Here is a 288358-nt window from a genome sequence, read left to right as displayed (position 1 = left end):
GCAAGGCCCGGCTCCCCTCCCGTGTTGTCATCTCGTCGGGGAGTGAGGAGTCCGGTGCCGCGTCCCAGGCCGCAGCTGCCGGGGGGAGGTCCAAGAGGCGGAGGTTGCAGTTGGACTCCTCGGCAGCAGAAGGGGCAGATGGGACCCCACAGGGCCCAACAGGGGAAGATGGCACGGAGTCATCCAGGTTGGTGGGGGGTTTGGTGGAGGAGGGGGCCGCGCAAGCACCAGAGACAGGGTCTGGAGGTGGGGATCCCACTGGTGCTAGTGGTGCAGTGCAGGACCAGGGACAGGAGGCAGCACAGGCGGCCGCGGTGGTGCCTGTGTGCAATCCTGTCCCCGATCCTGTCCCTGCATCATCTTGCACCAGCAGGGATGCCTACGTCCAGACCCGTTTTCAGGCAGGGGATGAGCTGATGTCAACTGGCCTTCCTCTGCCTGCGGACGTGGCCATCCAGGTCCGGGTTGAGCCTGTCCTGGCTGGTGTGGCGTTGCGTCAACAGGCCATGCGAGGTGACCTGCAGTCTTTTCATGGAGAGACTGCACGTCATCTCGAATGGCTCGTTGACCACGTCAGCCTGCTGGGACAGGTCACCCAGGCCGGATTCCTCCGTCTGATGGGGCTTGCTCCGACCCCCTCCTCAACTGGACCCCCTACGCGCCAGTCGTCCTCTGTGCCATCTTCCCACCCATCAGTCACCTGGGTGCCCTGTGGAGCTGCCTCTGACGGTGCGGCCAGGCTGGTGGAGGAGGCATCCCTGCCACAGTCGGGAGTCGGAGGTCCAGCAGGGGTGGCCACATGAACAAGTGCACCCCAGCCGGCGGAGGATGTGCAGGCAGCAGGAGGCAGTGCATGGGCAGAGGCACAGCAGCAGCACAGCAACATGTTGGGAGCCATGAAGGCTCGGGGCTTTCGACATCGGAGGGGCGGCCATCGGCCGGAGGGCAGGGGGACCCAGGACAGAGAGTGTCTTCCGTGTGGCAGCGGTTGGGCCACGCCATAGGTGCGGAGCGGCGGCGGGCGGAAGAGGCGCGGCTCACAATGGTCAGGGCGGAGAACTCCATGCGGAGGGCCCTGAGGCGGGCCGAGTGCTTCGAGGCAATCCGCAGGGGGTTGGAGGAGGACACAGCGTTGTCCCTGCTGACCCTCGGGGCCATGGAACTGGACCGCCTCCGGGACATCGAACAGGAGTTCGATGATGCCCTGGCCCGGGACACCACGGAGTGAGCCGCTGGACTAGCCCGCCGCCTTTGTATATAGTTATTTAGTTTTAGGTTTCATTTCTTTCGAATTATGATTTGGAGTCGACGGACACTGCTCCACTTTTTGTATATAGTTGATTTTTAGGTAGGTTTTTTTATTAGGTTTCCTTTGTTCAGTTGGGCTCATGGACACTTGGTAGTTTTTTATACGGACATGCATGTTTTTTGTTCTCATTCACATTGTAGTTAGTTTTCTTTCTTTTGCATTCTTCATTTTTTTTAATACAATTTTGTTAGCATACTTCACTGTGTGGTATCATCTCATTGGTTTCATGCATGTCATGTTGTGTGTTTTCCCATTATATTGCAACCATTGTGTGTGACGGACATGGGTTCATTAGCTTCATGAACATTGGGGGTGTAACATGTGATTTCCATTTCCATGTGGGTGAATGGGTTACTTGGTAGGGCTTTTTGGATGTGGAGGCTGTCCATTACGCACATGATTGGGGATTGTGAGCACCTGGTGGAGGCTGCCCCTGCACTGCTGGGGGGTGGGGGTGGTGGGAGACATGAGTGGGGGCCTGCTGGAGGCTGCCCCTGGTGGCTGGGGGGTGGGGGTGGTGGGACACATGAGTGGGGGCCTGGTGGAGGCTGCCCCTGGTGGCTGGGGGTGGTGGGAGACATGAGTGGGGGCCTGCCGGAGGCTGCCCCTGCATTGCTGGGGGGTGGGGGTGGTGGGACACATGAGTGGGGGCCTGCTGGAGGCTGCCCCGGCACTGCTGGGGGGTGGGGGTGGTGGGACACATGAGTGGGGGCCTGCTGGAGGCTGCCCCTGCACTGCTGGGGGGTGGGGTGGTGGGAGACATGAGTGGGGGCCTGCTGGAGGCTGCCCCTGGTGGCTGGGTGGTGGGGGTGGTGGGACACATGAGTGGGGGCCTGGTGGAGGCTGCCCCTGCACTGCTGGGGGGTGGGGGTGGTGGGAGACATGAGTGGGGGCCTGCTGGAGGCTGCCCCTGGTGGCTGGGGGGTGGGGGTGGTGGGACACATGAGTGGGGGCCTGGTGGAGGCTGCCCCTGGTGGCTGGGGGGTGGGGGTGGTGGGAGACATGAGTGGGGGCCTGCTGGAGGCTGCCCCTGCACTGCTGGGGGGTGGGGGTGGTGGGACACATGAGTGGGGGCCTGCTGGAGGCTGCCCCTGCACTGCTGGGGGGTGGGGGTGGTGGGACACATGAGTGGGGGCCTGCTGGAGGCTGCCCCTGCACTGCTGGGGGGTGGGGGTGGTGGGAGACATGAGTGGGGGCCTGCTGGAGGCTGCCCCTGCACTGCTGGGGGGTGGGGGTGGTGGGACACATGAGTGGGGGCCTGCTGGAGGCTGCCCCTGCACTGCTGGGGGGTGGGGGTGGTGGGACACATGAGTGGGGGCCTGCTGGAGGCTGCCCCTGCACTGCTGGGGGGTGGGGGTGGTGGGAGACATGAGTGGGGGCCTGCTGGAGGCTGCCCCTGCACTGCTGGGGGGTGGGGGTGGTGGGACACATGAGTGGGGGCCTGCTGGAGGCTGCCCCTGCACTGCTGGGGGGTGGGGGTGGTGGGAGACATGAGTGGGGGCCTGCTGGAGGCTGCCCCTGCACTGCTGGGGGGTGGGGGTGGTGGGAGACATGCATTGTTGATCAGTAGTGCAAGGTGACATGTGGGTTGGCTGGGGGCATGCCCATGGTGGATGGGCTGCCTGCGGGACATGAGCAGGGGTGCAGGGTAGTCCCCCGTGGTGTGGGCTGCCTGCAGGGGCCATGGAGGTTGTGGAGCGTACACCTGGGAGGATCCACAAGGCCAATTCACGTGTAGTACTCCCCAGAACCCCTGAAATACACGTACCCTGATGGAATAGCGTGTGCAACTTCCCGCGCACCCATGTAATACACGTACCCTGCTCGCACTGGCCCATTCGCGTGTGGAACTTCCCGCGCACCCCTGAAATGCACGTACCCTGCAGAATTTGCGTGTGGAACTTCCCGCGCACCCCTGAAATACACGTACCCTGCTCGCACTGGCACAATCGCGTGTGGAACTTCCCGCGCACCCCTGAAATACACGTACCCTGCTCGCACTGGGACTATCGCGTGTGTAACTTCCCGCGCACCCCTGAAATACACGTACCCTGATGGAATCGCGTGTGGAACTTCCCGCGCACCCATGTAATACACGTACCCTGCTCGCACTGGCCCATTCGCGTGTGGAACTTCCCGCGCACCCCTGATATGCACGTACCCTGCAGAATTCGCGTGTGGAACTTCCCGCGCACCCCTGAAATACACGTACCCTGCTCGCACTGGGCCAATCGCGTGTGGAACTTCCCGCGCACCCCTGAAATACACGTACCCTGCTCGCACTGGGACTATCGCGTGTGGCACTTCCCGCGCACCCCTGAAATGCACATACCCTGCAGAATTCGTGTGTGGAACTTCCCGCGCACCCCTGAAATACACGTACCCTGCTCGCACTGGGCCAATCGCGTGTGGAACTTCCCGCGCACCCCTGAAATACACGTACCCTGCTCACACTGGGACTATCGCGTGTGTAACTTCCCGCGCACCCCTGAAATACACGTACCCTGATGGAATCGCGTGTGGAACTTCCCACGCACCCATGTAATACACGTACCCTGATCGCACTGGCCCATTCGCGTGTGGAACTTCCCGCGCACCCCTGAAATGCATGTACCCTGCAGAATTCACGTGTGGAACTTCCCGCGCACCCCTGAAATACACGTACCCTGCTCGCACTGGGCCAATCGCGTGTGGTACTTCCCGCGCACCCCTGAAATACACGTACCCTGCTCGCACTGGCCCATTCGCGTGTGGAACTTCCCGCGCACCCGTGAAATCCACGTACCCGGCCAAATCGCGTGTGACACTTCCCGCGCACCCCGGTATACACGCACACGTATTTTTTGTCAGCGGGTCCGTGTTTGTGGGTACCCCTTTGCACGTCATTTGTCCTGGAGGGCCACAGTATAAGACATTCATCATGGCAGTATATAGGTGCTATTTGTTGGCGCACCTTTTGGCGCACATTTCTTACAGCCGCAGAGACGCTACCGCCTGCTTTCTTGTGGCGGTCGTGTTTGTGCCTGTGCGCTGGTTTGAGCGTGCGCTTTTTTGCCCTATTCTATTCCATGAATACGTGTTGTAGGCTAGCGTGTGGGCGTTCCGTGCACTTGTGCCCTGTACTTCCCCCGTGACGCCCACGTTTTGGCAAGTTGTTCCCCATTCCGAGTGTTACGCCCGTGTTCCGCCTACTTTTGTTGCGTGCGCCGCGCTATGTGCGATTTTCGCTCTGGCCTGTGCGATTTTCGCTGTGACCTGGCGCACGCTGTTAGATGGCCTGTGCGCCAACGTGCGCCGCGCACTTTTTTATCGCACATCCGCTGGTTTTCTCGCGCACGGACTTCCATGAATCGATGTGCGCTGCTTTTCGTGCGATTTTCGCACTTGCACTGCGAGTTTCGCTATTCCACTGCGATTCGCACGTTTTTGCCCACTTGCGCCGCGCTAATTATTCCATGAATCGGCCTGTCAATCATTGAGTGTATGGGAAAAAATCCATGCTGGATTGAAAAAACCTTTCACGTTGTGGTACAATATATTTCTTTCATTGAGTTCAGTAGGAGGAATTGAATATGTGTATGGTTTTTGATTTGGAAGTGCTGGTAGTATTTTTGCAATTAGATAGCAGTTGCTGTATTCTATTTGTTTTGTTTCTGGTTCCATTTTAGTGGTATTCATCTATCTGTTGGCTTTTTGCAGATTTTGGGGCAGTTAGATACCTGTTGGCGTATTGTAACTGTTCATTTCTTGTTTCATTTTAATGCTATTTATTTATCTGTTAGCTTGCTGCAGAATCTTGGGGCAGTTAGATACCTGTTGGCCTATTGTAACTGGTCATAGTTTTGTAGTTCAAGTTTTGTTTATGTTCATACACAGATTCATTATTACATTTTGGTTTTAAGAATATTAATTAAGCATTTACAAGATTTGCTGGTAATCTCTGTTTTAGAGTAAGGTTAGTATCATTACATTTGAACCATCCACAATTGTTTTTTTATATGCAGTGTAGTAACCTGCATTGGTTGTGGCTCCTGCATGGTAGATTATACCTATTGTTGTGAAGGTTTTGTTACCAAGTGATACTTGACCATGTGTGAATCCAGTTAGCTTGCAGTTGTTTTTGGTACCGTCTGCATTATAATGTAAAAGCATTACTATTACGTATTTACTATGCGTCTGTATTTGTAAGGTGGAACGATTATCGAAATTACAGGTAGTACATAATCTGCCATGGTTTGCATTTTGTACAAGTTTCTGAAATGGAATGGATTCACAATTAGGTATGGATAAATACACAAATCATTCATTAGGAACTTCTTCTTGTACTACATGCCTGCAAAGAGTGCATGTATGTTTCCACATGTATGAAATCTGTAAGATTTCATTTATAGGTATGTTTTTGTTTTCTGGTACGTGTAGTAAGTACATTAGAAATTCTTGTGGATCTTCTTGTGAGTTTATAGTGAATTTGACTATTCCAGCACAGTAGTCCAATTCCTGCCTTATTCCAGAAACACTGTTAAGTGTTGTCAGGATTGTTGGTTGAATTTCTATGAAGGACTAACATTTGCAAACACAATTGGTCTGTACTGTGTAAGTAAATGTTGTCAATAATTGGTGGTAATTGGAATAAAATATTTATTGCTACATTTGCGAAGCAATTTACACCAGTTGTATTTGAAAATTTGAATGGACCTGACAGTTCTGTGTCCAAGTCATTTGTTTGGAGTGTACGTTGCTTCTTTGAGGAGGTAGTAGTGTTACTTTGAGCAGTAGATTCTTCTTTGGTTGTGGTGCTTGATGAAGTATTAGCTTATTTTACTTTCTTTGGAGGAATTGCTGTGAGATCTTGCATAGTTTGAGTCTGAAGTAGTTTTCTTTTACATTTTGCTTTTCGCGGAACAGGTTAGGTTTTTAGCTGGCAGGTGTAGAGTGAATGCAGTCTATTGTATTCTAGAATGCAAGAAATATCAGCATTTACTTTACTTGCATCAAAGTTGATTAGAAATAGTCAGTCAAGTGTATGTAAGCATGATAGTGCTACATAGCTCATGCCTTCTTCAAAGACTGTGCTACCAATATCTATCAATGTTTTGTCTAGGGTAAGACCTTGTGATTTGTGAATGGTGACTGCGTATGCTAGCGTTAGAGAAAATGAGTTGCTGTGTTAGAGATAGAGTTTTCCAAGGTGTTTAGCCTTGTTGTGGCTTGTTGACACATGGGTAGTGTCATAGAATGTATGTCCAGTTTGTCAGTGGAGCCAATGTGAGCTATTGGTTGCATTTCTTTTTTAAACATTGTTTCATTACATTTTGAACAGCTTGCAAGAGTTGGCATCAAGGACATACATTGACATTTTTGTGTGCTAATTGTTTTATAACATCAGTAGCACATGAGTTATGGCCATAGAGTGCATGGATGTGCCTGGTGTTTAATATAGATTGTGCTTCTTGAGATAGTACACCAACTCTAATACTTTTAAAAATGTTGGCGTATGTGAGGTCTGCAGACTGATGCATATTTCCAGTTAATTCTCTGTATTGGAAATGTTGCCAAAGGTTGACATTTCCTATGCTGCCAAGAGTTTTACAGCACAGTGTGTGCCCTAAGGTTTTAAAAATAGGTTCACCTTTCAAAGGTGTTAATTGAAGAAGATCTCCGAAAACAATAATGTGTTTTCCTCCAAAGAGCTCTTCGTAGTCTGTCTTGAGGACCTCTTGTAATCTGAGGTGAATCAAAGCCCACATTAGGTTGGAGACCATGCTCACCTCATATATTAGCAGCATTTTCATTTGTTTGAAAACTCTGTATACTTCCATTGCAGCGTCTGTAGAAAGTTTGTAATAGTCTAATTTGTTTTTGTGTTCTACTGGAAGGAGCAGTAATCGGTGTAAAGTGACACTGCCTATGTTGTAGGCAGCTAAACCTGTGGTGGCAGTTACAAGAGCTGACAGTCTGTTGTTTGTCAATTGTTGGAGGAACTTGCTGATGATTTTGATTTGATTAAGAATGTTTTGCCTGAACCAGCTTGACCACTCATCTATAGGAGTATAGGTTTGTAGTCTTGGCAGGTACAGTTTTTATTTTCATGTTGCACACCATGTTCAATTTGTTTTGTTACTTCTTTGAAAATGCTATACTGCTCATTGTTTAGTTGTGATTTCAGTACAGCAAAGTCTTCTGTAGATTGCTCATACTGACACATGGTGTTTTCCACTTCGGTCATGGCTAATTCTGCCTCATTTGCTATTGGTGGCTCTCCAAGTGGTTCTTGGCTTCCTGCTACAGAAGGTTGACTACTGTCAGGAGTGTCCACATCTAGTTGGGCCTGGAGTTCTTCGGGTTGCTGTACATTGTGCAACATTGTTTTGTACTGTGTGAAGTTTACGTCTGTTATAGTGCTTTCATTTGCTTTGAAAACATCTTCATAGGAGTCATAGGTATCTAGTAACTCTTCCTCTTTTCTCCATGGTTTAAAAGGTTGTAGCAGGGACATGCAATACAGTTCTTTATGTTGAGGTGTTTTTAATGACAATTTGATATGATTAATTAAGCTGCGTTTGGTAAGTTTCAATAAGCTGCCTTCATAATTTGCTACTCTGTATCTAACTTTCTTTTCATCTGGTTTAATATTATTTTTATATGTGAAGTTTTGGGCTACGTGGTATAGACACATGGTTCCCAAAGTGGTACTCCTGTTTGGGTAGTATGTGTTTAGTAAATTGGTTTTCAAAATGTCTTGGCTGTTGGGATCATTTTTGGCTATTGTTTCTATGTCCTCATATGATTTGAGAACACTTTTTCTAGATTTATCAGAACCAAGACTTAGTCATACTATATTTTCAGATTTTCCATACAAGCAGTACCGGTTAAACAGTCTGCAGCTTCATAGCAGCCACATTCTCTATGAGAGAGCATTTTTATGCCTAAGCTGTACAATTTCTGTGATAGTGTTCTGTCAGATGATATGTCATCCCAGAGGCCCTGAAGCTCTGTTTTCTCTGCTTTGGTTAAGTAGGCTGTGACATATCGTGCAACTGCAGTGGAATTGTCTGCAATGTAGTGCTCATCTATATTTACATTCCATAGGAGGGCAATGATTGCATTGTAATCATTGATGTATTTTGATTCTTCTGTTCTTTTTATGTGATATGAGTTCTTAGGTGATTTATCGTTGACACTGTGTCTAACTGAAGACATGAAGTTGTTTACTTGACCTGTTGTTGAAAATGGTCTAGGGAAACCAAAGCGGCATTTGGTGTAGTATTTCCCTTTGTTTTTATATTTGCGACAACAATATTTCCTACATTTTTGTCTTTGAAATTGTAAAATGTGTGCATGAAGGTCACTATGTGTTGTTTGTGAAGGGATATCACAAGTGACATATTTTTGGATGAACTGCAAAACAGTGATATCACTGTCATGACTAAATTTAGGAGCATCTTTAATCCACAAAAGCATGTGGATGTGTGGTGCTCCTCTGGCTTGGTATTCTTTTCTCCAAAAGAAGTGTTGCACTTCTCCGAGGGGAGGAACAGTTTTATTACAAATGAAGTGTAGCATACCAATGAGCGATAATGGAAATATCTTGATACATTTACAGGATCTAGAGAGCAGAGTTCTCCTGGTGTTTTTATATCTATGTTTCTTTTGTTTTTCTTTGCTATGCGTAGGAAATTGTGTAAATCTTCCCATGCATATTCTGCACAACTTAATGTCACAAACCAAGTGGGTGGGCTAAGGTTTATTATCACACAGCCAAAAACAAAAAGGCTAGGGGGCCCTCTTTTTTGATAACGAGGGGCCTGACTCTTAAGGGTATAACAGTAGAAAAGGTGAAATTAGTCAAGGCTACCTCGCCTTTCGGGCGCTAAGTAGATGTCAGCATCTATCTAGAATCTAGTGAGAAAACATTAGATTACACTAGTAGAACAAGATGTGTTGAAAAACATAACATTGTTATTCTGATACAAACTAACTAAAAACAAAACAGACATATGACAAAAGTTGTACATGAATGCGTGACATGAGAACAATAAATGACATTTGTATGTGAACATGAAACCAATTTGGAAATTATCATACAGCCTACATCTCTGTGACATCGGAACCAGTATTATTTTGTACCACGCATGTTTGCTAAAAGATTTGTAATGCTTGATTGTAAAATTTCATCTTTTTCTTGCATTTTTTGTAGTAATTCCGTAGCTGAAAATATTTTGAAAATGGGTACCTGATTTCAATGTGTGTGCAACTCCGTAGCATAGAGTTGCTAGTTCACTTTCAAAGAGAAGGTGGAATATGTATTCCACATTTTGTCTGAATCTGGGGTCTTCAGAATAAATTTGTAAAGAGCGGTATTCTGATGCTGTTATTTGTGTGGGTCTATCATCATACCTTCCTCCTTTTTCAGTAGGAAAGAGTAGAGGAAAGGCATGTGCTTCTATACTTTTTTCCCCATTTGCTGATTGAAGATCCTTTGGCTTGCCTCATTTGGTACGTTTCCAGTGCATCATCTATGGTGTCTTTAGAGTGTGATGGATGAATTGTATAATGGTCTAAAATATTGGATTCTGTAGCAAGATCTAGAAGTTGAAATTGACCAGTTTCTGATGACTCTTGAATTATGTCACTGGTTTCCCTCAGGTTTTCTCCAATATTAATTTCGCTGTAGTATTCATTGTTGTCTTTTAGATATTGCAGGGCTTGTCTAACTTTATGTAAGTCCAGGAGTTGTTGCCAATTTATTTTGTCTTTTGTAGGTACACCATTTACTAAGATAATTAAAGATTGATATATTGGACGTTGCACTCCCAGAGTGTGTACATTTTCTTTGAGATCTAATGGCAAATAAACTACTTTGCCACAAATGCCTTTCACTAATTCAGAGGAAGGTAGTTTTGCTGTTTTTGGTTGAAGGCGTATTATTGCTTGAAATGGGTGCACTGTTTGAATTATGATGCTCTCATATAAGTTGAGTTGGTGCAGGGGTCTTGGTAATGGGAATAATTCCAAGTTATTTGTGATAGCATGCAAAGGTGTTTGGTTGTTGTCAAGTTTTGCAGTGCAGTAACTGCAAAGTATTAAGGGGTCAGTAATTTCGTATTTGTTTTCTGCCATTAGGTAGAGAGCTAATTGGAACAATTTGGAATCTTCACTGTCTTCTATTTTGTACGGTATGTCTGATGTTTTTGTGCTATTTAGTCCTGCGGCAACACACACACACACACATGGTTTGGTACTTCAGCAGATGTACTTTTAAACTTTAGTATTTCTTTTTTGTATGTGTGTAATAGAAGGTTGCCATCTGTACAGTTCTTGCTGGTCTGTTGTAAACCTATTGCATTTTGTAAGTAGCTTTCAGTTTCAAAATATTTTCTCTGGATATGCTCTATTTCTCTGAGTAGTTGTTTGGCTGTATCATGTAGAAGATTGTTATTTAAATTGGCTACTGCAAAAGCAGGACTTTTGGCATAGTACAGTTTATGGACCAGAATTCTTATAGTTGAATGATGTGTTGATATCATTTTGATATGATGGAAGGTGCTTTTGCAAATAAGTCCAGAAATTCAGGCTAATGAATGTCCTTGTAGTCATGTGTATTTGCACACTGAACAGGAGTCCATATTTTGTAGTAGTTTCATTTTGAATTTGTCTTTCCCTTTCACATACTGATTGAGGAACTGGTGTAAAGATTTGAAAGATTTTTTGGCAATGTTACACATTGATGTGCACGCCCATTTGTAGACTGGACGTATTGATTCAGGGGAATGGACAGTTGATACTGAGTTTTCTGGGGATATATTTGTGAGCAGAGTTTCTTGTTCCATAATGGTATTATAGGTTTTTCATATCCTCGTCCACTACTATGTATGGCAATTGGGTTTATTTGCTTTTGTTTGTATGCTTCTTCATTGAAATATGGTTTTGTGCTCGTGGTGTGACTCCATTCACCTGCACAGATGTTTGTGAAGCTATCTTTGTTGATATTCCATTTATTATTATTTTCAGAAGGATTGCACTGTATATGAGAGCTTGTAGGATAAATTTTCTACGGTAGGTTTTAAGGGTTGAGAGTGATTTCTCTCCTGTTTTTATAAGGTTCTGAATGACTCTGTGGCGGAACATTTTTTATAAAAAATGTTTTTGTTATGCTTACTTGCCGCTACATCAAGATTTATAGGTGCAGTGTTAGCATTAGTGGTAGCTGCAGTCTTGTTAATCACTTTCTGCATTGTTTTACATTTTGAAAGAGGAGGCAAGGTTTCTGTACTGGAAGCTTTTCTTGTTCTGCTTAATGACTGTATTACCTGTTTTGTTTGAACTTTTTGTACACATTCTGCTAGAGGTGGATGCTTATTTTTGAGAGTTTTAGTTTGATTTCCTTTACTTTTGCGTTTCTTTCTATGGAGTTGGTTTTTGGTAGGTATTCTTTGGGGTCTGTTGGAGAAAAAATGAAAGTGTGGGTTGGGATCTTGTGCAGTGCATGTGTGCTTTGTGCATGAGTGTCTGAGTATGATGGTAAGGATGTATGTAGAGGTGTGTTATTTTACAACGGGCTGCTACAGCAGGTTGGGAAGGCTATTCTTGTATTTGTGTGTTACTATACTGGTGTTCAGATTACAATACAAAGTATGGAGCTGGTGAGGGGAAGCACTAGTACTGAATCTAATGTTGCAGGGTTAATTCAATGTTTTGGTCTAGAATACTAGAATTCTACAGTGTTTGAGTAACAGTTAGAACATTATGACAGTATTGTACTTGGATGAAAAGAGTAGGTTTCTTCTGAGTTCTCGTTTGTACTTCAGAGGCTGCTGCTTTTCAGGGAAGTGGTCTTCACTGCAATTGTGAAAGAAAGAAGATAGTAAATATGTCTGTTAATAGCACTGTTGTGAATGTAGACATGGATTTATTTGTTTTTGTAGTAGTAGTGCTTTCTGATAACTGTGCATAGCATGTACATGCACTTTCCTTTGCCTATGTACATTCTGTATATTTTATTTAGAATCTGTTAGTTGAATGTGCTTTAGATATGAGTACAATAGTAAGCGCACAGAGCACACTTGGCTTCTTAAGGCAGTGTTATTGAAAGTTTGGAGAAAGAAGAAATAATCGTATGCTTTGTTTGCTATTTTTACAGGGTAAATGGCAGGAATTGTACGGAAAGGTATGCAATGTATGCATTTGTGAAGGTGTGGGAAAAAAAAGAAGAAGAAGGATTTGATGGGGTCAGCAGCTTATTACTCAGTAGGTGATTACCAAAGTACTGGGTGATTCTGTGGTGCTTGGAGATGGGAGAGTCTGAAATAAAGTAAGGGTTGCAAGGAAGGATTTAGTGCTTGTGTTGCAGACTGAAGGGAGTGGGGGAGATGTTTTATGTCTTGCTTTACAACACTGTAAATAGTTGTAGATGATGTGATAGACATGACTGCACCTGTGCATAGTTGAATGCTCTTTTAAATTCTAGAACGGAATGGAAAACCAGCTGGAATGAGCGAGCGGTGTAGGTTGGAAGAACAGTTGAAGAGGGAGTGGTGTTGTTTCAGCTGGGAGCCTTTCAAATGATATTGGCTATCTGTGTGCATAAATAAAGATGCATGTACTCATTCTGACTACGTGTCATTTTATAACACACTAGAAAGCTTTTTTCCATAATTATACTGTTATTTTTCCCATCCTTTAACATGAAATGACACTTTGTTAGATAGCTGTTTGTGTTTTGTCTGATTACTATTGTAATAATTTTTAAAGGAAGTTCAAATGATAGATTGTAAGTAAAATATCCAGAATGTATAGAAATAAAAGTGTGTATATCCTATGCACTATAATGCATTAAATGCTATTATAGTTGAAATGTGGATAAATAGGTGGCAGTGGTCACACAAATGACAAAATGAATGAAGAGAATAACCGTTTGCACATAACAGTTAGTAATATGGGTAAATACAAATTTGGAGAGCAGACAGCTTTGCAAGTGACACTTGATTGCAGCAGATGGGAGGAATGACAGTAAGCTTTTTTTACAGGTTATACAGGGTAAGTGGCAGTTACCCTGTTCAAATGCATTTATACAAGAGCTGTACATGTACTGTGCAGAAAATATTCGTACCTGTAGTTTGTGTTAATTCATGTGGATGTGGATGAATCTGCAAGCAGAAATCTTGGAGAGTTTTACAGTAGTTATTGCGGTACATGCTTTGCAATCACAGCCCAATTGTACACAGAGTGATCAACAGTATATCTAAAGTGCTGAACTGTGATGATGGAGTTAGATGTTGCGGTCTTGCATGTGATTGGTGGATGGATGTATGACTGCTTAACAGTAGGCAATGAGGGAATGGTGCAGAGAGTGAAGTGGAAAGGGTAGAAGGGCTGCCCCAGTGTTACTTACGCACTCCGCGAACAGCATTGCTGTTCGCGGACACGGCATGCCACATCCAGGGTTTCTCAGCAAATCCAGCATGGAAAGGGGACTGTAGGGATTAGCCTATGAGGTGCTGAGGTTCTGCTTTGTATTGAAAGAGGCTGTGTGTAGTGAAGATGGCAGAGGTGGAGAAAGTCAGGGTGTTGGTGCTTGGAGATGTGTTTGTGAATGGTTTGGAGCAGTATGCAAAATGTAGGAATGTGGGAAACAATTTTGATGTAAAAGGAGTGGAGGTGCTGTCGAGCACTGTGCCTAGTTTCAATTTGCAGGCAATGGTAGAAGTTTGTCAAGATATGGCTAGGGTTAACAGTACACATGTGGTTGTCCTGCACTGTGATGCTTTGCATTTGGGTTATGTCAGTGCCCCTACTTTGTTGGAAGATCTGCAAAACTTGGTCCAGGCAGTAATGAAACTACTTCCAAATGCCAAGCTAATTTTTTCTGGTTTGATACCTAGGGCAATATGGGACAATAGTTCTGTTTTTTTGCTGAGAAAAATGTTTCTAGGTGGTTAATCAACTGAGGCATGTTTGCCTTTATGACTAGAGCTGGCATGTTCTTTTGCAACAAAGAGAACATTGACTCTGGTAATATTGATTACTTTAAAGAAGATGGCATGCCTTTATCTTTTATGGGAAATTCCATGCTGTTTTGGAACATAAGAGTTGCTTTGGAGAAGCTAATGTGAAGTTTTTGGGTGAAAATAAGAACAAAACAAATAAAATACAAAATAAAAGGTGTTTCTGAAGCATCTACAAAAAAACAAAAAAAGGCTCTTTTCAGAGCCAACCTCAAAGGGCAAATGGAGCACACTATTTAAATTTTAATTCCTCACGCTCAGATTTTATGATTTGTCTGTGGACACCGTGTTTGTCCACGGACAGCGTCTATTACGTACAGCATTTTTGAGGTTGAGTGACATGCAAATGAGACTGAGCAGAGCAAGGGATTGGTCAATAGGGTTTACTGGGTGTGATGTGTGAGCAGAGATTTTGTTAGAAAGTCTTTTCCCTGAGACGACAGCAGATAGCTATGGCTGTGTGTTTCAGAAAGCAGATTGTCTGGATTTTGGGAGATTCGTGGATACATTTGTTAGAGGTGCATGCAGATCGCTGTGGAGTGGCTGTACATCTTGGATTCCCTCATGTGGAAGTGCACTGGCATGGAGTGTGTGGAATGAAGTGGCTGGATTGGGTACCTCTTTGTGCTACTTTGGTGACACAGGGCCTGCTTCATGGAATGTTTTCCTATGGGGTTGCACCATTATAAAACACTTCCGTGAATCAGGCCCACAGCATCATCCAGACATTATTATTATTCATTGTTGAGGGAACAGTTTAGGACATGTGTCTGGAATCTCTTTGCAATTTGCAATGAAAGAAGGACTTGGGGAGAGTCATGGCATGTATCCAAACTCCAGAGTAATTTTTTCTCGTATTGCGCAGAGACAAATGTGGCTGCGTTCTTCTTCATTTGGTCCACAAATGGAGAAAGCAAGGCACAATGTTAACAGGGCTGCTGTGCCATTTTGAGAGATGTTGGTATGTCCTCGTTTCACTATAAAACAGACACTATAGTACACACATGTTTCGCAGAGATGGAGTGCATCTTACTTTTGCTGACAGTCAGATTTTTCTGCGAAATATACTAAATGCATTGCAACCTTTTTTGGAATTACAGCAATCCATTTTGCAGTAGGTGTTGACCACAAGTTTTTGAAACACAAAAAAAACCTACAAAAGGCTCTTTTCAGAGCCACCACTTCCTGCCAGAGAAAAGTTCAATGGTTCTGACAGGGCAGCACTGCAAAAATTTCCGAGGTCCGTGGACTACTAAAATGCACAAGGCCCTGCAGCATTTCATTGACACTTCTATTTTTGAACTGTAAAAGGCGGCTCTCAAAAGAGCCTTTTTTTGTTTTGGTTTTTGTTGTTTTATATTTTTTGGGTTTTTTAAACATGACACACAAGTAAAGGAAGGGAAAGGAGGGTAAGGAAGGGACACCAACCATGGGGATAAGAAAGGGCAGGTGGAGAGAGGAAGATGTAGGGTGGGCCTTATTCAGGTAGGTAGCAGTCCTTCTCATGCTGCTTGACCACAGTCTCGAAAGCACTTCAAAGGTTCTCCCCCCTGCAGAGTACTGTGTTGCAGTACATGCACAATACTGTGACCCTCGAAAGGTAAGGATCAACAGCATCACGTATGGCCTGCGAGGCAGCTGGAGGGATGCGCTGCCCCACAGGAGTAGCTATTGTGGTGGCAGGAGCAGAAACGGAGGATGCTGCAGGGGAACTCAACCTACTATGTTTATCGCAAGGTACAATTTTACGAATAGCCCCACCGTGGAACGACCTTAGGTGTCGCTTCATTGAGGTAGTACCATAGGTGTAAAAACCTGGTTTCCCATGACTCCGCACCATCTTGCACTTATTGCAGGTCACCTTGTTTGCACATGCTTTTGGTACTCCATCAAGAGTGGTAAATAACCTCCACACCCAAGATTCACGGTGAGAACTAGTAGTAGGGACTTCCACTACCTCATCCTCTTCATCCTTTTCATCACTCTCCTCTGCATACTCGTGCCTGTTCCCCACTGCAGGCCCTTGGGAAGGTGTTGGTGGTGGAGGGGGGGGTGGTGTTGAGACAACAGTAGCACCAGTAGCAGCCATGGATGCCATCGGAACAACTGTTTCAAAGAGCAAGAGCAATCCAATGCAACAAGGAGCAGTCTCTGTACTGGAAGTCCAAAAACAGAATAAGGAGCAGCTCTGGGGTGTGGCCTTTTATAGGGGTGCTGAGGCACACTTCACGGACACCCGCACTGTCCTAGGACACTTTGAAGAAAGGGCTCAAAAGTTCCAAAAAGTATGCAGATCGCCAGGACATGGTCTGGGAAATGTGCAAGGGTGAACCTTCCCAGGAAAATACCTTGGAATGCTCAAAAAAACACTTTTTAGGTGTCCGGGGGCCCAGCCAGTGTTCGTTCTGCTTAGCACGGGTGCGGTCACATGATGACATCGCGGACACGTTCGTGAATGCGACGGCAGTCTGTAGGACACAAAATGCGCATGGTTGTGTCTACACATGCGTGTGGGTGTTCTACGGACAGTGTTCAAGTCCCCGAACTAATTAAAAGTGTGACACACGTGCAATAGAGAGTTGCGGACAGGCACGATGTTCGTAGAGGCCAAGGGTGTGATACGCATGCACACAGGTGTTCTACGGACAGTGTTCAGGTCCCTGAACAAAATAAATGTGCGTCACAACTTTGCGGACAGACGAACGGGCTATGTGTTCTACGGACATATTCATTCTGGTTGTGGACAATGCGAACAGGGGAATGTTCTTAGGATACTTTAATTTGCATAGTTACGAACATGCTTAATGCACTACGTACCTCATGGTATTTATTCCAATGATCCTTGACACTTTTTTTGATCAACATTACAATAAGAATCCCTTGTACAGACTTTTCATGAAAAGTAAATGCACATGTGATGTCATCAATGACATTTTCAATGTCATCTTTGATGTCCTAGGTGTTAGTATTAGCAGTGCACGTGGTGGCGTGAGTTATGGCTGCTTAGGTTACCATAACTGGCGAATTTCAGGGTTTTTTTCGGTTTACTTGGAACCGTAACTCCCTTTTAAGTTTTTTTCACTGAATTTCACATGTTTTTAGTAGTGCAGCTTGACCATAACGTCCCTTCAACAAAGTTTTTTTTAGTAAACATATATATATATATATATATACACACAGCCGTCTTCATGTCCTTCAACTGCAGGGAATACTCAACAAATACCGTCGCAGAGGAATACATCTTCATGGGATAACTCAAGAAGCCACCTTCCCTGACCCAAGGCAGCTCCGCTATGCTACCACCTAGATACATGAATTACAAATACACATCATCAGCAACTAAGCATTCTGCCCAGATGGGTATCCTTTTTCTTTCCTTTTCTTATTTTTCATCCATAAACCAAGCTAACGCCTAGAATACATGGATACATTTGCTTTTGATTTTTCTTTTTTCATCTGTAACCGTAAGCTAAAAGCCTGGAAACAGGTAATCTCCATAACAACACAAAACAGCAAACATCAAGAAACAGCTTTCCTCTCCCCACTGTTTGCATTACAGCTGAGTCTACACTTACACTCTGTGTATCTGGTGAAGTCCTGTGCACCTCCTTTACCTCTAATCTGCCACTTTGCCATCTGGTCTGCTTGGCATTGCATGGGGGGCAGACATGAATTTATCCAAGGTGGCTTCAGATGACCTCTCAATATTCCACGCGTGGTCTTCAATCCGGTCCTCACGGGTCATGACACAGCTCTTCGGGCACACAGTGGGATAAGGTGCTCTTATTGCCAAGGGGTCTTAGCAACCTGTCCTATGCTATCACCTGAAATGGAGGTCAGGGGACTAATAGCCTCCTGAATTACATGCAGGAGGAACTGGGCCCTGGAAATCCCCTGCACCAAGAACAGAAGACCTACCATAAAACAAATTTAAACTGTCTTTATTACAAATTGAAATGACAGGGCTTGCAGCATGAACAATGTAACATTCTTCACACACTCTCCATGTCTAGGTGGTTGTCAGCTGGTTTTGTTAGTAAATGACATTGCAAAATGCAGATGCATCCCAAAAAACCTAACAGGGGATGGGATTGGTTAATGAGGAAAACAACATATAGATCATATTATGGGTTAGTATGTTTATTGGACACATCATATCAGGTGGCCCCTCCCGAGACCACCTCCGAAAGTTTCAACTGTAGTGTTAGAAGTTAGTGAAAGGTGGTTGGCTACTTCAACATATTGTAAGCTCATCACAATGGGTGAATCTGGAATGGACATATAGGGTTGTCTCATCCTTGAAGCTTTGGATAGACACCAGGTTCAGTGCAATAAATCAAGGTAATGGGAATGACTCTGAAGGTGCTGCACATTCCCATTAAGTTACCTTCTCCGATCTCCTAGGCCATGAGACACAAAATGTGCTTTTGAACCCATGTTACAATTGTATCCGAATGCCTTCAGCTCTATAGGAGCAGGCATCCATTTCCAGCCAAATTAATAGGCACTGTCTGGCAGGTGCAAGTCACATGTGTAGTGACCATGAACTGGAGTCTTACTATCTGTAACTATAAGGAATTTAGCTTGGGTTTCTTACAGGTGCTCTGTCCCTCTGCTTATCTGGAAACTTCCCTTCTCCCTGTGTCCTATGCTATATGTGCACAGTGATTGCACTGGACGCCTTTCCTGCCAGCCTCGATTGGATCAGCCTGTTGGCTTTCTCTGCATCTCAAACTCTCGAAGCTTCTCCCATTCATCCAAATGTACCCGTGGTTTCCATCTTTATTTGCATGGATGTTCACGTTAAAGGCATTAAGCGTCAGCAAGCTGTTTATATCGGCTCATCCATCTTGTGTGCTCGTGCTCAGCAAAAGAGTATATGTGTGTGTCAGTCCTCTAGCTATGTGAGTCATAAGTATATCCATTATGTCTAGCTGCAATAAACTAAAATGTCTACATAGCTTCATGCATGTACTTCACGTCTAACGTATCTATGTCGTATCTATGTCGTAAGGTGAGTCATGACATCATCTACTTCTTGTAACTGCAGTCAGTCAACTTGCTCTATAGATTGCAGGCTAGTCTCCTCTGTAACATCATGTGGGTATGGTCTGAATAGCTGTCTGAGTGAATAACGTATCTCACATCTGCGATACATCAATGATAAAGGAGAGGAGGTGGCTACGAGTGATGTACATCTCTCGTTTCTCTGTCGATGGGCTGAGATCAGGTTGGGTATAACGAGGGTGACGTTTAGGTCCCTTGCTTCAAAGCATTGTCATATCATTTACACAACCTGTAAGGGATAATGGGTATGGCCTATGCCTGGCATCACTTGTACATAGTACTAGGGCAGCGGATATTCAAGCAGCCAGAATGCTTTTCACACAATCTGCATTCTTTCTAAGTTTTCAGAGTTCCAGTGTGCATAAATCTTGACAAAATACGTGGTAACGCTCAGATATACAAAGGCGGTTTCACAGAGCACTTGTATAATTCTAAACAACAATATTAGGATGGGGTACGTTACAAACAATCTTGTATGCCCTGCAAGATAATTGTGCACTTTTTGATTCATGAAATGTTCTTAAATTGCTCATAATATTATGGTGATGCTTTAAATATGTTTTGCTTGCAAAGTATGTTGAGTATGTAAATATTCCAGTGAGTGTTTAACTGTTACAGTCCCTCATTCTTTACAAGGCCCTTACACTTTACAGAGCCCTGTCAAATAGTATTGTCGCCGAGCACTGGAGCTGGGAAAGAGTACAGGGAAGGCACAAGAGAACACTCCTTGGGGGTGCAGAACAAATTAGCAACCTTCAATAAACAAGTCAGACATTTGGCAGTACAGTAAAGCGAAGGAAATGTGTTTGTTTTCTAAAGATAGGCACCTCTAGTAATAGTGTGGGAAACTGCACCTTCTGTTTCTTTGTATTCTCAGCTACCGAGGGCTTTTTAATATAATCATATATTCTGTGTTTATTGCCTCTGGCATACCGATAGATCTTGCTTACCTGATAGCAAGGAGTTGCAGAAGAGGGGCCCCTAGTATGGTGTACCTCGGAGCATTGCTGCTATTAACTTCAAAGGCAAATATATGTGATTTTCTTCAATGAGGCTCCTTAAGAAACCCCAGTTAGACTCTTGTTGAATGCTGACTAGGCTGTGATGAGGGAGGGAAAAACTATTGGCTGTATTATGTGCCCTGTCATTTCACTTCCTATGTGCAACCCAAGCTCTGATAAGAGTTTACTCACTACTTGGAATCCAGTGATTTTTCAAGGAGTAAAAAGGTAATTAGCTTTGCCAATAAGGATACTTTTTGCTTATTAAAAGATTATTTTCCCCTTACAAATCCTCTTGAGACCGAGCAGTGATATTATTAACGTTCCTTCTAATGCCATTGCTCTGCTGATCACTAATTTGAAAATATCAGTGGAGCTTAATGGGTCAAAGCAGAGGGTAGGCTCCTCTATGCTTGTTTCCCTGCTGGGCACATTTTCCTGTTTTTATAGAGTAAACATTGGTGGTGTGTATGCCTCGTAGCTGTAAAACTGGTTTTTAGCAAGTGTTGTCATAGCCTTGTTCACAGGACAATGTAATGTAGATCGTAAGCAGAGGCACAGGAATTCTCAGCACATACATTCTTTGGTGCAATTATTCTGATGCAGTTATCCTTACACACATTATGAGAGGCATGTTCTCCTAGCTGTTGAATTACTTCTTTAAATTGGCACATGAACGCATATTGACATGTTTTCTGACGCATTCCTTTTAGTTGCAATTATTCCATATGCAAGTATTGTATCCTGTCTGAATTTGTTGCATTTCATATCATTTATGAGAAGCAATATTTGTTCTTTGTAATACACAGGAGGGCTTTTTTCCAATAACATAAAACACTTTCTGCATTGTCTCTGAACAGTGTTGACAAATGAATAGCCCTAACTAAACCGATTGTTTGTACTGAGCATACAATGCTGTTTTGGAGCATACAGATATGCATATCTGCACAGAATACCTTTGCTAGCTACTGTGGCAGATCTTGAAGTCTTGGACTGGTTGGTGAGCTCTCATTATAATCAATATAACATTTTTGTTTTGTTACCCTATATCTTTGGAAAATGTGCTATAAAATGTACCTTTTACATTGATTTGTAAAGAATTGCAGTGGTTGGCGAGAGGAAATTCCCTCCCAAACTATCTTTGGAGATGATAGCTCACTAACTACACATGCTCATAAAGTGGATTACATCGTTAGTTGTGCACATGGAAAATAATGTGTGCAGAAAAGACAACCATTTCCACTATTAGAGAAAAATAATTAGCGGGAACATTGCCCCTGAGTCCTTGATAACTGACCTGTATAATGAACTAAGTTGACATGGTTAACCATGACATCCTGTTCAATCGCCTCCGCGACAACCATGGTATTACTGATGAAGCCCTGGCCTGGTTGAACTCCTTTGTTACTGACCGACCCTCTCAGGACCAACTGGGGTCTTTCCTCTCTTCTATCTCTCTCTCTACTTGTGGTGTTCCCCAGGGGTCTAACCTCTCTCCCTGGCTCTTCAACCACTACCTGGCCCCTCTTGCCCACCGCATCGCTACTTTCTGCAATTTTCAATGTTATGCGGATGACACTCAGCTCTCTTTCATGCTCTCTTCAGCCACCTCTGCTTCTTCTTTCGTACCAGATTGTCTGACCGCAATTCAGGAGCTCTGGTCCTCTCTGGGCTGGACTTTTGCAACAGCCTCTTTCTAAATCTTCCTGCCTCTACTCTTCCACCTTTACAACTTATCCACAACAGGACTGCCAAACGTGTCCTTGGCCTCAAGCCCAGGCCTCTCCAGCTCTGAAATCTCTTCACTGGCTCCCTGTGGCTGCAAGGATCAACGTCAAGACACTCTGCATCATATAAAAGGCTTTCTGGGGCTTTGGAGTGCGGTACCTCCAACTTTCTCTTCCAAAACATCTTCCTTCTCATGCTCTCCGCTCATCCACCTCCAACACTCTGAGAGTCAGATGCTTCTCCAATCAGAGAGTTGGGGCAGATCTATCTCCTTAGCTGGGGCCTCCCTCTGGGACAGCCTCCCTGTCTCTCTTAAACTTGAGAAGAACCACCTATGGTTCCGGAAGCAACTCAACTCTTCCTCTCCCCTGCTGATGCACCTGACTGCTCCGCCACTGGTGACCTGGTCACCCTCTGATCTCAGGCCCAGGCTCCTGCATGTCAAGTTGCCCTTGCACTGCCTCCGGGCAACCCCAGCACTTAAGGCTCTGTATCTGAACCCCTACAGTCCCTTCTCTCTGCACTTATGAGCCCCCCGCTGGCTGCACTGGGGAGTTAACTGCATTTCTCCCTCCCCCTGCATTTCCCACTCCCTCCTGGTACATCTCCATTTCCCTCTTCCCTGCACCTGCACAATCTGAATGACACAAGGCCTTGTACAATCATTATATTATTAGTATTTTGTCCTCCTTCTGTTTCCCCCTCCTTGTCTTGTCGAGCCTAGAAACACTTCACTTGTGTACAGGTGTGTTATAAATGCCAGATCATATCATATCAAGTAGATCCCTGGACCGTTTAGCTCCAGCCTCCCGTAAAAATCTTAACCTCTTGCCAAAAACAACTTTGGTTTTAACTTGCTTTGCTAAAAAGGAAAAAGAGAGCATGTGAGTGTCACTGGTGCAAAACCAAAGACCCTATTGATAAAATGTCTTGCACGGGACAATTGAAAGCTACCATACACCTGGTCTCTTGTTACAAGACTGAATAGCTCAGAAAAACAACCCAACTACAGAGCCATTCAAGATCTATAAGAAACCCTGAGTGCCACTCCACTGTACCTTAACCCCTGTGCCTTTAGATACCCTATGACTGCATATAAGACTTTTTCTGTGACAACATCATACTTATTATTCCAGCATTTCACTACGGGTAACATTTGTGATAATGTTTTAGTGGAGTGTTGCTACCTTGGAGATCTACCGACAGAAGCATATGTATTTCGGTCCCATTGTTCCCTAAAAATACACAGGTGCTTTCTAGGTTTTACCGAAGTACAGATATACCTGGTATCCCCGCTGCTTTGTTTTTTTACAACATCATACTTTATCCATCTCTGCCTGACTTGATCCTTGGCAGGATAAGCCCTGTAAAAAAACTCAATGGCTCACACCAAAGACTCAAACTGAGCTCATACGTATGACCATCATAATGAATGCCTCCTCAGAGCAGGTTCACCTGTGCCCTGCAATAACCATTCAGGCAAACATTCCCTGCATAGCACCCATGCTGAGGTCTCTGGTTAACAGCTCATTTCTCTCATGGAACTTTCACCTACTCTCAAGAATTCTCATATTACACACTTCCTCAAAAAACAAATGATGACCCTAGCATACCTGGCAATTATGCCCAATAGTTAACACACTCTTCTCAGCAGGAAATTGGAAAAGGTGGCTAATGAACAGCTGATTAATAAGGGTGAATTCAAGAACCTCATTCACAATCGCCGTTCTAGTGTCAGATCATCCATAGGAAATGAGACTTCAGTGCTTTACATGAGGAATGACATTCTGAAGGCCCACAACAACAACTTTCCTCTGTCCTCATTTTCATACATTTCCCGGCAGTCTTTGACACTGTTAGCCACGCCATCTAACTCAGCAGCCTAAAAAACACCTTTGGCATTAAAGTGTCTGCCCTACACAGAGGGCCTCATTCCGAGTTTTGCGGTAAGTATGGGTTTTTACCGGCATGGCGGAAAGACCGAGTCCGGTCTGGCACGACACCGCAATTTACAGGCCATTCCGACTTCGCGGGCACGAGCTTTCCGCCATGCCGGTAAATCCCCTAGCGGCATACCGCTAAAGGGCCCGTAAAACCCCTTAGCGGCATGAAGCGAGACGGTAATTACAACACCGCCACCGAAGCTCCGCTGTCCGTTATTAGCGGTGACCGTAATTTACGGTATCCGTAAATTACGGTCACCGCTAATTAACGGATACGGAAATTACGTCATCGCACAGGAACGGGAAGGAGCGCGGCGGCCATCTTTAAAAACACAATCCACTGCCATCCTCTTAATACAGTACCCGGAGGTATATTTCGACCCTCAAAAAAGCCATCAGTGACCAGTATCATGCCGAAAGCACTGAAGAAAGGTGCCGCCTGCATCAGGAAGGTGGACACCCTGCACGCAAATGCTGAGACAGTATTCAGCAGCGACATGCATAGGCCGACCATTGCCAGGAAGAAGGAGATCTGGGACTTGGTGGCACAGAGGGTGAGCGCGTAGGGAACACCCCCGTACGACGGGGACTGCAGGAAACGGTGGGATGACCTCCGTCTCAGGCTGGGGGCCATCCTATCGGCCAACCGAACACAGGCCCTGGAGACAGGAGGAGGCCCAGCTTCTCCAATCAAGATGATGCCCTGGGAGCAAACGTGTGCGGACATGATGGGCACTGAAGCCATAGGGGTCGGTGAGATGGAGTGCGGTGCCCCGTCATCCGCAGATGGAGGTGAGTGCCATGAGTGAAGATAGTAAAAGCATTCCCAATGTAAGGCACCGCCAAGGGCTGGGCAAGCAGTCACATCACGTATGGGAACCCCCCCCCCCCATCAAATCATGCCGTCACAAGTAAGACCCAGGCTGATGCCAGGTGCAAGGCTCCAACCCATATTGGCCAGAGCACACAAAGTGGCAGTCAATGTGAGTCAGCACAGTACTCCACCAACATGAGTGACCCAGACACCTGCATGCATTTACCGTCCAAGCCCCGATCACTGTCCCACTCCCAACCCAAATGTCAACAAAACGCTGCAATCCCATTGTCATACCATAGGCTTGAAGAAATGCTGACCCCCAAATCATAGCTCATGCCATCTCTCTCTTCCCCCCCACAGGCAGCGGCCATGAAAGTGAGGGCCAGGAAGCCACACAGCCCTGTACCTCCAGGGGCACAGCCAGGGGACAGCGTAAACCTGCAGGAAGGAAGAAGGCACAGGCAACACCACCTGCACCAGCAACCCCCCATGGAGGCTGCACAACCCACACCCACACCCCTACCCATGCCTGCACTGCCGACGGAGACATGCCCCACGGTGCACTCAGAGGAGTCCAGTGTGGCAGGGGAGAATGCTGCCATGTGCCTCCCCGAGGAGCCAGATAGCCCGACATCAGTTCCCGTATCCGATGTGGAGGAGCCACATGACATTGTGCACAGCCCAGACACCCCATCCTACAGTCAAGTTGCACACAGAGACTCCGGGGGAGAGTGACACCCCAGGCCTCACAGGCCAAGGAGCTCCACCTGCCAGTCCTGGATCCACCTCCCCTGCAGAAAGCCCCGAAAGGGCTGCAGGCTCAACACCACGGCTGCCTAGCACATCTGCCACACCGGCCATGGATGGATTGCACTCCCAGCGCCTCACGGGCCTGATTGAGGACTTCATCCGGGACAACCGTGAATCCAGGTCGGAGTGGCACAATGACCTGCAGGCCCTGGGCGAAGTCATCACTGCCAACACAAACCGGCTCTGTAAGGTGCTGGGCCGTATCGCTGATACCCTGGAGGCAGCACCCCCCAGACCACAGCCCCAGTGGGAGTGCCCACCCTCACAGTGCTCCTCCACGCAGACCAGCCCTGTCCGTCGGTCAATGCGCACACTCTGCCTCCAGAACATGGATACCCCTGGCTCTGGAAGCACACAATGACCATACTGCCACACACAAGTGGCCTATGTTGCACTGATGGGACTATTGTGGGGTTGTTGTGGGGGAGGGGGAGGGGGATGAGGGTGTGTGTGGGAGTTGGGGGGAGGGGGAGGGGTGTGAGGGTGTGTGTGGGAGTTGGGGGGGAGGGGGAGGGGGGTAAGGGTGTGTGTGGGAGTTGGGGGGGAGGGGGAGGGGGGTGAGTGTGGTGGTTTTGTTGTACACGTTCCTACATAAATGTTGAATACACTGGTTGTTCATTCCCAAAAAACAGAGTGGACATTGCTCATTTTGCTTGTGTCTTTTGATGTCGCACATTGCATGGTGTACATGTATCCCCACACCCAGTGACCAATGTCCTCTCACCCTCACACCCTCAGCTGACTTTTGAGTCAGAAATATTGTCCAATCAATGATTGACGCACTGAACGTCCCTGCTGTGCATCGGCACCGTGCTGCTGTCCTGCCATTCCTTCCTCCTCCCCCTCATCATCATCTGGTGGTAGCAGTTCCACGTCAGGGGGCAGTGGCACGTTCCGACGGATGCACATGTTGTGTAGCATTACACATGCCATGGTGATCTTGGACACCTTCTCGTGGCTGTAGATGAGTGCCCCACCAGACCGGCTGAGGCAACGAAATCGTGCCTTCAACAGGCCGAAGGTCTGTTCTATCACTATGGGATCTATTGTAGTCCTCCTCGTGCCTGTTCTGTGGGTTGCGGACTGGGGTCATGAGCCACGGCTTTAGAGGGCAGCCAGCATCACCTGCATGGAAGTGGAAAGGAGGTAATTGTGTGTGCATTCATGGTGGAGAATTGTACTAGTCTTACATGGCCGCAGATGATTACTGGGATGAGTGTGCACCCCCCCCCCTTTCCCACCCAGGTGGGGTATGCAGGCGACCTACTCACAGCCCCAATGCACTGCCATGGCCCATTCAGGTTACTCACCAAGCAGCCAGGCACGTCGTCCGGCATGTGGCTCCATGTAGCGTGGTAGTGTTGAGTTCCGCAGGACCCAGGAGCCATGAGTTGATCCGGGGTATCGGGCATTGCAATGTGTGATGGCTTTACTGGCATTACACACCATCTGGACGTTGATGGAGTGGTATTGCTTGCGGTTGCGATACGGCACCTCCATGGCATGCGAGACCATTAATTCCACGTGGGTGCAGTCGATGGCACCTATGCAATTTGGCATGCCTGCCAGTGCGTGGAAGGCAGCTTTGGTGTCATATATCTCCTGGGGAGTACGGGTAGGGATATGTATTCCCTTGTGTGGGTGAGGCGGGCATCCAGCACTTGTTTGAGTATCCGTGAAAATATGGGCCATGCATGTGCCCCACTGTATGCTGGTAGCTGCCTGTGGCGAGGAAGTGGAGCACAGACACTACCTTCAGTAGAGGGGGGATGGCAGTGCGGATTTCTATGCGGCTCACTGTATCATCATGTATCATGTCCACTATGCTGGTAATGGTGACCCAGTCAAGCCGGTACAGGGTGTGGATCTGCTCTGGTGTGAGGTTGAAGGGGGTGGCTCTGATGCAGGGGATTGGGGGCTGCCGGCGTGTTAATGGTGGCTGCACCGGTAGGGCATGCTGGGCCTGTCTCACCCTCCTTCTCCTCCTGTGTATCCTCTGTGGTGGGGGTTGTGGTTGTTGTAGTTGCTGTTGTTGTAGTTGCTGCCTTGCAAGTAGGGCCTCCAGCTCCAGGAATGCTGCTACAATTGGTATCATCTTGGTGTGGGAGGGGGTGTGGTGTGTGGGTGTGCTCCTTTTGTGCTGTGCCAGACTCCATTGCCTCCACCTGTGCTGATTGAGTGCACCTGTTCCTCTTGGAAACACTGCTCAGGGTCCTTAACTCCTTCTCAGCGATGCCGGTATTTACTCCATGGCGGTAAGGTACTTTGCGGTCTTGTGGAGGCCATTTTCTCCATGTCCGCTTTACTTGGGATCAGCTCCGGTTTACGCCATGCCGCTAATTACGGCATGGCGTGTCGGGCGCGCGCCACTAAACCGCTATTTACGGCATCGTACTTTACGACGCCGTAAATAACGGTCTGGTGGGTCAGAATGGGCCGTAACGGGAAACGATGCCGGTATTCCTTTACCGGCATAATTTTTCCCTTACCACCCAACTCGGAATGAGGCCCAGAAACTCTTATTTTCTGAAAGAGAGGAAGCTTCAAGTTGGCTAGGGCCGTTTTCTCTCAAAGACTGCCATTATGAATTGTGGTGTCCCCCATGGATCTATGCTCTAACTCTGGCTTTTTAATGCCTACCTCAAGGTCTAGCGGACATCATTGCCGCTCCTTTTGCTACCATATGTGAAACTTATATATATATGACACTCTGGTAGCATTTGAATTCATGTACTTGTATTTGGTCCTACATTGCATATCTTGCTGCCCCCTGAAAATTCAAGGCATAATAACATACCTGAGTTCGGTTTCTAAGCATGGATCTGGGATTCGAACATCTGTTGCTCAGTATGGTCTTGCTTCCAAGACTAGCGTGCTGCCCCGTGCTATCCTCCGTTCGCCTACCTTATGTCCTTTGGTGCATATGAAGTAGATTATACATTAACTGGTCACTGTTTCTACTCATAATGCTTCTCTGTTTATCATACTTTTACCCCTCTCTCCTCCAATCTGTGGGGCTCCCCTTGGTTACCAAATTTATTTTCTTTATTTGATTTGTTCATGCATAGAACCAACTGTACCACTATTGCAATACATCTTCTGAATACCTTCCAAAGTGTGTGAGAGATCAGTTGTTCGGTACCCTTTACCTTTACCTTTGCTTTAGTAGCACCACAACGTGACTTGGTACGCAGATCGAACCTAACAAAGTGCCAGTCAGTAAACAAACAAAGTAAGCAAAGTGAGGACTTAAAACACATTTTGACCATCAGAAAGGCATATTCCAGGGACTTTTTCCACGTCTACATCTTTTTGGGAAAATGATGGAAAGGGGTGCAATGAATATGTAATGAGAGGCACTGAGTAATGCACATGGAGTAGAGAAGGTGGAATAGGAAAGAGATAAACATCACTGTTTAGGAAGATAAAAAAAGTTTCAGGTAGAGAGAATGTGGATGTATAAGTAGGAGTGCATGTGTAAGGATTGGGATTGTAACAGACGGACTGATGACCAGAGAGGGAAAATAAAACATCTCATGACACCAGCATTTTCCAGTGATGACTGTTTCTAGTATCTCGGAGGAGCATGGCTTTGTGCTATCCGCAAGATATGCTCAGGAACCCCTTGAAGACAGGCGACACAACTAGGTAGGATTCTGTAGGGTTGTATACGAATTGTTCGAATGTCAATTGTTCGAATAACAATTGACCTTCTGCACAATTGACCGAATTTAAACGTCAATTAGAATATGTATGCGGGGGGAAACCCCCCACAGCCCCCCACCCAATCCAACCCCCAACCCAACCCCCCTCCCAATCCCCTTATATTATTATTACACTAACCCAACCCATAATATATATTAAAATGACCATATGGTCAATTGTGCAGAAGGTCAATTAGGACCCCTATTATTCGAACAATTGTGTCATTCGAACAATTGTAAACGAACAATTTGGGTAATACATTCTGTAAGCAACCCCTACAAACCACTGGGACATAATCTGGGTATGTTGGGCTAGCTGTTAACTATTACGATCCAAGATGTGGCTGAGTGAGCAGGTGAATGTGAGTAGAAGAAAGACCAAATTGTTCCTCGCATTTATAGACATGCGCCAAGCTTTTGATAGTATTGACCGCAAACTACTATGGAGTAAATTAAAGAAATGGTCTTGTCCAAAGAATATACTGAAACCAGTTATGGCATTACATCAAAACACAAGTATATGTATTAGACTAAACAAAGCTGGTGATTTGTCAGAAAGCATTGAAACAAATAAGGGTGTGAAACAGGGTTGCCCGTTGGCAGTCCTGTTGTTTAAACTCTTTATAGCCGACATTCCAGAGTCCTTGAAAATGGCCAATTGCTTTCCTCCTAAACTAAATGGCCATCTGATAAACTCAGCAGTTTATGAAGACGTCCTGGTGTTAATGGATTCCACCCCGATAGGCCTGCAGAGACTGCTAACAGCCCTACAACATTCTCTCTATAAGAACCAGTTAGCAATTAATTTTGGGAAAACAAAAATTCTTACTTTTGGCTCCAAAATAGGAAAAAAGAACACAAACTTTAAATGGAATGTAGCGGACGAAGACATTGAAAATAAATCTGAAATGCGTTATCTAGGAGTTCTCTTCAATACCTCAATTCGTGAATGGAGTTGGGTAACAGATTTAATTCGGCAAATGACCACTTTTTCTTTGCAAGGGGCAAAACGTCATGCCGAATATGGCAAGTTTACAATTATTCCAGTCTGGACCTTCTACTTGCAGAAGGTTATCCCCGCAATAACATTTGGCGCATAAGCGGGATGGAACTTAAACTTGAAAATCTGGGCATATTTGGAAGGGATGTTCTGGCAACAAACTTTAGGGTTGTCAAGGAACATCTCAATGATCACAATCAGGAATGAATTGACCTTGGAACCATTATATGGGACAGTTTTGTGGAGATCAATTTCAGTTTTGAGGAAAATGCATGTAAGTTGTTTACCCCCAGCTTACAAGATCCTAGTGCCTCGGCTTGATCTTCCATACTATGGCCTGCTAAAATCTTGGACAGAAGCACTGAAGACTATTCTTGATAACACAGACATAAAGATGGAGACATTACTCTTGACTCCACAACCGGCTAGGAAAAAATTGAAACAATGGAACTGGATACAGAACATTGAGTGTTATCGTACGTTATTCACATCATTGGATCTAGGGGTTACAGCAAACGGCCTAGATAAATTACCATGCTATTTGAAACAATTTTCCTCAAGATATCATCGTGATAAATTCATGAAATGGAGACTAAACTCATGGAAAAACAAAGAAATGCTTTTCTTAAAACACAATAAAGAAACAAAAGATGATAAATCTAGACACTGTAAAGTAGCAGTTGAGTCGACAAGACATGTGATTACTGAATGCACTGTGCTGAGAGATCAAAGAACACAATATTTGCAAAAGTATGCTCCATTAAATAAAAATATGGAAGAGTGGTGGATAACGATATTGAGTGGGCACAAAGTTCATTTGACATGTGCAGTTGTTGATTACATGGACATCTGTTTAGTGTGATGTTAAGATAACATTATCTGCGGTTTCCATTTTGCGCATAGACAAAAAGGGTTATTTAATGATCAAATAGTGTGGAGATGAACAAAAAATAGTGATGAAATTATTCATATGATTTTGGTTCATTTGTAACACAAGTTTTTATAAACTAAATGTGTACAATAAAATAAAAAATAAAAAAATAAAAAATGTGGGTAACCACAAATAGAAAAGGTGATAGGGAAATGGATGTTTAAGCCACCCTACAAGAGCCATAGTTGCATGGCCTCTACATGAGGATGACTTCACAAATGTTAACTGTGGGAGCTGTGTGATTTCTGTGAGTTGTGTTTGAGATGGTTTCATTTGTGTTTTTGTGTCCCAACCAATTCACTGTTGAGTTTTGGTTTCCACTTTTAAATCCCCCCTCCCATAATCAATTAGCTACATGCACCACAAATGAGCAATTTAACAGAAAGTAAGGCCCTCTCATTTTGATGTTACTCCACAATGGTAGTTTTCTGCTAATCCCCTCTTCCTCTATTACATTTGTTGCTTATATTTCTTTTCATTATCAACATGATTCACACCCCCGGGTTTGCCCACTTCTTTTCTTCCCTTACATTGTGGCCTGAAAATTCTATCTTTTATAGAGACAAGTATATAACCAGAAATTACTTCTGACACATTGATTAAACATCCTATTGAAAACCACACAGATATAAGTCAATTGGATGATGTCATACCCATAATAGGGATGGTTTAATTAACACAATATGACAAGTCCATGCATTGAACAAATGCAAAAGCAGATATTTGGAAGCATGATGTCTTGGAGGACATATTGAGTCCTAATAATTGCTAAAGGTTGCAATAAATGTCTGGTGGGAGATTATTAACTGAAATGCCAGAACATCAGGTAAACCATAATGTACAGCAGTAATGGCCTCCCTAATTGGGCTAAAAACATGTGCTTAAGTAGATAAATAATCTGTTTTTAGCACACATGGATAACACAGTGTTTGTAACAAATTTAAATGAAATTGGCTTAAACATAACATGCCCATGTCCCTTTGTCAGTGTCAAATGAGTCCTATTTTAATATATTTCGTAAAGCATGCATTTAGTTATGCCTCTAGTGTCTATGCAGAGAGTATTACAGTGCTGAGTGGGTGGATGAGAGAATGAGGAACCACCTCATTTATTTTTTGAGGAAATGGGGACTATTAGTGGAAAGAGGTCGGAGGATCCCAAGATAAGGGAAGGTTTGTGAATCTTTAGGTTCAATTGTAAGAAATATGTGGTGTTTCCGTGGACCACTGATGTATAGAGATTGAAGGGCAAGCACATTTTCCTAACCGATGGGAGCCAGTGTAATGAGATTAAAGCAGGATATATGTGTTCCCTAAAACTAATTCGAAGAATTGAGTGGGCAGCCACGTTTTGGACCCTCTGCAATCTTGTTATTAGGCAAGGTGGAGTATCGAGGGATAAGATACTGGCATTGTCCAGTCACAATAGGATGATAGCAATGATATTATCACTATGGAAATGCCAGAAAGGGTTGTATTTTCCTAAGGGTTCTCAGGCATTGGAAAGCCTGTTTCATGAACAGAATGATCTGTGGTACACAGCAATATCAAAATACCAGAACAACGGATTCATTTATAGAGATGGGAGGATTTATTAAAAGACACTTCTGAAATAAAAGCAATTGACACACGTCTCGAGAGCAAGATAAGAACCCGTGTTTCGATGACAACACCTCTTGTAATCAGTGGACACAACTATTTAGTTTGCTAACAGCCTTCAGAGGATAGAATAAGAAAACTCTATGTTGACCTGATTGAGGCAAATTACAATAAAAGAGTGTGGCTATTCAGGGCACTCCAAATGCTACTAATGTTGATTGCATCTGAAACAGCACATCTGGCTAACAGGCTATACATTTGTATTTCTCGAAGAAAATGATTCCAATCAGGGATTTAAAGAATGCCTAGTCGGCCTTCCATCTGTCAGTTTGAACTCTGGCCATGCCTTCTCTGCGTAGTTTTGACAGTTTTCAAGAGTTGTACGCACTGGAAACCCTCTTCCACATTTTAGTGCTGTGTCAGTCCTCTTTGCTTCTGGACTATTGTTGTGAAAGTGTGTCATATGTTACCTACATGGGAGGCGGTTCCAGGTCAATTGAAGCACGTAGTGAAAACCCCGCTTTTTAAAAAGAGGCAATTTTTCAGACAGGTGATCTATCCAGTTTCTGTCCAGTATCATACCTCACATTTATTGAGAAGATTCTGAGAAAATAGCTCATTACCTGCTGCACCTCCACATAAAGCTGAGTCACCTGTAACAAGTGGTTGGGATTTTGACCTTTGCCAGGAATCAAACAAAGTTGTTCAAAATCCCCTCTATTGTTATGTGGAACTAGGAACAGAAATGCAGTACAGAAAAGGTAAACAAAAGAAGAAGAAGGAGCGATGGAAAGCAATGTAAGCAATGGTAGGTGATTGGGGACACGTGAGAAGAAGGTTTTTTAAGCATGCTGAGATATGATGCGTACACAGCCACTCCCCTTTTATACTCTTACAAATCAAGTTAAAAAACCTCGGAAGTAGATGTCAAATGATAGCTAAACATTAAGGATCCTGTTTGCTCCAGAGGTAAAGGGAACATGATGGCAATCTTTGAATTAAGTACTTAAGGGCAGTGTACAAGACACAATCGAAACAATAATCAACGTATAATATGTCTGACACAGGACCCATTGTAGCCATTTTGGACTGGATGTCCTCAATTGCCTGAGAATGATGATGCCCTGTAATAACAGAATACATCTGACGTGTACTCCAAAACCCCAGGCATCCCTGCTACCTTCAGAGGGTTGCAAGCTTTGAAAACAAACCTTTCTGGAATTCAGAGCCAGAGTCACACAACAACTGGATGCCCAACCACAACCGCAGAAGCACCACAACCACATAGATGGCATTGGAATGGAATAAGGATGCGGCTGTGGGACAGGACAGTATCATTTGTACTGGTAGACAACCTTTACCTCCTTGAGACGCTGATGCGAATGGTGCTGTACCACGGCATGGCTACAGGCTGTGCACTGTGAGTACTGTGGGTGCAGGTGCTGTATCCCTAGCAATAGTGGCCTGGTGGTACTGCTGCCAGAGCATCTTTTCCTTTGGCGTAGATACCAATCTTTGTAGATAACCCATCACCATAGTGTATTCAGTGATATTGAATATATATCTGCTTTATCATGTGACATCATGAGCACTGCATAGTGGTGGTGAGTCATGGTTGCATTACATGGCGAAATTCAGTGTTCTTTTGGTTTTTCATTGTAATCAAAGCATTCCCTCAAATTAAGTCTTTTTTGGTGCATTTCTAACACATTTTAGCATCCTTTATTATGTTACCATCAATACTAGTAAGCCCATCTTTGCCTTTAAACAGAGCAAACATCTGTGGAATCGCCTCGCACAAAGTAACATGAAAAAACATTCACCTTATAGGACAGTCCATCCTTAATGAACCCTGGTCTTTGCCTAAACCACAAGGCTATTTGACACAAGGTAGTTGTTTAATTCTGTCACTCTACATCACACTATGGAGGCTGATACCAGATTTCCACAAACATGGTCACAGAAAGTGATGACCAACTGCAATACAGAAAGAGTGATTTCCCAAATCAAACCCAAATCAAACCAAGTGCCTATGTGGTTAACAATTCTAGGAAAGAGTACATGCAAAATAAAAAATAAAAAAACAGAATTTTGGAACACAAGCTGTATCAGGATGAAAGTCATCACTGCTCCTTTGGTATCAGACTTCCTTGATAATGGACACACACAAGATCTAATGTAATGAATGGTTACTTGCAGTTAAGGGAGAGCCAGCGGTAGAAATAAAATAGAAAAAATAAAAAAATGATTAAGACCAAGAGCCACCAGATTGGGCTGAACAAAGAAGTGAAATTAGTGCATTTTATATGCAAACCGAAGCATGACTTCCAACAGAGAAGCTGTTTTTTATAACTCCATGATATGTCACAACTAACTATATTTTAAAATACAATTTCTGGACTGAGCATAACTATGGAAATAATTTAATTTCCCACCATTGAACAATAGACAGCATAGTTGACATACATGTACACCGTAATACTATAAAAACTATCTTTGTATGTGTGGTATTATGCAGCACTTCTGTAATAGTAGGTTACAACATTTTTTTAAAGAGAAACAAGGGTAAGAACCTCATTGCCAGTTTGCTGGTAGTGGTACAACATTAGGTATTTCAGAATGCCAGATGTTTTACCACTGACACTTTCTGAGTTTCAAAACTGAAACTCTTCAAAACCACCTCTACCAGATGCTATATTGCCACATGTGGTAATATGCAAGGCTGTCATATGGCATTCCACAATGGAGTCCCATGGCACTCCAAAATAAGGACTCCAAATCATGTAGACCCTTCCAATTAGCCCATGGTTACAGTGTGCAGCAATGGACATTTCCACATATGAATTTACCAGGAGTTATTCTGGCAGTATTTTGATGAGGCCATATGTCAAGCACTCCCTGCATAAGCTAGAAGACCAAAGGGGAGTAACTTAAGCTCAATGTGGACCAAACAATTTGGTAAGTCATTTTTTCTGGCTCAGAAGTGTTGCCCATTAAAGGAATAAGGGCAAGGAACAAGAGAAAACTTGGTGCTTCATTTTACTCTGGCCCCATTTCCAGTAAAGGTATCCAGACCACTCTTTGAACGCTGACACTATCCTTGAAAGGGATTATTTGCCAAGACTGGAGGCGAGCATTATGCTTCAACTTCTTTATTTATTCATCTTCAGCAGTTTCAACAAACACAAGGGAAAAAACTGAAAAAGTCCTCCATTATTCCTTTTTCTTTTTACTTTCTTAAAACTACAACTCTCCCACTCTCTCTGTAGTCCCTGACAGTGCTAGTCCAGTCTATGTGCCACTGCCACTTCCTGTTCCTCGACTCCTCCTCTTCTTTTCCTGCTCTTCAGCAGATAATTACACTTTTCCTTAAGCGCTTAACAAATGTGATATTGTGCTTGAGTGAAACATTCACATGACAACTGTTTAACAGTAAAAGTATCCTGGATAAAATAGTACCTTAACTTATGTATATCAGCACGAGTGAATAAGCATATATTGCTCGTAGTACAAATAATTGTGGTAAGCACTCACAGAAGTCCGGAGGCAGCCCTGCAGGGGACAAAGAGCAGAGAGAGTAGCACTGTGCTGCAGCGAAGATCCTCAGGCGGAGGAAATTATTTAAGTAAATATAAGCATTGAGGGTGACGGGCCCTGTGTTGCATATCCTACAGACCCGGGCGCCCGTTCTCCCTCATCGCAGCACAAAAGATCCGGCCCCCATCCTCGCGAAGGTGGACGGGAGTGAGGAATAGCATGTAGGCCCCCTCCTTTGGGGAGGAGGAGCTATGTACGTGCTTCACTACGCGAGCCAAAAATAATACATACCCAGCATCGCGATTGAAAAGGAGATAATGGGCTGGGCCCGGCAGTGATTATATGATTAGTGCAAAAAGCAGAAAGCCCAGCAATATGCTATATGCATACCGTTAAGTGCGAATGGAAGAGAACATACCGAGCTTGCCACGCTTGAAAGACAAGCTGTAATTTCACATGGTGAAGCTGTCAAGCAAAGAGATAAGCCTTTTCCTCAGCTCAGAGACTAACAGAGCACACAGAGGGAAGAGGAGAGCCACAAAGACGGCAAGGAAATAAAGCTGATAGCCACAAGCAGATACAATAAAAAAAACTTTCAATATAATATATACATAGAACCATCTGGCGCAATCCATCAGTGGATGTGAAATAAACCTGCATTACAGGTATCCAGGCACACAGCACCCTATACAAGCATGTCTGAGTTCGAATGGAGCGAGGAAGAACAGGCTCAGGACCTGGCTTCCAGCTTTAAGGAGGTGCTGGGAAGCTTGTTGGTCGATGCAGTGGTGCAGGGGGTGAAACCCTTGCAGGACAGGCTGCCAACTCTGGAATCCATCCTAAGCCAGCCCCGTAAGAGCTCTGAGACTACTGATAGCATACCACAGAGAGAGTACTTTGCCCCACAAGAGGAAATCCTCTGCCAACCCCCTGGATTGTACTGATGGGGCAGACAGACAAGCCCCAGAGGCAGCTGATGCATTCGGGAAGCCAAGAAAAGCTTTCATACAAAGACAAGCATCGCCAAGCCTCACAACCTCCTACTCAGGGGAGGACAATATGGGAAATGATGACCCAGGCTTGGAAGAAGAGCCACCAGAGACCAATCTATCCTCACAGGAGGAGGAAGAGAGATCAGAGGAAGATTGTGGGAAACCCAATGAAGGAAAGAGAGCCCATAAGGAGAAACATCTAGAGTATGAGCCAGAACAGAAAACGGACATGTTTGAACCAGAAGACATTAGAAATCCAAGGTCTTCAGAATGGCAACCCTCCAACAGGGTGACAAAATATATGGCCCTAAGGCTCTGAAAAGTGGTGGACAAGGAAGTAAGGCAGCACATGAGGGTGAAATGTCCCCAACCAGACCTATCAGGCAAAGTTGCAGAGACACCAGAACTAGACCCTAAGATGCTGGCTATTGTAACTAAAACAAACAAAGATCCACGCAAAGGCATAGACAAATCTTGGAGAAGTGGTTAGGAAAAGGTGCAAGACCACACAGCACCACTAGCCAAGATAATGGACTTAGCCGAGCAGGCCAAGGACACCAGAGAGGAGGTGGAGCAAGACGCCCTAGCGAATTGGCCACACAGAGCAGTGTTCTTACTGGGGAATGCAAATTGTACTATCTCTTCAGAAAGGAGAAGAGGGCTCCTACTAAAAACTGATACAAAGCTAGGAGATCTAGCAACGTACGAAGCAGGAGAAGGAGTACAAGGTCTCCTCTTCGGAGAGACCTTCAGCAAAGAAACTGAGAGATTTGTGGGTACCTATACGTCCTTGGAGAAAGCACAGGCATCGATCTGTAAAATCTTTCCAGGCAGAGTTTTTGCCAGGACTGGCCGCTATCGAGGTTGAGCGGCCTGTCTCTTCCAAGGAGGTAGAAGACCTCACAACAACAGGGCCCAGTCCTGGGAGAACAAGCAACAGGACTCATTCCCTAGTACAGGATGATTCCCTGGAGGCCGCAGGAGCAGAGGACAGGGTTATGGCCAAGGCTCCACCACATGCAAGAATTTCCAGCTAGCCGCCAATGGGGGTGGGGGGGTACTCAGAAATGTTGGCAAAACTGGCGCGTGCTTTCCAACTATGCATGGGTGCTGCAGACAGTAAAGGGTCTTTAGCTAGAGTTTGCGCAAGAACCAGTAGAAAGCACCAGATTGCATATGATACACTTAGCGCAGACAGAAAAATAAAGCTTACATAGCGAACTAAAGTGCCTCGTGCTGAAAGGGGCTGTAGAGCAATGCAAATCAGACCCGAGATTTGTAAGCAATATGTTTCTGGTGCATCGGAAAGAGAAGGTGCGCCCAGTCATAAATCTGAAGGATCTAAACAGGTGGATTGTGTACCACCATTTCAAGATTGAGGGAATATACCAGCTGAGGGATACCTTAAGGGAAGGAGGTTGACTAACAAAAAAACACCCGAAGGATGCCTATCTCAGAATATCCATACAGGCACATTTTAGGCCATTCCGAGCTTTCAGCTGGAGTGGATAGTTCTGGCAATTCAAGACAATGCCCTTCGGACTAGCATCAGTACCATTGGCATTTACCAAAATCATGTGACCAGTAGCAGCAGCAAACAGGGAGAAAGGCATACAGATGATCATATACTTATCAGTCAGCATGGGTAATAGAGCTTCTCTCCTCCCTAGGGCTCCTAGTGACCCAGGAGAAGTCAGATATGACCCCAGCAAAGAGGCTTCACTTCCTAGGCTTTGTGCTAGACACCAAGAAAACAGCCAGGAAGATCTGGGATATCAAGAAAGAAATCAGAGGCTGCCTGAGCAAATATACGATATCTCTCAGAGTCCTGGTAAGAATAGTAAGACTACTAGCATCGTCCATCCAGGCCATATTCCCAGGGCCCTTTCATTAACAGGCCTTGCAGAGTCTGAAGATCAGACAACTAAAACAGGGCCTGCAATTTCACCAGTTAGTACTACTAAATCAAGATTCCATCACAGAAATAGAGTGGTGGTTGAAGAATATGGAAGCCTGGAATGGTTGAGCCATATTTGGATAGTAGAGTCAGACGCCAGCTGCATAGGCTGCGGAGCGGGATGTGGCTCACTGGACACAGGAGGAAAGTGGAGCGCAGAAGATCTGCAGCTTCACATAAACTGCTAAACTGTTTAGATCTGCTAGCGGGAGCCTTTGCGATCAAAGCTTTTGTGACGGTCAGAGTCAGCTCCTGCGTCCTACTCAAGGTGGACAACATATCGGCAGACAGATATATCAACCACCTGGGAGGAACCAGGTCCAAGCTTTTGGCAGAATTGATGAAAAACTTCTGGCATTTTTGCCTGCAGTCAGGTACATCAGTCACAGCAGAATATCTGCCGTGAACACTCAATGTGATAGCAGACTGGAACTCCCGATACCTGTCGAATGCCAGAGACTGGAAGCTGAACGTAGAGGTATTCTGACAGCTGGACCAATTATGGGGGCTGGTGCACACGGTCTATTTGCGTCTGGACTGAACACTCAAATGACCAATTATTTCAGCTGGTGTATAAACCCATCCACAGAGGGGACAGACGTCTTCCTACAGAACTGGGAAGGGAGGTTGCTCTATGCTTTTCACCCCTTCATGATGATGAGCCGGGTACTTGCTAAGTGCAGGCGATGTGGAAATCACAAGTGTGGTTTCTGACTCTGATGGAGCTGTCTGTGGACTTCCTGTGGACTCTCCCAGACAGAGATGACTTGCTCAAGGACCCAGTTGGGTCGTTTCATCCTCTGAGAGAGAAGGGGACTCTCCCGCTACTAGTGTGCAGTATATCAGGAGATGCTGGGTGCTGCCAGGCCTTTCGACATAGACAGCCGAGCTCATCGTAGAGTCATGGGCACCACCCTCAAGGAGGAGCTACGATGCAGCTTGGAACAAGGGGATGGCCTGGTGACATTTTCATCCCATTTTGGTTCATGTAGTAGCAATTCTAAATTTCCTAGCACACCTTTTACAAGAATTAAAGCCTTCAGGACCATCAGAGTCTACAGGTCAGCAATATCAGCGGGGCACCTCTCCATTGAGGGAGCTCCGTCGAGGGAACACTGAGTGGTAATAAGTCTCATAAAAGATGCTGGCCAGTGAACAAATGCCTGTCAATGAAACAATTGTCAGGGAAGCTAGTCATGCTGTGTCTGGTATCTTGCAGACGAGTAGCAGATTGCAGAGCTTTAAAAGTGAACGGAAAAATCTTTGGCCCATGAGGAGTAACTTTTACAGTGGCAAAAAGAGCGAAGACCAGTCCCATGACTATTTTCTACCCTTACCTGCCGAGGAACCAGAAATGGTATGTAGCAGAGTGTATCAGGGAGTACGAATATAGGACAGCAGAGTTTATGCCAGCCGGTACCACGCAATTGCTAATTGTGCACAGGAAGCCCTTCCAAGCAGTAGTGACAGCAACAATAGCCAGATGGGTACGAGAAATCATGCAACCAGCAGGCACAGATCTGAAGAAATATGGGGCACATTTTGTGAGAGGAGCAATGGCTTTGAAAGTGCTTGCAGCAGGGGTAACACTGAAAGATATCATGCAAGCGGCAGACTGGGCCAGTGATAATAAATGTATGACCTTTTATTTGAAGCCGATTCAAGGATTGGCGTCAACAGTAATGGGGAGCATTGAAAAAGCATAATGCTCACCTCCAGTCTTGACATAGAATGAAGATTACCCCTGCTTACTGCACTACTCTTGATTCTATTAAAGACTTGGAGATAAGCATTAATTTCCCACCCTATGAATGTACTGTACAGATCATGAATGAATGCATGTATGGATAAAGTAACAGTACACTGACTGCACCGTGATATTATATTTTGTAGGCTCCATAGGGGATGAATAATTGAACGGCGAGGCGGAATAGCAGGCAGATCCTAGAGAGACCAAAGAAGCGCAGCCGAGCGACAGCGAAATCAAGGCAGTTTTAGGAAGTTGGACATTCCATTAAGCAAAGTTTACAGCAAAGGTGCAGTTCAGAGCATCCAAAGAAGAGGAGGAGTCTGGGAACAGGAAGTGGCACATAGACTGGACTAGCACTGTCAGGGACTACAGAGAGAGTGTGAGTTGTAGTTTTAAGAAAGAAAAAAGAAAAAGGAACAGTGGATGACTTTTTCAATTTTTTCCCTTGTGTTTGTTTAAACTGCTGAAGAGTAATAAATAAAGAAGTTGAAGCATAATGCTCGCCGGCCAGTCTTTAATAGAATCAAGACTCCCCGTGCAGTAAGCAGGGGTAATCTTCATTGCCCTCTAAACTCATCCGCAGGCACCTACCAATGCACACGAGGACAGGTTTTTTTCAACAGTGAGTTTCATGTTTGTAAAACATTGCTGTACCAACAGGCCAATAGATATGTGCAAATATCAGTACAATTTTGAAAGCATGATGACCATTTATAAGAACATTTTCATGAAGAAATACTAATAAATAAACAGTGCCCTCTATCCACAACCTGAAGTTGGGTCTCATCAGAGAGTTTCTCTCCTTCAATACTAACACATAGCATTGTACCTACTATTTCAAGATGTATTCTTCCGCTTCATTCCTTTTTGCAAGATTATACCCTCTATAAGTGGTACAGAAGTGGCAATGCCATTCATATAAGCTACATTTAAAGCTGCCTATCAATTAGAAAATGTGGATTTACCATGCTATCTTCATGTATTTAATACTTCAGTACATTCCTGCAAGTATTAACACTTTCAATCTCCTACTACATCCAGAGTCTACAAATCCCTCCTTGCAGAAGGTCGTTTATGCACCGTGGGATTGAAACATGTTGGGTTATCATACTGATGTTCAGAGCAAGTGAATACAATAAATGCCTGGGTCTGTGACGATCACACAAAGCGTATTTCATTTTTCATTTTGTAAGAAATGTATGTCAATGTTTGGTGACATGTTGTGTGTGATTGTGTTGTATTATATGTTTTCACACAAAGTAGCATAGTCCTAACTTACTTCACCAGTCGGGGCAACACATAAGTGTGTCCAAACTTTGTATTGATTCACAAAGACAAATAAATGTTATTCCTATGGCAGCTGATGTTTGTTTCCAAAGTGATATATCAAGAAAAGTACCAGACAAAGGGGCTCATGTTTTATGTACATCAAGTAGCATACCAGAGAACCATAACTTCACTAAAGAAGGTAATTAGGGTATCTGGTAATAATGTTCCCATACATAATGTCCCCATATATAATGTCACCGGGAAAAGCAATTGGCAACATTATATATTGGGACATTATGTATGGGGACGGGTTGCATGTTCAATGTAATAATGTCTCTGCACAAAACGGCGACATTTTTGTCAGGAGACATTTTTGCGGGGACATTATTACATGGGACCAGTAATTAGCGCATGTTTGGTTTAAGAATGATATGCTGCAGTGCCCACATGCTTTCGGACATGCAGTGTGGCCACCATACGCAAACTTGAAATGCCTGCTGGGCACAGCTTAGCATGTCCCTGTATGCTCTTCCCACTGAATATGACGTGTAACGATCCTCTGGGTTAAATTTAGAGTATGACCTGTAACCATTGCAGGTTTTTAGAACAAAGGGTTAAACAATCTTTGTTTAAGAAGATTATTTGTGTAAACAAATATGTTTTCAATGTTGTACTGTGGCAATATGTTATTCCTTTGGCAGCTGATGTTTGTTTCCAATGTGATATATTAAGAATAGTACCAGAGAGAGGGGTTCATCGACAAAGCAATTGAATAGGTGCCACCCTTTTGTAATGGCCAACACCTAATACAAGACATGGAGACTGCATCAATGTAAATTGCTTCTTTGAGCGACAATCCCTGACAAATGGTGCGGATGGTGTCACAAATTAAACATTTCCGGGGGCAATATAGGGCTGTAAGAACATATTGCCACAAAACCAAGTTTGAATAACTTTAAGTGGCTAGCCATAAATGCTAAAACCACCATGGGCATGATTTACAAACATGTTTTCAATTAGACTATCCCATGTTTAAACATTTTTGCAATATCAGGCCCTATCTGTATTCATGTAAAACTGTGCTAACTACAATGGAAAAATACCAAGGCCCAAAGGTATCTGAAAGTAATTCAGCTAACATGAGACCAGAGCCTGTGTTACAAAAATAAACTCTAAAGTGAGAAAAGTTAAGTAAATAATCCTGTGATTTTATAGGATGCTGCCATGTTTGTCAAAGTACCTTTTTACTGTTCATGCAAGAAATTACCTAAATGCAGATTCTAAACTTTTTACCAGTGAAAATATATTTAAAACATGACCTTTCGTTTAAGTTGGCAATTGTGTGTGTATAGAGAGTTACAAATACCTGGTTATGCACATGGCAAACTATGGTGTTTTTAATTGATTTACATTTTGTAATTACATTAGAAGTGAGTTGGCTTTATGGACACTTTGAGGCATACATAAACATAAGATCACAGATGAACCCACTCCACTTCGGTCTTGTGTACAGGCTGTAGGAGTTATGTAGGGGTTACAGACTCTGAATTTTACCTAGGGCAGAATTTCATCAAAAACTCAGACTACTACAAAAGAGGTATAATTGTTTGTGAGACTCTGGTGTGAGTCCGTACTGTGACTTCATGCAAAAGAAAACACAAAAAGGGGTTGGATTTAGCATTGCATAGTAGCAGATACCATAGCACAATGCACCACACCATAGTATGGGGTAGACTGAGTTGCAATGAAATGTTGGAATAACAATACTTGCTACTAACACCTTAAACCTATTAATGTCTTACACATTAATAATATTAGAGGCAACTCAATCCAAAGCTCATTGGTGCAAACTGGGGCTATAAGCATAGGCTCGACAATGTTGCTTGGAAAATAAATGAATAAGTCTTACTTTTGCTTCAGCAAGTGACCCTTAAGTGAGTCTAGCCCTTGTATCTAGTGGCAAGCTAGGAAATCTCACAGAAATACCCTACATCCCAAAATACCCTACTTATTTATGGTGGAAATGCCGGGATCTGTAAAGCAGTTGCTGGGTGTGGCTTTGCATAGCATAGCATAGACATATTGGGCCAGATTCACAGAATGTTTCCCTATAGGATTGTACCATTAAAAAACATGTTTGTGAATCAGGCCCATTGGTTTGCACTAGGTATACTTTCAATTTTGTTTACTTTGTTCTTCCCCTGCCTCAAGTGCATTGTGTGGAAAGGGGTGGTGATTGTGCTGGGATCACACTGAATTACTCTGTATTATTTTACTGGCATTTGGTCCCAAAATGACCGAGCGGAGTTGGTGAGGCGAGTTGAGTCTGCAGGAGTCGCTGCAGTCTCTCTCCCCTGTCTACTACTTCACACAGCGTATGGGAGGGCTTAAAAACCCTTACCCAGAGCGGAGCGGTTGAGCGGAGTTGGTGAGGCGAGTTGAGTCTGCAGGAGTCGCTGCAGTCTCTCTCCCCTGTCTACTACTTCACATAGCGTGTGGGAGGGCTTAAAAACCCTTACCCAGAGCGGAGCGGTTGAGCCGAGTTGGTGAGGTGAGTTGAGTCTGCAGGAGTCGCTGCAGTCTCTCTCCCCTGTCTACTACTTCACACAGCGTGTGGGAGGGCTTAAAAACCCTTACCCAGAGCGGAGCGGTTGAGCGGAGTTGGTGAGGCGAGTTGAGTCTGCAGGAGTCGCTGCAGTCTCTCTCCCCTTTCTACTACTTCACACAGCGTGTGGGAGGGCTTAAAAACCCTTACCCAGAGCGGAGCGGTTGAGCGGAGTTGGTGAGGCGAGTTGAGTCTGCAGGAGTCGCTGCAGTCTCTCTCCCCTGTCTACTACTTCACACAGCATATGGGAGGGCTTAAAAACCCTTACCCAGAGTGGAGCGGTTGAGCAGAGTTGGTGAGGCGAGTTGAGTCTGCAGGAGTCCGCGGGAGCTGAGGGAGCATGGACTCGACCCTGAACACTGTGAACACCGCAAGTCCGTTGACCCAACAAGAGCAAGAACGAGGAGCAAGAAGCGAAAAAGTGAAAGAAGCAGTTACAAGCGCAGTAGAGCCGGCTGACACAGACACGGACACAGACACGGAGCAGAGCCGGCGCTGGCTAAGAAGTGTCAAAACCCCAGTGAAAAAGCTGAAACCAAAGACAACCGTCTTTGTAGAGGGAACGCAGGAAATGAATAAAGAACCACAAGTGCCAAAGGTGCGCCGGAAGACTTTGAACAAGGAGCACAGGGAGAAGACAGGAAAGCCGGCTCCCCCCTCAAGGCAAGCCAAAGTGGTAAACAACCAAGACACACCAGCCACTTCAAACTCACATGGCATACAAGAAAAACGGAGCGCTGAAAACAGTGACCTACCCGGACTCAAAGCCATCAGCACCTCATGCACCGCCGGCATGGCGAGTGGGTTCCTGGCACTAGCAGTCGAAGGGCTGCCAGTGACGGACCCTCAACGGGTGCGCTGCAATGTGGAGGACCGGGAAAGGTCGAGTGCACTGGACCCACTGGACCACCATGGCGGAGTGCCGCCCGACCCAGGGAGAGCTGGAAGGAGCCCAACACAGACGGGGTGTAAGGAGGGGCGTCACCAGGAGAAACATCGAGGGCGGATTGACAGTCCGGAGGAACGCGACGAAAGGAACCCGACATCAGAGCAGACAAACAGCCCGACTTTGGAGCTGGAAACGGTGACAAACGAACACCCACAATGGAAAAACCCGGCAAAGTCGGTCCGAGCATTAGTCCACAAAGACCCAATTCTAGTAGAATCTGTCGAGGAGACAGGCAGCAAGGAAAGTGCCTTGATAGAAAGCACAGGCGCCAAAAGAAAAAATATGACCCAGCAAACAAGTGACATCGAGCAGATAAACAATAACACACCTAGATCAAATCAAAAAAGTGGCACAGAGCAAAGCACGCAAGAAAGTGAAATTGCCACATCAGACACTGGCTCCGATTCAGAGCCAGAGAGAAAATCGTCTCCACTAAAACAGAAAAAAAGAAAAAATAATAATAAAATAACAATACAAAGAAAAAATCAAGAAAAGATCAACACAATGAAAATGACAAAGACTACTCACGAAAAACTAACCAAAGGGAAAACAACAGGAGAAACCAGAACCATGAAACTACAAAAAAGAAATGAAGAGCTGCAAAAAGGACAGCCACCGCCATCGCTATAGGGCACACTGAAAGCATTCTTTTTCAACCAACAGAAGCGCAAACTTGACTCAGAAAACGAAGTATCGGACGCCGAAATTTTAGAAGTAGCTCAGGAGACCACGACAGGAAACAGTCAACAGCCAACTGGCCCAGAAGGGTTGCAAGTAGGCACACCTGAATCAGGCCTGTCTCAGATCCTGAGGGAAAAAAGAAACGCGGCCATAGCGATTCGGCGCCAAATAGAGGAAAGAGAAGAGAGTCGGAGACAAAGTACGTGGAAAGAACAACAGGAAAAGAACACAGTAAGAGACGAAAGTGTACTAAAAAGCAGAGGCAACAATGTCAGTCGGGAGCACTTACAAGAATGGACCCTGTGTAACCAGATGAAAGTGGCAACTAGTCTGCAACCGACGACCGCAGATGAAAGAACGGAAACACAAAAACAAAGACACCAAGGGATAGATCACTGCCTCAGCGGCCCCGATAGAGGCTGGTCGAAAGCCAAACCAAACTCAACTCAGCTATCGTGTACCCCTGAGAAAGCAAGGGATGCAAACGAAAAGAACCGTCAAAAAGAAGGCCTAAAAGAATTACCTAAACATGCGCTAACAGAGGGTGAACCATATAGAACCAGGCTGAGTGACAGCTTGTTCATGGAAGCGAGGACAACCCCTAGAAATACAGCAAGCACACCGAAAAACCCCTAAAAACAAACGGATAAGCGAAATAACCTCACGACGCAAAAAGATACGCCTAGCAAAAAAACAGACCTATTGACCATTATGTCAGCTTTAACGATCGCCCTGGCTCCATACTGTAAGCTGTACGAAGCAATAAAAGAGGGAATACAAGATAACACCTCAATTTTAGCTTCTGTGTCCACAAAAGTCACGAATATAGAAAAATACATGACAGCACTTGAGGAAAAAAACAATGCTTACCATAAAGACTGGGAAAAAGAGGTGGAGGAACTATAAAAGCAAATCAAGCTTCTACAAAGGGAGAGGGGTCAGGAAGACCCGCTTAACATAAGGTACCAGTCCGAAAGTCAGAAGGGCGAAACGGTAGACATCTGTGAGGAAGAGCGCGAAGCAAGTGAAGCTAACGAACCATGTCCTGATCGCTAACAGCAATACCCAATCAAGTCGGGATTGCTCAAGCATCCTCAGAAAAAGTTCCCAGTGGTACTGAAACTAGCAAATAACGATAAACGACAGAAACAAACATTGGGAGAGAAGGTAAAGCAGCAAGACACACCGAAGGATAAAGAAAACAAAGAAAAGAAAACCAAGGGCATACAAGAAGACTTAACGAGATCGACAAATAGATAGAAAAAGAGGTGCTCCCCAAGATCAGTAGAAGATTTTATGAGCGACATGAACCTGATGAATCTATCCCAACATTGGGAAAATGCCTCCAACAACTCAGTGATCGAGGTAATCCCGGACCAGCAAGAAACAGAACAGAAAACAGTTGTAAAAGGAAACGAAAACCCAAAATCCCCAAAAATTCAAACAAATAAGAGAACCCGAAAAGCCTCCGATTGTCAAAGGAGGCTAGCACTTGAAGAGCAAACAAGGAAGAAGGACGGAGTGCAAAAGTCCCCAGGAGAGCAAAGAGAAAGACGTCAATGTTAGACATATCAAAACGAAGCTTACAAAGGCTCCGACGATCATCAAATAACAGAAACCCCAAAAATAGAGAAACAAAGACGAATATTTAAAGTTGAACAACTAGACTTGAAAAAAGGCTACATGATTTTAAACAGGAGAACGATCGTGAAACTAATGAGCACAATGAATTCACTGAAAAAAATAAAAACAGAAGACATCACTCTAGTGGAACCTTATCACAGAGGAAAGATCGCGAAGGCTTACATCCACGTGAAAGAAACATGCCTCCAAGACATGGACAAGAACGTAGCCAGAGAAATTGAGCAAAATGGGTTTGAGCTGACTGAAATAAAAACAGAAACGCAAAGAGAAAAGAATCACTTCCCCTACCACCACCAAGGGGAAAGAAAAAGTCGCTACACGTCACGCACAGAAGAGCGCTACCGAGGAAATAGAATAGGCAAAAACCTAGAAGAAAAGGTATACAGCAGAGAGAGAGCAGATGTACGAACCCAGAATCAAAAAGACAACCAAAAATGGACCAATGAAGAGAAGCAAGCCCGGCGCACACCTCTTCCTATAACCGAAACGAGAAACCAGCGAAGACAGCTTTGGCACAAACAAGGAGCAACCTATCGGGAACAGGGCCATTGGCCTGGATAAAAGCAGCACTAAATTTTAACACAGAGAACTAGCAATTAAAGGGATCAGCGCCACCTACAAGAAGTGAACGACCTAACGAGGACCTAGAGATCAGCAAGAAGTGCTTCACTTTGGGTTCCTGGAACACAAGGGGACACGTTCACTTAACTAGACCTGGCGACGTTGACCTAGGTTCACTGGACATTATATGTCTGCAAGAGACATGGCTGCAAGAGAAACCGTGCCTCGACGGTTTCGTAGTAGAACTATCAGCGGCAAGTAGAGGTGTTTTTGGACGCCCATCATCAGGTTTGTTAACAGCAACAAAAATGGGAGTAGGTCTGGCAACACCCATAAAGCTCCACGAATCATACGAAACGTTAGTCACGCTGACCTCCTGGTACGACCAATCGGAAGGGCAGAAAAATAAGCGCAGCAACCAAATCATCATAATAAACACCTATTGCAACCCGTTAAAAATGACAACCAAAACCTACTGTACCAGGATGGAGAATCTACTAGACTCGCTGTACACAGAACAAATCAACGCACACATCATAGTGTGCGGAGACCTAAATGCGGACTGTAGCGAGGGGAACAAAGAAACACAAGCAGGAAAACCCCGCGAAGCAACCAGAGACAGAGGGATCGCATGGGGCTTATTGACTAAACCTAGAAACCTCCAGAATATCGCAGAACTTTTTCCGAAGCAAAAGAATATTCCAACCTGGGAGAATCTGCATTGCAAAACAACCTTGGACTACATATACGTATCCACCGAACTGACAACAAGGATCCAAGATTTCAAAGTTCAGAAAACAACGCACAGCGATCATAATCTTTTGACAAGCAAATGGTTAGGAACTCAAACACTAAACCCAGTATACAAGTACAACCTCGACATAAATAACCAACAATCAAGAACCTGTTTGAAGGAAAAAGACATCAAAAGGATAACAGAAAAATACAAACTGCCTGATCCAACAAGGCCTCAAGCTCCTGGGAACCATCCGAACTACTTACCGCTATTGATCCAGTACAGAAAACCAGCGGGAAGTCAGAGGAGAAGCAAACCAACCCACACTCATGTCTACGACAGACTGGTGGTGGAAAAAAGAAAAGAGGTCAGGAGACTGAGAAAAATCGCAAAAAAATTGGATCTCCAATAAAACCTGGGAAAAATGGAGTACAGAGTCTAAAAAATACAAACAGTGGCTAAAGCAACATAGACTACAACTTTACCAGCAGGACGCGGAAAGCATGTTGAAATGTCTCAGCACAAAGAAATCAAGTGACTTTTGGTCATTAATCAAAGCTTCAAACCCGGGCAAACCAACAGAACTGGTAAACGCGGTAGATGAAACAAGATGGAAGACTTACTTAACGACCCAATTTCAGCTTCCAGACTCACGAGAAGTACCAGCAAAATGTGAATCATCAACCCCTTGGGTGAACGTAGCAAACAGCGTGGAAATAGAACGGACCATCAATAACTTAAAATCATTGAGGGCCCCAGGCCCAGATGGCTTGACTAATGTTGAACTGAAGCAGTCCCCGAAAGCCTGGGCAGCAATAATAAGTAAAATCTTCACCCACTGCGCACAATCAAAAATGGTCCCTGAGACTTGGCAAAAGGCGATAATAGTACCAGTCTATAAAAAAGGTGGAAGAGAAGATCCGGACAGTTACAGGCCCATAGCCCTGTTGGACATCGTGGGAAAAATATACGCAGCACAGCTATTGGTCCATTTCAGAACCTGGGCAAACCAGGCACCCTGTTTTGACACCTTCCAGACTGGGTTCCAGAAAAACGGAAGCACAACCATCAACATAATGATGCTACAAATCCTGAAAGCAAAAACAAGAGAAGGAGCACCTCGAGTTTACCTGGCCTTTGTAGATTTATCGAAAGCTTTCGACAAAATCGACAGAGAGAAATTATGGAGCAAATTAAAGAATTGGAATTGCCCAACGTCAATCATAGAGCCAATAACACAAAAACACGAAGATCAGAGTAAAACTGAGCAAACAAGGCGCCCTATCAGAAGAGATTGCAGTCCAGAGAGGCGTCAAACAAGGCTGTCCACTAGCCCCAGCCTTGTTTATAGCTTTCTTGGGCGACTATCAGCACGAGGAAGAAAAAATAAGAGCCTTCCAGCCCAAAATTGGCAAAAGCTTCATCTCACGACTCCTCTATGCTGATGACGCCATTATCATCGACCAGACTCCAATTGGTCTGCAGAGTAAACTGACACACTTGGCAAACTACATGAGAAAAAACAACTTGGAAATAAACGCAGTTAAAACTGAAGTGTTGATCATGGAAAAAACAACAACGAAGAGGCCGAACCTGCGGACATGGCGACTGGAAGACTCGAAACTAGAAATAGTCGATAAGTTTAAATACCTTGGGGTGACCATGGACGGATCATCAGCAGAAAAAGCGATGCAAGAACAATTGTGGGATAAAGTCAAAATACTCACTACCCAAACAAGACTGATCGATAACAAATTTGGAAAATTTTCCATCATTCCTGCGATAAAATTCTACAAGACCAAGGTGGTGCCATCTATCACATACAGAATGGAAGCTTTTCTTAACGTCCCTAAAGCCACATGGCAAAAGCTTGAAGGACACGTGTGGAAATCAGTCCTGGGCTTGCCCAAGTCGACCTCCATGTCAGCAATAAGAAGGGAACTAGGTCTTGTTTCACTCGCTGCCTCGGTGGAGCAAAGCAAGATGAGGCTTTACAGAAAAATCATAATGGCAGATTCATTACCCATATACAACGTGATTGCAGAAGAACTAAAAGAGGGAACCTGTAAAGCACTCAACAAATGGGCGGCCTCAATTCAAGAAACGCTGATCGAAATAGCCTGCACAGAAGAAGACTTGAAAACAAACCCTGAACGAGTGAAAACCAAAATTGAACTTATGGACTGGATCCGGTCAGCAGATACTGCAAGGACCAACAAGTTACTTACCCATCTCCCCCGACGTATAACAAGGTAAAAACGCCATTAAACTATTGCAGACAATTCCCGAACAAAAAGATGCGAGGAACATTTTTGAAAGCCAGACTTAATCTCCTGATGACCCAGCAAATCCTTGCAATTCGCACTCAAAAGACGGACAACAGCTGCCGGCTATGCAAAGTTAAAGAGGAAGTGGAAACGTTGAAAGACCTTGTCCTGACATGCCCCAAAACATGGCCAAACAGAGACATATTCCTTTTACCTTGTATACAAGGGGCGAGCACCCTAGATGAAGAGGCAGTATGGAACCGGTTAATATCGGGAGAGAGGACGAGGTGGACCATCGTAATGGTGAAACTGATAGAACTGGCCTTCGAAATGATTGCAAATAAAACCACAACCGTACCTGGTTAAGAAGGGGTCGTGACAACGCCATACATCATGTGATCATCGTAAAACATTTTTCCGCTACTCAAGTCACATAAAAGAAGTGACACACCTTGGAGACACATAGATAGGAGTCTCTTTTAGCTGAGAAACATTCTTCCTATGATCTAAACTTGAACGCGCTGAAGCGCATCTGTAGAAGGAGAAATAGCTCTTGTAAAAATCGTAAAAAATCTTTTCGATTAAATTCAAGTAAAAAAGAAAAAAAAAATGACAGAAATAGAAGATGAATTTACTATTCTGTCTAGCTATCTGGAGACACAATTATTTGCATTAGCAACGTGGTAATCTGAGACTTTATTAATTGGCGAGATAGAATCAACAGTGAAATGGAAAAGGAAATGCTTGGTAAGATTTTTACAAAAGAGAGCATTTTCCAAATGTGTCTCTGTCGTCTCTTCCGGGCTGGAGACCGGAAACAAGAGGTTGATTGTCTTATCCGTTTGTGTACCAAGCTGTCGTTGACATTGCATTAACTCATTTAAGTTGAGTGAAAAAGATTCTGATGCGATTTCTGGATTACAGTGTTCCATGGACGCAGAGCATGAAAAATTGTTACACCTGGAAGCTGAGTTGAAACACAGAGAGCTTGATGCTCAGCTACAAGCCAAATTTGATGATGTCAGTGCACAGTTGAGTCAGAGAGAGAAACAGTTTTCAGAGTGTGAGGAGAAATTCATGCAATTTAATCCCATTTTAGATAGAATTCAAAAAGCTAGGGACATAGTGTGGAAACAAAGAAATTGATATGAGGCCGGGAAGCCCAAAGGAAACACACCAACACAGGTTACAAAGAACATACAAAGTGCTTTATTCAAAAGCTACAACAATTACCAAAAAGTCAATTGACAAAACGGATAGCTATTCGGCTCTCAGAGTAACAGAACAAACTTTCAACGGTAGTTCACTGCGTTAGTGTGAGAGACCGTACATTGGGATACTTATGCTTTTATACTTTTTTATCCAGCTCTGGCCAACCCCCTCGCGGGGTAACCATTCTTAGGACCAGGCCTAGGGTTCGTCGCCAGGTCGATCCCATAATGTATGCATTTCGATCAGTTTCGCTGATACAGTTGTTCATTTACACATAGGTCAGGGATAGGACAAGGTCTCAGTTCGCGACCCCAACAAGTGGCCTGCAGGCATATTATTCATTCATGTATGCGGAGGTCACAACGGCCAGAATCCCACTCGAAATGTCATTCGGCCTCCATTTTGATGTTCAGGGTGACTTCCACATTGCAAGAGAACCTAAAATGGCGGCTAAATCCAAGATGGCGATTTACACAGTACATTAAGGTCATGACCTTGCCGCAGAATCTATTTACACAATGTTTTTAGACAACTTGGCATAGGCCAACACACATTCAAACAATGCGATAGGAGGTATAATATTATTTCGATTCCGATAGACCCTCCTTTTGGCCTATGCCAAGTGCTAAACATCATTCCTAATTCTTTTGAAAATATCTCCATGTGTTATCATCCATAGATTCCGCATCATTGTCTGTAATGTCTATAGTCATAAGGTTGTTCATAAGAACCTCTTGTAACATGAATTCTTTAGATGCTGTATCTGGGGCATATATTTTATGCCCTATTACGCTCACTGCTTGGGCACAACACCCACCCTAACATTCCACAAATACTTGGGAGGCATTGAAAACAGCAATAAAGGAATAACAGGATCCCCAAAATAACCAGAATAACGGAAAGCATCTTCCAACCCCAAGATCGCAAAGAATCCCAGAACCAAGTACTAAGGTTCCAGTCTCCCACAGGGATATGTACTTCAGAACTGAGAGTGTGCAAGTTCTGTATTGCTTTAAAAATTGTTGGCGAGGAGTCTGGTGCAAAAACACAACAAGCGGACCCCACTAATTTGCATACTCCACCTCGTTCTGCCAAAATGACATCTAATGCCATCCGATTTTGAAGTGCTACCAATCTTATTGCCTTTTGCTCTAAGGTCATATTGTAGAGTATGTCCGTGGTCCGGTTGATCGTTCTCTCCAGTACCCTGGCTAATCCCCTAATGTTCTCTGAATTTGTTATTTGTCCCCAAAAGGGCACAACTGATTTCGCTATGTCCCCCAATACTTGCCCAGGGGTATCTCCGTTGTCGTCTCGCCGCGGGCGAGCCTTAGAAATCTCTAATGTACTCGCTACAAATACCCCGGGTAACAATATTCCTAAATAACAGGTTCCCTGCCAATCCTTGGGCAACCAGGGAAATGCTAAACTACCACAAACAAAATAAACAGGCCCCCTTACATACGGAGGCCTGTTTTCCCCAGTCAAATTTACAACGTTTTTACAAGCTTCAAAATCTCCCATTGGCCTAGTGCCATTTCTCTGTACACAGAAGGGAACCGAGTCAGGACTATGATTTATAGAATAAGAAGGAGGTACAGCGTTCTTATTGCCTATCAGAGCCATTTTAAAGGAAATCAGAGTTTGAAAAGGAAGAGATAGTTTGTCAGACGGCCTAATAGAAGCGACGTTAGGTTTACTTCTATTTGCGAAAAGCGAGCATCCCAGGGGAGTCAATTCACGCTTCTCGAAATCATTTAAATTAGTTCCATCAAAGTTCCCTGAGATGCTATCATTCCATCGGCCAAAGAATAGTGCTCTAAGAGAGGCATAGCAAGCAGTCGTTAAAGGTAGAGGATGTATATACCATCCCAGTCCCTTGTTCCCATGTTGCGGTAAATGAGTACAAATCCAGCAATTACTCTTATTAAAAATGGCATGAGTAGCATTCGTTACTATCATCAGATTGTTATTATGATACTTTTGTCTATGTTGGGAGTCTCTAGGGGACAGAGTGTAAAGGTGTACAGAGGGAGTCAAAACAGTTGGTACAATCTCGGTCGGTAATAAAGGTTTCAGAGGATAGATTTCTTCAAAATACCAAAGTCCTACAGCAGCAGTTGCAAAAATAACAATTATCATTATCAACACACAACAGTACGTTTTCGGGGCCCAGGCACATTGTTCATTGTCCAATTTGGTCACCCCCTTATTCATAAGTCCAATGCGGGGGGCAGCAGCGGAGGTGGCAGGCATCGTAGTTCCTCACTCGACGACCCCAATGTTCGTTGTTGGCGACGCTACGGCCGCGCGATTTCTTAGTTCTTCCCAACCCTAGCCAGCAGAATCCCTTTTGTTCAACAAAACTTTCTCCTAACAAGAGGATTTCCAATCACTTCCTTTTTCCGAATGCACGCAAAACTCGTGCCGTAGTTCTATTTCCTTGGTCGAAGGTTGTACCTGGTGGTACTCAAGATTGACTGGTCCGGAAGTAAGTTATCGTCACTTCCTGAGGGAAGCGACGTGTCGGAGGCGACGGAAGTCGCAGAGCTCGAAACAGTGTTTTCCGGAAGTGATTTTTCAAGAGAGTGCGGAGACGAATGGACTGTTCCCCAAGATCCTCAGGCTTAGAGAACTTCTCCGACGCACTCACAGCGCTGTTTGCTACTCCAAGATCAGAGACTGTAGCGTAAGCGAGGGGTTCTGCTTCTTCTGTAACGTGTGGCGTCGGGTGAGGAAGTTTCTTGACGTGCATCGCGTGAATCCAGTTCTTCTTTCCAGCCACCCGCACTGCTGTCCTGGTGACCAATAACACCTGATGGGGTCCCCACCAGCGAGGCGCGAGACAAGAAAACCTCTCGTAGGCCTTCACTAGGACCCAACTTCCAGGCTGTATATCGTGTCCTGGGCCCGTGAACCGTACAGGTAAAGCTGAGTAAATCTGGTGATAAATGAAATACCGGTTTTTAGTTAACTGGTTGCAGTAGTCTACAAGCAATACATTTTCCACCTCTCTCAGGGCTTTAGGTTTAGGGAGACCCCAAATGTTAGCAGGTCTCCCCATCACTACTTCAAATGGAGAAAGCCCAGTTCTAGTCTGAGGTGTGGTACGCATAGCTAATAACACAATAGGTAAGGCATCTGGCCATTTTAGTTTGGTATCAGCACACGTTTTTGCAAGTTTATTCTTTAAAATACCATTGTGTCTTTCCACCAACCCAGCGCCTTGAGGATATCTAGCTGAATGAAATTGTTTCTCAATACATAGGGCTGTACATATCTGCAAAATTACTGCTGCAATAAAGTGAGGGCCATTATCCAACCAGATTATCCTCGGGAGCCCAAATCGAGGAAAGAATTCTTTTACCATAATCTTTGCAGTGGTCATGGCGGTAGCATCTTTGACGGGGAAAGCCTCGACCCATTTACTGAAGGCACAAATAATTACAATAACATATTTTACATTATTACATCGTTCCATCTCAATAAAATCTAAGTGAATGACCTCGAAGGGAACAGAAGGGGGCACAAAGCTTCCCCTTTGAGTCACTGACCCCTTCCCCACATTGTGCTGTAAGCAGATCATACAGTTCTGGACGTGCCTCTTCGCAGTCTCCAGAATCTTGTCATTTACCCAAACTTGTTCTAGCATTTTCGTGATCTGCTGGGCACACACATGCGTAGGACCGTGTGCCATCGTAACCATTGCCAATACATATGAATCAGGGAGCAACCATTTCCCTTCGGATGTATCCAACCAACACCCTTCATCATCCAGTTTCCCCATTCCTTCAGCCCACCTTTTAGATTCCTCTATCGTGGCATCAGTTTGAATATCTCGCACGGACCCAATACCTTCATCCATTATGCAAGCATCTCTCATTTCCCTCGAGGCATACATGTCCGTGCTAAGGTCTGTGGCCGTTTGTCTGGCTATCAGATCCGCAAAAGCGTTCCCTTTGCCCACATCATCTATGACTTTCCGATGTGCTGCACATTTCATGATCGCTAACTGTTTAGGTAGTGAGAGCGCCGAGAGTAATTGCACTATCAAGGGGCCATGCTGAATCTTGGTCCCATGTGAGGTCAGGAACCCTCTTTCCGACCAGAGCCTTCCAAAGTTGTGAGCCACCCCAAATGCGTACTGACTATCAGTATATATATTTACTCTACACCCTTGGGAAAGTTCACAAGCTCGGGTCAACGCTATAATCTCTGCGGCCTGCGCGGAGTTATGCGAAATTCTCTGAGTTTCGACAACTTTGCTCAATGTAGTAACTGTATAAGCAGCTGTACCATCCGAAAGTTTGAAGCAGGAGCCATCACAAAACAGCTCCCCTTCTGCATTATCCAAAGGAGTATCTATGAGATCTATCCTGCCCTTCGTTTCTTGTTCAGTGGTATACAGGCAGTCATGTAATTCTTCGTCACCGCAAACAGTGTTTTGCGGGAAAGGTAAGAGTTCAGCCGGATTAAGAACACAACACCTCTTAATTTGGATATGAGGGGCAAACAGAATTAGTTCATACCTTGTTAACCGCGCAGAGGTGAGGTGTTGCGTTTGGGTTTTGTTCAATAGAATATCAACAGAGTGAGGTACCATCAAAATCAAATCATGGCCTAGGACCATTCCCTCACTCTGTTTTACAGACGCGGCAGCAGCAGCGACAGCGCGCAAACATCTTGGCAAAGTGCATGCGACAGGATCAAGGGCGGAGGAGTAGTAGCCGCACGGCCTATTCTTCCCTCCATGTTCCTGTGTTAACACAGCCAAAGCACATCCATCACATTCATGCACAAACAACACAAAGGCCTTGTCATAATTTGGAGTACCCAGAACCCGTGCCGAACATAGCGCGGTTTTGAGAAATGATCGTTGATGTTCCAATTCCCATGGCAGTGGCAGAGAAATGCCCTTCTTCGTCAAAGCCAACATCGGTTTTATCACTAGTGAGAAGTTTGGGATCCACAACCTACAGTAAGAAGCCATACCTATCAGGGCTCTGACTTCCTTCTGTGTATTTGGAACAGACATGCCAGAAATGTGTTTTATTCTTTCAGGTGTCAATCTTCTCCCCTCCTTTGACAGGAGGTAGCCTAAATAGGCAACCTCCTGACAACAATATTGAAATTTTTAAAGCGAAGCTTTGTGACCATTTTTAGCTAGATGAACAAGCAACAGTACAGTGCCTTCTTTACAGGCACTCTCAGAGTCTGCATCCAAAAGCAAATCATCAACATATTGAAGCAGCGTGCAAGTAGGTGGCAATTCAAGGGTGTCGAGCTGCTCTTTCAAAGCTCTACTATAAATGCTGGGACTTTCAGTATACCCTTGGGGTGCCCTTGTAAATGTAAATGAGCGTCCCCCCAAGGTGAAAACAAACAGATATCTGCTTTCTTTATGTATAGGAATACTAAAGAAAGCGTTTTTAGATCCACAACGCTGAAGTGCGTAGCCGTAGCAGGGATCATTGTCAATATCGTCGTCACATCGGGCACAATAGGAAATTGTGGGGCGCCCACTCTGTTAATAGCACGAAGATCGATTATGAACCGGTATGGAATTGCATTGTTGCCTTTCTTATATACAGGCAAGATCGGACTGTTACATAAACTACCTGTAATCTCCTCGATCACCCCACGATGCACAAAATCGGAGACAATGCATTTCAAAGCACGTTCGCCTTCTACTGATATTTTATACTGTGGAATGCGTGGCATTTTCACTCCATGTTTCAGAACTATTTTAACAGGCTCAATCTGTAACACTCCGACATCATTGTCGTCCACTGCCCACAAACATTCCGGGACAATGCTAAACTCGGGAGGTAAAGGTGGAATCAAAAACTGAGAATTAGGAAGTTGCTGTGGTGAAACCGTCAGCCGTACTCCATCCGAAGAACAATGAATTACTGCGTTCAATTTCTTTAATAAATTCAACCCCAGCAAATTCTCTCCACAGTTTGAAGTGAGAAGAAAAGGACAATGGTCCGTAAAGGGACCCAAAGAAACGGATACCGGCGCAGAAACCGGACGGACAGTTGGTATACCAGAAAACCCTACAGAAACATTTGTTTGCCCTGACAGTGGGATGTTTGGAACCCGAGAATGATCAATGGAGCACTTCTGTGCTCCAGTGTCAATCAAAAACTGGTGTTTCCTATTCCCTACTAATAATTCAACGTAGGGGCCTTTCTGATTAACGGGAATAGGCGAAGGTTCCAAACCCTGCTTCGGGCAATCCTAATGAAACAGAGCCTCGTCAGAAGGAAGCTCTTCAGAAAGGTAGGCAGCAGAAGGGTGATCAAATATGTTTCTCGAGTCCATACTCGAGGTCTGATTTTCCTGTGAAAAAGGTTGCTGAGGGGAAGGCCACCAGGGGGCGCAGGCAACATGGCTGCCTGAGCTGAGAGCTCCGTACCCAGCCCCGGGTAACTGTTGGTAGCGAAGAAGAGTGGGGGCCCCACCCTCCTTGAGACCCCCCCACGAGATTGTGGGAACCCTCGGCCCCCAGCTGGGTCCAACTCCGACCCTCGGCCGTGTAGGCTTCGCCGAGTTCGGCCGCCCGAGGGATTCACCGGCCCCTCCCCCCACACCCTGGAGCGGGGCTCGGCTGTGGGCCGCGGCGGGCGCACCAGACTTGGAGAAGGAGGGACCAGATGCGACACAGAGAACGCAGAAGCCGAGGCGGAGACTGTACGCGGGACCTGCGGCCGAGCGAAGAGACAACCCGACGCCGGACCCGCAGAGCAGCGCGTCGGCCCAGCGCGAGAGGTGAGAGCGCCCCCGGCGCACCTACGGACCCGCAGGAACACCCCCCCCGGCTTCAGGACGCCCGGGGCTCGATGTGGGATAGCGACCCCAGACACCCCCATGAACTCGGGAGGCCGACGCAGGGGCATGGCCCCCCCCCTCTCTGGCCTTGAACCACCCCACGCTGGGGGGACGAACGGGGCCTGAAGCAGGTCCGTGGCGGCCCCGGCACCAACTACGCCGGTGAATCCCGGCGGCCCGACGCAGGAGCGCACCCCCTCCCCAATTTTGACTCTCCCCCCTCGGGGACAAGCGGGACTTCAGGTGGGACGGCAGCAGCCCCAGCCCCCAACACACCAACGGATCGGGGGGCCGACGCGGGAGCACACCCCCCCCCTGTCTCTCTCGCCCCGGCTTTGGCTTCCTCCCCATCCCCCTGATGACAAAGAGAATGTAGATAAGGGACACGGACCCAGAGTGACTGGCAAGGTGGGACCCCGGGAGGTGAGACCGACGTCAAAGAGAGATCGGTACACAGTGGAACATAGGGGACCAAGGACTATTGGCGAGAGGTCAATCGGACCATTCCCCTCACGACCACCCCACTGGAGCACAATGCCGTGAGCACATTGCGGGAGGAGAAGGCACCGGAGGCACGCCAGAGGGCCCCACCGACACCAGACCCCCAACTTCTCGACTGGGCCACGTTCCACATACGGAAGCTTCGGCCTGGCTGCGCCCATCGCTTGGGATCGCCATCGGGGGGGCATTTGTCCACCAGGTGCCCACCCGTTCCACCACCGGGGCCGCCAACTATACGCTGCACTCTCCCACGATCAAATTTGCGGGTTGGATAGATCGCGCCAACTACAGCCCACCGGAGTGCTCCCCCCATGAGCTGGAGGGAGACCCTCGCCAAATACCAATTTGTGGCTTCCGAGGGTGAAATGGCGGCAGGGGGCACCTCCACCCCTCCCCCCGACCTGGGGGCTATACAAAACAATATCCAGATAATCCTAGAGGAGATACGTGGGATGAGAACTGACATGGGGCTAAATTGGCAGACCTTACCACCAAAGTCACCACCCTCGAGGACCGGATGGAGGGGGTCGAAAATAACCAGCTCTCCACAGCCCTCCTCGAGACCCAAATGGAGGTCAGGTTCCAGGACATGCAACGCCGGGAGGAGGAACTTCGGTTTAAAGTGGACGACATGGAAAATAGAGAAAGGAGGAATAACCTACGCATTTTTGGGCTGGTGGAATCCGAGGGCGAGACCATACAGGGTCTGGAGGGTAAAGTACTGGATATCATAAGGATTGTCCTGGGCGAGAGTGCCGGAGGCGAGATCAAATTTGATAGAGTCCACCGGGCGGGCGGAGGAGGCAGAGGCCCGCGTTCAGTGCTGGCTAGACTGCATCACTACAAAGACAAAGCCAAGATCCTAGAAAAGGCGAAAAACCTAGGCAATATCCAATATGGGGACTCTAGGGTGTCCATATTTCAGGACCTCTCAGCTCTCACCCTACTAATGAGGAAGAAATGTGGCACCCTCACAAGATGGCTACAGGGGAAGGGGGTCAGATACCGCTGGGGCCACCCCTTTTACCTAGCGTTTGAATGGCAGGGAGAGAAGTACCATCTGGTCTCGGAGGAGGACATTCAGAGGGCCACAGATGACCTGCTTTGCGACATGCCCGCCCCCTCGGGCGGCAGAGTGGGTGGCACCCAAGATCCCCCTAGAGGTCCGGTCGGTCAGGGAAAGCTTAGCGGCAAGTCTAAGGTCAAGGGTACTCGTAAATTTCAGAAAACAAGACACCCATCAACGGCCTCCGAGGACCGCCCGAACTCATGACTATACCACTTTCTCGGGGGTTGAGGAACCCTACTGATGCTCCTGTATTCCAAGCTTTGGCAGAGCTGGAAAATGAGGCCTGGCCTCATGAAGCCAAGGCCGGGCGCCACGTTGGCGTGAGGTTTAAACCGCCAGGTTGGAGGGCGGGAAGCAGTTTGATGCAATGTTAATGGTTTGGTTGTGTTTCTCCCGGTGTGGGGCTGAGTTTGAACCTTGGGGTGGGTGCGGGGGCCGGGGGGTTCGCGGGCTCCAGTGCTGACCACCTCCACCGAGGTAATGGTTGGGGTCGATATATATGGAAGAACAAAAGATGGGGATCCCTAATATAAGAAATACCCGGGGCTGGGGTAAGAGTCCTTGGTGGTTCGTTGACCAACCCCGACATCAGTTGGGGGGCGTGGACGGACGCCTTACAATGAAAGGGAAAAGGGAATGGGGGAGGGGCGGGAGGGGAGGACTGGGTGGGGGAATGGGGGTGGGGAACACAGGGGAAGGAAGGGGGTAATAGCCGAATCAAACTAGGGTTTACAATACGGACACAGGCTACAGGGCAACTCCGCGACACAGGACAAACAGAGGGGGCCTCCCCATATGACAATGGTTGAGGGCAAGATAGGCACACTTAATGTCAAGGGCCTTAACTCCCAGAACAAGAGATCCCTGACGAGTAACATGTTTCGCAAACAACAACTAATGGTACTCTTCCTCCAAGAGACTCACTATAGACAGGGCAAGGAATCACCCATAAGGGGAAGGGACATTGGATCCAATTACTGGGCCTCACACAGAAGTTCGAAGAAGGAGGGGGTAGGGATCCTCCTGAATAAAACTTTCCACCTCTCCAATACCGAAACCAAGAGGGGCTTTGGGGGGCGGTTCCTGGCAATCAAGGGCACTCATGAAGGCGAACGCATCACTCTGGCTACCCTCTATGCACCCAACTCTGGCCAGATTAGGTTCCTAACCCAAATCATGGGGGTAATCGATGAATGGGCAGAAGGGGCCATGATCCTCGGGGGCGACTTCAATCTTGTAATGGACCCTAAACTAGACTGGTGGACGGCCCGAGGGGTTGGACCCAAGGCGATATCTCAAGATAATATTTCATTCCAGACTCTCCTGAGGGAACACTACTGGGAGGATGTTTGGCGGGCAACGCATCCAGAACCGGGAGGCTATACATTTTTCTCCCCTCCACACTTTACATACACCAGAATCGACCTGCTCCTGACCTCCAAGGAGGGAGGCGGAGTGGCCACGGACCCGCGAGTCGAGGCAATAACCTGGTCCGATCACGAGCTCCTAGTGGTGAGCTGGTTTCTCCCCATCTCCCCCGATCAATCCACTGGAGGTGCAATGATGTGCTTCTCAGAGACCCAGTCTTTAGGGACTTCCTAAGAGGCGAAATGGCGGCATATTTCGAAACAAATGATAACGGGGAAACTGACATGCCAACGGTGTGGGAGGCAGCAAAGGCCACCTTCCGCGGCCTCCTCATAGCAGAGGGAGCCAGACGTAAACGGGAAAGAGGGCTCGTCGAAACCAGGATACTGGCGGACCTTGGAATCTTGCGGGGTAGGCTCAATCAGGGGGGGACGGACAGGGAATCCATCTTAGTTGAAATGAGCGAGAAACGTCAGGCCCTACACACGGCTCTCATAGGTGAGGTGGTTAAGAAGCTGAGATACACACGCCAGAGGTACTATGAGAGGGGGGACAGGGTGGGAACGCTGCTGGCTCGTAGATCCAGGGGATGTCGACTGGAGAGAAGGGTGGGCCCCATTAGAGGCCGGGAAGGCTCCATGCTTAACAACAAAGCAGAGGTAGTGGGCTCCTTCGCAGATTACTATAAGGAACTGTATACAAAACAGGGGGGAACATCACCAGAGGAGATACGGGCATATTTGGAGGAATACCCCCCGCCACGCTTGACGGAGGCGGAACTACAGGCGCTAGAGTCAGACATAACTGTTGACGAGGTAGAGGCGGCCATCAAGAGGCTGAGGGTGGGTAAGGCCCCGGGGGGAGATGGCTACACAGCCGATTTTTACAAGCAGTTCTCATCTTCACCGGTGGAACCCCTAGCCAAACTCTTTAACCAAATCCGAAACGAGGAGACGCTCCCACCCTCCTTCCTCCAGGCCCTCATCACGGTCATCCCGAAGCCGGGAAGGGACCCGAAGGAGTGTGGCTCCTACAGACCCATCTCCCTCTTAAACCTCGACGCAAAAATATTCACTAGAATTCTGGCATCTCGCCTAGAAAAGTGCCTTCCCCGACTGGTTCACCCCGACCAGGCGGGTTTCATACTTAACAGACAGGCCTCGGACAGCATGCGTAAAACTCTCCACGTGCTGTACTCAAGGGAGATCCGGAACGAGGGGGCCTTGCTCCTATCCCTAGACGCAGAGAAGGCCTTCGATAGGGTGAGCTGGGAATTCATGGGAGAGGTCTTGTCTGCGGTGGGAATTGGCCGGAGGTGGTTGGGCTGGATGGCGGCACTGTACTCTTCCCCAACAGCCAGGGTGGTAGCTAATGGGACGAAGTCAGAGTCCTTCCCCCTGGGGCGAGGTACAAGACAAGGATGCCCACTATCCCCCTTGATATACGCCCTAGTTATGGAACCCTGGGCAGTCTCGATACGTAACAACGAAAACATCAAAGGGGTCCAATTGGGTGACTCCCATTGCAAGATTAGTCTGTTCGCAGATGACGTCCTCCTGTATGTTACTAAGCCGTCACGGACGATCCCTCATGTACTACAGGCCCTGACGCACTATGGTAACCTCTCGGGGTATAAAGTCAACCTAGACAAGTCAGTGGCTTTCGTGGGGGGTCAGCTGCCGGATTCGGAGGTACAATATGTAGAAAGTCTCCCCTTCCAACTGCAGAGAGAGGGGTTCCGATACCTGGGAATCCAAATCCCATCCACCCCGGGTGACCTCTTCGTGCGCAATTTTACCCCATTATGGACTGCTGTTAAGAGAGATATTGAGAGGTGGGCGGCGGCGGGGTTCTCATGGATGGCACGGCTCAACCTGATTAAGATGGTAATACTCCCTAAGTTCCTATTTCTCTTCCAGATGCTCCCTACCCAAGTGCCGAGGCCCTTTTTCGACTCAATGAAGCGGGTGTTGCTTAGATTCCTCTGGGCGGGAAAGAAACATAGAATTTCCTACGATGTCTTGACAAGACCGAAGGAGGATGGAGGAGTGGGGTTCCCCGATTTTGACACATACTATAGGGCATCACAGCTAAGGATTCTGGTTGACCATTTTAATCCTGGGACGGAGAAGCAGTGGGTGGCTCTGGACAACAGACTTCTTGCCCCAGTCACGATCGACAAGCAGTTATGGGTCCCAAGAACAAGCATCCCAAGGAGGGTACATGAACACCCAGTGTTGGGGGTTCTCTGGTCAGTCTGGAAGGAGGGGAGCTATTTCAGGTGGCTCACGACCTTGCCCTCCCCGTTAAGTTGCATTTGGACACCACCGTTCCTGGCCAAAATAGCAGAACCAGCAGCACACCAGAGTTGGTACGAGGCAGGCCTGGTCAGGGCCTGCCATCTATGGGTAGGGGGATCCTTCATGCCCCTTCCTGACCTCGAGGAGGCTCTGGGTCTGGGCAAGCTGTCACCATTCCGCTACCTCCAGCTTAAGGGAGTTCTCTCAGAACCCTCGTGGGGGGACACTCTTAGGAGGGACCTTACAGATTTTGAGAAAGTGATCATCTCCACTCGGGGCTCCAAAGGGGTGATAGCTCGGTTGTACAGACTCCTCTTGTTTTCAATACCAAGGGACCCCCCCCCAGCACGAACGCAATGGGAAAGAGACCTTGGCGTGGCAATAGACGATAGGAGATGGACCAAGATGTGTATCCGAGCCCATCGCTCAACTACGTCCCTCCAATACAGACACCAGGCATTAAAGGTCCTACATAGGTGTCACTATCCCCCCCAGAGATTATCCAGAATGCTCCCAGGTTACGACCCACACTGCTGGAAATGCCGAAACATCACTGGAGACTACATACACATGTGGTGGTCATGCCCCAGGGTACAGATATATTGGGGAGAGGTCTTATCCTGGATCAGGGGAGTTGATGGGATAGACAGACCCCTCTGCCCCTGGCTACTCCTCTTTGGGATCGAGGTTGGGGACGATCAGGAGGACACCCAGGGCCACATGCTCCAGGTCATGCTTGTGGCGGCCAGGTGTTGCCTGGCCCAAAAATGGAAAAACCCAAACATGCCACAGGAAAAGGAATGGGTTACCAAGGTCCGAGCGATTTATGACATGGAGTTCCTTACGCACGTTCTTGATGAATCCAAAACCAACATCGGAGAACTCTGGCTTCCATTTTTTGAAAGATACGAGCGCAGTACATGAGGGGTCCAGTCTTCACGGTGGGCCCGGTTTTGTCCTTTAGACATTGTGAAACTGTAAAGTCGGGGTCTCCAAAGGCACCCATTAACTGGGACATGTTTTCTCCCCCCCACAAGGGGGTCCTAATAGGTTGAGCCCAAGGGCAAGTGTGCAAAAAAATGCCCATCACCTGTGCTCTGGGACTGTGCATTGTGTTCCGAAGGGTTAAATCCAGATTCTACTTTGATTAAACGGCTAGGGGGGTGGGGGGGGATAAAAGGGTTATTGGTGGGTACGCTTTCTATAAATGTAATACTGTTGTCCTTTTGATGCAATGTTCGCAGTAATAACCTACAAAATGTCAATAAAAATATATTTTCAAAAAAAAAGGTTGCTGAGGATCTTGTAAAAGCTGACCTCTATCAGGGCCCCCTGCTCCAGGGCGGCCCCTAGGTCGTCTACCCATACCCCCAAACGCACTGTTGACCTCTGGCGAAGGACAGGGCACTGTGCTCGCCAATGACATTCCTGGCAGCAATAAGCACATTGATTAATATTCACAGGACCCAAAGGAGCATTTCCTTTTGGGACGTACTGACCTCTATTCTGTGTCGTGCCTCCTCTGGGGTTTCTAACAATTTGCTGTAATAATACTTTGGTTTTCAAATCTCCCTTTCTCTTTTCAATTTTTTCCTTCTCATTATTAACACGGTTCTCATAATACTGGGCCATGTGCAAACCTCAGATTGAGATTTTGTCTGCCAAGTGCTCTCAGAGGACATAATCTGTGACTGGATGTCAGGTAACAATTCACGTACAAATTTGTCCACGAACAACCTCTTCCCCGACTCTGTACCTAAATCCTGTCCACTGAAGTCAGAAAATACATGTTCGAATCTATTAAAAAATGCGGTGGCGCCTTCAGTTTTCCCTTGGACACAGGCCGTGAGCTTGTCCCAAATAATCCTTTTCTCTGGAATTATAGTTTTTAGTTTAGCGACAATTCTATCAGGTAAAGTAAATATTACCTGTGGTGGTTTCTCACCAGCTGGTCTTTCCCCATTAATTCTAATCATATTAGCCCACGTATCTCCCAACCCCGGCACATCGTCTATTGTCCGAACCTGTTTCCATACATCTACGGGTACGAGTACAGGGAATAACAAGTCAATGGGCCTCATTACGACCCAGGCGGTAAGGGGTTTACGGCAGCGTAAACAGCGCCGACCCTTACCGCCTGAGTACAAGGTCCCTTAGCGCCATGGCGGATTTAACACCTGCTAAAAGCAGGTGTTAAAATCCATGACGCTAAGGGACCATGGAGTTAATTACGCCACCGTAATTTACGGTGGCGTAATTAACGCCTTCCCCACTCCCATTATGCCCTATGGGGCAAAAATGGGAATGGGGAAGGGTAAATGGGGATTGGGGACTTACCGCCCCGCCAAGGTCGGAATGGGGCGGTAAGTCTGCCAACCACCATGGTGTAAACGTAGTTTACGCCATGGTGGTAAAGTCACGGCCCAGGCGGTAACTTACCGCCTGGGTCGTAATGAGGCCCAATGTCACTCAAGGTGAACACAGAGGACTGTAAAACGGACTCTATTTCTTTGTAAAACCCCGTCGGGTTTTTCCGAATATCGGGAACTGATTGTCTAATTGTGTTCACTTCCTGTCGTGAAAACGGGACGTGAACAAATTGCGATACATAATGTGCAGGGATATCCACAGCAGGGGCCCCAGTCCCAGCGTTGACGGGGATCTCAACTTTTGGGACAAAGGTCGGAGGAACCTCTCTCATAGGCAACTGAGATATAGGTACCTCCGGCCGCTTACTAAGCAATAGAGCCAGGTCGAGCGCTAAGGCAGCTGTAGAAGTATCGGGCGAGAAAGCCCTTTTACAAATCCCCAATAATTCTATGGGGCAACTAACCCTCTTCCTTACACATTCCACTTGCAGGTGCTGTACCATCACCTGAATTACCTTTCTTTGCATTTCTACTGTATACTGACTATACGTGTCATATACTTCATCTGGCGGTATCGATGAATCCGAGATCCATCGAACCGCATCTTTAGTAGAAATTCGTACTTCCTCAGGTGTCGATCTACGGCACGGAAGGAACCGTGTCTGTACATATATTCTATCATCTTCGTCGTCCTCATCTCGCGACTTTTCAAAGTCTTTCCTAAACTCAAACAATTTTTCAACATGTCCATATACTTTCTGCTCTGTGTCCCTCGAAAGTGCCAAAGCATTCAGATCTCTCACCCCTTGTGGAAGATCTGAATTTTGTAATCTACCCCACATCACACACAAATGAGTCCCCAGACCTTCGATAAGAACATTTTTCTCGGGAAAACTATTCAAATTAGATAATGTGGAAAAAACATTAACTTGATCACCTTTCTCCATGCAATGCTTAGCCCATGCAAACAATTCCTGTTTCTTATCTGCAGAAACAGTGCTACGAGTCACAATCTTTGATCCTGCACCTGGATCGACTTCAGTCAATACGGGGCCACTCGGGAGCAGAGGTATAGGTAAATTTAATAAAGGTGCAACTATCGGTGCAGAGGGAAGGGGCGGCGCGATAGGCGGAGGAACAACAACCAAAGGTCTAGGAACAATAGACTGTACAGGGGGAACAGGAATAACAACAGGAGCGACAACAGGAATGGGCAGAGCGCCCAAAATAGGAGCATACGGAGGTGGCGCTGAGGCATCAGGCCTGCGTTCATTTAATAACTTCTCAATAAATTCCTCAGAAACATGGAAATCTTTAGAGGGGTAAATTTTCTGGATCCCGAGTGAAAATGCTCTATCCATATTTTTAACTGATTCTGAACGCCTTTCTTTATCATATAATAATGCTTTTTCGGCGTTTGTTTTATGACGACGTGCATGTTTATCCCTACTTTTAAGCTGCTCTAATGCTTCTTTCTTCCAATTCTGTAACACATCAAAGGCTGCTGGTCTGGCCTTTTTTTTTTTAACAAGATCGATTCTAAGAATTCAATACGGGGGATCTCAAAACTACCGTTGATTGGCCACTGAAATTTGGAGGCATGTCTGGTCTGTCTGTGCCAAATATCATTAAATACTATACTTCCAATGCCATACTTACAGTACATAGTACACGCCGGCGACCCCTCCTGTGGTGCCGGGCGGCTAAATTCCAAGGATTGTCGATCGCTGCGGAACAGAGCCCTAAAGCAGCTAGACAATTTCAGGCGTTTCACAAAAAATTGGTGTTACCTGGTCAATAATTGTGTCTGCAGATACAATACGCCAAATTCAAATTGTCAGGGTTAAATTAAGAGCTGGGTCACGACTGCACCTGACCACACCTAAGGAGGACCGTATGGTTTATCAAAGAACTTACCTAACAAATTTTACCTTGTGTTTGGTGGTTTCGGCAAATCTGCCCGCCTCAAAAATTGGACCCTCGTCAAGATGCCGTGTCAGACCACACGACTATCGTCCAAGGATCGGATCGTGCAGCGCTGCCGAGGTATCGCGTCTCGATCGGTCAGGCCCGCAGAATCACACCGTCCGATCCCGGTTCGATAGTCTGCGTCAACCTTCAATGATCCGGCATCAATCTTGAGGGTCCCTATTCGGGCGCCAACTGTGGAAACAAAGAAATTGATATGAGGCCGGGAAGCCCAAAGGAAACACACCAACACAGGTTACAAAGAACATACAAAGTGCTTTATTCAAAAGCTACAACAATTACCAAAAAGTCAATTGACAAAACGGATAGCTATTCGGCTCTCAGAGTAACAGAACAAACTTTCAACGGTAGTTCACTGCGTTAGTGTGAGAGACCGTACATTGGGATACTTATGCTTTTATACTTTTTTATCCAGCTCTGGCCAACCCCCTCGCGGGTTAACCATTCTTAGGACCAGGCCTAGGGTTCGTCGCCAGGTCGATCCCATAATGTATGCATTTCGATCAGTTTCGCTGATACAGTTGTTCATTTACACATAGGTCAGGGATAGGACAAGGTCTCAGTTTGCGACCCCAACAAGTGGCCTGCAGGCATATTATTCATTCATGTATGCGGAGGTCACAACGGCCAGAATCCCACTCAAAATGTCATTCGGCCTCCATTTTGATGTTCAGGGTGACTTCCACATTGCAAGAGAACCTAAAATGGCGGCTAAATCCAAGATGGAGATTTACACAGTACATTAAGGTCAAGACCTTGCCGCGGAATCTATTTACACAATGTTTTTAGACAACTTGGCGTAGGCCAACACACATTCAAACAATGCGATAGGAGGTATAATATTATTTCGATTCCGACAATAGCAATTGCATGAAATCAGACAGTCAGGAAGGCCGGCAGTGAAAAGACCAAGGAATTGCAAGTGCTAGAAGATGACATCTTTTGATTTATGGATGACAATGACAGAAAAGCCCAGGCATGTCATTATTACAAAATTCAGGTCACGGAAATGCAGGGAGAAGTTGTTCGTTTGAGAAGAGACCATTCTGACCTTTACAGTGAAACCCAGGACCTCTAGGCTCAGTGCAGGGGGGTAATAAGGGAATGCAGTAAAAAGGGGAGTACTTTCACAGAGACTGAATGTAGTCACAATTTGGAAGATGAACTAGCTGTTATTCAGCCAGCAAGATCTGGCTGCTCTCCAATGCTGGAGGCTGAGTGTGCCATCCCAACACACAAAGCACTACACAAATCACTACATAAAGCACTCCACAAAGCATTACATGAAGTAGTACACAAAGCAGTACACTGGGCAGTTAACCACACAATGCACTGCAGGTAATGAATTCCACAAGGCTTTGATCAAACCATTCAAAAAAGGGTCAGATATTTGAATCGAGGACAGCCTCGAGGTTGTATCTGAAATGTTTCAAATGCTTTGAATTCCTAGGGTACAAAATGGCCGTGATTTCCATCTTCCCCTGGATCCAGCCTCTGCCAGTGTTATTTGAGGCCTAAATGAGCAACAAAATCGTTCTTGGGAAGATTTTGAGAAAGAGATTATATGTCAATTCTCGCCATATCATTCTATTAAACAGGCTAAAAAGGCTGCTTACCACATGTCAGCCCAATCAAATGAGTCCCCCCACCAGTTCATTCTCATGTTTTGATGTAGCTTTTCACCCTCAAAAGATTTTAATACTGCTTATTTCTATGGGCTCCAGCAAGACATTGTTTGCTGGCTGACAAATTTGACAGGGATACACCCTTAGAATGGCTTATTGAAAAAGCTACCAAGATTTATGAAATAATCTCCCATGAGAAGGAAGAGATGAAGGCTAAGGAATCCAGGCAAACCCCAAAGAATCTACTCCCACAAATCTAGAGGTGAAATCTGGAAAGATGCCATTAGAGACAGCACAAACTCAAACAAGGAATGACACACCACACAATCAGAGGTATGGGCCACTCAAAGGACACCACCCTAAACCCCTGTGTTCCAATCCATAGATCCCACTGACAGAAGTACATACACTAGTCCTCGGCAATTGGTAAATCTCCTCAGGCGGGACGTCTCTATGATATGCCATGGCTAAATAACACCCAGAATCATATGTATAACAGGCCAATTCAGGCATTAGGGGCCCAGAGTATGTTTGACCCTTCCACAATGTTATATGACAATCAAGTGAGACCAAGATATGTAGGTAGGTTCATTGAAAGTGGAAGTCAACAGAGGGAATAACTCCACCTAAATGAAAGACAGAATATGAACTATGCACCTCACCATTATAGTCAGTCCCACACACTGTTTTGCTTAGAGTTTTGAAACCAAGAAAACAACAAATGAAAGTGAGGTAGGGAACAGTAACACAAACACAAAGGGAGTTTGGCTTAAATTAGAATTGAACCAGACCATTCAGGTTTGTGAGTATGAGGAACAGGAAAGGGAAAGCTAACAAGAAAAAACAAAAGAGCAGTGAGTCAGATGGCAAGTTAAACAGAATGTGCAACATGAAAATGATGGGATGCATGCCATAAAACAAATGATGTTTTGTGACAAAGTGGATCATTACAGGGTTAATGGCACACTGAATATCTCAGCAATGGGAAATGAAAAGAAAGAACCAAGTGGTCATTTATCTTTATTTGGTAACCAAAATACTGTTCATACCTCTAGAGAAAGGAAAATGCCCCAAGAATCAGATGCAGGTCAGTTACCTGAAGAATATTTTGAGCTACAGATATTTGAGGAGGCAGAATTGAAAGGTACCATACAAAATGTAGGCAAGTTTCACACACCAGAAACTGGCATGCTACAACATGACATTTGCAAAAATACAGAGCCACTAGGTTCCAGAATGGAGGTAAGTGGAAAGGACCCAGACAATGGGGAAAGAGTAGTAGAAGAATGGGGGATGAACACTGCTGGTCCCGACACATGGAGGTAGTCAATGGCTGCACTGCAAATGGGTACTGATTCCAAGAAGATAAACAAAGAGATGCAAAGAGAGATGGGCAGAATGGGGGGGGGGTAAAATGTAATTTCATATGCCCCTTTGCCTAGCAAAAAGCTAGGCAGGCCTAAGAAAAGAAAGCCCTGAAATCAGTAACAATTCACACTTTGTTTTTTTTTTTAATTCTTTATTTTAATTTTAGTAATTAGAACAGGACTGAACAATAAATCACAAATTATCATAACACAGCATAAAGGATATAAACATGTAGGAATAGAAAAAGAAAGAATGTTCCGATGAACTAGTACCTACTCAAAAAAGCTCCCCAGACCTTCGTATATTAACTCAATTTTCCCATTTTTCTGCATAGAAATTTCTCAATATTCGCTACTTTGTATGTTTTACTGAAGAATGTGAGTATAGATAGTATGTCCCTATTACTATTGAAGATAGGTGCAATGCATTGGAAATGATTCACACAGGTGCCAGTAAACTGTGATGTCAAAGAAATTAATTCAGAGCATAAATGAGGGAAAATCCCCACAAGACATGCTGATATTGAGCCAGAGTGAAGATCCAATGCATAATTTCAATGGGGGAGAAATACCAGTGGAGGGTGTCACTGACGTTGACATCAAGACAGGGAGACATAGAATAAGACAGGAAGTTGTGGTCACACCAATTGATGAGATACCATTCCTTATAGGAACAAATTGCCTCAGGAGACTGTCACCTCTTATTGATGGGGTAAATGGGGTATTGTGGTCTTTGTCCAAAAAAAACAGAAACCTAAAAAGGTCATGAGCTAGAGAAACAGTGCAAAAGATTGTCAAATCATTGCTAAATCAGAAGGTGCAGTGGAAGTGTATCTTCAAAATGGCTAGTGTCACTTTCATCCTCATGTGCCAGGGTAAAATGCAAGGAGAAAAGGAAAAGCAATCTGTAGAGATTTTTCTGCACCCAAGGATAAATGTGCAGACACAGATTGATGAAAACACATTGCTTTTTCATCTTAATGAGGAAAGTTGCAAACCAAATGTTGCTGCAGTCAGGTCATGAAAAATATTTTTCAACAATTGCAGAAATATACATGGAAGCAGGGCAGACCTGGATCCCGGTGTATGTGAATGGGCATCCAGAAATGATTGAAGCTGTGATGGCCCTAAAACAGAAAAAGAGCTTCATTAATGAAAATATGTTTAAACAAATGCTTGACAGAGAGTAAATACCAAGTTTTAAAATAGAAAATCAACACATTTTTGGGCTGGGTGACCTTGAATTGGGGCAAGGAATTGTGGGAAGGTGCATGTTGAGAATTACAATTGGCTCCAAAAGCTTTCATCACATTGTTTGGATTTTAAGTGGAACCAAAAATAAATTATGTTAGGGAAATGACATCATGCAACAACAGACAAGCTTACCATTGTGCCCAAATGATGCCATTTCAAATTGAGCTTCAGGTGAAGAAGGATGCTGTTATTCCTGCTTTCACCAAGCAATTTGCAATATCATTAATGTATAGAAATGGACAACAGATGAAAGGTCCCGATGCTTTTGTGTGTCTCAATGAATCCATGAGACTGTAAGAGCTAGAATGAGAATATACACCATTGGTAGAGATTGGGGATGGCCGCAATCAGATACTGGTGAATAACAAGGAAAGCCAGAACATTCATTTGGAAGAAAATACATCATTAGGGATTGCAATACAGGGATCCCACTACACTTCTGATTTAAACATCACAGTGATCGAGAACATCCCTGAAAGCTATGTAACTCCAGAGGGTGCATTGCCTGAGTTATTGGATTCTAAACTAAAGGGGATTTTCTTTTTACCACCACAAACAAAAAGATGTGATATGCTGTCATAAGGATAATTACATCATATTTCAAGTGCGTGAATCTGAAAGAGAAGAGCAGCAATTTGAAATGCAGCAAGTTGAAATGGAGGCTAATATGCCAAGATACTTAAGGGTGGAGGCTCTCCAAAGGGACACTGCAACACAATTAGAGAAAGGCACAAAGGTCCCTCTTTTGGAGGACTTCACAGAATTCTCTAAAATGGTAGAGGAGCAAATTCAAGCTGCAGAGGCTTGCACAAATGAAGAAGAAAAAGACCAATTAAGAAATATTTTTACAGAGTTCAAGGAGGTATTTTCTAAAGACGCATATGATTGTGGGTTTACCAATTTGCATGTTGCAAAACTACCAGAGGTATTTGTGTGACAATATAGGTTACCCTTGGCCTTTCTGGAGTCCCTAGCAGAAATAACTAAACAGTTGGAATAAAGAGGCCTCATTAGGCGTATCAACAGTACTTCAAGTACTCCCATATTAGGTGTGCTAAAGCCTAATGGCCAATGGCGCTTGTGTGCAGATTTGAGAGAAACTAAATAAGAGGATATCTGTTTCAAGGTGGCCTCTTCAATTTATTGCCTTGCACAAGTTCAAGAATCAAATATATTTACCTCTCTGGATCTTGCAGCTGGGTACTGGTGTTTGCCATTAGCTGAAGATGTACAAAATCTATTTGTCTTCTCCTTTAACCGATTTCAGTATGCATGGGCCCGGACCCCCTTTGGCTATATCAGTAGTGGAAGTGAGTTTGAGATATTCTATGTAAAGCACTCTCCGATGCAGTAGAGAGAGGAACTTAATAAGTCACTTTGATACATTTAGATATGTGCTCGGTCAGTTACAAAAGGCTGGAGCAAAACTATATTTACAGAAAGTGCAGTGGTGTAGAAAAAGGGTGAACGTTTTGGGACATGAAGTAACAGAGCATGGGTTAAATCATCCACAAAAGAAAAAGGTGGAAGTTATTCAGAAATTAAAAGATCCCACCAACTCGAAAGGCCTCAAGATTTTTTTAGGAATTACACATTACAACAGGAAATTAATTGAAGATTATGTAGAAATTACACAACCTTTGACTAAATTATTGAAGCAAGGGGTACCCTGGAACTGGGTAAAGTAACAAAGTAAGGAAGTAGCTGTGTTAAAGGGCTGCTTAATGAATGCCCCATGTTTAGCTTATCCAATAAAGAACCAGGATTTCTTCATAGCAATAGGATTCAGAGATCAATGTATGTCAGAGGTCCTGTACCAAAAGCATGATGCAAATAACACAACCACTGCATATGCCAGTAAGGCATTGTCACAGGTAGAACCTTTTTTAGTGAATGTGAAAAGGCAGTTTTGACCACTGTCAGGGCATTACAATATTTCTGTCCCATTATTCAATGGGAGCAGGTGATTGCTGAAATAAGTCATCTACAATTGTTACAAAGTAAAAGAATCAGATCAGGGAATTTAGCCAAGTCAAGAATCACATCATGGACACTAGCATTGCAAGGATTCCCAGTGGAAGTGAGATATGGCCAGAACAAAAAGAGCCCAGTTGCTCAAGGGCTGGCAGACTTACGTGATTGCACAGCTGTCAGTACAGCTGAAGACACAGAGATAGATACAAATTATAACAATCTCCACATAGGGCATTCAATGAAGAAACATGCAGAGATCTCCAAACTGTGTACTTGGATGGATATGCATACCACGTGGGAGGTGATTCTAAAATTGAATTAGTGGGAGGAATAGGAAATGTGTTGGTCTAGTGTAAATGCATTCCAAGGGCAAGCATGAGATTGGGCCCAAAGAGCAGTCAAGTTGCAGAACTGGCTGTGATTTATAAAGCAATGTTCAAAGCGGTAGAACATAAATTCAAAGAAATAGTTTTAGTCACTGATTCTGATTATGCCTGAAATAGTTTTGTGAAATATTTATCGGGGTAGAAATTGAGAGGGATGATCACCTATGACAAGAAGCCACCAACACATGGCAAAATGATCCAAGCCATAGATAAACTTGTTTTGGAAAATGACATGATCTTTCACTGGAGAAAGATACAAGGTCATCTGAAAACACCACAGGAAGACAAGGAATGCAATGAAGGCAATGACAAGCAGACCAGTTAGCCAAGATTGGGCCTGTGATGGCGGTGTTGTCTCCTATTGAGCAGCTACTTGGTGAAATACAGGTGGATGCAATAACATGCACCAAAACGCATAGAATAGTTGATCAACTGGTGGCACAGTGGAGTTTTGATACACCTGATCAGGACTTGGTCAAGGCATTAAAAGAAGATTACATTTTAGGCCTATCATATAGCCATTTTCTAGATGCAGAACAACATCCTCTGAATGAGGAGGATTGCAAAGGGAAGGAATAACTGAGGGTGATGCTAAAGAACAAAAATAGAATTCCATTACATGATTGACTGTCAATCCGGGAATCAGTGTCAGGCCAAATTCAATGGGTGGTACTATTGTAATTTTGGCGACTAATGCTTCATCATGCTCATGATGACATAACTGTGGGGTACAGAGGCTCCCGTAAACCATTGGAAATTCTAAAAGAATATGCCTATTAGCCACACATGTCCCAAGATATAGAGCTATATACAAAGGGATGCTTGGTATGTGCACAGTGCCAACCCACTTCCCCAACACACAGGGCGCTATTGATGAAGAGGGTTCTGACCCTTCCATGGATCTGATTTACAAATTGATTGTATTGGACCCATGCAAAGATCATCACAGGGAAACAGGTATATATTAACGGTCACTTGTTTAATGTCCAAGTAGCTACAATGCATTCTGGCACCTCATTGCGTGGCCAAACTGCAGCCACCTTGTTGGTGAATCATATTCCAGGTTTGGTTTGCCTCAAAGGATAGAATCAGAGCGTGGAAGTCATTTCACTGGTGCAGTGATGACAAAGATGTGGAGTAAAAAGAAAACTGCACTTTTCATATCAGCCCTCTTCTTCTTGAGGTGTGGAACGTTGCAGCAAATTGGTTATTGACATTGTGAAAAGGTTTGTAGCTGAGGCAGGGTCCAGTTAGGATTTGCCACTGGTACCAATGGCTAATATGTCAACACTGTCCAAATCCACAAACCTCAGTCCGCATGAGATTCTAGCAGGCAGGAAGATGGTTTGCCACAACATTTGCTTTACCGGACCAATGAACAGGCTCTGGTGAATGCAGCCACAATTCATGAATACCTGGATGAGCTGAGAAAGCACTTGCAGCTTGCATTTGCGTTCAGGCAGCGAAATCTAGAAAGAGCAGCTGACAGTGCAAAATCATACTATGACAAAAAGAAATCTGCGAGGGACTATGAAGTAGGTGATCAGATATTCAAATGTATTTTTGGGAAAGGTGACATTTCTCGCATCCTGGTGCGGTCCTTCCAGAATTATGGACAAAGTCTCACCTGTGGTATACAGAATTGTGATAAAGGAGGGAGATGTGGTCGTGGAACAATTTGCCCACATTAACCAAATAAAGCCATTTCATCTAAAGCATGAGGTGGAAAGGCTGGAGGAAGTTGAAGAAGCCGAAAGGGGATGAAAGGTGTATTTGTTATCTTGAAGTGACAATAGAAAAACAGAGGGCATTTGCTCAGGAAGGTCTTGCTGTGGCAGGTTAGTAGGTTTCAATAAAGTATGAAGACAGGAGTGGGAAAAACGGGGGGAGAAAACAGGTGGGTATGTGCATGACAAAATGCACATGTAAAGGTAGATAAAAAAATAGATGCAGAAGCAAGATACAAGTTGAAAAAAACAAAGGGTGCAAGAAGGATCAGACTTCCAGGATGATAGTGCTGTTCACGTGGTCATTCCAGGTAAAACAAAAGATATATTTTTCATGTAATATTGCTTAAATATTTAACCCATATTTTATTTCCAGCCAATTTCTAAAGAAAATGTAATTATGTTATAGTTTCCATGCTTAGTCCATATGTTTATTTCCATCTAGCTATGAAAGAAAATATTACTGTTATGTAGTTCTATGTTTAAATCGTGCATTTATGTCCAGGTTGTTTGAAAAGAATCAGAACTGCACAAATATTGCATATTTTATATTGCTTAACCCATTTTTATTTCAAGTAAATTCAAAAAGAAAAGAAGTGAATGAGTTTGGTGTACTTGATTCTTAATATGTCTATTTATCTTTTGATGTAGACACTATCTTAATTTCTCCTCCAGCATTTCAAGAGCTGGCTGCTGAATCACAGGATCCAGAGGAGGGCATGGGATGAATAAGAGCCCCCGGGACCAAAACCCCCAGGACCGAAGAAGGGGGAAAAGATGAGTGACTGGCGAACCTAAGGGAAACCCCAGATGGGAAGCAGTTGATGAACATGTGCACTGCATCAAGGAACTATGCGGCATGGACACAGGCACTCTTTAGGCCTTGTGATGAGTTTGCCACCACCAATCTAAGGGAGTTGGCTTTTACAAACAACCTATTTATCTTTATCTATCCCAATGGACAGCTTTCCCCAGGACTGTTGTCCTCTTTGCTGAATTGTCACTCTTCAAAACATTGAACATTAATTTTGGGAGTAAGTCATTTTTAACAGAGACATTGATTTCAATGTATACATTTCTAGGTTTTGGAGTGCTGCAGGCATTCATTCATAAACAGGTACTATGAATAATATGGACAACATCACAATAATATGGGCAACATCACAAGTTTTTATTACTTTGATTTTTTTTGTAGCAAAGGACTTGGTATTACTTTCGTGTTGATGACTTGCTAGTAAAAAACTAAACAAGATCACAAAAGAAAAGAAAAAAGGTGATCAAAAGAAAGAGAGAGTACTTATAAAAAAAGCGATTACCAGAAGACAAAACATTTTTTTTAAAATCATAAAACATATAACTGCAAACCACATGCTATCTGATGAGATACATGCTTGTTAATGATACATTTTGAGAAGAATAACTGATGATTTGTGAGTTAAAAATTAAAATCCTTACTTTCTCACAAATATGCCCAAGATTACACAACTTGATGGAATGATGTAGCAGGGAATTTTGTTTCGTTTCATTTGTTTCTGAAGAGTCTCTTAGGTCAGGTCACAGCATAAAGAAAAGGGGGGAGTTACGCAGGAGTTGTGTAGGCTTTACAGACTGTGAATTTTAACTAGGGCAGAATTTTATCAAACACTCAGACTCTTGCAAAAGAGGTATGATTGTGTGTGAGACTCTGGTGTGAGTCAGTACTGTGAATTCATACAAAACAAAGCAAAAGGGATGGATTCAGCATTGCATGGTAGCATATACATTTGCATAGTGTACCATACCATGGTATAGCATGGACTGGCTTGCAATGAAATGTAAGGATAACAATTATTTGCTACTAACACATTTAACCTACTAATGTCTAACACATTAACAATATTAGAGGCAACTCAATCCATAGCTCATTGGTGAAAATCATTGGTGCAAACTGGGATTCTTCATGGGGCTGTAAGCACAGCCTCGGCAATGTTGCTTGGAAAATAAATGAATAAGCTCTGCTTTTGCTTCAGTGAGTGACCCGTGTGTCTAGTGGCAAGTTTGGACATCTCACATAAGCACCCTACAACCCAAAATACCTTACAAGGTTCACATTTCGGGGAGGTGAAGTTTTCCATGGTACTAGCCTGGGCCTTTTAGGATGGAAAGATGTATTGTTTGCTTTACTCAAGAAGAACCCCTTAGATTCCCAAGACAACAGGCCTTGTGAACAGACCTTCCAAGTAATTAGCACCCCCCCTCCCCGCCCCACCTCTGCAAGTCTACTCAAGGACAAGATCCTCTGATGTTGGCATAGATTAAGATTTGAAATTACCAGAGAGTCGGGGCTCTGGTTCGACTTCAAAGAATTCATTATTGCACTTAGAGTGTTCTCCTTTCGGCCCTGCATTCCATTAGATAGACCACATGGTTGTTCCAATAGAATCATGGGACCCAAATTAATCATTGCCAGAGAGGCCGCCTAGAATTATAAGTTTCATTACCCCAGAAATTGAACTAAGGCTGGGAATCCATATGCAATCGTGTAGCATTTAAAAATGAAATCACTTTTGCAATCACATGGTACATGTGGAAACACTTTAGGCTCATAGATTTGGAACCATTCCAGGTATGAAGATGTAACTGGGTGCATTTTGAAGCTAAAATGCTTTTCCTCGAGATTCAATATAAACATTCAATTTATGATGAGTTTTAATAATGAATACAAAATTAGTATTCATACAATTATTAACATTTACAACACAAATGCATGCCACATATGCACATATGCATCTCAGAAAGGGGAGTACAGCAATCTAGTGTATTATTAATGTAGCAGGTTTCTACCAGACATTAATTAATAAATAAATTCTGCAGTTAAGAATATTAAAAGCAATTTGGGCCCTCACATTTTTCTGGTCACAGGTATAGACATTATAATTCTATATTTAAAATTGGGGGGTGTATTTGATAGGAGTGTCTAAGTATGAGTGTCATATATTGTGACATCATTAGGACATACAAGAAACGTCTCCTAATTAATTAGGACTTCAAAGGTTTTCCGTGACTAATCCAATCTCTCGTCTTTTGTCCGAATTTAGTTTTAGTGATAGTTTTTTCAGCACCCTCTGTTACAGTTTTCTTTTTTTAAGTGGGGCTCATCTCTGCTTGGTTGACTACAGTTAAAGCACATTTTTTGTTTAACCTTTTGCATCACTGCAGAGCATTTCATTATTGAGTGAGCAGAAAAAAGGCAATCTCTGAATGTGTCCTGCCTCCCACAACCTAACTTTACAATGTGACAGCATGAAGATATCCCACCAACCCATCCATCTTCATATTTCATTAAGGATGTTGATTCTCCTCTGGGCAGCTTGGTATTGATCTGCAAATCTATTCATATGGAAACATGATGCAATCACCTCAAGTGGCAATGCAGAAATGCTGTTTTGTTTCTTGCTTACAACATTTCATCTGTTTTCCCTAAGCTGATTCTTTTTACAGCAGGGAGACCTGAACCATTTCGGCATTGTATCTTTCTGCCTGCTTACATCACCAAACAATAACAGCCATATAGTGCGGGAAATACACAGAGAGCTAGTAGAAAATCACATGCACATGCAGATGGCCAACCACCTGTTTTAAAACATGAAAAATATGCTTTGATGAAAGGGTCAACTGTTAAGGATACATTTCACCTGATTTCCATGCTGTACATGTATTACCACATGTTGTCCAAAACACAACCCGGCCCATGCTCATGGATTAGTTTAACTGCATTTTCAAGACTTTACATTTTTTCAAGGAACCAATAAGTGAAAACAACATTAACACAAGTCTTCTAAGCCCCATATTTTCCCACTGTCATTGCTGGTGTCAATAATGTTTCCATTGTATTTGACAACTCACATCTCCATTTTAATACACTTAGGTGAGTACCCATTGTATGCGGCAATCTCAGAAGTAATTTGATATCTGGCAAAGCAAAATAAAATGAAACCAGTCACATTAATCAGAAAAAATACAAATAACATGAAAACTTGTTCTGACCTTTCCCATTCTCAATATATTCGAACATTTCCATTATTATTACCACCTTTAATATTGTTATTATCCGCAATAATGATAATACTTTCATCATCACCATTGTTATCATTAGTATTGTTTAAGTTATATTTGGCCTAGAGTACACCTTCTCTTTATAACAGGTACATGTTTTCTGAAGGATAGTGGGGTGCCGGGACGCTAACCAATCTTGGCACTGGGTTGTACTAACCAATGAGAAAACAGCAGGAGTCCACACACCTGTGGGACTCTCCCATCCCCTGCACACCCAATGTATGTTTTAAATACAGTTTCAATCCTTAGTATGTAGTTCTACTGCAGTGTAACTTCTATTACCTGAGCAGTCTCACAGAATGATCTTCACTTCCAAACATGTGGGGTGGTTTGTAACAATAACCTCACCAGTGTTTTTCAGCGCTATGTTGGGCACCCTCACTAGTAGCAGCACCTGTGAATGTAAATATATTCTGTTGTAAAATATTGCCATTCCACCTATGTATCTGTAATCCAAAGTATACTATGGTTTAAGGTAGGGATTCCATTGAAAAAAGTTATGTTCTTTCCCTTATCTTGCATATACAGTTTGTCACCATTCTGAAACTGTGCCCCATTCGATTGTAAGAGTGGGTATCTTTGTAATTGGTGTTTCTGTGGGTTTAAAGAGAAAGTATGTAAAGACTACACTCTGCCCGCATCTATAACAAATGTTAATCAAATAACTATAGCTCATAGGATGTCCAAGTATCCTATTATATAGTTTTTTTCCTTACCTGCCAGTAATCAGTTTGAGTTGTCCTGTAATTTAACGCAGCAAAAAACCGAGGCAATACAAGATGGCCGCTTTACGTATACATATGTCATTACGCAGTGGCGTGATGATGTAATTATGTAGTTTCTTATTCGAAGGCAGCTGCGAGTGTCTAGGTCTCTCTAAATTAAGGTCTAGATGTACGGCCAATGATCTCAAGTTGTATTTGGTTCAAATATTCAAAATTAGAAGTATCTAGCCACCCCACATTATGGCACTTCTGAACGATGTGTTAACTTTTAAAGATTCATGATCCTTTATATTCATAATGGGGACCATTATTTGAAATCCTCGGTATACATTTTTGATTCATCAATGAATGTATCCACCTCAGAAATTCTCATTCTATTGTTCCCAGGATGATCCGTTATGTGTATAATAACAAATCAAGAAGAGAAAGGGCGCCTGATTAGGTTGCGTCCATTTTAAAATTTCACTTGATTTTGATAGTAGATAGATTGAGTATTAGTTAAATTTGCTCAAGAAAAAAGAGTTGTTCCAAACCTTTATTCTAAAAAGAAGGGCTGTAATTTCTGAAAAATGCATCAAAAGAAATATTATTATTCTTTGCTACAGTTAGACATAGGTTAAAGTCCTCAAAACATAAGTTGAAATCCTCTAAAGTATAATCCTCGACACGTGTTTCTCTGTCATATATTGTCTGACCATTCTTCAGGAGGAAAAGAAAGCCTTACAATTGGCTTTAAATGTTTCAATGCAACTAAAATGAAAAAAACAAAGAAAGACTCTGTAAAGCCTTTCAACAGGTTATAATTTTCATCAGTGGTGACATTTTACTACAGAACAATCTTTTCAGTTGCTTGTTGGTTTAAGGACTTGCACATAGAAAAGAAAAACAATACTTACATGGGTGAAAGCTAAATGAAAACTCTGCTTCTTGTCCCACAATTAGTGTTCTCACTTTTGATTGCTAACTAAAGATAATTCTCATGTAATGTTTACCCAAAGTTGTAGTTTAAAACCTGGATAAAAAGTTGAGATTCCTACGCTTAGTATGTTGCACAAACTATTTTTGCAGGAGAAAGGTATGCAGACCCTGTCAAAATGTATGTTTGCTGTCTTACCTCGATAAGTATTCTCGCTATGTTGGAAAGTAAGCTTCCATGTGACATTCCCAGATCGTGGGGTGATAACCTGCGGTCTGGTCTGTGTATTGTCAGGGCAAAGTTTAAAGCCGATTAGCGATCACGTGACCCCCATCGTCACGTGAGCGTGAGTCCGACTTTTTGAATAAGAAACTTTATGATATTGCAGCTGTTCTGTCAAAATAGTTCAGACTTAAATACAGAATGTTGTACGAAATGACTATCTAATGAGAACGTTGGGATAATTACAAACCGATTATATGTAAAAACGAATTTTACGTTCTCTATTTTGACGATCATGTGATCGCCGATCCTCCATCTTGGTTAGGGTAAGCTCATCTGGAGGACAGTTCTCAATATAATTTTTGTGATAATTAATATGGACATTATTTAAATATAATAAACAAAGAATCTAGTCTGTACACTATGAATGTTGGGATAGTTGTAAAACTGATTATGTGTAAAAACTAATTGTAAGCTCCTTATATTTGCGATCACATGATCGCTGATCCTCCATTTTGGTTTGGGTAGACTAATATGGAGGACAAATGTCAATGTGATTTATAAGAATATAATGTGTGCATTATGTGTCCTTAAAACAATAAGCAATGTTTTTTTTAAAAGCAAGAGAAAAGAAACAAAATATAAAAATGAACCAGATCAATTGGAGAATAAATCATAGTATTCACTGTATCGTATTGGAGCTGCATCAACAACAAGTAGGCAAGCTCCAAATGCCCTATATTCTGAGTTAGTTTTCACCAGCTGAACAGCATATTGGTCCTCATATAGTTATAGGAGATGGATCATCTCTGAATCTGAATTTAGACCACTATGGCAAGTGTTAAGAGTACAGATCCAAAGGGCTTCTCTGGATCTCAATTTCTTTTCCAGATTGCCTCCTCTCTGTGGCTCTGTTATTTTTCAATTCCATAGCATTTCATTTTATTTTTGGATTCATTATTGTGTTCCATTAGATGATGGTATCCAAGAGGGTATCTCATGTCTTCTTTTATGATGGCTTAGAAATGTTCCTTTATTCTGGTCTTGAGCATCCTTGTGCTACTAACGTCGAGTTTGCTGCAGATACATTCTATTGCATAGATCACTGATTTCGTGTAGCAGTTTATGACATCTTTGATTTTATGAATTTGGCCATTGGGTAATCTTATATATTGTTTGCCATTGTCAGAGTAAATACAGCTTTGGCATTTGCCACATTTGTAATTTCTGTGAAGGGGTTTGGAGTCTGATAGTTGTGGTAATCCTTTGCTTGACATTATTATTGTGAAATTTGAATGACTCAGGATATCTTGTAGGCTTTTGGCTTTTCTGAAAGTGATGTTCACTTGTTCATCAAGATAGCCTGAGATATCTGGATCCATTTGCAAAATATGCCAGTTTTTCTTTAGAATTTTTCTGATTTGTTTCACATTAAAGTAATAGGTAGTGATGAACCTAAGCTTTTCCTGTTGGTCCATAGTTGAAATGGTATTCTTGTTGACAAGGAGATCACCTCTTGGTCTTTTCACTGTTTAACACATATCTTGTGAAGGTGTCCATTGTTACACCCTCTTGCTTCAAATTTTAGCATTGGATTTTTAACATGTTTTTTGATATTCTTCTGGTTCTGTACAGTTCCTTTTGATCCTGAGCATCTCACCATATGGAATGTTTCTAATGACATGTTGTGGATGGTGACTATCTGCATGTAGTATTGTGTTTCCAGCGGTTGGTTTTACATAAAGAGTGGTGAGTATTTTGCCATCTTTGACGTAAAGTTCTAAATCCAAAAAATGAATTGATTGTGTACTTTCATTGATCATGAAATTTAAATAGTATTGATTTGTGTTTAGATACTGATGATATTGAGTCAGGGTAGCTGTGCCTCCATTCCAGATCAGGAGGACAACGTTGATATACCTACCCCCAAAAATTATGTTGTTCGTTTGGGTAAAGGCTTCACGTCTCCAAGCATATTCTAATTCAAAATGGCCAACATAGAGATTCGCATAGCCTGGTGCAAATTTGGTGCCCATGGCAGTCCCCTGTCGCTGCCTATAGATCTGGTCATTGAACAGTAAAATTTTGTTATTTCCAATAACATCTCATTCTGTCTGTAGAATGAGACTGATCTCATCTTCAAAAACAAATGATTTGTTTCTAAACCTTTCTCATGTGGTATGCTAGTGTACAAAGATGAGACGTCTAATGTGACAAGTCTGTAGTTAGGTTCCCAGTTTATTTCCTCCAGCTGCTGGATGACGTGCTTGGTGTCTTGATGAAGCAGGCTAGGCCTGCCACTAGTGGCTGTAAATGTGTATCAATATATTTGGATATAGGTTCTGTGATGCAGCCAATGCTATTTATGATTGACCTAAAGGATGGAAATGATTCAAAGGGTTTATGTATTTTAGGTATAAAGCATATGGTACCTAAGATTGGATGTGGGTTGTTTAGAAAGGTTTTTTCATTGTCAGTTAGTAGGCTTTGATTTGCCCCTATGGTCGTCATTGTGGCCCAATCCAAGACCAGTTGTGGAATTAGATTTCTACTTCATAACATGAATCTTGGTTTAGGAACTCCAAGAATTTCTCAATCCGTCTATAGACAATGTTTTTGTGATTTGGAGAGGTGCTCGAACAGACCTGGAAAATTTGTTCCTTGCATAAACGGATACAATTCACAATGGAAATAGGTACCCCTAAATTGCATTTCTTGGACGTTGAATGGAAATTGGATCTGAAGGTATCATAACCGAAATTTAAGAAAAACAGATGTTAATAATTTGTTACATTACTTGAGTCATCATCCAGAACATTTAAAAAACAACTTACCGTTTAGCCAATTTGTAACGCTCACCTGATTCCCACGGAGTCGCGGGTCTTGGCAGGAAGGTGTCTGTGACTCGAAAAGTGATGTGCAGGACTCGATTGGCTTCTGGGGTCGAACCTCTTCGCACTGTGTGTCGAACTCGAAGAGTGAGGTTTCTGCAGGTGAAAGAATATGGGGGTTAATGGCCTGGGTTGTTGAATGTCCCTCTCTCTCTCTCTCTTCCCAGCTTTTCTGTAGAGCCCCCCCCCGGTCAACGTGCTCACCTTAGATAGGTGAATGCTGGGCTCTCCATCTGCGTCTGGTGCAGGGTGCCGTTGCCAGTTCCTTCACTGGTGAAACATTGGCCTCTTGAATTCAGAGGATGGTTACCGTCGTTATCTGCACGAGCGGTGAGTTTCTGGACACCTTTTGTCTTTATAGTCTTTAAATGCGTGGCACGTTAATATTGAAGACTCTGTATAATGCTTTTCCCTTATGTATTGCAGGACTCTTGGGATGGAAGATGGAGTGAAGCGCCTGGAAATTCGTAAGTATGGCAAGCGCTCTAACTGTCTCTTTCCTTGCAGCTTAGTTCGTGTTAAAGAGACGCCGGAGTATTCACAGGCGTTTTATTGCGACAAGCGTGACGGGCATGAGTAAATACCTGCTTAATGTCTTTTTCTTTTGTCTTTCAGATGTTGGTTTGCAGCGCCGGAGTCAGCGGAATGCTAGTAAGTTTTAACTATACTTTGTCTTCTCAGGCGGCGATGCAGAATGAAGAAATCCGGAATTCACGGCGTGCCGGTAAGTATAACAATGCTTTTGTCTTTGCAGGCGAAGGTGCAGCGTGAAGACACGGCCGCTGCTGATGGATCAGGTGAGAAAGCTCCGTGTGTAGAGCTTGTCTTGCTAACCTGTTGTTTCTTGTCTTTTGCAGGTGCTGATGTTGACTGGATACAGGAATGGTAAGTATAATTCTTGCAGGTTCAGGATCGAAAGAGGAAAGGCTGGAGCAGACTCGGTGAGCGTTCTCCTGCAGATGCAGAATAACGCGAAGCACGTTTCATCTATCGGGTGTGGTTTAAATAGACTTGGAGTGATGAGGCGTCTTCTTCCACGGCCCTGCCTAGGTAAGAAAAGAGTTCCAGTTTCCAGAAGAGTTCCAGTGCTGTATCCAGGGAGTGGAGCTGCCCCACCCAGGTAAGAAAGTAGTTCCTGTTCACAGAGGGCTTCTAAGTGGCTGGTAAGTAAGCAGCATGGTCTGCTGCAGGTAAGTCCACCCAAGCACTTTCACACCAATTATGAGCCTGGCGCTTCCAGTGCTGGGACCGATGGTTTTGATGAGCCTGGTGCCACCGGCGTCAGGACAGGGTCCAAAAGGTCCCAGTAGGGACCGGCTGGCGCCTAGGATTAGGGTTAGGGGCCTGCTCCCAAGGACGTTGGGCTGGTCCTGGCTCCTTGGGAACAGTGATCATGACAGCACCCCCCCTCAAGGCCCCTCCTAAGCGTGTCTTCTCCGGGGGTTTTGGCTTGTTGGGGTGATTCAGATGGAATTTCTTGACCAGACGAGGTGCGTGGACATATTCTGAGGGTTCCCAAGACCTCTCCTGGGGGCTGTATCCTTTCCAATCAACCAGATAATATAACATAGATTTGGAGATTTTGGAGTCTAGGATGTTCTTCACTTCGAATTCAAGTTCTCCATCTACTAAAACCGGTTCTGGAAGTTCAGTCAATCGGGTTTCTGGTTGTACTGGTTTTAATAAGGAGACATGGAATACTGGATGTATTTTCATATGCGTAGGTAATTCCAATTTGACAGCCACCGGATTAATTATGGCAGATATGAGATAGGGTCCAAGGTATCTCGGGATGAAGGTGTGGGGTCCTTTTAGAGGCAGGTGCTTAGTGGATAACCAGACCTGATCTCCTACAGCGTAGTGAGGGGCCTCTTTACGGTGTCGATCTGCTCCTTTTTTGAATTGAGCTTTAGCTCTTTGCAGATGGGCAGTGGCTTCCTTAAAAGCACGGGTGATTTCTGAGTGCAAGTGATCCACAGCAGGTGCTTCAAATTCATGGGGAGGATCCAGGTTGGAGGTTCTAGGATGGTGTCCGTATAGTAGGAAAAAAGGAGTCTTCCCGGTTCCAGAATGAGTCGAATTGTTGTAAGCGTATTCAGTGATCCAAAGAATATCCTTCCACGGGTTTTCAGTTTGTTGGAGCATGCAACGTAGATATTGTTCTAGTGTCTGATTTGTCCTTTCGGTTTGTCCGTCAGTTTGGGGATGGTGACTGGTCGAAAGTCTTACATCAATTTGGGCTAGACGACAGCAACTGCGCCAGAAGTGGGAGATGAATTGACTTCCCCTATCGGAGACTAAAACCGAGGGAAAACCGTGTAAGCGAACGATGTTTTCCAAGAATTCTCGAGCCAATACTGAGGCTGAAGGTAGACCCTTCAGGGGAATGAAGTGAGCCATCTTGGAGAATAGATCCACGACTACTAAAATGGTAGTATACCCCGAGCATGGAGGTAAGTCCGTGATAAAATCCATGGACAAGGTATGCCATGGACAGGGAGGGATGTCTAGTGGCTGTAATAGGCCCGGCTGGTTTCTGCTTCTGACTTTTATTTTGGGCACACACACCGCAGGAGATTACAAAGTCTCTAATATCCTTTTTCCATGATGGACACCAGAAATGTCTTTTAATCTTTTCCATGGTTTTGGTAATGCCAGAGTGACCCTCCATTAGAGAGTCGTGATACAGGAAATTACTTGTTTTTGTATTTTCTCACAGGGCAAGTGCAATCGTCCTCGGAAATATGGTAGGTCTTGATCCACTGAGAATTCTTTTCCCTTTAACTGCCAGTCCTGCAAATCGGCCCGAGATAGGAGTGATTTAACCGTGGTCTTGATGTCTTCAAAAGATTGAGTGCTGACCAAACCCAAAATCCTTTGTTCTGGGATTATGGGTATTGGTTCTGGATTGGTCAAATGTTCATCTACTCCCATCCGGGAGAGGGCATCTGCTTTTTCGTTCTTACTGCCTGGTCGATAAGTAATTATAAAGTCAAATTCAGCCAGAAACAGAGCCCAGCGAAGCTGTCTGGAAGACTGAGCTTTGGCTGTCTTTAGATATTGTAAATTGCGGTGATCAGTCATTACAGTGACTGTGTGTCTGGCTCCTAAAAGATAATGCTGCCATGCTTTAAAGGCCGATTTGATAGCTAAAAGTTCCTTGTCTGTAATTGAATAGTTGATCTCGGGAGCCGAAAACTTGCGGGACCAAAAGGCTACAGGGTGTAACTGGTGTGTGACCGGATCTCTTTGTGATAAAACTGCCCCCATAGCAAGACTAGAAGCATCCGTTTCCATGATGTAGAGGAGTTCTGGGCGAGGATGTTTTAGAACAGGTGCAGAAATTAATTTAGCTTTTAAGTCCTGAAAAGCTTGTTCTGCTTCAGAAGACCACTCAAAACGTTTGTTCTTTTTTAACAGAGCGTTGATGGGCTGGACTATCCGAGAAAATTCAGGAATAAATCTGCGGTAAAAGTTAGCGAAGCCTAACATGCTTTGAACTCCTTTTACAGAGGTTGGTGATGGCCACTTGATGATTGCATCGACTTTCTTTGAATCCATATGGACTCCGTTAGGTGACAATATGAATCCCAGGAACTCGACTTCAGTTACGTTGAAAACGCATTTTTCAAGCTTAGCAAAAAGATTATGTTGACGCAATCTCTCGAGAACCTTTTTAACGTGTCTCTGGTGTTCCTCTTCAGATGATGAATAGACAAGGATGTCATCAATGTAGACAACAACACACACGTCTATGAGTTCTCTAAGGACATCGTTCATAAAATATTGGAAAGCGGCAGTAGCGTTACAAAGTCCAAAGGGCATCACTTGATATTCGAATAGCCCGTACTTGGTGCGGAAGGCCGTTTTCCATTCATCGCCCTCTTTTATCCGTACCAAGTGGTAGGCTCCTCTGAGATCCAATTTTGTATATATACATGCGTCTTTGACTTGGTCCAGGAGTTCAGGGATCAAAGGTAACGGGTATCTGTTTTTAACGGTGATTTGATTCAGGGCGCGATAATCTATGCAAGTCCTAAGGTCTCCTTCCTTTTTCGGAACGAAGAACAAAGCCGATGAAGCTGGAGATTTTGAAGGACGAATAAACCCGTTAGCTAGGTATTGGTCCAAATATTGTCTGAGGTGAAGATTCTCTAGCTCGGTGAGGGCATAAATCCTGCTGCAAGGAGGAGTTGTTCCGGGTATCAAATCTATTTGACAGTCGTAAGACCTATGAGGAGGCAGGGTGTTAGCTTGATCCTTCCGGAAGACGTCTTGGAATTCCTGGTATTCGGGAGGTAATTTGGGAACCTCCTCCGAAGAGATTGCCGCCAGTGAAACATCAGGCCTAGGATAACAAGTGGTAAAACATTCTGGAAACTGAACCGTCTTTGCTCGCCAATCGATCTGAGGATTGTGCTTCTCTAAACAAGGGATTCCCAGAATGATCTGGAACTGAGGAGCCTTGATCACATCAAACACGATTCTCTCCCGGTGTGCATCTTGACTCACTAGCGTCACTTCTTGGGTGGCATGCGTTACTGGTCCGGAGGCTATCTCCGTGCCATCCACAGTAGTAATGACGTCTTTTACAGCCTTAGGGACAAGGGGTAGATTCATCCTTGATACCATTTCACGGTCCACGTAATTTCCGATTGATCCACTGTCGATGTAAGCTTCAATTGCCTGCAAACGATCCGGACGTTCAGGACTAATGAGGACCATGGGTACCACGAAATGCGAGGTCACGGGACAGATCTTAACGCTCGGCAAGAGGATCTCTACTCTTGTCGGGCTAGGTCGTTTCCCTGCTCAAAATTTGTGGTACAGGTATCCGCGGCTCCTACAGCCTTCTTAGCTGGTTTCACTGGACAGTCCCGAAGAAAGTGTCCTGAGTTTCCGCAATAGAGGCATAATTGCAGCTGCCTTCTTCTTTCCCGCTCTTTCTGGGTTAAAGGTCCTTTCATGCCCCCTATTTGCATGGGTTCCACCGTGTCAGCTCCCCTAGTAGAGGTTTGTGGTTTGGAAAACACTCGGGTATCAAATTTGGAACGATCTGCCTTCCTGTTCTGCAGTCTGTGCTCCAATTGGACAACTAAGTCAATATAGTCTGAGCATTCTTGTGGAGGATTCACAACTTGAGCTAACACATCCTTGAGCTCTCCACGCAGGCCTCTGTAGAAAAGCGTTATTCTCTTATCCTCGGGCCATTGAGTTTCCACTATAAGTCTGTTGAATGAGGCTATATAAGTCAAGAGGTCTTGATTACCCTGTCGTAATGAAAGAAGTTCATTGTCCAAGGCCTGCCCTTGTGCATGTCTTGCGAACAGTTTCTCCATGCTAGACTGGAAGGCCTGGAAATCATGTAAAACCGGATCATCCTGGGTGACTAAAGGGATCGACCAATCTGCGGCGCTGCCACTGAGATAAGAAAGCACGAAAGTCACCTTGGTCTGGTCTGTTGGGAAAGCAGCTGGTCGACATAAGAAGTGTAAGCGGCACTGGTTGATGAACACCGCAAATTTCTTTGGATCACCAGAAAAGCGTTCGGGCGGAGCCAAGGGCACATTACCGGGCAGATTGATTTGCACTGGATTTAAAGATGATGCAGAAGGATAACTTCCTCCTGGAACGGGCAAAGGTGTCTGTCCTGCCTGCGTTTGTAGCAACTGCCTAGCGAGGTCCTCAGTTCGCTCTTTGGAAATTATCAGTTCTCTTCTTAGAGAGTTTGTTTCCTGACGAGCTGCATGTACTTCTGCTCTTAATTCTCCGAGCAACTGGGCTAGTTGATCAGTGTCTGAGGTTTCCATTGCGCCTGGGTAGGAGTATTGTGGTGGGCTTCGCGTTCTGTAACGCTCACCTGATTCCCACGGAGGCGCGGGTCTTGGCAAGAAGGTGTCTGTGACTCGAAAAGTGATGTGCAGGACTCGATTGGCTTCTGGGGTCGAACCTCTTCGCACTGTGTGTCGAACTCGAAGAGTGAGGTTTCTGCAGGTGAAAGAATATGGGGGTTAATGGCCTGGGTTGTTGAATGTCCCTCTCTCTCTCTCTCTCTCTCTCTCTCTCTCTCTTCCCAGCTTTTCTGTAGAGCCCCCCCCCCCGGTCAACGTGCTCACCTTAGATAGGTGAATGCTGGGCTCTCCATCTGCGTCTGGTGCAGGGTGCCGTTGCCAGTTCCTTCACTGGTGAAACATTGGCCTCTTGAATTCAGAGGATGGTTACCGTCGTTATCTGCACGAGCGGTGAGTTTCTGGACACTTTTTGTCTTTATAGTCTTTAAATGCGTGGCACGTTAATATTGAAGACTCTGTATAATGCTTTTCCCTTATGTATTGCAGGACTCTTGGGATGGAAGATGGAGTGAAGCGCCTGGAAATTCGTAAGTATGGCAAGCGCTCTAACTGTCTCTTTCCTTGCAGCTTAGTTCGTGTTAAAGAGACGCCGGAGTATTCGCAGGCGTTTTATTGCGACGAGCGTGACGGGCGTGAGTAAATACCTGCTTAATGTCTTTTTCTTTTGTCTTTCAGATGTTGGTTTGTAGCGCCGGAGTCAGCGGAATGCTAGTAAGTTTTAACTATACTTTGTCTTCTCAGGCGGCGATGCAGAATGAAGAAATCCGGAATTCACGGCGTGGCGGTAAGTATAACAATGCTTTTGTCTTTGCAGGCGAAGGTGCAGCGTGAAGACACAGCCGCTGCTGATGGATCAGGTGAGAAAGCTCCGTGTGTAGAGTTTGTCTTGCTAACCTGTTGTTTCTTGTCTTTTGCAGGTGCTGATGTTGACTGGATACAGGAATGGTAAGTATAATTCTTGCAGGTTCAGGATCGAAAGAGGAAAGGCTGGAGCAGACTCGGTGAGCGTTCTGCTGCAGATGCAGAATAACGCGAAGCACGTTTCATCTATCGGGTGTGGTTTAAATAGCCTTGGAGTGATGAGGCGTCTTCTTCCACGGCCCCGCCTAGGTAAGAAAAGAGTTCCAGTTTCCAGAAGAGTTCCAGTGCTGTATCCAGGGAGTGGAGCTGCCCCACCCAGGTAAGAAAGTAGTTCCTGTTCACAGAGGGCTTCTAAGTGGCTGATAAGTAAGGAGAATGGTCTGCTGCAGGTAAGTCCACCCAAGCACTTTCACACCAATTATGAGCCCGGCGCTTCCAGTGCCGGGACCGATGGTTTTGATGAGCCTGGTGCCACCGGCGCCAGGACAGGGTCCAAAAGGTCCCAGTAGGGACCGGCTGGTGCCTAGGATTATGGTTAGGGGCCTGCTCCCAAGGACGTTGGGCTGGTCCTGGCTCCTTGGGAACAGTGATCATGACACAATTTTTACACCTTAAACGTATTGTATCAAAACCTGAAACATTATTGGAGGAAAACATGACTGAGAAATACAGAAATCGGGATACCCAAGGAACATCATTGAGAAAGCCAAAGAAATAACTGAAAGATTGGATAGAAATGACCTTCTAACTCCTAAAATGAAGTCAAAAGAAATTCCATTCTTATGCGCACTCAGATACTCGGGGTAAAGCCACAATATAACACAAATTATAAAAAAAGGGCAAATTATTGAATTGGATCCACAACTAAATAGATTGTTTCCAAAACCACCCATCATTGCCTACAAGAGAGGAGGGAAATTTAAGGACCAATTAGTCCAAGCATAGAGACCTCTGAGAGACAGACGACAGACACTCAGCAAAAAGAAGACAGGCACATTTGCTTGTCTAAATTGTTGCAATTGCAACTATATCATGAAAGGAGGATATGTGAGACATTCAAACAATGGGAGTAAGATCAAACTGAATGATTATGCTACATGCGATTCCAAATCAGTGATTTATGGACTATGTTGCTCATATGGGATCTATTATGTAGGCCAGACAAGTAGGAAAGCGAAAGAATGTTGGAATGAACATAAGAGCAACATCAGGACTACCAACGTGAGATCACTGGTAGCAAGACATTTTGCTGAATACAAACCTAATGTTGCCCAACTGAAGGTAGTGATCTTGGAAGTGGTTAAACAATCCTTGAGGATGGGTAACCATACCAAACGTTTGGACCAAAGAGAGATCTTTTGTGTTGAAAAATGGAACAGTTTAGTATCAAATGGTATGAACGAGGACTATAACCTGGGTCTTTCCTGTGAATATTGACATGTATAAGCAATTTGATGAGTTTATAATTGTAACATTTACATTGCATGATGATACAAACTGACTTAAAGAATGTAAGTATGATATAAACTGATTTACAGAGTGTGAGCATGATCTCTATTTTATCAAAATCGGGATGTATAATTCTCTTCACATTGCCGTAACTATAGTCATCACCTATTTAGCTTATCCTTTGGGATGTCACCACAAGTAGGTGAGAGTATACTTAAACAGGTCCTCAGTTATTATCAACAGTATAGAAAGAAACTCCTCCTCGGGGTAGCTCACCCACACTGAGTATATATCAACTAGAAAATCCATGTGAACAGGCCTGGCACAGTTGATGAGGATGACGACAGTTATATCAGGTACACATTAGCAAAGAGATGAAAGGCATTTAGACCATACAACTGAGGATTTGTTATTATACACATAACAGATCATCCTGGAAACAATAGAATGAGAATTTTCTGAGGTGGATACATTCATTGATGAATCAAAAATGTATACGAAGGATTTTGAATAATGGTCCGCATTACAAATATAAAGGATTATGACTCTTTAGATAGTTAACACATTGCGCAGAAGTGCCATAATGTGAGGTGGCTAGATACTGCTAAGAGATCATTGGCCGTACATATAGACCTTAATTTGGAGAGACCTAGACACTCACAACTGCACTCGAATAAGAAACTACATAATGACATCATCACGCCACTGCGTGATACTTATCTAAACATAAAGTGGCCATCTTATATTGCCGCAGTTTTTCACAGCGTTAAATTACAGGACAAATCAAACTGATAACTAGGAGTTAAGGAAGAAAACTATATAATAGGATACTTGAGCATACTATGAACTATAGATATTTGATTAACATTTGTTATAGATGTGAGCAGAGTGTAGTCTTTACATACTTTCTCTTTAAACCCACAGAAACACCAATTACAAAGACACCCAAAGGGCACAGTTTCAGACTGATGACAAACTGTATATGCAAGATAAGGGTAAGACCTTAACTTTTTGCAATAGATTCCCTACCTTAAACAATAGTATGCTTTGTATTACAGGTACATAGGTGGAATGGTAATATTTTACAACACATATATTTACATTCACAGGTTCTGCTACTAGTGAGGGTGCCCCACCACAGGACTGAACAACACTGGTGAGGTTATTGTTACAAACCACCCAACAAGTTTGGAAGTGAAGATCTTTCCATGAGACTGTTCATGTAATAGAGGTTACGCTGCAGTAGAACTACATACTAAGGATTAAAACTAGCTATCGGCATTAGATATATGTATTTTTTAGTGGGCAGATGGTATTAACAGATTTATTTTTGATCTTTTGGGATCTTTTTAGGAAGAATTACACACCAACTCACAGCAACCAGATAGAAAGATGAATATTTGGAACTGATACGTGGATGAGTTGCACACAGGTGATTATAAAATACAGAATCATGACGAGCCTCAATGAAATTGTGAATTTAAATATTCAGTGTTATTAAAGATTGTTTATTGATTATTATTTCTAGATATTTAAAAGAATAAGAAAATTGGGTAGACAACTCCGGAAGAAGGGGAATACAGACCCCCGCAATGCCTAGAGAAACACACAAGGGTAGATTAGACTGCCTAATATTGAGATTAATTGTATTTTTCCAATTTATTCATATATGATGATGGCCTGAAATCTTTGTTGATAAACTGTCTACTTGTAATCAAAAAATGTCTTTTAAGCCTCTTTTCTAGAGAGTAAAATGCTCTAATGTGTGCTATTTACACAATACCACAATAGATTGAGAAGATCGCGAAAGATCAAATTGTGAGAAATTTATATTTTGGAGCAAAATGATCAATTTCACTTATAAAAAATAATTTTATATAAAAATGTGATATCTGAATATTATTTGCACTATTGTAGTCAAAATTACTTCCTTATTTCATAACGATGGATAGAGTACTTTAACCATCCATTTAAAACCACTATTCCATTTTCAGTTTAATGCTTCTGTACCAGATGGTGTGCAGAAGAAGATTTAACTCATTTTTAAACATGAACATACTGCTAATAATTTTTACTTGATTTGGCACATATAGTACATGTGGGGCTCCTATGATCACTACGGGTATTGATTCTATTAAATATACTCTATTCAGAGGAATTATGTAAATGTGGTCTTAATAATCTCAAGAATTAGGACAATTATCTTTGTGATGTCTGCCATTTGTAACTACGATTCATCAGTGGGTTAATGTTCTTTCTGTAGCAATCTGTGTCTAACTGGAAGGTTACATGATTGAATTTCAACAAGGTTGCAGACATACACCATATAATGCCTCAGCTATATGACACTACTGTCTGCGTAGGCTTTCTAAAAATGCACAGAAGTATAAGCCTGAATTCTGCTCAACTTATTCCTGCCATTGATCACTATGTATCATCCACTACTGCAGACAGCGTTGTGAGGCACAATGGGATTTGGTAGTCCTGTGGTGAATTCAATATTGTCATTAATGAAAGACTGAAATAGAAAGCATTATTCCAGCAAGTTATGTGTAAGAGAAGGGAAGGAATCTGAGAATTCCCTTAATGCTATTGATTTTATTTCTTTATTTACGGTGTTGCGCTGCCTAGCAAAAAGGAGTGAAAAGGTACCAACCATGAAAACCTATATTCAATTTTCTAGAGCATGTGTGATTATAAAATCATCTAAGTTTACCATAACTAAAAGTTAAACAACAAATGCTATCCATGTTCATTGTAGGTAAATATTCCTTTTGATTTTTACTGATCCACAATATTCAATTAAAATACAAAATTGAAAGGTTGGGTACAGGTGAGGCCTCCCTACTCAAATTTGGCTAAAGCCAGCTTATTCACAGATGCCCAGATATTGTATCACCTGGAACCCACTCTCTTTCTCTCTTTGATGGGTAGACACGTCCCACAGTTCACATGTAGTCTTTAAATGCTTAGGTAAATGACAAGTTGTATATTTTGTATTTTATTACCATAGGACAGAGGGCTGTGTTGAGATAGCGTTTATTTCCAAAAAAGCAAGGTTATTATCTTTAGCTTATTATTTATGTTTGCCAAGAGGAATATTAAAATAAATAGAAGAACATTGAGTTTATCATGCAGACTCTCTTGTGGGAATAAACCTTTGTCTAGATCTGGGAAACAATGTCTGAATAATACAACTGCGCACTTGCATAAGTAATCGAAGGGTACAAATTAAATCTGGGATCTGCCTACCCTTGAAAGTTAGAAAGAGAGAGACTACCATCAAATACAATATTTGGGCACTCAAGAATAATCTGGCTTTAGTCAGACTTGAGAAGAGAGTCCCGAGGAATGCTTAAGTAATCAAAAGCAAAGACTGGTTGACTTTCTTTTAGATTATACCTAGATAAACACCTCACATGAACCCACTTTTGTAGCTTTTGATTCTCATTTTAACATTTACATATATTACACCCAGGTGGTTTTGGATTCCTATAAGATCTGGTGAATATAGTAGAGAGTTGTGTGTTTGGGGCCCTTCCCTTTAAAAGGGCTGTGCACCATGAAACTATAGATTAAATAAATATCATATGAAGTATTGTCATTGTTTTATAACTTTATAGCTGGATTCATGACTTATCCTTTGTGCTATCACACATGATCAAGACAAGAAAGTACATACACTTGATTGTACCCTTGTGGGGTAAATATTCATGAAAGACCATCACACAAAGTCATCATTGGTTAACACAGTTCCACTTAAATACCTTTAACATGCATAGTGTTCAGTGCTATGCCATCTTCGCCTGTATTTTCATGACTTAGATTTGCTTAATGTACCTACAAACTAAAAGAAATTATAAAAATTTCAGAAACAAAAACCAGGAAAATCATGCAACATTTCATCAAGCAACAGTCTCTCCTCCAGCCTTTTCATATACATGGTTGTCTGCATCGCCGAGAGTTGAGAGCCCTATGTAATTAATAGCAATGCCCTATAAGGCAAATACCATTTCCTTGAGCAAAAATGAAATGCTTTTCAAATAAATTCCATACACACGCCTCATTGATCAGTTGCTATGTACTGGAGGTGAACTTCCAGGGGTGTATACTGGCCAGCGCCTATTCCACTCTCATAATTTTTGCTGCAAATATATTTTAAGATCATTTTGTTCTTTTAATTCTAAAACAAAATGTTAAGCAATACCGTATGAAAGTAAGATAATATAAATTATAATAATATTACATTACTTTGGACATGTCTTCCCTGTAACCCTCAAAAGTAGGACAATGCTGAAACGTACATTAATAAAGGATACCTTCTTTAGCACTTTGTAGCATTGTTGCTAACATTTTTTATATGACTGGACACACATGAACCATGAGTCTTCAAGAGAGTTTCTTCTAAGATAAGTTCATCCTCCTTATTTCTAATGAACCTGACAATGGATATACAACTACAAATGACAGTGTCAGCTGCCTAATTAAAGGCACCCCAAATAATATACTTTCAAATAGATGGGGCCAGGGTTCATACATATACACAATATTTACTGTAGAATTGTCTAATCATTTGTCAGGGCAAACCTGTTTCCAGTTCTAATTGAGAAATCTACTTTTGAAATTAAAGTGGTTACCATACCTTCCCCACTCCATCACACCAGAAATAAAAATGCTTCCTAATGCATTGTCAGTTCAGCATCAAGGATACATGTTCACCATGATGTGTCTTCTATATGGATACTGCAAAGGATTTTGATCTATTTAGGTAGGGAAAACCTTCTATCTTTTATGGAAAAACACAAGCTTTTCGGATTCCAAATTACAATTTTAAACCTCATGAGGCCTTTGAAAGAATAGATTTGGAGGTGGGAGTGTTTTACTCCTTACTTTTTAAACCTGGGAGTAAAAAGATTTTTATGGGAGTAAAAATGTAAGTCCAATTTCCAATGGGATTATTTTATAAGCATGTAAAAGATGTTTGAACTAGAAAAAAAGAAATGTTTTTGGAATAATTATTTCTTTGCACCTAGTTATTCATGCATATTTAAACATACATGTTTACTTCTTCCGATCAGGCCTTAATAGCAGTTTCGTCCTGTTGTACTGCATGCAATATTGGTCCAAACATATTTATGGAGCTGTGTAGGTGAAAGCAGGGAGACAATGTTTTCCATTTTTGTTTCCTGTTTTTTGTTGAGAATATTTTTCTCCCTATTTTTTGGGAGTTTTTGCCTATTTTTAGGGAGTGAAAGTGGCTGATACTCCCCTTATCTGTGGGGCTGCGTGTTATTGTTTTTGCTATGGGCATTTGAGGTTCTCATGGACATCACAAGGTATAGGTGTTTAGATTGTGTATGTTATTTGCAGATGTATTAGTCATGGAGGAGTTGAAATTGATGCTCTTAGTTGCCTTCTCCTTGTCTCCGCTGCCTCCTGTCCTGCTTCTCTTTGGCTGCCTCATTAAGGATAGACAGCAGGTTGTGCCCTATATGGAAAGTACCCTGCACTTTCTGAAATAGTGTTTTGGGCATTAATTGACTTCCTTCCATTTGCAAGATGAAATTATACTAATTACAATTTATACTCTCATTGCATAAGGTATTATTAGTTAATTAGTACTTTTTATGACATTTTTGATATTTATATATTTATTACACGGCCTGTGGTAGTGGACGTTTAGTTTTGGTTAAGTTGCTCAACCCATAGAAAGAGCAGTCTTTGGGTGGCTTATAACTTTGACGAATCCTCACCAAATGTTGCAAAAAAGTACAAGGGTACCTCAGAGTGATTTTGTGAAGTTTGGTGTGGTTTCATCTAGGGGGGCAAAGTTATAGGAGGGGTCCCAAAACCTTTGAAATCCTCATAGACATAATAGAAAAACATTTTGCTCATACCTACAACCCAAACCGCTGGATGTATTTCCACCAAACGGGTGCGTGGAGCGGTGGCTTATTCCTGAAAGTGTGCTTTTGCATATTTGGTGTAAATCCATCCAGTAGTTTTTTAAAAAAGTCCAAAAAGTAGATAAAAAATTTGCAATATCTCCATCTGGTCAGCAAACTCACTTCCTGGTTCAGTGTCAATGTTGTAATATGTGTACAGTATTTATAGGTACTGTAGGGGAAGAAAACAGTATTTGTAATATGGTGGAATGATATGATTGAAGCATATATGGTATTGATGATTGTAGCACAATTGAGAATAGTGCTTATGGAATCTGCAGTTGTTTATTTGTGAAGAAGAAAAGTTTAATAAAGGGTATGGATACTTTGTTGCATATGGTAATAAGGCTAGAATCTCTGGTTCTTTTTGTGTGAACAAAAATCAGTGTCATTTCTTAAACCACACAGTTTAAAATCTTTAATTGCATACAATTGTACAAACACATTTACTTTTTTTACCCACATAAATAGTACATTGTATGTACTATGTTTGGTACAATATTAGAGCACAGTACACTGTTGTTGTATTAACATGATATAATCATTGGGTCATTAGCAAAATAATCCATAGTGGATTTTAAAAAAAAAACAACTGCATTTAGAAGCAGTGTTTGGCATTTTACAAGGTTTTAAACAATACATGTGTGGGGTAGCATGGATATATTATGTATGTGTATGTGCGATAGGAAGTTTGTTTGAAGTGTGTTGTAATTAAGGGTAGTTTGATACCTTTTGGGGTCTAATTACATTGGATTTCATAAGAAGTATTGTAGCAGTATGGATGTGTAGTGCAAGAATAACTGTGATTGCATATTTGAAGTGTATTGCAGCAAAGTGTATTTTTAAAGTAGTTATATACCTGTTGGTGTATTCTAACTGTTGTGGAATTTAAAAGTACTAGGGTAGTATTATGGATGTAGTTAGATACCCGTTCGCATATTCTAACTGTATTGGATTTTACAAGTACTATTGTAGTATTAGAGATGTATTATGCAAGTATAACTGTGGCATATTTGAAGTGTATTATCTTGAAGGGTATGTTTAAAGCAGTTAGATACCCATTGGCATATTCCAACTGTGTATTGCAGTATACTTTAGTGAGTACATTTGGATTGAAGGAATATTAAGTAGGCCTTTGTTAGATTTTCTGGTAACCTATGTTTTGGAGTAACGGAAGTGTTACATTCAAACCCACCACTTATTTCTTTTTTACATATGGCCTGAAGTCGTTTTGGCACCAGTGTGGTAGATTATGCCTACTGTTGTGAAGGTTTTCTTGCCAAGAGATACTTGGCTGTGTGTAAAGATAGTAAGCCTACAGTTATTTTTGGTACCATCTGAATTTTACTTTAGAAGCATTAGTATGACAAATTGGCCTTGCAAGGTTATTTGTATGCTGGAACAATTGTCTGAATTGAAAAAAGGGTATAATATGCCATGTTTTGCATTCTGCAAAAGCTGGTAAAATGTAATGGATTCAGAATTTGGTATAGATACATACAAATCATTCATTAGGGATATGCTCTTGTGAAACATGGTTGCAGAGAGTTCATGTATGTTTCCACGTTTATGAAATCTAGAATATTTCATTTATAGGGATGGTTTTGGTTTCTAGTACTTGTATTAAGTACATTAGGAATTCCTGTGGATCTTTCTGTGTGTTTATGATGAATTTGGCCTTTCCCATAGAGTAGTCAATTCTTGCCTTATACCTGAGACACTGTAAGTGCCGTCAAGGTTATTTGTGGTATTTCTATGAAAGACAAACATTTGCAAACACAACTGGTCCAAGCCATTGAAGTAAATGTTGTGAACCATTGGTGGCAATTGAAAGAGAAGATTGATTTATACATGTGCATAACAGTTTACACGAGTTGTGTTGATGAATTCAAATGGACCAGAGAGTTGTGCCTCTGTATCCTTTGATGGCCTGCAGGTGTTTTGTGAGAAGAGACATTTGTATCTGTCTTCTGATGGACGTGCAGTTGTTTTTGGACTAGAGGGTTTTGTGCTGGTGTTATTTGATGTAGCGGCAGTTGTTTGTTTTATTAGTGGCATTGCAGGGACATCTGTTAAAGGTTCTGTTTATATTAGTTTTATTTTTAAAGACTTTCTTTTTGAGGCACAGGGTACATATCTAGATGGGGAGTGTACAATGAACGTAGCCTGTTGTATTCCAGGAATGTCTGCATTGACTTCGGTTGCATCAAAGTTAACTAGGAATAGACCATTGAATGTACGGAATTGTGAAAGTGCTATGTAACTCATACATTCTTTGAAGACTGTGCTGCCAATGTCATCAATGCATGATCTTGAGTTAGACCTTGCGATTTGTGAATAGTGACAGCATATGTTCTCTGTGTATGTACATGTCTTCGAAAAGAAGGAAATGTGCTACTGTGCAGACTATTCTTTTAACTTCTCCTAGTTTGTCAAAATGGATGTTGACAAACTTAATGTTGTTGTCATGTGGATATGTTTGGAATCCAAAAACTGTACCAATTGTTCAATTGACTAAACCTTGTTCTACCTCAAGGTTACATTTTAGAATTACTCTGAAGTTTAGACACAGAGTTTATAATATTCCTAATCCAGCTGTGTTGGAGATACATGTTTCTGAGCTATTCAGTCATGCTGTTGTTTGTTGTTACATAGGGAGTGCCATGCCATGCACTTCTATTTTGTCTGTAGAGCTGATATGCACTATGGGTTGCATTTCATTTTTCAACATTGTATCAATGAATTGACTACAGCTTGCAAGGGTTGGCATTAAGGACATGTATTTTATATTTTGTTGAGTTAGTTGTTGCATGACATCAGGCACAGATGACTTTTGCACATACAGCTTTGCACATATAGCTCATGGATTAGTCTAGTTTTTTTTTTTTTTAAAACATGTTTTTATTATTTTGTAACTGATACAAAAGGTATACAATCCCTCAACTCCCCGTCCCACCTCCCCCGCCCACCCTCTTCCGGAAGTATAGTCATTGATCCAAAGTACTCGTGGCCATTTACTAGGTGAATAAGTCCGAAATTTTTATAGAGTGCGGGCACCACTGTGCCATGTGGTCTGACTGGAGATAGTCTAGCACTCCACCCCATTCTTTTATGAAGGAGCCATGTGTTCCATGGAGATTGTGTGTGATTTTTTCCATGGTCATTTGGGACCAGACCTTGTGTAGCCAGGTGAACAGCATCGGTGGGTCTCTATTTTTCCATCCCTGTGCGATTGTTGCCCAGGCCGCAATGAGTAGGCTCTTGAAGCTTTTTCGCTGCGCCTTGGTGAGTGTGTTGACATTGTGGTCCGTGAATCCACAGAGCCAGGTTTTCTCCGTGTACCGGTCCACTTCTGGGAAGATCTTCTTCAGTTCGGCTATTACTCCTGTCCAGAAGAGTTTAACCTTAGGGCAGTCCCACCAAATGTGTCTCCACGAGCCTGCATCTGTACAGCCTCTCCAGCAGCGGTTAGGTGTAAGTGGGTACATACTATTTAGTCTCTCCGGGGTGTAGTGCCATTGCGTGACGATCTTAATCCACATTTCTTTGGTTTGAACTGCTCTGGTCAGTTTGTGGATATCGGACCACAACGACTGCCACTGCTGTGCGGTGATGACTAACCCCAGCGTTTTTTCCCATCTTTTCATGTATGCCCACTTGATGTCTTCTCCCTGGGTATTCATGAACCTATAGAGATTGGAGACTAGTTTTCTGTCTCCTGAGTTGGTGAGGAGAAACTTTTCAAAGGCGGTAAGTTCTCTTGTCGCCGCATGGGTGATCTCAGGCGTGACCAGCCAGTGTCTAAGCTGCTCATATTTGTACCAGTCCGCATTAGTGAGGTTCCAAATTGATTTGCAGTTGGCAAAAGATCTCAGCTCCCCGTCCACGAACATCTCCCCTATTTTCCTGCAACCAGCTTCCTCCCAGTTCCCATAAGCCCCTTGCTCAGTCCCCGGGGGGAACTGCCGGTTTCTACAGATTGGGGTGAACGGGGCCGTAGTCGTGGTAATGTTCTCTCTCCGTGTCTGCTCGTCCCATGCGTTCAGCGTGGTCTTCATGATCTCGCTAATGCGAAGATTCGGGTGCCTGTGCTGCTTAGGTGTCCATAATAAGTCTTCTAGTGGCGTTCTGGCGACCGCCCTGTCCTGTGTCACCCATATCGTTCGTTGATTATCTCCTAGCCATTCTCTCAGAATCCTGAGCTGGGCCGCTTGGTAGTAGTTCTTAAAGTGTGGGAGTGCTAGGCCACCTTCCCTGATGTTGGATGTGAGGATTGTTCTGGATACTCGGGGGGGTTTCCTGCTCCAAATGAAGGATGAGACCGACTTGGCTAGGGCTCTGAAAAAGGAGTCTGGGACCCCAACTGGGAGGGATTGGAAGTAGTACAGTGCTTTAGGGAGAATGTTCATTTTTATCGACTGTATTCTCCCCCACCAGGAAATATTTAGGGGATTCCACCTCTCTAGATCTCTTTGAATCTTGGCTAGGAGTGGGGGATAGTTCTTGGTATACAAAGTCTCTACCTTGTGAGTCAGTGTTATACCCAAGTATTTTATGCCCTCTTCCGCGACCTTTATGTCCAAGTGGTCTGCCTCTCTACCCAGTGTTACGCTGCTCCCTGCCAATATAAGCATTTCTGATTTTTTTTATTTATTCTTAAGCCAGAAATGCTCCCAAATAGCTCCAGCAGGTGGAACGCCGCTAGGGCTGAGTGGGTAGGGTCCTCCAGTGCCAAAAGCATGTCATCCGCATAGGCTACAACCTTGTGTTGTCTCCCCGCCATCTCAATCCCTCTAATTTGATCTGTTTCCCTAATTTTAATAAGTAGGGGTTCTAGGAATAGCGCATACAAGAGTGGCGAAAGTGGGCAGCCCTGTTTCGTTCCCCTGGATATTTCCACCCTCTCTGTAATTTCTCCGTTTACCGCTATCCTGGCTGAGGGGGAGGAGTAATTGGCTTTGATCATGTTAATATATTGATTCCCAAATCCCATGTGCGCCAGGGTTTTAAAGAGCATTGACCATTCTACACAGTCGAACGCCTTTTCTGCATCTAGAGAAAGTAGTACTGCTGGGGTGCGGGAGAATTTTATTTTCTCTATAAGGTGGACTAGTCTTCTGGTGTTGTCATGTGTCTGTCTTCCCGGAATGAAACCCGATTGATCTGGGTTGATTAAGGAGGGGAGCAGTGGGGAGAGCCTGGCCGCCAGGATTTTGGTGTAGATTTTTGAGTCTAGGTTAATTAGGGCTATAGCTCTGTATGAACCCGGGAGGGAGGGATCCTTCCCTTGTTTATAAAAAAACAGAATTTTTGCCTCGTTCATAGATGGAGTGACATTCCCACTATCTTTGAAGGTGTTATAGAAGTCTAGTGAGTAATGGGGCGAGGATGTCTACATATTTTTTATAGAATGGGGCTGTGAAACCATCCAGGCCGGGTGCTTTGTTGAGCGGGAGGCTCATTATCGCCTTCTTCACTTCACTTTCGGTTATCTGGGCCTCTAGGTCTGCTCTGGTTTCTTCTGATATTTTCTGAAAGGGGATCGATGCCAGGAAACTGTTTTGATCAGCTTCATTTGGGTTCTCTGTGGAGTACAGGTTCTGATAGAATTCCCTGAATGTGTTCCCTATATCCTCAGAGCTCGTTAGCGTATCCCCGTGTGCATTTTTGACTTTCTTGATGGTCGTTGCGTTCCGCTTCGACGAGAGCAGTCGGGCGAGAAGTCGGTCTGCCTTGTTGGCTTTGATGTAGTATTTCTGTTTGAGGTATAGGAGAGATCTCTGGGCTTGTTTGCTTCGAAGATGTTCGAGTTGACCCTCTGTGTGTTTGAGTGTCCGTTTTAGGTCTCTTGTGGGGTTTGACAGTAATTTTTCCCGGATATCCGACAGCTTCTTTTCCAGTTCTGATTCCCACTGCCTTGTTTGTTTATCCCTGGTCGCTTTGAGGGCTATTAGATGGCCTCTGATTACAGCTTTGGACGCCTCCCATACGGTGCTCAAGGGGACCTCCCCTGTGTCGTTATGCTCAAAGAATTCTTCCATTTTTTCCCTTATGGATTCTCCCATCACTGGGTCGGATAGTATTTCTTGTGGGAGTGTCCACCTCCATATTCTCCTTTCGTTCCCCGGAGTCGACAGTTCCAGCCAGATAGGTGCATGGTCCGACAGTGAAATGGGGCCCAGCTCCAGATCCTGTATTTTACCCAGGATCCCCACTGACACCCAGAAGTAGTCTATTCTAGTCATTGTGTTGTGAACGTGTGAAAAGTAGGTGTAACCCTTGGTTTGGCCTTTATGTTCCCTCCAAGCGTCCCACAGGGCCATGCCTTCCATCTGTTTCCTCAGACGCTGAGAGGGGGCGCTCTGGTGGAGGGGTCCGCTCGCACTACGGTCTGATTGGGGGTGCCAGGCCATATTTAGATCTCCACCTATTATCATTTCCCCCTTCGCGAACCCCTCCAGCCTCCCCATCGTGTCCCTCAGAAAGCCATCTTGGCCCGAGTTTGGGGCGTAAATGGATGCCAGTGTCATAAGGGCGTTGTGTAGTTTGATATTGGCGAAGACATACCTTCCGTCCTTGTCTGAGGTTTTGTCGATCACCTTTACTTCTATATTTCCTTTCACAGCGATCAACACTCCCGCCTTTTTTTCGGCTGCGTTGGATTGTGCAATTATCTCGTATCCTCTCAGGCGAATTTTCCCCCTATCTTGAGCTTTAATGTGGGTCTCCTGGAACAATAGCACATCCGCCTTTTCTCTTCTTAACATGATCTCCACTTTTTTCCGCTTCACCGGGGAGTTCAGGCCCCTTACATTTAATGTTACAAGTCGAATCTTCACCATTTCAAAAAGTCTGATTGTACATGTGTTGAGCTCGAGTTGTGCTTCCCCTTCTCGCTTCCGGAAGATCTACCCTGCCCTCCCAAACAATAAACAATTCCCCCAACCAAGAACTTTGTTCCAACTTTACACCCGAGGAGGGCACGGGTACCTAAGGTAGCTCTGGCGTTCCGCCTGTCGCTCCCAGGCCTCTGTAGGCTCGAGGTTAACTTATTGGGGAGTCCTAAACCCCTCATCGTTCCTTGACCTTTATGTGGGTTGTTCCAGCTCCGAGCCGGGCCAACTAAGTCTGTCGTTTGCGACTTCCATCATTGGGGGCCGTTCCATGTGCTGTCTTCAGTTATTGGGCCCCGGGTCTTATGTGCTTTCATATTTGCATCCACTAATTTGTTATGGTAGTCCCATCCCTACCCCCTCCGCGCCGTTTTCTTTTCTGTCGGACCATTTCCCATCCCCCCGGCCTGTTGTGTGGTTCCCCCATTTTCCTGTCTTTTCTGGCCAAGGATTCCCCTGGCTGGATGTCCAAAATGGATAGCCCCTCTTCCATGGTGGTCACCCTCCTTTGTTTCCCTTCCCAGTCGAACAGCAGACCGAAAGGGAATGTCCATTTATATTTTATCTCTCTTGTGACCAGTTCCCTCGTGAGAGGGGCCATCTCTCTTCTTTTTAGGAGTGTAACGGCTGATAAGTCCTGAAACAGCTGAATGTCTGCCCCATTCATCCTGATTTGATCCAACTGCCTTGCTCTTCGTAGAATAAGCTCTTTTTGTGGATAGGAGGACAAAGCCGCCAGGACGTCTCTGGGTCTCTCTCCCGGTGCCCCCGTGCGTCTTGGGCCTACTCGATGTATGCGATCGATCCCCACAGTCTCCGGGTCCTGAGCTTCGATGATATCCCCGAAAACCTCCTGAACAGCCTTCTTTAGGTCCCCGTCCAGGACCGATTCTGGCATATTTTTGATGCGAATATTCGATCTGCGGGACCTATTCTCGAGGTCTTCGCACTGAATTTCTAGATTATGGGTCAGACGCACCAGGTGTTGTGTTTCGGCGCGCTGAAGGGCCTCTTCTTCTGCGTTTTGCACTTTTTTCTAGGGTGTCCGTCCTTTCCTCCAGGTTGACAATGTCATGTTGAACTCCTTGAATTGCCTGTTGCATATCCTGTTTAATAGCTGCAAACTGGTCTTGGACCGTTGACATTAATTTATCTTGTAGTTCTTTAAACCAGGAGTGCATATCGTCTTTTGTCGGAGGTTGGGAGCCGGGGGCCAAGTCCCTCGTCTCGGACGAGTTTGCGGCCTGTTGAGAAGAGTCCTCCTGTATCCTGCTCCTGGTCGACACTGGGGTGTCCCCTGCCCACATTTGTATCAGGTTGGAGTCTTGTTTGGGGGGCTGCTGTGTCTGTAGGGATCCCCCCCCCTCCTCTTCGCTTTAGACATGTCTTCCTTTAAATGTTCTTGTCTTGGAGTCCCCCCGGACGAGCCCGTCCCCTCTCCTATTTCTTTGGCCGGGGAGATGCCTCTTGTTAGGTGGTCCTTGGCGCGTCCTGCTGATTTCGTGTCCCTTCTTGAGTTGTTTATCGTTGTAGGGGGTGGCTTCGGGGGGCTACTAGGGGGGAAGGGGGGCGTATAGTCCTCTTAGCTGTGGCGCCTGTTGTAAAGACCCCACGTGTGCTGCAGAGTTGGGGCTCCGGTTAGTGCAGCCCTCGGAGATTGCGCCGCTCTCTGTTACCCTGGGTGGGTCTGTCTACGGTGCTCCGGTTTGTGGCCACCTCCACTTATCTCTCAGCTGTGGGGTGGGGGGGGGGATGATCTCTCCCTGCTTCGGCCGGGTGGGCCTTCGTGCGGTTTCGCCGCCAGTGCGGGGGGGGGCAGGCCCTCCAAATTCACGGGGCCCCAGGGGGGCGCGGGGTGCACCAGGGGGGGCGCCTCACCTTGTGGTCCACCGGACAGGGGACCGCCACTGGAGACCGACGTCCCGGGGCGGCTGTGGGAGATCTGCGCCGCGCCCAGCTCCGTCCCGCTCTTCCCGCGGGGTCCGCTGCTGCCGAGGGGCGCCGAGCCCGTTCTTCGGAGCTGCCGGATGTCTGCCCGACCCCCGGGCGCCGCAATGCTGGGGCTCCGTTCCGAGGGGCCTCCCCGATCCTCGCCTCCCTCGCCGATGGCCTCCGCCTCGCGTCTTCTGGGGGAGCCTGTGATGGTGGTTCTCGGTGCGCGGGCCGCTCCCTGTCCCGATGGGGGAGGGGGAGCACCGTTCCTCGGCGCGGGAGGGGGCCGATGTGACCTCCTCCTGCGGCCCGTGGCAGGAGCCGTACCCGGTGCTATATGTGCGGTACGGCCGCCCTCCGGCTCGCAGCTTCTAAGGTGCTAACGAGTGACCCGGCGGGAGCGAGACTCACTCGCGTCTTCTCGCTCCGGCAGCCATCTTGGAATCCGATTAGTCTAGTTTTTAAGATGGATTTAGCATCTTTAGTAAGCAGACCGCTTTTCATTCTTTTTAATAAGTTAGCATAGGTACGATCTGCAGACTGACACATTTTTGAGTTAGTACTCTGTAGCGAAAATATTGCCAGAGATTTACATTTCCAACGCTGCCAAGGGTATTGCCGAATTCTTTGTGTCCTACTGTTTTGAAAAAAGGTTGACCTTCTACTGGCGTTAACTGTAGGAAGTCTCCAAAAACAATATCGTGTTTTCCTCAAAACAGTTCTTCTTGGACAGTTTTTAGGACTTCTTGCATGCTGAGATTAATTAAAGCCAGCATAAGGTTGGAAACTATGCTTACTTCATCAATCAGGAGGACTTTCTTTTGTTTCAGAATTCTGCGTACCTCAGTAGCAGCTTCGGGTGATAATTTGTAGTATCCTAATTTGTTTTGGTGTTCTACCGGGTTGAGCAGCAGTTGGTGTACAGTTACACCTCCTACGTGGTTGGCAGCTAGACCTGTGGGGGCTTTTACAACAGCTGAACAGTTGTTGTATGTTAAGTCTTGTAGAAATGTGCTGATTATTTTAATTAAGAAGGTTTTGCCAGAATCAGCTTCACTACTTACAAACAGGAGCAGATGTTCATAATTATTTCAGCTACAAGTTTTAGTTTCATGTTTACAATCTTGTTCAATGTCTTCAGTGACTTCTAGATAAATGGTGAGTTGTTCATTATTTAGCTGTGACTTCAGCACTGACAAGTCGTCTTCAGATTGTTTAGATTGATACATGGCATGTTCCACCTTAGTCATGGCTATTTATGCTTAATTTAGAACGAGTGGTTCTCCAAGTGGTTCTTGGCTTCCTGTCAGAGAAGGTTGTCTTCCTGTAAGAGAAGTTCAATTTCTTCTTCTTGTTGGCGTTCACTGTCCAACATTTGTTTGTATTGTTTGAAATTGACATTTGTTATACTGCTTTTATTTGCATTGAATGCAGCTTCAAATGAATCATGGCCACATGATAATTCTTCTTCTTTTCTCCAAGGTTTGGAAGGTTGTAGTAGTGCCAAGTAATAACAGCGATTTGAATGATAACATTATATGATTAATTAGGTTAGGTTTTGGTAAGTATTACTAGGCTTCCTTCACAATTTGAGATTCAATATTTGCAGTTCTCTCATCTGGAGTGACATTTTTTTGCAGGAGTAGTTTTGGGCTATGTTGTACAGGCACATGTTTCCCAGAGCAGTATTTCTCTTTGGATGGCATGTGTCAATTGAATTGTTTTTTAAAATGTCTTAGCTGTTGGGATCATTTGTGGCTCTTGTTTCTATCACCTGGTAGGATTTTAGTACTGTTTTTCGTGATGAAGGTATGCCAAGGTTTAGCCAGACAATATTTTCAGATTTCCTATATAAAGGTGTACCTGTTAAATGAACTGCAGCTTTTTAGCACCTGTATTATCTATCAGAGATTATTTTTATTCTGAAGCTGTACAGTTTTAGTGACAGTGTTTTGTTAGATGATATGTCATCCAAGAAATATTTTAGCTCTGTCTTCTCAGCTTTGGTGGATGTGACATAGCTTGCAACTGCAGTGGAATTGTCTGCAATGTATTGTATGTCTATATTTGCACTCCACAAGAGGGCAATGATTGCATTGCAATCATTGATGTACTTGGAAGCTTCTTCCCTTTTAATGTTGTATGTGTTTTTAGAGGATTTCCCTTGTATAATGTGTCTAACAGAAGACTTCAAACTATGTACTTGTCCTTTTCACAAACTTGTCTGAGGAAGCCAAAGCGACATTTGGTATAGTATTTACCTTCGTTTTTATATCAACGTCAACAGTATTTGCCACAATTATGTTTTTGGAAGTGTAAAATGTGTGTACATAGGTCACTATGTGTAGTGTCTGAAGGGATGTCACAGGTAATGTATTTTTCAATAAATTGTAAAACAGTGGCCTCACTGTCAAGGTCAAATTTGGGAGCATCTTTTATCCACAAAAGCATGTGGCTGTGTGGTGATCCTCTGGATTGATATTCTTTTCTCCAAAAGAAGTGTTCCACTTCTCCGAATGGAGGGGTAGTTTTATTGCAGATGAATTGCAGCATGGCAATAAAGTGATGGTTAAAGTACCTTGATACATTAACAGGGTCCATAGAACAGAGTTTTCCTGGTGTTTTTATATCTATTGCTTCTTTATTTAGGTTTGCAGTACGTAAGAAGTCATGCAAGTCATCGCATGCGTATTTTGCACAACTTTTAATAACAAACCATGTGGGTAGGACGATGTTCCTTAGCATGCAACGTACATCAGCGTCACGTCAGAACCAGTATTCTTTTGTACCAGGCATGTTTGCCAAGAGATTTGTGCTACTTGACTGCAAAACATCATCTTTGTCCTTTATTTTTTGAAGCAGTTGGGTAGCAGACATGTTTATTAGAGCTTGTTTTTAATGTGTGTGCAACTCCATAACATAGAGTTTCTAGTTTGCTTTCGAAGAGGAGGTGGAAAATGTATTATACATTTTGTCTAAAACTTGGGTCTTCAGAACACATTTGTAAAGAACGATATTCTGATGCGCTAATCTTTATGGATCTTTCATCATATCTTCCTCCTTTTCCTGTAGGAAATACTAGAGGAAAAGAACGTGCTTCTACACTTTTTTCCCATATGCTCATTGGGGAGCCTTTAGCATGGCGCATTTGATATGTTTCTAATACATCTTCTATGGTGTCTTTGGAATATAGTGGGTGAGTTATATATTGGTCTAAATGTTGGCTGCAGCAGCAAGATCTACACATTCAAAATGGTCAGTTTGTTGTGAATCTTTAATTATTTTGGTTGTTTCTCTTGTTTATATCTCTGTAGTATTCATTGTTTTATTTGAGATATTATAGGGCTTGTCTAGCTTTGTTTAAGTCAACTGGTTGTTGCCAAATTATTTTGCCTTTTGTTGGTAAACCATTAACTAGTACAATGAAAGATTGATCTATTGGCGTCATACTCGTAGAGTTTCTACATTTTCTTTAAGATCTGATGGCAAATATACTACTTTGCCACACATGAGTTTTAGTAACTCGGATGGAGGCAATTTTGCAGTTGTGGGTTGATGGCGTATTGGAGCTTGAAATGGGTGAACTGTTGGGATTATAATGCTCTCATACAAGTTAAGTTTTTGGAGTGCTTTTAGAAGTGAGAAGATTTCAAAGTTATTAGTGATAGCAAATGATGGCACTTAGTTATTGACAAGCTTTGTATTGCATTATGTACAAAGTATTGAGGGGTCCGTTATTTTGTACTTATTTTCTGCTATTAGATATAAAGCTAATTGGAACTATTGTGATTCCTCATTGTCCACTATTTTATATGCCATGTCTACTATTTTTGTGTTGTTTTTATAAAAAGTTTGAGACAACAGATACATACTTTGTCTGGTATTTCAGCAGATGTGTTTTGAAACGTTGCTATTTCTTTTTTGTATATGTTTGTAAGGAGGTTGGTGTTTGTGAGGTTTTCACTAATGTTTTCTAAAGTTACTGAATTTTACTGAGTTATTTGGCTGTTCCATGTAGGAGAATGTTATTTAAATGTTGCTGTTCTTGAGCAGGGCTTTTTGTATAGGAGAGTATATGCACAAGGTTTCGTATAGTGGAATGGTGTGTTGCTAACATTTTGATGTGGTGAAAGGTGCTTTTTCAAGCAGTTCCTGAAATGCAGGCTCATGAATCTCCTTGAAGTCCAGTGTGGATGCATACTGGGCAGGGGTCCATTGTTTGTAGAGTTTTGATTATACTTTTGTCTTTATATTTCACATAGTGATTGAGGAATTGTCATAAAAATGTGAAAGATTGTTGGGGTATGTTTCATATTGAGCTGCACTTCCATTTGTATACTGGATGGTTTCCTTGGGGGGCAAAAGGAACATTTGGTTGAAAGTTTGTTGAGGACATTTTTTCTATAAGGGTTTCTTTTTCTATCATGTTGTCGACTACCACTTCATATCCTCGGCCATAATTGTCTTTGGCAATTGTGTTTTTGTTGTTCTTGTTGATAAACCTCTTCATTGCAATATGGTTCTGTGCTGCTTGTCTGAATCCATCCACCTGCACAGAAGTTTTAAAAGGTATCTGTATTGACATTGTGCAAGTTTAGAACTACTTTTTGTAATGCATTGATAAATTTAGTGAGTGGTTTCATTTTCTTTAAAACGAATATAAACAACTTTTTCTTTAGTAAGAATATGCTGTCAATTGGAGCTTCGAGGATTTGTTTTCTGCAGTACTTTTTAAAGATAGATTGTGACTTTTTAGCTTTCTTTATAAGATTAAGGACCCTATGGTGGAAATGTTTTGAAAATTGATTTTTTTGGGAATGTTTGATTGTGGCTACTTTAACATTGGTATAGTGTTATCTGCATTTGTAGGTCTGCTTTTCTTTGCATATATTTTTTACTTTTAATGTTTTCAAGTGGGAGCTTACCTTTGGTGGCTAGTTTAGTCCCGTTGAGTGAACTTACTAGCTGTTCTGTTTTAATGTTTTCAATAAATAGTTTTAAAGGCAGATGACTATATGGCTTGTTTATATTTTTATCTGCTCGATATTTTCTTTGTTTTTTATGTTTTTGTTTTTTAGAAGGCATTCTGTTCTGTCTGTTGGGAAAAAATAAAGTGTGTTTGAAAGTTGTGGAATGTTTATGCATGTATTATGCATGGGTATGTGGCTGCTTTGGTACAGATGAATAGAGTGGTGTTCAATGGTGTAGTGGGATGCTAGGTGTGTTTGGGAAGGTTGTAAGAGTAAGAGACTGTCTAGGTGTGATGGGCCTGGGTAAATATGAGATTCAAATCAGGTGGTGGTGTATAAAATAAGTGTATTTATGTGATGGGCAATGGGGAATAAATTATTGATAGTAGAATGTGTTCAGCACTACTCGTGTTAATGAGTAAGGGAGTAGTGGTGTGATTGAATAAGTCTAAATGTTATGATGTGTTGGAGAAAACAGTGGTTGCTGTAATGGTATTATTTATTACATAGTTATGAGGGTGGTGTGGGTGCAATTGAAAAGGGGTGATAACGTGTCTGTATGTGTGCTAATGTGCTTTAGTGATTTGGAATGCAATGAGCATAATTGAGAAATTTTCTCAGATAGTTCAAAGGCAAATGTGGAAATGTTCTACCTTGTTTTGTCCACAAATCGAATAAAAGCCAGGCGGAATGTAAACAACGCTGTAAGTGGTTTTTTACAGGATGTTGGAATTACATCTTTCCACAATGAAAATATCAAGTTTCATTGCGTCAATATTTTTCAGAGGTGGAGTTCATTTGACTGATGTTGGAAATCAGATTTCTATTTCAAATGTTCAGAATGCATTGAAACAGCTTATGTGAACACTAACATATATATTGACATGTTTTAGTAGCTGTAGTAGATAAAAAGAAAAACAGAACAAGAGTTAGAAGCAGTTTGTGAAAGGTAAAATTAAAACAATTAAGTACAGTAAAACATTTGTTAGTGTTGTCTATAAAACCCCTCAAAAATTAAAAAAAATAAAATGGTTCTTTTAGAGTCACCATTTTTTCATCAAATACAAGTTAATTCATTTAAACTCCCCCCTTGGAATTTTCCAGGGGTTAGCTGACTATGTTACTGTCCGTAGACTATGTAGGCCACAAAAGGTGCTTAGGAAGTTATGATGCATATTGTATGTTAGAGAAAGGTATTTGGGTCTAGAAAATTGTTTCTGCCCTTTTTTCTTTATCTGTGGCATGCAATTGTCCATTATTTCCATTAGCATAGAAGAAAAAGCTGATCAAAATGTTTGAGAATTGTATTGAGTCTAACTACTTTACTGAACAATGTAAAGCAGATGGAGTCTATAACACCTTTTTTTTCAATTTTTTAAATGTGAAAGGTCGCTCCAAATAGAACCTTTTTTGTGGTATTTTTTTTATTTTGAATTTCTTTTTCCAGGAGAGGCAAAGAGGTAAGGTGGGGAGGGAAGGGCGGGAAGAGGCACCAACCACAGATGTGGAGTGGCAGGTGGACAGGGGAAGATGTTGGGCCTACCTTAAATCTAAAGTAGGGGGCCGTGTTTCTCATGCTCCTTGACAGCAGCCTTGAAAGCACTTTGAAACTGCCCCCCCCTGCAGAGTGGTGTTTCACAGTACATACAGAGTACTGTTGTCCTAGAAAGGTAAGGATTAACAACATCTTGTATGGTCTGTGAGGCAGCTAGTGGAATCCTCTGCCCCACAGGAGTGGACTGTGTGGTGACAGGAGCAGTTGAGGAAAATGGGGTAGAGGAAGATAGCCTACTCCCTGAGAAAGGAAAAGCCTTTCCCAGAGCACCTGGGTGCAATGTGCAGGTGTGGCGGCGCATGGAGGTGGTACCGAAGGAGTACTACCTGTGTTATCTGTGGCTTGAGTGTGACTCCATTGTATTTCACAAGGGCAGTTGAAGCCTTTGGCCCCTCCAATGGTTAAAAACCACCACACATGATTATTTCTGTGTGCTGGAGGTAGGTACTTCCTCTACCTCATATTCCTTGTCCTCATGATCCTCCTCTGCATCAGCACGCCTTTTCCCCTGTCCAGGCCCTCCAGCTGGTGTGGTGGCCCCTGTGGTGGAGGGATGGCCATGACAGATGCCATTTGAAGGAAAATAGTAGGTTTGCTAATGGTCTGCAAGAAGGTCTTTCTGTAGGTGCTCTCTCCTGGATCTCTCTTTACCTTCCGTAGGCTGCCATGGAAAGGGAAGAGGGGCTGTGTACGGAGCCCCACCTTCCCTTTCCATAGTGGCCATCTGGGAAAAGGATTTTCCTTTCTACAGCATGACGCCGCAGGCGTCCAGGTGTAGGAAGAAAAATCCTTTTATTTAGCACCCCGCGTTCCCGCTTTGGCTCCCCATTTGTGATGTCATCTTTCATGTCCTGGGTGTTAGTCTTAGCAGTGCACGGTGGTGGTGCAAATTATGGTTACTTAGCTTACCATAACTGGTGAATTTCTGGGGTTTTTTCGGTTTTACTTGTAAGCATAACATCCCTTTTTTCATTGAATTTCATGTTTTTATTAGTGCAACTTAACTCTAACGTCCCTTCAAAAAAGTATTTTCTGTGAATTTTATAAGTTTTTATTAGTGCTGCTTAACCATAACTTCCCTTTAGCAAAGTTTTTTCATTGAATTTATTCATATATAAATATATATAAAATTAGACAAGTGTGTGTGCCATGTTTTATCTGTTAAATGTACAGTTGGCAATCTTTGCACTCATGGTGGCCCTGCCACTTTTAAATTATTTGTAAAGGAGGCAGATTTGTATATTGGTTATGGTGCTCAGTTTATTGGTTGCTTGATACTGCACTGTAAATGAGGGCATATATGTGTGTTCATACAATTGAAGTATTCATACTAATGCATTTTATTTGCTATGTTCCAGTGTCTATGAACCTGGGTAGGTATGTGCCTGTAAATTTGGTGGTTATCACATGAGTCACTAACCCTTTTTGTGTTCTAAATTACTACACAATATCCCTGTCACACCACTTTGCTGAATCTGACAACCAGCAAAGGTGGCAATTACCCGTTTTCAAATAAGTCCTACAGTATAGTAGTGATCCATCAATGAGGGGGGTCAATTAATTCAAGAGTGCAGCCATCAGTGCACAGTAAATGGGTAACGACAGTGGTGATATCAGCTTTTAATGTGAAGGTGCAGCCATCTTGGTGAAGCATCAATCAAGCCAGGGAGTGCAGACACTCGAGTAGCAGGGAATGGATTAGTACGATCTAGAAATCAGTCTATGAGGTGAAGCTGTTAATCAAGCAATGCTTCCCTCTGGGGTCATTAGAAACAACATGCCTCGCAAAGCAACTCAATAAGGAGTTGAGACAGAGTTTCACAAAATGAAAGGAAATTAGCATTGGTCGTATAAGATGGAGTAAACTATAACATGCTTCATTTGAAAGATGGCGCAAATATTGGGCCTGCGCTCACCAGTTCCCCTATGAGCAATGGTCGCCCATGAGGAATCGAAGTGGATACTAAGTACATGGGTTTGTCTACTCTACTGATGTTCTGCCGAAGTCTGTGTCAGTCAGTTTCAAGTACTTGTAAATTACTCACTGTTTAAACGTGGGGAAAACAGCATTTACTGCAATGCAGCCCTTATATCTTGATAATGCATAGTGAAAACCTGATTCTATCATGTTTATCCTATGGAAATAAATAATATTAGCAGATGGAAATCGTTACTGACCTATTCTCAGCCAGTTAAAATGTTTAGAGTGCAGTCAATAACTAATTGTATTTACTGCATTCTGAACAATGACTAATCCCCCTCACTAGCGTGAGAATGGGGTTTAGATTCTATTAAAGACAAGGAGGCGAGTATTATGCATTACAATCTTTACTTCTGAAACCACAGCAGCAAAGAAAAAACTTTTACAAACAAAAAGTTTCAATAACAGAACTAAACAGAGTTCAATGTCAATGTAAGGGGGTACTCCCCAATCCAGCATGGAGGACAGGTCATGCCCTGCAGGAGACCAATGAGCAGGGACCCTCCTCTATATAAGTCTTTTACTCCAATCTCAACTCCTCTTTCTGTAGCTGTCTTGAACCAGACATCCACTGGACAGACCACATGATAAATTATGGAGACAAAATCCAGCGAAGCTCCCGGATCATGCACTCTCCACATCTTGTAACTGTGACCAACGTTCCTGAACAGAACATCTCAGCACGAAGCTGTAAGAACACCAAACAAAGAAGGATGGGTGGGTGGGAAGAACAACGAACCAAACAAAAAGGGTGGGTGGGTGGGATAACACTCGCCTCCTTGTCTTTAATAAAATCTAAACCCCCTTCTCACGCTAGTGAGAGGGATTAGACATTCTATGGCAAGACAGGAGGCTCCTATTATGCAAATTTGAAGCCCTTGCATCATATTAATTACAACATGATCATACAATAGTGACAATTCAATAAAAAGGAGAAGAAATGATTTAAATGTTTCTATTTTGACCAATCAACTGGTTGCAACATTTTTCTCTAGGCTAAGCCCCTGCCAAGAACTGTCCTAGAAGGCATAGCAGTCTTAACTGCAAAGAATGAAGAAGATTTGCCAACTCCAGTATTCCTCATAATACACCAAATCCACCTAGTTAGAAAAGGGGGGAAAAAAGAGGGCACTAGACAAAAGGTCTTTCTATAGGAATAGCAGGAAAAGGTACTTAGGAGTACTAAGCTCCTCTGTCTTTAACACAAAACAATTAAAGCACTTAATGTCATACCATCTTCTGGTAAACTTAGATAGTAAACGTAAGAAGTTAAACACTTAGTTCTCCTGGAGATAAAGAAAAGTAACCCACCCCCCCGAGCTGTGAACGCTTGTTGGCCCCATCCCATGTGTTGATGAAAGAAAATCGTATTAGAAAACAAGCCATATCACATGGCTACCCTGGGGAACAGTGTTGGAAAGACAAATCTTCATTAGAACGTCTAGGCGTGAGAAAAGGAACACTTTATTAACAGGTCATAGGACAAAACCTAGCTTAGGTGGAAATTAAATGCAAAAGACTTGAGGGCCCTGTGCACCCATAAGTGTCTACCCCATGGTCTGCCCTTAACGACACAATTGCCCTTAATCATATGTAACACCTGTATACCAGTAAACCTTCCCAAACCAATATACCAGAAATGTATTACGTCTTCTGGAGGCAGAAGCGGGATGGAAGAGTTGAGCCACATACCTGAAACCCAGCAGTTAGCTGCTAAATAGTATCCTGACTAAGAAGAGTCCAACCAGGTAACACTGATAACAAAGAGATATTCCTGTGAAATCCTTGAAAACACCAGGAAGAGCTAAATGCAGCAAGCCATAAAGACAGAGACCCTTAATGACCAGTAATAGGGACCTGACGAATCAGAGAAAAAAATCGAGAGGAGAGAGAGAGACCACCCCAATGCACCACCAACTCCAGAAGTTGAGAAAAAACACACACCTGAAAAGATTCAATAAGGGGACAAAAGAAAGCATTGCTGCCATCCTGAGCCCTTGAACAGGTACTCTGCTATCATGGCAATAGGGAGCTATTTACATAAACCTGACCCATAAGAGACAGAATTTGCAAAGAGAAAAACTTGTCTTACATCCAGTCGCTCCCCTCAAAGTGATACTTGAACTCTCCTGCTACCTGTGTTAAACTCGGTCCTTATTCCCTCCCCCATGGTTGATATATCCTCTAGAGGAAACAGTAGACCAACCAAAGGAGGACACACTAAAATCCACAGTCTTGAGGAAAACTCTAGACTGCAAAGAAAAACTAAGCAGTTAATATGAAGTTGCTTACCGGAGGAGGACTAACCTCCGCCTGAGAACATCTGAACTATCTTGGCACCCCCAGCACACTCGTGCTGGCTTCTTATTCCAGAAAATCTCCAGACGGAACCAAAAATGACTATCTGCCATGCAGACAGCTAAGCAACTCAAACACTAACGAAGTGTCTCCCTGCCCTCGAGTAATTGCACGGACAGAGTCTTGCGGGGATGATAATGCTGAGGCGTTGCAACGCCCTGTGATTGAGAGGTCTGTAATAACTTGGATGGAAGATGAACACCACACCCCGACCCCTCTATCCTTCCAGGGAGATCCTCTCTTCCTAAAGGAGGAGAAAACTTCTTCTACTTATCTAAGAAAAAAAAAACAGAAAGAGAAGGATGCAAAGCCTGGGGTCCACATTGAAGTGCAGAAATTGACCACCTTACGCTGTTCCAATATAGACTCTTGCACCTATAACCAAACCCCCATCACTGCAGAAGGGGCCCCACTAACTCCACTGGAGACTGGAAACTGAGGGTACTTGACCAAAACAAGTATATCATCCAGACCTCTAAGAACCTGAGGTGAGCCAGCAGCGGCTCTGCTAACCTGGTAGAATAGCAAGAATTGGCGAAGAGAAAAAGAAACGGGAGGCAAAATGCCCACTGCGAGCTCTGCACTGGCCATGGAGAAGAAACCCTGCTAACAGGAAAAAACAGAAACCCTAAGGTGTTCCTCCCAGATGTGCAAATTTATTAAGCAATCCACCCAAAAAGGGGGGGCAGGGGCCTTGGGATAATATCATGCTCAGCAATTGAATGGCTGTGAAGGGATACTGGGACCACCGTCCCTTCAAAACGGAGGCTTGGACCTCTGCATTAATGAAAGAGAAAACCTGACTGGTTTCACCAGACACCAGGGGAAAGGGTCAAGAAAAGAACTGTCAAGGGAAATAAAAAATGAAAACAAACAACCTCCTACAAACTCCTTTGAGGGTAAAACATGTTTTGGCTTGTACTCCTCGAGCAGAGAGACTGCATACACCGCTAGATCAATTAACGGGACAGGCAAAGTCGTGGGTGGAAAGGCCACAGGGGCGTTCTCTATAATGTTACCATTGGTGATCTTTTTCCTCTAATACCAGTAAATGTTTTCTAAACACTGTATCAGGGACCGAACCTGGGTTGCTGAATGTTGTCTTGCTTACAAGACTAAAGAGTTTCCTTGCCCCCGCAAGGATTCTAATATTGGCTTTGCATAGTGCCATCTTTGGACAAACACTGAGGGAAGCAGACCGCTATTTAAAAATGGAGGAATTGGTGTTGCCGAGCAGGCAAACACATCCGAACCTCAAGCCCCGCAGTCTTTGCATGTCAATAGGGAAATGATTGGTTATTTCCCTCTTCAGCCAGCCGAGAAAAAACTGGTAATCACCTCAACCCACGGTTACCACCCTTCCAGTCCTCATCTACCCCATCCTTGGGGTCTTTCCCTTTCCAGGGCAAAGAAAGGATACCAGGACTGATTTATCCAAAGAGGACAAAAACAAAAGGGGGTGGGTCAATATTTTTAATGCCTTATGAAGGCCAGTAGAGACAAAACCTCCAATTATCCGTACAAGCAAAAACAGGCACTGAGGGAGCAGTGACAGAAAAATGCAAGCCAGCCGGCCAATGAGGAACCGATTGGGACTGTGGAACATCTCCATGCTGTGTCCCTGACCTTTCCTTGGGGAGGAGGAAGTGAGTTGTCAGAGTGAGTTGTCCTGTAAATAACTAAGCTATGGGGACAAACACTCTTTTCTTTGAAGTACTGACTAAATAATAAATAAATAAGTAATAAATATAAAGTAATCCTTTCCTAGGAAGTGGGGTTATGCCCGAACAAGGCCCTGATATAAAAGCTGATGTTTACTGAGCAATCCAGGCGACTGCCAATAAGAAAAAATATTATTTAGGAGGAATACACTGAGCAAGTGCACCTCAAACTGCTCACCCTAGCAAGGTGTGGTAACCAGCCGTACACGAGGGGATAACCTTGCACTAGAATTCAGGCAAAGCCTGAAACCGAGCAGGTTATGGCACACTTACAGTGAAGGCAAATCACCCATGCCATGCGCAGCACTTAAAGAAAACTGTAGACTGGCAGTGCATCAGGCTCTTGAGCAGGCGGATCATAATATAAACTGAAAATATACCAATTTAAAAATATGAATTAAAAATATCAATTACAAAAGGATATACTGATAAAATACATGTATACATCTATACATATAAATACCAATACACATATGTGTACACTGGACACGGCAGGAAGCAAACCCAGGTCCTCCTGCATGGGAAACCTGCAGCCTTACTATTGAGCTATCTGGCTTCTGGCCTGAAGCAGAAGCTTTTCCTTTATTTCAAAACAATTGAGGCCCACGTGCGTCGGGCTACAGTCACGACATATATATGTAAGAATATATAAAAATAACATAATATAAATAAACATAAATAAACATATTAACACTCAAGAGGTGTTCAAAACATAGAGGCCCTTGCGTGCTGGGTCTGAAGCAGAAGCTTCCATCAGACCGGCGTGCATCGGGACTTAAGAAGGCAGCAACGCCCATAAGGATTACAGCGTGCTAAGCCCTACAAATGCTCTCCGTCAGAGAGCGTGTTAAATGAAATGCGGGCCGTGCGCACCGGGTCTGAAGCAAAAGCTTCTCCCAGACCAGCGTGCGTACCCGCAGATCCGCTCAACCACGAGCGTGTTAAATAAAAGAGAGCCGCGCGTGCCGGGTTTGAAGCCGAAGCTTCTGTCAGACTGGCGCGCGTCGGTGTAGATACTGTCATCCACAAGCGTATTAAATGAAAAAAGGGGTTGCACGCGACCGATATACTTTTTTTAAAAAAGATATCATTAGTTATATACAATGCGCTTAATACCCAGAGGCGCTAATATTCTAACACACATCCCATTAATAAAAAGGCAACAGCCGCACGCGGCCTCCCGGATACAAAGCTGCCAAAGCAGAAAAGCTTCCCTAACAACATGAAAGGTACCATAATTTACATATTACAGAAAACATTTACACCATTTAAGGCCAATATACTATCAAGGCCTACTACTAACGTGCAAGGCACAATTAAATTAGGAGTGACTTAGCTGTGGTGTCAGCAGCAAAGAAAGAGGAGTTGGGATTGGAGTAAAGGACTTATATAGAGGAGGGTCCCTGCTCATTGGTCTCCTGCAGGGCAAGACCTGTCCTCCATGATGGATTGGGCAGTCCCTCCTTACATTGACATTGAACTCTATTTAGTTCTGTTATTGAAACTTTTTGTTTGTCAAAAAATTTTCTTTGCTGCTGTGGTTTCAGAAGTAAAGATTGTAATGCATAATAGGAGCCTCCTGTCTTGCCATATAATCATGTTATACCAATTGAAGTATTTGGGGTTTTATACCTCAACCTTTATAACTCAAGTAGGATAAAGGGCGCCTGAAGCCAATACAAACCATTAGAACAAACAACCAGTCAAAATATGAATTTTCTCCACAGCAGCATAACAGATTTGAAAAACCCACATGCCTAAACAGTGTATGCAACTATTCACCATTCATTCGCTTTGCGAGATTCTAGTGCAGGCCTGTTTTTTTTCATTGCAATCTGGGACGAGTAGTCCTGGGGCTATCTAGTACTACCCCCTCCAAAGAATGCCGAGAAAAAACTGGACAGCACCAGGATCCAGTAGGAAACGCGTGCAAGTCAACGGCAATTTCGACAAGCCACAGCAATCCGTTTGTACTGATGTGCGTTTGTTATAGTTAATTTACTACTGCAGTTTAACAGCCTGCCGCCAACCGTGCCCAATAGCAAAATATTAAATAATTACACGGGCGTACAGAGGAAGAAGGGCGTACAGAGGAAGTTTAAGGGTACCGCATTGTGCAGTATTTTAACTGCTGACATTTTGAATATTGCTTTTTAATGCATAGCTTGATTAGGTTTGCCGGGGGGCTCGGCTAAAGGAAAATCTAGGCTTTGCCGTAATTTCAAAGCACCTTTAGCACTGATGCTCTTCAGAGCACTCCGGCGCGTTCGAACCCCTCCCACCCAATTAGCGAGCGAGCTGACACACATCCACCGGTGCTAAATCTTGGAAAACTGCGCGGCTTTTCGCATTCGCTTCCTCGCGCCTCGTGCCTCCACTCAGATACCCCGCCTCTGTGCCAAGTACAATGTTGAACCTCTCATTGGGAAATGATGAATTGATGTGTTCAGATTGTTTTTATTTTTCTGTTAAAATAATATTTATGTCAGTTGCATATGCTTTGCCTCCGGGCCATTATGGAAATGTCAGGGGTTTAATTGACAGCTGTGAATAGCAGCACCTGCAAACAGCTCAGGGCTTGTTCCTGTGGTCTGGCAGCATTCTTACTTCATGCTTTAAGTGAAGGCTTACTCGCTGAGATAGAAATAACTGACAACGGATGATTGATGATTGCCTATCACGCAATGGCTGACATCTACCATTCGCGGGGTTCATTTGCAATCTCACTTCGGGATTAGGTCATGGCATCAAGCAGTGGGACTGACACAGATGGCAGGGAGGAGTAGGCTGCGTTCGGGCACAATGGATCCTCCGCGTGGTTGTTATACACGGAAGCCGTGCCACTCTGCAATTTTTAATGCGAGCTTAAAAGACGCTTCAAGGAGATTTCACGTGCGCCTCTGCTGTAGGCCAACTCACAAACATTAGGGAGGGACTGGCGTGTGAACTGATTTGCAACACCATGAGTGTGATTGGCACATTTTCCTAGCTAGTTTTTTTTTGCAGCCCTTGTTGTGTAGTCTGCTAACACTCATTTATTTATTTATTTTGTTGTGATTTATAAGGCGCCAGTTTTGGGCGCAGTCAATTCGCAGCACCCAAATCTAATTGGCGAATAAGGGCAACGATCCCCCTGCCTCTCAGAACTGCGAACACTTGACAGTCGTGTTCAATTGTGATAATGCCGTTCGTGGGGCGTTAACGGTTATTAAGCAACACGTGTGTTAATACAGACTAAAACGTGGTATGTGGTAAATTACGACACAGAATGAAAGCTATTCATTATATCATACATTATTATGGCTAAACTGTATGTCATGTGTTGCTTTCCAGGACTATTTTTGCAATCACCTTTTCAAAATGCTGAGCTATTCATTGCATTTAAGACTATGGGCCTTATTCACAGAGCGCTTTCCTGTGGGATTGCTCCGTGCGCCTTGCGTAGGTTACAGTTTAGAGAATGATGTAAATCACATTTACTGTAAGGCGAACTAATAATACTGTACCTAGAGCTTTTGAAGTCATATTCTGACTATTGCATTCACCAATATAAAATTAGTAGATCACGTGTGTAAAAAGTATACGTATATTCTTACTGAATATTAAGATACATATCCCAAAGGAAGTGAATATCAAAACTTGCTATCAGTAAATTGAACAGGTGTTTAGATTATTTCCTGAGTTTAAACGAATTCCTTAATATCTGTTTTTTATATTGGATATAGAAATTGTCAACAATGGCCAACATTCGAAGATGTCTCTCTGCTAGATGAAATAAGCTAAAAAAACCCACAAAATCCCATTTCCTCCTGAAAAAACATTTCTTTTCTTGACTTTATTTGTATTCAGGCAAATTATAACATTTAGATCTAAGGAAATAATCAATGTCTTTTGAAGTTAATTTATTTTGACACAGAGAACGAAATTGCATTTTGGTTTTATCCAGTTGCATGCCAATTGGAGAAGAGGCTTGTCAGTGCAGGAGAAGTTATCAGAGACAGTACCTAATCCCCTGCACTCTCGTGAGTGGGGGGTTTAGATTCTATTAAAGACAAGGAGGCGAGTATTATGCCAACAATCTTTACTACTGACATAAAATAGCAGCAAGAAATTTTTTTTGTTTAACATTAACTTTTTTCATTTATAACAAGAAAAACAATGTTCAAAGAACACATTGGAAACTCCCAATCCAAGATGGGGCTAGCCCATAGTCCAACATCCAATCAGGATGAACCCACACCCATAAATGTCCTTTCCTCTAACAGCAACTCCTCTTCTGAAGCTGCAATGACGCTTGAACAGCAAAACATAACACCACCAGGAACCAAAGAAACAGTCCAGCTAACATCCAGGCGTGGTCTCCAAAGAGCCTCAGTCAAAGAAGGCACCCAATGTAATCAACCCGAAGCTGAAAAAAGGAGATAGATATTAAAAACAACCTGGGTTGGTGGGCGGGATAATACTCGACTCCTTGTCTTTAATAGAATCTAAACCCCCACTCACGATAGTGCGGGGGATTAGGTATTCTATGGCACGACAAGGAGGCTCATATATTACAAGTTTAAAGTCCTTGCATCACATTAAAAACTACATGATCAATCCGTTTATGATAAAAAGTTCTAAAAGTAGATTCCCTGGACCAGTCAGCCGCTTTGAGAATGTGCTCCAACCCTCCCCCAAGGAGAGCGGCCTTAGAGGCCATGGTGCCTCTAACTGAATGAGCCCCGAAAAAGGAAATGTCAATACCAGATTCCTGCATTATCCACCTAACCCACCTAGCTAGGGAAGCAGAGGACACTGCCTTGTAAGGCTTACGATATGAAATAAGCAGCTGAGAGGTACCAGGGAAACGCAAATCCACAGTTCTATCCTCAAAACATTTCAAACAATGAACTACACATAATTTAACCTTTTCAGGAAATGCTGGATATGAAACAGAAGAAATCATATTTTTAGTTCTCCTAGTAATAAAAAAGGTCACTCCCTGTGGCGAGAAAATCTTATTGTCCACATCCAGTGCTCTAATATCCGACACCCTCTTAATAGAGACCAGGCACAAGAGCATTGTTAACTTTGAAAAAAGCTGTTGTAGGGATAAATCTTGATTATGAGGCCATGATATAAACAAATCCAGAACCTTACTAACATCCCACAAAACTGAATACCTAGGTTTAGGGGGAACCTTAACCCTAATGGACTTAAGAGCCTTCCTGACCAGGAAATTTTTACCCACTGGTTCTCCCTTAACAAGAACATGGCCAGCGGAAATCGCTGACCTAAACCCATTAATTGTCCGACAGGCCTTACCCTCCTTAAACAATTCTACCAGAAAGTTTACTACGTCTACTGGAGGAGCAAAAACGGGATTGAGGTGCCTAACCAAACACCAGCTAACCCAGGGGCCCCATGCTGATGAATAGCCTGCCTTGGTGGAGGCTGCCCAGGAATCCCTGATGACCCAATAGAGTACTGCGAAAGACCTCTGAAGCACCAGGACGTGCTGAAATCTTCAAAACCTTAAGGGACAGATGTCCCTGCAGGACCAGGTTGTGAGGGAGACCTGCCAGGCTCGTCAGGAGGAGGGGATGAGATGTCAAGAGGCGAGGGAAGTCCACTGCCAGTTCTAGGAGAGCGGGAAACCAAACCTGAGAAGGCCAGAATGGGGTCACCATTACCAAGGAAGCTCGCTGTCTGCGTATTTGCACCAGAGCCCTGGCTATCATGGCGAAAGGAGGGAAGGCATAGGAAAGATGGACCGACCAGTCTTGAAGAAACGCATCGGTGGCCAGAGCCCGAGGGTCTGGTCTCCAACTGTAAAAACTGGGAACCTGACAGTTGAGACGGGAGGCAAAGAGGTCCATGTGAATGGGACCCAAAAGACATTGAATCAATGCAAACAGCTTCCTGTCCAGCATCCAGTCGCTGCTGTCCTGAAGGTAACGGGAATTCCAATCCGCTACAGCATTGCTCGACCCCGGAAGGTACTCTGCCTGAAGTAGAATGTTTCTGTCTAGGCAATAGTGCCAGAACTCCCTTGCAAGATACGCTAGAGCCTTCGAGCGGGTCGCCCCCAGATGGTTGATATATCGAACCGCTGACACATTGTCCATCCGAAGGAGGACACAGCAATTCCCCTGATCCTTTAGCAGGCTCTTGACTGCAAAGGAACCCGCCAGTAATTCCAGGCAATTTATATGAAGTAGAGACTCCTGAATGGACCATTTGCCCCCCGTGGAAATTCGACCTACTCTGGCCCCCCAGCCGGATCTGCTGGCGTCTGACTCGAGAACTACGTCCGGAGAAGGCCCAAAAATCGCCCTGCCATTCCAGGCGTTCATATGATTGAGCTACCACATTAGTTCCAATCTGGCTTCCGGATCCAGTTTTACCCTCTGAGCATAAGGCAGGCTCTTGCGCAGGTGTCTTCCCTTGAGGTGCTGAAGCGCCCTGTAATGCAGACGGGCTGGGAAAATCGCCTGAATAGATGCTGATAACATCCCTAATACCCTTGCTAACTGACGAAGGGAAACCACCCCCAGCCTGAGAATGAGGCGGAACTCTTTCCGAATCTTCAAAAGCCTGGAGTCCGGGAGAAGAAGGATGCACTCTTTGGAATCGATATCGAAGCCCAGAAATGGGATGCATTGAGTAGGACAAACAATGGACTTCCTTGCATTTAGAACAAACCCTACATCTTGACACAGGGAGATTGTGAGATCTAACTGGTCCTGGAGATCCTGAGCTAAGAGGAGAATATCGTCCAGATAAATGATGCTCCTGACCCCCTTCGACCTGAGAAAATCCATCACCGGCTTCATTAGTTTGGTGAAACACCACGGGGCTGATGACAGGCCGAACGGGAGAGAGGGCAATTGCCAAAGGCGACCCCCCCCAGTGAAACTGAAGGAACTCCTGATGAGGGGGAAACACAGGGACTGTCAGATACGCATCCTTGAGATCCACTTTTACCATCCAATCCCCAGGAAACAGAGTATCTCTCAGAAGATGAATACCCTCCATTTTGAAGTGATGGTAAACCACAAAGGTGTTGAGAGCCTTGAGGTTTATCACCGGACGGAAACCCTCATCAGGCTTTGGGACCAGAAAAATCGTACTGAGGAACTGGGAAGCTCTGAATGTGGCTAAGACCACCGCACCCTTGAAAATCAGATCCTGAATTTCCGCATCCATCAGTTTTTGCTTTTCTTGATTGAACACCAGAGGTGGAGGGGAAAGAGCTGACACGGAGGGGAGTAGAACTCTATCTGAAACCCCCGCACTGTCTGTAAGACCCAAGGATCTGCTGTAAGATTTTTCCAATGCTGAAAAATCGCACCAACCTGCCCCCCAAACCTCTGTGGGAAGAAACCCTTACGAGACGATTCAATACCTGGAGCGGATCGCGCTTTACCGGAACCTTTGCCATTCCGACCTCTCCATTGATTTCCTCTTTGGGGATAGAAGGTCTGAGCACCTCTAGCAGAGGAGGAATGATGGGCCCCCCTAGAGGCGTATTGCTGAGGTCTTGCGGAGCCCCTGAAGGAGGAACGGCCAGAGGAGCAGGCTCTTCCGGCCCTGTCAAAAATTCGGGGTGCAAAAACATTTCTAATATTCGTCTGGGCCTTGTCCAAGGCTGTGAAAGTATGGACGTAAGCTGACAGGTCCTTTATAAACTTGTCTCCAAAGAGGTTCCCTTGGGCTTTGGGACCAGCCTCCCCCTCCGCCATATCCTGAAGTTTGGGATCAATGCGCCTTAGTAGTGCCTTGCGCCTCTCCTTAGAAATACATGATTTAGCATTGCCGAGCAGGCAAATTGAACGCTGAACCCAGCCTCTGCGTGCTTCAATATCAATTTGGGACTCATGAACAGCTGCTTCCTCTGCCAGTTCGAAAATTTGGGTCAAGGGCCCCAATACATCCAGAAGTTTATCCTGACAGGTCTTAAGAGCCCCATCCACTCCCTTTTTAGGATCCTTACCCCTTTGGGAAAGAAAGGCCAACATGGACTGATCAATACTGGGGGTTATCGCCACCTTATCCGGGATGACGGGACGGGGGCATTCTGAGCGCAGCTTACTCCTATTCTCATTGGGGAGAGCCCTCCTAACCCAATGATGAAGGAAAGAGGATACCGCCTCTGATGGATGCCACTCCGCTGAGCGTGGATGTTGTATTGGAGAGGGGTCAAAGAACGGAACACCACTGCCATCTAACAACTGTTCCCTAACAGGTTGTGACACATCTGGCGCGGCTACTTTTCTTTTCCTCCTCTTAGGAGGGGAATCAGAATCCTCCGAGGATGACAAAGGGGAAGAAACCACTCTAATAGGGGCAGAAGTCTGGGACACCCCCTCACCAAACTTACGTTTGAGGGTCCTAACTGGGGAACCCGGGGAAGAAGAGCTTAAAACCGGGCTGGATTGCCGTTGCAAATGCTTGGTTTTTGAAGTGCACTTCCTGGGGGCTATCGAGGGACCCTGCACAGGGCCCGGATGGAAATCCGAAATTTTATTTATGAGCCTGTCAAAGGCTGAGGCAAGGGTAGAATTTAAATTCCCTGGAGCCCAATCCATAGACTCCCTTATTGCTCTAGAGACTCAAGGAGGAGGAGCTACTGAAGGGTCCCCAAACCCCCTCATAACCCCTTCTTCACTGGGCTTGTCTGTTTTCTTCGAAGCAACCCTGACCCGGGTACACGCATCCACATAAGGCACCCCTTCAGATCCCTTTGTAGACTGAATTATGAAAAGGGAAAATGTAAGAAAAATATATATATGAAAAAACACCCAGTCACACCCCGAAGTACACTGTGACTAAAAGGAAGGACCTAGCAGGTCTGACAAAAAACCTCCACTTAATTTAAGTGGAACGCTATAATGTGTAAACACATATGCCAACTACCAACTGGTGCTGGAAAAACCTGTAGAAATGCGCAATTCAAAAAATGAAGGCAAAGCCCTCACAAACACGCGTGTGCAACGCGGTACAAAGTGAGTGAAAAATAACAATAACGAAGTCAAGCAATGCCGAGCAGGTGAACGCTTCAAGAAGAGCTTCTGTCACCAGAAGCGGGACTACGCCACTTCGTTCTAGAACACTCGGAAGCGAGTGGAGAGGAAACACAGAATGAAATAAATGCACATGCTCCGAGCAGGCGTGAACAATGCCCTGCTGGAAGGAGGCGCGAGCAGCGCTTGGCGGCACACCTCTCGCCAAGCAGGCGAGGCTGGTTAGTAATGTCGGGGAAGGAGGGGCGGGAGGCGGGCAGGCCGTACAAAGGGGCCGACTCAAAGCGTGACAGAGGCGGACGAAAGCCTCACGCCGAGCGGCTCCCAAACCCAAAGAACGCTCGAACAAGCGAGCGTAAAAAAGTACAAAGCACTTAACAATAGGGAACAAGTAACACTGTGACACTATAACACTAAAACTCTTCCATATTAAAGAAAGGACGAGAGCGTATCAAGGACTTATCTTGTTGCGTCAGCAGCAAAGAAAGAGGGGTTGCCGTTAGAGGAAAGGACATTTATGGGTGTGGGTTCATCCTGATTGGATGTTGGACTATGGGCTAGCCCCATCTTGGATTGGGAGTTTCCAATGTGTTCTTTGAACTTTGTGTTTTTCTTGTTATAAATGAAAAAAGTTATAAATGAAAAAAGTTAATGTTAAACAAAACATTTTTTCTTGCTGCTATTTTATGTCAGTAGTAAAGATTGTTGGCATAATATGAGCCTCCTTGTCGTGCCATAGAATCGTGTTTACCTTTCACCGACAGGCCTCATTTTGGGACGATCAATGTGTGCAAAATCCAAACTTTCTGAATTTTCATGCCAACATTACACATTTTTAGGATGTTATCTAGAGGTCTGTGAGGAGGGAATGAATAGCACAAATTTCAGCAACCAATCAGCAGTTTGTGGAAAACTAGGAGAGGGAGAACACTGTCTGAGGGAACTGTCCAGAGAAACGATAAAATGGAAATTGGAAATGACAGGGCAGGACATGCACTCTTTATTGAATAGAAAGACTGCACTTTTTACACTCCGAGTACAAATAATATTTTTCTCAACATATATTAAAGAACTATAAACCAGAGATGCTAGGTTTCCTTAATGGAGCAAATTGTATATGTACAGTGACGTGTTTGGAAAACTCTCTCTCTCTCTCTCTCTCTCTCTCTCTCTCTCTCTCTCACACACACACACACACACGCAGTGCCAAAACAATCCTACCAATATGAGACTGCCTATTATTACAAATATGAATACATTTTACCGATCACTGACAGTTTTTTACATATATATGTTTAACATATAATCCACATTGTAATTCATACATAATTAAAGAATAGGATAGTTGTAAAATTGCCATGACTGCAACTCCTACTATTCCTAAGCATGTATGTTACCTGTCAAGTATCCTTAGTGATAAATATATTCACATAATATGCCCGAAAGGTATCCAACCACAAAAGCTACAATGAGCTTCCAAAGGGCTTAGTGATCAAGGGTATATCATGTCATCAATTGATGCCATCAATGTAGATACACTATGCTTAAAGTATCATCAGAAATCCTAAAGTATGTTGCTGGTGGGACAAATGTCATAATCCTCTCATGCCTAAATAGCTGTACCACTGATGCAACCAGTGGTTCCCTTTTTGATGGATTATGTGAAGTCATAATGTGTACTAATCAAGATAGCCATCTTCTACGCTGATGCCACACAATCACTAATCATGTCATAAGAGACACAATGGGTGATGCTGTTTGCAACACATTTCTGAGAGAGGTGTATAATTTGCATTGACTACTTGATGTCAACATTTTACGAGATAAGGCTTGCATGTAACATTATTGTGATTTGTAACATTTGAGATCCTCATATTGACAACAATGTAAATGACAGCAGGGATCCTTTACTTGTGGTTGTGATTTCATAGCAATGTAAATGACTGGTGCCTGTGACGGTTTTATTACACGGCACACTCCAACCACAGACTCCTTCCCCGACAATGAATGTGGCATACAATAAAGTGCTTCTTATTTTTAATAAACCACATGATCTTTTTTTTTCAGTAGGCCTCCAACCCGCCTCGCACCCAACCTCCACAAACACCCTGTGTCACAAAGGACAAGGAATCAGACCGGTGTGTATCAAGAAAATATTTATTATTTAATGAAAAAGGAAAATCAAACAATTTCAGAGCCCCCAGTGTTGTGGCAACACAAAATGCACTAATCTCTACAAAACCATTAGGTCAAGATATCCTATTACAGTCTTTAATGGCAACACAGAAAAAATGTGCAAAGAAAGTGAAAACCCATTTTTGGAGTAAAATGGCAGAACATGATTCTGATTATTACCCACAACTGCTAGATGACAGAATGAAGGGGAAATTCGTATTGCTTACACTTGAGGAGATAGGGAAGCTTAGATAATACTAATCAGCACACCAGGGCAAAGTAATAATGAAATGGAAAAATCGATTTTGGGAGAAATCAAATGCAAAACGGGAAATACAGTGGCAAATGGAAATTCATTTCACGCTGGATTTACAGTGACAGGCAACTCAGGGAAGAGGTTTTGCTTATAGTAGGAAAATCTGTTTTCAGTGACAAGGACAGAGGCACATAACAGAAAGACTTGTAGGCAAAAGGGATTGTTTTGAATAGGACTATGATATGGGGTTTTAATAGGACAGATGCAAAAAGGGAATTCGTGGGGTAATGCACACAAGACACAGACAAATTCGGTTTTCAGTTACAAGGAGACTACTTCTTTTGAGGCAATACTTATTACTATGATAATTAAAGAAAGACAGCCGGGACAAGGTGGTTAATTTCAAATTTCAACCATCTTGTACCGTGAATTTCAGTGGGGGAATTAATTGATTTACTTAAAAATATGCTAAGGATTTACACAGACACTTAGAGATTTACCAAAGGAAATAGGCTAAACACAGACTTTTCTATGGAAGGGTAACTGAATTACACTGGCAATTTGTGGTTTTCAAAAGGGGTTTCAATTGGGGAATCATTGGGTGCAATGCTATGAAAAGGAAGGGCTTATGCAATTTAGGGCGAAGGTTATTTGTTTACTTACAAAGTAAGCCTTGGTGTGGGATTCTGGAAAGCCAGCTGGATCTCAGGACACTCTGGACAGCTAGGCAAGGGGTTTGGTCATTGCACTCTGCCTTAGTTAGATTCCGTCGCCTTCTCTCTGTCCTCCTTCTCCTGTCTCCCAGGATTTTTGTGTGTCCTCTGACCTAGTACAGTCCCCCTTATATAGCACAAATGACATCACTCACTTTACAATCTAGGAGGAGTACTCTGTAATTACCCCTACTGCTTGGATAGGACAGTTTACCATTCCTCTCTCCGCCCCCTGGCATGATTGGTTCAAGGGACGAGAGCAGCATCTGTCTGTTTGCATTTATTAGTATTCTTTGTCGTCCTTGGCACTTTTTGACAAAAGCCAGTTATGTCTCCTAACTTCATAATTCAACTGGCCCCTCACATTTGAACTAGATATGTGGTTTAGTTGGTCATAGGGAATTAGGTAAGCCAATCGCCAACTCTGTGCGATGTAGCATGGCCCGGTGGCACATTTTTGTCCTTTTCATAAAATGTATAACTGTTATAAATCTGCAATTGATCAAGCATGTTCATAATTTCATTTTCCATCTTTCCACCAATTGTCATATTTGTCCCATTTTTAGATCAGCCAGACAACTATTCTAACTGGCCGTTTCAGTCCCCAAAGTCCTAGGAAAATGCACTTTATCTCTTTAAAACCACCTGGAAATTACATGAGAAAATAGCATAAAACGAAATGAATTCTCATTTTAATTAGTGCGAAAAAATGTCTAAAATGAAATCAGCCTTTTAATGTCAATTGGGAGGATCTGTCCCCCTCTGTCGGATGGGCACTTCATCCCCCACAGCCAACTGTCTTCCCCTGGCTCATCCAGTGACCAAACATTTTTATGACACCCTTTGAAGTTGTCAGTTTGTTCTTTGCAGTGGGGGCAGAAGGGGGCTCACACCTCCTAGTCAAGCTTTAGCCACACTTGCCTTCTTTGAAATCACTGTGCCCCTGCTTTCATGTCTGGCAGAGCAGGAAATTATGACACCCTCAGTAACATCACATTTTACTGCGGGATGGTTCTCTGGTAGGTGCGACTTCCAGTGGGAAGCAGGGCATTTAATTGTGAAGTTTCCTGCCTTAGCCCAAACTGGTTTCTCCGGTATTGTGTGCCTCTTCTAAGGTGACTGAAGTCCTGGGTGCGGAAACATAATGGACATTGCTTTAGTCATCCCCCACAGCATATTTCCCTGAAGCAGAGCTATCTTTTCACTGTGGCTTTTTAAAGTCATTTTCTTTTTCACACATGTGCGAGCTGTTTTTGCATCTAATGTTTGAAATCCTGTCTTGTAGGTCACAGGATTCTTTAATTTTTCCCTTTTCAGTGAATTTGCATTTGCTGTTAGTCCATTGACAATTAGGGGTAGGCCCCCTTCCACATGGTTTTTTGATTTGACTTGCACAGGAGAAAAAGCCAAGCCGTTTTTCATTTGCAGTGTTTGAAGGGCTGCGGTTCAAGTGAAATGGAAAGCAAAATCTGATTCTGGTTGTAGTGTTGAAATTCTTGCTCCTCATGTGAATTAAAAGTAAAACAAGATGCAATGTATAACTTATTGTCATTCAGGTGAAACAAATCACAGCAGGGCCGTTTTTGGGTTGCATTGTTCAAACGCTTGCCACTGATGTAAAATAAAAGCAAAGTAGCCATTTTTTGATGCAGTGTATAACCCCTTGTCATTCAGGTGAAATAACAACAAAGAAAAGCCATTTTTGGGTGGCAGTGTTCAAATTCTGGCCACTCATGTGACAGGGAAATCAAAGCACAGCCGTTTTTTTGTGGCAATGTTTAAAGGCTGCTTTTCAGGTGAAAGGGATTTCTGTTTAGGGGCTTTAAATGCACCCCACATGCCAATAGGACTCAATTTAGTGGCCTTCATGGTAATGTTCTTGGTAGGATGAGAGTCCCAGGCAGGCCCACCATGGTGAGACACCTAACCTACAATTTGAATGCAGATCGCTGCATCAAGTGTCTAGCTTCATGAACAATCTGACCTGGTATCTGAGAAATTAACCACATCCTCTTTTTGGTGGAAAACAAAACCAGTTTACGAGACCTTGAGTCATGATCACAGTTGTGTTTTCTAAGTGTGGTAATTGTGTATATTATGCCCCATTGAAATAAATGTGCATGCACACTGTTGAACAGCTTCTTTGATTTACTCTGTGCAGCCTTTGTGGCCATAAACTCTTGTTTTGTACAATAATAATATAACCTTTTCTTGTTTATCACTTAATACTGCAATTGTTACTATTTTGTGGCACTGTAAGGGAGGATCTAATATTTCTCAATATAATAATATTTAACTTATTGACATTTGAAGGATGAAACTGTGACCACAAATGATGAAAGGTTGTCTTAACCCGGTCTTAAACTGTACCGGGATTCAAAACTACGTCACGCAATAAAGAAGCAAAAACAAATCTTACGAAGGAATCCCAGGGCTAATAGTAGGAATTCAAATGTGTTCCTCAGCCCCTGGAAATAGAATTAGGACAAACATGGTATGCAGTTTAAGAAACATACATACATCTGAAAATACAATACATTTCAGTACCAGGTGAAAATGACATGGCATGTTTCAAAAATGCTCCTAACCACCGAAAACGGTATTAAATCAAGAAATTACTGTTCAATCAATATCTGCAAAAGAACATTAGAAAACTAAAGCTAAGAGACTGACATGAAAAGGGGCATTTAAAACACAAAATTCCATATGTCGCCTAGACATTTTAAAAAACAGTTGAATTAGTACTAGCAAATGAAAGAAAAAAATCTGCAGCAAAACATTCCCAAACTACCCAATTCTAGATCTGCAAAAGAAATGAAACAGACTTTTAAAAAGAATTGCATGATGCTAAAACACATTAAAATTGCCATTTAGAGGAATAAGATTAAAAACAAAACAATATATTAAAGTGACATTTTGCACTTTCCATATGAATTATACATTGCTTTCACTTTTCCCTTTTTGGAATTCAGAAAATGCTCCAGAACTCAATCCTGCTTTTTAGTGTAAAAGTTAGATTTGTAGGAAAATCTATGCAAAGCAAAAGGATGCATAGCAACATTTACATTTAAACATTAGAATATGAGCTGCAGCCTGCTCCCAGCATCTGAGAAAGACACTTTTAAGGACATTTTGCTACAAGAGTCTATGTCCAAAGTATATCACGAGCGACAAAAAGAAATCTCTTAAGTTACATAGAAAAATCCAGCAATCTTTTGTTAATTGGAGAACTGTCCTTTTTGTTTTCTAAAAGCACATTTTATAGGAGAATAAAAAGATTGGGCCCTACGTTTTTCAGTAAAGAACTGAGAATCAGCTTTGTATAAAGAAGCATAGACCAATTTGTTGATCATGCCTTGAGTCAAACTAGAAAGAGCCGGCAGATTGGCCTTTGACTCGACGGCTCCTCATCTTTGGAACAGCCTTTCATTAGATTTGAGAGAAATATGTTATTTTGCTATCTCAAAAAAAGGCGCTAAAAAAGGGATTTGTTTAAATAAAGTTGCTGATTCATTTGCTAACACTATTTATTTGCCACCCTTGACCGTTGTCTTACTGGTTCAGTGCTTGGTCTTTAGCTCTCGAGTTACTTTTTTTTTTAGTTTGTATTTGTTTGGTCCTTGTACTTTATTGTGCGCCTTAATTCCTATGGGCCCCTGGCAAATTATACATGAATAATCATAAACATATATACAAAATATGTCTTTTGAGAACATGAGGTTGATTTTTGGGCCCTAGAGATTGGTTAGGTCACTTTGAACCCTTTTTGCCACAAGTACATAATCCTTTTTCAAGAATGTTGTTGCTTTTGCTTGCCTTTCACTGCTGATTCATTGCTCAGAGTGCTGCATCTACTATATTTGCTTATTCCGTGTTCTTTCCTCAGGAGGGTGGGGCTTTGTGTAGTGTTTTTCTAGGTAGTATTGCACATAGTGTGTCTAATATTTTTTATAGAACCTTGATTGGACATTCCTTCATTTTGGACTGTTATACTTCACTGTTTGGGTTGCTACTGAAACACATTCACACCCCTCTTAAGAGTATAGCCTTACCTCAGCCCACATCACAACAAAGGCAAAGGAGGTATATCTCTGGACTCTGCCCGTTTTACATTTATAATTGTGTTGGCTCTTGGTTTGTAGAAGTGTGAGGCCTGAGTGGGCATTTTAGCCTATACTCATCATTGTACTCATTAGAAAAGTGTGAACACTGGTTTTGAAGCTGATCATGAAACTTTGACACTCTGTGGAATTAAGCAAATGGCCAAATGTTTTGCTTTTTTTCTGAAAAACAGTCCTTGAAGGGGACGACAAATGCCTTATAAATACACTGAAATGATTTTGAGAATTGGTCCTCTTCTATGTAAACTTTTGATCAGACAGGTCCTTCCAGGAGAAGAAAATGTGCACCTTTGGATACTTGATATCTGGCAAAAAGGATAGGCAGATGCTAGAATCACTCCATTGGGGTAGGACTGAGTCTTTGGGCATTTGTACCGTGACAGCCAGCATTCACAGCAGCCATAGATGGCCCAGCTCTCAGATGCAAAGGTTCTCACATTATTGCTTGTAACTTTTGATTGGAAAATTGGATGACGTTTTTTTCAAAAATGTTCAGAATGAAAAGCTCCATCAGCTTAATGTAAAAAGATACATTTTCACAATATGTTAATTATGTAAATTAGACCAATGTGGATATTTTCTAGCAGAAACAGAGTGTGCCAATGATTCATAAATCCTAGTGTTTATGCTGGTGGGCCCATACTTCTGAGATGGGAATGAAAAGGGAATGGAATATTTTATTTTAAAGTATCACAGGTTAAACTAATACAATCTATAACACACCTAACATTTGTGTGCCGAGATGAAAACCCCCTGAAGGGATTCAACTGAGTGAGAGCAATCTGACAAACTAATTAGTAACATGATCACATGTGAGGAATATACTGTTTCTAAAAAGTGGCAATTGTTTAATCTAGAACTATCCAAGATGACAACGCTTCAAGTGGGAGGGAAAACCGGTCTAGAAGTCATTCCCATTAGGCTGCCTTCTTCATTAATGTGCCCCATGAGTATGGAGGGGAAGGTTTAGTGTGATGTCGCTTTTTTAACACTGTGCAATTGCATACACTGACCAATCAGATTAGAAATGTTATACCAACTTCTAAAGGTAGTGATTTATAATCTGTAAAAGGCCTAAACCCATAGACTCTGGACACTTATTCACTCAATGACTGGGATGGACTGACTGACAGACTGAAAGAAGGAGAGAAAAGAGAATTGGCAACAACAGAAAGAAGAATGGAATAGATTGTTTTCCTTTTGGACGCATTTTGGATTACCAGCAGAGAAGTCGACCTTGAGTTAAAGTCCCAGCCCTTCTCCAGTGGGAATGACAGCAGACAGGCCCAAATACAGAGAGAAGGCAACCAGACTGCAGAGGGAAGCTGACGCCATCTTGCTGACTGATGCTCACCTTGTTACGCTCACCTGGTATCCACGGGGACGCCACCCAGCCAGTTGGTCGTTGGTGCCCTTCCCAATGATTCCCATGTGTGGTCTCGGTGTCGATGGGATTCCGCCTGGAAATGAAGACTATATTAGGACTGGGCGACCAAGGTAAGGTTTCCCCCACCTCCCTTGTGTTTCCAGCCCCTCAGGCTCACCTGGTTGTCGGAATCGGTGGGCTCTCCATCCTGCTCTCTGGGCAGGGGCGCGTTGTCGTTTGTGGGAGCGGGCGGTCCAGTTACTTCACTGATTGCTGCACTTGTAGTGTCTTTCAGATAGGTCTTATTGCGATTGATGGCGTTGTAAATCTTGCTTGCCTTTTCTCTGTTCTAAATCTCACTTTTTTTATCTCCCTAGGAGCGCGGAGTGTCCGCTTGGAGAACTGGATATGCTGGTTCTCACCGGGAGATGATGGCGCGCTATAGCGCTATGATGCGGTAAGGAGGCGCTTTGCATAGCGCAGCGATGTCTTGTCCTCACTGACCTGTGCTTTTCTCTTTTCGTTGGTCGCGGTGAGTTCCCAGCGCAGATGGAGTTCCGGAGCTATGCCGGCCGAAAAGCAACTAACGAGGTAAGTCTTTAAGCGCTTTGTGGTTGTAATGTCTCTACAACCTCCTTTAATGATGTCTTTCTCCTTTTCTCGGGTCCTTCAATCCGGGCGGTGAACTCCACCAACAGAGCTGCCCAGGAGCTGCAAGCAGTGAAGGATGATGAATGCAGGTAAGATTCTGCTGCTAACAATGTTCTTGGTTTTTCTGCAGGTCCGGAATTCACCAGGCTCGTGAGAAAGCTGGACATGGTGAGCATCACGTTGCTAGAAGCAAAGTAAAGTAACGTGAAGCATGTTTTCTTGTTCAGATGTGGTTTAAATAGCCACTGTAAAGAAGTCCAGGTAAAGTAGTCCCTAGGCCACCACACCCAAAACACTAGACTGCATAGCTTGGTTCCAAGAGGGCCTGAGAAGTGGATGCCAGGCCTTGTTAGTGATCCGAGCCCTCATTCCACCTGGCCAATGGGCTTGCCAGTGGGGATCAGGGCTGAGGGTCATGACACACCTATTCCTGAGGGACAGAATGCATCCAGTCATTAAGAGAGTACCCACCTGTCTGTGAGTATATTATTAAGGGGCAAGTAATCCTGAGGGGAACAGCACTCCAAAAGGGAAAATATTAAATCACAAACAGGGTATTTAACTTGACTGTACATCAGAGAAATTAATACAAATTTGAGAAGTTTATGTGCGTCTGGAATTATAGATTTGATAAAAAAATCTATGGTGTGTATAATGGAAGATCCCCTGCCTTCTTTGTTGTGTAACGGTCAAACACAGAAGTATTCTGAGAGTCAAAAGGGTATCTCACTGTCTGAATACCTAGAAAAAACTATGTAATTGAAGGGGTAATAGAAAGAAAGTGGTAGACAGTGATGTTCTAATTAAATTTGGTTGTTAACAAATTAAAACATTATCCTGTACCCTCATGCATTTTTCAATCCATAGTGCATGAATGCCCAAGGTAAACAAAATGTATATATGGTGATATGTGTGTTTACAAAAGTCTATTCAAGTAAATGTAGCATTGAAAACTGAGGTAACTAAGGTATTGATCATTCTTCATCCTATTCACCATTTACATTGTAATTTCATGGCTGCATGATTTTTTAATTTAATTTGAGTACATTTTTCTGTTGTATTTATAAATAGACTTTCTATGTGCCCTGCTTGTTTCTTTTCCCGAAAGGGGAGGGAGGCTGTAGGGAATCATTATTGTTAAATTGGGGTCTATGGTTCATAAAAAGAACTTTATCAAATAAATGAAAATTGTGCGTGCCTGATTTGGGGTGGATGGACAATTTCCCTGAATTAGATGTCGCCTGATGAAAACATCCTGCAATCAGGTTGAGGGAAGGCTACACTCTCAAGAGGGGAACTGCTGGAGAGATGCAGCCTGGGTGGTGGAAGCCAGTGGGTTCCTGTCCATGTCACCAACTTGGACCTATTGTAACCTTATAGATTAACTTGATATAACCTTACCTGCTGTCCTGGAAGCATCTTTATAACATGAACCTTGCCATTTGACATCACACCCAAAGTGCTTTGTGTTAAAGGGAGTGGATGTGACATGAAGGAAGAGAGATACACGGAGAAAACAAGATTGTGGAACCTTCCTCTAGCTGGTCTCCGCTTCCACTGTCTACACTAACCAAGCCCCTTCCCTTCTCACTAGCATCAAAGACCCTTTTGGTATGCAGCACCCTGGTGTGAGGCTAATCCTTTTATGAATGGTATGCCCTGGGACTCCTGTTCCCAAGAGAGCTTCATGTGAGGTGGCTTTCTTACTGGAGAGGGTGTTACCTGTCCTCACAAAGGATCAAAGAGAGGTAACCCCAGGCTTACAGTATTGCTGGGAGCAGCAGAGGCAGCCTTGCTGGGGGGAATATACATAACCCATCCATAGATGAGCTTTGCTCACACCTGTGTGAAATCAATTTGGAGTGGCTTGGATAATTAAGAGAGACACTAGTCACCATACCTTAAATGCAGATATGGCTTTATTTTTATAGTTTAACGTGCCACCAGGATAGTGACTCTTTTAGTTATGTGGTTTGGGAACAGGGGTGCTTATCTTAAATGCAGCCTCTGTGCTGCAGAGACTTGGCTGTCACTGCAGCTGTCAGGACGACACCTGTGACCTGTTAACCTGCTTTGTTCCAATTAAGAGGTGGCACAGCAGATCAGTGTACTAATCCAGCAGAGCACCGGTGTACACTATGCTTTTGACATGGATCCTATGAATGGGGAATCTGATTAGCAGAATACCCTTTCAGAGGTCTGATTACTTGCATTTTGTTATTAATTTAATAAAAATTGAAACCGCTTCTCGATGTCCCCACTGCCTCCTGACACAGTCCCTTCCTTTTAGAGGGCCTTGGCTCAGACTTCCAGATTCTCTCACAGCATTCATGCTTGCTTTGCCGTATAGTCCCTTATGCCATTCTAAAAACATTTCCATCCTAGCTGTGTCAAAATGTGCCAGTTTCCCCACTTGGGGTAATGCCACTGTGAGAAAATATTTCCTTCCTGGTGGTGCCAATATGGGCCAGTGTCCCCAATTAAAACAACCCTCATATTTGTTTTGCCCATATAGCTAGTACTGCCTCTGTGCGAAAACACATCCTGGGTGTGCCAATATGTGCCAGTTTACTCATGTAACTACACTGTCATATTTGCTTGGCCCATGCAGCTAGTAATTCCATTGTAAGAAAAGACATCTAGGCTGGCTGCAACAATATGCAGGCCCTCATTTTTGCTTTGCCCATATATCCAGTATGTTATTGTTAGACAACATGTCAATGTTTTCTGCGTCAATATGCATCAGTCCCCTTATACAACAATATCCTCATGTTTGCTTTGCCAATTCAGCCATTGTAAGAATGCATAACTATGCTGGCTGCCCCAACATGTGCCATATAGAAGGACACCCTCATCTTTGATGTGCTCATATAACCATTTTATTAAAATACCTCCCTGATGTTTGTACCACAATGTGTCAGTCGCCCTACCTAATTACACCCTCTTGTTTGCTTTGCAAATATCGCTAGTAATGCTGTTATAGGAGTAGTAGTAGTAATAGTAGTAGTAGTCCTAGCAGAAGAAAACCTAATTTGGATATACAGTCCATTAAAATGCCTATTAAAAAACTCATAAAATAAATAAAGTACATCACAATTAAACTCTTCTGAAAATAATACAATACAGACTAGTGGAAGATAAAATACATTAAGACACCTTACCAAAATGATAAAAAACCATCACCTAACACTGGTAACAACAGCAATCGCGTTTTTTAATGAAATGGGCTAAGTCTGTTAACAATGTTGCATCCTCACAATTTAAAATATAATACAAAGTATCCTTACATGTCCGTAGTCCATTTTTAATAAGAGTAGGCCTCACCCACTGCTTCCTTAATATAGTCAACGATTTAGAATGTAATAGAGCATGCCATATATCTTCTACTTGGCCCAATTCACAAGGGAAAACCTTTTATCTAACAGGCCACAGAGTTCTTGATCTCAAGCAGAGTATCTTGAGCCTATTCATTAATATAAGTCTTTGGATTTCGGGGGATATAATCTTAAGTACAATGGGAGAGACTCCCGGACATATAGGCACTGTGGTATAATGTTTCAAGGAGTTTAAACGAGCACTTCTCACATGAAGGGCATTGTACTCCATTTCAACTGCTCTCTCCTTAAGAAGAGTGCTGGGCTGAGTGTGAATAACCCACTCAGTGCCCTTACATCCCAAGCTTAAATTAAACTGGTTCCATCATTGTACCAGTCCTTGATTCCATTATCAGAATTGAGCACGGACTCACACTGGGCAGCCACCACATTCAACTTTAATGGGGGGGTAATAATTCTAAAAACCTCCTCTGGCTTTGAAGAAATAGACTTACTATACCTAGTTCATTTCTTAATGCGTCCCCTGGTTTTCTGGTAGGCAAGCCAGTGATCCTCAGCACCCTGATGTTCATCATTAAATTAAATCTAAACTCGCGCTTTGAGCTGAAACCCAGATCTCTGCTCCATACAGAACAGCTGTGATAATTTTGGAACCTAACACCTGGAGGCACTTATCCAAACCTTTCCCCTCATAATTATAATAAAAATGTTGGAGACTCTTAAAATCTCTTTCTACTTGCTTTAATACCATCTTTAAATTAATGCTCCAATCCCCTCTTTCTGAAAAAAAGAGGCCCAAGTACCTATATACCTTCACAACCTCAAGTGATTTATTGCTCAAATGCTCAAACAATAATTAAGCAATATGTCTGAGCTAAGCCAGGGCCTTCGTTAAGAGTCGATAATGCCCCCGCCACGAGGGGCATATAGCTATTAGTACTCCGGCCGCAAAAACGGTGTGACCAGGGCACTAAAAGCTTTATTTTTTTCACAAAACGCTGCAGCGTTTTTGGAAGAAAAAAAAAAGTAGTCAAAGAAAATGGCCGCCATGGAAAGGGAAAACGGAGTCCGTTTTCCCTTTCCATGGCGCCCATCGGGAGCGGACAAGCTGGAAACAGAAGCGATTCCAGTGCGTCCGCTCCTGAAAAAAAAGAAGGTAAGTGGGGTTGGGAGGGCGGAAGGGAGGGGAAAGGAAAAAAAAATGAAAAAAAAACGTACCTGGGTCCCCGGAGAGGGACGATGGAAGTCTCCAGCCATGTGGAGGTTTGGAGCAGGGATGGCCCTGCTCCGAGTCTTCACACGGCTGGAGGCTTTCATCGTCCCCCGCCGGGGACCAAGGCATAGAAGGTAAGTGGGGTGGGGAGGGCAGGGAGGTGGTAGGAGCGAGGAGGGAGGGAAGGAAAAAATAAATGCCTTACCTCTGTCCCCGGCGGGGGGGGGGCGAAGGTAGCCTCTCAGCCTTGGGGAGACTCAGAGCAGGGATGGCCCTGCTTTGAGCCTCCTCATTGGCTGAGGGGCTGCCACGCCCCCGCCTTGGACAAAGGCTGTGGTATCCTGACGGAGAGATTCCCGGCCTGGTAACGACTCAGCGAGGGCCAATCAGAATTGCTCTTTCATTCTGATTGTGCCCTCGCCGGGTACTAATTATAAATATGGAGGAGAAGTTGAGAAAAACACATCACTATTTCATCATTAGATCGGCAAATTACTATGCAAGGCTATATATTCCTTACCTTGTAACAGTGATACAATCTAAAAAAACTCAAGTCTCTTCGTGGGAAGAAACTGAGACAAAGGTTCAAGTTTGCTAGGTTTCTGCCAGCTGCCTAATATCGGATTGTGATCGCTCTCTGGGCGTTCTTGAATCTCAAACCCCTTTGCCTTATATAAATTAAAGAAATCTACCAAGCAATAGTTCGGAAGGGTTTTTCTAGGACAACCTATGAAAGTAGGTTTTGGAGGATTATCCCCCATACACCCACCATTTAGCTCTACAAATAAATATGTATTCATGAATTAATCCATTAAACGACTGATTGCAGATAAAGCCCCCCTTCATACCTCTCACGGGAACTCCTCACAATTCCTCTAGCAAAAGTGTATCTATCTTGTGGGGTCTTTTTATTCTGGCCAAATTCAGCATTAAAATCTCCAATCAATATCGCCTTGTCCTCTTCCATATTCATCCGTCCCTTTAACAGGAAGAGTTCAGTGCCAAGGCTGTCAATTTGTTTAAGCTTGGGAGTTAGGTAGATATTTACTATTGTTATATGTTGCAGGAAAGACAGAGAGTTTTTGCAGAGGGTCACTGCTAGGGATACCATGTCCTCACAGCAGTCATATACTGGTGAATTGTTGTAATCCTTCCTCAAAAGTGTCAGAAAGCCTCTGCACCATCTCTTACAGCTGGAACGTATGACTTTAACCCCAAATATCCTATATTAAAAAAAATAACATTCCAGAAGATTGCCAATATCGCAGGCAAATCACGTCATGCACACTCATCCATTTCATAGATTGGGTATTCATTAGCTTATTTGTTAAGCCAGCAATGCTCCAGTTCACAATTTTTAAAACTGGGAATCGCTAGCCTGTCCAACAGGTTTGTGATGCATCCCGCCCAGACGCTGCTAAACCTTAGATTGGGGGATGGAGACAATGTGACGACACACATTTTCTTTGCCTGCTTTGAGATAGCATTGTGGTGCTGAGCAGGTTGAGCTGGTGCAGTATTCAACAATATCCCATTGTAATAACAACCAGAGGATTTTGCTAAATCACACACCAACATGCTGCCAGTAGCTTTCATCACCAATTGGGAAGCATTGGATTCTAACCACTTACCGTGGAGATGGCACATGTTAGATTTTACATCTCGGGTTACCGTAATGCCTTTCGTAGTTATCGCATCTTGACAATAAAAAATGCAGTCTTATATCATTATTAAGTAGCCCAAAACACACACTACACCTCCCACAGTCCATACAACCTGAGAGAATTCGACAAGTTGTAAAAATCCTAAGAACATATGTCCATACTGGCTACACCAAAATAGGCCAGTATCCCCATATATGAACACAAACACATGCTTTCTTTGCAGATATAGCCAGTCATATGATCGCAAGAAAATATGCCAAACCTTCTTTGCCAATACGTGGTATCATTGCCCTCAGTACAGGTGCACCCCTTGAATAAACCCAGCAAGCCTAAATTGAACCCTGCAACACCTGCGTTCATTCACAGTAACTTAACACTCATATTCAAGGGCATTCATTCAGATTCACTTGACCCTTGCATTCACTGGCCCCTTCTCTTCTGCTCTGCATACACTCTTCACATGGGCCTTTAGGGTTTCTATGGGCCTGACTTAGGGCGGCAGGCCTCAACACCACATATACATGTCGTTCCATAGTTAAGGTGCAGCACAGCTGCAGTCGTAATGCAAGAAGTGAGTATCAGCCGCACAGAGAGAAAACAAGCATTGAAATTATGGGAAAAACAACTTTGCTGCTTATATTAAGAGTATTAGAAAGGTATCAGTGGGATGACTGTGAGGTCACTAAACACTGCAACTACCGATATGTGTCATCAATCATACAAATCAAACGTTTAGAAGAAGGGACCCCTTCCACCTATACTCCAACAGATTCTACCATGCACCTATGATTTAGTTGCCTAGTAAGACCTGACATTTGGAATACCAGCTTTACTTTTTCTTCCGACATCTCACAATAAGATAAAACAAAAACACATTCCAAAAATCACTCCTCTGTGTGTTGCTCAAATTCTAGACAGAAGACTCATTTGGCTGATTTTCTATGCTATGTTACGCTACAAAGCGACTTGCTTGCGGTTGGCACCTTATGAATCACCAATAAATGCATACATAAGGAAATCAATAAACAGATGATAATTTCATGTTCTACTGGCCTGATATGTAGGAATGCCATTTTCATGAGAAAAGCAGCACCAGCCGATCTCACCTCACAGCTTTAAAGCTGATGTCACCTTCATCCTGCGCTTCAGAGATTCACAGAAACAGGTGGCACTTGAGGTATCTTTTGAAACTGATATCTGCCAGCTCATAAAATAATACATATTTGTGGTGGGGATCAGTGCAAAATACCTTAGAGATAGTTCAAAGATGTGCGGTAATGTAATACACATTTCACATGACTACATATTGGCCACAGGCCCTGAAGCCATTTAGTAGGCATTTTCCAAGAACGTTGTCGTTAATCATTTCACTGTATACTGAACATAAGTAAAGAGCCCAGTAGTATGAGCGCATGCATTTTAAGGATGTCTTGACACTCTATAAATGTAATGTTTATCAAATTAATGTTAGGTAAACTGCAGAGCTATACATATAAAACCTTTAGCCAAATAATGACCAATTTGTTATTTCTGCAAATTCACTGAACATGAGACGTCATATTTGCAGTTTTTAGCTTCTTGAATAAGGCATGGTGGGCCCAGTTAAATACTGTGACCCGGCTGGAAGCATCTTAAATATGCACCAACTTATTTCTACACTTTTAGAATCATGTATCGATCATATTTCTGTATTTCACTGACGACTATGCATATTCATTCTTACAACCTGCGATTTTATTGTCTCACATCCCTTTTTATTTAATTGTTTCTCTTCTTCTTCTTGTACCTTTATGGGCTAAGCGCAAAATAAAGCTGGTTGATTGATTGATCAATTTGGTAACTCAAATATCTGACTGTTCCTGAGCCAAGTATTACAAACAAGATTTGTGACATTTTAGAACTTTAATATTGATCCATTTCTTTACAGTATTTTGCATAGTATTTTGGGTTGATTATGGTGCTTTCTTGTGGGATCAAAGATGGCACACGAAGGGAATGAAAAACGTGCACAAATGTTTTTTTTAAATGCAGACTTTTATTCGTTTTTTACAAGTGACTTGTAAATTTAAAAAAAGAAAACATTTCCTGAACTTAGGGAAACTGTCTCACCTCAACTTCTCAGTTAAAATAGTCTTTTTTCAAACATAGATATAATAATACTTGGAAAGCAATAACTTTTCCGTGTTATCGCTGCATACGTGTTGTGTTTGCTAATGGTTTGTAAATTCCTGGGCTGCATGTTGTGCTCTATTCTGTCTATGGCAGCATTCATGGAACTGAATACCTTTTGTGCGGGCAGATACTCCCCACCCTTAGAAAATGAGGCATTGGATTATGCCACATCCCTGATTCTGTTTCATTTGAACATGGCCTCACTTGCCATCGACCAGGCGCATAGGAAATTGCATTGCCACTGTGGGCTTTTGCCTGCATTTACCAGCCCTGGATGGAAATGCGTCTGTAAAAGAAGAGCTTTTCCATAATTCTGTGTATAGTTCTGCATATGAAATAGGGTTGGAAATAAAGAAAATGACATTTGAACGGTCCTTCAAATTCCAACACGTCATATGCACATTATGCACTGACATGAATTTAGGTATCCAATGCATATATGGCTGTCGGAATGTCCATGACACTTATATTTGCACAGGCACAGAGGTTCTGGCTTTGGCACCCCACACACTGTCTCTGAATCAAGGGATATGCATGTAGAGTGAAGCAGGCACTTTCTGCACCTGCAACTGTTTGTAAATTGGCTGCAAGGGATTTGCATTTTTTTTTAATTTATCTATTGAAGGAACATGGTGTTTTGCCCAGTAAACACACACGTAAATGGGGAAGCCCAGTAATAGGTGCCTTGCACATGAGTAGCTGATAATGGGTGATAGGCCTGGAGAAGTCAGTGAATGGCAGTTAAATAAAATAGGGACAGGACAAGACAGACAACAGATAGTAGTCTGAACCGAATGGATATATGTGCAAGCAATTCAATGCAAGGGGCTAAGGGACAGGATTATTATCTGCCATTATGGAAAAGGAGTGTTTGTGTGTGATGAAATCTCTACTGGATGCAGGAGTACAGGGGTGATTAGTGGCTAACGCACCTAATCAGCCCCACGTTCCTACCAAACCAGCAGTCATCCCACTCATAAAGATGAAACAGAGATACCCCAACAGGTATACCCCTTTTACCTCTGGTGGTAGCGCAGGCTGAGGGCAGGCTATACTCTTCAGGAGGGGTGTGAGGTGATAGCAGTAGCAACCCAAACAACTTAAGTGCAATGGTCCAAAATAAAAGAATGTTTAATCAAGGTTATGTAATTAAATAAACCTTTATTTAAACAATAAAATGTGAAGAACCAATCAGGAAATACTAGAAAAAATGCACCCCTGTAAGTGAAAACACAGAGAATGGAAACTTTCATGAAAGGGTACTATTGATAGATGAGCAGGAGTGTTTACGCACACGATTGGCTTAGTGTAATTGTTCAAATGAAATGTCTTTAACAAAAAGGTTGAGAATGGGGGCTGAAAAGTCATTATTGTCCCAAAATCAGCCAGGTACTCCTCACTGTACTTTTATTCTGGTCTTTGCGGGATCTACAGCATTGAACAAGGCTTTTCACCATCGAACCAGGAGTCTGGGTGCTTTCAGTGCAGAGCTAGTGTTGAATCAGGCAGCGACATTGCAGGGTCTAATGATGCAGCGCCGTTCAGTAGTGGCAACGACTTGCAGGTCGAAGATGCTGGAGATGGCATGCAATGTCTGGTCAGTGGTGCTGGAAGAATCAGTGGCCTTGGGGTGGCGAAGCAGTGACTGGCCTTCAGCAGAGATAGGGCTTGGCTTGCTCAACACGGCATTGGGGTACTGCAGTGGCAACTGCTTGGAGCTCGAAGAAGCTGGCTTTAGCCGGAGTGATACTTGGAGATGCAGAGGCAGTTCAGCCTCAAGGTCAAAGTGAACACCGGCAGTTCCCATACAGCAGCTTGTACAGTATCAAAGGTCTCCAAACCAGTGTTGATGCACCAGAGAGATGCAGGGAGAGCCAGGAGTCCAGTCCTTGGTTGTGTGGTTGCTTGGAGTCCCAAAACAAGTTCTCCAGAACAAAGTGAGCCCTTCTGTACTCCTACACTGGGAGTTTGGCTTGCTTCTACATGGGATCTTTTAACTCCATTGAACAGGAGCCTGGTTCCAGTGCAGTCAGTGGAGAAGCCTTGGGACAACTTTAGTCATCTCCAATATCCCTGTGGATGGTTAGGGGGCCAGCTCTCCTCTTTTGTATGACATCTGCCTTTCTCTCCATAGCTGATTGTTAGAATGAATTTCTAAACTCTGCTCTGGTGAACAGATGTTTAGGAGGTCACCCTTGTTAGTGAAACAGGGAAAACTTCTGTGAAGGTAGCCAGGACAATTAAAGGTAACATGGAGAGCAGTCAAGGCTAAGTCTCAGGAGTAGTGGGGTGATCTGAAGTCTTGTATGAGCACACACAGATGATTCCAACCAAAACCAGTAAGGAGGGAAAGCAGACAAACTTTAACACACAATCCAGCCCTACAAAGATTTGAGCCTTGTGCTCAATATCAGGGTTGTGTGTGAAAGCAATCAGTGATGCATAAAAGCACAAAGTGCAATATTTAATGGAATGGCAAAGTTAGAGGAGGGTTCTGGAGTGAGAACAATTCGGTTCTGGGGGTCAGCAGTTCCCAATTTTCGGATGGCTTTTGGAAGCGGAGGCCATCCAAGCAAAGGCAAGGACCACAAGGGATCCTTTGTATGCAGAAAGGGGTTGGAAGAACTAGGGGCCACCATTAAGTGGTATGAGTACTCACCGCTCTTACCTCTCTGGGTACGAACTTGGCAGGGTTGCGTGGAGTACGAAATCCCCTTCTTGGTTAAGCTTTAAAGTGCACAAGCACTGCGGGTGCGGATGCAGGTCCGGTTTACAACTGGAGCTGATGCTCTGGATCTCTGATCTTGAATACAGGACAAAGAAACCACCAATGCAGCTGGTCTCAGGACACTTGAAGAAAGGCGGAAAAATTACCAGCCGCGGCTGCCACTGTCACACAGTGACAGAGGGGCAGCCAAGTCGCAGGGACTGGCGCATGCTTCTATCTCGCGGCCCAAATCAGCTGGGACAAATTTGGCAAGAAAAGGCTTTGCAGTGCAAACTAGGATTTCCCCAAAGTTCGATCCGAAACTCGATGAGACAACACTCCAGCATGGGTGCCAAGGTACAAGCTGGTCAGTCCACTGGAGGACCCAGAGACACTTCCGAGAAGGCACGTTTGCACGGCACCAAGGAGGCGTCAAAAGTGATTGGTCCCACCACCCCAAGGGGTTGAAGCACCTTTGCAGGCCTTCAGAGATCAAGTGCAAAGTAGGGCTCTATTGGGATAGCAGCAGGCTCAGGGTGGCAAACCTTCTCTGCTTCACTTTTCTGGATACTTTGCTCCATGTATAAGTCGATTCAGACCTATGGGTGATCTGCGGGTCTGCATTCAAGACCTCTCCTCATATCCCAAAGTTCGGTACGTGCTCGCACCCAGCTGAGCAATGAAGAGATCTGCCCTACTCATGCATGCCAGCTGTAGTCCAATCAGGGTCTACTTTGGCCCTCATGTTTTCCTGCACATCAGACATCCTGGCACCAGTAGTGCGGATTCGGACTAGACAGTCCCAGCCCACTTTCTTGGTACCTACACGCGTGACATGCATTAAACTATGTAAAGCGACAGAATTTGTGCGTGAGTGCATTCCTAAATAAGGACTTGCTGGGTCTCAAAGATCAGGAGGAAGGTCAACGGACAAAATGGTCAAAGGAGAAGACAAAAGACCCTGTGGCATGGCCATGACGGACACTAGCCACAGTCATGAGCCAAACACGTTAAGCACGGTATGGCTTGGTAAAAGTTTATACAAATACATGAAAAAGCTTCTACTGCCACCAGTGTACTCCTAGGCACATTGTCCAGATGCCAAAAAATCCTTAGTGGATGACTAGGACCCAAAAACGCAAGGACCTCCGTGCACGGTACAGTAATGTACTTTGCACACTGAAATACAGTTGCCAAAAGTGGTAACACATTCATAAGACTAAGAGAAACAAAGTTTCCCAGTACTGACTGTCCGAAGGACAAGTCAGTTGCCCCAGAATGATGAGCAAAAGCCCAGTGGAGTGCAGCTGAAGACTGTGCTCCACTGGCAAATGTCAGGACAGCAGGCTGAAACAAAAGCAAAAGGTTTAGGGGTACACAAATATAGAGGTAAAATAGCAGCAAGTGTCATTTTACCTAACACGGAGGACTTTGGAATGCACTGCACTCCCAACAAGATCCAAAAATGTATCTTTGTTTGTTCTGTAGATCGTCAAACGATGAGTCAAAGAATGAGAAGGTGCCTCTTCCCTTTTACAGGCAAAATGTCCCAGGGGATTCAGCCAAAGCAAGCCTGGTGACATGGGTCCAGTCTAGGTTATTGTAGCAAATGCCTGTTGACTTATGACATCACATACAGAGTACCATCCCTGCAAGAAATGGAAGGGGCAGGAAAATAAAGAGAGCCCGCTAAGAAACCAAGATTCTGGGACCATTCCCTTAACCCACCTCTTTTCTCTGGCATATTCTAACACCAACCGCTTCCCATGCCTGCTGACTTAAAAGTGGCTCCAGTGATCAGCACCCTGGTGTGAGAGGAACTTTGTTATTTCAGTGCTATCTCAGAAGTGCTGGTTCCCTGGAGACCTCCTGGCAGAAGGTCATGTGCCATGTGGGAAGGTACTATCCTTCCAGCAGGAGAGTCAAACAGACAGCCTCCTGCCTACTGTTCCACATAGCAGCTGTGGAAGCAGTTGGACCAGACACAGATATACCTTAGTCCTTTCCAAGCTGGGCCCTGCTCACAGAGCTTACACTAGTATGATATCAAATTGCTCTGGCTGTATAGTTGTGTACTATTATACACCACAACTAGGCATGGCTTATAGCTTCATATTTATGTACCATCAGATTTACTAAGGCATACAATTATCATAATTTAGCTCAGAGGTGCAGACGATTAAAAATGAACCTGTAGGAACTTTGGATTCTAGTAACTGTCAGGGATGCACATTTGAATTGTTCTCTGCCACTGCAGAGCTGGGGTTGTAGATGTCAGAAGACTGGCTACAGCACAGGCTCAAGTCTACCGTAATTTTGACATGGAACATTAATAAAAGGGGGTTTGATTAGAAGACCACCCTTTCAGAAACAGAATTACCCACACCATTTTATGTTTATAAAAATCGAAATGGGCTATTCCATCCTCACCAGATGGCATTCTGTCAGATGGGACAAGAGTGGATGGTAGTGGTGCTTTTGAAGTATAGGGGTAATGTGTTTCAGTGCACAGGAGCCAGGAGGGAGAAAGAACAGAAGAGGGAGAAAGCATAAACCAGGTGGGGAGAGATTATGGAGGGTATTTGATCAGAGGTTGCACAGAGGAGAGTAGCTAGAAACTGTGTCACCCAGGTCAGACGGGAAAGGGAGTGAGCCCAAGGATGCAACTTTTGGAATTTTAATATGGATCACTTTCTCATAGTTTCACAGAAAACATAGAAGCAGTGATGACAAGAACGTGGGAAATTGTAGAGGTTGCATGTAGAGAAGTTAAGTATTTTGTCAAGCAGGGTGATAGAGTAGAGGGGGGGCAAGAATATGGCTAGCACAGTAGTCAAAAGATTGAGTACTAGAGTTGATACGAGGGATGGGCTGAGTAGTAATTTAGGAGATAGTAGATTTTCCTGAATCCAGTTGAACATGATATTCCAAGGTTAAAAATCTGAAGAAGAGAGGGTGGTCCACCAAATCAAAGGCTACAGAGAGGTAAAGAAGGATAGAGGTGCTTACAATGATGAGCAGAGACCAAAAGGTTGGAGACAGGATGGATTGCTGTTTCAGTAGAGTGAGTACGCCAAATGCTAGAGTTGAGAGGTTCCCGGGTGCTGTTGGTGCAAGGTAGAGGGAGATAATCTTAAAGACAAGTCTTTAGAGGATTTTAGCATAGCGAGGTAGGTGACGTAAAGGTCGATATTAAGCAAGATTGTTCAGATCAGCCAGGGCATTTTTTATGATAGGTTACTGTTAGGCAGTAGTGACTTTGAAGCAGGAAGAAAAGATCCAAAGAGAAACAGGTTAGTTAAAGCTGGAGGAAAGATAAAAGATGGAGAGATGTTGACGTGCCTTGATTCTCGGGGGCACAAATGCATCAACATAGCCGTTTGTTCAGCTTTCTGCCTTCATATTTTAGTCAGCCTCTCCTCACTTGCATGTGTCATGAGACAACACCATCCCCCCGTCTTGGTGTCCGTTGTGTAAGTGTCTATCTGCAAGGGCTGCAATACCTTCAACTCTCTCTTCCTAAATGTCTTCCTTCTCAAGCTCTTCGCTCTTCCACCTCCAACTCCCTTAGGGTCAGTCGCTTCTCCAAGCAACGAGTTGGTGGTAGATCTCTCTCTTCGGCAGGGGCCTCCCTCTGGAACAGCCTTCCTGCCTCCCTGAAACCTGAGGAGAACCACCTCTGGTTCCGGAAGCACCTCAAAACCTTCCTCTTTGCTTCTGCTTTCTCTCCCCCTCTCCCCTGCTGAATTCCTGGCTCAACTGCACTGGTTACCTGGCCACCCTTTCTGTTCTCGGGCCCAGGCCCTGCCAGTTGCACACCTGCAATGCCTTTCTGGCAACTTCTGCACTTGGGGACTGTTTTCTGTATCCCTACAGTCCCCCTACCAGCACTTATGTTCTGCACTACCTTGCACTTGCCACCAGCTGGCCGTTTTATCTTATTATTCTACCATCCCATGTACTGCACTTTGCCCTCTACCTTCCCCCTCACACTTTCCCCTTTCCCCCTTCCCATGCACTTGCGTGATCTGAATGACACCTGGCCTAGTAAGATCGTTGTCTGTCTTCCCTTTCGTTCCCCTCCCTTGTCTGGTCGCGCCTTGAAACACTTGTGTATAGGCGCATTATAAATGCCATATCATATCATATCATATCATATCATATCTAAGTCAAAACCCCTTGAGATTCTATACTTGACATGGTATCAGTTTTGCAAGGAAAGTGGGGATTTTGTCAGTAACCCTTTAGAAATAAGCCAATTTGCACTGTAAGATTAAGCATAAAGAAACCCTAGCTACTTCTTTCATCATGAATAAGTATTTTAAATTACCACAATCTGCAAGTGTCCCTCGTAACTTCTGTCTTGAAGCCAGCTGCTTCAAACCTTTTGGTCAAGCTCTGTACGTGCACACGCTCTAATCTAATACAAGATTGAAGATTTAATAATGCTGCATTGGGACATTTCTCAGTTACAGTGCTGGATTAATATCATAACATCATATTTCTTAATTCTTTCTTTCCAGTTTAGTTCAGTCGTCCATGTCTGGTTTTGCAACAGTGGTTGGACACCAGGAATGTTCTACTAATCAGTTAGTTATGAAGAAAAAAAATTAAATGATCTAAACTCAGGCCAGTCCTATTTCTTGCCAATTGCCATGCTGCTCCTACTGAATGATCACATCTCCTGGAATCATTCTGGCCCTGTAGCTGATCAGAGTCCTGTGTTAAAAATTAGCATGTCAGGTGCTAGACACTATAAAAATAAGTCTGTTATTTGAATAAACATTTAAATAACCGAGAGCCCCCGCACTATGTATATGTGTGTGATGCAAAGTGTTCTGTTGGTGGGTAAATGCTCAAATCTTTTTTATTATTTAAACAGATCAAATAATTCCCCCTTAATACTGTGTGCAAGAACTATCAACAAACGGTCCATTCGAGTTCCTGTGAAATGCTGCTAGAAGGCCCTTACACTAGAGGATCTTCCATCCTTCAAGACCTTCCTTTCCAAATGTCGTACCCTGATATCTGAAACAATGCTAGTTATTACAATACCACAATTACAGCAAACTCTCACAGCAAACTCTAACAAGAGCTAGGACCTTTCTGAATCAGTGAACCCCTGTTCAAACCCCGTGCCAGACAGAGAAGTACCAGAATCCCAGGACCAGGACAAGTGTGTGTCTATCAATAAGTTAATTATCAAGATGATCAATATCATCAGGCTCCATCGTGAGTGTTCGAAATCCTCTGACCTCCTCATTCAACCTTTCATTGACTTCCCTTCACTCTTGCCCAAGGAGATCTCATGCACGCTTCCATCCTTACAACCTGCCACTTGCACTGACAATATCTTCCCAGCTACCATCCTTAAAAAACGTCCTGATCCAGCCCAAACACACTTTCTTAAGATAGCCAACGTCTCCCAGACGTCCTAGAAACACAGCACATATAAACATACAATCCTGGCGGTTGGAGAATGGTTCTGAAAGACATGTGCATAGGGTACTTCATAGGAAGTCTGTATCCAGTTTTGTTCTACTTGGTATCTCAAGATTGTAGTGCTTGAAAAAAACAAGTTGGTTTGGAAATACACAATGATCAAGTCCTCATGCTGTGGTGAGTAAAAATATTTAGATACATTAATTGTTGTGTGTGTAGCTACTGAAAGGCTTGCCTTCTTGCTTGTGTCGGCACAGATTTAGTTCTCTCATCCATTGACATTGGAAAAATCAGTGAGTTAAAGTCTGAAACACCTCTATAAAGCAACAAGGCTAGTTGATGAACATTTGCATCAGACTGACAATCTTTTCTGATTACAGGAAGGTCTTGGTGCAGAGTAGTGCTGGATGAACATATGAACCTTTTGGAATCTCTTATTTACTTTGGAATGTATTTTCTTCAAATTGCTTGAGGTATTCTTTAGACACCGAACCCTGGCAATCCAGTTTGTGGCATGTATTGGAAATGGAACACATAAATATTATAGTTGTATTTTATGGGGCCGGTCTGAAGTGTGTGTGTGCGTGCGTGCACGCGTGCGTGCGTGCGTGTGTGTGTGTGAGAGAGAGAGAGAGAAAGAGAGAGAGAGAGAGAGAGAGAGAGAGAGAGAGAGAGAGAGAGAGAGAGAGAGAGAGAGAGACTTGCACTTATATGGACCTGTAAAAATTGTTGAGAATTTTCCAGATTAAGATATAGTAGCCAACCCAAAGTAAGTTATTCATATATGCTGTATCTCTGTCACTGTGTGTAGACAGTCTCCCCACCACCATTTATAGAATTATTTCATATTTCTATTTTCTGCAGTTTAGGGAAGGATCTATGTATTCGTGCTTTAGGATTTCAGTTCGAGTTGATCGCCTACCTGGCAACGTTTGTCTGCATTACACTACATATGTGAAGTATATATCCTTTCAATTTCAATATTTCTCCCAGAAATATTGTGAGATATTCACAGTGGCCACGGTAGGCAGACTTGTCACGGGAACACCGGCACCGTTGTTAACAGTGCCGGTGCTCCTGTGTCCCCATTCCCATAGAGTGCCCCCATTCCCATAGAGTCCAATAGGAAGTCAGGCACCGGTAATTCATTGCGAGACGGGCGGCAACCTGCCGGTAGCATCGGCAGGGTTACCGCTGGACTCGGAATGAGGCCCAATGTCTACTTATCAGCTAATCCTTTACATCAATTTGCTTAAAGTTTCCATGTTAGATATTTTAGCAAAGATTTACCTTAAGTTCCATGGGAGAGGATTCCTTCGAGCTTGTTCTGCCTGTGACTATTACACAAGAGTGTTTATGATAAAATATGTGTTCTTTATTTAAAATCGCTGCATTATGTAATTAGTGTAATTAGCATTCTTTATCGAAAAGGTGCACACAGAACTGTTCATTTTTTATTAAAGTGACTTCTCAGGCTTACATAGATGCCCAGAAATATATCTTGCCGTTACTGGAATTGCCCAGTCTGTGTGCGTGATGTATCTAGTGTGAAGCTATCTGACAAAAAATAAATGTTTTAGTGTTAAAATTAAAATATATCCAGGCTGTTTCAGGAGGATTTTAGAAATGTTATCAGCTCTCCTTGTGCTGAATTTACGTTTAATTATAATTGGTTATTTACCCAGAGGTTTCTAAGCACGGACTCAGGGATCGAACCTGTGTTGCTCCATGTCATCTTGCTTCCAAAGCGAGCACATTGTCCCTGAGCTATCCTCCCGAGACACCACAGTCAATGGAGAAACAGATCTGCTGCCTTCATCAATCCATACAATAAACAAGCATTGACATGCCAGCAGTTTGGATTTGTGTGTAGGCATGGGCAAGGCACTTGCCAGGCACTGATTTAGTGATATTAACTGGCAATTGATAGTAGCAGGTGCAACAATGTGTGAGTACCTGACTATATGATAGTAGTGCCTGGCACATGCCAAAACCATTGGCTTTGACAATACTTGTTTTTAACAGGACTTCAGTGAAGGACATGCATAATGCTGAGTAGCCAGCACTAACGATAGAAACTCCTTGTGCATGCACTGACGAGAGAAACTCCTTGTGCGTTTCCATTAAGTGGGCCCTTGAACTTTTAGCATTCTAGGAAGGGATGCAAACACATTGTAAAACCGACATACCTTAAAGAGTGTTGTCCAGAAGTGAGTAACGATGAGAAAGTGCCAACGACCCTTTGTAAAACTGGGAAATGTCTTTTGTTATGTGTGAAGGTTTGAGATGATGGTAAATGAAGAAGGATGGATGTAGACCTTTGGACATTGTTAAAGGTTTTTTTTAAATAATAAAACAAAAAAATGCTTATAAATCGAATGGCTGAAGGCAGACCTGGTAACAACATTTTAATTACACCATTACGCCACGTCCACACCAAGCAACGCCCCATCGTGCTCGTACTGTGGGTATGACCTCCCCCACAGCGGTGACTGCCCGGTGAAGTCGAGAACATGCGCCCGGTGCGGCACACCGGGACACTTTGCCAGAATGTGCCGTGCGGCTTCCCCCGTTGCAGCAGCGAGAGGACCAGAGAGAGTGGGACGAGGAGGTGCTCGCAGAGTGAGAGGCATCTCCTCGATTGATCAGGGCCTGCAGGACCTGGATCTCGCGGAAGAAGAAGAGGAGGAAGAAGAAGTTTTCTTCATCTCCAGCATCGCGAAAGGTCCCGGCACGAGGCGCCAACCCACATGCACCGTCAACATCAATGACGTTCCCACCCCCATTCTTATTGACACCGGAGCTTCAGTCTGCGTGCTAGCCACCGAACATTATGTAGCCCTACCAGGCCCACCGGAACTGTCAACATCCACAGCAAGAATATATGCATTCGGCGGAGAAACTCCCTTACCCATCCAGGGTGCGTTTGTCGCCCCAGTCTCTCATGGACAAAACTCCATCAAAGCAAGATTCTTCGTCACCGACGTCAGCCCACATTCCTTGCTGAGCTGTGCAGCGTCAGAAGCGCTCGACATTGTCCATTTCACATTTGGGGTATACCACGCCGATCTGAAAAGCAGGCTACACAAGTTCGAGAGTCTCTTCAAGGGCATCGGCAAATTGAACGCAGACCCCATCCGCCTGCACATCGACAAGTCTGTAAGGCCGACAGCCCTCAAACACCGCCGAATTCCCTTTCACCTGAGTGCCCAAGTGGAGGAGGAGCTGCAACAGTTGATTGACCGAGACATCATCGAACGGGTGGAAGGCCCCACCCCTTGGGTTTCGCCCATCGTAGTAGCCCCAAAGCCGAAACAACCAGGGGCTGTACGCATCTGCGTGGACATGAGGCTCCCAAATGCCACCATCAAAAGGGAGCGCCACCTTACACCCACCCTAGATGATATCGTCGGTGAACTCCAAGGCGCCAAAGTCTTCTCCAAACTGGACCTCAGATCCGGCTATCATCAACTGGAACTGCACCCGGAGTCGAGGTACATTACGACGTTCACGACGCACGAGGGGTTGTACCAGTACAAGAGACTTAACTTTGGAATCTCATCCGCGGCTGAGGTCTTCCAGAACGTCATAAGAGGAGCATTGTCCGGTCTGAAGGGTGTCATTAACATGTCCGACGACATCTTAGTCTTCGCCAAGTCGGAAAGCGAACACCTTAAAAGGCTAGAGCGCACGTTTGAGAGGCTCCAGGCGGTGGGCCTCACCCTGCACCAAGAAAAGTGCGAATTCCTTAAAGACCGGCTGGAATTCTTCGGGTTCACTTTTCATACGGGTGGCATATCCCCAGACCCTGGAAAAGTAAAGGACATAAGAGATGCGCCTCCACCCACATCTCCAGCAGAAGTTCGGAGCTTCTTAGGGATGGTCAATTACTGCGGCCGATTCATCAAAGACCTGGCCTCCCTATCAGAACCACTGAGGGCACTTACCAGGAATGACGTGCCTTGGCAATGGACAGCGACTGAACAAAGATCCTTCAATGCCATCAAAGAGGCCCTGTCAGAGCAGGAGACAATGGCCTATTTCCACCCCAGCCGGGAATCAGAGATCGTAGTCGACGCCAGCCCTGTAGGACTAGGGGCAGTCCTCATGCAGTCCGACGAACTAGGGGCCATGAGACCCATAGCGTACGCCAGCAAGGCCCTCGCCGACACGGAAAGGCGATATTCACAAATTGAGAGAGAGGCCCTTGCCATCCTATGGGGGTGCAAACACTTCAGGATATACATCCTCGGCAAACCTGTTGTCGTGGTCACGGATCATAAACCCCTGATTCCCATCCTGTCTGGCACATCTTCCAAGCCGCCTCCCCGTATCGAGAGATGGATGCTGTCCCTCATCGAATACGGCGTCAAGTTGATGTACCGCCCGGGCACTCATAACCCCGCAGACTACCTGTCCCGCCACCCAGGCACGAGGAACGCCCAGAATCCCGTAGAGGTGCCTGACGCTGGTGACGCAGTGCATCTCGTCGTTGAATCAGCCCTGCCAGTGGCCCTGTCAAGAGAGGACATTGCGGATGACTCGAACTCTGACGAGGCATTCCTGCGAGTGAAAAGAGCGGTAGCCACGGGGGAATGGCGGGACGTCCTCCTAAACAATGCCAGAAGAAACCCAAAGGTGCAGAGGGACCTACAACTGCTGTGGAAGGCTCGACACGAACTCTCGGTGTCCACGGACGGCCTGCTGCTGCGTGGAGACCAGATCGTGATCCCCAGGTCCCTGGTCATGAGAGTCCTCCAGTTAGCCCACACAGGGCATCAAGGCATGGCTAAGATGAAGGCGCGCCTAAGGCTGAAGGTCTGGTTCCCCGACCTGGAACACAGGGTGATCGAATTCGTGAGGACCTGCATCCCCTGCCAGGCCGCGAGTCCGGCGGAAAAGGGCCCGCCCATTCGAGCCATGGAACGGAGCGACGTGCCGTGGGGTACTGTTCACGCAGACTTCGGCTCGATCGGTAGAGGCCTATACTTCTTGGTAGTAACAGACCAGTGGTCGAGGTACCCGGAGGTAGAACTCGTGGAATCCACCGCCAGCGATCACACCATCCTGGCCATGGACAAGATTTTCGCCACCCATGGCTTCCCACTTGAGATCTGCTCAGACAATGGAGCGCCGTTCCAAGGGCAGCGTTTTGCCAGATACTGCGCAGAACGAGGCATCAAGCACCGAAAGGTGACCCCGCTGTGGCCGAGGGCCAATGGAGAGGTTGAGCGTTTCATGCGGACGCTTAACAAAATCTTTTGCATCTCTGTCAATGGTGGGGAAGACCTGCGCCACAACTTAATCGACTTTCTCCGTGAGTACCGGTCCACCCCACATTGGTCCACCGGAATTGCGCCCGCCGAGGCACTGTTCAAGCAAATACCCAGAGGGTTGATACCAGAAGCGGGAGAACGACGCCCAGGAGTGATCGATGACGCACAGGTGGCAGCAGACAGAGCCGCGAGAAACGAGAGTGAGACAACAAGGCGGAGGCTGCCGGAGAAAGAGATAGCAGTAGGAGACACCGTCATTGTCCGGAACAGGAAACCGGAAGGGAAACTCTCAATGACTTATGAAACCCAACCGATGGGAGTAACTCACGTCAAAGGATCCATGATCACGGCGGCGAACGCGCGTGGGACAGTGACCAGAAATGTGTCCTTCTTCAAACGCATAGGACCAATAGCCTCAGAAGAAGAACCTGATCCCGGCCAAAGGTTGGCGGCAGAGGCGCCGCCGGAAAACGTTGAACCGCCCGGAGATCCTGGGAGGCCAGAGAACCTCGAAAGGAGCCCGCCCAGATACCCCCGCAGGGAAGGGCGCCGCCCCCCACAAAGGTTCCAAGACTTCATTATGGACTCGGCAGCCTGAGCAACCAAGTCTGTTAAGTATAAAATGTTTCGAGCCACGTTAGCTCCCCATGTTTAATGTATTTGTTGTTTGAGGGGAAAAAGGAGGGTTGTTGTGTACATGGTACACGAAGCGCGCATGCGCGGCCCGCGAGCCGGCGCATGCGCGCCAGTTAATAAAGGCGGCACCCGGGGCAGTTCGCGCCGGAGCGCCGGAACAGGCGGACGTCTCCAGTGTTCGTTCTTGCGCGACCCATCTGCGCGCAGGGGCTCAGATCTCGGGAGGGCCCGCACTCCACCACAGTGGCCCCTCTGATCACAACAAACAGGACACCATACTGTTGCACAAGATACACTTAGACTACTCCATGTACATGTGAGATGCTAATGCAATGATCTGGCATGTGTATAGTGCTTTTGTGCCATTGCAATGGCATCAAAGGGCAGAAAGCAAATGCCCCTGGAGGACCAAAGTATGAGGAATTAGAGACTGGTCTGACTGATTTACAATATGTGTGTGCATATTAGCCTGTACAAAGGTAGGCAGGTAGGTAGGGGTGACAAAGTCCCTGCCAGTGACCCAGGACGAATTGGCTTGTTGTTGGCTGATGTTAACGTTGTAAAAGACTGTATGAGTCAAGGAGAATGAAAATGTGTGCAGCTAGACTGTAGACTCAGTCCTGGTACTCGGCTGCATTCCAGTGGCAGAGGTGATGGATGATATGAGAGCAGGTAGTGGCTGATTGCAGATGTGGGCGGCTGGGTGTCCGTACTTTGTGTACCCCACTCATCTACAGTGAGGCTACATCCCACCCCAATGGGCACAATAGCAAATATCCATAGCAGTGAATGAAGTGTGGCCACATACACTTTGACAAGCAAGAAGTGGACCAGAAAGGAACTTAACATGCAATAAACCAGTAGTGAATGTGCAGAAACAAATCAGCTGTCGCCAGATACAACACACAACTAAACCATGTGGAACATGTGGCAATACACATGAACAAATGAGTTCCCATCTCCAATGTGAGACCCCAAACACCATCATGATGCATCTCACACATCAACACAACCATCCCTGTATGTACACCATCACCCACACAACAAAATATCTCACTCCAAAAACACTTACACACCAACATTATACATGCAGTGTCCCTGCACAGGGAATGGAATCCGATAATCAGCCAGTGCCACCTCTAGCTGTGTGATGGCCCCACTCCTACATGTGAAACACATGTGCACAGGTCCAAGTCAATCCAAACAATGTCACTATTATTATTATTATTATTATTATTATTATTATTATTATTATTATTATTATTATTATTATATCAAGCACCAACAACAGGCAACATCATCACCAAACACACATGAACACATACAGCAATAGAATGCAGACTGAACACATCATACAATGCTCACACACACATCCTCATTTATTTGTGTTACTCCCTAGACATTTTTTCCGTTCCCCTTATTTTATTGTAAATAGTTAATTTGTAATACATCTTTTCACTCAGTTGATTTCACACTTCTTGCTTTCTCTTTGTGTGCACATTTACATTTTCTATTTTCCCCTAGTGCATATGTTTTATGGCAGTCATGTGGATTGGGGCCTCATTGATTTTGTCATGTTTGTCATGTTGTTACTGGGATGTTTGCTGGGGGACATTCTTGCCTGGAGGGCTTGCAGGCTGGTCACCATCTCTGCCTCTTTGACTCCTCCGCTGCCCTGCAAGCATCCTCCAGGATGGCAGCCCCTCTCATCACCTGCCTATATGTCACCTTGTCCTTGGCCACCATCACAGCTGGCTCCCTTGCCTACTGCCTCTCCACCACCAGCTGCCTCTCGTACCACTGAAACACAGACCCCAGGGCCTGTAGGGTTCCTCTGTGTTCCTTCTGCCTCACATTTGCCAATTGTGTTCCTGCTCACCTCCTCCTGGTGGTATCACCTGCAAACAACTGCCTCCACATGGTCACCATCTGCTGCTTCCGGGCAGTGTGGAAGCTCTGCAGGTACACCCTCCAACCAGATGACAGTCATTGGGGGAGTATGGCACCTGCACTACCTTGAAGTGCCAGCTGTCCGTCCACTGCCTGTTCCTGTGTTGGTGCCTGGTCATTCACAGTGATCACCTCATGTGGCATTGTTGGGACTTCCACCTTGGATGGGGATGTAGGGGCAACCACACTGGGTGGTGGTGGTGGGACTGGTGCACAGCGGGCCATGGTGGTATGTGGCACAGAAGGCTCACTGGAGGTGAACTGGGTCACAGAGGAGGAAGTGGAGGAGTGGGCAATTTCATGGGCCTGCCCACAAAGTCCGTCCAAGAGCAGTGTAGTTGGCAGCTGGGCCAGGAAGTGGCTAGTGCAGAACCCTACATGGTGGACTGAACATCCTCAAGTCTCTGGGCCAGGGGTGCAACCTGAACAGCCTCTTCAATGCCCCTATCTGACCCCATGGTCTGGCCTGCAATGGCCTCTTCCTCCACCTCCCCAGATGACTCCAGCGAATCCTACGTCCTTGATTGCCGCTTTGTGGATGCACCATGTTCCACTACTGGTCAGGCGTCTACCACTACAATCACCTTGTGGCACTTACACTCAGCAGCCTTGCCCTGATGCTACTGGTGCTACCCCAGCAACTTCGCTCTCGGAATAGGAGGTGTGAACTGGGAGTGGCTGGAGTCTGTGCCTGGGTCTGGAGGTCCTGTCCCTGCTCCTCTGCTCCAGGGCACTGACTCCACCCTCTTCACCAGCTGCAACAACTGTGGAAACGGAGATAGAGAACATAGATATCAGTCAACTGTGCCATTGTATGTGTGACAGACCGAACATAAACCGTACCATTAATTCAGCAACTCACACACACGCCCATGCAATCAGCAAGAATACTGACACCCGAGTGTAGGGACAATGATGAGTCTCAGTTATGACATACGCACATGTCAAACCAGCACATTGACGTGTGGCCGCAAACACATTGCAAGAAATGATGGCATGGCTGGCACAATATCAATGCTAAAGTGACACAAGTGTAACACGCAGACGGGGCCATGGGAAGTGCACTTGGGCACATGTTCCACTACCACCATTACATGGCTTGCATCATCACCTTGTGCTCTCATGTAGACATGCAGTGTGGGAAAGCCTACCAACAGGATGGCCACGAGGAGTCAAGCATGGGACAGGGAAACATGTCAGCCACGGCCAACACAGTGACACACAAGTGGGGCCACAAAATGCACAAACAGGGCTATGCCATTGAGGCCCAAGTGCAGTACGCTCCCGAGAGAAATGGGGACCCTGGCTGCGTTATGGTGCTCCACTAGCGCTTGCCTGGGACACCTGTCAGAGCCTGTGTCCTGCCTTGCCCATCAACTTCTGCCCATGCTTATCCACTCCACCAGCAGCCAGACCTATAGTTCCACACCTGCTCTGGTGCCCCAGTACTAGAACAGAGGAACCCCTCAAGGTCACATGCCACATATCTTTCACACAGGAAGACCTTTACCACAGACTGCAATACATGCAGAATGTGGGGTCCATGGAGCCCAGCTGCAGACTAATGTGGCACAGAGCTGGGCCAGCAGCGACTCAGGTCATCTGGTGGGCCTGGCCCGGTCACATGGGCAGTTGGGCCTGGCCAAAGGAACTTGCTGAAGAAACAGATGGACGTGTGGCTATGAGGCAGTGCTAGCCATGAGGCTACCATCCAGGCGCTGGCACAATGCCAGCAACACTGTGCTCGGGTCTGCTAGCTGCATAACACCATCTGTGGGTTGTGCTCCATCAAAAAGATGTGGCTAGGCCACCATTATTATACTCTCACGTGACCACTGAGGAACTGCTGGCTTACTCTGCCTCTGCACTGCTTGGATGGGAGAGTCCCCCATATAAGGGGGCACTCCCTGAGGGGGCATGCTCTTGAGTCAACACCGCCCCAATGCAGGTGATATATTAATGCCTGTCTGAACAGCCATAGCTGGACAAGCAGTGCAACTCACGATGAACCAAGTGTGCAATGTGCAAAATGAACATGTGGCTTGCTGGGAGCCAGATGATGGGCTGCTTTGCCATTGTGGTGCAAGTCAACTGAGGTACATCAGACAGCCAGGCACCCTGCATGGCTGCAAATTCACTGAACCACTCAAAGGTATGCAGACAGCAGGCAAAGTTCAGTTGGAACATTGTGTGGGGCATGGCCCTTCTAAGTTCTGGATATGTGCAGAGCCTGTGTGTGTCACCGAGAACCAAGTGGAGGGCAGACAGAACCCTTACACACTGTCAACAGGAATCCAGACAAAGGCAACAATGCTTACATGTAGACTGTGTACCTGACAGAGGAGGGGGACTGGCCAAAAATGTCATGCCTCCTCAATCAGGCAACAGGAGTACATTCCATATTAGAGACCTTCTAGGCTCCCAGAGCCGGCCAGCCTTTTGGACCTACAATGCATTCCCAAGGTCCCCCATCAGATGACCGAGCATATGGAGAGCAGACAAGTGGCATTTTAAATGACCACAATGGGAACAGGTGGACCATCCTGTCCTCCTGGCAAAGACCCCAACCCCTGCAGCGTGGCCCCAGGAGACAGAACTCAGGGGTAGAGGGGTGGGCAGTGTGTCCCTTGCTGGGGTGACCAACCACTGAATGCATGGGAGCATAGCTGGTCCGGGACGCTGCTGGGTGTACCATTGCTGTTAAGACAACCTGTTATATGCAGAATCCCTTGTGCCAGTCATGATTAGTCTGCACACAGAATGGCAATGTGAGTGGGTGGAGAGGCCTCACAACACTTGCTTGGGTGTAACTCCAATGGCATGTTGCAGCATGCACCCCTGACAGCATGACCTGAAATCTTGCAACTTGTACAGGCACCCATTGCTGAGGTACAACCACCTTTGCTGTTGATACCAGCGCAAACAAAGTAGTAATGTAGTCACATGTTCTTATCCAGGGCTTAATCTTCACTTTTATTGATTTTATAGAGTATGGTCCAATGAATCTCTTCAGCGTCGTGTCTCATAGACACAAAATGGGCCACCAATGATGCATTCATAACTTTATTTCAAATACAGCTCTTGTGTACCGTTATTCTTATTTTGGATTTATGTTCAGTTTTTCCAATATAAAGCAGATTGCAAGGACACTGAACAAAGGAAAACCCAAAACCAAAACATATATACAGAGGATACATTTGCAAACAAAGTGTGTGTGCAACTATGGAAAAGCGCAGGAAGCCCATGTGAAACTCAGAAGTCCTGGCCGTATCAGTACACCAGGCAACCTTCAGAACAGTGTGAGCATAAGAAATCATGGTAGGAGAGTAACCAGGCAACCATCACAAGAGTGTGAACCTATGAAGCCCTGGCAGGAGAATACACCAGGCAACCATCACAAGAGTGTGAACCTAAGATGTCCTGGCAAGGGAGTATACCAAATGATCAGAACTCTGTTGTTTAATAAGAGTAAAGAAGTGTGTTGTAAAGATGTCCTGAGAACGAACATCAGGACTAGGAAAGGATTGTAGGAACCAGATGTTCAAGAGATATACAATTTCAAAGCCAGGGCAAAGTTTTAACATCAACAATGTTCTGGGCCAAGAAAGGCATAAGGAACTGTCGAATGTGAACATGAGATATATGTTGTGAGTCAAGAAAGGCACAAGGAACTGTTGAAAATGAATCTGCAGAGGATCAAGAAGAATCCAGGGGAAGGGAGTTCTCCACAGGAGCAAGTACCCATATTCTTACAGAACATTTATGATGGAAGCCATTTTTTGTGATCACTTTCCCCAAACCTTCCAATGTTAAAGACATTTCCCATTAGAGTTTAGTTTTAGTGTGAGGTCAGAATAGAACTTTGGACACAGGAGAGATTTCATTTTGGACATTCTGACACCGACAAATCCTTAGTTTTTGGTTCAGGTAGGGAAGTTAATATTAGAGCAGGATCACAGAGGCATTTTCCCACCCCCTTTTTATTTTCAATAAAAGTCTTTAACCAAAAATGTGGCTAACTTGTGTCCAAATTTCATTCCTGACTCCTCACAATAACCTGAAATAAAAAAATGAATTAGCCATAAAACAGAATCTTCCACAATTTATTTTTAACGTACCTGGTCAAACAAAAGAATATTTGTTATGGATCACACAACTGAAGGTGAGGCAGTGGCTAACTAAGTTTAATTTGGGTAAACAGTACGTAACATGCACTGCTAAACTTGATTAAGGAACCTAATATTGTATCTTTTGTTCGGGTAATGTGCAGAGATTGCATTGCATTTTAGACTGTTCATAGCAAATGTACACTATTAAGAGTGAGCGCGTCACTCCCAATATTTAAGTTACATACATTTAAATTGTCTTAGCCAGGAATGCTTTTCTTAAAAATTGTTCCAGCTGTGGCAGTTGCATGCAGCATTGAGTGTGCTTTAAGAAATGCAATACGAATTTGATTGTGCATAAACTAAAGTGTTGGTGTCCTAAGAGCATAGTTATTATTTATAGAAACGTTGATATACTTTATTGATTTTTGTTTTTATGAATGTATAACTTTAATGACATATATGTCAGATAAAGTCTATTCTATGAATTGACTTGTTTCTTAATTATACCTTGAGGATAGTGTTTGGGTATGTTGCTTCTCTAGATAGTTATAGCTACTTGCATGGTAAGTGATTAATCGCTTACTTATCTGCTCTGACTATAAACCTTTATTACAGGAGCTATTTTGATTTGCCTTAAACACCATTTTGGTTTGTACATTTGCTAGTACATTTTATTTGGTTGGATCCTTTTAGAGAATCTCAAATGTTTTCATTAGAATGCAGCACGTTTAATTGTTGCATTTATCTATGTAGGTGCTATACTTGCTATTTCAATGGCATAGCATGAGATGGTCAAATACTCAGTTCCTTTCGGTGTAGGTCCAGTGAGTATTGATCACTAGTTATGTCTCTATTTTTCTACTTAAAAAAAAACAAAAAATACATGTTTGCATCATCACTAATAACTAACTATCCATTGTGGATGTGGGAATTCCAGACTCAGAATATAACCATGCTTAACATTATATTTGTATAAATGGCTTCAGTTAGCTAATGGCATTGTGTAGACGTCCATTGCTCTGTAAATGTATATACATGTGAAAGTTGATCTTGTTTCACAGTAAGTATTTCTGAGTGCCTTTCCGTTTCTTTTTCCCACAATGTGTATGTTTCAATGTTTATCCCCTTACTCTTACGCTCCTTTGTATTCCAAATCCCATTTGGCTGTGTGTTTTCCCCAATAGGCTTTGTGTGACTTGTTTCATTTCTTTCAAGTGCCTTGAATGTAACCTTACAAAAGAGAAAAACAATACAAAAAGTTTACCTTTTATCTTCCATCTTGTTTGAGAAATCTAAACAAATCTGCCCTTTCGTGAAGCAGAACATCCTTGAAAGGTTGAATCAGGGCAACGATTTGGAGGAGGAAGAGGAAGTTGACTTCTTTTGGGATGCGGAAATTGATTGTGTGGTGGAGGTCTTCAATGAGATTAGTGCGTCTCTTGTGGTAGTGAGTCATAGCAGGTTTTGCCTGAGATGGGAGAGTCAGGAGACAGGGCTGATGGAGGGTTTGCCACTGCCATGGTGGGGGGAACACAGGGTACAGGTCTGACACGAGTGCATGCTTAGTCACTGTGTAACGAGGACACTGTGGAAGGTGAGGAGGTGGATGAAGCGGGGCTGACAACAATTGAGGATTTGCCACTGTAACAGGAGGAGATGACAGAAGAGGGAGTTGAAGGAGGCAAGACTGCTTCAGATAGTGCTTATGGCAGAGGTGTTGATATGACTGGGGCAGGACTGGGAGACAATACTTCACGTTAAGCAGGAGAGAGCCACAGTTGCGGATGATCTAGAGCTTTTTCCCTGGACTATGCCATTACCCAATTTGGAGTTGGAGAAGTGATGGGAGCGGGTGCAGAAGAGGTGTTGGGCTGAACAGAGCTAAATGATGATAATGTATGGGTGGTTATGTAGACAGACATGGTCATGCAAGAAGTGAATGAGAAAGAGGTGATCCTCCAGCAGTTTTCATATGAGGAGGAAACAGTCTGTGGTGTCTGCACCCATGCCTGCTCCTGCTAGGGTGTAAGGCAAGCTTAGGCATCCCTTGTCAAGACATTTCAGGCCCAGGCATTGGCCACCTTGCCATAGGTCTAGAAGTCTGCAGGTTACCAGAAGAGAATAGAGTGAGAAGGCAGGAAGACCCTATATACATAATTGTGAAATGCAGCACACCAGTGAAGATGGGCATACCAAATAATTGTCACAACTGTGCACACCTATGTGCATCACCCTAACTTCTTTTACGTGATAGATGAGCATTGGGCAGCAAGGTAAGAAAAGGACCGGTGGAATGACAGCCTGTGAAACTGGAAGGATTGTTTCAATCATTGCAAGAGTAGATCTAAAACTGCGTTAGACACAGCGAGGTGCAGAAGCCAGTTGGCTCCACTACTTTCTGCAGCTTGAGTGGGAAGTGGAATGAAGACACCTGAGAAAGGAGATAATGGGCCTCATTACGACATTGCCAGTCCAGAAACAAGGGTGCCGGTAAGATCAACAGCACCCTTGTTTCTGGACCAGCGAATTCCAAGTTTAACTGCCTGGGCCGCTGCGCCCGACTGGTCTGAACCTGCCGGGCACATCGGCCACGGTAGGCAGACTCTTCACAGAAGCACCGGCATCATTAGCAATGGTGCCGGTGCTTCCATGAACCCATTCCCATTCCCATTGAGTCCTATGGGACTCCACAGGAATGGGGACTTGTAATGTCCCAGTGGCACTGGCAGCTAGGTGCAGGTAAAACGTCACAAGTCCGGCGGCAGCCCACCGGAAGCACCAGTAGGGTTACTGTTGGATTCGTAATGAGGCCCAATGATTTAATTGGCGATAAAGGAGCTTGTCCAAACCGGAATGTAATATAAATGGACTATGTTTTGGTTGTGATCTGCACATTTAGTTGCTGAAACCTGCCATCAAATCTTGAAAGAAAGAAAACCAACAAATTGTGTTCCATCTCTTCTCTGTTCTCTCATGTCTAGCAGTAAACAGAATAGTCCAAAAGGGCTAATTATTGTAGCTCCCATTTCACAAGGAGAACTCAACTCAAAATAATAATGTGTTATTTATATGTATTGTGTTGGAACATGGCTTTCTATGTAATACTTTGGAAGAATACTCAGCACCTAGACGCCTAAGGGCCATAGTCGCGCTTTATACATTTTGTTACATTACATTTCAGGTGAAATAGTTGGCACAAGACCCAAGAACATAACAGTAGTGGCACAAATTGCAATGGTATCTTTAACTAGTCTTACAGCTTTCTTGCAGACAGTCACTAGAACTATCACAGAACCACAGCAACATTTTCTGGGTTGCCGGTACAGACTGGAGCAGCATGGCAACTGGTTTCTGGGGGTGAATGCTGCAGTACTGGTCTTCAATGGTCATACCAGTCATGTGCATGGTATTGTATCATATGGCACCACACATATGTGGCACCCAACTTGCTCCCAGGCTTTCCCCAACAAAATATTATTGCATAAATGCAGAGGGTACAATGTTGTATTTCGTTGTATTGTAGTACGAAGAAATTAAACACTTTAGACTCTCTTGGAGGAGCAAGAAGACATGCCTCCCTTTGTTCTTTTTTATAAACAAAAAGAGTCCCTTGTGCTATAGATCACATTTACTTTATGCCAATGTAGAGTCTCCAAATTCTTGATAAACACACAACAGGACTTGTCAAATTGTAGAAAATATTATATTTTTTCTAATAAACAGCCATGAGCACAAACATTTGGTTTCACATTCTACACAACAAAATACAAATTATTCATGCATTGTGAAAAACATTGAGGAAACTAATCTACATGAAACCAAATCCAAATGTACAATATTACCTTAATCAATTCCTAATTGTTCCATTTGAAGCCTATATGTGTTTCTATGTCAGCAAAGGTTGAAACTTCATTTGAATCCCCTTGCCTTGTATTCATAAGGACAAGTCAGATGAAAATATTAACCACCTACACAGGTGTACATTGAGATCAACAGTGCAAGGTTTGTAAAGAATATATTCAATTATGATATGCCCTATGCTATTGTCGCAAGGAATGGACAGGCGTGTCAGAGTTGATGCTGTGGCGTCCACATGCAGAGGTTATTCTCTTTCAGACCTGATAATATGCCTTTGAAAGACACTGTATAAATGTTGACGAGTAGCCAGGCCCTTCCATCCTATATCTGTAAATGTAACATCATCTTCCTCTTTCTCCACCCCTATATCACTGGTTTCCAAAATCATGTGTTGTATGGGTCCCAACTCAGATGGGTGAGCACATTTATCTTGATCATCATCATCATCATCAACAACACCTTTATTATACATGCACTTATCATCAATGAGTAGTGGTGGAAGAGACCAAGAACTTTTGCACCTCTTCATCCCTACGCTCCAAAAGATACAGTATGTAACTCTGTTCCCCCTTCATCTGCAGAGAAAGTGGGGCCAAACTTTCTCCACATCTTTCCATCTCCACTTGACATTTTCTTGTGCTCCTGCAATGTTGTGACTCAAAACAGTCACTTCTTCATAGCCACAGAAGGTGGCATTTTGCAGACTCGATTAGGGACTATAATATCCTGCCTACCTAAAAGTAGAAGACCTGTTCTGTGCAATACTTGAGCAATAAACCATGAGGCATGGGGCTTCACAACTTGATATTAGCCCTGGAACCTGTTAACGAGGAAGCCAGGATGATACTTAGTGGTGTAAGTCTGCCGCTCATGGGATCATAGCAATAAATACCTAAGGAGTATCTACATGGAGAGGGAAAGGTCCCCGGGTACTAATAAAGAAATGTTGTGTTAGGCCATTAGTGTGGTGTAACAGTGCAGACAGGCATTGCAACACTGAATGTGTGAAGGTGAGGCAGAGGAGGCAGGATACTGCAGAGAGGTAGGAAACGGTGGCTGTAGCACAGGTGAGTCCAAGTACAGTAAGGCCAATGTCCCTTTGAACAGATGCTAGCAGAGGAGCATGATGAAGGAAGAAGTGACTGGGAAAATCAACACAGTGAGTTGGGGCCACAAAGAGGTAGAGACATGTGAATAATTCTGAGCTTTAACAAGAGGAGGAATGTATCCAATCACATACTGAAACATCATCTCTACTGGAACATCACCTCCTCCTCTACTTACACTAAATAGGATTTGGTCTCGCCATTTAAATCTGACACACTGATTTACAACCTCTGAATATAAACATCTCCAGCCTGAAAGATGTATAAAACCTTTTTATTTGCAATTACTAAAACATTGTATTTTGTCTGGCCACTGAAAGTTGGCACACGGGTTTACAGACAACAAACATAATCATCTCATGTCTACCAAGAAATGTCTGACGTTTTCTATACAATTAAAATTGATATGGCAACTAAAAGACAACAAACTAAGTCAGAGCCCTGGAATATAATTTCCTCCTGCCACACAAGAAATATAACACTTTTTTCTGCAACTACTAATAACCAGTATTTGCTCTGGAAACTGAAAACGTTGGCATTTCTTTACAGCCTCTAAATATAATCTGCTCCTGCTTCCCAGGAAATATGAGATATTTTCTCTGCAACTACTATTTGGAATGGCAACCAAAAGACAACACAGTTACAGTCACTGAGATTAATCTTCCCTCACCTGACAAGAACTATAAGATTGTTTTCTGCAATATGCAACTAGGATGGCAACTAAAAGACAACCCACACAGTTTCAATCACTCTGTATAGTCTCCCAATTCCTGCCTAACAGGAAATATGTAATTTTCTCTGCAACTAGTATTTAGTATGACAAAAAAGAGACAATACACACTGGTACTGACACTGAATATAATGTTTTCCTGTCTACCAAGAATTATAAGACCCTTTTCTCTGCAATTACTAATACCTGTACTATTTGGTCTGGCTACTGAATGCTGGCATATTGATTCACAGCCAATTAATATCATGTCCTCCTGCCTACCAAGAAATATATATTGGTTCTCTGCAATTAGTATTTAGTATGGCATATAAAAGACAATTTACTCGGTTAAAGCTGCAGAATCCAATCTCTGCAAGCTTTACAAGAAACTGGAGACATTTTATCTGCAGCTAGTATTTGAATGGCATCTAAGAGACACCACACTCTGTTACAGCCCTTGACTATGACCGACTCCTGCCTACCTAGATAGAGAAGACATTTTCTCTGCAAGTAAGTTTTGTTGTGGCCACTGAAAGACAACATGATCAACTAAAGCCATGGAATGTAATGTTGGGAAGGAAATTAATCTTTCCCACACCCGTAGGTGCTTTAGAGTGAGGTGAGTCCCATAGACAGGCCTGCGATGTACCAGGGGGTAGAGAGCTGTGCTAAGAAACCCAGCACAAACACAATATTGCACGAAATATAGATGTATAGACTTAGTGCGTGCATATGAATAAACGCCATTTTCTAGTTATCGTAGACACACTGAGCCCTGCATGGCCATGCAGTAAACGTAAGCTCAATAGAGAGAAACATGAACAGGCCAAAGCGGCGATGAGAGAATGACCCACGCAGCATATTCCCATGGAAACCTCCCTTTGTTCCTTTACTGTTGCAATTACTTGTTATCCCGAAAAGGAATGCAGCCTGGAAGGCCGCAAGACAGCACCAGGCTCCTCGCTCTGCACATTCCTCTCAGCCAGATCACCAGCAGATCTACAACCCCCGCCCAGCCCATCCAAAGTAATGGCACCCAAAACTGACCCAGTCCAAGATCCCTGAATTCATAGTAGGTGACCTCAGACCCCCAACCATAAAACCAGTGGTCGTAAAAGATCTAAATGAACACAACCATTTCACCTTATCCCAGAATTACACCCTTTGTAATATGAGGTACACGGAGGAATACATTATAGTCCAAAGCAAGGGTGGAAGCCTTGGGTGCAGAGAGTGCGATATGAACTTAACAAAGAATGTGTTGGTCAGCATGATTATGTTCCTCCCCCTGTGCCAGTCCCCAAGTTTGTGAAGGAAACATGGTATTGTAGAGGTGCACCACAGTGTCAGTATATGTTCTCATGTTTCAATACACACTATCTCACTGTCTTCATTGTTTTAGTAAGTTTCTGGTGCATGCGGGTACACTCTCCTGACCTGAGGAGATTCAATTCAACTCTTCTACCACCTCCCTGTTGTTGCCAACAGATAACCACTTTGCTCTCTTGGAGGACAATCTACCTCATATGCAATGTGTCTTACTTTAGCTTTGCTTTCATTATTACATAAACATGTGTGTTCAGTAATCAAAGAAAACTCCAAAAAGTTAAGAAAATGTTTAACTATATCTGACTCCTAAAAAATCAGAGTTTATTTATGTTTAGGTGAAACTCCACCTAACAACTTCCAACTTAGCATAAGAGTTAGATAAATTAATACAAAATAAAACTCCTGGAATATAACACCAAACCAGAATAGGTTAACAACCAAATCTCCAAATGGGTAATTCAAATTCAGGTATACAATTATATTAGCATCGTTGACGCTTAAATGTGTTTCAGATTAAATATCCATCATCAGGGCTTTTGTTCTGATTTCAATCAAAGGAAGTAACATACCATTTTCATCTGTGTACCTATTACACATGACACATTCACTCAATGTTTTAATACTATAGATTTGTGAAATTTTACACTAACCTCCTGTTTTTACAGTTCTCCACGACATCGCTCGAACCTGTGATAACAAATTTAGATGAACACTCCATTAACCCACCTGCCACAATCGCTCATAGTTGGTGATTCATAAAATATAAAATGGAAGATCAATTCCACAAGCTACATACTCACGTGGCGTGTTCTCCACCTGTGAATGTTGAATATAGCTGGAAGAATACTCCTAACTCTCCCGTGGTGACCTAGAGAGGGATATACATGGAAGCACCATGTAAGTAAACCATATGGCTAAAATCTCCAGAACGATTCTTTAAAGATATTTGCTGGATAAACTCAGAAGTTTGCTAAATGTGCATAGACTAGTCACAAGCCCAGTGCTGATACCCGACATCCCCTACATGCAGCCAGATTGTAAAAGCCATACGGACTGGCGTGAGTCCCGTGCAGCGGCTCCCGGCAAATCCCCATTTAGCGCACCTCTGAGTTTGATTATTGAACACACATGATTATGTAATACCAAAAGCAAATCTGTTGGATAATATATGAAAGTAAGAAACATTGCATATGAGGCAGATTGTCCAAGAGTGCAAAGGGGTTGCCAATCCTCAGTCCCCAACTTTTCTTCGACGACGAGATCATCTCTACTCTTGGCAAAGACCCGTTGTGCATCCACCACCAGGAACAACTGCCCCGCCGGAGCTGTCTCTCCACAACAAGGTACTGTGTCCGCCTGGCTTCCCTTTCGATCGGTTCGAGTGAGGTGTCTTAATCCTCGCCTTTCCGTTGGGTCGCCTCCAAGCTTTTTCTCACGTATTGTTCTGAACTGGTTCAATCTGCCGATAACAATTTGCTACAAAGACTCGGACGCATTTCCACTAGAGACTTTTTGGAACATATCGCCTTGCCTCTCTCTGAGTGGGCCTAGCCTCTGAACTTTATGATCTATTGTGGTTCTTGCCTTCGTGCCTTGCATTTTATCCGTGAAGTATTGAACTGTGTTGATTTCGTAACCTGCCTATTTTTCTCTCCCGTCTTAACTAATATTAGAGTGCCATCTAGGTTGAGGTATACACCTCTGTCTGAAAATAAGTGATACCGGTAGAACCTAGACTTGTCGAAATATTGTTAGGGGGATTGATCATGTTCTTCTGCGTAGAGTAATTGTAATTGAAGTGTTTGCCGTGATAGTGCCATAGTGTTTTCTATAGATGTTCCGTTATAAATAAATACCTTAATATCTTTACACTGAAGCCTTGTTGCGTGTTTGCTTGTCTTACTGTGAAGAATTGTCCTATCTTGTATACTCCACATACTGCTCAACTCTTCTTGAGAGAAGTTTGACTGCTCAGCCACAGCTACCAAGTGAATCTGTGTGGTACAGACTGCTACCAAGCGGGTTCACCGCCAAACACCTGTAGTCCTAAATCTTTTGCAGTGGTCCCAGAGGGAACTGGACAGGTTTCTGCCTAACATTGGAACCCTGTGAATGGAGGAGGTTGGGTGAACACATGCATGTGAGAATAGCTTTGCAAGGGACAACTAGTAAGTGCAGCTGTATGGCGAAATGTGAACAGTGTGAACACGAAGAGGTTGACATCGGGAGTGTGGCATGCCTGTGGCTTGTTTTGTTTTTTGTTTTTATTAATGTGTTAAGGTGAATAATTAGGAAAAGAAAACAGGAAGATAGGGAGCCACCCTTAGTGAAGGCGGAAGGTGGCATCACTACCATTGTTTAACAAAGAAGAAAATAGGAAATACATAGGAGCTACGTATAACTAGAGAGCTCGGGCATAGTAGTGGTTGATATTTTAGCTAGTTATTTTAGTTTGTTTTATTTGCGTATTTTATTCTGTAGGTAGGAGGTCCAGGAGGGGCTTTGTGCGGTTTGATGTGTGTGTGTGTGTGTGTGTGTGTGTGTGTAGAGAGTGTGGTTTGTGTAAGTAAGGAGACTGAAAGGAGAAGTAGGGGTTGGGGGAAGGAAAGGAGTATTTTTTAAATCTTTTTTGTTGCGTGCTAGAACACATGTCCATCTTTCTGACCGCAAAGTACAAAGGGAAACAATTGCAGAACAGAAGGCAAATATTTCACCTCTGGAAGATGTTCGAGGATACAGAGGGGTATGAGGGGGAAGGAGGGGTGTGCAATGATAGCAAAGGCACAGGCACAAGTGAAGATGGGAAGGTCTAAGGGAATAAGGGAATCTATCCTTTAGCATCCTTTAGTACCCTGTCCCACAGTGGTGTACACAAACCCAACGTATGTGTCAACAGGTTCCAATGCATCAACACCAGTGACAGTCCCACCGCCCCCATATGTCTCCCCTCCAGACGTCGCAGCGAACAAAGATGTTAATCCAAGGGACCTAGAAATAGCGCAAGCATCGAAGCGCACAGAACTAGCCAGACTGTGGGCAGCATGTGATGCAACCAAGACAGACAATCCGGTGCAGTAGGGGACGGATGAGTGGAAGTCAGGAAATGTTTCATTCAGGATAGACAATTCGCCCATAAGAACCGTACACGTAGAGCATGATGGTGACGCAGACAGCCTGGGTTACGAGAATGTTGGTTCCTGGATGGAAGACGAACATGAGTGGAGCACGTTCAATGAGAGTGAGGATGATGAGGATGGGGAGGCAGAGCAAGTGCCTCAACGTACCCCTATCGTAGAGAGCATATGAGACGGCAGGTTGAGAGTAAGGTTTGGTTGGAGCACTAGCTATGAAAAAGAGAAGTGCGACAAAGGGCAGGAAAGAGCAAACTGAAAATGCAAATGCCCCTAATACACAAAGGCATGGGGAGGCTGCACTATGTGCCGTGGGCACAGATGGACAAAACCAACCTAATAAAGGTGCTTCTGGCCCTTACGGTGGGCACAGGGAAATTGATATATGCTTTCGAAAAGCAAACAGCGCAATAGGAGATATGAAAAGCTTATTGGTGGCCGCTGTCAGTGATCAGGCTGCCGATGTGTGGGTGAAGGTGGGGTACCCGGGAGTAATCCTGAGCAGCGATGCTCATGATGGAGCATCCTTCAATAAGATTAGAGCAAAAGTGTGGGACGTGCTGCAGAAAGCTTTCCCAGACACACCAGATTTAGAGTCCATTATGCAGTGCACTATGGGTGATGGTGAGGATGCTGCGCAATTCATCCTTAAGGTACAAGAGATGTGGAGGGCAGAAACGGGCAACACACGGGATCAGTCAATACCCTTTTCCTATTTTATAGTAAAACAAGGCCTGCCCAAAGAGGTGCAAAACGCGCTTGACAAAATTGTAGCGATCGAGGCGAAGGGATCAAAGCATAATAGTGCACCATTGTAGAAAGATAAAATAGCGTGAGAAGGAAACGCTTCAGAGGCGACAGGCAGAGGAAGCAAAACTAATACAAAACAAATTAGCTAAAGTAGCTGTGGTGGTGTTGGGACTGACACCCACTCAGATAGAAGAGGCAGGGTCTACTCCTAACTTCCAAAATACCAGAATAGCAGTGGTGTGTAATGAAGGAGGACAAGGGCAGTGGGGCAGAAACCCTCAGTAGTCTAGGCCGCAGTGGCAAGGAGAACAACAGCAAGGCTTAGGTGGGTTCAGAGAATCAAGGGGAAGGCGGTTCTGGGGAATGGGACCCAGAGGAGGAGGAATGGGGCAATGTTGGAACTGTGGGAAGTGGGGGAATTTCTCGAGGGAGTGTAGGAGTACACAAGGAATGGGATATAGTTATGGCCAGCAGAACTATGGTGCAACCACCCCAAGGGGCCCCTCAAGGGCCTACTACCAGAATGACCTCAATAGCATATGGGATACAACAAGCTTACACTCAGTTACCCTCACAGATCCCAGGCTCTCCCTAGCTGTGACATCCCCAACAGGCGATGCAACAATAGCCCCCAACAGACAGGGAACACGAAGGCCTTCGCAGCACACCCAATGTCACAGTGGCCCTGTTCCAAGTTGCCACAGTAGTGGGGGGAAACCCTTTTTCATTCCTGGGGACAGATACATATCCTGACTAGGACAGCCCACCGAGAGCACTTGCGTGTCCAGTCCTGTCAATGACCCTCAGCCAGAAGAGGTACTCTTTGTGGGGGCAGAGATAAGAAACAAACAATTCATCTTTATGTTAGATTCACGGGCTGAAAAATCATGTATCAGTCAAAGTGACTTCCCGCTATCTGGCAAAACCCTTGACACGCAGGGGTTCTCCGGGGATATTTTAAGCATTCAATATACAAAATATTTAGATGTTAAAGTTGGAGAAAGGGCAGTACATGCTCCCCTACTGTACTCTGAGAGCTCTCCTGTCAACTTGCTCGGCAAGGATCTGCTTAGCAGGTTGAACATGATAATCTCATTAACCGACAACTCCATTGTCTGCGCCACACCAGGTATGTGCTCAATGAGGGTGATGCTCGTAATACACACTATGGCACGTGATGTAGTGGTGCAAGCCATCCCTATTGACCCAGACATGTTAATCTACGGCATAACAGTGCTTGTGCAAGCAGTGCCACAAATTGACAAAGCCTGCTGGAGGGTGCCAACTGATTTCATTTTCCACCCTGTAGTGTCCCCAGAGTTAGTAGCAGGCAGCATACTGTCCCTAGATCTCCCAGGGTTGTTGGTGTCTGCCAAAATAATTGTTGTCCTTGGCACAGACAGCTAGAGGTGCCAGTGGCGCACTGTGTTGTGCATTGATCCCATAGTACCCCTCAAAGAATTGACAGATGCAGAACCTTCTGAAGACAATGATGATGATGGGGAGATAATACTTGAGATTTATATCCCCTGTGATATCATGGTGCAGTACAGAAGAGTGCAGGGCCCCCTGATGGCCATTGTCGCACCACCTCCCTTCATCCAGGACGACTTAGAGCATGTGCCAACTCAATTATGGACAACCAACCCACACGATGTAGGGCTACTGAAGGAGGTGAACCCAGTGCGGATCTCACTAAAAAATGGAGCAGTGCTACCCGAGTTAAACAATACCCACTATCAAGGGAGGCAGAAGAAGGGATCAAATACACTATACAGGCCTTACTGCACCAGGGTATAATAGTGCCTTCTACCTCATCATGCAACACAGCCATATACCCTGTAAAAAAAGCAATGGGGGGTAATTGGAGAATGATCCAGGAACTCTGCCCACTTAATGACTTAGTACAAAAAGAATTTCCTCGGGTTCTGAACCCTGCCTCCATTTTGTGCAGCATCCCCAAAGGAGAAACGCACTTCATAGTAGTTGATTTAAAAAAATGCCTTCTTCTCAATACCATTGCACCCAGACTCAAAGTACCTCACAGCATTCACACAGGGCTATTTCAAGAGGCCGAGCATATTCAACAGGATATTGCACGAAGACTTAGGTAACATGGATGACTTGCTAGTATGCAGTGACAGTGAGGAGAACTGTCGCTAAGATTCTATTAACCTACTGCAACTGTTAGCCCACAAGGGATAAAAGGTTGAAAAGGCTAAGCTCTAATACTGCCAGCTTGAGGTACTCTACTTAGGACAGCTCATTTCACCAGATGTCAAGAGAATCATACCAGACAGAGCAGCGACTGTGTGCGCGATACCCAAGCCAGTTACAGTAAAAGACATGCAGAAATTCCTGGGTTTATTCAACCACGGCAGGGCATGGATTCTGGACTATGCAGCGTACACAAGACTGCTCTTACAGGGCCTCAAGGAAGCACAAAAGGGCAATCATAAAATAGAATGGACAGCAGACATTTTACAGAATTTCAATGACTTAAAAGAAGTCCCAATTCTCACCACCCCAAACTACACACAGGAAGTTTACATATTTTCATATTTAAATGACACACTTATGACTCTGGTACTGACACAGAAGAGCACAATGGGCCATAAGCCACCGACCTACTACAGCGGTACACTAGATTCAGTGATACAAGGACAGTTTGTATGCGAACAAGCTCTCGCTGCAGCTGCCTTCACCATCGAGAAAAGCTCCACAATTGCGATGGGGTGCTCAGTAACATTGTATGTAGAGCATTCAGTGTTTGCTATTTTAGAAAGATCGAAGTCCACCCTCACTACCCAGGGAGTATTGGCATACGAGATTAGCATCTCAAGGCCGAATATCCATGTAGTGCAATGCAAAACATTAAATCCTGCCATGTTCGGAAGCATGCACAGATGAAGATTTGGAACAACAAGACTGCCCCACATATGATGGCAAAGAGGATGACATCCCCAAAGCAAAAGACAGTCCATTAGAGGAGGGTGAGGTGCTCTTTGTTGACAGGTCAGTGATAATTGACCAGGACACAGGACAAAGACATACTGGGGCAGCAGCGGTGCACTTAGAAGCAGTGGAATATGAAACATTAGTAAAGAAAAGACTACCTGTGTACTACTCAGCACAAGCAACAGAACTCAGAGCGCTCATAGAAGCGCTTCGAGCATCAAACAGCTGTCATACGACCATCTAATCAGGATCAGCATATGTCACATAAACGGTGCACAGTGGTCTCTCGTGCTGGAAAGATGGCGCTTCCGACGGGCAGACGGTTCACCCATGCAACATGCAGCGCTACTGAATGCCCTGACAGAACCATCTATAATGGGGGTCGTCAAATGCGGCACCCATACTAACAATACTGACGACATATATTTGGGAAAAACAGCCATATATTTGCCTGCCAAAGCAGCAGCGTATCTCCCAGTGCCCACACCTGCTGAGTACGTTGTCACCATCCTTGTGACATAACCAGAGAAGGACCCATATACAACACCTCCCACAGCATAACTAATAGAACTCCAATGTAGAGCACCACAGAAGGAGAAGGACATTTGGCTTCAGTAAGGGTACATACAATCACCCAGTGATGTCTTATGGAGGCAGCAATGCACCGGCAAAGCAGTAATGGCAATTAAATTATTACACACAGCATTTAAGCAATTACACTAACCCTCTCAGAGTTCGAAACAACACATTGCAGCAGACATCATGGAGGTCTGGTTCATACTGAACCTCCAGAAACACCTCACAACAATGGTCGTACAGTGCACAACCAGTGCACAACATGCCAATTGTTTAGCACTGGAATGATGCTCCGCACCTTACGAGGCACTGTACCCTGCCCCTTCGAACCATTCCGCGAGCTCCATATTGAGTATGCGGACATGGGTGAGAGATGTGATGGAGCAAGATATCTCATTTTTGTGGTGTGCCCTTTTTCCCAGTGGGATGAGGCTGGTCCTTGTGCCCACCCAGATGCCAAATGTGCCACAAAGTTTCTGGTCCACAAGGTTTTTCCCCACTGGGGTGTGTGCAATGTTTTAAAGTCGGGTAATGGCACCCACTTTTTTTAATGAGCTCTTCAAAGAAATCACAGCACTACTTCGCAATAAACACCATATGTGCTCAATTTACCACCCCCAAGCAAATGGTGTTTTGGAGCGAATCAACGGCCTTGTTAAAAGTAAGTTTTCCAAGCTATGCACCACCCTAAAAAAGAACTGGGTGCATTGTTTTCCACTGACCCTGTACAACTTGCACACTCAGCCAAGTAAAGACCATCACCTTTCAGCACACAAAATAGTAACAGGCAGGCGCATGCACACACCCATCTCCCTGATCAGCAGGGCAACAGATGCCCATAGAGCTGCAGCAGTACTGGGCGAGGAGTACAATGAATACTTAACAAATCTAACACGTGTGATCAAATGCATCTTGCTGCAGATCACGCCACCTCGCGCAGACAGTCCACAAAGCACTGCAGATCAACCTACTGCAGATATCATGCCCACCCAACCATTGTTGCTGGGTGAACCAGTATATGTCAGGAGCTTTTTGCACAAGTGGAGCAACCCTAGGTTTCATGGGACTTATGAAGTGGTGTTTTCCATCCCTCTCGCAGTAAAGGTGAAAGGGCTTCGCTATTGGGTACACCTCTCAGATGTTCATAGGGCACCCCCAGACTCCTCCCCAGCATCCTAAAACAAACAACCAATCTACCTCCCCATACTTTGCTTAATGCTGCTAACATAATTTCATGTACATGGTACTAGAAATGCATTGCTATTAAAAGCATAAGCTTGTTAAATTTAAACAAATTATCTCTCTTTCTCTCTCTCTTTCGTTCTCTATCACTCTCTCTTCCCTTTCCTCCTCTCCTGCACCCATTTTTGTTCCCAATTATAGGAGGAAGAACATGGAGCGCTCAATATCAAATTATTCATTGCATAGTGATAGAAATGTTATTAGATCTACAAGATTGTATTTGTATAATTGCGGCCTGCACTTCACTGCTATTCTGTTCACTTTTATTGTAGGAATTTATTGGGGCTCATCTTTTATCTCGGCAAGCCAACTAAAAGATGGGGGAACATGAATGGAAGTACACCACTAAATGCAACTGCACTGTTAAAATATGTAAACAACAAGTAAACACTATGTAAAGAACAAGTAGCAGGAAACAATGTACAGTTGCTGAGCTGAAGGCCTCCTGGGATACAAAGAAAAAACAGTGATCTTTGTGGGAAGAACATGTGCATAAATATGGATAGAGCATGTCACAAAACTGACATGTATTGCAGCAATGAAGAAACCAGTGAAAGTGCACAGAGAGGAGAACTATGAACTGTGCTTCCACAGCGATGGAACTGGCTTTGTTGGCTCATACAAGCGATGCAACAGAACATTGCTGATTCCAGACTTGCGGAAGGGCACAGTGGACCGATGGCATACTACTGGGTGTGTGGCCAACAAGCGTACTTGCACCTACCACAATCATAGAGGGGCTATTGTTCGCTGGCCATGCTACAATCAACGCTACTAGTAGTCCCTGAAGAACACCTGAAATGGGGGCCAAAGCCTGACAAAGCACCAACATTGTCCCCAGCAGGAGAAGAACAAAACCCACTGGCACCACCAGAATTTAGCATCCTCCCTGGGAAGAGCCAATATGACAAACTGCAAAGAAAAAAGAGAACATCGAACTATCTAACCAAAGACTCATCAGCACTGCTTGAAGAGATACCTGAAGAATATAAGTTTGTTAGCACAGCTGAAACTCTCTTTGCATCGCTCTTGCTACCCGGTATACAAGCACGAGCCAATGCCAAATGGCTGCAGATTGTACGCTGGGAGCTGGTCCAGTTGGCTAATGACACAGATCAGGGGTTCAACATCATAAAGGTCGAACTGCGGGCCCTGAGATTGATGGCGTTACGTCCTGGATATGCTGACGGCAATGGAAGGAGGCGTGTGCATAAAGATCAGTGGTTCCTGTTGCATGCTCATACCTCCTGAAGACGCAGAAAATGGGTCCTTGTCACACGTCATAGCCACATTGCATGGCCTAGGGGAGCAAATCAGGAAAAAAGCTAGCATCCAAGAGGAGGACTGGTTTACAATGGCTGTCTGGTACCTGTCATTGTGTTCATCCTGGTTCTTTTCTGCATGTGCCAACTGGGACTCTGATTTTGTGCCAGAGCAGTGCCTAATAGCTCAATGAACGCATCCTTTTCAAAACCCTTACTTTAACCCACACATGCATCAACCTCACAGTCCCTCAATACTTAATACAAAGAATAATCAGATCCTCATCCTCCAGACCAACCAGAACACCCTATGCCAGCCTATGTACAGTGCCCAAAGTCAAATGAGCCAGAGCTGGGGGCTCTAGCTTCCAATTCATTGCCGCCACACAATGCAACTCCCTCCCACCCCACCTCAGAGTGAAAACATCCCACTCACATTTCCCCAAAGCTATCAAAACCTTGCTATTTGCCTGAACCTGACAGCCTTTAGCTGTTAATTTGCCATGTAAGCACCATGTGTCATTGCCCTATTGTTTATAATGGTGTACATGTAACTTATATGCTCATGCCTTGTAACTGAGTTGCTTTCTTGTAACAGCATCTCAATGCCCTTGGGCTGTTTGCACGCTTTATACATTTAAATAAATACAAATAAAAATGATTGTCTCAATTGGCATTTCAGAAGTATCTCATAGCACAAACGAGATAGAAATACAAACTGATCACCCTATCCCCTGCATGGTCCCCATACCCTTCGGAGATGAAATAGACAGACTATACCACACAAACATTGTTCCTCCCCCTGAAAATTATAAGAAAGTATGGGTAGATTTAGCAGGGGATGGGGGATGTATCTACATGAGGTGCACTCCTAAAGAGTATGTGCAAACAGGAGAAAGCCTGCGGGATGTATGTAGGGCATGGATGCCAATAAAGGGAACACCACCATATGAAGCTGCTGTGAGGAGGAAAAAATGAATGCAAGTATGCAGAGGAATTTGTTACTGTAGAAGTAACGAAAGGGGGGAATGTTGGGAAGGAAATTAACCTTTCCCATGCCCCTAGGCGCTTTAGAGGGTGAGTCCCATAGACAGACACGCGATGTACCAGGGGATAGAGCCGTGCTAGGAAACGTGACACAAACACAATATTGTACCAACTGTAGGTGTATAGACTTACAGGCCGAGTCATGTAATTCCTCTCAAAAGTGTCACACACGGCTGGCGCACAGCGTGCCCGTGCGAATGTCTGCGCCAGCCGCGTGCGTTAAAATCAATTTCCGCGCACAGCGTATTCATGGATTCTCGCCTCCAAAAGCAAACGTGGCGCAGAGTGGCGCAGCGACCCTGCAGCAGCGCCAGTTACGCCCCCAAGAACGCCCTTGCGCAAGGAAAAGCCATCAAGATCGCAAAACCATCGCAAAGGGCCGTGCCAACCCTGTACCAGTTTACCGGAGTGGCAAACAGCAAACGCAAAGCGGGGAACGCGTATTACGCGATCTGGCCTGGGGGAGCGTGTATTTCAGGGGTGCGTGAGAAGTTCCACACGCGATCGGGCCTGGGGGAGCGTGTGCATGTATTTCAGGGGTGCGCGAGAAGTTCCACACGCGATTGGCCTGGGCGCGTGTAGTTCAGAGGTGTGCGAGAAGTTCCACACGTGATTGGCCTGGGCGCATGTAGTTCATAGGTGCGCGAGAAGTTCCACACGCGATCTGGCCTGGGGGAGCGTGTGCGTGTATTTCATGGGTGCGCGAGAAGTTCCACACGCGATTGGCCTGGGTGCGTGTAGTCCAGAGGTGCGCGAGAAGTCCCACACGCGATCGGGCCTGGGGGAGCGGATACGTGTATTTCAGGGGCTCGCGGGTGGTTCTACACGCGATCGGGCCTGGGGGAGCAGGGTACGTGTATTTCAGGGGTGCGCGAGAATTTCCACACGCGATCGGGCCTGGGGGAGCGTGTGCGTGTATTTCAGGGGTGCGCGAGAAGTCCCACACACGATCGGGCCTGGGGGAGCGGGGTACGTGTATTTCAGGGGCTCGCGGGTGGTTTTACACGCGATCGGGCCTGGGGGAGCGGGGTACGTGTATTTCAGGGGCTTGCGGGTGGTTTTACACGCGTTTGGGCCTGGGGGAGCGGGGTACATGGATTTCAGGGGTGCGCGAGAAGTCCCACACGCGATTGGCCTGGGCGCGTGTAGTTCAGAGGTGTGCGAGAAGTTCCACACGCAATTGGCCTGGGCGCGTGTAGTTCAGAGGTGCGCGAGAAGTTCCACACGCGATCGGGCTTGGGGGAGCGGGGTACGTGTATTTCAGGGGTGTGTGAGAAGTTCCACACGCGATTGGGCTGGGTGTGGGTATTCCAGGGCTGCGCGGGAAGTTTTACACGCTCGCCTACAACACGTATTCATGGAAACAAACGTGGCCAATCCGGAAACACGTACGCCAGCAGGAAGTAGGCGTACGTCCACCCGCACAGCATAAAAGTGCACGCAAACAACAAACAAGCTCAGACGCCAGGATGAACATACCGTTCCTATCAGCAGTGGCCGTGGGATACCGCAGGAGGAGGAGGAGGAGGATAGTCCGGCCCAGAATTTTTACACCCAGAACCAGCCTTTTTGGGATGCCTGATGACCATGTGTATGGGAGGTACAGGTTTCCACCTCACATAATACTCGACCTGGTCAGTGAGTGGGAGGATGACCTCACATCAACCACCCTGTGCTCCCAAGCACTCAGCCCCCTGGAGAAGGTCCTCAATGTACTGCACTTCCTGGCCACTGGATCATTTCAGCGGACAAGTGCCATAGTGGGGGGGGGTGTCACAGGCCACGCAGTCACGCTGCCTACACCAGGTCTTGGCCATCATCACTGCACACCCATCAGTCCGCAGGCACATATACCTGCCCAGAACACCTACAGAAAGGCAGGCTGTTGCCCAGGATTTCTACAGGGTGGCACAATTCCCCAAAGTGCTAGGTGCCATTGATTGCACCCATGTGGCTCTACATCCCCCCAGGGCAACTGAGCACAGCTATAGAAACCGCAAGCACTGGCATTCCATCAACGCCCAGGTAGTATGTGATGCCAAGGGAATCATCACCTCAGTATACGCCAACTATCCAGGCTCCACCCACAACAGTTTCATCTACAGAATGTCTACCCTAAACCGGGACATAGAAGCTGGGCGGCATGGCGATACATGGCTGCTCGGTGAGTAAAAAATGCCACTGCGCATGCATGCATGTCAGATACTGAGTAATGTCACAACCCCACTGATGATACCCATCACCACCTCCCCAGGGGACAGTGCCTACCCTCTCAGCACCCACATGATGACGCCAATTCGGAACCCCACCACGCCACCCCAGGTAAGATACAGCACAGCCCACATTGCAACCCGGGGCATCGTGGAGCGCACATTCGGAGTGCTCAAGTCACGCTTCCGCTCCCTTGACCGTTCTGGAGGGCAGCTGTTATACGCTCCCCCAGTAGTGTGCAGGATCATAGTGGCAGCATGTGTCCTGCACAACGTTGCAACACGCCGGGGCCTGGCCGTGGACATGGTGGTGCCCCCACATCCCCAACCACATGCATGCCCACTGCGCATGGGAGGGGAAAGGGCACGGGGTGAGGCAGCCCGTACGCAGCTCGTGGCTAATTACTTCACATAAAATCACACCCCTGTGGAGTGCACACAGCCCTGGCACATACCAGCTGACAATCAATGATGATTGTAACTGACAATTATGATGTGTCAATGGACAGTCAACTGTCACAACCATACCAGCCTGAGATTGTACATCTGGAAGCGTTCCATTGTGTGCTTCCCTACCTACACAAACACCACCAATGCTGTGTTCAAAAGACACACTTCTATGCTGCTAAAATCATTACCCCCTTGCAAGACACAACATGACAACAGTGCCATGTCACCCAACCCCTCCCCAGCACCGCCACCCAACACACCATGGCATGACATGCCATGTGAGAGAAAACAAAGTCATCCCCCAAACATGACACATGTCACAAAGTACAGTGTCCCTAATGGAAACTGGCCACACACAATATGCCCACATAAATGTAGAAACAAGAAAACAGATGACCAAATACTTACCACAATACAATCGACATAGCATAAACATGACAGTACTAAGGCAAAGGATATGTAGTCTTACAACATGAGAATGCCAGCACATCCACCACCTCCAACTGTACAGTGTTGTTGCCACGCACATCTGGAAGTCCACTGCTCACAACATGAGCTCCATCTCCAAAGTGGACGGCCTTGTGAAGACATGAGGAATGAACCTGCAAATTAGGAGGGAGACATGGATGCACAAGCATACATCAATACACCGTGCAGTGCACAATATAACAACAATATGCACTAGGAATGTATACACAGTATTGACTACAGACTGCCCACACAGCTCATGGGAGTCCAACGTCACTGTGTAATTCGCTGTCACTTGGGCACACCCTTTGCAAGCCCATGGAAACGGGAAGCAGGAGGGGTGTGTGTCTCACGAACCCAAGCATCTAACCCAAACTCAGGACAAGCCTGCATGTGCCCAGCCGGAATACAGTGGATGCCCACGGGAGCCACACAAGGCAACACACTGCAACAAAAAATCAAAAATCAAAAATGGCCATGTGTGGGCCAGGAGGGGTGTGGGAGGCCACCCAGGAGGTCCGAGGACAGGGTGCCCACCAACAGCCACCTGCTTGAATGTTGCGAAAAAAAAACACCTCCATGGGCTCATGGCCTGCACGGCTACTAAATAGTGGGAGATTCACTGCTGGATTTGCTCTCCTCAACCTCTGCTGCTGCTGCCACAGGAGGTGGTGGTGCTAGGGGAGACAGCCCACGCAAAGCCCTAGTTTGGTCCTCCATGGCAGCAAGCATGCGGTCTGGAAGGCCTCGTTCTGGAGGGATATGGTGAGGAGATCCCCATGCAACACCCGACGTGCTGCCCGGACCTCTGCCCGAGTTGCCTGCATCTCTGCTGAGAGCGTGCGGGTGACGCGCTCCAGCAGCTGTTCCGTCCTGGTGACAGTGGAAGCCTCAAGGTCCACAAGAGTCTGCCTGAGGTGCCGGACCTCTCCCCTCAGGGCTTCCCTCTGTCCCTGGGCATCTATAGAAATTGATTCCCTCAGATTGTCCAGGGCCGCCTGTCTGTCCCTGTTGGACGCCAACATGTCCTCCCTGACTGATTGGCAAATGGAGTCTGTTGCCTGCTGTAGTAGCTCCATCTGCCTTTCTGGGGGGACAATGGAAGTGGCCACCCTCTCCATGGCTTGAGCAATCATTTCTGATGATGCTGCCTGTTGGTTGGCCATACCGTAAATGGATTGCTCCCATGCGGTATTGCCTGGTGGCGGACGGCCACCGCGTTGGCGGGCACCACACCTGTCTGGGGCAAGGCGAACTGCGCCTTGCTGTGTCGGCACTGCCTGAGGCTGCAGGACTGCATTTCCCCTCTGAACTGCTGGCCCAGGAACAGGATCAGATGTTGCGGAGTGTGTCCCTGCATCCGTAACCACCACAGGCGCACCTACCAACACTGACATCCCCATAGTGGGGTCTACCCCTGGTGCAGGTGGGTCGGACAGAACAGTATCCCTTCCATGAACACATACCTGCGAATCCACATAGGCCTCATCCGAATCAACACCTGAAAAGAGTTCTGGGGAGGTGCAGCCAGGGACACCCCTGGACAGTATGGCCTGCAGCAAGAGAGGGTTCTCCCCCACCACCAAACCACGTCCCCCACTGGTGCCTGGTCGTGCTTCAGATCCCTCCTGGACCTGCACCATCTCCTCTCCCTCAACAGCATCAGGTGCGTCATCCTCTGCAAAAACATGAAAGACAAAAAATGGGAACAGGCATTAGCACCATGGCACGCTATTAGGCCAGACAAGCTACAGTAGCAGTACTTGATTTACACATGTCCCACATGACTATAACCCTCCCATGCATGCACTGTCCATGAGTTGGAAGGGGAGGAAAATGTCAGACACTGATGACACCAAGATGGGAGAGCAACACATCAGCTGCATGCTGGCTAGCAGTGCCATCACACATTGGCCTGTGAGTGGCATGTCCAGTACACATACATGACACATGCCATCACACAGATGGCATGTACCATAGGCATGTCATATATGTGACAATAGGGCCGAGTGATGCGCAGTAGAACCAGGTGAATTCCTACAATCAGCCTGAATGAACACAGCTAAATACGGAACAATGTTGTAGCAAGATGCCACTTCAAGGGCAACTGGCGCGATGTAGTGCAAAACGCCTACTGTGGCCAGAAGGGATACTGTAATACCCAAATCCCGGGGCGCTGAATGCATTGGATGAAGCACATGGGTGGGCCAAAACACTCAGGCACACACACCCTGACCTGGCACTCAACCAGAACCCCTCCTACAAACAACATACACATGGATCACACACACATGCATGTGCACTCACCGGACAATGCCTCGTAATCTGGCAGTTCTCCACCACCTTGGATCTGCTCCTCTGTGACGTAGGTCCCAGCAACATGCTCATGTAGAGTGAGTTCTATGTCCTCTTGTGGAGACCCACCTCCAGTCATCAGAGTTGCGGCATGACTTGAGGCCAGCTTTTTCTTAGCCCTACGCTTAAGGTCGTTCCAGCGCTTGTAGCACTCAACAGCTGTGCGCCTCATAAACCCAAGGGCACTTATGCTGTCCGCGATGGACTGCCAGTGTGCCTGACGTCGAGCAGGTGTAATCCTACACCCTGAAGTGACCAACATTTCGGCGTCATGTTCGGACACATACTGCACATGTGCATCCAGTTCGGCATCATTGAAGCTAGGCTTCCTTGGCGTGCCGGACCGTGTAGCCGTGTCGGGGTCATCAGTCTGTACTGGACGAGCACTCTTCCTCTTTCTTTTTGTGGGTGGTGGGGATCCGGAGTGCCCTACGCCGCTCTGGACACTAGAGGCAGGAGCACCGGTGGACTGTGTAGTAGTAGTGTGCGATGGCACACTGACCACATTACTTTCTGCAGGCATTAGCTGAAGTGTGATGATGGCTGGGGGAACCTCAGTCTGATGTACCGGGACCAACACTGTCCTTGCTGGGGAGTCAGAGCTGGGGTGGACGGAGCTGCAGCTGCCCCTGCAGCCTCCCCACCCAGCCTACTCGGGGCAGCAGATGACATGGCTGCCCCTGTACCACGTGGCCTGGTGACACTGGCTTGCGCCGCCACCCGTGGCCTAGACTTGGCGACCTGGAAGTGAGCCTGGGAGTCACCTTGTGCTAGGTCAGGTGCCACAACGGGCTGGTCCAACAAGGGCTGAGCAGGGATGGTGTCAGCCACGTTTCCCTCAACTATGGGGGGGGGGATGTGTGTCCCTGACTGGTCCTCCACACGTGGGGAGCTAGGGGGAGTCTGCAAATCCTGGCCACGTCCCCTACCGCGCCCACCACGCCCACCTCTTGAGGCTTGGCCACCTTTGCCACCCTTACCACTTGCTCGCCTCCCAGCCATGGCACTGATGGAGTTGTGCGTATGGGAGTTGCAGTGGACAATTGTCCTGGGCAATTGGGGGTCAAAGGGGTAGGGTACTAGATGGAATTCGTACCCAAGTGCTCTAGCAAGGCTGTATGGAACCCCTGGGGAAAGATGACGGGTCACGCAACGCACAGGCACCCCTAAAACAGAAAATGACGTGCACGCGACCCCTCGTAGACCACGTGCGTGTGAAAAGGAACCTGCACTACGCTGTGGCACCCAGAAACACAAAAATGAACGTATGCGTGTCACACGCAGCCTACAATGACCTCTGAAGGGGTACGCTACACACGGGGCTAGCACAGTTGGTAAATATGTGCGCGACTCACCGTCTGCGTGGGAAAAGAGCGTGAAAAATACGCGCATGTGCGCGTTGGCAAAACCCCCGCCAAAAGAAGAATTGTACACTGTCTGAGGAGACAGGACAAAAGGAGAAGTCAACGCTGTTTGAGGAAACAGGTGGAAGAGAAAATCAGAAAAATACTGACAGAGGTAACAGGGAGTATGAACTAGAAACGCTGTGAAGTAAACCGCGTGTGAACCGACAAGAAGTACAGATTTCACCCACTCGCTCTCCACGGGAAGCACGTACAAGGAAATGACGTACTACATGCACCTTTTAAACCGCACCACACGTCCAACGTCACTTCTGCGTATACGCACTGAGGCACTATCCTCCAATTACGCGGGCTGACACTCGGACGTGCAGTTTTTGGTCTTGTAACAGTCCCCCGGGTACAGGGGCACGCCCGCGCGTGTCACGTCACAGACGCGCCTGCGCTGTCAGGGCCTTTGGTCCAATGGAATCGCGTACACAGGCCAATCGCATGTGGAACTTCTCGCGCACCTCTGGAATACACGCACACGCTCCCCCATGCCCGATCGCGTGTGAAACTTCTCGCGCACCTCTGAAATACACGCGCCCAGGCCAATCGCGTGTGAAACTTCTCGCGCACCCCTGAAATACACGTGCCCAGGCCAATCGCGTGTGGAACTTCTCGCGCACCTCTGAAATACACGCGCCCAGGCCAATCACGTGTGAAACTTCTCACGCACCCCTGAAATACACGCGCCCAGGCAAATCGCGTGTGGAACTTCTCGCGCACCTCAGAAATACACGCACATGCTCCCCCAGGCCCGATCGCGTGTGGAACTTCTCGCGCACCCCTGAAATACACGCGCCCAGGCAAATCACATGTGGAACTTCTCGCGCACCCCTGAAATACACGCGCCCAGGCAAATCGCGTGTGGAACTTCTTGCGCACCTCAGAAATACACGCACACGCTCCCCCAGGCCCGATCGCGTGTGGAACTTCTCGCGCACCCCTGAAATACACGCGCCCAGGCAAATCGCGTGTGGAACTTCTCGTGCACTCCTGATATACACGCGCCCAGGCCAATCGCGTGTGAAACTTCTCGCGCACCCATTGGAATACACGCGCCCAGGCCAATCGCGTGTGGAACTTCTCGCGCACCCCTGGACACGCGCCCAGGCCAATCGCATGTGAAACTTCTCGCGCACCCCTGAAATACACGCGCCCAGGCCAATCGCGTGTGGTACTTCTCGCGCACCTCTGAAATACACGCGCCCAGGCCAATCGCGTGTGAAACTTCTTGCGCACCCATTAAATACACGCGCCCAGGCAAATCGCATGTGGAACTTCTCGCGCACCTCAGAAATACACGCACACGCTCCCACAGGCCCGATCGCGTGTGGAACTTCTCGCGCACCCCTGATATACACGCGCCCAGGCCAATCGCGTGTGAAACTTCTCGCGCACCCCTGGAATACACGCGCCCAGGCCAATCGCGTGTGGAACTTCTCGCGCACCCCTGGACACGCGCCCAGGCCAATCGCATGTGAAACTTCTCGCGCACCCCTGAAATACACGCGCCCAGGCCAATCGCGTGTGGAACTTCTCGCGCACCCCTGGAATACACGCGCCCAGGCCAATTGTGTGTGAAACTTCTCGCGCACCCCTGAAATACACGCGCCCAGGCCAATCGCGTGTGGTACTTCTCGCGCACCTCTGAAATACACGCGCCGAGGCCAATCGTGTGTGAAACTTCTCGCGCACCCCTGAAATACACGCGCCCAGGCAAATCGCGTGTGGAACTTCTCACGCACCTCTGAAATACACGCACACGCTCCCCCAGACCCGATCGCGTGTGGGCCTTCTCTGGCGCACATTTTTTTCCTGCGCAGGGACGCTACCGCCTGCTTTCGTGTGGCGGACATGTATGGGCCTGTGCGCATCTTTGGCTGTGCGCTGTTTTTCCCTATTCAAATCACGTGTGAAACTTCTCGCGCACCCCTGAAATACACGCGCCCAGGCAAATCGCGTGTGGAACTTCTCGCGCACCTCAAAAATACACGCACACGCTCCCACAGGCCCGATCGCGTGTGGAACTTCTCGCGCACCCCTGAAATAAACGCGCCCAGGCCAATCGCATGTGGAACTTCTCGTGCACCCCTGAAATACACGCGCCCAGGCAAATCGCATGTGGAACTTCTCGCACACCCCTGAAATACACACGCCCAGGCTAATCGTGTGTGGAACTTCTCGCGCACCCCTGGAATACACGCGCCCAGGCCAATCGCGTGTGGAACTTCTCGCGCACCCCTGGAATACACGCGCCCAGGCCAATCGTGTGTGAAACTTCTCGCGCACCCCTGAAATACACGCGCCCAGGCCAATCGCGTGTGGTACTTCTCGCGCACCTCTGAAATACACGCGCCCAGGCCAATCGTGTGTGAAACTTCTCACGCACCTCTGAAATACACGCACACGCTCCCCCAGACCCGATCGCGTGTGGGCCTTCTCTGGCGCACATTTTTTTCCTGCGCAGGGACGCTACCGCCTGCTTTCGTGTGGCGGACATGTATGGGCCTGTGCGCATCTTTGGCTGTGCGCTGTTTTTCCCTATTCAAATCACGTGTGAAACTTCTCGCGCACCCCTGAAATACACGCGCCCAGGCAAATCGCGTGTGGAACTTCTCGCGCACCTCAGAAATACACGCACAGGCTCCCACAGGCCCGATCGCGTGTGGAACTTCTCGCGCACCCCTGATATACACGCGCCCAGGCCAATCGCGTGTGAAACTTCTCGCGCACCCCTGGAATACACGCGCCCAGGCCAATCGCGTGTGGAACTTCTCGCGCACCCCTGGACACGCGCCCAGGCCAATCGCATGTGAAACTTCTCGCACACCCCTGAAATACACGCGCCCAGGCCAATCGCGTGTGGAACTTCTCGCGCACCCCTGGAATACACGCGCCCAGGCCAATTGTGTGTGAAACTTCTCGCGCACCCCTGAAATACACGCGCCCAGGCCAATCGCGTGTGGTACTTCTCGCGCACCTCTGAAATACACGCGCCCAGGCCAATCGTGTGTGAAACTTCTCGCGCACCCCTGAAATACACGCGCCCAGGCAAATCGCGTGTGGAACTTCTCACGCACCTCTGAAATACACGCACACGCTCCCCCAGACCCGATCGCGTGTGGGCCTTCTCTGGCGCACATTTTTTTCCTGCGCAGGGACGCTACCGCCTGCTTTCGTGTGGCGGACATGTATGGGCCTGTGCGCATCTTTGGCTGTGCGCTGTTTTTCCCTATTCAAATCACGTGTGAAACTTCTCGCGCACCCCTGAAATACACGCGCCCAGGCAAATCGCGTGTGGAACTTCTCGCGCACCTCAAAAATACACGCACACGCTCCCACAGGCCCGATCGCGTGTGGAACTTCTCGCGCACCCCTGAAATACACGCGCCCAGGCCAATCGCATGTGGAACTTCTCGTGCACCCCTGAAATACACGCGCCCAGGCAAATCGCATGTGGAACTTCTCGCACACCCCTGAAATACACACGCCCAGGCTAATCGTGTGTGGAACTTCTCGCGCACCCCTGGAATACACGCGCCCAGGCCAATCGCGTGTGGAACTTCTCGCGCACCCCTGGAATACACGCGCCCAGGCCAATCGTGTGTGAAACTTCTCGCGCACCCCTGAAATACACGCGCCCAGGCCAATCGCGTGTGGTACTTCTCGCGCACCTCTGAAATACACGCGCCCAGGCCAATCGTGTGTGAAACTTCTCACGCACCTCTGAAATACACGCACACGCTCCCCCAGACCCGATCGCGTGTGGGACTTCTCTGGCGCACATTTTTTTCCTGCGCAGGGACGCTACCGCCTGCTTTCGTGTGGCGGACATGTATGGGCCTGTGCGCATCTTTGGCTGTGCGCTGTTTTTCCCTATTCAAATCACGTGTGAAACTTCTCGCGCACCCCTGAAATACACGCGCCCAGGCAAATCGCGTGTGGAACTTCTCGCGCACCTCAGAAATACACGCACAGGCTCCCACAGGCCCGATCGCGTGTGGAACTTCTCGCGCACCCCTGAAATACACGCGCCCAGGCCAATCGCATGTGGAACTTCTCGTGCACCCCTGAAATACACGCGCCCAGGCAAATCGCGTGTGGAACTTCTCGCACACCCCTGAAATACACACGCCCAGGCTAATCGTGTGTGGAACTTCTCGCGCACCCCTGGAATACACGCGCCCAAGCCAATCGCGTGTGGAACTTCTCGCGCACCCCTGGAATACACGCGCCCAGGCCAATCGTGTGTGAAACTTCTCGCGCACCCCTGAAATACACGCGCCCAGGCCAATCGCGTGTGGTACTTCTCGCGCACCTCTGAAATACACGCGCCCAGGCCAATCGTGTGTGAAACTTCTCGCGCACCCCTGAAATACACGCGCCCAGGCAAATCGCGTGTGGAACTTCTCACGCACCTCTGAAATACACGCACCTGCTCCCCCAGACCCGATCGCGTGTGGGCCTTCTCTGGCGCACATTTTTTTCCTGCGCAGGGACGCTACCGCCTGCTTTCGTGTGGCGGACATGTATGGGCCTGTGCACATCTTTGGCTGTGCGCTGTTTTTCCCTATTCAATTCCATGAATACGTGTTGCAGGCGAGCGTGTGGGCTATCTGCGCACTTGCCTCCTGTACTTACCCCGTGACGCCCACATTTTCACGAGTTGTTCCCCATTCTGCGTGTGACGCCCCGTGTTACGCCTACTTTTGTTATGTGCGCCGCGCTATGTGCGAATTCGCTGTGGCCTTATCGCACGGCGTTTGATGACCTGTGCGCCAGCGTGCGCCAGCGTGCGCTGTGCACTTTTTCAGCGCACATCCCACATTTTGCGCATGCACGGGCTTCCATGAATTGATGTGCGATGTTTTCTGTGCGATAATCGCACTTGCACTGCGATTTTCGCTATTTCACTGCGAATCGCACGTTTTCGCAAGCGTGCGCCGTTTTTTCGGCGCACATTAATTCCATGAATCGGCCTGTGAGTGTGTGCATATAAGTAGACACCATTTTCTAGTCATGGTAGACACAGTCAGCCGTGCCTGGGTGCACGGTAAACGTAAGCCCAATAGAGAAACCTGAACAGGACCAAGTGCTGATCAGAGATGGACCTGCGCTGCAAATTCCCACAGAAACTTCCCTTTGTACCTTAACTGTTGCAATTACTTGTTATCCCGAAAAGGAATGCACCCTGCAAGGCCACGAGACAGCCCAAGGCTTCTCGCTGTGCACATTCATCTCAGCCAGGCCACCAACAGATCTCCAACCCCCACCCAGCCCACCAGTAGTAATGGCACCCACAACTGACCCAGTCAAAGACCCCTGAATTCTGCGATAGTAGGTGACCTCAGACCACCAACCATAAAAATAGTGGTCGTAAAAGATCCAAACGAATACAACCATTTCACTTCATCCCAGAATGACACAATTTGTAATACGAGATACAGGGAGGAATACATTATAGTCCAAAGCGAGGGTGGAAGCCTGGGGTGCAAAGCGTGCGATATAATCTGAACAAAGAATATGTGGGTCAGCATGATCATGTTCCTCCCCCTGTGCCAGTCCCCAAGTTTCCAGGTGCATGCCATAATGATGTAGTATTATCGCACAATAAACTCTGTAATAGCAAGATGTGAAGAGCCTGATCTTCAGTCCCTGGAGAGATGAGTCCAGCTGACCCCACGTGATGGAAGACAGGCGGACAAGAGTGGAACCCATCGCAGCCCGGCATCTCCTATGGAGCTGGACCATGTATAGGGTCTCACCAACCAGCCATGCAGAATTTTACTGTACAGTGATGATGCTGTGATGCCTTATACGTTTCTGCTTGTACTCATTTTCAACAGAACATTCTCGAGCAGCAGAGGTCTTTGCTTGCATCCTTATTTTTGTGTGATTAAAACTTGTTATCCTTGCAAGATATTTCTTGGACTTTTTTCCCTAGTGGGTTGTATTTTTTCTGGCATGAGCATACAGGGGCGTGCCTTCACTAATCACTTCCTGCCTACCAAGAATTACAAAATGTTTAAATGCAACAGCTAATTAGTATATGTTATGACCATGAGAAGATGGTGCAGCGACTTACATTCCCTGAATTACAGCTGCAGACACTGACTCATCTTCTGCCTGCCTCCAAAGAATTCTGTGGTGTTCTTCTCATACTAACAAGGAATGTCACATGCATTTATATCATCCAAGGTGGACTTCTCACTGGAATGTAGTGGAGACAGTAGAGAATGTTCTACCTGCCCCTCAACTTATTCCTATTCCTTTCCTACTTCTCCTTCATAAAAAACATATTTCCTCAACTGCTCTATCAACATCCTTCCTCAAACTGTATCTTACAAGACTGATCCCAAAGTGGCACAACACCTGCTCTATTTACACTATTTTCTGCATGGACCACCCAAAGGATTTTACCGAACCACTAAAAATGGTTAGAACAATGTGATTCAGCAAAAAAGGCACACTATTTGCCTGATTCCATTTACATCTGAAATGTTTCTGCCAGGCTTATTGAAAATGTAATATTTCAATAGGAAAGGCTATTGCACCAGGCACAGTATATGTAAAGAAGGCTGCATAATGTTCTCTGAAAGCACACCAATGAGAATATGTGTTTGATGCTAATATATATTATCTACGGTGTGCCCTGGTCAAAATGAACAAACATCAGTGGTCTCTGGGAAATGCTGGTGGGCATACCCAGCAGTATGTGTATGACTATTAAACAATCCATAAATGATACAGGTATATCTTTCAAAACTTTTGGAATTTAGTCCGAATGAAGAGAGGATGATGAATGCCTACAAATGAGAGAATTGATGAAGGAATGAGAGCAATGATGTGCAAATAATTAATTATGAAGATAGTTCAGCAAGTGTAAGTATACTGCTGGATGGTAAACTAAAGATTTTGAAGGTGGTTGAATGACGCTGCATCCACAATAAATGCCAGCATGGTCACTATAAATCACTTTAGTGATGCAACACCAACAATATGTGCATGCATTGGTACTGTAAATCACTTTGAATATGTTGCACCCACAATATAGGTAAATGTTGCACCTCTAAGTCACTTTCATGATGCTGGCCACCCAATATATGCCATCATTCATACAGTTTAACACTTTCAAGATGCTGCTTGCACTACATACACATGCATTGTCATTGGAAATCCTTTTTATTGTGTTGCATCCCCAATATCCCGCCAAACATATTCACCTATTAAACAAGGATTACCATCTGCCAATGGTGTAGATGCCTTGGCTTTTGTGATTTCTATTAATAATAAATGATGCAGGTAATGAGGCAGGTAATTATATTGTAATAAGGATGGTCTGCTAGCCAGACCCTGCTTTCAGCAAACTATGTGGCAGTAGCATAGTGCCCACCTGTGCCCTGCTGCATCAGTATCCTGATCTATAGTGCCTGCTTTCCAGTGGCAAAGAGCAGGTTTAGAGGACATATGCGCCTCTTGACTGCTGCATTGACAGCCAAGACACTTCAGCTTTAATGATATACACACCTCTGTCCCAAAACTAGATCATTTTAGGAAATCACCATCCTGGAGCCGGTTATAATCTTTAAACATAAGCCATACCTGGGTTTGGGGTATGGTGACTTATTAAAGCCATACCTGAACCTGTATCATACATGTGTCAACACTGTGTGCTGATCCAGCCTACTCATGAACAAGCTATCTGTATTCACCCCAGATTTGCTGTCTCTGCTGCACCCTTCAGAACGATAGCCAATAGGGGATGCCTTCTATTGATCCTTTGTGGGGCTGGGTAACACCTCTCTCCAGCAAGACACCCCCTCAGCAGGAGGTGTACTGGGGAAACAGGAATCAAAGTGCACAACCTACATAAAAGAACTAGCCTCACTCCAAGGTGTTGGATAGCAAAGGGACTTTGATGCTATGGGTCTGAGAAACAGGAGGGATTAGTGTAGCCAGAGGGATTCAGAAGTGGGGAAGGGTGCTACCATCTTGTTTCTCTCTGTACCTCTCTTTCATTCCGTCTGACCCACTTACATTAGCACAAAGCACGTTGGGTGTGATGCAAGCAGGCAAGGACCATTTGTTACAATTGCAGGGATTGGCCCCTTAACGAAGGCTTTTGTCCAATCACCTGTGGACTTTTGCCTTTAAAAGAGGAATCTTCTTCTTTGTTTCATCTTTGGACTTCAAGACCTCAGAAGAATTTGTTTGGACCTGATAGGAGATAAGTCCTTTCTAGAGTCCTCCAGTTAAGACTTGAAGGCAGGTGTCCAAATGTAGAGGCAAGCTATGTGCCCTAGCCTTCCCCATGGCACATTGTGGGTGTCTTGCTGCTGTAGCAAGATCTGCCTCTCTGCCAGCTACACCAGTAGCCAGGACCTCCCTGGAGATGAAGGATCCCTGCCTGCACGTGTTTGCCAGGCTCCCCCGTGTTTGGGAGAAATCACAGGGACGCTGTCTCTAAACCCTTGGATTGGGACTCACATAATATTAGGGGCCAAAACAGCCAGTTCCCTTTCTTTCAGTGTCACAATGCTTCAAGCTGTTTTAGTACACCATTCGGCCGGATTTGAAACAACACAGCCCTCCAGAGCTGCCTTTGGATTTCGCTTGATTTTCAAACCGCTGTGCCACATTCAAACACTTTGCCCCTGTCTGCGCTGGCTGATGTGTCATTGCCTTGGCTTCAACTAGAAGTTCAGCACTGCAACTGCGAAATTTGAGCCACTGTTCGAACCACCAGCATCTTTGTTGTCGATTCAGCTGACTGTCAAACCAACCCGTGTTGGCTTAAAAATACTGCAACCATCGAGTGCTGCATCAAACTGTTGGATCTTCACCACTGAATCATCTTTCGACCACTGACACTACCCTGGCCATCACAATGTGCCTTCTTAGAATGCCTCTTGAAACTGTGCCGAACTTCAGCTTCCCTCCGACTTGACACTTTCTCCCTGTCTGGAACACCACAACTGCCACATTCCAGCCTAGTTCAGACCGCTTGCACAAGGCCAAGAAGCCTGGTTCTACATTGTCAAACTGCAAAGAATAAAGAGTAGGTATTATGAACCCCTACCTGCCACAACCAATCCAACCTTGGGAACAAGAGACTGGTTAGGTCATTGATTCCTTTTCTCGAACAATATAAATCCTTATACAAACATTGTGAGTGTTAATTGCCTTTCACCCCTGTTTCATTACCCAGAGTACTGCATACTTCTATCTCTTTCATATTTTGTTTTCTTTCCACAGTGATGGTTTTGTAGCGTTGTTCTATTTAGTTATTTTTCATATGGGGTGTTTAATTAAAGTATGTATAATTTTATAGAACCTTGATTGGACATGCCTTTGTTTTGTACTGTTGTACATCGCTGTTTGAATTGCTGTAGTTTAATTTTACATCTGTGTTGAGAGCATAGCCTTCCCTTGGCCAACATTACCAAAAAAGGTGAATGAGGTATATCTCTTACCTGTGCCTGGATCACCTCTTGTTTTGCAAAAGTGCGAGGGCCGAGTAGGAGGTTTAGCTACTACTCATCCTGTCACTCATGCGAGGCAGAAGTCATTTTGTTACACACACATACAGAAAAATATGCACAGAAATGTACACACATACAAGCACACATACGTACCTACATACTCACATAGATGGACACTGTCAAAATCTTGCATGCACAGTAACACAAAGTGCATAACATGTGAAACACACGACTGAACATGCATGTGCATATAGAAAAAACACTTTTAAATGTGACTTCTCTCTCATTCAATGGGGCAGTGGGCATCAGGGTACATCAAGGGTGTCTGCAGGAATGATAATGAGGAAGATGTACTGCAGCAAGAGGTTCCAGTATGCTATGGTACTGCTCAGCAGCTCGTTGTACAAGTCAGTCTAGTGGAGGGCACAAAAGCAGGACTACGCTGGATAGTGTAGGGAGGGAGATGTTTCGAAATAGGGAGCACTTTTTTCTAGGTATGTCTGTGATTTCAGTGACAGGAACATTCATCCAATCATGGTGTGCCTTAACGCTGTCATGTAAGGGTTGGGTACAAACCTAATTTGCTGAATGCTCTATAAGAAGCACATATCAAGCCAAGCTGCTCTGTATTGTTACAGGAATCTGAAAAGCCATATACCTAGTAATTTTTGGGCAAAGTTGGTTTTGACAATTTCTGTCAAAACGTGCATGTATGAAACGCAATCGTTTTATATTAGCACGGAAATTGCAATGAATGGAAATTTAATATCTGAGCAAAACACTGCAGAAAAGTACCCAAAAATAAAAATGAACACCAAAATAGCTCAAAGAACTCCAGAACGATGAAAGATGAATGACAAATCACCTGAAATGATGCCGTATTATAGCCAGACACCCAAGTGGCACTGAAAACAAACATTTTTACATGATACCAACATTGCATTGTGTGTAGCCATCAGTTGAAATAGTTTACACTGTGATTTGCTTGAAACTAAGATTATTGGCATTTACCCCTGCTTTTCCACAGTCTTAATAGAGACAACATTGCCTAAGTCCATTTCGAATTTTGGTGAATTTTGTGCTGATTTTTCAGCACCAATGGTACATTTAGTTTGCCAGATCTTTATATTACATTTTAGATTAGGTGTGAAGCTAATTTTAATCAATCGATATTTGAGTTATTGTGAAATGTTTTGGTGGCATTTGTTTCAGCACCCTAGTCGTATTCAGGCCCTGCTTCAAAATGTGTATCCACGGTTATCCTTCATCAGAGAAGATTTGCCTGCTTGCTGTCTTTAAGCGCTTGCCTAATCCTTTATGGTCTCAGATTTCAATTTATGTTGGGCAGCTTCGATCTCCACATAGAGTCGAGAAAGTGTAGCCAAGGATGTGAAATAATTCATACAGGTTTTCACTGTCTCACAATGCCTGCTCGTTTTGTGAAATGTCACTATTGGGTGATCCACATATTTTAATTGTGTGAGTTGAATATGAAAACGCCTGACAACATTTCTATTCTCATTATTTCATAGACAACCTATACTTTTTGGAAAAAATAAATAAATACATGCTTTAAGAGGAGTGCTTTGCAACAACAAAGACAGGAAGAATGCATTCCCGGGTTTGTGACTCTGTTCACTTTGTGTTGTCACGGATGCCATATACCATTATTTGCATGCACTGCCCCAGCACAACACTCACATTCAGCCATATGGAAAACTGACCTTGAAGTGCTAACTGGGCCTAATGACATTACTATTCTTTCTGGGCATAATGATATCTGGCTTTACTGTGATAGCTAGAAATATTGGAATGTGGCCTTACTGTGGTAACTGGGCATAATGGAATCTGGCACTGCTATTGTAGTGTGGCGCAGTGGAACCTGCTCTGGCAACTATACATATAATTGAACATTATTTTAGTATCTGCTAATTCGGTGGCGATGGTACAAATACTTGGGTTATTTTGGCAGTATTAGGTGAGTCCTTGGGATTGTTTTATCAAACCCTTAAGCTAGTTTGACCACCTGGGCTTTTGATGACAATACCTGGTCTGTCATAGCTATTCATGGCATAAAAGTACCAGGTATGTTATTGCACTACCTTACAAAGGATGGTACTTCTTGGCCATATGATCACAATAGCTGACTAATGGTGTGAAATCAACGCTTATATATCAGCCATAACAACTGGCTTAGTCAACGCTTGTTCCAAACGACACCAAACATGGAACATGGAATATGGCTTACCTCATTCCTAACAAACCAAAAGAACCTACCACCGTTCACCTCAAACACCAAAAATATATCCTGCAGAATCCCTCAGGGATCCAGCCTCTTTCCTCTGCTTTTCAGCATCTACATGTGCCCACTCATGAAAATCATTCGAACCCACGGTTTTACCGCCTACAACTACGCAGACGACACACAACTGATTGTGAAAACAATCAGAACCCAGGAATAAAATAATTGCCTCAACAACTGCCTCATAGACATCTTCAATTGGATGACAACAAACAACCTTAAACTGAAACCAGCAAAAACAGAAATAATGCTTTCACCCGCAGGATTCAACAGAGGGAACCCACAACTGGACTGGCCAGCCAACATGGGAACGCAACCAGAGACTACCAATTCAGTAAATAACCTAGGAATACTAATGGACAATGGACTTTCCCTGGAACTGCAAGTCAACACAATCACCAAAAAATGCTTTTTCCTCCTAACACTACTCAGGGGACTGCCGTACATCTCCTTCCCTCAAAGAACCCTCACAATCATATCCCTGATACTCACAAGAATTGACTATGCAAACAGCCTCTACCAAGGAATGGCAGAAAGACTCACCAAGAAACTCCAAAGGGTGCATAATACAGCAGCCAGCATCCTATTAAGACTAAACAGAAGAGGACCACATCACGCCAGCACTGAAAAGCCTACACTGGTTACCAGTAAAAAAACGCATCACATGCAAAGCACTCTGCATCGTCCACAAAGCCTTGCACAGACAAGGAGCTGAATTCCCCCAAGACAAGATTAGCCAGTACCGCTCAAAAAGGGACCTAAGATTCAGCAACGACCTACAAATAAAGGAAAAGCATCACGAAAAAAGTAAATTCGGCAGAACAGCGTTCTAACATGTAATTGCTAAACTCTGAAACCACATGCCCAAAGAAATTAGAACCATAGAAGACCACATCACCTTCAGGAAATTACTCAAAACCTGTTTTTTCAACAGACAATAACAGCCACAAAGGGACAGCAGCAGCAATAACATCACAGATAAACTACTAGTGAGGAGGCGAGATGGGCCGATGAACCACAACCAAGAACCTGGGTAGATACCATCAGGCAGCAACCGAAGAGTCACAGCAGAAGCTCCAACAAACCGACAGAATTACTAACCCATTTCCCCTTCATGCTCCTCCAACATAACCAACACCACTACTCCAGACCTTGGGCTAACCACACTATGCATAAACAAACCAATAATGAATACTATGTTCAAACCCTGAGATGCTGAGATGCTGGAAGCACAACTAGAGTGAACCACCCAACTTAGTCCATAAAATCAACAACACGCAAGCACACACCAGGACACCGGAGAGTTTTACAGCTATGGTCCCCTGGGACTCTGGATCTCTTATGGACACCATCAAACCAGTGCGCACAACCACCACCCACCCCGACACCACACAACACATTAACTCCAACACAAACACTAACACACGCCGGAAGCGCTGAGGCTCACCCATACGGTTACAACGCACAGGGCCTTTCGCACCAACTCCCTCAAGTAAAACAGCAGTCACAGATGCCAGTTCCTCCTGGTTCTCAACATATCCACTCATCCTATACTCACTAACCTCCCCACCCACCTTTTCCTCCATAGCCACGCAAGCGCCTGGAGACTGCCCCTGGGTAGTATAATGAACATAACATAACATAAACAGGCTGGGAGGAGCAGGGGTGTGGATATTTGCAGGTGAGAAAACAGCTTGGGAACAGATGGTACTGTCTGGTAACGACCCACTACAACTATGGGTTATTACCAAAGACAGTGGCAATATTACCACCTAGGAAACCCTCCACCAGGGTGTTAGCTGCCTTTAGCAATTGTGCTATGTCATAGAGATATATTGTGGATGGCAATGAGAAATGTAGAGGAAAATAAAATGTTACCTGAAAGGTTGAGAGTTAGGTACATGGCGGATGCATAGAAATAAACAAGTGCTAAAGGACAAAGACTTAAACATGTGAAATAGATTTGCAGCCCTGATGAGAAGAGAATGCACCATGGTTAGGAAACAAAGGGCCTGATTCTGAATTTGGCGGAGTGGTAAAAAAGTGCCAGCAATTTGGTTACTGTTACTTTTTTTGGGGGGATAACGGAATGAATGCCAGTTTTACTGCTCCACCAAATCCCGAGTTTGCCGATGAAGTAAAGGATTTACTTCCAGCATCACTCTGGAGGCAGGGATGTCATTTCACCAAAATGCCTGGGACAGCGGATGTGACATCAAATGTCCTTTGACCTCTGATGAGAGCACAGGAAGTGATGTCATTTGACCCCCCCACCTCGAAGTGACGTCATAGGAAGCGATGAAACACAACCTTTCACCCCTTGACAAAACAGGAAGGGACATCACATATTTTTCCTAAGTACACTACAAAAAATATGGTTGCGAAATCACTATAATGTTATATACATTTCATACAAGAATGGATCACCATATGTATCGTTAATATCAGTGTGTATAGGACCATATTTCCAAATTACTGTGAATGCAAGCAGACGTCCAAGGCCAAATGATAATGATATGTTATAGCACTTATGCATAAGCGCTTCATATAGACCAAATATACATACAATATCACCCAACCTGTGTTGGTACTCATTTGTCGACCCCAGAAGGGTGAAAGTCTGAGTTGAGGTGTTTATGAACAGGCTAAATCAGTGACTCACCACCTGAAGTGTGCCTGAAATAAACCTTTATGAGTCTGGCAATTATTGGATAGAATTCCAGAAAGACAAATTATGTGTTATTCCTATTCTTTCTTATTTAGTGTCACTGCTCAAAGTGATACACTTGTGGAACCCCGTTCGTTTTTTTTAAGAGGCCTGAACAAGAAAGTCAGCCACTCCAAAAACAAAGAGCTACATGACACTGGCCACAGCCCAGGAACTTATATTTTGAAAAAAAAGGTTTTTAAAAAAATATTTTTTTTCAAGGGGTAGCAAGGGCGACCTCAGGGGTCGCAACTGCGACCCCCAAATGACATCCCTGGCTGGAGGTAATCCTCCACTTTAAAGCCAATAATTACTGCAGCAGAAATACTGTTCACAGTAAACCCTCCAAAAACACAATGGGGTCATATGGACTAACATCTCCCAACCTCCACTTGTAATCCCCTGGTAGACTCAATGGACCAAGTGACGGTAACCATTTTTGGTGGTAATTCTGCAGAATTACTACCGAGTTACTGCCAAACTCGGAATGAGTCCCAAAGTCAGACAGCCTGTTTCCGAAATGTGGTAAATTCCCTTTTTTAATAGGGCCACCAGACTGTTTTACATGGTCTTGTACATGTCGTCTTCCTTTTTTGGCCGCACACGATTTCATATTTTACTAGCAGCAGAGAAAGAACGCAGGCTTAGTCTGTAGAATATAGCTCACTATTTTTTGATGTGATTGGGTGAGCCCCTTCACCAGGTTTTAGTAATGCATACAAATACAACTTCAACTGAAAAGTTTCGTTTCATTTTCAAAACGGATTCATGGAATTATTTCTGTGTAAAACGGGGATTTGCGTGCCATTCTGCCCAAAAATCCCCATTCGTCAAACAGGGATTTGCGCGCAGAATGGTACGCAAATCACCGTTTTACACGCAAATAGTTCCATGAATCAGGGAAATCTTTGTTTATTTTTCTGTAAATCTGGACTACACAATGAATGTATCTTAATCTTGAAATGGAGAGCTCTTTTAGTTAAAATGAATGCATGTTTCAAAATAGAAAAACAAAGATGTTGCAATGTTCTCGGTGCGCATGCATTTGTTCTCGAGTGGAAATGCATGACTTGCCAGTGTTTACACCTGCCTTTTCTAGATGCAATAGTTAGAAATTAAAACAAGGAACATTGAGGTGCTTCAAGTTCAGGTGTGCGTTGTGATTTTAGCAGCAGAGTTTAAAATTATCGCAATACACCTGCATCGAACTAGGATTGGAGAAAATGGATGACAGCACAGAATCCTCCGTAAAGCCTATTCATCTCCCTACTACAGTTAGCATAACGTTGAGAGAAGGGAACTTTCAAGCAGAAAGTTTGGGAGTAAATAACAAGAGGCTGCCACCTTATTAAGCCAATACTCTAGTGTCAAAGCTAATAATTAACCGCGAGTTTCATAAGTGGAGAGATGGAGTATAAACACCGCAGAGGATGTCATGAAATGTTGATGTTAAAAGGATGGCGAGTTCCCTCGTCCCCCTCCCTCTTATGCCAGCTAACTAGCACTTCTGCCTTCATGAGCACCGTGGCAGTGACAAGTGCAGCAGACCACACATATACTTATGTGTAATTACAGGACAGCAACGATTCCAGCACGTAATGCTGAATCTGGAGCCAATTACTGCAAAAAAGGATTCGGTGACTTTTACTCTGTTTACGTGTTAATTGCGCTCCATGAACAGTCTTGTCTTGCTCATCGGATCTGTAATTAAAACGAAGGTGGCGATTTTGTGCACGCCTGTGCAGCATGGAGACAGTGTTTTTTTTTAGTTTTTTGTTGCTATTCATGCCCTTGTACTCATTCTTACGAGGTACACTCTTGAGCAACACTAAACCGAGCTGTGTGTGATGAGCAGACGTTCAATTCCTCTCACACTTTGCAAAGATTAGTCAATAAGGGCGTTTTCAGTTTTTATTGTTGTGCAAATCAAAACGCGTATCCCAAACATCAACACGTCATTTGAGTTTGCCACAGTCTGCTTCCACTTTCAGTCCCTATCTTCTCCCACTACAACCCATCCAGTTAGTTGACTGCGCAGTGAAATCTGAGGTATTCCATGCGCGTACAATATTGAAATCGTGGCATGGTATCTATCAGTGTATCTATTATTACTGATAAACGGTGTAGATAGACCAACAGTCTCCCAGCTCGTCCAACCAAGTCTTAGTAAACAATGACACCATTAAAACAGGTGTCTCTTCACCAATCCCCTAGATGAGGTCAAAAGCTCTAAAATGTACCACTGGCAAGAGATCCCTGTACTTTTTAATGTTTGCCTGATTGGCTTGTCGATTTGAGGTAGAATCCGAGACCCCATCCAGGACGCAACTCTTTGATGGGCTCCTGACCGCTTCTAAGTCTCTAAGGGTCAGGCTGGCCCATCGGCACAGTGTTTCCTGGGCAAGTAACCTGGCACCCATAGCTGTGTGTGTTCCACTGGTTGGTGGAAGTCTATTTTGTATGAATGTAACTTAGAGAGGCACAGCCTGAGTTACCCTAGACAGTATAATAGTGGTTTCAATTACACACATTTGAAAGTGGTAAAATTGGTTGACCTAATTTTGGATGTTGCCGTAAAATATTAGTTAAGGTGAAACACATCCATAGGAAATGCACACATTCTGCATATAATAACTTTTGAACCTTCAGATGGATCATCATCAGGTTTTGATGTATGGCCTGGCCCCACCAAAAGTGGAAAATTTGGTGAACATCTGTGTAACGGTTCAGAAGATATTAAGGGTCAAATAATGGGTGTTTTTCACTTTTTGCCTTGATTTTCCCATTGGGTAAATGTCAGATTTTTGCTCAAACACACAGCCCAATTTTCTGGACGGGTTTCTGTCAAATAAGAAACAAGTTGGGCACAAATCACTCGAAGGAAATTCTTTGTTTACCGTAATGATTGCCAGTGTTTTTTGTATACAAATTTGACATAGCGGGGTGCCCTCAGGACCAAAAAGTTAGTTATATTTCCCATGTTGCATTGCAGAACCCACATTTTTTCATTTTTGAAAAACTGTCACATTGAAAATCGAGCTTCAAGAGAGCAAAATATATAAATTATTTAATTAAAATTACATTAAAATATATAAAGGGAATACGTACGGTACTGTTGAGGTGGGGGCTATGTAGGCAGGGTAAAAGAGGAGGGATTGTGAAGTTTTGGGTCGTTAGATAAGTACAATTGTTTTGTCCTAGTATTTCTCCGAGATCTCAATCTAAGATCCTGATTCTTATCAAGCGGAAAAAGAAAAGATAAGTAAATACTTCACAAGTATAAAATAATAAGATGTAGAAAGCACCGTATATGCTAGTATGGGGAAGAGGAGTATATTATTTTAATTTAGGAAGCAATCTCTGTTTTCAATTACAGAAACATGCACAGATTGCTTCCTAAATCAACTTAAAATGTGTGGGAGGTGCATTGGGGGGATTCTGTGATTTAGGGATGTAGGATGAGCAGTGAAAGCTTTCATTTGTGGCTTGATATTGAAATAAAAAGCACTCCACTGAAGCGCGAGTGGTGCCGATGCATGCTTTCATTCTCATTTGTTATGAGCGGACAAGCTTTTCATGTGATTTAACAATGAATATCTTGATTTTCTCAGCACGTTAGTGCTGATGATTTCACTCTTCATATAATATAGTAATTCGTAATTTAATGGATCAAGGGAACATGTAAACATGAAACTGAGGTAGGGGTTGAGTCATTTTGGAAATTGATACACTGAAAATGGAGAAAATGAAGTACTATATCTCTCAATTCTCAATGTAATCTAAGACCATGATTCTTATCGACTGGTAAAAGAAATGATTGATTACTTGATAAAGCCCATGTTGCAAAACAAATTGAAAACAAAGGAAATTACATCAATTATGATACTAGAATAAAAAAAAGATAGAATTACAGGTTCTGGCAAGTACAGCATAACAAAAACCTTGACATTCAATGAAAAAATACAGCTACAGTGAATAAGTTCAGTGCCACAAAACATTGTTGAAGTGATTTTAGGATGCTGATTTAATACATCAACCCCCTTGAAATTTGGTTGGTATTGGGAGCTATACCACCTCAACTAGGAGCTCTAAATTGCACAGTCCTTAAGCACTCTGCTGACTGATGACATCACAGATGCCTTCACATATAACATAACCTATGACATCATCAACGATAGCAGTAGTACAGACGATCAGATAAAAGTAAGAAAGATGCAACATTGCTTGAACTTGCATTGTATGATGAGTTGGACTAAAGTTTCTGTTATTGTAGATATAGTTGTTCAAACCTTCTATATAGATGTAATGATGGGAAAAAGGAGAGAAAACAAACAAAAAAAAGAAAAGAAAGATGCAGCATTTAAAAAGTCTATTGCTGCATGTAAAATAGAGTATGTATTCAAGTGGCAAGCTTTTGGGGGATTACATTCATAAGTTCTGTCAATTTAGAATCATGGTATGCCTACCAACCTGAATCACTTGGTATTTAACTTACCAGGAAGAGATACACCACTAGCTTTATCACTCTCCTCTGAACTATGCGAAGTACGAGTTTGCACCAGTACCCCAAAGAATACATACATCGGAAGGAACAGTTTCCCAAAATCATGTCATTCTGCATACCACAACAATAGTACTGTCACTAGGACAAGGCAAAAAGTAGGGCTTGACGTGTCACATGGTAAAGGTTATGACATGTGGCCTGTTAATGTCAACTATGTGAAAAACAGTTTCATGTTGTAAAGACACAGGGTTATCAGGGTAAGAGTAGAAAAGGTACACCACTGACGGAAGTTGTAATCTTTCTAGCTGAGGGGTAGATTATGCCTATTATGAGTTTTGCCATTGACTGTGCTGCCTACGGCAGGGGCAAACTTCTGGAGTTCCAAAGGTTCCAAACGGTGCTGTATTGCTTCTAAAATTGTAGATTCTCATGAGCATGAACCTTTTTCTATAGTTATTCTACCATCATTTAATGTGCTAGGAAATTGTTTGTGACATCCAAAAATGTTTGGGCAATTTGGATCTTAGCTTGAATACCCTGGGTCTCAAAATACAGTTAGAACTGTTTTGTCCTCCCTGGTATTTACCAGTGGTGTTACTGAGGAGGTCAAACGTGATGTTTTAAGAAATCTAGTATATCAAGTCATCACTGATGTAATCTGAGGTCTCATAAGTGTGTTCTAGCTAGCATTGAGGCCACCAATGATTGCATAAGTTACGTCATATGTGATGTCATCAGTGAGGTCATTTGTGATTTCATCAGTGTGCTTAGGTGCGGTGCAGTGGGGGATTATAGTTAAGGTAGTGTAGCTCCCAACAACTGTTGAATTTCAAGGGGTTCTGTTGAAATAAATCAACACTTTAACATCTTTTCAACTAAAGCATTTTTAAATCACATTTTATTAGCATATAGGTTATAACAGCATATAGTAGCAGTCATACATAAACACCTAGTCCCAACTTTACAATTTTCTCCCTCCCCGCTACCCCTAGCCATGAGTCATACATCTTTACCTTCACCATAAACAAGACATAATTGTAACCTTTCTTCTCCAAGCTCAGGGTATTTCCGCTATGTACGCTAGAACGCTGGGCGTGCATGCACCACAACCCAGTCACTCATCAGTGTCAGCATATCCTTTAAAAACAATGTCCCCTCCAAGGAATCGCACTGCAAGGTCCCTTCTGTAGTCTTTCCCCAGCCTTATCAAGCAGATGGTCCATATTTTTAAAAAAACGGAAGCCACATTCCTAAATGTTAGACCTGGATTCATCTATGAGGTGCGTAAGAGACTCTATGACATATATTGCATGGACCTTGGTGATCCAGTCTTTCTCCCCTGGCATTTGCAGGCTTTTCCACTTCTGAGCCAGGCAACACCTTGCCGCCACCAACATAACCTGAAACATGTGGCCTTGTGCCTCACCGTAGTCCCCCTCCACATTGCGTGGGGGAGGAGTAGCAGTTTATAGAGTCTAGATAACACTCCCTTAGATCCCTTCTGCAAAATCAGGAACTTTTCAAAATCTGCTGGGTCCCTCCTAAGGTTCTCCCCCCATCTGTCCTCAGTCAGAGACCCCTTCAATTATAAGTAGCAGAAGGGTGACAAGTTATTTAGGCCCATAGGCTCCTCCAACTCCCTTAGTGACATGAAAGTTCCCCCCACCCACAGCTGTCCCGCCCTGCTGAGACGAGCTTCGTACCACTGTTGGAATGCAAGCGGTTCTCCAATCCCATCCCTAAGTGGGGGTGCCAAAATTCAGCTCATGGGTGAGGGCCATGTAGTGAGCCATCTGTAGTCACCTCCCACCTTTCATACGGTCCACAAAACTCCCAGCAGTGGGTGTTGCAGAACCCTCCCCGGAATGTGGATCTTGGGGACCCGTGGCCATTCAAGTAGTGTGACTGGGGTTAACACCTCGCTGTCCATTGCCACCCATTGTTTTCCAGTCCCTGGGGTGAATTGATCTACCAAGATCCTCAGCTGAGACGCCCTATAACATAGCTCTAAATCGGGAAGTGTCAACCCCTCCTCGTCCTTTGGCCTTGTCAATATCTCATAAGAGATCCTGTGTTTTTTTCCCGCTCAAAGGTAGCAGGGCTCACCTCACTTTCAGTAGAAATGATCTGGGCACCAGTGTTGGGAGCATCTGAAACAAGAACAAGAATTTGGGGAGAATTACCATTTTTACCCAATTGAGGTGCGCCATCCATGAGAAACCTAGACCTGCCCAACATTGCAATGTCCTGTTTCATTGCCGACAAACGAGGGAGGAAGTTACTGGAGAAGAAGTCCTCCGGGTCTTGCATCACCTGAATCCTGAGGTAGCATAACCTATCTCTCGGTACCTTAAAGGGGAGCCCCTCCACATATTTCCCTTCAGTGTCTGATAAGTTTCCTGTCATGAACGCCACTAATTTCCCCAGGTTAACCTTGAAACCGGACAGGTTTCCATAATGCTCCAAACTCCGTAACACATGTGGTATCGACTGGGACGGTTTGGTAACATAGAGTAACGCATCATCCGCAAACAGGCTAATCTTACAGTGTGCGCAGGGTCAGACAGGCCAAGAAATAGGCCTGGTCACCCAAAAAAAAGTGCCCACCCTCGCCTCAAAAAAGTGTCCCACCCCTCACCTCACGACCCTTGACCTCTGATGACATCACCGGAAGTGATGTAATTTGACCCCACTCCAAACTGACATCCCAGGAAGTGATGAAACATGACCTTTCACCCCTTGACAAAACAGGAAGTGGCATCAAAAAGCATTGTTCCTAAGTACACTAAATTACTGTAAATCTAAGAAGACGTCCAAAGCCAAATGATAATATGTTATTCTATAGCACTTACGCTTAAGCTCTTTTTTATAGAACAAATATATATACAATATCACCCAACCCGTGTTGGTTCTCATTTATTGACCTAAGCAGGATTAAAGGCTTTTGAATTTTTTTTAATAATAATTGAAAAAAAAATATTTTTTAAACATTTTTTTTCTTCTTCCAAACTGGCCCAGGAATTGCCAGAAACCGGCACCCACTCCCCAGGGATGATTTCGTCTTTGGGGATGGGCCGAAAGGCTGGGAGGCTAATCTGACCCTGGGTGTGCGTCCCCCACCCTGACCCCGCTGATCCCTCCCATTGTCTCAAATAGATGCCGCCCATGGTTCCATCACTAATGCATATATGAGTGGGTACAGGGGGCAACCCTGTCGCATGCCCCTCCGCAAAGGGAAAGACCCTGATTCATTTCCATTCACCACAACCCTTGTTGAGGAATTGGAATATAAGGCTGACATCCAACCCAGCCATCTCGGGCCCATCCCCAAAGACGAAAAACTTCCCCATGAAGACCCAGCTCACCCTGTCAAAAGCCTTTTCGCCATCTAGAGACAACAGGAGAGCTCCCTCCTCCCGCATAGCCCTTGAGTTCAGCACATGGAGGGTCTTCCACATGCTGTCTGCTCCCTGCCTATTCAACACAAACCCCACCCGTTCCGGGTGGACCAATCGGGGGAGGTATCTCTCCAAACGCAACGCCAGAATCCTGGTGAATATCTTTGCATCCACTTTTAAGAAGGAGATGGGCCTATACGAGCCATGATCCATCGGGTCCTTCCCCGGCTTTGGTATCACAGCGATCAGAGCCTAAAGGAATGTCAGTGGTATTGTCAGTGGTAATCCGGTTAAACAACTTGGCCATTGGTTTCATCATGACAGATTGGTATTGTTTAAAGAAGTTGGCCGTGAAGCCATCCCCCCCAGGGCCTTCCCGGTGTTCAGCCTTTTAATAGCCCCCATCACCTCCTCCTCTGATATCTCCCCCTCTAGGGCCTCCTATTCTGAGTCTGTAAGCTTGGTGAGGGTTTGCCCAGCCAAATAATTCCGAATGTCCTCGACGACTCCCCCTTCTGATTAGCGTACAGCTCTTTATAGAAATCTGCAAAGCATTCCACCACCTCTTCCCCCTTTTACAACCCTCCCACCCTCCTTTCCATCCTAAAGCCTCTCATCCTATGCGCCAATAGGGTCCCCACCGTGTCTCTCCCCTTCGTAATACCTCTGCCACGTATACCTAATTTTCTTGACCACTTCCCCAATTATGACCCCATGTAGTGCTTGTCTTTTGTCCCTCATGTTCCCCAAGAGAGCCTCTCTAGTCACGTCCTTTGGTGTGAGTTGCGGCCACATAGCTCTCAGTTCCTCACAAAGCCTGCCCTCTACCAGTGCCCTTTCGCCCTTCCTATGGTATCCCTCTAAAATGAGAAGACCCCTAAAACGTGGCTTTCGCCGCTTCCCACACCATCGTCATCCAGGTCTCCCCATCATCCTTGATCTCAAAGTAGGCCTCTATTTCCTTCCTCAGGAATTCCCTGAATACTTGGTCTCTCAACAGGGTATCATTGAAAAGCCGTGAAAGAAGAACTTGGCCATGAAGCCAGCGGTGCGGGCTGCACTCCCGTATACCACCCTGGTGTGGTTTTAGCACAATACTTGAAATTCAACAAATGTTTGTTGTGGTTCGCAAAACAAATATGTTTTTATTTTATCATTTTTTGCTTATTATTTTCATAAGCTGTAGTCCCTCCAAGGAAATTCAAATTACCAGGCTGAAATGTCACATTGAGGCCTATGCATTTTGGGTTAAAAACCCTTCCTCAGGGCCTGTGAACATGTATATTTGTAATCTGCCTTCTGGTTAAGTCTCCTAACATTGGTGATTACAACAATTAACAAAACAACCACAGTTTCCACAATTAGACATTAAGAAACCATTCATCATGTGCCAGCAAAATAGTCATCAAAAAAACATGATTAGACAGTCAAGCATGAATATAAAATTCCATATACGTTATTAATTTTATGTCATAGGGTAGATAATTGATTTGATCATCATCCAGAGGTTCATCAATTTAGGTAAATCAGAAAGAAAGGAGGAAGAGAAAGTTCGAGAAAAAATAATAAAAACAAATGAGCACACTTTCAAAAACGGAAATGTTAATTATTAATACTACTAAACTTCAGAGAGTGGTCAGGAGACTGACCTGCTGTTCGCATGTATAGAGCTCCATGAATCATCTGTGCCCGATTGTGTGATTGTGATCACTGATCTGTAAGATTAATAGAGACTTGTTATGTATTGCTCTTGTGGGAGTCTGTAAAGAATACAATCATGTGGGCGAAGTCTATTACCTGAAAAATGTCGAACGTTAAACTGGCTGACCGCTGCTGAAACTGACGAGCAGAACTGTGGGAACTCGCATGCATGCTTGGGCTTGCTAAGTTGTATTGGGTTGCCTAGGGAACCGTGATGCCTATGTGGTCTGGTGTACACTGTAATGCGTGCGTGTGGAACAAAACGGACATCTTGGAATGATGTTAATAACCTTTATAATTGATAATGAAAGCGAAAGATTGCTTGAAAAAGTAATGGCAAACTGGATGCTTAATGTATATGACATAAATCTTGTGACAGAAATATAAGAAGTATTATAGAAAAAAAACGGAGATAGAAAAAGGGTGAAGGAAAATAGCCGTAAGTGCAACTATGTGAATTGTGTTGTGAAAATATCGTACGATTAATGATCATAGGTCCTAATTATTCACATGTTGGGAAAAGATGATGAAAAGAATGTGCCTGAAGCTCACAATTCTAGTAAACAACAAAACAAAAAGATAAAAAACTGAAAATTAATTCATTAATATCATTGCAAAGCCACCTATAATTTCTCACGGCCTTCAGCAGTCGCAAGTCTACCACCAGAAGCTTGTGGTCTGACCACGTGACTTCTTCTGCGCTCGGCACTCCGACCTCGCCCCCACCATTCTCTGATATCAGTAGAAGGTCGATTCTGGTGTATGATTGATGCAGGGGGGAAAGAAAGTATAACCTCCCGGGCCCTCGACCCAGTAATATGGCTAGGTTCTCCTTTGTAGCCCCTCTCATCCTCGTCCCCTTTGCTGACCACCAGTTCAGCTGAGGGTCAGCTATCAGATTGAAGTTCCCACCCAGAATCGTGGCTCCCTCCACCTATTCATCCATTAACTTGAAGACTTGATGTAGGAACTTTATCGGTATCACATTCGGTGCATAGAGAGTGGCCAATGTGATCCGTACACCATCACATGTGCCCTTAATCCTTGGGAATCTCTCTCCAAAGCCCCTCTTGGTCTCAATATCCATAATGTGTAGTGACTTGCCCAGTAGTATGCCCACCCCTTCCTTTTTATAGGATTTATGGGACACCCAGAAATTCCTGCCGATTTCTTTACCCCTTATCGTCGATTCTCCCCGCTGTCGGTAATGTGTTTCTTGTATGAAGAGGACCACCAATTTCTGTTTGCAGAACATGTTGCTAGTGAGGGACTGTTTATTTTGTGAGTTCAGCCCCTTGATGTTCAGCGTACACACCCATCCCTTAGCCATCACCTCTCCTCGCCCTGTTCTCTAAGGGTACCTTGCGTCTTGTTTGGCTCAAGGCCTTCCGTAAACTGCAGTGCCATGGCTGTACCTGCTTAACTCCCCCTATTTCACTCAATACCCTTCTTCCCCTGCCTCTTCCCCCTACCCCCTACTGTCCCTCCCCACCCTCCCTTCTGAGACATCTGTCTCTACCTCCCAGATGAACTGAGCCTGGTTGATGGACCATCAGGGTCTCTTTTCCCGCCCAGGGTATATTACTAAAGGGATTGCCGCTCCATCACCTGCGGTTTGGTCTGGATTATTCAGTGTGTCCCATTAGCCTCGGAATGAGGTCCCCGACTCCTTCCCCCAAAGCTCCCGTGTCCCCCTCCTCCAACAAACTCAAACCATCTTCAGAACATCGTGCAAGCTGCAACTGGCACAACTGTAAAAACAGCACATTACTAATTCCGCCAGTGCCGGCGAGGACTTTTTCCTCCCATTCAGCCCCCAGGCTACTTGAGGGTCCAACAAGGGGAGTGCGGGTGTGCAATTCACTTGTACAATAATATCATCTCCTTTCAAGTGCCCCCAAAGGACCCCTCGCGCCCTATGTTTTCCCCTGGTTGAATCCGGGCCTCAGGGACCCCGAGTAGGATCCTGCTCTCCATCGTACCACTCCATTGAAGGGCCCCCACGTCCGCCCACCAAGCCCTTCGTGATTCTCTGGATGTCTTCCGCTGTCACCAAATGGTGCCTCTCCCACTCCCATTCAAAAGCCAATTAGAAGGGGTGACGCCAGCGGTATCTGACCCCCTTTCCTTGTAGCCATTTAGTGAGGGCCCACATGTTTTCCTCATCAGCAACTTAAGGGCCGAAAGATCCTGGAAAATGGCCACTTTGGACCTGTATTGTATTTCCCGCAGGCCCTTCGCCTTCTCCTGGATTCTGGCCTTATCTCTCTAGTAATGTAGACATGCCAGAACCAAACAGGGGCCTCTCATTCCCTCCCGCTAGGTGGACTCTGTCTATCATGATCCATTCTCCGGCGTCAGCTACGAGGGCTATCTTTATTATGTCCTGCACCTTGCCCTCCAGACTGAACAGAGTCTCACCCTCTGCCTCTACCAGACCAAAGAAGCGTAGATTGTTTCTTCTCTCCCGATTCTCCATTTTGTCTACTTTGAAGCAAAGCTCCTCCTCTCGGCGTTGCACTTCCATAAATCTTGCCTCCATCTGTGTCTCCAGGAGCTTGGTGGATGTTTGGTTGGCCTCAACCCCGTCCATTCTGTCCTCCAGCATAGTAATTTTGGCTGTGAGATAAGCCAGTTTGGCCCCCATGTCCGTTCTCATCCCCCTTCTCTTCCCCAGGATGGTCTGGATATCATCTTTTATAGAGCCCAATTCCTTCGGGGTTGCAGGGGTGCTTCTGGATTCCATCCTGGTGTCTTCCGCCTGGAACTGAAACTTTGCCAAAGCCCCCTTCCAGCTCATGGATGGCCCACCTTTCACAGGGCCTGCGTTCTCCAGATGGTTGCGGTGCGATTCCAGTAGGACCAGAGTCCCCCGGCCAGGGAGGTCCCCACAGGCTATCCAGCTGCTATTGGCTCAAGGTATGTGTCTCATCCCCGTAGGCGATGAATCTCCCCATACACGCAGTCCAGGCTCATCTCAGATTTTGTCTACACCATAGTGAAACTGGTGGCCTTGGGAGGCCGGGTTTATTATGCAGGGGGCTAGGGGAGCCTCTCCGTGGGCAGACACACTTCTCTGTGCGGGTGGACTCTTGCCCTTGGTGCCCCTCCCACCAGGGTGTGCCTTTACTGCTTGCCTCTCTCCTGGTGGGGTGATCGTGTCATCCCTGGCGGCCAGTGGGGGAGTATGCATCATTCACTGCACCAGAGGTGCCACTGGGAGTATTACCTTTCTCCCCGCTGGGCAAGTTCATTGAGGTGGGACTCACTCCCCTTGGCGGGGGTACGCCACGCTATGGGAGCAGGCTCCTGCTGCAGCAAAGTGCAGATTCACATCCAGTGCTCTTTCCAAACAACATGGGCTGCGTAGCCAAGTCCCACGCAGGTCCTGGCACACACCCCCGTGGGCCTCAGATCGGCGGTCTTCTCTCCGTTTTACCCCTACTCTGGTAAGTGCCTCCTGACTGCACGGTATGGTTGGGTGCGTTCCCCCTGGGGGGCTATATCATCACTTCCACGTGCCCCTGGACACTGTCTAGCTTTGTGTGCTGCCTGACGAACCCCAGTCTTCTAAGTCTTCTGCCCCTCTCCTACACCTCTGCGTGACACGCCCCAATTTCAACCAATGTTCCCCCCTAGGAGGGGTGACCCTCCCAAGGAACCACTGCCCTACGGCTTGGGAGCCCCAGTGCTAGGCAGTCACTTAATGGCCCAATCCGGTCCCTTCCTCTGTAGCTGGGCTTCCTGCTGGGTGCTCCGAGGTGCGTGTCACCTCCCCGGGTCTTGGCTACAAAATTATCTTTGTCCCTTAAGATCGGGCCCCCCAGGCACATTATGGGGGCCACTGGTCTCTGGGGTAACCCCACAGGGGGGGCTCCTCATCTCAGACGTTTCTTTGGTTCTGCCTGCTCCCTCGGCAAGTGCAGGCAAGGGCGTGCTCCCAGGTCAGCCCGTTGTGAATCAGTCTGCCGGAAGGGGGAGGGTGTCACCTCCCAGGTGCTATCGGCCTCCCAGGGCTCCCCCTGACCCCACGGAGCACAGACGGCCCCGGCTCCACAGTACCGGTGTAGGTGCAATTTGGCCCCTCTCCGTTGCTTCTCTTCGTGACAGTGGCCAGAAACCTCTTCTATCCCCTGCAGCCGCGTAACACGCGATCGGGGGGGGAGGGTGCCCACAAAGCCCGGGAAGCTCCGTCAAGCCCAGAGTGCTTCTTCGGCTCACAGCTCCATATCTGCACTCAGGGCCTCGGCTTTCGGCACCTCACTGAGTGGGTGGCTTGGCTCCCCCACTGTCTCTTCCCTTCGTTGCGGGTGCTGGGTGGTTTCAATTTCTCCCTTCACCGCTAACAACACGGCCATGGGGGGAGGGGTGCCCTCAAGTCTCGACAGCTGTCCCAAGGTTAGAGGGCACCTCAGGACCTTGGCATTCCTCCAATCAATAGCTCACAGGTTCCAACAACATAATATCGACTTCTGGAGCGTGATGGATCCCTTTCTCCGCTATACCTGCGCTGGTTTCCCGGGGCTGGGTGTAGAGCTCGAGACTCAAGCAGACATTTTGCCTGCACCCCCTGGTAGCCCCAACTAAAGCTTTTTGACTGTATATAGATATACTAGAAGGTGTACCCGGGCTTCGCACAGTAATTCGTACTTCAGTCCTAGTTTGAAGTTTATTTAATGAACTAAACCAGTGCTTCTTTGTAGATAATGTTGTTAGTCCTTCCTCTAGGAACTAAAGTGAACATATTATCTTTGTTTGCAACTCTGGAGCAAACCACATAAAGCTGATCGTGAGAAAATCATGAATCCTGTAAACTGGTTCCAGCTACTTTGATTTGGAGCGTTGAAATTGCACAGCAACATTATTGGTGTTCCGATCTACAGCTGAGGCAGCAGCAACCTCAACATAAGTGCTGTACGTGTAGGGCAGAAGCATGTAACTTGACGTGCCATACGCGTATGTGTATGGCTGAAGCATGGAAGCTTCCTTCTGTTGGTGTGGCATGCATTCATCAAGCTCCGTGGTTTGTAGCATGTTGGGAAGTATGCTGAACATTTCGAACACACACACACACGCACACATATATATATCCAAGCATTGAAGACCACAGAAATTAGAAACTGTATATTTTATAGCGTTTTACATTGTCTACACCATGGAAACTACCTATATGCCACATTTCAGGTTTGTATCATTCTGTGGAACATGCTGAACATTTCAAACAGACATACACACATATTCACAAATTTACCGTATTACATGGCCTGCGGTAGCGGCCATGTAGTTATGGTTAAGTTGCTAAACCCATAGGAAGAACACTTTTTGGGTGGCTTATAACTTCACTCCCCCTGGACAAATCCTCACCAAACTTTGCAAAAAAAAGGTTTATGGCCCACTCTGAATTCTTCTGCAAAGTTTGGTGAGGTTTGGTCCAGGGGGGGTAAATTATAGGGAGGGTCCCAACATTTCTTTTTTCCTATAGACTGAATGGAGAAAAAAATTTGGTCACGCCTACAGCTCAAACCGCTGGACGGATTTTCACCAAATTTGTGGCAGGAGTGGCGAATTGGTCCCAAAAGCGTGCTTTTGTAAATTTGGTAAAAATCTGTCAAGTATTTTTTTTTTAAAATACCAAAAAGTGGGTCTAAAAAATGTTGTGATATCTATGTCCGCTCCGTGGACACACTTCCCTGTTCGCTCCGTGGACAGGACACCGATTGTCTAATCGGCTTACATCATGTCTGCGGACATGTGACGAGTTCGCTGATTGGTTGGGGTAAAGCGTGAGGTGCGTCACATTGTTTCGATGCGCCCACCATATTGGACAATCCAATTTTGGGGAGTGTGTTGGTGTGTAGGAGTGCTTGGAGAGGGTGGTGGAGTAAGAGATGGGTCAAACGCTGTCTTTGTTTAGGTGAGAGAAGGTCTTGATGTGTTTGCGGTGTCCGCAGCCACCGCGGTTGTCCGTGGACATGTTAAACACTGGGCGCACTACTGGCTATTTTACTTTAGTATGATGTTGGTTTTGGATCATTAGAAGAGCATTGGTTGAAATTATTTTTAGAATGTTCATTGAAGTGGATAGGTTTTGAGTTGGATGTGTTATGTTTTTGGGTTGTGATTATTTGGTAGCTGTTTGCTTCCATGGGTGTGTTATGCTGCGGCCATGCACCCAAGACTCTAAGCCTTGGCCACAACCATCGCAGCAGAACATACCCATGCTACCAAACATTTTGACTTTGGTATGTGGACTGCTTAGGGGATATGTTTTCAAAAATGTGTGTACTGATTGGCAGTAGTGTAATAGTGTTTATAGGATAGTGAGATGATGTGTGTTAGTTTGTTTGTTGGATTGTGTTCAGAATGTTGGTATTGAAGACTCTATGGGCCTCATTACATGGTAGGTGGTAAGGGTTTACCGGTACCAGTATTTTACCGGTAGCGGTGAACCCTTACCGCCTTACTACGAGGTCCCTTTGCGGGTTGGAGAATTTAACGCCTGCTTTTTGCAGGCGTTAAAAACCAACCCGGAAAGGGACCAGGGAGCTAATTACGGTACCGCATTTTGCGGTGCCGTAATTAGCACGTTCCCCATTCCCATTATGCCCTATGGGGCAAAAACGGGAATGGGGAAGGGCGATGGGGGAAGGGTTGGTGGAAAGGCGGTAATTCCCATTTCCACCAAGGCGGTGCCGGTATTTTACCGGCATGGACCGAGGTGCTAATAGCACCTTGGTCCACCGCCGTCCGTGTAATGAGGCCCTATGCATTTTGGGTTGTATTTATTGGTGAGGTGTTCGTTTGCATGGCTGTGTTATGTTGCAGTGTTTGTGAGTCTAATTATTATATACTTACTGTTTCCTTTGTTGAACGTGTATGTTGAGTTTTGGCCAGGCCATGCAGTCAAGATTGTAGGGTTTGGCAACAAGCACTGCAGCATAATACACCCATGGAAGCAACCATTTTGGATTTTGGTCTATGGTCAGGTGTTTGCTTCAATGGGTGTGTTATGTTATGGTGTTTGTGAGTACAATCATTATATACTTACTGTTTGACTTTTTGTGGTTGTATGAAGTTTTTTATTGACATGGGTAATTGGAGCAGACATTCTTTTTCAATCTCTGTGATAAAAGAAAAGCTCATATATTAGTGTAGGTAGTTCATAATGAGTTATTGCATTGCATAGTAGACATTTCTGTATTTTGTCGACCCTCATAGTTCGTACTTTAGAAGTACTATAGTTCAAACCAGTGTGCTGTGCAATTTGGTCAGTTCCTGTGCTTGTTTATTAAATCATTGGGTCTGTGGGAAAAGAATCCATGCTAGATTAAAAAAAAAAACTTTCTATGTTGTGGTACAATATATTTCTTTCATTGTTTTCAGTAGGATGAATTGAATAGGTGTATGGTTTTTGATTTGGAAGTGGTGGTAGTATTGTTGCAATTAGATAGCAGTTGGTGTATTCTATTTGTTTATGTCTTTTCCAATTTAGTGGTATTCATCTATCTGTTGGCTTGTTGCAGATTTTTTGGGCAGTTAGATACCTGTTGGTGTATTCTAACTGTATATTTCTTATTTGATTTTAGTGGTATTCATTTATCGGTTTGCTTGTTAAAGAATCTTGGGGCAGTTAGATACCTGTTGGCGTATTCTAACGGTTCATAGTTTTGAAGTTGAAGTTTTGTTTATGTTCATACACAGAATAGTTAGAAAATTTAGGTTTTAAGAATATTAAGTAAGCGTTTACAAGATTTGCTGGTAATCTCTGCTTTAGAGTAATGTTAGTATCATTACATTTGAAGCATCCACAAATCTTTTTTTATATATGCAGTGTAGTGACCTGCATTGGTTGTGGCTCCTGCGTGGTAGATTATACCTATTGTTGTGAAGGTTTTCCTACCAAGTGATACTTGACCATGTGTGTATCCAGACAGCTTGCAGTTGTTTTTGGCACCATCTGCATTGTAACGTAAAAGCATTACTATTATGTATTTACTATGTGTCTGTATTTGTAAAGTGGAATGATTATCGGAATTGCAGGTAGTACATAATCTGCTATTGTTGGCGTTTTGTACAAGTTGCTGAGATGGAATGGATTCACAGTTAGGTATGGATACATATACAAAGCGTTCATTAGGAACTTTTTCTTGTGCTACATGGCTGCAAAGAGTGCATGTATGTTTCCACATGTATGAAATCTGGAAGATTTCATTTATAGGTATGTTTTTGTTTTCTATTACTTGTAATAAGTACATTAGAAAATCTTGTGGACCTTCTGTGTGTTTATATTGAATTCGACTATTCTAAAACATTAGTCCAATTCCTGCCTTATTCCAGAAACACTGTAAGTGTTGTCAGGATTGTTGGTTGCATTTCTGTGAAGGACTAACATTTGCAAACACAATTGGTCTGTCCCGTGTAAGTAAATGCTGTCAATAATTGGTGGCAATTGGAATATAATATTGATTGCTACATTTGTGTAGCAATTTACACCAGTTGTATTTGAAAATTTGAATGTACCTGATAGTTCTGTGTCTAAGTCATTTGTTCGGAGTGTGTGTTGTTTCTTTGAAGAGGTAGTTGAGTTAGTTTGAGCAGTAGATTTTTCTTTGGTTGTGGTCCTTGATGAAGTTTTAGGTTTTTTTTACATTCTTTGGAGGAATTGCTGTGAAATCCTGCATAGTTTGAGTCTGAAGTAGTTTTCTTTTACAACATTTTGCTTTTTGTGGAACAGGATACGTTTTTAGATGGGAGTGTAGCATGTACGCATTCTATTGTATTATAGAATGCAAGGAATATCAGCATTTATTACTTAGCTCATGCCTCCTTTAAAGACTGTGCTACCAATATCTATCAATGCTTTATCTAAGGTAAGACTTTGTGATTTGTGAATGGTGTCTGCTTGTGCTAGAGTTAGAGAAAATTGTTCTCTGTGTACATACATGTCTTTGAAAAGAAGGAAGCGGGCTGTTGTGCGTCCTATCCTTTTAACTTCTGATAGTTTGTCAAAGAGAATATTGACAAACTGAATGTTGTTGTCACGTGGTTATGTTTGAAAGCCAACAACTGTACCAAGTGTTCCATTAACTAGTCCTTGGTCCATGTCAAGGTTACGTTTAAGCATTACTCTACAGTTTAAAGATAATTTTAATATTTTCTCCAAACCAGCTGTGTTAGAGATAGAGTTTTCCAAGGTGTTTAGCCTTGTTGTGCCTTGTTGACACATGGATAGTGTCATACCATGTACGTCCAGTTTGTCTGTGGAGCAAATTTGAACTATTGGTTGCATTTCTTTTTTAACATTGTTTCATTACATTTTGAACAGCTTGCAAGAGTTGGCATCAAGGACATATAATTGACATTTTTGTGTGCTAATTGTTCCATCAGTAGCACATGAGTTATGGCCATAGCGTGCATGGATGTGCCTGTTTTTTAATATAGATTGTGCTTCTTGAGATAGTAAACCAACTCTAATACTTTTTAAAATGTTGGCGTATGTGAGGTCTGCAGACTGATACATATTTTCAGTTAATTCTCTGTATTGGAAATGTTGCAAAAGGTTGACATTTCCTATGCTGCCAAGAGTTTTACGGCATAGTCTGTGCCCTACGGTTTCAAAAATAGGTTCACCTTTCACTGGTGTTAATTGAAGAAATCTCCAAAAACTATAATGTGTTTTCCTCCAAAGAGTTTTTCATAGTCTGTTTTCAGAACCTCTTGTAATATGAGGTGAATGAAGGCTAACATTAGATTGGAAACCATGCTTACCTCATCTATTAGCAGCATTTTCATTTGTTTGAAAACGCTGTATAGTTCCAGTGCAGCTTCTGGAGAAAGTTTGTTTTGGTGTTCTACTGGAAGGAGTAGTAATCGGTGTAAAGTGACACGCGCCTATGTTGTAGGCAGCTAAACCTGTGGGGGCAGTTAAAACAGCTGACCGTTTGTTGTTTGTCAATTGTTAGAGGAACTTTCTGATGATTTTGATGAAGAACCTTTTGCCTGAACCAGCTTGACCACTCACATATAGCAGTATAGGTTTATAGTCTTGGCAGATACAATTTTTACTTTCATGTTGCACACCATGTTCAATTTGTTTTGTTACTTCTTGGAAAATGATACGCTGCTCATTGTTTAGTTGTCATTCTAGTACAGCAAAGTCTTCTGTATATTTCTCATACTGACACATGGTGTTTTCTACTTCTGTCTTGGCTAATTCTGCCTCATTTGCCATTAGTGGCAGTCCAAGTGGTTCTTGGTTTACTGTTACAGAAGGTTGACTACTGCCAGGAGTGTCCAGATGTAGTTGGGCCTGGAGTTCTTCCTTGTTTTGCTGTACAGTGTGCAACATTGTTTTGTACTATGTAAAGTTTACGTCTGTTATAGTTCTTTCATTTGCTTTGAAAGCGTCTTCATTGGAGTCATAGGTATCTAGTAAATCTTCTTCTTTTCACCATGGTTTAAAAAGTTGTAGCAGGGACATGTAATACAGTTCTTTATGTTGAGGAGTTTTTAATGACAATTTGATGTTATTAATTAAGCTTCGTTTGGTAAATTTCACTAAACTGCCTTCACAATTTTCCGCTCTGTATCTACCTTTCTTGTCATCTGGTTTAATATTATTTTTGTATGTGAAGTTTTGGGCTACGTGGTATAGACACATGGTTTCCAAAGTGGTACTTCTGTTTGGGTAGTATGTGTCCAGTAAATTGTTTTTCAAAATGTCTTGGCTGTTGGGATCATTTTCGGCTATTGTTTCTATGTCTTCATATGATTTCAGAACTCTTTTTCTAGATTTAGCTGGACCAAGATTTAGCCATACTATATTTTCAGATTTTCCATACAAGGCAGTACCAGTTAACCGGTCTGCAGCTTCATAGCAGCCACATTCTCTATGGGAGAGCATTTTTATGCCTAAACTGTACAATTTCTGTGTTTCTGTGATAGTGTTTTGTCAGATGATATCTCATCACAGAGGTCTTGAAGCTCTGTTTTTTCTGCTTTGGTTCGTATGCTGTGACATACTGTGCAACTACAATGGAAATGTCTGCAATGTACTGCACATCTATATTTGCATTCCAAAGGAGGGCAATGATTGCATTGTAATCATTGATGTATTTTGATTCTTCTGTTCTTTTTATGTAATATGTGTCCTTAGGTGATTTACCTTTGACACTATGTGTAACTGAAGACATGAAGTTGTTTACTTGACCTGTTGTTGAAACTGGTCTAGGAAAACCAAAGTGGCATTTGGTGTAGTATTTCCCTTTGTTTTATATTTGCGCCAACAACACTTCCCACATTTGTGTCTTTGAAATTGTAAAATGTGTGCATGAAAGTCACTGTAGGCCTCATTACGAGTATGGAGGTAGCCATGCCCTTAATAAGGGCATGGCTGCCTCCCTACCAGGTTCTAGGTCCGGGTTTCTTCAATGAGGAATTACCGGGCCATTCTGACCTTGGAGGACCCAGTAATTCCTCATTGGAAAAACCCATCCCCATTCCCATTTGAGCCCCCATCAGGCTCAATGGGAATGGGGAGGGAGCTAATAATGGGCCCATTAATAACAGGCCCCGTTATTAGCTCCCTGGTCCCTTTGCAGGACCTGCTAGGGATGTCTGGTCTGACCAGATGTTCTCAGCGGATCCTGCAAGGGGACCTCGTAATAGGGCATCCCGTAATGAACGGTGCCGGTCCCGTACCGGCACCGTTCATTACGGGAGTACAAGGGACGTAATGAGGCCCTATGTATGGTTGTGTGAAGGGATTTCACAAGTGACATATTTTTGGATGAACTGTAAAACAGTGGCATCACTGTCTTGACCAAATTTAGGAGCATCTTTAATCCACAAAAACATGTGGATGTGTGGTGCTCCTCTGGCTTGGTATTGTTTTCTCCAAAAGAAGTGTTGCACTTCTCTGAGGGGAGGAACCATTGTATTACAAATGAAGTGTAGCATAGCAATGACGCAATGATGGAAATATCTTGATACATTTACAGGATCTAGAGAGCAGAGTTCTCCTGGTGTTTTTATATCTATGTTTGTTTTGTTTTTGTTTGTTATGCGTAGGAATTCATGTAAATCTTCCCATGCATATTCTGTACAACTTAATGTCACAAACCAAGTGGGAGGGCCAACGTTTCTTATCATATAGCGTACATCTCCGTGACATCGGAACCAGTATTCTTTTGTACCACATATGTTTGTTAAAAGTTTTGCAATGCTTGACTGTAAAACCTCATATTTTTCTTGCACTTTTTGTAGTAATTGTATAGCTGACATATTTTGAAATTGGGTACCTGATTTCAATGTATGTGCAACTCCATAGCATAGAGTTGCTAGTTCAAAGAGAAGGTGGAATATATATTTCATGTTTTGTCTGAATCTGGGGTCTTCAGAATATATTTGTAAAGAGCGCTATTCTGATGCTGTAATTTGTGTGGGTCTATCATCGTACCTTCCTCCTTTTCCAGTAGGAAAGAGTAGAGGAAAGGCACGTGCTTCTATACTTTTTTCCCATATGCTAATTGGAGATCCTGTGGTTTATCGCATTTGGTACGTTTCCAGTGCATCATCTATGGTGTCTTTAGAGTGTAATGGGTGAATTGTATAATGGTCTAAAATATTGGATTCTGTAGCAGGATCTAGAAGTTGAAATTGAGCAGTTTCTGATGAGTCTTGAATTATTTCAGTGGTTTCCCTCAGGTTTTCTTCAATATAAATGTCTTTGTAGTATTCCTTGTTGTCTTTTAGATATTGCAGGGCTTTATGTAAGTCCACAAGTTGTTGCCAATTTTTTTTTGTCTTTTGTAGGTACGCCATTTACTAAGATAATGAAAGATTGATCTATTGGACATTGCACTCCCAGAGTGAGTACATTTTCTTTGAGATCTAATGGCAAATAAACTACTTTGCCACAAATGCCTTTCACTAATTCAGAGGGAGGTGATTTTGCTGTTTTTGGTTGAAGGCGTATTATTGCTTGAAATCGGTGCACTGTTTCAATTATGATGCTTTCATTGAAGTTAAGTTGTTGCAGGGGTTTTGGTACTAAGAATAATTCCAAGTTATTTTTGATAGCATGTGAAGGTGTTTGGTTGTTGTCAAGTTTTGAAATGCAGTAACTGCAAATTATTAAGGGGTCTGTAAATTCGTATTTGTTTTCTTCTACAAGATAGAAAGCTAATTGGAACCACCTGGAATCTTCATTGTCTTCTATCTTGTACGTTATGTCTACAGTTTTTGTGCTATTTTCTTTTTTAAAAGTCATGCAGCAACACACACACACATGGTTTGGTACTTCAGTAGATGTACTTTTAAACTTTAGTATTTCTTTTTTGTATGTGTGTAGTAGAAGGTTGCCATCTGTAAAGTTGTTGGTAGTCTGTTGTAAATCTATTGCATTTTGTAAGTGGCTTTCACTTCCAAAATATTTTCTCTGGATATGCTAGATTTCTTCGAGTAGTTTGTTGGCTGTACCATGTAGAAGATTGTTATTTAAATTGGCTAGTGCCAAAGCAGGACTTTGGCATAGTACAGTTTATGAACCAGATTTCTTATAGTTGAATGGTGTGTTGATATCAATTTGATATGGTGGAAGGTGCTTTTGCAAATAGGTCCAGAAATGAAGGCTAATGAATGTCCTTGTAGTCCTGTGTATTTGCGCGCTGGGCAGGAGTCCATGTTTTGTAGTAGTTTCTTTTTGAATTTGGCTTTGCCTTTCACATACTGATTGAGGAACTGGCCTAAAGACTTCAAAGATTTTTTGGCTATGTTACACATTGATGTGCACTGCCATTTGTAGACTGGACATATTGGTTCAGTGGAATGGAGAGTTGATACTACGTTTTCTGGGGATATTTTTGTGAGCAGTGTTTCTTGCTCCATAATGGTGTTCTTAAGTTTTTCATACCCTCGTCCATTGGTATGTATGGCAATTGGGTTCATTTGCTTTTGTTTATATGCTTCTTCATTGAAATATGGTTCTGTGCTTTTGGTGTGACTCCACACACCTCCACAGATGTTTGTGAAGCTATCTTTGTTGATATTCCTCTTATTGAGAAGTCTTTTTTGTAGTTTAGTACTTAGTTTTGTTAGTGGTTTCATTCTGTTTAAAATGAAAATAAATAATTTCCTTTTGAGTAGGATTGAACTGTCTATGAGAGATTCTAGGATAGATTTTCTTTGGTAGGTTTTAAGGGTTGTGCGTGATTTCTCTCCTGTTTTTATAAGGTTCTGACGGACACTGTGGTGGAAATTTATTTGTAAAATATTTTCTTTGGTATACTTACTTGTGGCTACATCAAGATTTATAAATGCAGTGTTAGCACTGGTGGTAGCTGCAGTCTTGTTAATCCCTTTCTGTTTCGTTTTACATTTTGAAGAGGAGGCAAAGTTTCTGTACTGCAAGCTTGTTTTGTTTCACTTAATGACTGTGTTAGCTGTTTTGTTTGAACTTTTTGTACAAATTCTGTTAGAGGTGGATGCTTATTTTGGAGATTTTTATTTTTATTTTGTTTACTTTTGTGTTGCTTTTTACAGAGTTGCTTTTTGGTAGGCATTCTTTGGGGTCTGTTGGAGAACAAAAGAAAGTGTGGGTTGGGATGTTGTGCAGTGTATGTGTGTTTTGTGCATGAGTATCTGAGTATGATGGTAAGGATGTATGTAGAGGTCTGTGATTGTGTGCAATGGGCTGCTACTTCAGGTTGGGAAGGCTATTCTTGTATTTGTGTGTTATTATACTGGTGTTCAAAGTATGCAGCTGCTGAGGGGAAGAACTAATTCTGAATCTAATGTTGCAGGGTTAATACAATTGTTTGTTCTACAATACTAGAATTCTACAATGTTTGAGTAACAGTTAGAACATTATGCAAGTATTGCACTTACTTTTTTTTTTGATGGAAAGAGTAGGTTTCTTCTGAGTTCTGGTTCGTACTTCAGAAACTGCTGATTTTCAGGAGAGTGGTCTTCACTGCAATTGTGAAAGAAAGAAGTTAGTAAATATCTGTGTTAATAGCACTGTTGTGAATGTAGACATTGATTTCTTTGTTTTTGCAGTAGTAGTGCGTACATGCACCTTCCTTTGCCCATGTGCATTCTGTATATTTTACTTAGAATCTGTTAGTTGAACGTGCTTTAGAAATGATTACAATAGTAAGCGCACAGAGCACACTGGGCTTCTTAAGGCAGTGTTATTGGATGTTAGGAGATAGAAGAAATAATCGTATGCTTTTTTTGCTATTTTTACAGGGTAAATGGCAGGAACTGTAGAGAAAAGCATGCAATGTATGCATTTGCGATGGTGTGGGAAATAAAGCAGAAAGCAGGATTTGATGTATGTCTTGCTTTACAACACTGTACACGATGTGATAGACGTGACTGCACCTGTGCATAGTTGAATGCTGTTGAATGCTGGTGTAAATTCTAAAACGGAATGGGCAAGCATCTGGAATGAGAGAGCTGTCTAGATTGGAAGAACAGTTGTAGAGTAAGTGGAGTTGTTTCAGCTGAAGGCCTTTAAAATGATATTGGCTAGCTGTGTACATGAATAAAGATGCATGTACCCATCCTGGCTTCATTTTATAACAAATTAGAAAGCCTTCTCCTATAATTATACTGTTATTTGTCCCATCTTTTAACATAAAATGACACTTTGTTAGATAGCTGTGTGTATTGCGTCTGATTACTATTATAATCATTTCTAAAGGAAGTACAACTGATAGAATGTATGTTAAATATGCAGAATATATAGAAAGGAAATTGTATATACATCCTATGCACTATAATGCATTAAATGCTATTATGGCTGAAATGTGGATAAATAGGTGGAAGTGGTTACACAAATGATGGAATGATTGAACAAAATAATAGTTTGCACATTACAGTTAGTAAGATGGGTAAATACACATTTGGAGAGCAGACAGGTTTGCAAGTGAGACTTGATCATACCAGATGGGAGAAATGACAGTAAGCTTATTTTACAGGTTATGCAGGGTAAGTGGCAGTGACTCTGTTTATTTGCATTTATGCAAGAGCTGCACATGTACAGTGCAGAAAACATTCATACCTGTAGTTTGTGTTCATGCATGTGGATGTGCATGAATCTGCAAGTAGAAATGTTAGAGAGTTTTGTAGTAGTTGTAGGTGCTTTGCAATCACACCCCAATTGTGCTCAGAGTGATCAACAGTACATCTAAAGTGCTGATCTGTGATGATGGTGTTACATGTAGAGTTCTTGGATGTGATTGGTGGATGGTTTAACAGTAGCCAATGAGGGAATGATGCAGAGAGTGAAGTGGAAAGGGTAGAACGGCTGCTGTAACGCTCACCTGGTATCTATGGGGACGTCACTCAGCCTGTTCTGACCTCTTACGACCTCGAACCCTTCCCTGGAGTGTACTCGACTGGAGACTGAGCCTTGTTTTCTTGGAAAGTGTGCTCTCTGTACTGCTTTCAGCGCAGGGGTGCGTTGATTGATGCGTGCTCTTTGCTGCCTAGTTACTCCACTGGCAAGAGTCTGACAGGTAAGTATGATGAGTCTTTTGAACAGTTCTCCAACTTCGTTCCTTTCCTTCCTTAGATGATGGCTGGCGTCCGGGGATGGCGACGTGCTGCTGAGATGAGTAGCGCTGAAGGTGAGTGAGAGCGCAATGCGCAATGCGCGATGCGGCCCTTTCATATTTGTATTGAACTGAGTTCTTTTTCTGTGTCTTTTAGGTGCCGCGACGTTTTCAGCATGGATGCCGGTTTTGAAGAAGAAATGCGGTGAGTAAGCGTGGTATGCATGCCTCTAGATGTTTCCACGCTAACATGGAGTGTCTTTTCCCTCTTGCAGATGGATGAGAAGTTCCAGAGACAGAGTTCCCCCAGAGTGGCTGGGATTCAGGTAAGCGTTTGAAGCTCGTACAGTCTTTAAAAATAAGCAAAGATTTGCTGAATGCTTACTAATGCCTTTTTTCTGTTCTTTTTCCTTTTCCTTAGGAAGCGGAGTGCCGGGATGGGAATGACACCACCGAAGATGCCCGCAGAACAGAAGGAGCGATGAATGATGGGCAGAAGCGCCGCAAGGTAAGGCTGTTCCTAACGGTGTTCTTGTTCTTGCAGGAGCTGAGTGCAGAAGAAAGATGCAGGCCTACTGGAGACCGATCCGAACACGGTGAGTGTCACACTGCAGGTGCAGAAAACACAAAGCATGTTTCTCAGCCTGGACGTGGCTTAAATAGTCTCTGGGTATCCCAGGTGTTTCTGGGCTGAACCACACCCAAAAGACTAGACTGCACATGCAGTTCTGGGAACCAAAATATGTGGGGGCATCCATCTTGTCCCCATCAATGCACTAAAAGTCCAATCCCCAATGTTATCCTATGGGAGTGAGTAGTCTGGTGCCACAAGCGCCAAGTCTGACTCCAAGTGGGTCTTTGGAGGGATGGAGAGGCCCTTGAGGGCCATGTAGGTGATTGTGGCCTGGCTCCAGCCTGACATCTTGGAGGGCTGGGGACATGAGGGGCAGGAATCATGACAACACTCCCCCCCAAGGCCCCTCTCAAGGTGGCTCTTCTGTCTGGTCCTGGTTTGTTTGGATGGTTTTGATGAAATCGTCTAAGCAAGCGAGGTGCATGGATGTACTCACAAGGCTCCCATGTCCTGTCTTGTGGACCATACCCCTTCCAGTCTACTAAGTAGTATAATTTGGATCTGACGTACTTTGAATCCAGGATGTCCTTGACTTCGAATTCTGGCTCCCCGGCGACTACTACTGGCTGCGGTGGCGTTGCTACCCGGGTCCCAGGTTGAACAGGTTTAAGGAGAGACACGTGGAACACAGGATGAATCTGCATGTTTGACGGCAAAGCTAGTCTGACCGCCACAACATTTATCATGGAGGTGACGGTGAATGGACCCCGGTATCTTGGACGGAAAGTGCGGGTTCCTTTAATGGACACGTGTTTAGACGCCAGCCAGACTTTGTCTCCCACTTGGTAGTTGGGGGCCTTTGCTCGGTGTTGATCAGCAAACTTCTTTTGGCGATTCTTAGCTTGAAGTAGGTGTTCAGCTGCCCTTTTAAAGGTTTGAGAAATGGTTGTGTGCAAGTTTTTGACTGCTGGCATTTCCAGGGTTGTAGGAACGTCCAACTCAGAAGTACATGGGTGCCTGCCATACATGATATAAAAGGGTGTCTGCCCAGTGCTGGTGTGTAGGGAATTATTATAAGCATATTCAGCTATCCATAATAGGTCAAACCAGCTTCCTTCAGCTTGGTGTAACATGCAACGCAGATACTGCTCGAGCATCTGATTTGTCCTCTCAGTTTGACCATCCGTTTGGGGATGGTGACTGGTGGATAGCCAGATGTCGATCTAGGCCATAGAGCAGCATTTTCTCCAGAAGGTAGATACAAATTGAGTACCTCGGTCTGAGACTAAAACTGAAGGAAACCCATGGAGCCTTACGATGCCTTCAAGAAATACCTTTGCCAGAGTGGAAGCGTTTGGGAGCCCCTTAAGTGGAATGAAATGTGCCATTTTTGAAAATAGGTCAACAACCACAAGAATAGTGTTAAACCCTTGACTGGGTGGTAAGTCAGTAATAAAATCGAGGGACAACATGTACCAGGGTGCCGGTGGGATTTCCAATGATTGTAATAGCCCAGCCGGTTTCTGCTTGGATGACTTGTTTTGAGTACACACGCCACAAGATAGGATGAATTGGATAATGTCTTTACGCCACGTGGACCACCAATAATTTTGTTTTACCTTGGCTAGGGTTTTAGCGATTCTGGAGTGGCCCTCGATCAAGGAATCATGATAACCGGACATGACTTGTTCTCGTAGTTCTTGGTTTGGTAAGAATAAACAATTCCTGAAGTAGGGCAACTGATCTTTTATCATGGAATGTTCCCCTTGTGCCCTCCACTCTTGTAATTGCTCCGGACTAATCAGGTTTTGGATTTCTTCATGTAATTCTTTCTGAGTTATGGTTGCTGTGATTCCTAGGAGCTTGTCACTCGGGTTGATTGCTATTGTGTCAGGGGTCTAATACCCTTGCTCTTCCACCCCCATATGCGAAAGGGCATCGGCCTTCCCGTTTTTCACCCCTGGTCGAAATGTAATCACGTAGTCATATTCAGCAAAAAAAGAGCCCAACGTAGTTGTCGTGAGGATTGGGCCTTTGCCGTTTTTAGGTACTGGAGGTTCCGGAGGTCAGTTATTACAGTGATTGTGTGTTTGGCGCCCAAGAGGTAGTGGAGCCATGCCTTAAAGGCTGACTTAATGGCCAGGAGTTCTTTGTCTGTGATAGCGTAATTGAGTTCAGGGGGTGTCAATTTACGTGACCAGAAGGCAACAGGGTGTAACTGGCCCGTTTTGGGGTCCTTTTATGAGAGGACGGCTCCCAGAGCCATGCTTGAGGCATCCGTTTCCACCAGGTAGGGGGAGATCAGGGCGAGGGTGGCATAAGATTGGGGCAGATATGAATCTTGCTTTGAGTTCCTGGAAAGCTTCCTCGGCTTCTGTTGTCCACTGGAACTTTTTGTTGCTTTTCCTTAGCAATGACGTGATGGGATGCACGATTTGCGGGATGAACCGGCGGTAGAAGTTTGCAAAACCCAGCATACTTTGAACCCCCTCGAATGAATTTGGGGATGGCCAGTTCAGGATAGCATCTTCCTTGTGTACATCCATTCGGATTCCATTCGGGCTGAGAATAAAGCCCAGGAATTCTACCTCGGAGACGTGGAATTAGCACTTTTTGAGCTCGGCATAGAGCTGGTGTTGATGGAGTTTCTCCAATACGGATCAGACGTATTTAATGTGGTCCTGCTTTGATGCGGAATATACTTGAATATCGTTGATGTACACTAGAGCACAGACATCAATCAATCCCCGTAGGACAACGTTCATGAAGTATTGAAATGCTGCAGGCGCATTGCAAAGGCCAAAGGGCATTACTTGATATTCATACAAACCGTATTTGGTGCGTAAAGCGGTTTTCCATTCGTCCCCCTGTTTACGTGAACATGGTGATATGCCCCCCTCAGGTCTAGTTTTGCGTAGATTTGAGCATCTTTGACTTGATCAAGCAATTCAGGGATCAGTGGCAGGGGGTAGCGTTTTTTTACGGTAATCTGGTTCAGTGCGCGATAGTCGATGCAGGTTCTCAAGTCCCCCTCCTTTTTCAGTACGAAGAATAAAGGACTGGCTGATAGAGACTTCGAGGACAGATGAACCCGTTGGCCAGGTATTGGTCAAGATAGGCCTTCAGATGCTGGTTTTCTGGTTCCATGAGTGCATAAATACACCCACAAGGGATTTGTACACCGGGTATCAGGTTGATTTGGCAATCGTATGGTCTATGCGGTGGCAGGGTATTAGCCTGTTCTTTCTGAAAGACATCTTGAAAGTGCTGGTATTCACTTGGTAGGGTGTCGATTGCCACAGTCGCAAGCGTGGAGGTTCTCGTGTCTATTGGTTGTTTCTATTGGCGATAACATGTGTGGGCGCAAGTCTCGGGAAAGGCCAATTCTTTTGCTCGCCAATCGATTCGAGGATTGTGAGCTACCAACCATGGCATTCCCAAAATCAACTGCAACTGTGGTGCCTTAATGAGGTCGAAAACGATAGATTCTTGGTGTCTATCCTGGCACAGAAGGGTTAAAGCTGCAGTGCATTGGGATACTGGACCAGAACCTATTTCCGTGCCGTCGACAGTGGTAACAGTGTCGGTGGTTGATTCAGGGCATAACGGAAGCCCCATCTTTGCCGCAAGATTCTGGTCGATGTAATTCCCAACGGCTCCACTGCCAATGTATGCTCTTACTGCGTGCATCCGAGATGGTTGTTGGTGATTGATCAAGACCACAGATAGTACAAAATGGGAAGTCTGTAGTTCACTTTCTTCACTCGACAAGTGGACCCCTACACTTGCCGGGCTGGGAAGTTTTCTGATTCCTTGATAGTATCTTCCTTGTCCGTGGTCCCTACTGTCCTCCTTGGTGGCTTCACAGGGCACTCTTTAAGGAAATTACCTGACCTTCCACAGTACAGACATAACTGCTGCTGTCTCCTTTTATCCCTTTCCGCTTTAATCAAGGGGGATCTGACCCCCCCGATTTGCATTGGTTCTCCTGAACCTTCCGTTGTGCGGGCAATATTGTCCTTTGAACGCACATACATAGGGTGAGGGTCTGGTCTGGTTCGATCTGCTCTTCGGACCTGCAACCTATGATTCAGTTGAACAACAAGGTCAATGAATTCTGAGCAGTCTTTCGGGGGGGTTCACTACTTGTGCAAGAACATCCTTGAGCTCCCCCCGCATCCCCCAATGAAATAACGTGGTTCTCTTCTCCACTGACCATTCTGCTTCAACTACGAGTCTATTGAACATGGCTATGTATGTTAATAGGTCTTGATTCCCTTTGCATAGGGACAGAAGTTCATTGTCTAATGCCTGCCCATGAGTACGAAGGGCGAACAGCTTTTCCATCTCCTGCTGAAAGCCCCTTAAGTCATGCAGCAAAGGATCGTCTTTGGCCACAAAGGGTACAGACCAGTCCGCGGCTCTACCACTCAGGTAGGATAGCACAAAAGCGACCCGTGATTGGTCATTCGGAAAAGGCCCCTGGTCTACAAAGGAAGTGCAGGCGGCATTGGTTCATGAACGTTGCAAACCTCTTTGGATCCCCTGTAAAACGTTTGGGCGGGGCCAAGGGAACTGCCCCAGGAAGGGCTATCTGAATGGGATTGGGTGATGGTGCTGGCATCGAGGGCACGCTTCCTGGCAATGGTGCATGTCCTGCTTGTGACAGGAGAAGTTGCCGGTTGAAATCATCAGTGCGTTCTTTGGCTACTATCAGCTCTCTCCTCAGGGTGTTGGTCTCCTGCCTGGCTGCATGTACTTTGCAACGTAGCTGCCCCAATATGTGTGGTAACTGGTTGGTTTCTGACGTTTCCATGACGCCCAGGTTGGTGGAATTGAAATAATATTAGGCCACCTATCGCAGTAATTGAATGTGTATTGGCCTACGCCAAGTTGTCTAAAAATCATGTAAATAGACTCCGCGGCAAGGTCTTGACCTTAACGAAAAGTAATGTAAGACGCCATCTTGGATTTAGCCGCCATTTTAGGTTCTCTTGTAATGTGGAAGTCACCCTGAAAATCAAAATGGAGGCTGAATGACATTCTGAGTGAGATTCTGGCAGTTGTGACCTCCGCACACACGAATAATTAATATGCCTGCAGGCCACTTGTCGGGGTCGCAAACTGAGACCTTGTCCTATTACTGACCTATGTGTAAATGAACAACTGTATCAGCGGAACTGATCAAAATGCATACATTATAGGATTGACCTGGTAAGGAACCCTAGGCCTGATCCCAAGAATGGTTAACCCGCGAGGGGATTGGCCAACGGCTGGATAAAGGATATAAAAGCCCAAGTATTCCAAATGTACGGTCTCTCTACTAATGCATCGAACCCTCGTTGAATTTCGTTACGTTACTCTGAGAGCCGAATAGCTATCCGTTTGTCAATTGACTTTGGTAACTGTTGTAGCTTTTAAATAAAGCACTTGTATGTTCTTTGTAACCTGTGTTGGTGTGATTCTTTTGGGCTTCCTAGCCTCATATAAATTTTTATGTTTTCACAGTTGGCGCCCGAATAGGGACCCTCAAGATTGATGCCGGATCATTGAAGGTTGACGCAGACTATCGAACCGGGATCGGACGGTGTGATTTTGCAGGCCCGACCGAACGAGACGCGATACCTCGGCAGCGCTGCACGATCCGATCCTTGGACGATAGTCGTGTTGTCTGACACGGCATCTTGACGAGGGTCCATTTTTGAGGCGGGCAGAGTTGTCGAAACCACCAAACACAAGGTAAAATTCGTTAGGTAAGTTCTTTGATAAACCGTACGGTCCTCCTTAGGTTTGGTCAGGTGCAGTCGGGACCCGGCTCTTAATTTAACCCTGACAATTTGAATTTGGCGTATTGTATCTGCAGACACAATTATTGACCAGGTAACACCAATTTTTTTGTGAAATGCCTGGGAAATTGTCTAGCTGCTTTAGGGCTCTGTTCCGCAGCGATCGACAATCTTTGGAATTTAGCCGCCCGGCACCACAGGAGGGGTCGCCGGCATGTACTATGTACTGTAAGTATGGCATTGGTAGTATAGTATTTAATGATATTTGGCACAGACAGACCAGACATGCCTCCGAATTTCAGTGGCCAATCAATGGCAGTTTTGAGATCTCCCGTATTGAATACCTAGAATCGGTCTTACTAAAAAAGAAGGCTAGACCTGCAGCCTTTGATGTTTTACAGAATTGGAAAAAAGAAGCGTTACAGCAAAGTAGGGATAAACATGCACGCCGTCATAAAACATATGCCGAAAAAGCGTTGTTATATGATAAAGAAAAACATTCAGAATCAGTTAAAAATATGGATAGGGCTTTTTCACTTGGAATCCAGAAAGTTTACCCCTCTAAAGATTTTCATGTTTCCGAAGAATTTATTGAAAAAATTGTTAAACGAATGCAGGCCTGGTGCCTCTGCGCCACCTCCGTATGATCCTTTCTTGGGCGCTCTGCCCATTCCTGCTGTTGTTCCTGCTGTTATTCCTGTTCCCCCAGTACAACCTATTGTTCCTATTCCTCTAGTTGTTGTTCCTCCACCTATTGCACCGCCCCTTCCTCCTGCGCCGATAGTTGCACCTTTATTAAATTTACCTGCACCTCCGCTCCCGAGTAGTCCCGTATTGACTGAAGTTGATCAAGGTGCAGGAGCAAAGATTGTCACTTGTAATACTGTTTCTGCAGATAAGAAACAGGAATTGTTTGCATGGGCTAAGCACTGTATGGAGAAAGGTGATCAAGTTAATGTTTTTTCCACATTATCTAATTTGAACAGTTTTCCCGAGAAAAATGTTTTTATCGAAAGTTTGGGGACTCATTTATGTGTAATGTGGGGTAGATTACAAAATTCGTATCGTCCACAAGGGGTGAGAGATCTAAATGCTTTGGCACTTTCGAGGGACACAGAGCAGAAAGTATATGGTCATGTTGAAAGATTGTTTGAGTATATGAAGGACTTTGAAAAGTCACAAGATGAGGATGATGAAGATGATAGTATGTATGTACAGAAACGGTTCCTTCCGTGTCATAGATCGGCACCTGAGGAAGTACGAATTTGTACTAAAGATGCAATTCGATGGATCTCGGATTCATCGATTCCGCCAGATGAAGTATATGACACGTATAGTCAGTATACAGTAGAAATGCAAAGAAAGGTAATTCAGGTAATGGTACAGTACCTGCAAGAAGAATGTGTATGAAAGAAGGTTAGTTGCCCCATAGAATTGTTGGGGATTTGTGAAAGGGCTTTTTCACCCGACACTTCTTCGGCTGCCTTAGCGCTCGACCTGGCTCTGTTGCTTAGTAAGCGGCCGGAGGTACCTATATCTCAGTTGCCTATGAGAGAGGTTCCTCCGACCTTTGTCCCAAAGGTTGAAATTCCCGCCAACGCTGGGACTGGTGCACCCGCTGTGGATATCCCTGCACATTATGTATCGCAATTCGTTCACGTCCCGTTTTCACGACAGGAAGTGAACACGATTAGACAATCAGTTCCCGATATCAGAAAAAACCCGACGGGGTTTTACAAAGAGATAGAGTCCATCTTGCAGTCCTCTGTGTTCACCTTAAGTGATATTGACTTGCTATTCCCTGTACTCCTACCCGTAGATGTATGGAAGCAGGTTCGGACAATAGACGATATGCCAGGGTTGGGAGATACGTGGGCTAATATGATTAGGATTGATGGGGAAAGACCAGCAGGTGAGAAACCACCACAGGTAATACTTACTTTGCCTGATAGAATTGTCACAAAATTAAAAAATATAATTCCAGAGAAAAGAATTATTTGGGACAAGCTTACGGCCTGTGTTCAAGGGAAATCTGAAGGCGCCACCGAATTCTTTAACAGATTCAAGCAGGTATTTTCCGACTTCAGTGGGCAGGATTTGGGTACAGAGTCTGGGAAAAGGTTGTTTGTGGATAAATTTGTATGTGGATTGTTGCCCGACATCCAGTCACAGATTATGTCCTCTGAGAGCGCTTGGCAGGCAAAATCTCAATCTGAAGTTTTGCACATGGTTCAGTATTATGAGAACCGTGTTAATAATGAGAAGGAGAAAATAGAAAACAGGAAAGGAGATTTGAAAACCAAAGTATTATTACAACAAATTGTTAGAAACCCCAGAGGAGGCACGACACAGACTAGAGGTCAGTATCTCCCAAAAGGAAATGCTCCCTTGGGTTCTGTGAATATTAATCAATGTGCTTATTGCCGCCAGGAAGGTCATTGGCGAGCACAGTGCCCCGTCCTTCGACAAAGGTCAAACAGTGCGTTTGGGAGTATGGGTAGACGATCTAGGGGCTGCCCTGGAGCAGGGGGCCCTGATAGAGGTCTGTTTTTACAAGATCCTCAGCAACCTTTTTCACGGGAAAATCAGACCTCGAGTCTGGACTCAAGGAACATATTTGATCACCCTTCTGCTGCCTACCTTTCTGAAGAGCTTCCTTCTGACGATACTCTATTTCATTAGGACTGCCCGAAGCAGGGTTTGGAACCTTCACCTATTCCCGTTAATCAGAAAGGCCCCTACGTTGAATTATTAGTAGGGAATAGGAAACACCAGTTTTTGATAGACACTGGATCACAGAAGTGCTCCATTGATCATTCACGGGTTCCAAACATTCCACTGTCAGGGCAAACAAATGTTTCCGTAGGGTTTTCTGGTATACCAATTGTCTGTCCGGTTTCTTCACCGGTATCTGTTTCTTTGGGTCCCTTTACGGACCATTGCCCTTTTCTTCTGACTTCGAACTGTGGAGAGAATTTGCTGGGGTTGAATTTGTTAAAGAAATTGAATGCAGTAATTCATTGTTCCTCTGATGGATCAGTTTCTGATTCGACCTTTACCTCCTGAGTTTAGCATTGTCCCGGAATGTTTATGGGCGGTTGACGACAATGATGTCGGGGTACTGCAGATTGAGCCCGTTAAAATAGTTTTGAAACATGGAGTTAAACTACCACGCATTCCGCAGTATAAAATATCAGTTGAGGGCGAGCGTGATTTCAAATGCATTGTCTCTGATTTTGTGCATCGTGGGGTGATCGAGGAGATTACAGGTAGTTTGTGTAACAGTCCGATCTTGCCTGTATATAAGAAAGGCGACAATGCAATCCCATACCGGTTCATAATTGATCTTCGTGCTATTAACAGAGTTGTCGCCCCACAATTTCCAATCGTGCCTGATGTAACAACGATATTGACAATGATCCCTGCTACGGCTACGCACTTCAGCGTTGTGGATTTAAAAAATGCTTTCTTTAGCATTCCTATACATAAGGAAAGTAGATATTTGTTTGCATTTACCTTAGGGGGACGCTCATTTACATTCACTAGGGCACCTCAAGGGTATACTGAAAGTCCAAGCATTTATAGTAGAGCTTTGAAAGAGCAGCTCGACACCCTTGAATTGCCACCTACTTGTACACTGCTTCAATATGTTGATGATTTGCTTTTGGCTGCAGACTCTGAAAGTGCTTGTAAAGAAGGCACTATACTGTTGCTTGTTCATCTAGCAAAAAATCGTCATAAAGCTTCGCTCAAAAAATGTCAATATTGTTGTCAGGAGGTCGCCTATTTAGGGTACCTCCTGTCAAAGGAGGGGAGAAGATTGATACCTGAAAGAATAAAACACATTTCTGGCATGTCTGTTCCAAATACACGGAAGGAAGTCAGAGCCTTAATAGGTATGGCTTCTTACTGTAGGTTGTGGATCCCGAACTTCTCACTAGTGATAAAACCGATGTTGGCTTTGACGAAGAAGGGCATTTCTCTGCCACTGCCATGGGAATCGGAACATCAACGATCATTTGAGCTTCTCAAAACCGCCCTATGTTCGGCACCGGTTCTGGGTACTCCAAATTATGACAAGGCCTTTGTGTTGTTTGTGCATGAATGTGATGGATGTGCTTTGGCTGTGTTAACACAGGAACACGGAGGGAAGAATAGGCCGTGCGGCTACTACTCCTCCGCCCTTGATCCTGTCGCATGCGCTTTGCCAAGATGTTTGCGAGCTGTCGCTGCTGCTGCCGCGTCTGTAAAACAGTGAGGAAATGGTCCTAGGCCATGATTTGATTTTGATGGTACCTCACTCTGTAGATATCCTATTGAACAAAACCCAAACGCAACACCTCACCTCTGCACGGTTAACAAGGTATGAATTAATTCTGTTTGCCCCTCACATTCAAATTAAGAGGTGTTGTGTTCTTAATCCGGCTGAACTCTTACCTTTCCCGCAAAACACTGTTTGCGGTGACGAAGAATTACATGACTGTCTGCATACCACTGAACAAGAAATGAAGGGAAGGATAGATCTTATAGATACTCCTTTGGACAATGCAGAAGGGGAGCTGTTTTGTGATGGCTCCTGCTTCAAACTTTCAGATGGTACATCTACAGCTGCTTACGCAGTTACTACATTGAGTAAAGTTGTTGAAACTAAGAGAATTTGGCATAACTCTGCGCAGGCCGCAGAGATTATAGCATTGACCCGAGCTTGTGAACTCTCCGAAGGGCGTATAGTAAATATATATACTGATAGCCAGTATGCCTTTGGGGTGGCTCACAACTTTGGGAGGCTTTGGTCGGAAAGAGGGTTCCTGACCTCACATGGGACCAAGATTCAGCATGGCCCCTTGATAGTGCAATTGCTCTCGGCACTCTCGCCTCCCTAGGCAGTTAGCGATCATGAAATGTGCAGCACATCGTAAGGTCATAGATGATGTGGGAAAAGGGAACGCCTTTGTGGACCTGATAGCCAGGCAAACGGCCACAGACCTTAGCACAGACATGTATGCGCTAAGAGAAACAAAAGATGCCTATGCAATGGATGAAGGTATTGGGTCTGTGCGGGATATTCAAACTGATGCTACAGTAGAGGAATCTAAAAGGTGGGCCGAAGGCATGGGGAAACTAGATGATGATGGGTGTTGGGTGGATACATCTGAAGGAAAATGGTTGCTCCCTGATTCATATGTACTGGCAATGGTTACGATGGCACACGGTCCTACACATGAGTGTGCTCAGCAGATCACGAAAATGTTAGAACAAGTTTGGGTGAATAACAAGATTCCGGAGACTGCAAAACGTCATGTTCGGAACTGCATGATCTGCTTACAGCACAATGTGGGTAAGGGGACAGTAACTCCAAGGGGAAGCTTTGGGCCCCCTTCTGTTCCCTTCGAGGTCATTCACTTTGATTTTATTGAGATGGAACGGTGTAACAATCTGAAATATGTTCTTGTAATTATTTGTGCCTTTAGTAAATGGGTCGAGGTTTTCCCCGTTAAAGATGCTACCGCCATGACAACTGCAAAGATTATGGTAAATGAATTCTTTCCTCGATTTGGGCTCCCAAGGGTAATTTGGTCGGACAATGGTCCTCATTTTGTTGCAGCAGTAATTTTGCAGATATGCACAGCATTACATATTGAGAAACGATTTCACTCAGCTAGACATCCTCAAAGTGCTGGGTTGGTGGAAAGACATAATGGTATCTTAAAGAATAAGCTTGCAAAAACATGTGCCGATACCAAGCTGAAATGGCCAGATGCCTTACCTATTGTATTATTGGCTATGCGTACCACACCTCAAACTAAGATTGGGCTTTCTCCGTTTGAGGTAGTGAAGGGGAGACCTGCTAATATTTGGGGTCTCCCAAAACCTAAAGCCCTGAGAGAGGTGGAAAATGTATTGCTTGTAGACTACTGTAACCAGTTAACTAAAAACCTGTATTTCATTTATCACCAGGTATATTCAACTTTACCTGTACGGTTCACGGGCCCAGGACATGAGATACAGCCTGGAAGTTGGGTCCTAGTGAAGGCCTACGAAAGGTCTTCCTGTCTCGCTCCTCATTGGAAGGGACCCTACCAGGTGCTGTTGGTCACCTGGACAGCAGTGCGGGTGGCTGGGAAGAAACACTGGATCCACGCGATGCATGTCAAGAAACTTCCTCACCCGACGCCACACGTTACAGAAGAAGCAGATCCCCTCGCTGATGCTACAGTCCCTGATCTTGGAGTAGCAAACAGCGCTGTGAGTGCGTCGGAGAATTTCTCTGAGCCCGTGGAGCTTGGGGAACAGTCCATTTCGTCTCCGCACTCTCTTGAAAAATCACTTCCGGAAAACATTGTTTGAAGTTCTGCGACTTCCGCCGCCTCCGATATGTCGCTTCCCTCAGGAAGTGACGAGACTTTATTTTTGGATCAAACAATCTTGGGTACCACCAGGTACAACCTTCGACGAAGAAAATAGAACTACGGCACGGGCCTTTCCGTGCATTCGGGAAAGAGAAGTGATTGAAAGTTTTCTTTTTGTATAAGAAAGTTTCTGTTGAACAACAGGAAGAAAAAGGGATTCTGCTGGCTAAGGTTGGGAAGGACTAAGAAATTGCGCGACCGTAGCGTCGCCAGCAACGAACATTGGGGTCGTCGATTGAGGAACTACAATGCCTGCCACCTCCACTGCTGCTCCCTGCACTGGACTTGTGAATAAGGGGGTGACCAACTTGGACAATGAACAATGTGCCTGGGCCCCGAAAACGTATTGCTGTGTTTTGATAATGAAAATTGTTATTTTTGCAATTACTGCTGTAGGACTTTGGTACTTTGAAGAAATCTATCCTCTAAAACCTCTACTACCGACCGAGATTGTACCGACTGCTTTGACTCCCTCTGTACACCTTCACACTCTGTCCCCTAGAGACTCCCAACATAGGCAAAAGTATCATAATAACACTCTAATGATAGTAATGAATGCAACGCATGCCATTTTTAATAAGAGTAATTGTTGGATTTGCACTCATTTACCGCAACATGGGAACAAGGGACTAGGATGGTATATTCACCCTTTACCTTTAACGACTGCTTGCTATGCCTCTCTTAGAGCACTATTCTTTGGCCGTTGGAATGATAGCATCTCAGGGAACTTTGATGGAACTAATTTGAATGATTTCGAGAAACGTGAATTAACTCCCCTGGAATGCTCGCTTTTTGCAAATAGAAGTAAACCTAATGTTGCTTCTATTAGGCCGTCTGATAAACTGTCTCTTCCTTTTCAAACTTTAATTTCCTTTAAAATGGCTCTGATAGGCAATAAGGACGCCGTGCCTCCTTCTTACTCTATAAATCATAGCCCTGATTCGGTCCCCTTTTGTGTACAAAGAAATGGCACTCAGCCAATGGGAGATTTTGAAGGTTGTATGAACATTGTAAATTTGACTGGAGAAAACAGGCCTCTGTATGTAGGGGGGCCTGTTTATTTTGTTTGTGGTAGTTTAGCATTTCCCTGGTTGCCCAAGGATTGGCAGGGAACCTGTTATTTAGGAATCCTGTTACCCGGGGTATTTGTAGCTAGTACATTGGAGGTTTCTAAGGCTCGCCCACGGCGGGACAAGAACGGAGATACCCCTGGGCAAGTATTGGGAGGTATAGCAAAATCAGTTGTGCCCTTTTGGGGACAAATAACAAACTCTGAGAACATTAGGGGATTAGCAAGGGTACTGGAGAGAACGATCAACCGGACCACGGACATACTCTACAATATGACACTAGAACAAAAGGCAATAAGATTGGTAGCACTCCAAAATCGGATGGCATTAGATGTCATTTTGGCAGAACGAGGTGGAGTATGCAAATTGGTGGGGTCCGCTTGCTGTGTTTTCATACCAGATATCCTCGCCGTCAATTTTTAAAGCAATACAGAACTTGCATATCCTTAGTTATATCCTTAGTTATGAAGTACATATCCCTGTAGGAGATTGGAATCTTAGCACCTGGTTCTGGGATTCTTTACGATCTTGGGGTTGGAAGGTGCTTTCTGTTATTCTGGTTATTTTGGGGATCCTGCTATTTCTTTGTTGCTGTTTTCAATGTCTTCCGAGTATATGTGGAATGCTAGGGGGATGTTGTGCCCAAGCAGTGAGCACAATGGGGCATATAATGTATGCCCCAGATACAGCATCCAAAGAGTTTGTGTTACAAGAGGTTCTGATGAACGACCTAATGGCTATAGATATTACAGACAATGATTCGGGATGTCTGGATGACAATACATGGAGTTATTTGCAAAAGTATTAGAAATTATATTAGCACTTGGCATAGGCCAAAAGGAGGGTCTGTTGGAATTGAAATAATATTATGCCTCCTAACGCAGTAATTGAATGTGTATTGGCCTACGCCAAGTTGTCTAAAAATCATGTAAATAGACTCCGCGGCAAGGTCTTGACCTTAACGAAAAGTAATGTAAGTCGCCATCTTGGATTTAGCCGCCATTTTAGGTTCTCTTGTAATGTGGAAGTCACCCTGAACATCAAAATGGAGGCTGAATGACATTCTGAGTGAGATTCTGGCCGTTGTGACCTCCGCACACACGAATAATTAATAAGCCTGCAGGCCACTTGTCGGGGTCGCGAACTGAGACCTTGGGCCTCATCACGACCCAGGCGGTAAGTTACCGCCTGGGCCGTGACTTTACCACCATGGCGTAAACTATGTTTACGCCATGGTGGTTGGCGGACTTACCGCCCCATTCCGACCTTGGCGGGGCGGTAAGTCCCCAATCCCCATTTACCCTTCCCCATTCCCATTTTTGCCCCATAGGGCATAATGGGAGTGGGGAAGGCGTTAATTATGCCACTGTAAATTACGGTGGCGTAATTAACTCCATGGTCCCTTAGCGCCATGGATTTTAACACCTGCTAAAAGCAGGTGTTAAATCCGCCATGGCGCTAAGGGACCTCGTACTCAGGCGGTAAGGGTCGGCGCTGTTTACGGCGCCGTAAACCCCTTACCGCCTGAGTTGTAATGAGGCCCCTTGTCCTATTACTGACCTATGTGTAAATGAACAACTGGATCAGCGGAACTGATCAAAATGCATACATTATAGAATTGACCTGATAAGGAACCCTAGGCCTGAACCCAAGAATGGTTAACCCGCGAGGGGGTTGGCCAAGGGCTGGATAAAGGATATAAAAGCCCAAGTATTCCAAATGTACGGTCTCTCTACTAATGCATCGAACCCTCCTTGAAGTTCGTTACGTTACTCTGGGAGCTGAATAGCTATCCGTTTGTCAATTGACTTTGGTAACTGTTGTAGCTTTTAAATAAAGCACTTGTATGTTCTTTGTAACCTGTGTTGGTGTGTTTCTTTTGGGCTTCCCAGCCTCATATCAATTTTTATGTTTTCACAAGGTGGAGTTTGTTGTGAAGCTTTGTGTTCTGTAACGCTCACCTGGTATCCACGGGGATGTCACTCAGCCTGTTCTGACCTATTACGACCTTGAACCCTTAACTGGAGTCTACTAGACTGGAGACTGGGCCTTGTTTTCTTGGAAAGTGTGGTCTCCATACTGCTTTCAGCGCAGGGGCGCGTTGATTGATGCAGGCTCGTTGCTGCCTAGTTACTTCACTGGCAAGAGTCCGACAGGTAAGTGTAGTGAGTCTTTTCACAAGTTCTCTAACTTTGTTCCTTTCCTTCCTTAGATGATGGCCGGCGTCCGGGGATGGCGACATGCTGCTGAGATGAGTAGCGCTGAAGGTGAGTGAGAGCGTGATGCGCGATGCGGCCCTTTCGTATTTGTATTGAACTGAGTTCTTTTTCTGTGTCTTTTAGGTGCCGCAACGTTTTCAGTGTGGATGCCGGTTATGAAGAAGAAATGCGGTGAGTAAGCGTGGTATGCCGTGCCTCTGGATGTTTCCACGCTAACCTGGAGTGTCTTTTCCCTCTTGCAGATGGATGAGAAGTTCCGGAGACAGAGTTACCCCAGAGCGGCTGGGATTCAGGTAAGCGTTTGAAGCTTGTACAGTCTTTAAAAATAAGCGAAGATTTGCTGAATGCTTACTAATGCCTTTTTTCTGTTCTTTTCCCTTTTCCTTAGGAAGCGGCGTGCCGGGATGGGAATGACACTGCCGAAGATGCCTGCAGAACAGAAGGAGCGATGAGTGATGGGCAGAAGCACCGCAAGGTAAGGCTGTTCCTAACGGCGTTCTTGTTCTTGCAGGAGCTGAGTGCAGAAGAAAGATGCAGGCCTTCTGGAGACCGATCCGAACACGGTGAGTGTATCGGTGCAGGTGCAGAAAACACAAAGCATGTTTCTCAGCCTGGGCATGGCTTAAATAGTGTCTGGGTATGTCTCTGGGCTGAACCACACCCAAAAGACTAGACTGCACATGCAGTTCTGGGAACTGAAATATGTGGGGGCATCCATCTTGTCCCCATCAATGCACTACAGGTCCAATCCCCAATGTTATCCTATTGTAGTGAGTGAGTCTGGTGCCACAAGCGCCAAGTCTGACTCCAAGTGGGTCTTTGGAGGGATGGAGAGGCCCTTTAGGGCCATGTAGGTGATTGTGACCTGGCTCCAGCCTGACATCTTGGAGGGCTGGGGACATGAGGGGCAGGAATCATGACAGCTGCCCCAGTGTTACGTGATCCATGGCCACCGTGGCTGTTCGTGGAAACGTCATGCCACGTCTGGGGTTTCTCAGCAAATCCAGCATGGAAAGGGGATTGTAGAGATTAGCCAATCAGGTGTTGAGGTTCTGCTTTGTATTGAGAGAGGCTTTGTGTACTGAGGATGGCGGAGGTGGAGAAAGTCAGGGTGTTGGTGCTTGGAGATATGTTTGTGAATGGTTTGGAGCAGTATGCTAAATGTAGGTATGTGGCTAACAATTTTGATGTAAAAGGAGTGGAGGTGGTGTGGAGCACTGTGCCTGGTTTCAATGTGTAGGCAATGATAGAAGTTTGTCGAGATACGGTTATGGTTAACAGTCCACATGTGGTTGTCCTGCACTATGGTGCTTTGCATTTGGGCTATGTCAGTGCCCCTACTTTGTTGGAAGATCTGGAAAACTTGGTTCAGGCAGTAATGAAAGTAGGTCCAAATGCCAATGCTACTTTTTTCTGGTTTGGTACCAAGGGCAATATTAGAAAATAGATCTGTTTTTTGTCCTCATCAAAATTTTGCTAGGTGTTTAATCAACCGAGGCATGTTTACTTTTGTGATTAGAGCTGGCATGTTCTTTTTCAACAATGACAACATTGATTCTGGTAATGTTGTTTACTTTAAATCAGTTGGCATGTCTTTATCTTTTATGGGAAATGCCATGCTGTTTTGGAACATAAGGATTGCTTTGGAGAAGCTAATTTGAAGATATTTGGAGGAAAATAAGAAAAGAAAAAGAAAAAAATTTACAAAATGCTACAAAACCATTATATTAAAAAAATACAGTCACAAGGGGGCACGAAGCATCTTCTGAAGCATCTTCAAAAAAAACAACAAAAAAGGTTCTTTTCAGAGCCAACCTCAAAGGGGAAATGGGGCACACTATTTAAATATTCATTCCCCACTCTCGAATTTTTCGATTTGTCTGCAGACACCGCGGTTGTCCACAGACAGTGCGTATTACATATAGGGATTTTGAGGTTGAGAGGCATGCAAATGACACTTAGCAGAGCAAGGGATTGGTCTCTAAATGGTTTACTGGGTGTGATGTGTAAGGAGAGACTTTGACAGACAGTCTTTTTCCTGAGAGGAGAGCAGATAGCTATGGCTGTGTGTTTCAGAAAGCAGATTGTCTGGATTTAGGGAGATTTTTGGATAAAGTGGTTGGAGGTGCAAGCAGATCGCTATGGAGTGGCTGCACATCTTGCATTCCCTCATGTGGAAGTGCACTGGCATGGAGTACGTGGAATGAAGTGGATGGATTTGGTACTTCCTTGTGCTACTTTGGTGACACAGTGTCATCCAGTAATTATTATTATTCATTGTGGAGGGAAGGGTTTAGGATATGTCTCTGGAATCTCTTTGCAATTTGCAATGAAAGAAGGACTTGGGAAAGTCATGGACATGTTTCCAAAGTCCAGAGTAATTTTTCCTTGCATTGCGCAGAGACAAATGTGGCTGCGTTCGTCTTCATTTGGTCCACAAATGGAGAAAGCGAGGTGCAATGTCAACAAGGCTGTTTGTGCCTTTTTGAGAGATGTTGGCATGTCCTCTTTTCACAATGAAAATATTATGTTTTGTAGTACACACATTTTTTGCAGAGATGGAGTACATTTTACTTATGCTGGCAATCAGATTTTTCTACGAAATATACAAAATGCATTGCAACCCTTTTTGGAATTAAAACAATCCATTTTGCAGTAGGTGTAGACCATTTGAAGTTTTCGAAACACATAAAACACCACACAAAGGCTCTCTTCAGAGCCACCACTTCCTCCCAGAGAAAAGTGCAATGGTTCTGATAGGGCAGTACCCCAAAAATTTTAAATGTCCGCAGACTTCTAAATAATTCACAGGGCCCTGCAGCATTTCATTGACACTTCTATTTTTGAACAGTGAAAGACGGCTCTGAAAAGAGCCTTTTTTGTTTTTGTTGTTGTTTTATATTTATTTTGGTTTTTTAAACACAACACACAAGGAAAGGAAGGGAAATGAGGGTAAGGAAGGGACACCAACCACAGGAATAAGAAAGGGCAGGTGGAGAGAGAAAGATGCAGCGTGGACCTTATTCAGGTAGGTAGCAGTCCTTCTCATGCTCCCGGACCGCAGCCTCGAAAGCACTTCGAAGGTTCTCCGCCCTGTAGGGTACTGCACCGCAGTACATGCACAATACTGTGACACTCGAAAGGTAAGGGTCATCAGCATCACGTATGGCCTGCGAGGCATCTGGAGGGATGCGCTGCCCCACAGGAGTGTCTCTTGTGGTGGGAGGAGCCGAAACGGAGGATGCTGCAGGGGAACTCAACCTACTATGTTTATCGCAAGGTACAACCTTACCAATAGCCCCACTGTGGAACGACCTTAGGTGTCACTTCATTGAGATAGTACCACAGCTGTACAAGCCCGGTTTGCCACGACTCAGTACCAACTGGCACCGAGCGCAGCGCACCTTGTTTGCACGAGCTTTCGGTACTCCATCAAGAGTGGCAAATAACCTCCGCACCCAAGATTCACGGTGAGAATTAGTAGTAGCGACTTCCACTACCTCACCCTTGTCATCCTCGTCATCACTCTACTCTGCATCCTCTCGCCTGTTCCCCTCTGTAGCCCCTCGGGGAGGTGGTGGTGGTGGAGGGGGTCGGGGTGGCGGTGGTGCTGAGCAGAAGTAGCACCAGCAGGAGCAGCAGCAGCCATGGTTACCATCTTCAATGGTGTCAGGCACCACCAGATTGTGAGCCGTCTGCACACAGGAAAGAGCAAGAGCAATCCAAAGCAACAATGCAACAAGGAGCAGTCTCTGTCCTGGAAGCCAAAAACAGAATAAGGAGCAGCTCTGGGGTGTGGCCTTTTATAGGGTTGCTGGGGCGCGCTTTGCGGACACCCGCACTGTCCGCGAACACTTTGAACACCAAGAAAGGGCTCAAAAAGTTCCAAAAAGAATGTAGATGACCAGGGACATTGGGACATGTGCATGGGTGAACATTCACTGGAAAATACCTTGGATTGTTAAAAAAATCACTTTTTAAATTTCCGGGGGCCCGGACTGTGTTCACGAACAAGGACCCACGGGTGCAGTCACATGATGACGTGGCGTAAACGTTCGCCAATGGGATGGCTGTCCGTAGAACACCAAATGCACAGGGTCGCTTGTATGCGTGCGAGTGTTCTACAGACAGTGTTCCTGTCCCAGAACTAATTAAAAGTGCGACACACGTGCGGCGGGCAGTTGCGGACAGGTGCAATGTTTGTAGGAACCAAGGGTGTGATACGCATGCGCGCGGGTGTTCTACCGACAGTGTTGAGGTCCCCGAACAAAATAAATGTGCGTCACAGCTTTGCGGACAGGCGGCCGGGATATGTGTTCTACTGACATATTCATTCTGTTTGCGGACACCTTAATTTGAATAGTTACGGACATGCGGACGGATTTAGTGTCTTGCTGACACCCCCATTTTGACTACGAACAGTGCGAACGGGTACAGTGTCCTTAGGACACCCCCATTACAGTTAATTGCGGACAGGCGGACATCTTGTGTGTCCTAAGGACACCTTCATTTTGATTGCGGACAGTGCGAACAGGTATATTGTCCTTAGGACATCCCCATTTCGGTTAATTGCGGACAGGCGGACATCTTGTGTGTCCTAAGGACACCTCCATTTTGAGTGCGAACAGGTATAGTGTCCTTAGGACATACCCATTTTGGTTAATTGCAGACATCCCGGACACCTGCGCTATCCGCGGACACCATAACTGCCTTTTTTTAAAAAAATAAGACACAGAGGAATATATTAACATCACACATAATATTTTATTATTGTATAAAAATATAAAAATTATGAAAGAGAGGGGGATGCAGAAACTGATACAAATACAGGGGAATTAGGGATTTGTACATTTTGGATAGTAGGGGAGGAAGGGATTGAAGTCTCATCATAACATTTTTCTTGCTGGGAGTTTTTGGGAATGGTTGGCTGAGATATGGAGGGGTACAGGTACATAAGGGATATTTAATTTTTTCCTTTATATGGTCCTCCACAAAGTTTTTTAAAAGAGTGACATTTGTCATTAATAGATACATTTTTTGCTCCACAAGCTACAGATGATTTTCCAAGATGTCTGTTTCTGTATTATGTTTAATGTCTGTATGGTCTGTTAAACAAAATATGGTAAGAACACATAAAGTAATGGTTATTAATTGGTTTAGTTACAGAAGTGTAGTGTCTACTAAAAGTATCACTGTCTTCATTCATTTCATCCCGAGAAAATGTTTCTTCTGGCCATTCCAAAGTACTAAACATTTCTGTGTAAATAACCAAAAAAATGACTTTTAGTGTACCTAATACAGAACGTTTATAAATATATAAAATAAATGTAGTGTACTTACTAGTTTCTTTTTAAGTGTTGCTGTTACTGCTGCATAGGTGTGCTGTTGATTTTTCCTGTGCATTTTCTGTGAGGTAATTCTGCTGGAGGCATATTTATTTTCTTTTGGTATGTACCATTATGTTGCATATGCTATGTAATTGGACTGTTGGTGTCTTACATATACAGTTTCACTTCTTATTTATTATTGAATGTAATGTATTTATGTGCTGCTGTTTGAACATGTTCAGTGTTTTTATTGCATGAAATAACAATGTAAGATACCCCCTGAGTTTTTTGATAGTTTTGATGTTGACCAAGTCCGTCCACGGACATGCGCATGGTCTGCGAACATCAGAACCACTAGCGTAGGACAGGGAGTTTCATATATGACATATGTTACATGTATTTAAACTAAGGCAATCCTACTAAACACCTATCAAATTCTATCTATCTATCTATCTATCTATCTATCTATCTATCTATCTATCTATCTATCTATCTATCTATCTATCTATCTATATTCAGTGAAAAAACCTTGTTAAAGGGACGTTATGGTTACGTTGCGCTACTAAACACCTATGAAATTCAGTGAAAAAACGTTGTTAAAGGGACGTTATGGTTACATGTAAAACCGAAACCCCTGAAATTCGCTAGTTAAGGTAGGCAAAGCAACCATAACTCGGACCACCAGCGTGCACTGCTAAGACTAACACCCAGTACATCAAACATGACATCACAAATGTTATTGATGACATCAGTGATGATATCACATGTCTGTCTCCCTCTTTTTTCCTTTACTGACATATGTAGGCCACATGGTTTTCTTCAGTAACAGTCCGGAACTAAAAATTCAAAAGGTACTATATTTGTAGACTTTTCCTTCAAATATGTTCTTACAGTAATTCCCTTACGGTCCACTCACAGCATATGAAACATATACATAGGGAAAGACACAGGCTTGAAAGACAGCAATGCGTTCTATGCATGAAGATAATCAGTAAGGTTATCAACACTTTCTTATAGTTCTGCTTGCTGTTTTTTTTTACTGTGCTTTCCCTGGATATGCTCATATTTGTATACTTTGCACTCATACTACTTTCCTTACGGTCCAGTCACATCATGTGATACTTATAAATAGGGGAAATATCAGCTTTGAAGCAGAGCAATCATTTCTGTGCATGAAGATAATCAGTTAGGTTACGAACATTGTCTGGTAGTACTGCTGCTTTTTTGCTTACTTCTCTTTCCCTGTATATGCTTATATTTGTATCTGTTGTTGTCTCTTTGTGTTTTTTCTATACTAATCAATTATGTAGTAAGTGGGTTTTATTAGCTACTAATCTTTAAAAAAGTTTTTTTTACTGAATATATATATATATATATATATATTCAATGAAAAAACTTTGTTAAAGGGACTTTATGGTTAAGTTGCACTAATAAAAACCTATGAAATTCAATGGAAAAACATTTCGGGACCAAACCGCCGATCCTGCCGAAAATTTGGTGAAAATCCATCCAGCGGTTTGGGCTGTGGGCATAACAGAAATGTTTTCCCATTATGTCTATGGGAAAAAAATAAATGTTGAGACCCCCTATAACTTTGTCCCCACCTTCATCAAACCTCACCAACTTTGCAAAAATATTCAGAGTGGGCAATATACTTTTCTTGCAAAGTTTGGTGAGGATTCGTCCAGGGGGAGCAAAGTTATAAGCCAACCAAAAAGTGCTCTTCCTACGGCTTTAGTTGAAGTGCAGTTGACTAAGCAAAACGTAACAAAACCCTTGAGTCACCTCACGTTTAGTCACCTTAACTGCACTTCAACTAAAGTTATTTCCTTGAATTTCAAGGGTTTTTTTTATACCATTGTTTACTTTCTGCGCCAGTGGCCACTGTATATTTTTCACTACCACTGGCCATGGCCTTTGGCCGTGCCAACTGTATATTTTTGGGCACCACTGTCCATGGGCAGAAGGCTGTGCCCACTGTATATTTTGTAGTGCCACTGTTGATGGCCTTCAACCATGCCCACTATATATTTTTCAGCACCTTTGGCCATGCCCACTGTATATTCTTTCAGGGCCACTGGCCATGCCCTTTGGTAAAGGAATGTGGGCACGCCCTTCAGCCGTACCCACTGTACATTTTAAAACACTAACGGGCCACTAACCATGGCCTTCAACTGTGCCCACAGTATTTTTTAAATCACTTCCTGCTCACTAGCCATGGCCTACCACATATAGCTTCAATTCTCCGTAGTTGTAATATAGCCGCGATTATCCGGAAAAATTGTGAAAAACAAAACATGTTCCCCTGGGCCCCCAATCACTCTCCAAGTGCCCCTCTGCTCATGACAAGGTCCCCTCACTCCCACCAACTACTATTTGCCTCTGCAGCCATCTCCCGTACCCCCCCAAACACTTGTACAATGTGATGCATTTTCATTTCCCAATCTCGTCTTTGCAGGTATCCCAGGGTATCTGGTCAAATACCGAGAGCTACTGAAAAATGTTTGTGCTGCAAACTCGGTCCCTAGCCCATGTCCAACTCCCAAATTACACAAAGTGCCTTCTTCCCTACCTCTAACCTGATGCCTTTTCACAATTTTTCTGTCTTCAAATGCCATTTTAGTGCTGTTCATTTTCTTGTACCCTCAAGTATAGCCACTTTTTTTTGGGAGAAGGGGGCACCCCGTTCTCCACCAAATATTTTATAAAAGTACTGGACGCAATACCTCAAACAAAAAGGATCACACATCAACGTTTCATGCACAAAATGTTTTGGACCTGGTCCAAATACATCCAGCAGTTTTCGCGGTGCAGTCCGTCACAAATTGACCTTTTTTGTCTACGGGAAAATGGCCGAAAGTTGTTTTTAGTGTTTTTTTTAATAACGTTTTTATTTTTTAAACACATCTTTCCAGTCTGGGGGGGGGGGCGGCGTGAATACATTTTTCTCTACAAGATTTCAACCAAAGTCGTCATATGAGTCAAAAGTTATTAGCAATTAATTTCTTGATTTGCTATGGAACTCACTACACACTTTAACTATAGAGCATAGAGCAGCGACCGCCATACTTTCTATATATCTAGCGACCCAATCCTTCAAGGCAAATGCAAGACATACTCACATGTCTGCAAAGGAAATAAAATCACAGCACTCCACAGATCTTCAAAAATAGAAGGGTTTTATGGATTCTGGATACACGAATCACAAAACCATGGCAAAATGAGAGGCCCTCATTGAGCAAAAACTGCCACGCATTCCACTCCAACCGGGGCTTCGTCAGGCTGGTGTTACATTAGAGTTTGTGTTTCACAAGCGTTCTATTTAAACATGGGGCCTCATTACACGATAGGCGGTAGCCATGGCGCTATTACCGCATTCCGGGTCCGTGTTCCCGGAATAGGGATTTACCGGGTCATTCCGACCTTGGAGGACCCAGTAAGTCCCCATTCCGGGAACCATTCCCCATTCCTATTTGAGCCCCCATAGGGCTCAATGGGAATGGGGATGGAGCTAATAACGGGCCTGCTATTAGCGGGCCCGTTATTAGCTCTGAAGTCCCTCAATGGGTCCCTTCCATAACGCCTGGTAAAACCAGGCGTTAAGGACGGGACCCGCTAAGGGACCTCGTAGTAGGGCGGTAAGGGATTACCGGCACTGGTGCCCTTACCGGTGCCGGTAATCCCTTACCGCATACCGTGTAATGAGGCCCCTTGTGTCTACACAGTGCATGTTACAACAGCTTCAAACATAAAGAAAGGACTGATACATAACACTGGTTAATTCTCCCAACATGGTTGCATTCTAGTATTACCAATACATACTTAGTTAGATTTTAATACTGACCAGTTGTATATCATCATGCATTCCACAGTCCACTTTATGCACATTGATGAGACTACGTATACAAATAACTACGCTTTTAATGTGTATCTTCTTGCAAACAAAATTTTAAATCAAGGCTACATCTCATATGATACCGGGCCAGCCATAATAAAAGCCCAATGTTGTTCATGGAGAACAGACACATGGCAGCAGCAGCGTTCTAATGTGGCCCTTCTGGTAGGCATCTGTCTATGATTCTATTACACATATATAAAGCATGGATGTTAAGGTGAGAACTTAATGCAACAAAACCACTGAAATTCAGCTAAAGCCACCTTAACTTGGTGCCCCCTGTTGCGCAGCCTATGACTACAAAGATTACATCACAGAACACATCACTAATGACATCACTAATAACATTGCAACAGTAACTGTCATTAAGGATGGCCTTAGGTCATGGTGCATGGCCAAATATATTTGAGCACATTAATGGGTACTAATCATGGCCTTCAGTCATGGACACTGGCCACAGTCTTCACCCATGTGCACTCTATATTTTAAAACACCAACCGTAGACTAGTGGCTACGGCTTTCAGCTGTGTCCACTGTATATTAGGATGTATACGAATTGTTTGTTTCCAAATTGCTCGAATTACAATTGACCTTTTCACAATTGACCGAATTGTGAAGGTCAATTGTAACATATATGCGGGGGGAAACCCCCCGCAAACCCCACCCAACCCAAACCCGCCCCAAACCCTTCTATATATATATATATATATATATATATATATATATATATATATATATATATATATATATATATATATATATATATTACCAAAGCGAAATATATATATATATATATATATATATATATATATATATATATATATATATATATATATATACGGTCAATTGTGAAAAGGTCAATTGTGACCCTTTAAATTTGTGCAATTGTGCATTCGAACAATTGCAAACGAACAATTCGGGTAATACCGTATATTATATACACTAATCAGCCACTACCCATGGGTTTTAACACACTATTGGCCAGTGGCCACACTCTTTGGCTGTGCCCACTATATATTCTAATATATAAATGGGCCACTAGCCATGGCATTTGATCATGAGCAGTTTGTTCAACTTTTGGTCATGTCCACTGTATATTTTAAAATACTAACATGCCATAAGCGAGGGACTTCAGACGTGCCGACTGTATATTATGAACACTAACCAGCCACTAGCCATGGTCTTCAACACAATTGTAGGCAGTGGCCACGGCCTGTGGGCCTGCCGACTGTATATTGTAACATATTAATGGGCAACAGCTATGGCCTTTAGCTATGGCCACTGACTACAGCTTTCAACGTTGCTCACTGTATATATTTTAAAACAGTGACAGGCCACTAGGCATGGCCTTTAACCATGCACATTGGTATTTTGCAGCACTAACTGATCGCTACCTATGGTGTTTTGTGATGGCCAATGACCACAACCTCCGTCATGGCCAAGTCCATGGCCTAAATTGTTATTAAGAAAATCAAAGTTTTTTATGAGCTAACTTATTAATCACGTTATGTCTAATACCATTATTGATCTAATCTGCTGGATACAATGTAATTAGTGTTATCACCAGTGATGTCATCTGTGATACAATTTGTGATGTAACCAGTGTTCTCCTAAAACATGTAATTAGTGTTGTCATCGGTGATGTGATCTTTGATCTCATCATTGTGGGCATAGGCTGCACAACAGGGGGCACAAAGTTAAGGTGGGTTTAGCTGAATTTCAGGGATTTTGTTGCGTTAAGTTCTCACCTTAACGTCCATGCAAATAAAGTTTTTTCCTTGAATTTCAAGGGTTTTATTATTCCATAGATGTCTTCCGTACCTTCACTTGTGTGACTCTCTCCACTTTATGTAACGCTGACCACAGATTTTTCTTAAAGTCAGGTGAAAGTTGTGACATATGTAAACAGCAGGTTGAAAATAGGACGTGTGACCTTTAATTACACCGGTAGGAGGTCCCATTTGAGCAGGACCCAATGAGGACAGGCCTCTTTTGCTTCCTCTGACCGAGTCGTATTTGAGCTCTGTATTTCCCTTTCATTCCCCTTCTAGGTATTTGTGACCTGAGATTTCACAGGGGTAAGGGACCAGTTAAGACCACTCCCTGTCTGATGGTCCACGAGGAGGCGCCATCCAACTTCAGTAAGGTTGACGACATTCCACTTGATGAAGATATCATGCCTCTACATGGCATTCCACTAAGCAGGTACTATGCATTCCCTTTAACATCCAGACGTACACATGTGGGTTTACCCGATTACTGATGGTAGCCACTAGTTAAATTAGTTGGGAGAGGTCATTTCATATTAGTGACTGTGATAGGTTACTTATGTGTTTTTTAGACACAGCCAGCAGCACTTTCACGACACGCAAGCAACCGAACAATGCCCGCCTGAACGTTAGGCATATTCATTCCAATTTGACCTTCATCGCTTTCCGATTCCCGACAGAGCAAGTCGGGTAAGATGTTTTGTTCAATAATGTCGATCCAGGATACAAACACCTAAACATTTAGTGTTATTCCCCGGCCTCAGTATGTTTACCGAGGTAACCCTGTAGGTAATTTCCATCATTGTTTTTACACAGTCTCCTGTTGCGCAACGGCGTACGTCATTCCTACACCAAGCAAGCAGAATTTCGGAACCATTTTACCGCAATAGTGGCTGCATCTCTCCTTGGACTCACATACAGCTTGGCTCTCGATGGTAAGACAGCTTTTGATATTTTTAAGCTGAAGCCACCCTGCCGAAGCTGTAGCTTCCTCGTTCAAACACCTAGGGAGTTACATAAAATGAGACCCCCCAGCCTTTTTACGAATGTGTTCCCTAGCACAGATGTAGACTGTTCTACTGAAGGTATCCGTTTCATGTTTGCACACAAACCTGTAATTTAAGTGTAATTTAAATACACCATCTTTCTCTGTAGAAGGAGTTGTGATGTTATGAGATTGTTTCTCACTTACATATGGGTATTTATTGCCAATGTTTATTTTACTCTGTTGTAGGGGAAGACTCTCCTTTTCTAGCCAAGACAAAAGGTGATGCTGATATTTGATGGACAGAAAGCAGAACATTTACTGTGCTTGTATGTGTTATACTTTTAAGGTTGAACAGTGTTCTTTTAGGTTGAAACAGGTAGCCCCTGTAGAATTTCCTTGGATTTGTAACAGCTATTATCATAGGAAAGAAACATGTTGGCTTTTGTTATGTTTTATGAATTAGTAGGATTGTGATATAATTAGTATGAATGGTGTGTTTCAGTAGTGTTTGAGGTTTACACAGCACATGACACTTTATTGTAAGAAAACGTTTGGGAATTTTGATTTTTCATTTCCCGTTGCACTCTTTGTTTCTAAGCACTGTTTCAAAGCAATTTTTTGATTTATGAATTCAATCAAAAAAAGATGGATACCGTTGTTTTAAAAAAAAATCTTTTTGTATTAATAATAAAATATGTGATATTTAGAATGTGACTGGTTTAGATTGACTTCTTCCGCCTGACTGTTGTTTAGAAGAGTCTTCCTCCTCTAAGAGATTCTGCTACTCACAATCATATTGTTGTGTGGTGATTAAAGGTTGTTAACCTTTTGGTGGGACTGTTTGTGGTATTTCTCCCTCACACCTCCAGCGGTTGTTGTTTTGCCTTCCGCACATGGCCAATGGGCGGTGGGCACCGCCTTTAGCCATGCCCACTGTCCATTTTAGAACACTATTTGAGAAACCTGGTCGTGTCTCCCTAACTAGTCCCTGGGGATCTGTTATGCAGGTGGCCAGGACATGGCCATCACTATTGGATCCAGTTCCTGGGGATGGACCAGTGAGGGAGGATCACCTGGATGGGGTGTTCTCGTAGAGTGGAAGTGGGACACCGACGGGTGAGAATTTGTATCCCACTTCTTCCAACACCTTTTACCCATGCTACAACAAAGGATATTCAAAAACACTGCCCCCCCCTTCCCGCACAAACACTTTTGCAGACCACGAAAGGCAACATACTAATACCAGAGCAATGACATGTCCCAATACAAGGGCCAGGCAATTGACCAGAATCCCAAACAGCTTATGCCCTTTTCCTTCCCCACAGGGACAAAAGGTGGAGCACGAGAGCACAGTACAAGCAAGGAAGGCTGAACGATGAGACAGCTATCCAAGCCCGGGAGTTCAAGAGGAGGAGAAAGGCAGCAAGAAACAAGAGGATGACAAGGAGAGAAGTGACCTTGCCCTTTCCGCACCAGGCCTGCAAAACCTCTGTGGACGGAATGGTAAGCCCACAAACAATAGTCAACGTGTGTTGCAACAGATGTCAACTGTACACGGAGCATGCCTACACTGATGAGCATGACATACAGAGATGCCTACTACCATGGTACCTGCCTTGGCTCCAGAGACAAGAAAAGCCAAGTGGTTCATCATAGTCGGTGAGTCGAGGGGAGAACAGATAAGTAACCAAACTGTGTTGAATGAGAGTGACAAACCAAGGAAAGTTCAAAGAACTGTTCACATTAAAAGAAAACCAGCTGCGAGACAGGTCTGAGCCCGAAAAAGGGAGACCCAGGGCTGTAGAATCATCACCCTAATGGCAAATGGAAAGGAACTTTTGTTTATAAAGTTTGAACCTACCAGGCCCTAGGCCTAGGAAGCCAGAGAGCTAGCCACCAAAAAAGGTCCTGATACCACTACAAACTTTACGTGGATCGGAGCCTGGAAGAGGGGATCCACGGCTGAAAAGTCATCACCCAGCGTCCATTTAAAAAGGAAAATTTTATTTGTTATTTTTAAATACATCAGGTCTTCGAAGGCAAGAGACTTTTAAGAGAAAAGAGACTTGACCATCGACGGTCCCGATAGCTGACAGCAGAACTGTTGTCTCGTGCTGGGAAAGCTCAAGCATGTGCTGTGCTCATGAGTCCCACCTTGTCCCGTGCTCAAAACGTGGGGAAGGGAGACCCCCGGCTACCACATCCTGATTTATCATTTGTGAACACTTCTTTCTTTCTTGTCAAACCTATCCCACACTCTTTTTGTATTTAGTTGTAAAGACTGGCAATATTTTTTTTATTCGTATAGACCCTTTTATGTGACAAGACACCACTAGGACTGCCTTATTTTTCATTTGATGGTCATAGCTTACTCCCATCTTAGCTTTAGGTTTAGATTAGGCGTTTTTCCAACCTGCATATCCAGTTTAATAAATACCCTTGAACTGTGATCACTGGTGTCTGTCTTTACTGTTGCCACCATGAGTTCCTTACAACTACCAGACCACTAGCCATGTTGGCATGGCTACTTTATATTTTAAAACACTTGCAACTCATCACTCAAAGACGTTCATCAATCCCAAACTGATTATGACCTGTTTTGACAGTCGTATTGTTGTGTATGAAAGTTAGCAGGGTTTGTGATCTCACAATGTTTTTAGGTAATGAGCACTGATATAAAATTATTTGCAGAGGATCACATACTTTGGTTAAGCAGCATGCTACAAGCCCCTTGTTTTATAGCCGGTCTCTTGGTGACTGTTGTGATACATCGCACAACCCTGCATTTAAGCATCACGGAAAAGGGAAAAAATGACCAGCTGCAAGAATAACATACGCCCAGCTACTTGTTCCCCCATAGTAAAAATCATGAGCTGGCATCCATGAATATATGCACAGTAAGTGAACATATATATCTTAAAGTGAACTATTCAAATGTTCTTCAATAGACTCCTTAGAAGAAAGCGCACAAGACAGAATAGCATTGGACTTTTATTAAATGTAATGAACACCAGATAAATTACCTTAGAGACTAAATGTTTCACCTTTTAAACCTAGCAATCTGTCATGAAATATGCCCATCAAAACTAAATCCCAATAGGAAACAACTGGTTGTGGTCTGCACTGGGGACATGACAACCTGAGTAAAATCCTGGTAGCGAAATACTCGAGCAAGCTTGCCAACCTCAAAAAAGCTCCAGAGTTTCGTTCGCCTCTGAAGAAAAGTTACGCTGTCCACCCACATGTGTCCTTTACTTGTGCCCTGAAAAGCAGCCACAATCAGGGTAAATTAACTGCACCAGTTTTCAGGATTGCAAACCCTCTTGCTACTTTCTTGCTGGCACCCCCTCTGGCCTGGAATATGCTACCTCTTGATTTAAGGCTAGAGACTAAGCTAGAGCCCTTTAAGAAGATAGTGTAATAACTTTGGAAGCTGATGAACACCCGAGCCAGCAGGTAAGTTATTAAGTAGATTTATTGTAGTTCAATCCCAGGAACAAAACATTGGCATGTCCTTCCAAGTCAGAATAACTCCAACTGCCAAGCTTAGAACCGTCACACACCAACACTCCACTCACACTGACATCACTACATTCCATTCAGCAGTGATGTCATCCACTCAGCTAGTAAGCACATTACAACACTTCTCCCTCCTTTACTTTGTTGGAAACAGAGAATGATCACACCTAAACCATCACCAGACAAAAACCCCTGCATATACGTGTGGCCAGCACGTAATGCTCCAACTAGTTACACCACTGGCGACAAGAAACTGCCCCCAGAGAACACCAAAACCCGACACTCCAAGGAAGATCAAGGAAACAGGAAAGTGCTCCACCAAAGAAATAAGAACCCAATAAAACCTACCTGTCACCCCCAGGGTACTAACACCGTGCCAACACGTTGGGCAATTTGACACAAGTGTGTCTACCAAACCCTTATACCAAGTCCTACGCCACTTCCACTCCTCCCTTTATAACAAAACAGAGAGGAACCCAACGCAGTCTACAAAGGGCTCACTCCTTTCATAAACAGAACTGGACAACCTTCGAGAAACAAAAATAAAAAACTAACGCACCTCCACCTGTTCCAAGCTGCCCCTTGGAACCTAGGTCCTGCCACGACCCAGCGTCCACAGCAGATAACTACCTAACACTCTTCAACCCTAAGTGTACAAACATCCTCCCGTCCTAGTCTGCCCCCTAGGACACCAGAGCTGCCACCCCCGGGCACACACCACACAGCTCACAGAGCAACAACAAGCACAACCGAAACAGTTCACCACAGCACCCCTAAGGGTACCACAACACCACAAAACCCTGAACCATAGAGAACCAACCCGCAAGAATGCGGAACACAGCCAGGACCAACCACCTGAACCAGACACGCACCAAACACACACTAACCACCACGGACCCCTGGTCCAGCTTACTGCCACCCGCAGCACACCACTCCATACCTTGGACCCCAGGCCCAGACTACTGCCACCAGCAGCACACCTACTACAAACCTTGGACCCCAGGTCCAGCCTACTGCCAGCCGCAGCACACCTACTACATACCATGGACCCCAGGTCCAGCCTCCTGCGAACGCAAAACGCAGCACACTTCACTTAATGGACCCCTGGTCCAGCCAAACTGCACCAACGCAGCACACTCGCCACTCACCACTCACCATGGACCCCAGGTCCAGCCTCATCACCACTGACGACACCAGTCCCCACCTACTGCATCACAGCAGAACGCCACAATAACCAACCACTCCCACTCCTGCACACCGCAATGTTCACCTCACGCACGATATGCAAACCCCCAAAAACAGGATGGGTGGCATACACGCAAAACATTGCACACATGTTCAAATACAAAAATGCTGTGTAAAATGCATCATTTCAGTTAATTATTGGTAAAAGATAACTGTAAGTGCATCAAAAATACTCACAGCACACGATAAACAATACTGTTCGCAAAGAAGCAATTCAACCCGCAAGTGCCCCCACCCACAAGTCCGTACCCCAATAATGGAAATCCAACCTGCAAGAAAACATGTTAAGTATTGAACAGTTCCACCTGCAAAGAATTCTTAAATGAGAGAAACTATATGCAATTTAATGCAAAATAATGCAGATACACACTCAACCACATCTCTTTAGCACACAATTTGCAATTTCTCAAAACACACAAAACAATCACCCATGCACAACTCTCAGCGCGCGCACTCACTTACTAATACGGGCCCATGCAACACACACACTTCAGTTAAATACAACAGTAACACTACATTTTTCACTTTTCACTAGTGAACCGTCCCATAAACAGGAAAGTCCTCTCGCTCGCATCGAGCTGCTGCAACATCGGGCTAGAACTCTCCAAAGCCCATGTAGCACCATTACTCCAGTTGCAGACCAACCGCCGAATCCTGTGTTTCACCTGGTCTGAGGAAAAACAGCACCCTGAATGCCCCTCGCCACTTTTCACCAACACGGGATCCTTACACCCAATGCAGAACATGAGGGCGTCCAGAATATGCAAATCAGTGTAGAAGTCAACGTCCCTCACCTGGTACCACCTGCGAACCACCGACGCGCACCCGCAGATGTCCATGAACCACTCGCACCGAATCAGTCTGCCAAGTCTTTTGGAGGACCCTCGCGGCCGCTCTCCTCCTTTCAGACACACCGGCCCGGCACGGACACTGCGTTCGTAACAGGAAAAACAATGCGAACATTCCTTGCGTTCCAACAGCACACGCTGGAACGCACGCCGTAAGACAGGAAACGCGATAACATCAACGCGTTCTGCCACGCCCCCATGGACACCTGTGCATTCGAGCCTCCTACGAAATGCGCGCAAACAGTGTTCACCACGGAGTTCCTTTAAGCGACAAGCTACGTCACCATTGCCATCGCAGGCACCGCAGCGCTCACATTCCTTACGCACCTCCATAGCATGCAGGCACGCTCACGCGCCAACCTCCTCCTCCTCCCCGTGCGCTGGTACAGTGTCCCTTACCACGCTGCCCCAGAGTTGGAAGCTGACAGCGCGGATACGCTGGGGCAAACTGTTTGCTACTTGGAGACCCCGCACACCGACATGTGTGCCGCACAGTAATTCCAGGACCCCCACAGGCAGCCACGAGGGAAACAGCACCGACCTGATGCCACACGACACCACGCACCCCGGACATCCACCAGTCACAAACGCCACCCGGAAGACTTGTTCCTCACGGGAAATGCTCCACACACCGACCCGTGTGCCGTACAGTTCCCCAGGCACCGGCTGTTGATTTGCCAGTCACAAGCTCCACCCGGAAGACTTGTTCCTCACGGGAAACGCTCCACACACCGACCCGTGTGCCGTACGGTTCCCCAGGCACCAGCTGTTGATTTGCCAGTCATAAGCTCCACCCGGCCAGCTTGATCCTGGAGGCAGACGCTCTCCAAAGCGCTGCACACCGACTTGTGTGCCGAACACAATACCGCTCGCAGCACCACCCGGTAACTGGGACTGGAAACCCACCACAAGACCAGCTGTGCCAATCTCAACTGCACACCGACCTGTGTGCCGACTAGAGTCCTCAATTCAGCACCACCCGGCCTGCTGAAAGGGATACCCCACCCAGTCAAAACAACTCTGGGTTCCCAAACTTGCTGAACTTCTTTATGGACATGGATCATTGGAGGGCAATGTTTCCTGGTTCTTGGTTGTCCCCTCCACGACAAATCCCATCCTCGTCGCCAGTGTAATAACTTTGGAAGCTGATGAACACCCGAGCCAGCAGGTAAGTTATTAAGTAGATTTATTGTAGTTCAATCCCAGGAACAAAACATTGGCATGTCCTTCCAAGTCAGCATAACTCCAACTGCCAAGCTTAGAACCCTCACACACCAACACTCCACTCACACTGACATCACTACATTCCATTCAGCAGTGATGTCATCCACTCAGCTAGTAAGCACATTACAACACAAACCCTCTTGCTACTTTCTTGCTGGCACCCCCTCTGGCCTGGAATATGCTACCTCTTGATTTAAGGCTAGAGACTAAGCTAGAGCCCTTTAAGAAGATACTGAAGACCTGGCTGTTCGCTTAATCTCCTCCTGAGTCTTGCTGCGGATCCCCCCTAGACACCCTTTTTCTCGTTCACGTGTGTCGGTCTATTATTTGTTTGTGAGCGCCCTTATGCCTTTGGGTCCATTGCCTGGCTATATGAAGTAATGTACAGTAAAGTAAAGTAAAAGCACGTTGTGGGCAAATACTCATGACTTACTTGCTCTCTCATTATTTCCCCTCCTCACCCCCATGTCTGGCTTTCAACAATACTCTGCTTTATAAAGATAACTTGAAAATTACACATTGATTTTGATTTTGGTTATTTCTTGTGCGCACCAGGCAGACTAAACCGTATTCTGGCGCAGATGTTAACTATAATTCAACCTTTAGCTGAAAGACGCTGTTCTCGCCCCTATCTCTTTGAATCACTTAAATAGGAAGGTTTTGAGTTCCTTTCTAAAGCCTTCTAGCGATAGACATGACCGTATGGCTGTTGGTAACTGGTTCCATAACTTTGGGCCAAACACAGAGAACCTCCTGTCCCCCTTCGAGATCAGTTTAGCCCGAGGAATGTCCGTCAGAAGTTTGTCTCCAGACCGGAGATCTCTGGTTGGCTGATAATGGTGGATTCTGGTACTCAGATATTTTGGTGCAAGTTCATAGAAGCATTTATACATGACGCATGCCACCTTGAACTTAACTGGGTCCTCCACCATAAGCCAATGGAGAGCTCTTTGTGATGCTGGGACGTGGTCCCTTTTCCTAAAATGGGCGGTTAGCCTAACTGCCGCATTATGGGCCCTCTGGAGTCTCATCATCTGTTTCACTGGGATCCCTGTCATCAGACTATTACAGTAGTCAAGATGGGAGTTTGTCAATGCCCCTATGACCACAGCATGGTCTTCGGTTGCTACGAAGGGGAGTACGCTTCTAAGCATGCGCAGGGAGTAGTACACAGCTTTTACTTTGGCCCTTACCTGGGCTTCACTGGCCAGATTTTCCTGCCATTTGCACCCTACGTTTTTCACTTTCTTTGAGAACGGAATTTCTTCACCCAGAATCCGCAGTGTTATATTTTGTTCTTCACCTCTCCTTTTTTTCTCAGGTCCGAATAGTATTACTTCTGTTTTAGCTGCATTGAGCTTCAGCTGATTACATGCCATCAATTGTTTTATGTCTCGCATGCACAGGTCAATCCTTTCAAATGCCTCGGACAGATTTTCCATCTCCACGTAAATCTGCGTATTGTCATCATAGGAGTGGAATCTTAGTCCGTGTTTCCTCAATATGTTAAATAGTGGGCGGATATAGAGATTAAAAATCAATGGTGAGAGCACTGAGCCCTGAGGTACTCTGCATTTCAACCATATTAGCTCTGAGAGTAAGGCTCCTAGTGTTACCTGCTGGGTTCTATCCTGCAGAAAAGAGCCAAACTAGTCCACCACTACTTTCAAAGCTCGCCCAGTTTTTCCAATATGTTGGAGGATGATCTTATGGACATACCACAGTGTCACTCAAATCTATAAATCCTTATAGAACTATGATAGGCAAAAAGTGTACAATTGTGATATTATTCCACCATCTTGACCGGAAGACTACTAATACCAGAATGCAATTCAACAAAAGGCAAATAAATGGCCTCTGAGTGCAAAACCTACAAGGACTGACAGTAGCACGGTTTAAAAATAAATATGGATGCCCATTTGGTCACCCATCCATGCAGTAACTGGGACTGACCCTGCTTAGCTTCAAAGTGGGACTAACCGTGCATAGCTTCAAAGCAAGGAAAGGGTCAGCCCGTTACTCAATGTGGTCTTGTAAATTTGGATCATTTATCTGGCAACATGGCCTGAGGGGGCTGGCCCCTTCCTCATTTTAAAGCTAAGCAGCGTCTCTCTTGGTTATTGCATGTATGGGAGACCTGGATGGCTATCGTGTCACTGGCCATGGTCTTTGGGCATGGACAGTGATTTTTCACCCCTGACCATCACTATAGCTGTAAAAATATCTTACACAACTCTAACCACAGTTATGTAACTATGCATACCCTTGGCTATCTCTATTCCTATACAGGCATAAATATCAGAATAACAGCCAAAGAAACTGATGTCCTGCCCCCCAGGCCCTCAGCTAAATCCTCCCCAAATCTGTGCCAGCTCGTCCCACTCCCCAGACTCCCCAGATGGCCTCCTCACCTCCCCCGCCCTCTCTCTTTTCCCCACAACACACGCTTTTTCTGTGATGCAGTTTGCTTTGAGATGTCACCTATTCACAGCTACAGAAAGCTTTGTGTTGCAAACTCAGTCCCTAGACCCCCTCCAATTCCCAAATTTCACTTGGTACCCTCTAGCCATACCCCACCTCTAGCTTGATGGCATTTGCACCTTTTCAGACCTGCAAATGGCTTCTTTCCTACGTTTCATTTTCCCATTACCTTCGCTATAGCTTTGAATATCTCTTCCATCAAGAGGAAAACAAGATGGTGGCTGTTTCATTTCTAAAAACACGCAGTTTGGGGTAAACTCCCCAGATATAGCTGTCTATTTTTGAGACGGTGGCACCCAATTCTCCGTCAAATATTTAAAAACTACTACACAGAATGACCCAAACCAAGAATGGATCGCGAGTTACCACTTCATGCGCAAGTTGTTTTGGACCTGGTCAAAATCCTACCAACGGTTTGGGCTGTGCGCTTTGGCAAACATTGACCTTGTTTGTCTATGACAAAATGAATGGGAGGTAGGCCACAACTTTGTAAAAAAACAGTTTTGGTCTTCTTAATACCTTTTGGGGGGGAAGAGCAGGGGGGCCGCAAGTCATTAATGACATTTGACATTTTTGTCAAATCTGTTACTCGAATCAAAAATTATTAACAATAGAATTTTAAGGGGTTCCTATTGGAATATGAATCACCTTAACTATACGGCGGCTATGACCACCCTATAACATATATATATATTACAGGGCCTAAAGTAGTAGCCCTGTAGTTTTGGTTAAGTTGCTCAACTCATAGAAATATCACTTTGTAGGCGGCTTATAACGAATCCTCACCTAACAAAATACATGGCTCTTTTGGAATGATTCTGCAAAGTTTGGTGGAGTGTAGTCCAAGAGGGGCAAAGTTATAAGGTGGGTCCCAAAATTTGTGGAAATCCTCATAGACACAATCGAAAAACATTTTTGCTCACCCCTACGGTCCGAACCGCTGGATGGATTTTCCCCAAATTTGCACCAGGAACGGAGGCTTTGCCCCAAAAGCGTGCTTTTGTACATTTGGTGTAAATCTGACCAGTATTTTCTTTTTAAATGGCCAAAAAGTAGGTTAAAAAAAGTAGTGATATCTGGGTCCGAAACTATTGAATCTGCTCTTGCAGATTTACCACAAATATGAATACAATGTTGGCGCAGTCAAATAAAGCACAGGAGATGTCGATGGCAGATGTATCTTATTTAATAATCCGATCACAAACTGCTGCAAAGGCGGTAGCCTTGCCCTCAACATTACGTGGATTGCAACCCACGACAAACACAATAAAGGAAAGGGGACAGGTGCCTGTCCTTCACAAACATGATAAACATAGAGATGGTACGTTACATCTCCCCTTTGCTCAATAAAGAACTTTGGGTGCTCAACCCACTATACAACGACACCATGGCCATAGCCATGGACACCATCGCCCCACTGAAAAACTGTAAAAGTAAACAACAATCCCACCTTAATACTTGGTTCACCCCCATCTAAAAGAACTGAGACTGGGAAAAAAGGAAGCTTGAAACTGTATGGCAACACTCCCCTACAGCTGAAAATAAACTTAAACTGAAATTGTGCGCTACACATTATAAGAAAGCAATCATCCAAGCTAAAAAAGAAGTCTATAACGACCGAATTTCCAAAGCATGCTCCAATACAAAGGAACTATTTGCAATCTTGCGAGAACTCGAATCCCGCATATCACCACCTGATAACGTACCAAAGACAAGCATTGGTGTACAAATATCCAAAATGCCCTCGCTAATAAAGTAAAAACACTACCAACAAAAATTGCTACTAAAAAAGCCTTGCTCCCTCTTAGTGAAATTCCCAGTACGCCCACGCTGAAACCTAGGCTAACACCCTTCAAATTCTCTAAAGTTTCCACACATGAAACTGAAAAAATCATTGCCTCACTAAAACCATCCAATTGCAAAGGCGATTACTGCCCAGCCCAGATAATCAAGGATGCCGCTAGAGACCCACTAAACTCATCATTGCCTCCTTCTCATCTAGCGCCGTCCCAAGTAGCTTAAAAGAGTCCTTTGTTCTCCCCCTGCTTACAAAAACAAACCTTAGACCCCTCCATCCCCACCAACTATAGGCCCATCACTACTGTCCCTCCTGAAGATAATTGACAGAGTGGCCTATCTCCAAATCCAAAAATACCTAGAGACCAACCAACTCCTCGGCGCTCGTCAATCTGGCTTCAGACCGCAACACGGCACTGAGACCGCCCTTATAGATCTCAAAGCCCAAATTGACGAGCTCAACCATAAAGGAAACACAGCTATGCTACTCCTCCTTGTTCTGTCGGTGGCTTTTGACCTAGTGGACCACGCAGTACTCTGCAAATACCTAGCGTCAGCCACCCACTTCTCAAGTGAAGCCATAGCCTGGATCCAATCCTTTCTCGAAAACAGAAGCATGCGAGTCTTCTCCACCTTAGACTCTGCAGACCCTATCCAGACACCATGCGGAGTCCCACAGGGCTCTTGTGTCTCGCCAACGATGTATAATATCTTTACTAAACCTCTATTCGACAAATTGGACAGACTGGGTGTCACCTACACAAATTATGCAGACGACACCCAGATCCTCATCCCCCTTTCGGGCAATTTCACTACGGATACAGCTTTAGTAAACAAAATGTACACCCTCATTCAGGCATGGATGGCAACCCATGGCCTCTGCCTGAATGATGAAAAAACAGAGATCCTCAATCTAGGCTCACCTAACAACCTAAAAAAACTTGATTTCAACTACAGCTCCTTCAATATCGATGGCAATATAATCCCCGTCGCCAAAGAGGTGAAAACCCTCGGTTTCTATTTGGACTCCAGTTTGTCCCTAAGGAAACAAGTGAACTCCCTGGCCTCATCCACAGCCTATACCGGTAAACATATTAAAGCATGCAGACCCTTCCTCCCACAAGCTAGCTGCATTATCCTAGCCAATGCACTGATCCTCTCAAAACTGGATTACTGCAATGCACTTTATGCAGGCACAAATAAATACATCATCAATAAACTTCAAACCCTACAAAACAACGCGCTCAGAACGGCCCTGAACCTCCTAACCAGAGAGCACATCTCGAATGTGCGGAGAAAATACAACTGGCTAAAAATTAGCGATAGGATAACCTTCAAAATTGTCACACTAACATTCAAATGTCTGAACAATGCAGACCCCCATACCTTAGGGATAGAATAATAAGAAAAACCACTGCACGACCAACCAGAACAGCCAACTCTTTCTGCCTCCAAACCCCTAGATTCCGACTTAAAAAAACAAGAGGTAATAGCTTCCCTGTGCAAGCAGCCCAGTACTGGAACGCCCTACCAGTTGAACTAAGAAGGGACCAGCCCTACAACAGCTTCAGGCACCATACCCACACCTGGCTTCGATTCAATGACCTCTGAAACTGGTGACCCTGAGCATTGTGACCTGATGACACACATACCCCTCCACTCTTACATGTAAAATGCACATAATGTATTTACTGTATATAATTTGTTACCTTTCCACCCTTACATGTAAAGAATGTACATAATGTAATTACTGTATAAAATTTTATGTTACCAACAACCTGTAATATGCAACCTGTAACCAAGTTCTAAGCATTCTTGTTATTCTGTGTGCCCAGCTACCCAAGGGTTTTCGGGCGCCCTATAAATAAACAAACAAACAAACAAACCCATGTCTTCAATCCATCTAGATGGCTTGCAAACTACCCTTCTCGAGGGGCTTCGGTGAGGGGAGTATTTCCCGCATTGCGATCACTATCACTATCCTCAGTGTCCTCGTCACCTTCCATGAACTCTAAGTCCTCATCAGACGAGTAATCGCAGAATGTTGAATAATCTTTCTCATGATTCATGTCGCCTTCAAAAGACCAAAAGAATGAGGAGTTTCAGGTGACAGTGCCAGAGGGACTGGCGTCTGTTACCATGGTCCCTTGAATGTGGGTCACTGTCATCGGTTCTGGCTTCAATGCGGGGACCTTCGTGTGCTTGACTTACAAGTACTTGGTCTCCTATCTGGAAATTGCTGGGTTTTGCCTTTCGTTGGTTGTCCGCATACTCCTTCATTTTGCATTTGCTCTCATGATCCCTTGTCCTGGCTTTGTCTGTGCAGTTGCTGTATGGTGCTTTGTTGGGATTGTGGGGAAGGGTGGCTCTTACCACGTGCCACTCTCTTTCTATCACCATGTTGGAGGCTCTCATGTCCACAAAAATGCAAATGCTTGTGTTGATTTTCTTTTTTGGAACGGGTACGATGGGGGATACCCAGATCGTGGGTCCCAATGCTGATCTAATAGTGACTGTATCTCGTCCTCCACATGTTTTGGAATGTTGAGGGGTATTCAACAATAGTGTTGAGCTGTCGGTTGAATGTGAGTGTTTATGTGCAGCTTGATTTGTTTCCCTTTTAGTTTCCCGAGACCTTTGAAAAGTGCTGTGAACATTTTCATCATCATCTCTTTCGGGCATTGTCGTGTAAACTGACATGATCTTGCACCTCAGCTAAGAATGCTTCCCCCTGGAATTTCTCCATTTACCACATATATCTTGACCTTTAGACTCTTATCTTTATACGTACACGTGGCCATGAACATTCCTTTGCAGTCAAGCGGTTTGTTTGTGCCGTATGGATACATGTCAGCGTCTGTTTTATTCAGTTCCTGCTTTTGGTTGAGGGACTTATATGTTTCTTCATTGATGGCATTCACTGTGGCTCCGGTGTCTATTAGGAATTTTCAGCTTTGTCTGTTTATTTGCAGCAGCAGGATCAGGATGTATTCAGTTGCTTTGTCATTCCCTATGGCGTGTACGTATCTTCGTTTTCGGTCACCACTCGATGATGATGAATTTGACTCGTGCCTTCATCTCAGTGACGCTTCTAGGGAAGGTTTTTTCTGTCTTGGGACCCGTCTCTGTGATTCATTCTTGTATCTGGACTGCTCAGTGTCATCTCTTCTGTCGTCATGCCGCCTGTCCCAGTGAGACGAATCTTGTGTTTTGCTGTGCGAGCTGTGCCTACTGGTTGTTGCGGACTGCCATGTTCTTGGGCAAGGACTTTCCGGCCTTGGACGATGGCTTTCCTGCCTTCTAGTGTCTTTGCTGTTCTCCGTCAACTGGAAGAATTTGATGTTTTTACAGACTGACTGAAAATGGTTTTCTCCTCCACACTTTTTGCAATGATGAACTATGGCTGTGCATGGACCGACATGTGGGATGTTGTATCCAAATCTGTAACATTTCTTTGTTCTGGGTTGCGTTCAGACATGCGCATGGGGAACAGGGATAGCGGCGACGCAGTTTGTGTGATTTTGATATTGCTCAATGATTCTGTCTGCAGGTACAGTGCAAAGTCCGCCCTAGCAAGTTGAAGAATTTCTTCAAGGGTTCTGCTTTTCTGTAATAATTATTTCCTGAATTTGGGTGATTCACAGCCTGCGATGGGCTGTACTTTTAAGGCCTCCTCTGTGGAGCAGTGGTCGAAATCACCATATTTTGCCCTTTTTCTCGGTCTCATGACAACCTTTTTCCATGTTTACCCCTTTATCCTGGATGTGTGGAAAATGTGGCGCTCATGATCTACGTTCTTCAGTGGCGCAAAATAGTTATTCAGCAAATCAATCATGCACTGAAAAGTGTTGGTTGTGTTTTCTGGCATTTCAAATACGTCTCTCACTACCAGAACTAGTGAGTGTAACAATGTGCCTCTGAGGCAGCGTTCTTCGCTGACACCCGTTGCATCAATGTGGATGGGCAATTCCTTGAGCCACCTGTTCCATCTTGGTGCCAGGCTGCTTATATCAGAAATATGAAACGGTTGTATAGTTCAGAGCTGTAGGGATTCATGGCCTCCCTCCTCTCTGGGCGCAGGATTGCGAGGGGTCGAATTTGTCTGTGTGCTATGCAAACTACTGCCCACTTCATTGTCCAACATGGTGGCTCAGGCATGTGTATAAAGTTAGTGCAGGGCTCACCTTTAGGCAAAATTGTGGGCGTTGTGCGCTGCACGTGCTTAGCCGGAAGTAGTGCTGTCCATGTGAGCTAGGGAGGCACAGGGCCTTCTAGGGCATGTGTCTTCCTGTGGGTGCCTGTAGTCAGTAATGCTTGGGAAGTGAGGTGAACACAGTGTTGAAATGTTGCAAAGCAAAATAAATGTTCCTCGTGGTGGTGCACTGGTATGACACTCTGCAACCTGAATAAAACACTTTTCCTCCGTGGCGTTGAAAGGGTGCGTGGGATCAGGGCTCGTCAGGCCGGATGCCTTGTCCAGCGATACAGTTGGAAATGATGCCGGGTTGGAATGCAGGTTGCAGTGCGGTGCAGGGGTGTAGCGTTCCCGTCTCCAAGGGAGTACAGGAGACCGGCGTGCAGACCCAAGGGGGCACTGCTATATTAGTCTTCGCGGGGACACAATGGATAAGACCTCGTCGCCAATATTGAATCTGCTCTTGGCAGATGTGTCTTCTTTAAAATATGATCTCAAACTGTGGCAAAGGTGGTAGCCCCGCCCTCAACATTACGTGTGTTGCAACCCATGACAAACACAACAAAGGAAAGGGGACAGGTGCCTGTCCTTCACAAACATGATAAACATAGAGAGGGGAAGTGTTTTGTGCTCGTCTCATGGACTGTTTGATCATTTTTGAAGGATATTGACGGGTTTTAAGTTTCTTACTCAATTAATTGCTGTTGTTTTTGAAATCATTGATCTCACTACAATTACGGCGAATCCTGAGGAACTGCCCGTATAGTAGATTTTCCCACATACTTAAGGGATGGAAGCTACTATATAATAGAAGTGTGTCTTTATCAGTGGGCTTTTTGCCCAAGATATTATTCGTTTTTTTAAAGATAACTAAATCTAATAATGCTACCGTTTCTTTATTGAAGGACATGGTGAATTTGATGGTAGGGACTTGTTGATTCAACCATGCCAAGAAAGTTATCAATTCATCTTCCTGGCCCTTCCATACCATGAAAAGTACTTTAGGGAGTACGTATAATTAATTAAAAGACATGGTGAATTTGATGGTAGGGACTTGTTGATTCAACCATGCCAAGAAAGTTATAAATTCATCTTCCTGGCTCTTCCATACCATGAAAATATCATCTATATATCGATGTCATGATGTAATTTTATCCTGAAAGGGATTGGTGGCAGCGTAGATGACAGATACCTCATAGTTATCCATGAACAGATTGGCCAAGCTGGGGCAAATGTGGCACCCATACTTGTTCCATGGATTTGCTGGTAATAGGTTTTTTCACACAGAAAAAAGTTCTTTGTCAAGGCAAATCTGATAAATTCTGTGATGAAATCAGAGGGTACTGTGCGGTCTTCTCTTTTTTCAAGCTATTGGTGCATTACTTCTATACACTTGGTTTGTGGAATATTGATATATAATGCTTCAACATCTAGTGTAGCAAGAATATCATTTGCTCCCAATGTTACTTGATCAATTATACTTTTCATAGCAGTGGTATCTTGAATGTATGACAGCATAGTGGCCACAAAGGGACTTCTGAAAGAGTCAGCATAGATGCAGAGTGGTTCTAGTAGTGAACCAATTGCTGACACTATAGGTCTTCCTGGAGGGGTTGGTGCATCTTTATGTACTTTAGGGAGTACGTAGAATGCAGATGACATGGGGGTAGGTTTTTCAAGGAATTCTAGCTCACCTTTGCAAATCCATTCATGGTCTAACGCATGTTTAATTAGACTGGCTATTTCCTCCGTTAGTGCTAATGTGGGATTCCCTGGGATCTTCTTGTAGGATTTTATATCCCCCAGTTGTTTGTTAACTTCTTGATTGTATGCTATAGTGTCCCATAGAACAATGCCTCTGCCAGCAGGTTTGATCTTAAAAGATGGATTCTCTTTGAGTTGTTTGAGAGCTATTCGTTCTGTTTTGGTGAGGTTGTCCTTCTGTTGGTTTTTTGTTTTGAATACATTTTGGATTTCTCTCTGGGTCTTGTTTTCAAATGTTAATATTTCCGTTGACACCATCATTGTTGAAGGAAAAAAATATGAGGGCAATTTTAGATCCGATATGTTTTAATTCCAAAGAGTCCCACTTTCCGCGTTACGGAAAAAATACTTTACATTTTTTTTTAATTACAATTTCATTGCAATTTTGGTAGGGACAAACGAGAGACCTTTACTCAAAACACCCTCATTTCTGTGGGGCTTAATGTATATGAGTTCAGATTTAAGATGGGGATCACCAACTCATCTGTGGAGGTTGCCACTGGCGGGTTTGCATGTTGTGATTGCCCCGCTGTTTGGTCCTGCCTCGTCTCCCCTGCCCTCGGAAAAAAGGTTGTGGTTGTTGACCCCTTTGTGCTATTCCACCTCCACTTGTAGATGGCTGTCCCGTTGTGGAGTCCGAATCACTACTGTTCTAGGAGTTGGAGAACGTGACATATTTACTTTTACGGGGTCTGTTGTTTTGAGGGCCTCTAAAGTTATTAGGATTGGCATTCTGTTGTTGAAAAAACACTTGTAATAAGTAAGAATATGTCACTTCCTCTTTATAATTAAAGATGTCTTTATTAATTTCCCGATTTTTTTCTCTAGAGTGAAAGTCTTGAATTTTTTCATTTCTTCCTCTATTTTTTCAAGTAGGATTTTGGTCTCGGGTATGGTGGATTCCTCCTGGATTTTCTTTTCTAGTATCAGGAGATCTTATTTATGTTTATTAGCCTCTTCTTCCACCGTCTCTATCATTAAAATGACCCAATCGCGGTAACATTTGTTGGCAACCCCACAAAAATTACCCATGAATTTGGGGTTTTCTAGGAAGACACAGGGAATATTTGTGACCTGCAACCCTTCCGGGATCACCCCGGCTTTCAGGTATTCAACCATTAACTGGCCGTGTGATTCCGTTGTTATCAGTTTTTTCTTTTTTTGAGTAAGAAGGTCGATGTCATTGGGATTACTGGGGATTACTGGGTGCAGGCGGTGAGGTAGAAGCCACTGCTGGTGGACCCAAGATAGATGGTAATTCTAGGCACTCTTCGTATAACTCATCGGAGAATGAGATGTAATTGACATTCTCCATGTTGTAGCTTTTGCTCTGCCAACCAAAGGGGTTGTCCTAAAGTAGTTTAACAGTTTTGAGCAAGAATTATTCCTCTTTTTTTTCCGGGACTAGGGTGTGTGAGGAAGACAATGTATATAGATAACAGTTACACCACCAGCTACCCAACGTCCTTACCCATGGGAACAACCACTGTGTAGGGAAGTTGGGTAGCTAGTGGTGTAACTGTTCTTTATATACATTGTCTTCCTCACACACCCTAGTCCCAGAAAAAAAAGAGGAATAATTCTTGCTCAAATCTGTTAAACTGGCCATGGCTGCAAGCCATGAGCACTGGAGGTTGATCACATTATGAGGGTATACTGGACAGTGAACTAGGATGTAGGGTAGGTGCAGTGGATAACGGGATGGTTTGGTGGTGCTGGGGTCATAGTCGAGCCTCATACCCTAGGCAATTCAACCATGACTTGCATCCTAAGCATGCGCTGCTGATAATGCCACACATCAATATGCGTTGCAAAACATTTTTATTAAAAGAGGTTTACAGTTCTTTGATATATGTTAAAAAAGGAATTATTAATAACTTATATACAGTGATGTTACATCATGAAACATTTTAATTCATAAAAACAGGAAATTCACAGAATCTTTTTTGTTAAAGGGACCTTATGGTTAAGTTGCACTAATAAAAACCTATACAATTCGTTGAAATTTTTTTGTTTATTGTTAAAGGGACGTTATAGTTAAGTTGCACTAAAAAAAACCTATGAAATTCAGTGAAAAAACGTTGTCAAAGGGACGTTATGGTTTCAAGTAAAACTGAAAACACTCAGAAATTCACCCGTTATGGTAAGCTAAGCAATCATAACTTGTGCCACCACCGTGCACTGCTAAGACTGACACCCAGAACATACAAGATGACATCACAAATGCCATTGAAGACATCTTTTGAGAATGAAAATATCAAGTTGGATGGTGTAAATACTTTTCGGAGCAATGGAGTACGCTTGACTGATGTTGGCAATCAGATTTTTCTTTCGAATGTTCAAAATGCTTTGAAAGAATTCACGTGAACAAGTTGAAAAGGAAGATGTGAAGTGTAGACTAAAGCATTTGTTAGTAAGTGGAGGACATAAAACTGAGAAAAACTAAAAGAAAACGGAAAACCCTAAAAAAGGCTCTATTAAGAGCCACCATTGGATATTAAATGATTTAAACCGAGTTTAAACCTCCCCAGCCCCTTCAATTGGCGACGCCATCCGTGGACAACTCACTGGTCCGCGGACACAACATGTGCCATCCGAGTCTTTTAAGGATGCCAGGCATGGAAAGGGGACTGGTTGTGGGGGTGTGGTGTACAGGAAGACTGTGCAGCAAGAGTTATCTTATCTTTGTTGTGTGCAGTCAAGATGGCTATGGCTTTGAGGAAGCAGAGTGTCTGGTTGGTGGGTGATTCTTGGGTCCATTGGCTCAAGGTGTACTGTGAGCAGTGTGGATTACCTGAGAATCTTGGATTTCAGGAATTTGAAGTTTGATGGTTTGGAGTTCGAGGAATGAAGTGGGCATAATTGCTCCTGTTTTGTGAGAGTGTGGTTACTTTGAAGCATCTGATCATCATTGTAGTTCACTATGGGGGCAATAGTTTGGGCTATGTCACTGGAATTTCATTATAGCATTTTCAAAGTTGATGCAACTGTTCCAACAACCTCCGGTATGGCCTGCGAGGCAGCCGGCAGGATCTTCTGTCCCACAGAAGTAGCCTGTGTGGTGGCAGGAGTGGTTGAGGAAGAAGGGGTAGAGGATGTTAACTGCTTCTCCATGAGAAAGGAACAGACTTTCTGAGAGCACCCGAGTGGTTGGATCAGGTGTGGCGGCACATGGAGGTGATTCCAAAGGAGTACTGCGCAGTTTGTCTGCAACTAAGTATGACCGCGCACTCAATTCTTTTCACCTGGGAAGTCCGAGTCTTCGGTGCTCCCCCAGTAGTGGTAGAAAACCACCACACCCATGACTCTCTCGGGGCACTGGAGATAGGCACTTCCTCCACCTCCTCTTTCAATTCCTCATAATCCTTGTCCACATCAACGCGCCTGTTGCCCTGTCGACGCCCTCCACTTGGTGGTTGTTGGGGCATTGGTGGTGGGAGGGATGGCCATGAGAGAAGCCATTGTTAAACTACTGAAAGTCTCTTGGAAGGACCTCTCCTAGAAGATGCACTCTCCTGGTGTGCCAGATTAAGAATTACTAAAAGTTATTTGTGGGTGCCTCTATAGGAAACGTATGTGGACTGCGCGACAGTCCGCAGACTATTGAGCTGAAAATAGGGGTTGGAAATTTGTAAACAGTTGACAGATCAAGTAAGAATGGGTCTTTGAGCTCTGGAAGGGTAAACTTTCAACTTGAAACATCTTGGATTGGCCAAAAATGCAGTTTCAATCAGTCCACCTTGATGGACACCATCTGAGGACATGGTGTCACGCCACACGGGCCTGGTCACGTGATGACGTCCGGGGACATTTGTGGCAGTGACGAGTGTTTGCAGAACCTGTTGAACAGCAGACGCTGGTTGCCTGCACATGAATGTCTGCAAACGGACTAATTACAAGTGTGTTACGTGAGACCGGACATATGCGTACATGGCACGTTTCTGCAGTCACCCTATTTCATAAACAGACCCCAAATAGTCATGCAGTTTGCTGACTATTAATTGGGGTTTTAAAAAAGGAATTTATCACAGAATAATATAGAAAATATTTGTAGCATAGAAAATATATGTATTAATCATAGTAATGGGTTATCAGAATGAGAAACATAAATGAGAGAATTTGGAATTTGTATAAAGTCATCATTGCGGGAGGGAGGGATGTTTATATAATGAATGGTAATAATATAATTGGTCAAGTAAGTTGCTCAAATTGTAGCAAAAGTACTTTTTGGACAGCGCTGTTCGACGAATGGTCACCAAACTTTGTAGAGAGGCACACGCTGATTGGATGTTTCAAAATATGAGGTGCCCCATCATTTTTTAACTGGTGGCCATATTTGATGGGTGGCTTTTGTCCACAGACAATTCAGTGAGGAAAAGAAGTCTGGAAAATATATCTGGGGTTATTTTGTGGATGAAAGAGGGCCTGGAAATGGTGGGATGAGTGGAAAAAAGTTGATATACAGCTATTCTTATAGGTGAAAAAAAGTTGTCTGGGTGCTGGCATGTGTGTTGTGAATCTTTATGTTTGTAGGCGTTATTGGGATTGAGGGGGTGTGGGTAAATCTTGTTATTTCAAGGTGTATTGCACATAATTGTTATATGATTTAATATGATTTAATTCTATTGCGGTGGTTGTGGCCAGTGGCCAGATTCTTGGGGGCATGGCCATGCCCCCAAGAATCTGGCCACTGCCCACATTCACTATAGTTATATTGCGGTGTGGTGCTGTGCCGTGCAGTACTTTGCAAAGTCTGTTCCTCTGTTGTTGATGTCATGTCTCAACAGAGAAAATAGATGTCAGGAACTAGGGCATGGTGCCGAAGCGGACTGCAAGGTGTCTTTTTGTTCAATTAAAGACCCTTAGCACCTGTGTTGGAAACTATATGGGTGTTTATGGCGCTATAATCCACAGTGGCAGGTCGAAACTCCCAGTAATGATACCGCTGCCTGCATTAAGGGTCCCTTGTTTCATTTGGTCCATTAACTTGGCCAGCGGCCGGTTACCGGTAGGGTTGGCCTGTTGTCATGGTGCTTAATGATAAACCCACCTTCCCCCAGTTTAGATCTTTTTAAAACTTTTATGTTGGTTCTGAAAAGAACAGTTGTGGGGTTAAGGAGCGAATGGGGAAGGGAGTGGATGCTGGAAAGACAGATAGAAAGTAGACACTTTTTTAATGGCAAGCTTTACATTTTTGAATTAACAGTCAGGTAAAAACAAACCTGAAAAAGGAGTAAAAAACCTGAAAAAACATACTGGAAATTTCACCCATGCTCCACCCAGGCATCCTCAATTGCCCCAAACAGTGTTGCATTCAGTGCTATTGGCATTCCTGCAGGTGAAATGTCACCTACTGGAGACCTGCCTTGGTGTGGAGGTTATAATGCAGGGGTGGCAAAGGAAACACACTCATCATTGGCATCAGATCAAGTAGATGGAAGAGATTCAGAAGATGATTCAGTTGGTGGTGGTGGTTCTGTTTCCTCTGTGGCCTGTGACATTGCAGGTCTGGCGATGGGTTGCAGGGCATTGCAACCAAGGTGCTTTGACTGTTGCCAGAACCTTCCTCCTGAAACCTTCTTCCACTTGCCACCATTGGCAATGAATCGGGATGTTGACGATTGCTGTGGTGCCCAGGCTCTGCGCAGGTACCATAGACAATCCTCTCCTGTGCATCTTGCCACACAATGTGCACTGTCGTTTTTCGACATTTCACAGTGGAGTGTGTTTAGGGTCCTTGAAGTACTGCTAGCATAGGGTATGTGTGAAACGAATGCAACGGTACTTCTTGGGTGCAGCTGGCTTCTCTACCCATTCAACGTTTTACAGGTCTTCAGGGACAGACGAGGCCAATCTCTTCATCGCTGGGGGGTGCCTCAGGATGATTTGATGTGCATAAAATAATCAGAAAGAAAAATCAAAAAAAGAAATGAATGTAAAACTAAGTACAACAAAAGGAGAACACACAGGGAAACGTTTTGTGTAAAGAAAAGTGCCCTTTGGACAAATAGGACAGTCAAAGTTTGCACTGTGACTGTCTGAATTTGTCTCCAAAGCATTGAGAAAGTGTAAAGCTTTCTGCAGTATACATGTGATTCACGATTTGTGTGTCTATGAACCAACCAACTCTCGAATTTCATACCGTGTAGGCCAATTCGCTTCCAGATGTTTTTATATATGTGAATTGTGATTCAAAAAGAAATGAGTCTGTTTTTAGTCTTCTTATATAAATGATTTTTGAATATGTTAAGTGCCAATTTGGTTGTTGATTAGATCAGGCGTGGTATTCAGATATTTCTCTGAATGTTTTATGTATGTTTTTCTTTATAAGAATGTTATGACGAATCATGATTTGGGAATTGCATGTCGAATTTTATTGCTGCTGGTGGTTACACATATGCACCAGGGATATTCATGAATGGTTACAGTGTACAAGTTTTAATAATCAGTAGTGATTTATTCTTGCAGAATTGGGGATTAGAGATTCAAAACAGGTGGACCAAGTACATAGCATTATGTAGCCTGTAAACCAAGTGGCGTGGCTATTAGGCACAATGGTGGTGGACTTTACATCTTGTACATAAGTGTATAATTAGACAATTTAGAAACTGTACCTCGTACATGTTTTGTATCTTCATAAGCCCCCTCCCGAAGAAGAGGTTAATTAACTTAAAACGTACAGAGCATGAATGGCTTTTATTTGAACAGGTGAAAGAACACTGTATAAAAAGAAGATTGGAAGATTGTTATGGAATGCAAAAACACGTCATTTGATTTTGAATTGTTTCTATATTAAAATGTTGTAATGTATGTAAGAAGAACCTAACTCTTTGGCTGTTTAATCAGCATTAAGGTGTGCAGGGGACGGGAGTGTCGACAGTGAGGACAGTATTCACTGCTATTTGTGTTACGGCTTTTTGTCAGAGCTGGTATTCTTCCCCTGCACTCATACATTTTTTGAAGTATTGGTTTACTGTTATTGAAGCATTGTAAAATGGAATTGGTGTGCACTGATTGACTGTAGAATACAACCTGAGACCCATTACCAACTGTAACCTTTTATTGAAGGTCCTAGACAAGGTGCCACCTCAAAGGTTTTTTTTTTTTCTTTTCTTTTCAATACGGCCACCTCAAAGGTTAGAACATGTGCTTTCCCATCAATGGAGCACATACTGAGAGGATAATAAAGCTGACATTTTACCTCAAAATATTGATTTGCATTATTGTTTTCAGTTTCTTTTTTCTCGAACTTAGAAAGGAGTTAGACATGTATGATGTCTTCACTAAGAATGTGACATGTACTTTTGCATGTATGAGTCAATTCTTTTTCCAATTAGAAGAGTATTTTGCGGTTTGAAAGATCATGGTATGTGCTTTCTTATGAAGGGGCCAGATATGTACAGTGATTATATTTGACCCTTGCAATACATTTCTGTTTCCTTGCTATTGTGGGGAGTTATATTGTCCACCTCTGTTGTACAGATCAAGAAAAACAGGGACACAAAGTTGACTGGTCACTTCCTGTAATCAGACCCCTTTCGTCTCTTATTATCTTTTTTACTTATTCTGTCACCATTTTTGATCGCTTTACCCTCCTCAATATTTTCCTTTGTCAGGTAAACATATTTGATAACAGTTATTTTTCACCTATGATGTTTGTATGTCCTTCTACTAGTTTGGGAAAAGAGGTGAGTAATGTGATTTCTATCACCCCTGCCTCCAGAACCTTACCTCCAACCCCAGGGGTGTGTCTAAAGCTGCCCCGCCAGCACTGGCTGGGGTAGGAGTAGGGGCAGGGAAAAATATTTACTTGTCACTGTGCAACAGTAAAGAGAGCAGGAACACCCCCTGCAGTAGGGGGCTGTTCTTAATTGCCAACACAGGAGAGGTTTAACAATGTCACATTATATTGTATTGATTGTCCACTGCTCACACTATCCAGTAACCCTTGTTGTGTACTAAATGTATATAACACATCAATACAAAGTAGTTCAAATAGATGCCCACACTTAATATTCATGTTCAAATGCATCTGATAACACTCAGTGATAAACACTCAATGAGTGTCTTAAACTCTCATGTAAAAAATACATATTTTCATTATGAGAAATATGTAATAAAGACACATTGATATTGTTGTAGCCAATGTGCACAGCACACTAAACATGCAGAAAATAATGAATGAAAAAGCTGAACTCATTGTCATAGCCTCTATCTCTAATCAAGACTGAGGCTGATCTACCTTTTCCAAGAAACCATAGTCACCTTTAAAAATAACAACTACCTGCATCACCAGGACATGGAAGGCAACCTCACAAATCATGCTAGACAATCTTCATAGAGACACCTGCTCACCAAATCATGATTGGCAACCTCATAGAAGCACCTGCCCAAATACCTCTATATCTTTCTCAATGTGATATGAACGAAGGGTAAAAGGCCTCTCATAATCACTAACAACAGTAGGTATTGAGTGGAGAGGGCTGGTGACGACTGGATGTCTGGGATTATTCACAATTCAAGGAAATATGGAGAAAAATAATTTAAAAACTACCTATTAATGGACCATGATCTTTTCATCAAAAAAGCATCACAAATAGGATAAAATAATGCTTTAAAAAAGAATGAAATGTCCATTGGGATCAATGGTGCCAGCATAGAGCCAACCCAGAATAAGGTGTCTGATCTTTTAGGTGGTGAGCTGGTTTGCCTTGGGGGTAAAAAGATAATTATTCCCCA

This window comes from Ambystoma mexicanum, chromosome 4q, assembly GCF_040938575.1.
Source record: "Ambystoma mexicanum isolate Mex_15411 chromosome 4q, UKY_AmexF1_1, whole genome shotgun sequence".
NCBI lineage: Eukaryota > Metazoa > Chordata > Amphibia > Caudata > Ambystomatidae > Ambystoma > Ambystoma mexicanum.
The sequence above is the reverse complement of the archived record's forward strand: the minus strand, read 5'-3'. Positions refer to the sequence as shown.